This window comes from Hyperolius riggenbachi, chromosome 3 (genome assembly GCF_040937935.1).
Source record: "Hyperolius riggenbachi isolate aHypRig1 chromosome 3, aHypRig1.pri, whole genome shotgun sequence".
In the NCBI taxonomy this organism is placed as follows: domain Eukaryota; kingdom Metazoa; phylum Chordata; class Amphibia; order Anura; family Hyperoliidae; genus Hyperolius; species Hyperolius riggenbachi.
The window spans coordinates 186,642,921-186,931,278 of NC_090648.1; positions in this window are offsets into that span (position 1 = coordinate 186,642,921).

Genomic DNA, 288,358 nt, shown 5'->3' on the forward strand with positions numbered 1-288,358 from the left:
ATTAAAGCCAAGAGTTAAAAAAATTAGAAGACAGAAAATAATGAGCACTCCTTGGGAGAACTATCTATCTATCTATCTATCTATCTATCTATCTATCTATCTATCTGTCTGTCTGTCTGTCTGTCTGTCTGTCTGTCTGTCTGTCTGTCTGTCTGTCTGTCTCTCTCTTTCTTTATCTATCTATCTAGCTATCTATCTATCTATCTATCCATCCATCCATCTGCCACTTTGCAGACATTTAACCAACAGACTTCAATTTTAATAAACCACTTTAAAAATTCTAAACCCATTTTGCTCGGCTTGTGAGATAAGCTCTTTTTGAATGTTTACACGAGTATCCCAATTTTCTGATGTTCTCCATAGCGGTACATTTGCAGAGAGTGTGTTTAAATTGCAGAGCACATCGCATACCTAATTATTATTACCTGTCACTCACTTGTTGGGAACTCTGATTATTGTAAGCACAACATCTTTATTCTACAACAGAGAATCATACCATTTAAATTATTACTTTGGTGTCTGCACTTGAGAAGGATAATTATGATACGTTTCAAACTCCTCTGATGTGCTGTAAAGGTAATTGAGAATATGTATGACAGGAGACAGACTCTAGATGTAGAGCCGTCTGCCAGCCTGGTAATATGCAGTGCTCAAGTACATATACATCTGTAAATGATGCAGACTTCTATTAAATGACAATCACAACTGAGTTTAGCCTGATTCATAAACCTCAAAGCACCTCCAGCCAAACGAGGCTACTCTAGACATTCAGAGGCAAATAATGTATCTATATAAGTACCATCCAATTTTACATGTTTATCTTAAAATGAAATACAGTATATCTACAAGGGAAGTATAACGCGATCAATCTGAGACCAAGTTGTATCTTTTTCATTCTTAGAAGGTATCATTTTTTTAAATGAACTTAGCTTTATTGATTTTAGAGCCCACAGAAAATGTCTTTGAAATACACAGTATCAGTACAGCCAAGTGTCAAATATGATTTAGAAAGATCACTGACTTCAAAATAAAATATGCGAACAGCTGAGAAAGCATTTGAAATTCCGGTTTATGCAGAAATTTCCCTTTTTAAAGTTATTTGCATACCGCTTAAAGTGAATATTCACTTTTTTTTTAAATGATATTGCATGTTGTATGTTGCACTGATAGACAGTTTTGTAATTGAATTATTTAATTACTAAAGCCACGTACACACTTTAGATATTGATTGACTGAAACAATCCTTGTGATCATCTCAGCTGAAAATCTAAAGGGTATACAGGTGCTCCCTGACATAGCTTCCCTGTAGAAGTCTACAAGGATGAGCCACTCTTGCCTAATGCCTATTGCTAACTCTGAAAGCAACAAAGAAAGCTCTCACAGCAGGGTCTTTTTCTCATTTCTGTGTTCCCCTCTAACTAGAGCAGAAAACACTGGGATGCAAGCAGCATGTCTATACAGAAATCATTCCAAAACTGCCACCTCAAAAGATCAAAAACAAAATTGAAGTTGGGAATGTAGCAATAGTCATTCTCTTTTACCAATGGGTGTTAATGTTCTTTCCATCCAATTCCCTCCTTTCCTTTGAATGTTATTTTGGTCTTCTTGTCTGTATTTTTGTACTGAATACAATGTAGGCAAGTCTTAAAGGTGTTCTCCTATGTAAATATCCAAAACAGTACAGCTGCCCTTTTTCTATTCTTCTCAGCAGGGGCTCCAAACTTTTCCTTATTATCTTGTTCTGTAGCCTGCATTTTTCAAGAAAGATGCCTCTATGGTTGTTAAAGTTTTGATTGATTTTTTTTTTTAAATGTGCTATTTAGATATTTTCTTATCATTAGGGATCTTTTTGTTTTGCTTAGCAAGGCTGGATATTTGTAACAACCACGTTTTCCATTCTTGTCCAATGTTTGTCATTATTACTGGGGTGATGCCATCATGTCTTGTAGACTTTGCTATTTTCAGTTTCATCATTGAATTTTGTGAGCTGTTTGTTAGATATTTTGTCGACTTCCCATACAGCATGATCTTATTTATAATCCCTTCCCCCTCCCTGGTCTTTCTTCTTCTGTTGCCTCCAGCAGAAGTATTTTTCATTCCTTCTTCTTTAAATGTTTTAGATTGCATGTTTTCCTTCTCTCATAGACTTAAAGCGGATCCGAGATGAAAAACTAACTATAACAAGTAACATGTCTATATATCTTATCTAAATTTTAGATAGTTTACACAGCATATCTCTAGCTGCAAACAGCTTCAAAAGTTTATGATTATGTATTCTGTGATACAATGAGAGCAGCCATGGTCTGTTTGTCACATTGTCACAGGATGAGGGCTGGAAATGCTATCAGCTTGCCTGTGTGTAAATTCAGGCCCCTCTCCTTCTCCCTCCTCCCCTCTGCCTCTGAAATCTCTGGCTAGTAATTTCCTCCTCCTCCTGCCCAGACTGAACTCCCATAAGCCCTTGCTACAGTGCCAAGGCACTGTGAAAAAGCTGTGGGTGAGGCTTGTTTAATTTATAGGGAATTAGAGTATTAAAACAAAACAAAAATAGTATTTGGCTTGAGGAATGCCCTATAAACTATAGGAAAGGAACACAATTATGCAATGAGTAAAAGTTTGTCTCAGATCCACTTTAATAAAAAGTTTCTGATTTTCCCTGTTATTTTTTCCATACACTTGCCAAAATCCCCCTAAGTTTGGGCCTTGCATTCATCACCATTTTTCTTCTTTTTATGAGTATTGTGGTATACCATACATCTGGAATCTAAATACATATTTTACTTGTCCCTTTACTTCTTGACTTTCACTTTAATCTTACACTCCCCAGGCAATATTTGTATGTTTTCTGCTCAGCTTTCCCAATGAATGTCTTTTGGGTCTTTTAGCACCATCCCTTTAAAAGCCTTTAGGTGCGTACACACCTGTAATGTATGTTGCCCATTGGGGAGTGGGACCCGAACCCAGGGGCAAACTGACCACTCATGGGGCCCCCGGGCAATAGAAGATTATGGGGCCCTGTACCAGTGTTGCCCACCTTTCACAGTATTTTTTTACAGACTAAGATATAATTTGCTGACAACAGATATGTTATACTGATAAACACCCCTGTGCTGCGCTAAGTGCGTCGCGCTGAAAAATGGGTGTGGTCACGCAACAGAATGTGGGAGTGGTCATAGGTGGGGCAAAATATACATGACCATAGCAGTGGTGTAAAAGGTCTGCTGGAGAAGTTTGAGCTCTGCCAGAGTGTTCCCCCCAAAATACATGTAATCTGAAAGCATTTCAACAAAAATCCATGCAATTTGGCAGAGCTTCCTCCAACATACAGATAATATGGCAGTCGTTCCCCCAAAATTGACATAATTTGGCAGCAGCGGTTTCCCCAAATACACATAATTTGGCAGCGGTTCCCCAAAATATGCATAATCTGGCAGCGGATCACCCAAAATACATGCAATCTGGCAGCAGTGGTTCTCCCATAATACACATAATCTGGAAGCAGGAGTTTCCCCAACATACACAATCTGGCAGCGGTTCCCCAAAAATACACATAATCTGGCAGCTGTTCCCCAAAATACACTTATTCTGGCATCAGCGGTTCCCCAAAATAGTTAATCTGGCAGCAGTTCCCCCCAAATAGGTGCCCCCAGTATAGGTAACCAGGTCTAAAGGTATTCCCAGTGGAAGTAATCAGGTCTATAGGTGTTCCCAGTGCAGTTATCCAGGTCTATAGGTGTCCCCAGTGTAAGTAGCCAGGTCTATAGGTGTCCCCAGAATAGATAACCAGGTCTATAGGTGTCCCTAGTTTAGATAAAGTCTATAGGTGTCCCCAGAATAGGTACCCAGAACTATAGGTGTCCTCAGAATAGGTAGCCAGGTCTATGGCTGTCCCCAGTATAGATAGCCAGGTCTTCAGGTGTCTCTAGAATAGGTAGCCAGGTCTATAGGTGTCCCCAGTACAGATAGCCAGGTCTATAGGTGTCTCCAGTATAGATAGCCAGGTCTATAGGTGTCACAGTATATGTAAACAGGTGTATAGGTGTTTACAGTATAGCCAGGTCTATAGGTGTCCCCAGTATATGCAGCCAGGTGTATAGGTGTCCCCAGTATATGTAGCCAGCTGTATAGGTGTCCCCAGTATATGTAACCAGGTCTATAGGTGTCCCCAGTATATGCAGCCAGGTGTATACATGTCTCCAGTATATGTAGCCAGGTCTATAGGTGTCCCCAGTATATGTAGCCAGGTCTATAGGTCTCCCCAGTTTATTTAGCCAGGTCTATAGGTGTCCCCAGTATGAGTAGCAAGATCTATAGCTGCCCCCAGTATATGTAGCCTGGTCAATAGGTGTCCCCGGTATATGCAGCCAGGTGTATAGGTGTCCCCAGTATATGTAGCCAGGTCTATAGGTGTCCCCAGTATATGTAGCCAGGTGTATAGGTCTCCCCAGTTTATGTAGCCAGGTCTATATGTGCCCCTAGTATATGCAGCCAGGTGTATAGGTGTCCTCAGTATATGTAGCCAGCTGTATAGGTGTCCCCAGTATATGTAGCCAGCTGTATAGGTGTCTCCAGTATATGTAACCAGGTCTATAGGTGTCCCCAGTATATGCAGCCAGGTGTATACGTGTCCCCAGTATATGTAGCCAGGTCTATAGGTGTCCCCCGTATATGTAGCTAGGTCTATAGGTCTCCCCAGTTTATGTAGGCAGGTCTATAGGTGTCCCCAGCATATGTAGCCAGGCGTATAGCTGTCCCCAGTATATGTAGCCAGGTCAATAGGTGTCCCCAGTATATGCAGCCAGGTGTATAGGTGTCCCCAGTATATGTAGCCAGGTGTATAGGTGTCCACAGTATATGTAGCCAGGTGTATAGGTGTCCCCCGTATATGTAGCCAGGTGTATAGGTGTCCCCCGTATATGTAGCCAGGTGTATAGGTCTCCCCATTATATGTAGCCAGGTGTATAGGTGTCCACAGTATATGTAACCAGGTCTATAGGTGTCCCCAGTATATGCAGCCAGGTGTATACGTGTCCCCAGTATATGTAGCCAGGTCTATAGGTGTCCCCCGTATATGTAGCCAGGTCTATAGGTCTCCCCAGTTTATGTAGCCACGTCTATAGGTGTCCCCAGTATATGTAGCCAGGCGTATAGCTGTCCCCAGTATATGTAGCCAGGTCAATAGGTGTCCCCAGTATATGCAGCCAGGTGTATAGGTGTCCACAGTATATGTAGCCAGGTGTATAGGTGTCCACAGTATATGTAGCCAGGTCTATAGGTGTCCCCAGTATATGTAGCCAGGTGTATAGGTCTCCCTATTATATGTAGCCAGGTGTATAGGTGTCCACAGTATATGTAGCCAGGTGTATAGGTGTCCCCAGGGGTCCCCCCTCCCTTGCTTTCCCCTCCGGAATGTTTAAGCGGACGGGGACTTACCGCTGTTCTTCCAGCCGCCGGAGGGAGCTCTGCTCTGTGCCCCGCTAGACTGATCTTGAGTAGACCAGACTAGCGGCACACAGATCAGAGCTCCCTCCGGTAACTGTTATAGCGGTAAGTCCCAGACCACTGTCAGCCACTGCACTGACACTTAAACATTCCGGAGGGGAGAGCTAGGAAGGGGGGCCCCAAGGTGAGGGAAGGGGGGGGTTGTACCCCCTTCCCCACTGCTGTGCCCACCACTCCCCTTCACTGGCTGCCTCCCCCCTTGCTCAGGGTGCTCTGGCGGGCCCCCCCGATGATGGGCCCTTGGTCCATGCCCAAGTGCCCGAATGGTCAGTCCACCCCTGCCCGATCCCCTTGGGCAACATCACTTGGCTAGCCAGTACAGACACATGTCAGATGTGTAGATGATGATGCTTACTGTTGCTATGCAGGGGGCGGAGGGACAACGGAGCGATGCATCACGAGGGGGTGGGGGAGCGGCATCTATAACTATATTGTCTATAACTGACTTTCTTTCCTTGCTGATTCTTTTAGAATGTATCTATGCAATGGCTTGTGTGGGTATTGTGTATTTGCAATTACCAAATGATTTGCTAGACACGACTCACCTATTCCTTCTCCATTGTCCCTGTGGTCTGTATTCTCTCCAGATCCCCACTCAATGCACTTTATCTGCCTTCTCAGACTTCCATTAATATTTCCCACTATTATGACTTAACCTTGTGAGTTGTCAATCTCTTCCTGTAACATCTTGAAGAACTAGTACTTAGTATCCACATTATCCATATGTTGTGGCCATATACTATAATTATTGCAAGCGGTTAGATGCTGTATCTCAATTCTATGTTACAGGAAGCATATTGTTTGTGATCAGTTAGCCACTTTGTTTCATGTTTATCTTATTGAAGTCACAAATATGTTTTTATATTATTTTACTACTACTACTTTAATCTTTCATTCAAAAAATGTTCATGTTATTTAAATTAAATCATTATTTCTAACTTTAGCTGATTGCAAATATCAGTACAATTGTTCACCTAAAATTGCCCCAATGTTTAAATCTTTGCTTCTCTTTACATGTATAAATTAAAGGATATTGCACTTACTGGCAGAGGCCGAACAAAGTAAATGTAACTCATTTCAATAAATGACTAATGAAATGTTTGCTATAATTATACCTGATTAAAGTGGAGCTACACTTTAAACAACCTTTTAGGTGCATTATGTTGCTAATTGTATATTTGCATGTATTTTGCTCTTATACATAAATATGGAAATAAGCATAAATGTGCCTGAAGGAGAATGGAATAACTTGCAGGTACTACATGTAAACATTTTTATTGGTTATAATTAAAACATATATGCAGTGTATCACACGTATATGTACACATTATTTTTTAGCTTAATGGCAGATGCATTTTCTTAAATTTCCCTGTGAAAGTGAAACATTTTTCAAAACCATGCCATGTTCATCACAAGCAATACAGAAATAAAGAAAGATGGCTAATTTAATTCAATTGACATTTAAGAATATTTTGTAATGCTGCTGCTTAAAGGTGTGCTTTTCACTGTTACCCTCCAAGCTGCATAAAATATTATTTTTCTTTGCAACACACATAAAAAGTTCTTTCTTACCATTGTTTATACTGTATCCCATTTATTTAACAACCATATGCTTCTCAAGCATGTAGTGGGCTTCTCATGTCATTTGATCATTTTGGCTGCTACAGCACACTGTACTTGAGGTGCCAATAATGTGATTTTTTCCTAATTCAGTAAACAATGGCCAGATTATTTATCCTATAATGATAGGATGCAGTGTCTCTTGGTCATCATTGTCATAAGCACCCTTTAAGCACCCTTTATTTTGTGAAACATGGAGAGATACAGTTTTATGGCACTTGCAAAAAAATTTGGACATTGGGCCATACCTTTGGCCAGGATGATCTCCAGTTAGTTTAGTAAACAAAAAAAATGACAACAAACAGTAGTTGTGGGGTAACAAGGGAAAGGCTTATGACATTGACTTATTCTGTTAAATATTAACCACTTCAGGATTCGGCGTACGCTTAACTACGCCCCTGAATCCTGAATTGGATTGCATGGAAACGGCCGCTCGTACGAGCGGCCGTTCCATGTCAGTTCACGGAGAGTGTCTCCGTGAACACCCTGCGAGCCGCCGATCGCGGCTCGCAGGGTAAATGTAAACACGCGGGGAAGATCTTCCCCGGTGTTTACATGTATACGGCGCTGCTGCGTGGAGGAGATCGGCGATCCCCGGCCTCTGATTGGCCGGGGATTGCCGGCACCTGATAGGCTGAAGCCTATCCTATCCGGCACAGGACGGAATTCCGTCCTGCGCCGCTCACAGGGGGAGGGAGAGGGAAGGAAGGGGAAGGAGGCCAGGAAGCGCTGCGGAGGGGGGCTTTGAAGAGCCCCCCACCCGCAAGCGCAAGCAGCCGGCGGCGAACAGACCCCCCCAGCAGGACAACCCCCTAGTGGGGAAAAAGGGGGGGAAGTCTGATCGCCCTGGCTGCTAGCTGATCGGTGCTGCGGGCTGGAGAGCCCACGCAGCACCGATCAGCAAAACCACCCCCTGGTACAGAAGTGGTTAAAACTGCTAGACTGCATGTTCAACTGCACCTGCACGAAATTGTTTTTATTTATTTATAAACTTTTACTACTACTACTGCTGCTGTTGCTGCTACTTCTACCATTTCTTGTATTACTACATACAACACTGAAGCTGTTGTTGAGCCATATGTAAACACTAGGGATCATTGGAACAAATCTGAATTCCAAATTCGGATCTGTTCCAATCATCACAAGTGTTAACATATCATTCAGCAACCAGTTTCAGTCTGAGTTTTGCAGAATTCCAACATTTTATTTTGAAGTCAATGGTGTAAATGAGATTTGTTGTGGTACACTAATTTCCAAGTATTGTTTACATTAGATTTTATTATATTTTATGAAAACATACAGGGGGCTTGATTCACTATGTGGTGCTAACTTAGTTAGCATGCCTAAAGGCTTTGGGCGTGTTAAAGAGACTCGGAAGCCTTAAGAAAAATGGCTTTTTTCTTTATATATAGCAGGGGCATGTGTGCCCCTGCTAAAACGCTGCTATCCCGCGGCTGAACGAGGGTCCTTTCCCCACCAAACCCCCCCTGCAAAATCAACGACCAACTTGGTCATAGATTTTGCTACCCCTGTGCACTTCCGTGTGAGGCCGGGGTATGAGCTGCAGCCCTGCCTCACACGCGTCTATCAGCGGCGGATCTCCGCCTCTCCCCCGCCCCTCTCAGCGAAGGTAGACTGAGAGGGGCGGGGGAGAGGTGGAGATCTGCCTCTGACAGACGCGCATGAGGCAGGGCTGCAGCTCATAGCCCGGCCTCACACGGTAGCGCTCCCCGGGCAGCACAGGGGGGATTTGGAGGGGAAAGGACCCTCGTTCAGCCGCGGGATAGCGGCATTTTAGCAGGGGCACACATGCCCCTGCTATATATAAGGAAAAAAGCCATTTTAATTATTACTTTAACTAGGGTTCTAAGTACTTAGCATGCACCAGTGAAATGTAGATTGGGCGCAAAGTTTTGTGCGCACACGACGCAGTGCGCGCGAAACGTCGCATCGCGGTGCGAGGAAAGAGGCGCACCCAATGTGCCTATAAGGTCGCACACAATGCAACCTTATAGGCACATCGGGTGCGCCGTTTTCATCGCACCGCGATGCAACCTGTCGTGCACACCGTGCTGTGCGCGTGCAAAGTTTTACTTTGCGCGTGAGCGCTAGTTAGCGTGACCAAACTGACTTTAGGCATGAAGAGGGGCTTTTCACAAGCGTGCTAACAGTTAGCACCGCTTTGTGAATCAAGCCCAGTGTGGGGACCTCCTGCCCAAGCCTCTTTAAACCCCATAGTACTCACATGACACACTGTGTTTTCAATAGCAAACGTTTTTCAGCAACATTTTTTCTTATAAATCTTGATACATACTTATATTCAACATATCCGGTTTGGGGCATAATTAAATAAGGCTCACCAAAGCTATCCTACACATATGGCACACCAAACAAAACAATTATGTAGGGCAAGTGAACATGATTGTGAACATCTGCAATGCTCTCCTTTCCATGAATAATTGGGATCAGGTATCGGTTACTTAATGTATGCCTCTACTTTTATAATTTTGTCATTCAGAGGGTCTTCTTTTTAAAGTGAACCTGGTGTTACAATAAACTGAGATAAACAATTTAATTTATCCTCCTACTCCTTAAAATTACTCTGTTTAGATATCCCATGGTTTTATTTCATATTTAAACATTTATAAAGTAGATTAACCCATTCAGGTTCCGTCGTTTTCACGTGAGAAATGTTCACCTCCCATTCATTAGCCTATAACTTTATCACTACTTATCACAATGCACTGATCTATATCTTGTTTTTTCCGCCACCAATTAGGCTTTCTTTGGGTGGTACATTTTGCTAAGAGCTACTTTACTGTAAATGCATTTTAACAGGAAGAATAAGAAAAAAAAAATGGAAAAATGCATTATTTCTCAGTTTTTAGCCATTATAGTTTTAAAATAATACATGCCTCCATAATTAAAACTCACGTATTGTATTTGCCCATATGTCCCGGTTATTACACCGTTAAAATTATGTCCCTATCACAATGTATGGCGACAATATTTTATTTGGAAATAAAGGTGCATTTTTTCCATTTTGCATCTATCACTATTTACAAGTTTAAAATAAAAAAAATATAGAAATATTTCATCTTTACATTGATATTTAAAAAGTTTAGACCCTTAGGTAAATATTTACATGTTTTTTTTTATTGTAATGTTTTTTTTTTATAGTAAACATTTTATTTGGGTAGTTTTGGGAGGGTGGGAGGTAAACAATAGATTTATAATGTAAATGTGTGTTAATTTGTATTTTTTTTCTCTTACAGGTGTAGTATTACTTTTTGGCCACAAGATGGCGGCCATGAGTTTGTTTACATGACGTCACTCTAAGCGTAACACACGCTTAGAGTGACTCATCGGAGAGGGAACGGCCAGAAAAGGCGCAGCTTCCGAGAGAAGCTGTCGCTTTTTCAGCGGGGGAGAGGAATCAATGATCGGGCACCATAGCCCAATACATTGATTCCCTGGCTACCGAATCCACGGCCGGGAGTGCGCGTGCACGCGCGCAATCGGCCGTGGGAGCGCGCGGTAGCGAGCATGGTTCCTGGACATAGAAACTACGTCCAGGAACCAAAATAGGTTAAATGTTTTGTTGTCTACACTCAATGGCAGCCTAGTAAGTGTCCCTAAATGAAAATACATGAACTATTGATCTTTTTCTATCTCCCTCTGCTCTCAGAAGTTGTATTCTGCAAGGAAGTTTTACGGCTGTAATTTGCTTATCAGAGATGTCGCCTATATTCCCGTCAAGGTACCGACAAGACAGAAGCTTTTACTCCCATGCCTGAAAATTAACTTTTTCAGGCAGCAAAATAAAACAAGTAAAACAGCCTGCTTATTATTATGTTTTGCACTGTACAGACACATGATTATCTCATCATGTCACATGCTGCCTCGGGTACACTTTAGGCAGGGATAGCAATGGAAACTTGAGAAACATTCTAACTCTTTCTTATTCCATTATATAGTGTCTTAGTGCCATGTTAGTCACAACTTGAAGAGTTTTCATTCATATCCTGTCCTCAATCATCTGTTAATGGAACAGGTAATGTGTTATGCCGAGTTCAAACAAATCATATAGAATGTCAATGCTGCTAGCTTATGCAGTACAAAAAATAAATAAATAGAATAAAGTTTAGGGTACAGTTTCACCGTACTTTACAATTTGAACTTAGACTAACATATTTAACAACCAGAAAAGTACAATCTGCTTGCTTGTAATTTGCTGAAGTCTGACCTCTTTTGTGTGCTTGCCCCAAGTTCTTTGGCAATGTAATAAAAGCTCCTTTCCCTGTGTTGTGTTCCCACACAGTGAACAGTGTTCTCCAGAACTATGTCTGGGATACTTAAACATAAATTTGCCAAGCTGTATTGGAAGAACATAATGAAGACCTGACGGGGAAGCTGTTTAAATAGCTTTGTCTTTTCTTGGTTTTAATTTATTGTCACATCAGATAAGGGACATCTATATGCAAATTGTAAGTGTAATGAAAATTTGGAGCATCATAAATTCTACCTCTTTGGAAACTTCTACAGGTTACAGCAAAGGAGAATGATTAATGATGTTTGAACTATGCTGAATAGATAAACAGGATTAACATACGTAAAATATTAAAATAGTTCTGCAAAGCTTCAGGTGTGGGAACAGATTTTTTTTTATTGAAATAGCCCCTAAGGGATAAACTTTTATGTCTAAAAAAGTTCACGACTTGACAGTTTTGCTAAAGTGATGCTTTTCCTGCGAATTTGATTTTGCATGGAATTGAAACCCTAATAAAAAAATTACAAAATGATTGTTTCCTCAGCTAATGTTGGTTTACTCCCTGAGGTATTTCTGATATGTTCAAGGGATACTATGTGCCTCTTAAAGTGACTTTCAAACCAAAATATGTTCTTTAGTTTTTGCATTTTAATTTGTTGGAATTCAGATTTTCCCTCATTCCCTGGTGACCACGAAAGCAACTAAGGGAAAAACGTACCCGCCTATATATATCTCACAGAGTTTAGTTTATAAGGGAAAAACTTAAAGCACAAGTGAAGTTAGAGGGATATGGTTGCTGCCATATCTATTTCCTGTTAAACTATACCAGTTATCTTGCATCCTTCTGATCTCATTGGCTGCAGTAGTGCCTGAATCCCACACCTGAAATAAGAATTTTGTCAGATTTTTGTCAGAAACACCTGAACACATTTACCCAAAACCCAACAAACATCTATAAAGAACTAATTTAAACCCATCCACAATCAGTCCAACATTGCCGAAGCTCAAAAAAACAAAAACAAAAAAAAAAACACACAACACCCGCACCTCTTCTTTTTAAAGCTCACCTCCTCTCTTTCCCAGAACATCCTGGCAACATAATTACCCAGCCCAAAAACCACCCACACCCGAATACAACCCAGCAACATATTAAAGAGACCCCTATCAGACTAAGAAAAAGAGGATTTAGAAGGAAAAGAAATAGAATATAGTCACCAATACCCTGTTCAATACACCTCAAAATTCCACACCATCCCCACAGACCAAATGCATCTTCAACTTGTCCAACCATACACTCACCAAAAATGAAATCACCCTACTTGAAAAAGGTCTCTCTTTTTGCCCCACCAATTCATCCAGTACGTTTGACCTATTCGCAGACCTCAAAATGCTGACAAACAACCCCTTCAATAAACACACCATCTTCTATCTTCTTACCATGCAATAGTCCCAGATGCCTAGCTTACTAATTTGTCAACTCCACACCTCCTTTTCATTCACGGTCACTCATAATCAATATCAGATAAAAGATCATATCACCTGTGCTTCCAAATTTGTCATCTAGGTCATCTCATGTCCCTGTCAGCTTCAGTATGTAGGACGCATCACACAATTGGTGTGCAGTAGAATCAAACAGCATAAACGTAACATCATTAAGAATTATCCACTTCACAGCCTTTTAAGCCACTTCAGCACCATGCATGATAGCAATCCTGACCTCTTCCACATCACCCTCATTGTCAGGGCTGCCATCAGAAATTTTTGGGCCCCTCACACATCATCAGGCCTGGGCCCCCCTCCCTGGGCCCCCCCAGTAGCCACCCCACCCCATGTCCGTGCGCGACGTGCGCTGCGGCAACAAAATGTGCATGGCTCCAACACCGAAAAAAGCAGCATGCACAGCGTGATGCGACAAAAAGTGGGAGTGACCATGGCATGTTGTGGGTTGAGCCAAATACTAGCAAAATACAGGTATTCCCCGGTTAACAAGGCAAGTATAGGTGGTGCCCCAGTATAGGTAGTCAGGTGTAGGTGGTGCCCCAGTATAGGTAGCTAGGTATAGGTGGTTCCAGCCTCACTATAGGTAGCCTGTAGCCAGATATAGGTGGTCCCCCAGTATAGGTAGCTAGGTATAGGTGGTTCCAGCCTCAGTATAGGTAGCCTGTAGCCAGATATAGGTGGTGCCCCAGTATAGAAAGTCCTCTGTAGCGGGCTCACTCATCTGCTCCCCAAGCGCTGATGTCCCTCTTCTCTCAGTGCAGGTGTAATGATCGCTGCTGCAGCAGCTATTACTGGAAGTAGTAGTGCTGCAGCTCAGGCAGTTCTGATCTATTTCCATGCAAGTTGCATAGCTTTGTCTGTCTTTCCCTGCTGTCAGCTTGTGACTGATTATCATTCACCTGTGTGGGAATCTGCATGTCTGCTCCCATTGGATGACCTCAGTATAAAGATCTGCTTCCTGCAGGGTTTCCTTGGGTTTTCATAGCTTCAGCTTAAGCCTGCCTTGCTGTCGCTTTAGCCCCCGATCGTGGTTCTTGTTATAAAGATACTTTGCTGGTCTTTGCATCATATATTGGTTCATTGCCAATATATATGCATACCAGCACGTTTATTATTTTCCTTGTATTTGTGTTACGTTAATACATCAGTGTCGCTGATGTATACGTACACGAACTGTTTATATCCTGTGTGCAGTTAGTCAGCTTCCAGCACGTTTTGGTAGGTTGCGCGTACCGTGACCACCCGTGCTGAGGTAGTTACCCTGCTCCTGGTACTGTTTGTGGATTGCGTTCATCTCTGCGAAGAGATAACGAATCCTTCTGAATCCTGTTCTGTTACCGTTTGTGGATTGCGTTCATCTCTGCGAAGAGATAGCGAATCCTTCTGAGTCCTGTTCCCTGTATTGCTCCAGTCTAAGTCAGTGTTCCAGCTTATGTCATATATCGGTTCATTGCCGATATATACATATGTTAGTCAGACGTTACAAATAGTTTCATTGATAGCTGTAATTGTAATGCGCTAGGAAAACATACTTATTGTATATTTATCTGTGTTACGTTCATCTATCTTAATCCTGCTATTTTCTGACTATCCTGTCCTGTCTTTGTGAGGCACGCCATCGCCGCATCGCATTGGCTGCCTCATTCCAGTCTGTCTGGTTTTGGACGCTTGCTGTCGCTAAGTAGCCGCTAGCTAGCAAGCGTTCATTCTGTCTACCTGTCCTGATCTCCTCAGTTCTGGTTTATGCGCTCAGCGCTACTTTGCGCTGAGACGTTATAACGAAAGCATTGTTTGTGGCTGTCAGATCTGCACCGGCTCTGTGCGCCACAATCTCCTATTGGAGTCAGTCCTCCCCTCCACTATACTAGGGATAGCCTGTTTCCTGGTGCTAGTGTGTGTACCTCCTCCACGCCAGCTCATGCGTTGCATGCTGACTGTGGAGAATACATCACCAAGCGTTACATTATGAAAACCCCATTACCAATCCCCATTGTGGGGGGGATTCCCAGAAAGTATGACACTGTTAATTATGGTTCCTGTTCCTTTAAGAAATTTGAAGAACTTTGCTCTGAAACAGAAAATGAGTTTTTTTCTGAATGTGCCAGGTTCCTGGCCAATCCTGATCTCCAAGCGACTCCTGTTTCAACCTGGGCACTCCAACTAAGTTATATTTTGTTTAAAGGGGAATTATTCCAGTGGGCATTTGATGTTCTCAATCATTCCGATTTGAAAGAAAGACCGCTGGAATTTCTAGCGTTTGTGATCCATAACTGGTTGCGCATAGATCCATTGCCTTTTCCTCTTAATGAACTCCTGGCAGCAGGTCAATCAGCTACTCCGTCAATTGCTTGCAAAAATGTTCAGCAAGCAGAAGGTGTTACTGATAATTTTCCTGCAGCCTTGAATAAATCACCAAGAACAGCAGGGAAAACAGCAGGGTCTAAGGCCAAACGCAAACGTTCTAAGAAACGTGTCCGATCTGCAGAGTCGTTATCCTTAGCGACTGAGACCTATAATGAGATTCTGCCATTAACAGATAATGAAATGCAATTGTCTTTCAGGGGAGTTAAATGGACTTATGAAACTACTAATGAACTTTCCTCCCTGGCTAGGGAAAATAAAGATTTTTGTTTAAAAAAATTATCTGAGTATGATTATGAGGAGATATTACAGAGTATTGAACAAATCAACTTATTTGTAAAGCAAGGGAAGTTTGCATACACTACAGTTCAGCACTTGCTACAGGTATTGGAGATTCTTAGGAATAAGGAATCTGCCAATCACCAGCTAATTAACCCAATATATGTCCCTGCTACAATCATATCTGCAAACCATGATCTGCCTGTTAAGTATGCTTGGAATCCTCCATTTGAGAAAGGAGAGATGGAAGCTCTGGTCAATGAATGGAAGAATGATTCAAGTTCATTTTGTCAATTTTACAGTGCAAAAAGTGAATTGGTATTGAATGCATGCATTAAGTCTGCCTATAACCTAATAAAAACTGGTGTGTGTGAGTATGACTTTGTGGCTCCATTGATTGATGTGTGGGAACTGATTTTGGATGATTTTTTTGTGACTCCGAATTCGCAAATTTGGCGTTCTGACCCGCCTGCTTCAGCACCTCTGGCTGATTCAGCAGGTGATTCGGAGCTCTTTTTGTGTGAAATTGAAGTTCCTGCAATTCCACCCTGTACCATGGATAACTCAGTGTTACTTCCCAGTAAAACAGAAGCCACTGATACATTCTTAACCTTGCCCTGCGCAAATTTCTCAGCAGAGAATCCAGAGGTCCTGCTGACTTCCGAGTCCAGCCTAGCCAGTACTCATGACTCTTTGTTTAGTGAAACAGACACCAGAAAAATCTTGCCTGTCTCTGCAAACACTTCTGCAGAAATTACCTGTGTTAATAAAGTTCAACTCCTGTCTGATCCAGCAGATGCGCAAACATTGTGTCTTGATCTTCCTGTTTCTACACCTCGCTCTAGTTTCGTGAATAGCTCAGAGCATCTGCTATGTGAACCTGAAATCGCAGAATTATTACCTTGTTCAGAAAATTTTCCAATAAATTTGCCCTGTACCATGAATTGTGCAGTAGATCTCTCCAATGAAACTCAGGTCACAGAATCATTATGCTGTCCAGCAGGTGCTTCCATGGTTTTGCCCTGCAATATGAACTGTTCAGTGATCCTGTCCAGTGAAGCTGTGGTCACAGAGTCTTATGCTTCACCCAGTATTTTGGATACTTTAAACCCTCTAGCAGAGGAGGCTGAAGCACTGCTTACCTCAGTTGGTGTTGCAGTAATATTCACTTGTCTAGCAGCTGTTTTGGAATTACAGTCTGCTCTAAGAAAACTTGATGAATTTCTGCCCAGCAAAGCAGAAGCCATTGAAACATTGTCCTCGTCAGCAAGTGTGTCAGATACCTTGCCCTGTACACAGTCTGATTTAACCAATGTTGTTGAGTCCCTCTCCAGTGTTGTAACAGCCGAGGAACTCCAGCCCTGTCCTCTGAATGTTTCAGAAGTCTTGCCCTGTAACATGGATAATTCTGATTCTCTGGTCAAAATAATAGAAATCTCAGAATTTCAGTCCGGTCTGATGAGTGTTCCTGAAACCCAGCCCTGTATCCTGAAAGATTCTAGTTCTCTGGCCGCTGTGGCAGAGGTTCCAGAGTCCCCTTCCTGTCCAGGGAATTCCTCAGTTTTGCCTAGTCCAGTGGGGGCTGCTGCAATACTGACTTGTTCTGCAGCGCCTCATGAGCTCCAATCCAGTGTATTAAATGAGTCTCTGTCCAGTCCAGAGGTAGGTGTGGAGTCCCTATCTGGTTCAGTGCATACATCAGAAGATTTGTCCTGTTTTGTTGGTGCCCCTGAATCTGATTTGTTACTGACTTTGCTGGAATCAGCGACATCTAAGTCTGATCCAGCATTCTCGTGTAAAAGTCCAGTGGTTGCGAAGTTTAGTCATGATGATTTTTTTTTGGCCAGTCCTGGTTTTGGTCCTGTCTTGGCTGACCCTGAGGCTCACAGTTCCTTGACATGCCCAGAGGTTTCTCTTGTGCCGGTGTGCCCAGATGTTCTTTGTGTGCCAGAATGCCCAAGTGTGTCTAAGGTGTTAGCGTGCTCTGATGCTTCCTTAGTGGGAACACGTTCTGATGTTGCCAGTCTGCCTGCATGCCCAGAGATGGTTCTGGTCCCTGAAAGCCCTGATATTGATGTTTGTCCTTGTGGCCCTGACTCGGGAATTGCCCTAGGTTCCATAGGGGTTCTTGATAGTTCTCCATGTGAGCCTAAGGGGCATTCTGACCTATGGGGATCTCTTTGGAGCTTCAAGGTGTTCTGGGAGGTCTCTGAGAAAACTTGTCCTGGTGCCTTGGACTGGTTCAACAGTGGGTTTTGTGTTGGTAAAGACAGTACCGGTGGGCATTGCAAAGGCTTTGGCGTTTCTGAACGGTTCCTGGAAGGCGGTGGGTATCGCTCAGGGAATTTCGGAGGGCTTTCTTCTGGAAATCATGGTTCTGATGGGTGTCACACTGGGGCTTGTGGTACTGATGGGCGTGGTTCTGTAGGTTCTGGTTCTGATGGGTCCAGTCTTGTGGGGACTGATTCTGGAATTCGGTCTTGCCGGGCTGTCCCGGTCATCATGAATTATCAGTCAGACTGTTTTGTTGGGAATTTCGGTTTTGAAAAGCGTCTGGAATCCGCTTTTAAAGGCGGGGGTACTGTAATGATCGCTGCTGCAGCAGCTATTACTGGAAGTAGTAGTGCTGCAGCTCAGGCAGTTCTGATCTATTTCCATGCAAGTTGCATAGCTTTGTCTGTCTTTCCCTGCTGTCAGCTTGTGACTGATTATCATTCACCTGTGTGGGAATCTGCATGTCTGCTCCCATTGGATGACCTCAGTATAAAGATCTGCTTCCTGCAGGGTTTCCTTGGGTTTTCATAGCTTCAGCTTAAGCCTGCCTTGCTGTCGCTTTAGCCCCCGATCGTGGTTCTTGTTATAAAGATACTTTGCTGGTCTTTGCATCATATATTGGTTCATTGCCAATATATATGCATACCAGCACGTTTATTATTTTCCTTGTATTTGTGTTACGTTAATACATCAGTGTCGCTGATGTATACGTACACGAACTGTTTATATCCTGTGTGCAGTTAGTCAGCTTCCAGCACGTTTTGGTAGGTTGCGCGTACCGTGACCACCCGTGCTGAGGTAGTTACCCTGCTCCTGGTACTGTTTGTGGATTGCGTTCATCTCTGCGAAGAGATAACGAATCCTTCTGAATCCTGTTCTGTTACCGTTTGTGGATTGCGTTCATCTCTGCGAAGAGATAGTGAATCCTTCTGAGTCCTGTTCCCTGTATTGCTCCAGTCTAAGTCAGTGTTCCAGCTTATGTCATATATCGGTTCATTGCCGATATATACATATGTTAGTCAGACGTTACAAATAGTTTCATTGATAGCTGTAATTGTAATGCGCTAGGAAAACATACTTATTGTATATTTATCTGTGTTACGTTCATCTATCTTAATCCTGCTATTTTCTGACTATCCTGTCCTGTCTTTGTGAGGCACGCCATCGCCGCATCGCATTGGCTGCCTCATTCCAGTCTGTCTGGTTTTGGACGCTTGCTGTCGCTAAGTAGCCGCTAGCTAGCAAGCGTTCATTCTGTCTACCTGTCCTGATCTCCTCAGTTCTGGTTTATGCGCTCAGCGCTACTTTGCGCTGAGACGTTATAACGAAAGCATTGTTTGTGGCTGTCAGATCTGCACCGGCTCTGTGCGCCACAATCTCCTATTGGAGTCAGTCCTCCCCTCCACTATACTAGGGATAGCCTGTTTCCTGGTGCTAGTGTGTGTACCTCCTCCACGCCAGCTCATGCGTTGCATGCTGACTGTGGAGAATACACCACCAAGCGTTACAGCAGGAACACAGGTTGCTGGTTAGTGAGCCACAGGCCCACAGCCAGCACATGCGGCCCTTTCAGCGCTTTTGGGGGCCCCCAGAAGCCCTGGGACCCTCACTGCAGTGTCAGTTGTCCCCCCCTGATGGCTGCCCTGCTCATTGTCATTGAGTCCATTCACCCCAAGCTTTTGGATGCTTTTGACAAACTCAAAAACAGAGAAATGTACTGGATCCAGATACTCAAATCACTCACTATAAGTGGCCTGAATGAGCAGCTGGAGAAAAAGTATGAAATCATCACCTTTTTAATGTCAATACGTTTTTTTTTTATCCAGCCCTCTCTTTTATGTTGTTGTTTTTATTGTTTTTATTTCCTCTACCATTTTTAACGTACCATGGTTCTTATATTCAGTATTTTCTTTATTTACATTTTACTATCAGTGTTTTGTATACTCTTCCATTATCATTTTATTCAATTTTACTTTAGTTTATTATTCTATATGGTTGTCTCTTGTACTATATTTTCCCAATTGTTTTTTCTCTGCCACAGGCTTTAATAGACCGTATGTTCTCCTTTTAAAATGTTTTACTTATAATCTCAAAACAATTTATGGCCCGCTGGTTCAATCTGGGCTTTTTTAACCTTAGAGACTGGATTAATCCATTAACGGGTAAAATTTGGGATAGAACAGCATTAGAAGAAAAGACCCAGTTCTCCCCTCAGATGTACCTAGAGTACTACCAGATCAAACACTTTCTCCAAAAAATCACCAAGGGGGCAAAAGTAATCCCTTCCTGGACACATTTTGAGCGTTTATGTAACTTTAGAGGACACCAAAAAGGACTGATATCACAAATTTACTCTCTTCTTCAGACTAAATCAAATTCCCTCACCCCCTCTCACCCTTACATGGCTAAATAGGAGTCCGCTCTCTCTACTTCTATCACGTTGGAGGACTGGACAGACATCTGGGAAAATGCTAAACATAGCTCCATCTGCACACAAATAAAAGAAAACATATACAAGATCCTCTTCCATTGGTATCTCACCCCAGATAGACTCTCCAGAATATACAATGGACCCTCTGATTTATGCTGGAGAGGATGTGGAAATAAAGGCACCCTAGCACATATATTCTGGTTCTGTCCTCTCATTGATACATTATGGAGAGACATCCAATCTCTGATTCAACATGTCACTGACACTTTTATCCCTCACGATCCCCTTTATATGCTACTGGGTAAAACCATACCTGGTGTCCCTACACATTCTATGCATCTAATTACCCACATCCTGACAGCCACCAGACTCTCCATAGCACCCACAACCTTAGAGATAAAAATTAAAATTACCTGGTATAAAACTATGGAGAAAATGACAGCCTCTCTGAGAGACTCTGAAGACAGATTCCATAAGATCTGGGACCCATGGACTTTTAACTCCTCAGACTACATACCCCCTTAAAATAAAAAATTAAATAAAAAAAAGGGGACCCTGACCACCCACCCTTCCCTAAAATGAGCCGGTACCCTATTTACCCTGGGGTTTGCCAGGAAGCTGATAGGGGACCCAAACCTTGAGTCTCTAGCCATGCCTCCCCATACCCCACCCGAAGTGGATATGGATCCTGCCTTGGCAACACCACATGAACATGATATATAGGTTGCCCCAGACCACAGCATTGCCAGATGAAGATAACGATCTGTAAGATGAATGAAGCTTGAGCCCAGAGTCAGAAGTCTAGTTTTATAGGCAACTGTCCTGTGATGTCAATGGTGCAGCGTGTTTGCCACTTTTATTATCTAGCTGAGTAGAACATATGCTTAAATCTTTTTGGGATGCTGAAGGAGACGAATGGGCTTTGGAGTGAATGTGGTAGTTGAGGGAAAAACAAATCCCCATATCACCCCCTCTTTATCCAATACAAGGACTCTATACAACCCTCTCTATTAGGCCCTTCCTCCCCTCTATCTCTAAATAGAACTAACCTCATCTGAGGTAACTATCAAAACTGATATGCGGGATATCTGACCATCGTGACCCACTTGGACCTGTTGTCCATCAGTTCTTTATTTTCAATTGTCGCTATCTGCTGATTATTTAGCTGGTTGACCTTTAATAATAATTCCTCCCTCCCTTATCCCTATCACACTACCCCCTCCCCCCCCCTAATCCCTCCCCCCCCTCATACCCCTCCCTCCCCCCTCCCATATACAAGGTTGTTTACTTCTTTAAAGAAATAGGTATATTATTAAAATCCATCTCAGAGAAGTAAACAATTCTACGAGCCACATGAAGACTGGCAGAAGAACTTTTCACCCTAAGACTTTTACATCACTGACTCTTAAATTTTATATGATTTGTAAGTTAACTTCCAATCTTTTAACGGTCTTTGTGTATTATTTAATCTGCTTAATAAAAATCAGTGTTACTAAAAAAAAATGTTTTACTTATGTTGTGGAGCTACAAATGATAGAGTGTATCTAAGAAATGTATATTTATTATTCAACACCAGGTGGCAACAAAGGACCTTTTAGGTCCAAATTTTAACATTAGCTTAGTTTTTAGTCTATTTCCACTTCTATCAAGCAACCTCTCCTCCCCCTCTTTTCCTTTGTTGTTTCTTCCCCCTCCCCCTCACCTTTCTTTTATCCCCCACCAACCAACGTACTTTGATTGTTCCCTTAATTTATTCCTGTATTAAATGATACACATTTACCTGGCCCCCTTCCCTATCACCGTGTGTGGCTCAATGCACTGCACCTCTGCTCACTCCCTACACCCACTCCAAGATGGAACCTTTAAACTTACAATGTGTACGCACATGCGCCTTCTTTATGCATGCGCCTAGCATGCTGCACCGCTCTTTACACCTGCCATTGCCAAAAATGGCCACTGCTATTCCCCCAAGCCTGCGCACTTGCGCATGATGTCATGCGGCGTGCCAGCCGCACCGCACCACATGTTAGAGCTTTTTTATGATACTAAGGCCAAATAGAAGCCTGATTCCATTATCCTTCTTTTAAACTTCTTTTTTGCTTAGCCCAAAAGAGATCTATATATATATATATAAACCATTGATTTCTACTGTGACCCTAGACCTAACACTAAGAAATGTTAACCCTTAAACTACCACTATCACTATTATTATCATAGATACAACTATTTTTTATGCTTTTTTAAAACATGACCATATGTCTTGAAATTTTTTACTATGCATGGTTACTGAGCTAGCTTTTTCTGACCCACAGTCCTATGCTCTGTTTATAGCCCGATGAAGCAGGATATGCCTGCAAAATGTCTTGCACAGCACTTTTGGAGTATGTAAATTAGTGTTGATTGAACAGTGCTCAACACTGTTCGTTATTTCCCAAACATTGGCGTGTTCGGGTCGAGCACAGCCGAGCACCGCATGGTGCTCGGCCGTGCTGTTCGGTCTCCTCCCCTCGCTTATTGGCGCCTTTGCAGGCAGCCAATAAGTGGTGACGATGCTTTTTCCACAGCTATGGTCACACAGCCTAGCTGGCTGTGGCCATAGCTGTGATTTGCCGAGCGGGTCACGTGGTTCGGGTATATAAATACCCGAACGCGCGCTGGCTCTGCCATTCACATGGGGGTTTAGCTTGGGGTAGGTAGGAGACAGAGCTAGCGGTTAGGTGCCCTCACTGCCGGCCAGGCCAGCCACACTGCCCCAGCCTCACCATCACTGCCAGCAGCAGCCACAGTGCCCCAGCCTCACCACTGCCAGCAGCAGCCACAGAGCCCCAGCCTCATCCACTGCCAGCAGCAGCCACAGCGCCCCTACCTCACCACTGCCAGGCATTGGCAGCAGCCACAGTGCCCCTGCCTGACCACTGCCAGCAGGCACTGACAGCCCACTGCCAGCAGGCACTGCCAGCAGCCACTGTGCCCATTGTTTTTGTTGCCTGGCCAGCCACAGTGCACCTGCCTCACCACTGCCAGCAGGCACTGCCAGCCCACTGCCATCAGGCACTGCCAGCAGCCACTGTGCCCATTGTTTTTGTTGCCAGGCCAACTACAGTGCACCTGCCTCACCACTGCCAGCAGGCACTGCAAGCAGCCACAGTGCCCATCTTTTTTGTTGCCAGCCACAGTGCACCTGCCTCACCACTGCCAGCAGGCACTGCCAGCCCACTGCCAGCAGGCACTGCCAGCAGCCACTGTGCCCATTGTTTTTGTTGCCAGGCCAACTACAGTGCACCTGCCTCACCACTGCCAGCAGGCACTGCAAGCAGCCACAGTGCACATCTTTTTTGTTGCCAGCCACAGTGCACCTGCCTCACCACTGCCAGCAGGCACTGCCAGCAGCCACCCTGCCCATCATATTTGGTCCCAGTTTCAGTGCCAGCTGGGAACAGTTGTGCCCATAAAAAACGCAGTTTATTGAATTTTACTCTTGCTTTTTATTGAAAAAAAAAGTACTTTCAGTGCTAGCTAGGAACAGTTGTGCCCATAAAAAACACAGTTTATTGCACTTTACTGTTGCTTATTGTTGAAAAAAGAAAAAAAAGTACTTTCAGTGCCAGCTGGGAACAGTTGTGCCCATAAAAAAAAATTATAATTTGGATAGTGTAATGGTTAAGGGCTCTGCCTTTGACACAGGAGACCTGGGTTCAAATCTCGGCTCTGCCTGTTCAGTAAGCCAGCACCTATTTCAGTAAGGAGTTTCTTGGGCAAGTCTCCTTAACACTGCTACTGCCTACTGAGTGCGCTATAGTGGCTGCCTCACAAGTGCTTTGAGTCTGACAGGAGAAAGGCGCTATACAAATACTGCCATTATTATCATTTTATTGGCAGTCAAGTATAATTGGCGCACTGCTCTGCATACATGAGTCCCTGCTTTTATTCTGAGCCTAAGATCTATGTGTAAATGCCCCCCCCCCCACACACACACACACACACACACACACACTATTTCCAACTCATTTTGCAGAAGTTTCCCTCATTTTGCAAGTTTTTTCAGGCCTGAAAAGCAGGCATGCTCAGGTCCCCATTGACTTCCATTAGGCTCGGTGTTCGGCCGAATATCCCGAACATCTGGACCATGTTCGGCCGAGCCGACCCGAGCCCGAATAACTGGGTGTTCAATCAACACTAATGTAAATAATATAAATGGTATTTTGTGTCTACTTGTATCCTTTTGCTAATTTTAGCATTTTTTATCCTACTGGCTGTTTACACGTGATCAGCATGCTTGTTCAGGATCTATGTCTAAAAGTATTAGAGACACAGGATCAGAAAGACCAACAAGACTACCAGGGAATTTGCCTTGTTTAAAGAGACACTGAAGCGAAAAAAAAATGATGATATTATGATTTGTATGTGTAGTACAGCTAAGAAATAAAACATTAACATCAGATACATCAGTGTAATTGTTTCCAGTACAGGAAGAGTTGAGAAACTCCAGTTGTTATCTCTATGCAAACAAGCCATTAAGCTCTCCGACTAAGTTAGTCGTGGAGAGGGCTGTTATCTGACTTTTATTATCTCAACTGTAAGTGGACTATTTACTTTTCCTCTGCTAGAGGAGAGGTCATTACTTCACAGACTGCTCTGAAAGACTCATTTTGAATGCTGAGTGTTGTGTAATCTGCACATATTATAGAATGATGCAATGTTAGAAAAAACACTATATACCTGAAAATAAAAGTATGAGAATATTTTCTTTGCTGCTAATCTTCTAGTAATTATTCATAGTACACAACCAATTCACTATATCATATTTTTTTTTTCGCTTCAGTGTCTCTTTAAAATGACTTAAATGTGGCAGCCTGCATATCCCTCTTACTTCAGGTGTCCTTTAACTGAGGTGCAAATGAAAAGTAAATTCACATTATACAACAAGATGGGAAAGTTTTTTCCTCTGTTTTAGTGCCTTAAAAAAGTTCCTCACATTCTATTCAAGTGATTGAGGACACCCAAAATGAATTCAAAGTGATGAGCAAGTGGTATTCCCAGTGTGGTAGCCAGGATGCCTATGTTTAGTGGCGTAGCAATCGGGACTGCAGAGGTTTATTGGTCCTGTGCTGGTAATAATCACTTCTATAGATGCTTTGAATAGTAGTAATCGTTAACAAACTGCTCCCCTTCCCCTTTTGCACCTCTGACACTGTGGTTGTCCTTGGCAGGTTTAGGTACACTGCATCAATTCTTATGTATAGAATGTTTGGGGGGCCCAATGTACATATCGCACCCATAGATCCTTATCTAGGCCACTGCAAATGTTGTAGTTAACAAATCAATTTGAACAAGCCAATGTGTTAGCTATGCTATAATAAGCTAACAGAGGTTGATCAGAGAACTCTGTAGCGGCAAAGAATGAGTGCAGGTGATTCCTGTACTGGACATTTTACCCAGGGCCACCTAAGTGGAAACAGAGAGACCAGGAGCCTAATTGAGTAGCACTGTAAGGTAGTGGGTCAAATGTAAGCAGTGTAATTATATTAACAAAGGAGGGTTGCAGAACCACTGTTTGAGCCTACAGGAAAATAACCACCCCGGCTTGGTTTTCCAGGCCAATCAGGAAACTGGATGGTTATGCAAATCTTTAAAGGAACTCTATAAATTAAAAAAAACTTTAAATAAACCTCTATGTTACATTACCACCAGGGACACTTTATTTATTCACGCAGTTCTCTCTCTTTCTCACTCTCTTTCTCTCCCCCTGATTTAAAATCACCCTTCATTCCTCACACAGCTCACAAATATACTTCACTGTGTCACAGCATACAGGAGAGTCTGAGGAGGCTGATCTGTAGAGGTATGAGGTAGCATATTGCTGTGATATAATATAGGATAGCCATACACTACTCCTGACTGACTGCTTGTGATGCTACACTCCTGGCTGCCTTCTTGAGGGCCTTCTTAAAGATGTTGAAGGAGGGGGCTGACCTTATGGGTGGAGGTAGGGAGTTCCATAATGTTGGAGCAGGAGGCGTGCATGGGCCTGGGTGATGCGGGGGATGGTCAGGTGAAGTTCATTTGAGGAGCGGAGTGAGCGGCTAGGTGTGTACCTTTGAGTAAGATCGGAAATGTAGGTTGGACAGGTTTTGTGGACAGATTTGTAGGTCAGACACAGTATTTTGAATCTTATTCTGGACTGGATAGGAAGCCAATGGAGGGATTCACGGAGGGGAGCCGCCATGGTGGAGCGATGGGAGGAGTGGATAATTCTGGCTGCCGCATTCATGATGGACTGCAGCGGGGCAATTCGGGTCATAGGGAGACCAGACAGAAGGACATTGCAGTAGTCAAGACAGGAAATTATGATGGCATGGATGATGAGTTTGGTGGTGGCAGAAGTCAGGAAAGGGTGGATCTTGCAGATGTTACAGAGGTGGAAGTTGCAGGACTTTGTGAGGTTTTGGATGTGGGAAGTGAAGGAGAGTGCGGAATCCAGGGTGACACCTAGACAACGGGCTTGAGAGGTAGGGCGAATGATAGTGTGGTTAACAGTGACATGCACGTTCTGTGAGGTTCAGGGATGGCTGGGGTGGGAAGATCATAAATTCAGTTTTGTCTAGATTTAGTTTCAGGAACCTAGCGTACATCCAGGAGGAGATGGCTGATAGGCAGGGGGAGAACTTGTGCGTCAGGGGTGTGGAGGTAAATCTGGCTGTCATCTGCATACAGATGATAGTTAAAACTCACAGAGGAGCTAACCTTGCCAATGGAGGATGTGTATAGGGAGAACAATAGGGGGCCAAGCCTTGAGGACTCCTACCGAGAGGTGGTTGGGGATGGATGAGGACTCATTGAAGAAGGTTGTGAAGAAGCGGTTGGAGAGGTAGGATGAAAGCCAAGTCAGGGCGAGGTCGTGAATGCCCATAGACTGGAGGGACTGGAGGGACTGGAGGAGTAGGGAATGATCTACTGTGTCAAAAGCTGCTGAAAGGTCAAGGAGGAGAATGGAGTATTTACCTTCAGTTTTAGCTATGGCAAGGTCACTGACCACTTTGGTGAGAGCTGTTTCGGCTGAGTGGGCAGGCCAAAATCCAGATTGCAGTTGGTCTAGCAGTGAGTTGACATTGAGGTACTGGGTCAGGTGTTTGTGAACCAGACGCTCAAGGAGTTTTGAGGCAAAGGGGAGGAGAGAGATAGGGCGGTAGTTGGAGGGTAGTTAGGGGTTGAGGGAGGGTTTCTTGAGCAGGGGTAGTACAGTGGCCTGCTTGAAGTCTGAGGGGAAGGTGCCTGTGAATAGAGAGAAGTTAAGCAGGGTAGTGAGGACTGGGGCTAAATCGGTGACGTGAGGCTGGAGTAAATCAGCAGGGATGGGGTCAAGGGGGGAGGTAGTGGTATGGGAAGTCTGCAGTAGGTGGTTGACTTCCTAAGTGGTAGTATGAGTGAAGGAGGTGAGGGGGGGATAGGGGGGAGGTGAAGATTGAAGATTGGATATTTCCTGATGGATGGAGACAATTTTGTTGGTGAAGTGGGTGGCTAAATCTGTGGCAGAGAGGCAGGAAACCGAGGGTGGGGGGGGGTTTAAGCAGGGAGTTGAAAGTGGCAAAAAGACGCCGGGGGTTTGAAGCTTGTGCTCCGATGAGCTTGATAAAGTATTCTTGCTTCGCATCAGCAAGGGCAGTGTGGAACTGCAGCAGGTTAGTCTTGTACTGTAGCAAATCCTGGTTAAGTTGAGTTTTCCTCCATTTCCATTCAGTGGCGCGTGTTACCCTCCAGAGGTTGCGAGTATGGGTAGTGCACCAGGGCTGGGGGTTAGGGGGGCGGTTGCGGTGGAATATTGGGGGAGCAGCTTTCTCTAGGGCTGATGAGAGAGTTTGGTGATACTGAGCTGCAGCAAGATTAGGACAGGTTAGGGTGGGGAGAGTGTAGGAGAGGGCATGGAGGGGGTCAGCAAGGACACTAGGGTTGAGTTTGCATAGGTCTCACTGCCATCAGCCAGGTGGGTAGGCAGGTAGTTTGGAGGTGCCTTCTGTGAGGAAGTTGAAGGTGAGAAGTTGATGGTCTGAGGGTGGGAAGGGTGCGATGTCAAGGTCTGTAATGGTGGTGGATTTAGTGAATATAAGGTCAAGAGTGTAATCTGCAGTGTGGGTGGGGGTGTTGGTGTATTGTACTAGGCCAAGTGAGTTGGCGATGGTGAGTAGCCGGGTCATGACAGAGTCGTTGGGTTCTTCGATGGGAATATTGAAATCCCCGAGGATGATGGTGGGGAGGTCAGAGGAGAGGATGTGTGGGAGCCAGGAGGCAAGGTTATCGAAAAATTGTGGTGTGGAGCTCGAGGGAGGGCGGTATAAGACTGCAAAAATGGCTGGGAGGGGATTGTAGAGGCGAATAGTGTGGACCTCAAATGATGTGAATTGTAGGGAGGGAGGTGGAATGAGGACATGGAAGGTGCAGGATGGGAAGAGGCGCAGACCCACCCCTAAGTGTGACTAAGGTGAAGCCCACCGTAGAAGAGGGCAGCCTCTGCAGCAGAGTCAGAGCGGGTGAGCCATGTCTCAGTGAGAGCAAGGATGGTGAGGGATTTGGAGAGTATGAGGTCGTGGACTGCTGTACGTTTATTGCACACAGATCTGGCATTCCAGAGACCACAGGGTAGGGGGAGCATGTGTTTGTGGGTGGGATGGATGGAAATAAGGTTGGGGCAAGGATGGATGTTGAGGTTATTTGTGGACAGAGGGCTGAGAAGTGTGTGAAGTAGGTCAGCAGGGGATGCTTGTCTGGCAGCAGGCTGTGGCCCGGGATTAGGTGATATATCACCAGCTGCACGTAAGAGCAGGAAGGAGAGAGTAAACAAATGTGAATGGGATTTAAATGTTTGCGAGGTTTTTGAGCTGCTGGGGGAGAGAGAGATTTCAGGAGAGCTAACAGTTCATGAGAAGCTAAGCAAGGGGAGGAAAGCAGAGCAGGTGAAATGAATATGGAGTGTGGGACATTAGGAGGATGCAAATATAAGCGCAGTGAACATGGTAAGGGTGTTTGAGTATAACCAGGAAATTTCCATCTACTAAACAGTTTATATTGGTATGCAGTTAGTGCAAGCAAACTTGTGTAAATAAGGAAGAATATTCTACTTGACTGTGCAACATATATCCAGCAGTGGCACTTTTAGCAACAGCATTGGAGGCAGTTCTGAATGCAGAGTAGTTGTTTCCAGCAGAGTCCCGTGGCTGTTGAATCCTGTTTAAATTCCTGGGTGAATTCTTGGTAAATTCTTGGTAAGTTGTAAAGCCCTTTGTAATAAATGGCACTTAGGAATTAAATGGTGCAAATTGACCAAGGCCACAAATAGTGACCTCACTCCAGCGCTTAAATAGGTATGATAGCTGCCTTGGTTGAATTGTAAGTGATTCTCAATTAGAAATTGGGAAAACAGTTCAGCTGGGGATGGTAGTGGCTAACAAAAAAGCAGGCCTGCAATAAATAATTGGTGCTCACTGGGCAATTAAACGTGCAGATGATTGCAGTCAGAGATTGTAAAGCAGACTTTTGGAAGAGGAAGCAGCAATCGTACCAATTAAACGTGCAGATAATGATTGCAGTCAGAGATTGTGAAGCAGACTTTTTTTTTTTGATAAAAACTATACATTTTTTTTTAATAAAAACTATAAAGCCACTACCTAGTAAAATATTTGGTGTTGTAGTTACCCTTGGTACCATCATTCAGCACCAGCGATCCGATGACTGCACAGTCTCGTATCCGTTTGACATTCACACAGCTGTAGCAGATACACAATAATTATTGGCTTGATTCAGAAATACAAGGGGTTCATATTGTCAGCATTCTTCGTTACAGCAGCAAAGCAAGAATATGAACATCATTGTATTCAGGGGTTTAGTCCTGGGAAAAGAGGTGAGTGGACTCACCCTGAGTGGTTCATCTGGAGTTCATGGAAGCAGCGTCTTGTTTCCAGAAATATGAAAACACGACCCTGCTAGGGCCTAGCAGCACTGTCTAAATGGATTTCCACAGAGTCAGCCGCTCGGGTACAGAACCTAGAAATAGGGCCAAGCCTTGACTGGATTGCTCAAACACTCCTGGACAATCCAGTGTAAAAAAAAGATGGCACACCACTGGCTGCAAATAATGCTTATATTGTGGAACAGAAACACTACATGTTACGGACTCGCAGGTTCTAGGCTGCCCCCTCCCCCCCCCCCAAACCAAACACTTGCTCCACCAATTGCATCATTAACCCTTAATGCAACAATCAAAAACAGCTGATAGTAAAATATCGGTAAAATTATATATTATTATACTTTTATTACTATTATACTATTGGCAATATATTGTGCCCAGTTTTCCTCATGGCTCTTTCAAAGTGACACTGAAGTGAAAAAAAAAAAAAAGAAAAACTTACGATGTAATGATTTGTGTGTTTAGCACTGATAATTTATAGAACATTAGTAGCAAAAACATTAGTAGCAAAAAATTGTCTGATATTTTAATTTTTAGATATATAGCTTTGTTTTTTTTATAACATTTCATAATCATGTCATATTTGCAATTACAAGTCACACTCTGTATTTTAACCTATAAAACAAGCATAGCTAATGACCCTTTCAACTTCTCTGAAGTAAAAATCTTATCTTAATCTGTCTCTGACTATTTCTGATGTATAAGTACTCCAGAAAACAGCAACCCAAGTTGGGTCGGAGAGCTCATAGAGGCTCTTTTGCATAGAAAACAAATAAAGTTTCTTAACTCTTCCTGTACTGGAAACAACATTAGGTTCATATCTGTGCTAATAAAGTACTAATGTTCTATTTCTTAGTTGTACTGTACAAACAATTAATTAAAGGGACTCTGAGCAGGGCAGAAACTATGGAAAGATGCATACCATTTTAAAGCTCTCTTTCTCCTCTTTCCAATGATATATAAACCGCCGCGGCAGCGAAAATAGAGAAAACTAAAAGGCATAGGGTGACGATTTAGGTGTCGTCAGAAAGAGGAGAAAGAGAGCTTTAAAATGATATCCATCTTTCCATAGTTACATCGTATTACACAGGGCGACTTTTTCTGCTGAATGGAGCTGCTGACTTTGAGAAAAAGTCGCCCTGTGTAATACAATGTAACTATGGAAAGATGGATATCATTTTAAAGCTCTCTTTCTCCTCTTTCTCGCGACACCTAAATCGTCGCCCTACGCCTTTTAGTTTTCTCTATTTTCACGAACGAAATCGAGGCCGCGGCAATTTCAATCGCGAAAATAGCGAAAACTAAAAGGGCGGCGGTTTATATATCATTGGAAAGAGGAGAAAGAGAGCTTTAAAATGATATGCATCTTTCCATAGTTTCTGCACTGCTCGGAGTCCCTTTAACTCGTATGTTTATTTTCACTTCCGATTCCCATTAAATGTACTCCTACCCCTTTTCCATCAACATAATTATTTTCTTTTTGCCCCTAGCTAACTTGTGTTTATGTCAAGAAAATGGAAAATTGTGTTTTTTCCCCATGTTCAATTATTTAGATTTTAACACAGCTGCATTTTGTATTAAATAATTTCATGAGCATTTTAGCATTGTTTTGTTGTACTTCCCATACATGGACTGATTGTAAGGCAATTATTTTTTGCTTCCAATTTCAAAACAAACCTCTCAAAACGTTAAATCAGTTGTTTAATTGCTTTATTTTTTTCTCAGCTTTTGTTTGAGCTGATAAAACTTTTTGTGCTTTCATATTCTATATGCTGTGCACGTTGAGAAAAAAAATACAGTTAAATGTTTGTTTTTAAAGTAATAATTTTATTTTGACCTGATGTAGTTATGGAACTGAGCAATGTGTTAAATCATAAAGTGTGCAACCGGTTTTCATCCAGGTAGAGCTTCAAGCAGTAGAATGTATAAGGCCACATTCACATCATGAGACGCAGATGGCCGTGCGTTCGGAACACAGCGCGTACGAACGCACACCATCTGCGTGTCTATGCGTTGCGTGGCTGATCCCATTCCCTGAAAGTGAATGGGTCAGCCGCGTGTTTTGGTAAAAAATGCATGCAGCATGCGTTTCCGGACCTAACTGGTCCGGAACACATGCAGTGTGAACATCAGGCAGTGCAGTCTATCCACTGTCTGATGCCATGCGTGTCTGCCTCCTGCACGCGTTGCCGAAATCCAGACGGCAACGCGTGCAGTGTGAACGGGGCCTCAAAGTCTACCCTATAGCTGGCCTGCCTTCCCTGGGTGGATTACTGTTGTAACTTGTGCACTAACCCCACTCTACCACTGCGTGTCCAAATTACTAAACTAAATCTGCATGCTATGTTTTGACCTATGGTGGCCTTAAACAGCAGCAAGGCCAGCTCTCCAAAACACCCAGTAATCATAGTCATTAACTATACCTGGACAAAACCCTAATTTTTTTTAGTTTCTTTTCTTGGATATAATTATGTATTTAACTATTTTGTTCATATGTTTAAAATGCAAAGAAATATTCTCCTCACATCATCTAGTACAGCAGTAACCATCTACTGCAACTAAATTTAAACTGATTATAAGTAGAAATATATGGGAAATAAGTCTTTCCTGTTAATTAGGAGTGAACTGGCAACCAATTTGCAATGTCTGTCATTTTTTTTCCTTTGCCTGAGGCGATCTGTCGTGTTAGAAGCTCATTCTAATTGTTGCTCCAAACTGTAATAGGAAAAATGTTTTTCTATTTCCGAGTTCGTGTGTCACTGTGCATAGCTTCTTAATTGCCTTATACACTCAGTAACCTCTTTTGTCTGTCACTTCCTTTAAATTTTAAGCATATTCTTGTGACACTTCAGCATTTGGTTGTGATAGGTGGAAATGCTGAAAAAAGGGAGAAATTATATTATACCACCCTTAGTGTTCATTTACTATGGGTTCTTAGCAACAGGACTCTGACAAAAACACAGCATACAAATATGGTTATTTTAAATGACCCCTTTTAATCTGTAATTTTAATACATCTTGTATTATTTTCGCCTTTTGTGAAATACCATTGACAGCTTTTCCCACCCACCCATGGCAGAGTTCATTTACATCTGTGTAATCAGGTGTTCAGCCTAAAAGTGGATCCGAGATGAACTTTTACTCATTGCATAATTGTGTTCCTTTCCTATTGTTTATGGGGCATTCCTTAAGCCAAATCCTTTTTTGTTTTTGTTTTAATACTCTAATTTCCTATAAACTGAACAAGCCTAGCCCACAGGTTTTCAGAGAGCCTTGGCAGTAGCAAGGGCTCATGGGAGCTCAGTCTGGGCAGGAGGAGGGGGAGGTATTTATAGCCAGAGATTTCAGAGGCAGAGGGAAGGAGGGAGGAGGAGGGGGATTCGTTTTTTTTTTCAGAGGCTGAGTGCTGTGTGTAATTTTTACAAACAACATGGCTGCTGTCATTGTATCACATGAAGAAATAACCCTATTCTATTGAAGCTGTTTTCAGCTAGATTTGCTGTGTAAACTATCTAAACTTTAGATGAGATGTATAGACAAGTTACTTGTTATAGTTAGTTTTTCATCTCGGATCCGCTTTAAAGCTGTTATGTCAGCTTTCCTTCAAGCATTGTAGAGGAAAACCACCAGCAAAACAGCAAGGGTGAGAAAATTCAGTTTTCTTATTCTGAAACCAGATGTATACTGTTGTTTTTTGTCCCACAAAAGGGTCTGAGCCCACTAACACAGTTGTGTCCGCTTTTCAGTTATACATCAATATTACAGATGCTGAAAAGCAGACAGAAGCGGACACAACTGCATTAGTGGGCTCAGGCCCTAAAAGCTACACAATGGGCTTGATTCACAAAGCGGTGCTAACCCAGTTAGAGACTTTAGGCGTGATAACCATTGCACCACGCTGGTGAAAAGCCAGTTTAGGCGTGATAAGTTTAGGCGTGATAAGTTTAGATAAGTTTAGATTGCGCGCAAAGTCCCACACGCAAAGCAACGCCATTAAACTCTATGCGAAGTGCACCAGACTTTGCTAGCGCAAAACTTTTGATCAGCTGTGCACTGCGGTGCTAACCCAGTTGGTGCTATAGTTATCACGCCTAAACTTATCACACCTAAACTTATCACCCCTAAACTTATCACACCTAAACTTATCACACCTAAACTTATCACGCCTAAACTGAGTTTAGGTGTGATAAAGGGCTTTTCACCCGCGTGCTAACTGTTAGCACCGCTTTGTGAATGAAGCCCAATGTAGTCATAATATAGAATTTTTGTGCTTAAAAAAAGTAGCAATACAAAATGATGACAAAAGCTTAATAACATCAAAAGACTAATGATGAGCACAAATTTTGCATAATCCTAATTTCGCATTGTAATTCGCAATTGCAATGCAAAATTTCAGGAACAATTGTAATCAATTTAGCTTGTAAACATAATCAGGAACCGTAGTATCACTTCATTTTTTTACGTAATTTCATGCTAGCTTTAGGGCTCTTCAACACTAGGACGTTGCGTTTGATGTGATGTTATGGTCACACAACGTGCCCCTAACGCAACGCATGTCACTTTTGAAGTGTGACGTTAAATTGCCCTGCGTTGTGTCTCGCGGTGCGCCGTTTTCATTGTATACTGATAGAACAAAAACGGTGCATATTTCACATTTAAAAAAAAAAAATCAAAAACATTACTGAGCATGTGCAAACCAGTAGCTAATAAAGCAGAGAACGCACAGCATGCAGCACTTTCTAAATATTGCTACACGTTACACACAACGCAATGTGAGCACTGTGAATGTCACACATACTTTGTGTTGCTGTGCGTTACTCTGTGTTATTACTTTTTACAACGTGCGACCTTAACGTCGCACTGTGAAAGAGCCCTTAACGGTTAATAGCAAAGCCCCCATACAAATAGTGGTGGGCAGAAATTTTGCCTATGCGTAATTACACATTGTAATTCGCAAATACGCATCGTAATGTGATATTTGCAGATACGTTTTAAAAAAATGGTATGAAAACGTGATCGCTAACTGTAATTATGCATATTAGCGTAATTTATGCAAAATGTTTGTTTGCGTTAATTACACGTGTATGCAATTTTTTCCCATACGAATGCTTTTTTCACATTTAACATTTAAATAATACCCGCGCATGTGCAGTACACTGGCTGATGAACCCAATTATTTTCACATACAAATGCATTTTTCGCATTGAATATTTAACATATCCACATGCACAGTATACTGGCAATTAGATGCCATTTTGTTTTACGCATGTATGCATAATTTACACGTAATTGCAGGTGTAATTACGATTCACAAATGTAGTATGCAGTCCGTAACGTAATCGCAATTACGCAATGCGTAAATGCAAAAAAATTAAGCAAAATTCTGCGTAATCGTAATTGACCCATTACAAGCACCACTACATACAACACATTGTCACCAACATTGCTACATATGTTAAAGAGCCACTACAGCGAAAAACTGTAAAATTTAAAATATGTGCAAACATATACAAATAAGAAGTACATTTTTTCCAGAGTAAAATGAGCCATAAATTACTTTTCTCCTATAATGCTGTCACTTACAGTAGGCAGTAGAAATCTGACAGAAGTGACAGGTTTTGGACTAGTATATCTCTTCATAGGGGATTCTCAGCAAGGCTTTTATTCTTTATGAAGATATTCCTGAAAAAGGATTTAAACAATGATGCTGGCCAGCTTCCCTGCTCGCTACACAGTTTTTTGGCAGTTGAACAGAGCAACTGCCATTTACTAAGAGCTTTTGAAAATAAATATATCCCTGAGAATGCCCTATAAAGACATGGACTAGTCCAAAACCTGTCACTTCTGTCAGATTTCTATTGCCTACTGTAAGTGACAGCAACATAGGAGAAAAGTAATTTATGGCTCATTTTACTCTGGAATAAATGTACTTCTTATTTGTATATGTTTGTACATATTTTACATTTTACAGTTTTTTGCTGTAGTGCCTCTTTAAAGGACAACTGTAATGAAAGGGCTATGTAGGCTGCCACATTTACTTCCTTTTAAGCAATACCAGTTGCCTGGCTGTCCTGCTGATCCTCTGCCTCTAATATTTTTAGCCATAGACCCTGAACAAGCATACAACAGATTAGGTGTTTCTGACAATGTTAGATCCAAGAAGATTAACTGCATGCTTGTTTCTGGTGTTATTCAGACACTACTGCAGCCAAATAGATCATCAGGGCTGTCAGGCAACTGGTATTGTTTAAAAGGAAATAAATATGGCAGTTTTCTGACAATTTAAAACTATTTTTTCTTTGCATTTTTAAAATCAATTTTCTCAAAACCTACAACGGTTTTTTTGAAATGTTTATTGACTCATTCCCACGATTCTCCTTAACATTTCAGCAAATCTGACGACAATAGCATGTATGTGGGCTTTGCTATTAACCTCTAAAGTGAAAACATGAAATTAGACAAGATAAGATGAGACAAATAACATTTCTATCGGGCTTTCCTCCTGGTGGACTCAAAGCGCCAGAGCTGCAGCCACTAGAGAACATGCTCTGTAGGCAGTAGCAGTGTTATGGAATCTTGCCCAAAGTCTCCTACTGAATATGTACTGGCTTACTGAACAGGAAGAGCCAAGATTCAAACTCAGGTCTCCTGTGTCAGATGCAGAACCCTTATGTAAAAATTACGCAAAACTACAAATGGATTATACAAAATCAGTTGAATGTCCAAATCATAATTAGGTATGTCTGTAATTGCGCAAATATATGCAAATTTTGCGTAATTGTAATTAGGAGATTATGATCATCACTTCAATAGACAACAAATGAAACACAGTTGAATCCAAGTGATGCCTAGTTCACACAGTTGACTGAACTGTGCAGTCAGTTATCCATCAGCTTTTAAATTTTGGTTTCTATCTTGTGTAATTGAATTATAGCTTCCATATGTGTAACTGGTACTAGGCAATTAACAAGTATTACTCAAACACCTTAAAATCTCTGGCACATTGAGTATGGCACGTTACAACAACCACTTCCTGATGCCCACAGGTGCAAATAAACACTAGACTTTCACAGCTAGATTCTTACGTGAATAATTCCTCATTGAAGACTGACCATGTAAACTAACCTTTAATATCATGTTTACATATATGGCATACATAATAATAATGTAGTACCGTTTAATATGTCTGTTTGATTTCATTACAAAAGACTGATAGCTAAAAGAAGGGAGAATATTAAACACACAACTGAAAATGTCTAGCAGGTGCGTTGAATTTCTGCCACAGGCAATATCACAAATGGGCCTGGCTTTCAAATGCCTATAGGTAAATATGCCCCTGCATGGATGTCAATTACTTGATGCAGGCATCTGAATGAATGGAGACAGATAGTAATGTCCTTTGGTCATTCAGTGTCCTCTGATATCTGGTCACTGAGTTGGAGATGTCTAATTAGTATGATGAATTTTATTTAAATGGGAGAATCCTTAGGGATTATTTTCTTATCAAAATTATGTATTTACTTAATAGCAGCATCTGGCAAACATAACTTAACTGCATCATGGTGTAGAAATGAGTTGCCTAGGGTCTCCTGCTTTCACATTTTAAATCATTTCACTACAAGGATGACTCCCTACTTGCTTACTAAATATCAGGGGTTAGGAAGTCCTTACTATGGATTGAAACTTGGGCTTTCCCTAAATGGGCATGCAGCACATTGGTCCAGTTTGTTAGCAGAATGGTGATTAAAGACTCATACGCACCTTAGATTGTTGTTAGCTAAGGCAGCCATTTTGCTGAGAATCTAGTGTGTGTATAGTGGCCCCCAACCCTCCCCGATGTGTCAGTGAGAAATCAAGCCTGTTGGATAATCCTGTATGAGCACAGACCAACACTATTGTTCTCCCTCCTTATCCCTCCTCCTTCACCGTGTGCTGTCTGGTGTCCATCTGTAACCCTCCATTGTAACAGAATGTTTGGCTAGGCAGCAGGCTAGTGACACATTTGTACAGAACTCAGCCCTGAACTGTCATCCAAGGGATTCAAGGCTAGAACACACTTTCAATTATAATTGGTTAATCACTGACCATGACATATTTTTGACACCTCCATGTAGTATTTGGTAATGAGTAGGATGGAGGCGCCCAATTTTAGTGTTTTTAAATTAAAATAAAAAAAAATAATAAAAAAGAGAGGTAATTGTTTACCACTCCAGAAGATATAGACACCAGTTCAACTGGAAACAAGTTTTTATTCAAAAAGCAATCTGACAACGTGTTTCACAGGTCTTGGCCCGCTTCCTCAGGTCAATACAAAATGCCTTGATAGCATAGTGGATAAAGTGTAGGCTTCTCTAATTATTATTATTATTTTTTATTTATATAGCGCTAACATATATCTGCAGCGCTTTACAACACACAATAAGATGACAAGGGGAACATAGATACAACTAACAAATGTACAACAGAGATCCAAGCAGCACAAGTATTGTTACAAAAACAGTAAACATTAGGAGGATGACCCTGCCCTTGCGAGCTTACAATCTTACAATCTAATCAACCCCCTATATGTAGTATTAGGGTTCACCTACACAATCTGCTCATAGTATTCCATATCTGTTCACCCTCATACTACATGGAGGTCAAACAATTGGACATTGATTGGCCAATCATAATGAAAAGTGTTGGCCAAGTTTAAAATCCAATACCTGAAGGTAGCAGAAATTGAAAGTGTGCATTTAGCTTAAGAGGTGATACACACACACACTTACCCCCCCCCCTCCTACACACACACACTCCACACACACACGCACACACTCACACCCCCCCTACACACACACACTCCACACACACACACACACACACACACACACACACACACACACACACACACACACACACACACACACACACACACACACACACACCACACACACCACACACACATACATATACACACACACACACACACCACACACACACACCACACACACATACATATACACACACACACACACACACACACACACACAAACACACACACACACCACACACACCACACACACATACATATACACACACACCACACACGCACGCACACACTGGCACACACACACACACACACACACACACGCGCACACACCACACACACACACACACACGCACACGCGCACACACACACACGCACACACACACACACTTTCCCTAAAATGTGACTGGGGTATTACATTTTGAGACTTTGAATATTGTGGCATATTGAAGAAGAAACGTAATGTCTGGTTCATCCCTTCACTTTGATTGGCCAAGTTAGGCTAAGTTGTGGTTGGCTAAGTTTCAACAAATTTTAAATACTATGAAAAGATTGTGTTAATAAACATAAAATTGGTAATTGATTGGCAAAATCAAAATTAAAGGTGTATACCAGACTTTATTGTTAAATTATTACTAGCCATTAGGCCTGTTTGTTAATTTACAGGCACTAGGTTGGGTTGTGGAAGCAGCCTGTGCGTGCACACTCCCTGCTCGAGCACATTCCCATGCCGATGGCCACCCGCACGTCTGTGGCCCCTGCACACATGGTACACCCCATGTGCCAGTGCAGTACGACAACAGCACACTGTATGATCACACGCAGTATGATTAGTGTTATCCGTAAAACGCACTTGTTCAGACTAGTATACAATCTAAGCTAGAATATTCCACTTTTAGTATCAGGACAAGCTGTGTACCTGTCTGAATAAAGCTCACTGATACAACACACCTGGATGTAAACCTTGTGCATTTTCCCACCTCTAGTCTCCTCCCAGTAGATTGTAAGCTTGCAAGGGAAGGGATTTCTCCATTTTGTATCTTGAAAATTCAGTATGCTTTTTTTCATCACCATACAGTTGTCACTGTAATTTAATATAGTTTCCATCACTTCTATACTATGTACCAATGTCCGTATTGTATTGTATACCAATGCCTGTATATTATGTAACCATTTGCTTCTTCCATTTTACAGTGCCATGGAAGATGAGGACGATATATAAATCATCAATAATAATTATTATAATAATGTGTACCCCCCCCCCCCCCCCCCCCAAAAAAAAGAAAAAAAATGAAAGAAAACATTTCACTTGCTACATCACTAGCAAGGTTTTATTTAAAGACACTCACAGTAGATATCACTACAAGATTTGTATTACACTTGTTTAGTCTGTGAATCTCATGGGCTGACACTTCAGTCTTTGACAGCTTTATGCACTTCGCAAGTCAGGCAGTTGCTGTCAGTCTGTTCTGGAAAGTCAGGGCAGTGTGGAATCTGTGTCTAAAGGGATTTAATTCCAACATCAACGCAACATCTCGCCATAATCATCCATCACGCGCTGCATTCTTCAATCTCAAGCCCGATAAAGCGCACATTTTGTAAAGGATCTATTTTGTTATACATAAAATTCACCTCCTGGAAATGTATATGTTGAATGAGTATGCATGCAGAAGTAATATGAAGTAATATGCACCTGTCATTCCAACAGAAGGACAGTTAGCAGAAGAAATTCAAGCAAAGCACAACATTGAGTAATAAATATGTAAATTGAAAAGCTATTGACACATCTGTATGTTTATTCCTACTTGAAGCATTTTCAAGGTTTACAAAGATAAGAGAAAAAATATCTCGACATCAGGGTATTCTACCTATGTTTGGGTTGACCCATTTAATCCACTCCACTGTTAAAAAATAATTCATAAAAAGTTTGTATTGCAGTAAGAAAAGAAAGCGGTCTTTGACAACTCCCCTCTTTTGTAGTATCCAGGCAATATAGTGGCTGGCTGTTACCAGGGGTGTTGCTAGGATCCTAAGAGATCTGAGGCACTTTTGGGCACTCCAGTCGGAAAATAGGCGTGGCACGCACCAGAATGTGGGTGTGGTCATACATGATGTTTAACAGTGTTCTGCACAGCAAAATGTTTGATGAAGCTCCCTCTCCAGTAATACAAAAAAAATGCAGTATATCATATTAAGTGTCACTTAAACATAACTAGGCAGTTACCTGGCTTCTGTGCTGGCAGGACTGACTTTCTGCTGAGCGGGCTGGCCTGCCTCCAGGTTGTCTAGCAGTTCCCCCAAAGAATTCCCTGAATTTCTAGTGGACCCCCTCCCATGCTCTAACAGGTCTCCCATTCAGCCACCACAACTCCCAGCATGCCCCATAGAAGTATCACAGCTCCCTGCATGCCCCCATAAGCATCACAGAGGCCAGCATGGCACCACAGCACCCAGTATGCCCACATATAGGAACCACGCCACCCAGCATATCCCCCATTGATGCACCACAGCTCCCAGCATGCCTGCCCTTAAAGCACCACAGCTGACTCTGCCTGGGGGACAGCTGGGGCACCCCAGAATAGATATCATTCCCATTCACAGATCTAACTTCCCTACAGAAATACCGACGCTTTCTATCCAGAGAGCGCAGTATTTCTGCCCCCAGGAAACTTCTCCCGTGCTTTTAAGTTCCTGGATGCGAGATCGTTTGCATCCAGGACTTTTTTCACTGTGGCCATCTTGTGGCCAAATAGTAAACTGCACCCAGATACATTTTAAATTAACCAATATTATTATTTTACATTTAAAATAAGGAGTTTCCCTCCCACACCAAAAATTACCCACATACATTTTTTATTTAAAAAAAAAAATTAAAAAAAATACAATTAAAAAAAAAACAAAAACAACATAAATAGTTACCCAAGGGTCTGAACTTTTTAAATATGCATGTCAAGAGAGTATGTTATTATATTATTTAAAATTATAAGCTTATAAATAGTGATGGACGCAAATTGAAAAAATGCACCTTTATTTCTAAATGAAATATCAGCACCATAAATTGTGATAGGGACATCGTTAAAACGGTGTAATAACCGGGACAGATGGGCAAATAAAATACATGAGTTTTAATTACTGTAGCATCTATTAATTTCAAACTATAATGGCCAAAAACTGAGAAATAATGATTTTTTTTCATTTCTTTCTTAATCTTTCTGTTAAAATTCATGAAGAAAAAAATAATTCTTAGCAAAATGTACCACCCAAAGAAAGCATAATTAGTGGCGGAAAAAACAAGATATAGATCAATTCATTGTGATAAGTGTTCAGATAAGGATATTCAGTGCGCTCCTCTGTCCCTAAACAACTATCTCAAACAATGATAATAATCTAAAATAATAATCTCAAATGATAAGCAAGCCCTGGTGCGCTGCTCTCAATGAGGGGTGTATACCCTCTACACAACTTCTATATTAAATGATGCCAGCGCTCAACAGGTGTTAATCATACAATTACTTATGGCTACAGTGTTACTGTGTAAAATTTATCAGCCCAGCGCCCTCCACTGTTGTTTGCCGTTATAAATTATTAGAATAAAAAATAAAAATAATAATGAATCAGTCCATTATAACAGTTCTCATATCTATGATAAAACTGCAGGTCCCAGTTCACAAGTCCCAATACATAATTTGCAGTTTCCAATTACAGCAGCACAGGGGATCCTTAGCAGAATTCAGGTATGCTCACCAGACAGTCGTGCCAATCATTACAGTTGGCTCTCTCGCATGTGGCCCAGCCAGTACTACTCTCCTCCGTGCTCTCAACCGCTTGACAGCCGCATACAAACCGCACATGTAAGAGAAAGCACTTCTATAGCGTAATACGTTAGTCCTAAGTGCACACCCTTTAGTGCCTGACATCCAAGCCCTTTCAGGCTGTGACCCAGCACCACTCTATCTCCCGCACTCAGGCACCAATATATTAGCCTCTTACCAGCAACAGCGTTTTGTATTCAATATACTCTTTCTCTTGGCTCTTCAAAGCAGGCAGCACCTTTGAACTCAAACAAACACTTCCATAGTGTAACACCGCTTTTATTGCAGTAAAAATATTTAAAATTGCACTCACAAGATTCCAGTAAAATATGCGCATATCAATAGTAAAATCCTCGATGTTCAGCGTCTGATGCAACAATGTGTGGCATTAAAGTGGATCTGAACACAGTATTTCCTCTCTTCTCTTAAAGTTTAGGTACAGCATAATAACTTTAAAGGAAAAAAATGCCTTCACTACAATTTACAAAAATCCTAAAAACCTGAAGTTTATACTGAATAAACATTGCATGGAGCACAGAAAGGGTTAAAACCTTTTCCTGTACAGGCAGAGCCACTGTGCTGTAAGTCACAGCTACTGATAAGGCTAATCACACTCTGATGTAGCTAAGCAAACACTCACACAGCTTAGAGAAGTAGATTTCTACAGCATTTATATGTGTAATAAAACATTTCATTGTGTGCTGTGCAAGAGTTCCTGTCTGTTTTAAGAGTTTTTTGATGTTTCTGAAATACTATGCAAGATGTGTTGGAAGGGTGCAGTGGCAGAGCATTGCATTCCTGCAAAATAAAGACAGTGGGTCACTATTTAAGTCTAAAGATTTTATATAAGAGATCATGCATTAATTGATGGTGATCGATTAATGAAAAGTGTTTAGCATGTTGGTGTCCCAAGAGAGCCGTTAGCATTTCTTGTAGGGGAACACAAAACTTATTATCATATTTTTTTTTCTACTATTTCAGGAGCATTGGATATTTGTGAGCATAATTGGGCGGAATCATCCCATCTCACTAACATCTGACAAAACCAAGCGATACATTTTTCACACTGGAACTATTGGATAGTAACATGAGAAAACATACAGTAAATCACTTCTGTGTAATTAAAATTGTTAATATAATTATACTATAGAGAGATTGACTGAAAATGATTGTTTTTTATTTTATTCTTGGGAGGGTGGAGATGCTTTAACAGCACTCAGTTTCAAAATGGCTTGCAAAATAATGGCCTACTGTATGTCATATAGATTTCTGAATTATAAGGGAGTAACCCTATGAAAAACAGGAAAATAAATTATTTCTAATTAATAACTGCAACACTGTTATTTAAATGACACAGGGATTTTAATATGTGTCTTTTTATGCTTTTCTACAAAAAGAAAAAAATATGAACAGTTGGATTCTTTAGCTTAAAATGTGTAGGAGACTTGCTATTTACCTTGTAACATGAATAGCTTAGGGCCATTACACAAACACTTAGATATTTTTTGGGCAAATAATATGTAATTAGCAATTTAATGATACCTCCTTTAAGATGAATTCTAAGACTGCTATTATAAGAACCCACGTGCTATAGGTTGAACAAGGACAAAGAATACTGTATGTTTCCTATACAATGCTTTTCTCCAAGTCTGTAATCATTTTCAATTAGCCTGTCTTCTTCTAAATAAGTTTACATGGATGTTTAATGATGCTGACAAAACCTTTCAACTTTGTTCTGCCGGGGATAAAAGCATATAAAATTAGTGCTTTTTCCTAAACGGAGTGAGAAGCACTATAAAAAGGCATGCTAAGCCAAAGGGATGTAAGACAGCATATAAATGTATCTTCTATATGCATAATATGGCCTTTTTAACTTAAAGTAATCCTTGGTGGTTAATGTAACTACCTTGTTAAATATCTGCACAGCATACAAAATGCAAACAAGATGGAGCTGGAATACTAATGCCAAGGCTCTGATTATTAAACCTGTCGTGTATTTATGGCAGTGATACTAATAGTGATGAGTAAATACTAAAAAGTTCACCCCACTGGTGATCTTTCAGGTCATTTTCCATTGTGTTAGTCTTTAAAGAAAACTAGAAGCAACTTTACTACACTTGATCCTTTGCTGTAATCTAAGCTTAAAGCGGTATCGTCACCATAAAAATCAAATTTCAACAGCAACTGGTCTGAGTGTATTAAGTGATAAAGATGCTAATCCTGCATTCGAAACTTTCAAAACGTTTTCTGCTGTTATGATTTGGAGTTATCATATATCTTAGCTTACTTGGCTCTTTAGTAGTCGGTGCCAAAGAATTGCATGCTGGGGGTTCTTTTTATCTATAATATATTCCTCCTCTTCCCTTTATTTCCCTGACTGCTGCTTATCAGAAACCTAATCCCCTAATCACTTGTGTTTACAAGCAACGCTGGGGTGACTCAGCGATTGGAGGAGACAAGAAAAAAAAGTAAAGGGCAGAAATGACATCACGAGTTAGCCTTTACTGTGGGCAAAAGACATGGCCCCCACCAGGAACAGAATTCTCGTCATTTACTATATAACATTCACTGAAATCAAAAAGTGGACAGTACAATACATGTGTTATGTAAGTAGAACCAGTATTTATCAACTTATATATGTTTTTTTCCCTGGAATAGTATGGCTGATCCTACTGCTTTAAGGCCCCGTTCACATTGCATGCGTTGCCATCCAGATTTCGGCAACGCGTGCAGGAGGCAGACATGCACGACATCAGAAGTGCATAGACTGCACTGTCTGATGTTCACACTGCATGTGTTCCGGACCAGTTTTTTCCCGAAATGCGCGGCTGACCCATTCACTACAGTGAATAGTTATCAGCCACGCAATGCACGCAAACGCAAATGGCGTGCATTCATATGCGTTGACTGTGTCTTCTATTAATACAAATATGCAGGAATTTAAAAAGGAGCATGCAGATTTATAACACATCAACCATGACCCATGCTTGATGTAACAACTTCAAAAGTTAATTTAATCTAAAAACAATTTAGTGTAAAGGGTACATCAACTTCCTTTTAGCAAATAAATTTATAGTGTCACACTATGTATAACATGTTCGATACTTACGTCCTTATCTATCATTGGTTGTAGAGATTGTTTGTGATAAGCTGAGAGCAAAGAAGCCTGCGGTTGAGCAGGGGCTCATAAGTAGGGTGCAATGGCTTCCCTAAGCTGGTTACGGCACCTTTCCTAGCACGTGGTTTTGCACTAAGAATGTGAAGAGTGTAAAATTATGTGCTATGTTCCCTTTTTTATCTTTTTTTCCTGAGGTCCTGCTGCACTAACATCGGAGGCACTAAACAATGGAGTTAGTGTACAGAGGATAAAGATGGATTACAGTCTCTTCTGCTTAAAGGAAGCACAACAATGTTGAATGTCATGGTTTTCTGGCTGGTTACTGCTTGAGAACCTTATATCATCAGTGGAAAGGTTTTGCGCAGTATATTTTATTTATATGGATGATATGTCACATGAGAGTTTAGGATGTCCCTCTGGTCATGCTCAACAATGGAAGGTATATTTTTAGCCGATTTGACTTTCCATTTCTAGGTGGATTGTCATCTTGGCTGTAACTAGGGATGTTTACAGAGGGAATATTAGAACAATAACAGGACAGTGCCAGAGGAATACAGGAGTGTGCTTTACATCAAGGGTTCTAAAAAAATAAGGTACAAGTAAAAAGATTATTTCTCATGTGCTCAACTTTACAATCAAAATGAAGACATCCAACAACAAGCAAAAATCTCAAAGAATATAAAATAAACCCTGTTCCTCTGAAGACGAGTATACAATGTTTCTCACACTTCAAATAATACCTGATACACCAATGCTCCAGGCTAGATTTTAATTGTAATGAGGTGTGATAATTTCAGTCCTCACCCTACACCTGGTTACACTGAGTCACCACTAATCTAACAATTGTATAGCAATTATCAAGATAACAAAATCATAATTATTGCTGAATACTCCTCACGCAGAAAGCACCTGTTATCCAGTTAGATATTATAGAAAAGATTGTTGCTTAAAGTAGTATGAAACTCAGCATTTCTTCCTTGCACTAAAAGATTATTTACCGCTGAAAAGGTACTACCAGAAAAAAACACTGATAGCAGAACAGCATTCAAACAGTTAACAAAGCACTGTCTTCTTCAGTAGAATGCTTCCTGTCGCATTGGAAGAGGTCATAACATTATCTTTTGTTCGGTTTGATGGTTCACTTATACACATTTTTTGGGAATGCCCCGAGGCTATTACATTTTGGGACAAATGGAAAACGATGGCCCGCCAGGTTTTTGGATTTCCGATTTCACTGTCGGCTTCTCAAGCTCTTTTATATATCCCCAATAACGATGTACCTGGTATTTTTTGCATTCTGTATAGATATATAGATGTATTGCCTTCCAATGGAAATCATCTACCCTTGACATCTCTTTGGTTGCTCAAAGATTGGACATGATGATGTTAATGGATAGATTGTATTATCTTAGTATAGAGAATCTAACTAAATTTCGATCTTATCTGGGAAAACTGGAAACTCTATAGACAATTATGAAGGACCTACTTGATTATCTTACTATGGATATTTTACATTCCCTGGATTCTTTCTTCTTTTATTTCTCTTAAACCCTCCCTTGGTTACCAGGACCCATATTTGATACTACTTGATATGACATGGTTTGTCTTATTTTGATGTTTTTCCTTTTGCCTTTCTTTTTATACAGGTTTGGTGACCTTACAGACTTTACTAGACTTTATATTTGAGATGATCCCTGGAATCTCAGTAGGGTGGTTCTAGTCCCCCATTTTCCAGGTGGATCAGATTTGTACTTTTTCTTAAGTTGTATGTATATGCTCCCCCTGATGTTTTTTATTTTTCTATAAATATTGTACTTTTCATTGTTTGTTTGTTAGTATATCCAATTTCTATTCTATGCTTTAATAACGCTTTCTTTAATTAAAAAAACCTTATCTTTTGTTTACATTGCTTTATCAGCTACAATTAGTAAGCATTAGCAAAGTGCTGGAACTGAGCTCTCTCTACTTCTTGTATTTGTGCAGCTGAAAAATGATCACTAGATTTTAAAATGCAATGGCAGCTTTCAGAGCAGGTAAACTGTACTTTGGGAACGTATAATTTGTAAACAGATAATATTACCTATTTATTATTTATTTATTTTAAGTATTTATATAGCGCCAACATATTACGCATGCTGTACAGAGTATACATTGTCTTGTCACTAACTGTCCCTCAGAGGGGCTCACAATCTAGTCCCTACCATAGTCATATGTCTATATTGTGTAGTGCATGTATCATTGTTTAGGGCCAATTTTAGGGGAAAGCCAATTAACTTATCTGTATGTTTTTGGGATGTGGAGGAAACCAGAGTGCCCTGAGGAAACCCACACAGACATGGAGAGAACATACAAACTCCTTGCAGATGTTGACCTGGCTGGGATACAAACTGGGGACCCAGTGCTGCAAGGCGAGAGTGCTAACCACTAGGCCATCTGCCCTACCACCATGCACAGAAGCAAATATGGTAACTGTATGGGTAATAAAAAGTAAGGAAACATATTTTTATTGATTTTAATTTAGAGTTTTGTCCCACTTTAAACAGAATGCTGTTGACAATGCTAAAATAGCTCAGTGAGTAAATTGTAACAGTGTCTCAAATTAAAACCATGCTGTATATTAATCTTGCTAAGCCATTTCTTGTTCCCAATTAAATGAAATGTTTTTATTTTAATGTCACAAACATATAGGATCAGTCCACAGATACGGGGGCTCACTGTATTTTGTCTTTGCTATTAAATAAGTCTTTTAAAACCTGCTAACAATCAAGGAACACCCACACGCCAGATATATTGGGCAGGATTACTCACTGTATTGTTACAGTAATAAGACTTAATCCTCAGTAGCGCTAGCAAGCTGGGTGTCCTATTAAAGAAACTCACTAACTGCCCATTGTGGTCCATGTAAATGGTTAGTGGCTCAGACACACCACTTACTAAAGTCCTGTCTCGATGGTGTACTTTTTTCAGGTCTTCCTCTATTTGTTGTGTTTGTGTTAACTCTTTGGTTTATTTACACTGAAGAGAGAGAGAGAGAGAGAGAGAGAGAAAGAAAGAGAGATAGCAAGAGAGAGAGAGAGAGAGAGAGAGAGAGAGAGAGAGGGGGGGGCTTCCTTGTGCAAAATTCTGAATCTTTATTTAGCAAAGCCACATAACTAGCTACTTAAGAAACAAAACCTTGGTACAAGCATGTAGTAAAAGTGAAGGGCTTCTGCCAGATGGACAGTGCTCCCACTGTCCTACAATGCAATGGATGCTGAACCGATGGTCCAGCTCACTCTTCTCTCACACCAGGTGTATCAGGTATTGTATGTAGTGTGACAGACATTGTATACTCCTTATTTGTGAAGGTATAAAATCCACTCTATATTAATTCAGAGAACCTCAGAGAGGAGATAGAGAGAGAGAGAGAGAGAGAGAGAGAGAGAGAGAGAGAGAGAGAGAGAGAGAGAGAGAGAAATCAGTGGAAGCAGAAGCCCACTAAGTGTAGTAGTAAGTAAATGTAGTAGTATGTAAACTTTCTGTTTGTGAGTAGGTATAATTAGTAGTACTTACATTGGGTGGTTGATTAGTTGCAACTAGTTATATCACTTGTGGTGAAAACCTGTCTTCATCCAAGGCATTGTAATCATCTGGTCACACTTGGAACTACAGAAATTTGTTAGGGAAATGAGGGGGTATGGGAGTACCAAGTTGCAAAGGTTGAAATACAAGTGTAATTGTTATGGAGGCACCAAAGATGTAATCAGTAATGGCTTATTAGATAGGAGGTAAGCAATGCACGCACCCCACAGGGGCCCTAATCCAATTCCCCTTTTCTCTTAAGATTTCTAGTAGGTAGGGATGGTCAGAAATGCCAATTTCCGATCCTACAGAAATTCTGGTTTCTGCCAATGCCGATTACCGATTCCACGGATTTCCAATTTCAATTTTCTTATGTCCTAGCAGTGGGAGTTTTTTTGGACATTTTTTGCATTCTCTGATTGGCCATATACTTCTGAGTTGACTCTACATTCTCTGATTGGTCCAATGCTTCTGAGTTCTATGATTGGGCTAAAACTACCAAGTTGTGATAATGTGGTATTTCCGCAGAAATCCATTTTCCCATTTCTGTTTTCTTACTTCCGAGTAGTGTTATTTTGGTAATTTTTCCGATTTCCGAGTTCTGATCTCAAATGCAGATTTCCGATCGGAAGTGTGGAAATTTCAATACCGCAAAATCTGGATGAGCTACTATTAGGAGATAATTTTCACCGTCAGTTTAAAATAACTTTTCAGCACTCTGCTATTGAAGAGTACCAAAAAGTAGGTGAAAAAGTACTGTCAAAATTATTCTGAGCATTTCTTGCTTGCTGGTGGCTTTTAAAGGTATTTTATGATAAGATGTGAAAATATCACCTAGGACAAAACTTAGGAGAAAAAGTGAATTGGATTAGGGCCAGAGTGTCTGGCTGAGTTGATTATTTAAATGAGATTTAATTGGCACATAAGTTATATTTATTGCTATTTTTGTATGAAAGTCTCTATTTTAATGGTTGGTATGTGCTCCTAGGAGACTGATTATTAGACCCCTGATGATTTGACTTCATAGCATTGTGATGAAAGCGCACATGCATAGAACATTTTATACTGACCCCATACCTTAAGTATTTGTAAACAAATGAGTTGGCTAAGCCTTGCAACTGAGAAAAGGACAGCAGTCTCCTTCTAAATTGAAGGCCAAACCCTTCTCCCTTCTTTATCTCAATGAATAGCTGTATTCAGCCATAGGGTCTGGGCATGCACATTAGACGAACCTTGCATGTCTGTTCCCAGATTGGTACAGCATGCTGACATGTTATAATTCAACCGGCAGCAGTGAGATTGCAATTCTCATCCAGCACCATTTAATAATCCTATTTCACAGCATCAATTTATCCTAATTCAGGAACCCCTCTCCCCTCCTAGCCAACTGCAGGGAACATTCTTCTTCTAATCACTTTACAATACATACTAGAAGGTACTTTGTCTGTTAAAAGCTCAAGACACAGTTGACAACCTGCTGATCTCTCCATAGGAAAGGGAAAAAGAAGTCATTTAGCTTGGAGCAACAAAGACATGCCACCCAGTCACAGAGAGTTGTATCTTCATTCTTCTGCCAAGAAAGGCACATTTGTGTTTCTAAAACAAAGCTCTGCATTTTCTATTCAGACAAGCTAAATTCAGAGCAGTCACTCCCACAGCAATCTGTACAAAAATGTGCTTTTCTTCTGCCTTGCAGTGTGGCTCAAAGTCATTTCAAATTCTCCGTTTTTTATTACTTATTGCTGCTTAATGATATGTTCCTTAAAAATTATAAAATGAACTATAAAAAGATAACACAAAAGAAACTATTGGGCTTTTTAGATTAAATCAGTAAAGTAGAATGTTCAGTAAGCCATCATAAAGTCATAAAGCATGACTTATATGGCTTCTCTAAAATGATGAATGGTGTTATCTGATTGGATACCACCGTTAGTGTGCTTCATTGCTCTTTGCATTATAATGTAAACCCTTGTGTTGGAATTTTACTTTGACAGAACAATCTTATTTAAATTATTTTAAATGTTGCGGATCACATAAGCATCTGGAAATGATAATGCATTTCCAGGAAGTGCTAATTCATGTGATACCTTTGAGAGATGCGCACTATAGGACCACAAATACTGCAGTTGCGACACAAGGTATAGATCACACTATTATGAAAGGTGCATTCCAAAGAAACTATAAGGGCTCTTTCAGATGAACAGCTAAACAGCATGTTAAATGTGCCATTTAGCCGCTCAGTTGCCGGAGGTTAAGCACCTTCTGGTTGCAAAATATTGCAGCAGTATACTAACGGTGTGGTTACTGCCGGATAAAAAACACTGCAGCACGTAGCATTCAAGGCTGACTGCCGCCAATTCACATACACCTGCAGAGACCATTGCAAGTGCTGGAGGCTTTCAGCTGTCCGCCAATGCCCTGCACATAAACAGGAGAGACTGACAAGCAGTTAAGTGTTCTGCTGCCATCCTTTCAACTAAAAGAGCCCTAAAATGAATTATTGACACCTCCTTCCCCAGCTCTGTTAGCTATTGCTCAAGATGAAAACAATATTGTAAATATGTATGTGCTATAAGAGAGTGATCACATAAAGAGGGCTGTTCTCCTTAATCTTCCCCGGACCACAATGAAAGCTCTGGCACCCCTAGTTGAGCAGAACAAAATTCTAAAAGGAGAAGCTGTAGGAAATAAATACTGATAATGATGGGTTAGAAATTATTTATTGTTTTTGTCAACAGTAGAAGCTTATCTCACTTCACAAGTACATATTTGGCTATAATGATGCTGATGCTGATGCATTGCAAGTGCTGGAGGCTTTCAGCTGTCCGCCAATGCCCTGCACATAAACAGGAGAGACTGACAAGCAGTTAAGTGTTCTGCTGCCATCCTTTCAACTAAAAGAGCCCTAAAATGAATTATTGACACCTCCTTCCCCAGCTCTGTTAGCTATTGCTCAAGATGAAAACAATATTGTAAATATGTATGTGCTATAAGAGAGTGATCACATAAAGAGGGCTGTTCTCCTTAATCTTCCCCGGACCACAATGAAAGCTCTGGCACCCCTAGTTGAGCAGAACAAAATTCTAAAAGGAGAAGCTGTAGGAAATAAATACTGATAATGATGGGTTAGAAATTATTTATTGTTTTTGTCAACAGTAGAAGCTTATCTCACTTCACAAGTACATATTTGGCTATAATGATGCTGATCTTCCTTTGCTGGCAACCAGGGGAGGGTTTGCTATACAAGGGAGAGGGGGGGATAATAAAATGGAGGTCTCCCCACCAGGCACCTCTTGTTTTGGCAGTGGGCTCTATTTCTGTAAAACCCCTGTATAGGAAACTAAACCCATAAAGGCCACATCATTGCCCATACATACCTGGGTAACGCTAATAACTTCTTGCAAATGGAATCAATGGCAGTGTTGCGTTTACTGTCTACATGTGTCCACAGTACATGTCATGGAACCCTTATTTCAGAGGATGTGGCATGGAATCATCAGATACGGTGAGCTAATTTGTTTAACATTTAAACACATTGGCCTCAATTCACTAAGTTTTATCAAGTACTTTATCGAACGTTTCATAATTTACCTCATGGGTAAAATCTAATTTTGAATTCACTAAAGTGTTATGTATTTATTGAATGTTTTATCGATAAAATGTTCAATAAATCTATAGCACCTTAGTGAATTCAAAGTTAGATTTTACCCATTAGGTAAATTATCAAACGTTCGATAAAGTGTTTGATAAAGCTTAGTGAATTGAAGCCAATGGGCTTGATTCACTAAATCGTGCTCACTCATAGCACGGCCACGCTAGCGTTTTTACACGGGTTTTCATGCGCAATTGCGAATTTCCCATGCGCACGTAAACGCTAGCGCGGCCGTGCTATGACTTAGCACGGTTTAGTGAATCAAACTCAATATTTGTATATCAACTGTTTGCTAAGGTGCTTAAACCTATTATTAGGGCAGAAGTATGGACTGCCCGGAGCAGGAGGAACTAGTATGCTGGCATGTGTTTCCAGAGAATAAACCTTGCCCTCTTTCTTTCTGACTCGTGATAAGTAATATAAGGATACTCAATATAGTTTAACATAAATAACCTTTATTCAAACAATTCCTATAAAAAGTAACCCTTTGCATATGTCAGCTATATTCTACAGTATACGTAACCAACATAAAAAAACACTTAAAAACTTCCCAAACAGCAGTGTATTCTACCTACAGCATAGGAGGATCCATAATATGCTTAGAAGACCAGTCTCTTACATGCTAACACACCACTCACATCATCACAATCACACAGTTCAATAATCCAGGGCCTGGGCTAGACACAGGGAAGATGGTAAATCAATGCAGTATAATCTCACTGGCTATATCCAGTGTAAGTGTACTGCACTGATCGGCAGGGCCGGCCTTTGCTATGAGCGACCTGTGCGGTCGCTCAGGGCGCCATGCTCTCAAGGGCGCGTGCGCCCTGTCGCCCCTTGCCCCTCTCGCCGACCCGCTGTCTCCCTGTGTCCTCTCCGTCTATATTTAGAGCAGGACTACAAGAAAATGGCCGCTGATGTCCACAAATGCAGACAGACGGCGGCCATTTTCTTGTAGCCTGCTCTAACTACAGATGGAGCGGAGGCGGGGAGAGAAGAGTGACATCGGCGCTGGAGCTGGATGTCAGGTGAGTCAGTCTCTGCCCGGCCCGCTGCCACATAAATGGGGGGGTTGCCTGGGGCAAACTACCTACACTGGGGGCAAACTACCTACACTGGGGGCATACTACCTACACTGGGGGCATACTGGGGGCAAACTACCTACACTGGGGGCAAACTACCTACACTGGGGGCATACTACCTACACTGGGGGCATACTGGGGGCAAACTACCTACACTGGGGGCATACTACCTACACTGGGGGAAAACTACTTACACTGGGGGCATACTACCTACACTGGGGGCATACTACCTACACTGGGGGCATACTACCTACACTGGGGGCAAACTACCTACACTGGGGGAAAACTACCTACACTGGGGGCATACTACCTACACTGGGGGCATACTGGGGCAAACTACCTACACTGGGGGCATACTACCTACACTGGGGGCATACTGGGGCATACTACCTACACTGGGGGCATACTACCTACACTGGGGGCATACTGGGGGCAAACTACCTACACTGGGGGCATACTGGGGCAAACTACCTACACTGGGGGCATACTACCTACACTGGGGGCATACTACCTACACTGGGGGCATACTGGGGCATACTACCTACACTGGGGGCATACTACCTACACTGGGGGCAACCATGCTACTACACTGGGGGAAACTGTACTATCAACACTGAGGGCAGCTATGCTACCTATATGGGGCAACTATACTACCTACACTGGGGGCAACTATGCTACCTATATGGGGACAACTATGCTACTTATGAGGGTGGGGGGCAACAAAATCCGGTTTCGCTCAGGGCGCTGTGAAACCTAAGGCCGGCCCTGCTGATCGGTCTTACCCAGTCCTGTACTCAGATTGCTCCTAGTCTTATGGATCCTAGTAATCAAGCAAGGCTGTAGTGATGTGACTCCACCGACACACTCATTATTTAGATACTGGTTTCTAGCCCTTATTATAAATTGTGATTCAAGAAGAATTGCCATAAAACTAACTTCTATGTGTATTGTATTTAGATCAGAACCTTTGTGTTCCACCCTCTCTTTCCCCCTTCCCCACTAACATGGGGAAGGGGGAAAGTATGATTGGTTTAACAAGAGTCAGGTGATGAGCAAGCAAATGGAACAGTACATATGGCAGAAGGTTGAATACAGATTCGCAGCACACAGTCTGAATTTGGAGAGTTTCTCTAAAGGTTGCAGCAGTCACATTTCGGACCATTACAGAAAACGCAGATCATAAGCTGAGGACAATATCTCGTTTAACTAATCTGAGTTTACAACATTACATGTGCTTATAAATCAATCATATTCAAAATATCTCTGCATTAGTGGTGCTACAATCAGTTACTAAGAGATTTACAAGAGTATTACATCAATTCACAGATAAACCCAGCAAACCGTCATTGAATTAAATTGTTATTCGAGGAAGGAAGATGCAAAAAACAGGAAAAATAAAAGGAGAGTGAATCTATAAGGAAAATGTCTCAAGCAAATGTCCCTGTAATGAGGGGCCGCCGATAGGGCATCACAGGGGAGAGAAGTGTATGGGACACTTATCAGTCACTTAACCTGAGCTGCAAGTTCTGAGGGGGATGCTTGCTGGTATACTATAGATTCTGAATGTCCTTCAATAGTAAACTAGCATCTGCAAAGCACCCAGACATTGCTATCTCTCATACAGACCTCCTGACTCCCCCCCCCCCCTCATCATTATACACTGCAGTCACCTCCCCTCCCCACATGCAGTGCTGAGACTGTTGGCAAAGGGTAAGCTCTCCACTTGTAACTCTAATTAGCAATATTTTTTGTATAAATGTTCGCAATTACGCCAATACGTAATTACAATTTGTACATTCAATTGATTTTGAATAGTAATTCGTACTTTTGAGAAAAAATTTGAGTAATTTTTGCGTAATTTCATGCCGACTTTAGCAGTGAATAGCAAAGCCCCCATACATGCTATTGACTCCAAAATTGCTACATATGTTAAAGAGAGACTGAAGCGAACAAAAATGGCTATTTTTACCTTCTAGATTGCTTCAGTACTCTCAGTAGATGTAAACCGCTGCATCCCCACCGCAAAACGAGGGCTTTAGACCCCCCAAATCCCCGGGGGGCAATCCGGCCAGCGCTTCCTGAAAGAGGCAGAGCTTTCAGCTGCAGCTCTGCCTCCACTGATGTCAATCGCTGTGGATCTCCACCTCTCTCTGCCCCTCTCACTCGTCCTTCACTGAGAGGGGCGAGAGAGGTGGAGATCCGCACAGCGATTGACATCAGTAGAGGCAGAGCTGCAGCTGAAAGCTCTGCCTCCCGGGCAGGGGCGTAACAATAGACCCTGCAATGGATGCAGCAGCAGGGGGGCCCAGAAACCACAGGAGGGCCCATCCTGAGAGACTGACAATTAAGAGCAAGGAAAGAAAAAGTTTTCTGCTCTCTGCACAGTAGTTCTTTTGTCTGCATCTGCTCAGCCACTGATAAGAAATCATACAAAGATTTGCAGATAAAGATTTGTAGACAATCCCTATTCAATGTTCAGCAGGGGCTTGTGTATGGCTCTTTTCTACCCCTCCCCAAGTGCTGTGTCCTGTAGTGATGCTTGAGGAGTCTGGGCATGGAGAGAAAAAGCTTTCTGTTCTCTGCAGGTTTGGCGGGAGGGGGCCCCATCCAAAGTTTTGCAGGGGGGGCAGTGCTTTCTAGTTACGCCCTTGCTCCCGGGCAGCAAAATCCATGACCAAGATGGTCGTGGATGTTTGCACCGGGATTTGGGGGGTCTAAACCCCTCGTTTTGCAGTGGGGAAGCAGCGGTTTACATCTACTGAGACTACTGAATCGAACTACCAGGTAAAAATAGCAATTTTTGTTCACTTCAGAGTCTCTTTAAGTAGCAAAGTGGGTACAAGTAAAAAAAAGACTAATTTTCCAAAAAGACCTTGTTACGCTTGGTGGTATATTCTCCACAGTCAGTACGTGGTGTGTATCCTGACGTGAAGGAGGTACACACGCTAGCACAAGGAACCAGGATATTCCCAGTTTAGTGGAGGAGAGGACTGACTCCAACAGGAGATGTGGCTCACAGAGCAGGCTTAGATCAGAACAGCCACAAACAATCCTTCCACTATAGTGGCTTAGCGCAAGGTAGCGCTGAGCGCATAAACCAGAACACAGAAGATCAGGACAGGTAACAGAATGAACGCTTGCTGAACTAGTCACTGCTTAAGTGACAGCAAGTGTCCATAACAAGACAGACTGGAATGAGGCAGCCAATGCGATTGCAGCGGTGGCGTGCCTCACAAGGACAGGACAGAATAGTCGGGAAATAGAGTAAAAAAAGGCAGACGTAATACACACAAATATACAATAGGTATGATTCCCTAGCGTACAACGATTACAGCTATCAATGAACTACAAACGACTGACTGACATATGTACGGTATATATCGGCGATAAACCGATATATGACATAAGCAAGGAACACAAACTAAGAACTGGAGCAGGACGAGGAACAGGACTAAACTAGCTAAGCACGGGTGATCACGATACGCGCAACCTACCAAAACGTGCTGGAAACTGACTGACTGAACACAGGATATAAACAGTTTGAGTACATATATATCAGCGGCACTGATGTATTAACGTAACACGAATACAAGGAAAATAACAAACACGCTAATATGCGTATATATATTGGCGATGAACCGATATATGATGCAAGACTAGCAAAGTAGCAATTACTGATAAACAGAACAGGACTTAAAAGGACTCACTGACCCCTTTGCAGGAGTCAGTACTATGATAGCCCGAGGAGCCCTGCAGGAAGCAGATCTTTATACTGAGGTCATCCAATGGGAGCAGACATGCAGATTCCCACACAGGTGAATGGTAATCATTCAATCCTCAGCTGGCCAGACCTGCAGAGCCACTGCAATGGAATCAGAAACTAGTTTGAGTGCAACCCAAACTATGCAAGCAAATGCATGTAATGACATCAAAAACTGCTTGTCTTCAATAAAACTGCAGCCAGCAGTACATGCTGCAGACGTGATCATAACAGACCTTGTAGTTTTTGAGAAAATCGATTTAAAAAAAAACAAGAAAAAGTGTTTTTTCAAACTCAGAAAAACTACATTTTAAAAACCACTTTTCTTTGCATTTTTAAAATCAATTTTCTCAAAAACTACAAGGTCTTTTTTAAAAATTCTTTTTATTTACTTCTACCCACTATTTTCCTTAACAATTACTGTATGTCAATTTTGGTAGCACTAGCAATAGCATGTATAGGGGCTTTTCTATTAACCACTAAAGTGTAACGATCGGTGTCAGCACACAGAGAGAATCTGATTATTGGTGATCTGCAGTATCACCAAGAATACAGATATATACCTGATTATTGATGATCTGCAGAATCACCAATAATACAAGTATAACTAACCTCTGGACACCTGATGAAGTGTAAGTGTTTGGTGCAACAGTATATGAACCTGGACCACCTGAGGAGCAAGTGTTAGTGTAGATTATTGACACTCAGGTCCAGGCTGTAACGATTGGTGTCAGCACACAGAGATCTCTGATTATTGGTGATCTGCAATATCACCAATAATACAGATGCTATACCTGATTATATGGTGATCTGCAGAATCACCAATAATACTAGTATAGCCTGACACTGGACAAGCAATGGGAGATAGTGTTTGGTGTAACAGTAATACGGATGAGAGAGTTCACCCGAGGAGCGGGTGACCCCGAGTGTGCTGCAGCCAGCGCTCACCTTATGGGTGGATGAGACAGACCGTGCTGCAGCCAAGGGGTATATATGTACCACAACAAAGAGAAGGAATACAATAGTGCTGTACAACTGATCACTTGTGGAGCAAGTGATTCAGACTGTACTGCAACCGGGTAGTGTTTGGTGCAAAGTACAAGGAGGGATAATCCCAGTAATGCTGGACTAGGGATCCCCTGAGGATCAGGTGGAACAGACTGTATTGCAGCCTAGGAGTAGTTGATACAGACAGTACTGCAGCCTAGGAGTAGTTGATACAGACAGTACTGCAGCCTAGAAGCAGTTGATACAGACAGTACTGTAGCCTAGGAGTAAGTGACACAGACAGTACTGCAGCCTAGGAGCAAGTGATACAGACAGTACTGCAGCCTGTGGATACCTGAAGGGCGGGTATCACAGACTAAGCAGCAGTATTCTACACCTGAGAGGTTGGTGTAGAAAACTAGATTCCCTCACCAGTGGCAGAGTCCACTGATGCGGGTAGCGAGGTCAGACAGGCAGAGTTAGCAATGAGCGGACAGATACAGTACAGGAGCGGAAGACTGACTCAACGTCAGGGACAGGCAGGGTCGGCAATGTGAATCAGATAGGCTGAGGTACAGAATCGACAAACGTAAGGATAGTCAGAGCAAGCAAAAGGTCATAACAAATAAACAATGCACTAGTACTTTAAAGCTATCAACAGAATCTAGCTAAGTGTGGATCCCCGGCTCCGGCCAGTTCTAGCACACTTTGGGATCTGACTGGGGTCTGAGCGCTAACACACTATAGCATTCGCAACAGCAGACGTGGAGCTACTGACAGACTTGCTCTATATATACTCAACATGCTCCACAGTGCTGCCCCAGTCACTCAGCCAATCCGGATGCTAGCTGGAGTCAGCTGACCGCATGATCAGCTGACTCCCCTCTTAGCTGCATAAAGGTCCTGTCGCTCTGCTCGCGCGCACGTAGCTCTTAGCCTGTGAGCAATGGAAGCACCAGGCATAACCTGAGCATGTAACCGCGTGGCAGAGGCCGCAGGCTGACACGCGGAGATAGCCGCCATGCTGCTTGACTCAGCGGCGGCATCTCCACTATTCCTTACACAGGCTAGAGTAGAGAAAGATTCATATACTGTAGCCTTATCTGTTCCTCCCTGCTGTGTTTACAGCTCTGAACTAAGCTGATAATGAGTTCAGAGATGTAAATGAATTCAGCAGGACAGGGAAACAGTGAGTGAGGGATACTGGCTATGTGTCATGTATGAATATGTATGGAGCATGTGTGTTTGCATTTTGTGTGCTCTGTACAGTATGGACCTGAGGGCTCATCCACACTAATAATGCACATGTGCATGCATTGTCCATCAGGCATTTTGAGACTCTTCTTGTGCCTTTGTTCTCTTGAAAATTAACTTATTTTTAGTTTCAAACAGCCTAGAAATGCAAGAGATAAGTAAGTCATCTGTAAAAATTAATCTTGTCATGTGGTAAGGCAGAGGATAGAAATGCATGTTAATATGAAAGTTTCATATGTCCATTCACATTGCAGAGCTTGTAAAGTGGATCAAAGCTGACTGGTGACTCTGTGTATATATTGGACACCTACTACAATGTTTGCTTCAGGCAGCAAAAAGCATAGAACCTACCCTGGGCCCGGCGGATTGGTGCCTACCTGGCTCTGGCTGCTCTTACTGATGTGTGCTGGGGGTTGCTTTTCAGCAACACCTCAATGTTACAGTGCATGTTCAGGCCTTTAAAGAGATTTTTTTATGCAGATTGTGGCTTGAGGGGGGCCCAGCAGGCTTGCCCAGTATGGGGCCCATAAATTTCTGATGCCGGCCCTGCTGTAATGTACATGACATTTATAGTATAAATCTACACTGCATTGTGTTAGCGACAAGCTCATCTGTGTACTGAGATCTCACTCCCAGCTTCTGAATGCTCAATCTCTGTCAATGAACGTGGAATAACAGCATGTGAACATAGAATAAAGTGGAGATCAGAAAGCTCTAAAGCTGTCGCTCTTTGTAACATAAGGAAGGTGATCATCTGTGCTTTTTTCTCTCTTTATGAAAAATAGCGGGAACAGAAAACGATTGTTACGCAGGATGTATAAACCTTCCTGCCATAGTACTAAATCTTACTGAGGTTTTTGGTGACACTCATGAATAATTTCAGAAGAGCTGCAGTGGATAACTAAGCAGAGAGGGATGGCATACACACTAATAACTATTCCTTTCCCCCGTCAGAGGATGTCTGTATCAAAGATGTCTGTTAACTGAGAAAAGACAAGCGATGACTACTGTATGTATTCTGTCTATCTTTATGCTAAGCTGGCTGTCTAGGAAAATGCATTGCGAGACAAAACTGTTCATTAGTAAATATTTTTGAACACTCCGGTGACATGATGTCCGATGAAGAGAAAAGCTGATATCATTTTCATGTTTTGTGAGATGTTGTTGCCTAGATTTTATTTGAGCACCTTTTCATATATTTTTTGCTCATTTTTGGCAAGAGAGAAAAAATGATAGCACAGGTATTTATATTACATTTCAATGTGTGAAAACTTGCATTTCTCTCTTATGTAGAGTTATACTGTAGGTTGATCACTAGTGTCTTTTTAGCTGCTCAAAATATATTTTTCAAGCACATATGGCTATGTGGTGAGGGGAATATTTACCTAAGGGCTCATACATACTAAGGCTCATATGCAAGGGACGTTCTAGACTTTTTGCTGCCTGAGGCAAACTAGTGAAGATTTGCCAGAGCTGGTACAGCAGTGCGGATTGTAATTAACTGACCTGCTCACTCGCTCCATGCGATGTGTCTCCATCTCCTCTCTAGCTGCTCGATCTCTGCATGATGAGCGTAATCAGGCGTCATGCAGGGAAGCAAGAAGTAGAGAGGAGACAGCTGCTGACAGGGGCACATCCCATGGAGTGTGCAAGCGGGTGAGTTAGTTCCTCTTTAGGATGGAATGCTCACTTATCCCTATCCCTGAATACATTTGTGACCATGAATTAAAGTCTGCTGAGAAACAAAGAAGGTGGATGGTCAATACCGAGCTCAACAACTTCCGACCAGTGGCCCTTACCTCGAACATCATGAAACTCCTTGAGCGGTTGGTTCTTGCCCACCAGAAGAGGTCCACGGACGCACTTTTAGACCTACTCCAATTTGCTTATAGGGCTAACAGATCCGTGGAGGACGCCCTCAATGCCAACATGGCATACATCACTGAGCATCTAGACAGCCCTGCCTCCTACACTCGGATCCTGTTCCTGGATTTTAGCTCAGCGTTCAACACGATCTGCCCAGACATCCTTCTCACCAATCTGTCGCAGCTCGGAGTTGACCCCACTCTTCATGCATGGATCAATGACTTCCTGACCAACAGAACGCAACAGGTGAAGCTCGGCAACCACCTCTCCAGGGTTCAAACCACCAACACGGGGGCTCCACAAGGCTGCGTTCTGTCACCTCTACTGTTCTCGCTCTATACCAGTAACTGCATCTCATCCGCTGACTCTGTGAAAGTCATCAAATTTGCAGACGACACCACTATCATTGGACTTATTGGTAGCAACAGGGAGCAGGAGTACCGCAGTGAAGTCGAGAGAATATGCAACTGGTGCAAAGACAACAACCTGGTCCACAACGTAGCAAAGACTGTGGAACTAGTGGTAGATTTCAGGCGAAAACCCTACCCCCCTCCCACCTGTCCTCATTGGGGGTACAGAAGTCTCTAAGGTGACATCTGTTCGGTTCCTCGGCACAACTCTTACTAACAAGCTGAAGTGGGAGCAAAACACCACCAAAATCCAGAAGAAATCTCAGCAGAGGCTGTTCTTCCTGTGCCAACTGAAGAGATTTGGCATGCCCAGGGAGCTGCTGACCAGCTTCTATACTTCCACCATTGAATCCATCCTCTGCTCCTCAGTCATTGTCTGGTATGCTGGCACAACAGCCAGCGACAAACACAAACTTCAGAGAGTCATAAAGGACGCGGAGAAGATTATCGGATCTCCTCTTCCACCTCTCGATCTCCTCCACTCTGTCAGGATGAGGAAGAGGACCACCATGATCTCCCATGACCCCTCTCACCCAGACAGCCACTACTTCAAGCTCCTCCAGTTGGGCCGTCGCTATAGGACCATACCATCCAAAACCACCAGGGGGAAGAACACCTTCTTCCCCCAAGCTGTCCGGTTACTGAACTCCAACCTCTCCCTGACGGACCCGCATACCATCCCGCTCTAGCTGGTTCGATCAAACTGGTCCCCGCTGCTGCCTGCCTGACCTATCCAGATGAACTCAGGGCTACTACCTGCACCCTTATTATTATTACCATTATTATTATTATTATTATTATTATTGTTATTATTTACTGGGCTGTATTTGCACAGCAGTGAAATGGACGATATGAACTGATTCTGCATTTTAAATTGTACGTGCTGTGCGTCTGTCTTATACTGTCTATGCCATGTGAACCACAACTAATTCCGATTACAGCTCCTGCTGCACTTGGCGAAATAAAGTGATTCTGATTCTGATTCTGTTGGTTAAGTTTATTTTAAAGGATACCTGTGACAAAAAAAAATCTCCCTCTGAGAGATACTTACCTCGGGTGGGGGAAGCCTCAGGGTCCCAATGAGGCTTCCCTGCAGTGGTGGGCCAAAATTTTGCATATGCGATATTTTGCATACAAATTTGCAATTACGCATCATAATTGTAATGCAAACTTTCAGAGAAAATCATAATGAATGTATGTAATAGTAATATTTCATAATTTTGCGTACGGTTTGTGCCCCCATACATGCTATTGCTACCAAAATTGCTACATATGTTAAGGAGAATAGTGGGTACAAGTGAAACATTTTTTTTCAAAAAGACCTTTTTGGAAAAATCGATTTTAAAAATACAAAGAAATATGGTTGTTACCCACTTGAGGGCCGCAGTGTTAAACCCCCCTAAAGACCAGGCCAATTTTAACTAAATGGGCCACTGCAGCTATAAGGCCAAGCTGCAGGTGCACACGACACAGCACACAAGTGATCCCCCCCTGCCTTTTCTCCCCATCAACAGAGATCTCTGTTGGTGGGGTCTGGTGGCCCCCTGTGTTCATTTTTTTAAAATAAATATTATTATTTTTTTTAATAAAATGTGCTTCTTTTTTTATCTGTTTCCCTACTCCCTCCCTCCCTCCCCCCGCGAGCCAATCAGTGTGATCAGCTGTCATAGACTTCAGCCTATGACAGCCGATCACTCAACAGCATATGGAGGGGACAGCCGTGTCACTCAGCTGTCCCCAGTACAGTGTTGCTGCCAATCGCATCGCTGTACATGTTAATTAGACGATGCCCCCCAAGCAGGAGATGCGAGCGATCTCTTGCAAACTGCAGCCCCAGGACTTGACGCCAATTGGCATTAGGCGGTCCTGGGGCTGCCGCCGTGGTCACGCCCATGGGCGTTACCCAGTGTTTAGGTAGTTAAACTCATATTTCTGAGTTTAAAAAACACTCGCATCTTCAAAATCAATTTTCTCAAAAACTACAAGGTCTTTTTGGAAAACATTTTTGATGTGTACCCACTATTTTCTTTAACATATGTAGCAATTTTGGTGTCAATAGCATGTATGGGGGAGTTGCTATTTATTGCTAAAGTCTGCACGAAATTACGCAAAAATTACATAAAATTTGACGAAAAAATTACGAATGACTTTGCAAAATCAATTGAATTTACAAAAGTAATGATGTATAGGTGTAATTGTGAAAATGTACGTACAATTTGCATAATCGTAATTAGCTAATTAAAATCATCACTACTTTGCCGTGCTCGGTAGCCTGGGGGAATTTACTGCTGGCTCCCAAAAAACGTCCTCAAAAAAGGCTGACAAATACTGCGCAGGCACGGCAATATTTACCTACCACGATCCAGTGCAGGCACAGTAGCGGCTCTTTGTTTTGGTTAAGGTGGAAATAGCTGAGCCCGGACGATCTGATCTACTGCAGGGATGCAAAGGACTTGCGTCTGCGCAGTAGAGCGGATATGATTGGGCTCGGCTATTTCCGACTCAGCCTGAACAAAGAGCCGCTACTGCGCTTGCGCTGGATTGTGGTAGGTAAATAGCTACCTCGCCCCTGTTTGGGGGGTCGCAGCGCTGGATTTCCGGAATGGAGGAGGATGGGGGAAGCCTTGTTAGGAGCCAGAGGCTTCCCCCTCCCGAGCTAAGAACCCCTTACAGGGATTTTGTTTGTTACAGGTTTTCTTTAAATATAATGTGGAATGGATTTGAAATATTTGCAATGGGGGGTGGTGTCACTGCTTTTCTTTTTTACTATTGTGCATGCATCTTGTCAAAATGCCCGCTTCGTTCATTCATACTTATAGAGTTATTTGGGTTGAAAAAAAAACTTACATCCATTCATTTGATGAGAGTTGACTTTATGTTTACTTTTCGCTTTAAAGTTCTCTAAAAGATACACAACAGCATGATAACCTTTCAACAAAAAAACATTTCTTTGTTACAGCTGATACAAATCCTAAAATAAATCTGCACTGTTTCTACTTCCTGATTCATGGAAGCAGACATATTGTTTAAAGCCTCAGTCTGTACTTTAAAATGGACTTATCTGCTTAAGGTCCCTTTTACACTTAATCAGTTGGTGTGCGTTAGTACACGTTTTTTCCATAGCAGTGAATTGGGAAGAAGATTTCAGTTAAAACTCGTTAAGTGTAAAAGGTGCCATAGGAAAACATGGGAATTACTGTGAATATCATTTTCTTTCCGTTTTAACTGAGAGCAACTGATTAAGTGTAAAAGGGCCCTAACAGTCATAGGCAGTCATGTGACACAGGGGGGAGATCAAATTACAATTAGTGATCAGACACAAATGAGGGGGGATTACACAGGCTAAACTCTTTTAAACACATACTGCATTTCTGTTATGTTTTCCTTGTGTCCTGTTCAAGAGTTCAGGTCCACTTAAATGATAGCACTACTTTTTAAGTTCCACGGAACCAAAGAGCCATGCTTCGAACACTGGTATTTTGCAAGCAGGGACGGATCAAGACCAAGTTGTGCCTGGGGCAAGGTCAGGTTTTGGCGCCTAAAGGTCAGGTTTTGGCGCCTAAACTGCCATTCATTTTGCCGCCTTTTTAAGAATTCAACAAACTGCGCATGGGGCAAGATACCCGCTTGCCCCCCCCCCCCCTCCCCTAGATCCGTCCCTGTTTGCAAGGGGCATCTATCCATATTCATTAAGCAAACACTGCATAATGCTAGCAAGCATGCAAGTTAGCTATTACTATGGCAGGTGGATGCAGATTTGCCACTATAAAATGATCTGCATTCATGTTTTCTTCACTTCTATGGATTCTGTTCCATGAGTAGAGGATGGCACTTATCTGCAACTGCTAATCAGTTTCAGGTGGCCATAGGCTTTATGGAAAGTGACAAAACTTCAGTAGCCTTGCCCTCATTAGTTGCCTTATTTGAACTTTGCATGTTTGACTAAAATCGTTCTTTGCTGATTTAGTCCTGCTTTTTTCTATATGTTTCCTATATATAACTTGTATATATTTGCCTTAGAGAGATAGGTTTTGGGATTATGGTGTTTTGGGATTTATGTCTATCATTTATTGCTGTGGTTACTTCACTGGTGCGCTTACATAATAAACGTATGTGTAAACATTACTCAGATTCTTTCCTGATGGGATTTTCTGCCTTTGTGGTATTCACTAACCAAGTACATAACAACTGGGTTTTCAGCCAATATGAGGTTCTGGATGGTCATTTGATGACATGTCCAATATTTATCATGCTGAGACAATGAACTTTCTACTGCAGAACTAGGTGGAAGTGTCTGAAGACTGGAAGGAGGGCGGGCAATGATGCACAGACAGAGTAAGGGAGGAAATTATGTCAGGAATGGCTTCAAGATAGACACAGTCAAAATGGAAAATCCTAAAAAGGATTTTCTCTTTTTTTGCTATAGAGAAATCACTAAAATCAAAATGTGGACTGTGCAATACATATGTTATGTAAGTAGAGCAAGTATTGATCTACTTATATATGTGTTTTTTTCTGAGATAGTATGGCTGACGGCTCTTCTTAAAAACTTAGCAGTGAGGTATACTATGATATAAGACCTATCAGCATACATACATCTGTGAAAAAACCCTAAATATGCTTTGTGAAGAATGCAAATACCAAGAAGATATTTCTAATACACAGCAGTACAAAAGTACACTATGTGCTTTAAACATTTGCCATTAACCTCCTTGGCGGTAACCCCGAACGTAGTTCGGGGTAAGCCGCCGGAGGGTGCCGCTCAGGCCCTGCTGGGCCGATTTGTTTAATTTTTTTTTTGCTGGACGCAGCTAGCACTTTGCTAGCTGCGCCAGCACCCCGATCGCCGCCGCCGCGCACCCGATCGCCGCTATCCGGTGCGGCGCGCGGCCCCCCCCCCCCAGACCCCGTGCGCTGCCTGGCCAATCAGTGCCAGGCAGCGCCGAGGGGTGGCCCGGGACTCCCAATGACGTCCCGACGTCAGTGACGTCGGTGACGTCATCCCGCCCCGTCGCCATGGCGACGGGGGAAGCCCTCCAGGAAATCCCGTTCTTTGAACGGGATTTCCTGATCGGAGATCGCCGAAGGCGATCGAAGAGGGCGGGGGGATGCCGCTGAGCAGCGGCTATCATGTAGCGAGCCCTGGGCTCGCTACATGATATAGAAAAAAAAAATTAAAAAAAAACTGCTGCGCTCCCTCCTGGCGGATTTTTTTATACCGCCAGGAGGGTTAAAACCAGCAGGTGGTTCTTCTGATAAAGTACAAAAATCGAATTTAAAAAAAATCTATGGTAACTTTTAGTTTAGTTAGACATAATAAAAAAGAAAGGCAAACATTAAAAATAAATCATATGTGAATGTATGTTTAAATACATGAAATACCCCTGAAAAAAGATGTAAGTGTTTTATATTACAGGTATTTATTTTTCTAGCTATTTATTTTTCTAGTTATGTATTAAATCTGCACATCATGAAGGGCTGTTTTTTAGTCCTCATTTGAAATAAATGCCTAAGCTCTGCAAGCATTTTGTGTGATTATCTCTTTTGTTCTTTATTTCATTGATTTTATATGAGTCTGCTCATGGTTTATTTGTCCCACTATCCCTGCCATTTCTTATTAAGACTGCCTTTAATTAAACCATCAAATTCTTTATGTCTCCTATTGGGATAGGAAAACAAATCTCTTCATCCATTATTGATTTTTAACAGCATGATCAGCTGCTGCATTTCAGCCATGACTGCATACACCGGAATACTAAGTTTAGGTAACGTTTGACAAGTGCAGTAAATAGCATTTTCAATCATAATGGCAATTCATTTTATTTCAGATTCATTTATAGCTGAGAATAAGGATAGCATTTTCTAAACAGAATTCAGGAATGCATTTAGCATTACTGACTCTGCATCATAATAATCTAACCAACTCTACTCTAGTAGCATTTAAACATTTTGTTATTGTTTTTTTTTTTACTTTTTACTATTCTGCAACATTCAAACTACAGTCATACAATGGTCTTTTTTTCCAAAAGCAGCACTTATGGGCAGATAATAAAGACATGAAGTACAGGAACATTAAGTCATTGAACACTGAACAGTGTTACTGTGCAGGGCTCATTTTCATTAGGATTTTTCCATATTTTTATGCACACAAACATCCAAAAGGGCCCTTCCATACCAAGCCCGCTACAAAAAGATAGCAATGCAACATAGCTTCAAAGATGCACCACCGCCTGTTACCCCTTCAGTGCAACCATACAGTGAGGCATACAGTACAATGAGAGTATGCCTCACTGCTAAAGTAAACACATGCATTAGTCATGGGCATGCACATTTTTTCTATATGGGTGACCGCAGGACCAGGAAGTGTGCCTGGCCTGCCATCATCCTGCTCACAGCCGCCCGCCTGGTCATGAGGGTCCCACCGTGAAGTAAGCTGGAGGGGGGTAGCAGCCAGAAAGGGGGGGCACAGTGGTGGGGTGGGGGGTTGGACCCCTCTCCCTCACCTGGGCCTCCGCTCTCCCTGTCCAGCTATGAGCGCAGCATGAGTGTGTGTTAGCTTCCGCATTCCAAACACTTCGTACCACAGCTAGTCTCCTCCTCAATGATGCCCACTGTACTTGCACAAGTACAATGGGATACATTGAGGAGGAGACAAGTTGTGGTACACAGCGCTTGGAACACCGAAGGAAGAGGTGAGTAAATTCCTTCCCTGCCCGCTGCCTGACATACATGCTGCGCTCATAGCTGGGGGTGAAGAGGGAATGGGGATCCAGGTGGGGGGTCCAATCCCCCTCCCCACCGCTGTGCCTGCTGCCCCCCCCCCCCCCCCTTCCTGGCTGCTACCCCTTCCAGGCTACCTATACTGGAGAAATTATACTTCCTATATGGGGGGGGCAATTATACTACCTACATGGGGCAATTATACTACCTATACAGGGCCAACTATGCTATCTGTACTGGGTGAACTATACTAGCTACCTATAAGGGGCAATTATACTACCTATACGGTGCAACTATACGTCCTGTACTGGCACAACTATACTAGTTACCTATTCGGGGGGAAATTATACTACCTATATGGGGGCAATTAAATTACCTATGGGGCAACTATACTACCTGTACTGGGGCAACTATACTAGCTACCTATACTGGGGCAATTATACTACCTATACAGGGGGTCAATTATACTACCTATACTGAGGCAACTATACTGGAGGCAACTATACTAGCTACCTGTAACGGGCAACTACTATATACAGGAGCACCCATACCTGGCTACCTGTGAGGGTGAACATTTTTGGTTGCTGTCCGATCGTTCCATATGGGGGGGGGGGCAATCCTCACAAGTTTTACTCAGGGAGCAAAAAGTCTAGAACTGGCCCTGTTGATGTGGGATTTAATTTTCTTTTAGGAGCAGAAATAAATGTGCTGTCTGATTTTTTTTTAAAAAGCACCCCCCCACACACACACACATACACACACAACCTTTAACTGGAAAAGTGTTTTAAATGTGAAATTAAATCTGTACTGAAATCATTACAGAGGGTGATATCTCTATTTCTCTTTTAAAATACAATTTACCAAACTATTTTCTTGATCTGTTGGCTTCAATAATTTCATTCTGAGGTACATACCAAGATTAAAGAGAATCTGTAACTAAAAACAATCCCCTAGGGGATACTTACCTCAGTAGGAGGAAGCCTCTAGATCTGATCGAGGCTCCCACATCCTCCTGTGTCCCATGGCGGTCTCCCTGTGCCCCTCCAAAAAGCGGGGGTGTAGTGGCTTTGTGCTTGGAAATAGGCGGAAATAGTCGATCTCTGTCGGTCCGCTCTACTGCGCAGGTGCAGGTCTCATGTGCCTGCGCAGTAGAGCGGACCCGACTGGAATCGACTATTTCCATCTATTTCTGTTCTGATTGCCGCAACAGCAGCAATCACTGCAGTCAGGGGATGTAAATATATCAAGCCTTGTCAGGCTTGTCGAGCGAGGATTGTGGGACACTTCGGGGAAGCCAGCGCTGGATTGTCTGCAGCTACAGGGATGGGGAAATCCTCTTTGGGACCCTGAGGCAAGTACCCCCCAGAGGACTTTTTTTTAGTACAGAGTCTCTTTAAGGTAAAATTCAGAACATCTGATCTGTATGGCCATTCTAAATAAATGATTCAGAAGTTATTTGAAGCAGATTATTCTTAAAGGGACACTTAAGCCAGAAAAAAAATGAGTTTTACTCACCTGGGGCTTCTACCAGCCCCCTGCAGCAGTCCTGTGCCCGCACAGCCACTCACTAATCCTCTGGTCCCCCGCTGCCAGCTAACTTCGTTTTTGCCGACAGGCCTGACAGGACTGAACAGACATAGCTTTCTACGCATTCCCGACTGTAATTAGCGCTATTGCGCTAGGTATGCGGTAGGTATGCGGCAACGCGTATTTTTGTACGCGTTGCGGTCTGCAATAGCGCTAATTACAGTCGGGAATGCGTAGAAAGCTACGCGTGGCCAGTCCTGTCGGGTCTGTCGGCAAAAACAAAACTAGCTGGCAGCGGGGGACCAGAGGATTAGTAAGTGGCTGTGAGGGCACAGGACTGCTGCAGGGGGCTGGTAGAAGCCCCAGGTGAGTAAAACTCATTTTTTTTCTGGCTTAAAGAAGTTATCCAGGCTATAGAAAGAAAATAAACGCTACTTACCGGGGGCTTCCTCCAGCCCCAAGCTCCCAGGACCTCCCTCGCTGCACCTCTGCCCACAGCCGTTCGCCGGAGCTCCGTCCCGGTCCCCAGCGATGACGTCAGAGCAACCTCCAGGTAGTTCTGCACCTGCGCAGTCCGCTCCGGCCCACGTGGTGGTGATTGACAGTGCCGTGATACGCAGGCGCAGTACAGAGCAACCTGGAGGTCACTCTGATGTCATCGCCGGGGACTGGGACGAAGCTCCGGCGAACGGCTGCGGGCAGAGGTGCGGCGAGGGAGGTCCTGGGAGCTTCGGGCTGGAGGAAGCCCCCGGTAAGTAGCGTTTATTTTCTTTATATAGCCCGGATAACTCCTTTAAGTGTCCCTTTAAGTTAGCAAATACCATAATCCGAAGGCAGTAGGTAAAGAACCTCCCGTATCCACATTAGTTGAGGTTTTATTGTATACTGGGCTCTCAGTAGCTTCTCTAAAGCAACCAGCAAGATAAGGGAAACTTTATTGTGAACAGTCACACAAAGTATATCATCCTGAGTCAAAACAAAGTGTAATAATAAAGCATGTTGTAGAAAAAAGTATATTCATTCAAAAATTGGAGTCTCTGAAGAATGAATTCTTAAGGTAAACCCCAATCACTGCGTAGCCCTTGAGATCACATGATCACAGAATATGCTGGGTTTTAATAGAGTTATTGTGTGAAATGTGGTCGCCCAGCTTGGTCTGTAGTTCTGGCCATGAATTGCTTACCTGATATAGTGTGGTATATAATACAAAGTAATGAAGAATAGCTTGATTACAGTATTGTTATATTGTACAGGTGATGCAGCTCTAGTGCTGAGTGCCATGTCTAATATGACTGCATTATGTACAGCACAAAACAATGAACTGCACATGCTGTTTAAAGCTACTGTTCTGATCATGCAGCAATGATGCTGACTGTATTGTCTAATATGCTGTAAAAGCAGTGGAATAAGCCCATGCACAAAGCAATGAATAGTAACTGTGGCTTATGGCTATACTGTGCAGACAATATGCACGGAGGTTGAATGTTTGGTCTAATAGCTGTAAATGTAAACTTACTCACAACAAAAATCAATATACAGTGACTGTGGTTTAAAAAACAACTACGCTATACTGCAAAATGGATGCAGCGCTGTGCCCTGTCTTACAAATCTCAGAGACCCTGCCTTTACTAACTACTAATGAGTTGTAAGGTGTTGGAATAAGTCCCAGAGGACAAAGCATAGTAGTAGCAGTAGTGATCACAGTAACATAGCTATACACTAGTGTCTGCTAATAAATATACATTGTCTCCTGAATGATGTACTACATTCTATTATATGCCATTACAGTACCTCTTTACTCATGGTACCCTTCCAATGGGCAAAATACATTTTAAATGTTCAATAAAGCACATGAAGTATGAACATTCCTCATACGAAGTAAAAATAAAACAAAATTGGAAAAAAGGACTTTTAAGGGTATGAATTTTAAATCATGTCACTGATTTCTTTGTTTTATAGATGTCAGGAAAAATGCAATTCTAAAAATCCTAGACACTTTAACTATTGCAGACTCTTTAAAATAGGAGAGGTTGGCGGCCCACACAGGAGCTGGCTGTTAAAAACATTGGCACATGCTCAATTTTGAAACACAAAAAGGGAATATCTACGTTAGTAGGCTATACAAAGCAAATAACATAAATCATATCCGAGTGTCATGTAAAAGTTATCTTCCATAAACCGCTACATTTCTGCAAGTGAGGGAAGGTAAGCGAAAATGACATTACACTAGGATTGACAAGAACAGTGTAATATATGCAAGAGGCCTGCCAGTAACATTCTGACATACTGAGAGCCAAAATATCTTTTCTCCAGGGAGGAAATATTTGGGCGGAAAGTAGTTTTATCAACATTAAAGTGACACTGAAGTGAAAAAACACTTATGATATAATGAATTGTATGTGTAGTACAGATAATTAATATAACATTAGTAGCAAAGAAAAGAATCTCATATTTTTATTTTCCGTTATATAGGTTTTTTTTTATAACAGTTTACAAACTACACTGCAGAGCTAATGACCCTTTGAACTTCCCTGCAGTAGAATATTATCTGAAGTTGTCTTTCACTATTTCTTTGATGTAGAAGTGCTTCAGAAAATGGCACTGTTCTCTGATTAAATTAGTCAGGGAGCTTAGAAAAGCTGTTTTGCATAGATAACAAATGAAGTCTCTTAGTTTTTCCTGTACTGCAAACAATATGAGACTCTTTCTTTGCTACTAATGTTTTATTTTATATCTGTACTATACATACAATTCATTATATCATATGTTTATTTTCACTTCAGATTCCCTTTAAAGACATACAGTATGTACAAGCGATATATGAATATACAAAAAGAGAAGTGGGGGAAACAATACTGTATTAAAGAGATACACGTGATATAAAAATTGAACATGTGCAAGGAGTGGAAATCCCCCAGTAAGCCAACGTGATCCACTTATAAGCTGGGAAAATAGCATCAGAAAAGACCACCATGACGTAGATTCCTTTTTTTCCCATGCACAATATTCATTCCTGCCCCAGATAAATACAGATTTATTGCCTTTCATTCGCCTTTCATAGATGACTACATTTCCTGTGATTCATTGTTCAAAGTTATTTATCTTTTAAACGTGAGAATTCTGAATTCAAGTCATATGTTTGCTTTAAGAATGAGCTGCAAGGCTCACTTCTCAACCATTGCGGATTTCTCGGGATTGTCCTATATTAGTAGGGGTCTGGTAAGAGCCTTGTATTATCATAATCCTTTGCTTTTTTCCCACAGATGCATATATCAATGTTGCCTGTGGTTAGCTTTCTGCTTTTGCTGTCAATGCTGAGCCCATTCCAAATAAATACATAATGGTGGTTAAAGAGGCTTCTATTCCTACTTTCTCCTAATTAGGCACTTGGCAAACATAAACTTGACCACAGCAGTAAACCTTTTGTTAAAATGGATCTCTAGATACCAGTTTTATATAAGCTTTTTGCAGGATGTGTATTAGCTTCTAATAAAAAAAACTTAATTCTGTTTTTGAGACCAGACCACCAGCATCTTTGCATTCTTATACAAAAGTGCCTAATAGTGGATGCACTATGCATATCCACCCCTTGTGGATGCACTATGTCTTTGTAGATTTGATTGCCATCCTACCCCATCATTTCACTTCTTGAAGCCTGCTTCATGTGAATGTTACTATTTAGGAAATAACAGCAATGGACATTATGACTAAACTTTTTAATGGATATTGAAGAAAACTTTACAGACAACCAGTGATGCTAATATTGTATTCAGGGGAGGTTCTTCCATGAGGTAATAATAGATTTGGGAGTTTGCTTTTTTATAGGAAAAAGGAAAAAACCTTTAAATCCTTTATGAAGTGATCCACTTCACCTGCAGCAGACTCTTTATGTGTAGAAAGGACCATATATAATAAGCAAATTACAAAGTATTCCGGTACAAAAAATCTCAAAAATCTTTATTTGACATAAATGCAAGGTATTTCCATAAAAAATCTCTGTAAAGTATTCCTTATTTCAACAGACACATCCAAAAACAGGGATAGAGTGCTTAATTAGCAATATACTGTATGCTTAATACATTCGATTTAGGCAACGACACGCTCATTTCGGGCACACAAGCGTCCTTCATCAGGCCACTGTACAAAGCACAATCTAAAAAAAAGAATACACATGAAAATCATTAACATAATATAGTCAAAATACCAGCACATTACAGTAGATACCACCAAAAATAGAAGTAGATATGTGGTGTGTATTGCACAAAGGCCCCCAAACGAAGGTTCTTCACACCACAAGGGAATACAAGGTAGAATAAAGGAGAGTAGACAGAGCAAGTAGTCAAGAAAGAGAATGTGGCATATATCACATTGACCGATAAATATTGGTCAAGCCACTTAGTCAACATAGAGAAGCCAAAGTTTTCCGTGATAGCGTCAAACACACTGGGCCGATAAATATTGGTCCAGATGTTGCAACTATTTTAAAGGAGAAATGTGTACTAAAGGAAGTGAAGTACAAAAGATGCACTAGAATAAGCATACAATAAAGATAAAAACGCACCTATAAACCCTTTGGGCAAAGCATGGTAGGAGCATCAAAGAAACAATGATTAACCATCTGAACCAAAAACAGATGGAAACTGCACCTGATGGAAAATAAGAAGTGTTGAGAGGCCGTTACTGAACCCCACCACAGTCCGCACATAAAGTCAGGGTGCGCAATACATGGGGTGAAATCCCCAGGCCTTATCACTGTCAGCCCATAATATTCCAAAAGTACATAGGGAAATATCCCCATAACTCAGCCTATATCAGAATAGTTCCAAATAGTAGATAATAGGGCTGTATTGACATCAAAATGATATATTAGAACATGATGGACCACATAACAAATATCTATAATGGGTCTCACAAAACAAAGTCACAGTGTGATAGTGCATGGAAACATACTGCCATACTCATTAAATTCAAACATAGGGACCAGCCAGTTACAACACTATCTAAGGCCAATTGTATCAAACAGATAAATCCATATCAACATAAAACAATAATACTCACAATCCCAATGGTCGGCGAACATCCAGCCAGACTGCTACAATGGGAGTGCAATGAGTAATGGAGTTCATCCAGCTTAAATACGCTCACCCGGCGTCTCCATAGAGGTACTGCGCATGTCAGGAAGTGAGGCTACATAGCAAGGTACAGATCCAATTATGGAGGCCGTCCTGGAGACCAATGGCTGCGTCCAGCGTCCAACAGTAGTAGAAAAAAAGGTGCACAGGACCACCACACAGGCCTCCCAGGAATGCTCCAAGCTCAAAAACAGTTCCACCATGCCAGTCACTTGAAAAGATTAGAGCAGCTGGGCACATCCAATTAAAAAAACGCCTTTATTGGAAAAGCATTAAAATCGATTTCACAGCATAAACGGCATCAGTCCACCAGGAGATAGAGGGTCAAGCATGCAAAGATGTCGACAGCTGTTTTGCACTCAACTAAAGAGTGCTTCCTCAGGACAAATGAGCCCCCCCATGGGGGGCCGTTTATGCTGTGAAATCTATTTTAATGCTGTTCCAATAAAGGCGTTTTTTAATTGGATGTGCCCAGCTGCTCTAATCTTTTCAAGTGACTGGCTGCGTCCAGCGTGTTTGTAACCACGCTGGAACGCAAGCCGGAAATCAGCACTGGAGATGACCTAATTGGGAGGCTCTATTCTAGATAGAAGCATCCCTCCAAGTGTCAGCGGCCGCGCCCAGCGTGTACTCGTAGCCACGCTGGAGTGCAGGCCCCAGAGCAACCACGGAGGTGACATAAACAGTGTCTCCTTAGAGACTACATCCAGCTACCCAATTGAACTAAGCCTCCAGAGTGTAAATATAACCACGCTGGAACGCAAACATCAAAAAGCACTAGTCCCATCAGGGAAAAAGGGCCCCCATGGAGATATAATAGTGGATGAAACAGCATCCAGATGAATACACCAATAACTTACACCAAGCATCAAGTGCCTATCAAAACAATATACCCATTATCAATGGGCATAAAGGAAAATACCCTGTACAGATACAATACATATCTGCAGGTATCATTAAAGGGGGATCGCATAAAGGGAACATCTGTTGAACTTCTTGCCCTTTATGATAAACACAAGGATCAGTGTCCCTTGTAAATCCAATGCACATCTATAGGTACCATTGATCCAAGAGGAATTAAACTAAGAGACAGCTATTGGGCTTATTGCAGACATGAGGTGGCGCAAAGCAAGGATCCCCCACACTCAGCATACTGTCCAATGATGTTCCACCATGTAAGTCCAGATAGGGCATATATTCTTAAAGGTGCAGAACCTATGATCAAGGAAGAGAAAATAAACTAACCATAAGGACCTTATTTTCAATACAATATATACACTAGCCAATTTTACTGTAGTCTGTATTCCACATTCATACCCAGGGGGACCAGAGTCTATAAAGACCTGATCCACTGTGCCTCTTTATGAAGTAGAGTAACTTCTCTATCTCCACCTCTTCTTAAGGGGGTGACAACCTCAAGAACGAAAAAACACAGCTGGTTTGCTGCATGTCCCATTTGCACAAAATGTTGAGCTACAGGTAGTTTACGGCAAATGGTCACATTCATTTTCGATCTATGTTCGATTATTTGTTCTTTTACTGCCCTTGTGGTTTCACCGACATAGAGCTTGCCACAGGGGCACTTTATACCATATACGACATGCGTAGTTTCGCATGTCACATAGTACAAAAACCTCATTTGTTGCCCAGACATTGGATGATTGAAGCTTATCCCTTTTAAAACCAACTGGCAAAAGGATCAATTAAGACATGGAAATGTTTCCTTACGGGTTGGGGCAAGGGTCCTCTGTAAGCTGACCTGACTCGAGCCAATGTCGGCTCTTATAAGATGATCTCTTATTGATTGTGCTCTTTTATGTGCAATCATGGGTGGTGTGTTAAATGCTGGGACTTCAGGCCCTATAGACTTCAGAATAGGCCAGTGTTGTTTAATTACTAAAGAGATTCGTGGGGATACAGTGTTAAAAGAGGTAGCAAAAATCAAATGGGGGTCTGAGGTTCTTCCATGAAGCAACGTGAATCACCTGCTTCGGGATGGAAACAATTAGTTGTCGACAAGAGGGGCTGCCCTCCCCAAATGTCCCCTTCCTCACACTTCCCATCTCTCCCTCCCTAGATGCACAGCACCCACCTGCTCTCAGCGTTCCAGCAATGGGATCTCCATCTGCCCCCCCAGCATCATGTGACCTGTTACATGCTGCCGGGCTACATGATTTGTCACTGTAGTCAGAGAGAAAGTGAGACTTCATGTGTGGATGGTGATCCCATTGCTAATCTGCTAAGAGTGTGTGAGTGATGCAGCAATGTATTGCTTCAGGAGCCAAAAAGTCTAGAACCAGCCCTGACTGTATTATGTATTACCCCTCTACTACTTTTCATACAATAGAAGCATGACCGCTGTTTGCAAATAATGAAAAAGCTCCAACTGTTGTGAGGATACAAGTAATGGTGAAACTGTAAAGCTACGAACAGAAAGTCCTTCTGAAGCTGCCCAATGTGCCCATTTTACTTATTTATTTCTGTATTGTATTAATCTATAAATAATGACAATGGTGTGTGAAAAATGTTATTTTAGGTCAAACAAATAACTATTAACTGTTAATAATTAATAACTAGTTTCATAACTAACTGTGTATATTTGAACTTATTCTTTGAATGGTGCATTAAAATTCTGGATTAAATTGCTTGCATAAAATCAATCAAAAAAGCATTTTCATATGTTTTTGAAATGTAATACCCATAGCCGCACTCACTAGGGGTGTCCTTTGTCCCCTTTGGTCTTTGCAATAATGGTAGGACCACTGGTGGAAGCAATCAGACCTAAACCTAACATCACTGGAATAAAGCTTGGTCCAGGGGAACAAAGAATTGGACCATCACAGACAACATAATTATAATGATGACCAAAAGCATTTCCATGAGTGGAGTACAGTGTTCTATGATCAATATGCTTGCCATACAGTGCCCAGAAGTATACACTCTTAGGCCCAGTGCACACACCAAAAACTGCTAGCAGATCTGCAAAACGCTAGAGGTTTTTGAAGCAGATTTCAGAGCGATTCTAGGCATGTTTAGAGACATTTTCTAAACATGCCTAGCGTTTTTTTGGGAGCGTTTTTGTGTAGCAGATTACAAATATTGTTACAGTAAAGCTGTTACTGATCAGCTTATGTACACCTGGAAAACCGCTCTGATCTAGCATTTTTCAGAGAGGTTTTCCACTTTCCTATACTTAATCATTGAGGCAGAAATGCCTCAGAAATCTAAAAAATTCAGCAGCCCCTGAGTTTGTGTTTGTGGAAAAAACGAACCGCTCTGGTGTGCACCATCCCATTCACTTTCATTAGCCAAGCGGTTTTCCCCCTGCAAGCATTTAAAAACATGCTTCAGAACCGCTCTGGTGTGCACCAGCCCATACATATCTCAGATAACGACAACAATATCTGGTTGCATCCCACAATGTTTGTATACTAGTAGATGTCAAATATATTAATGAAACATAGCTTGAAGAGATATTCACCAAAGATAGAACTCAAACAACACAGTACCATAATCAATATTGCCAATTCTATGTGTCGGCCAGAAATTGTCTTCATCATGTGAGGCAATATTAATAGCATTATAGGCAGAAAGTTAGTAACATTTTTAATTTTGTTTAAATAGTACAGTAGAAATGATGTACAATGGGGGGAGGACCTTACCCTTGCAGTGGTACAGTTTAGAGAGCAGTGGATTTGAGAGTCAGCTTCAGTGGCTGCATCTGATCTCATATTCAAGCTGAATCAATTTACATAAAATGATCATACATTTGCTTTAGCGCAGAAGTTTTTGCATCTCGTGACTATCCCTGATTGTTGGTCCAGTGATGCTGTTGGGGGATGCTAAATGACTTGGGAATTCATGTGCAGGGTGTTATGCAGCATCTCTTTGAAGCAAATCTTAAATCTTTTTTTTTTATTGATGTCCTACTGTAGAGCAATAGTGTTTCCAAACTACACTAATTATGTTATTTTTAACAACTAGCTTGAAAATGCTGTTACTTTTTATAAGAAGTTTCAGCAGGTAGCTGAAGTCAGGAGGAACACTCAGGACCTCTAAGCAGAAAAAAATAAATAAAAGCCAAGTAGTTGTCATACATCACTTAGAGGCAGATGAGACTCCTAATGTAATGCACATTTCATGATTGCAGGAGACTTGTAAAAACAGTAATTTTGAGAAAAAGACACTTTCACTGCAAAATGAAATTGATTTTACATAAAAAGCTGGCTCATCCCATTTATGTACATAACACATTTAATATCAGCATTTTGTTGGTGTTTTTGCAATATAACCATTCTGTGCTGTGCTGGTCTTTGTTTTCTACTTATTTTTTTTTACCCCATGACTATTTCCAAATCTTTCATTTATTTTTCAATATTTTGCATTTCTAAAACAAGCTTTGCAGCCACAGCTCTACGGTTCAATGTCCATTTCATTTATACATAATTAAAGCATTAGTCAATCTGGCATTAAACGCATTACATTTTTGCAATGTACCCTGCTATGATTAATATCTTTATACATGCATTATGGTATTTAGCTCACACAAAAATGTGTGCATATAGAGCAGGCGACAGCCTCATTTACTGAGCTGAATTTTTATTTGTATGACAGTAATTTGTCATCTCATACGTTAAACTCAAATTAAATGCATAGCAATGCTGCAATTTCCTATAATAATAATAATAATAGGTAATATGCATCCATCGCACAGAAACAAGTTATATCTGATAGAAGATTGTTTGAAACATATCATACAAACAAACAGTTGGTATTATTTCATTTATTTGGTAGACATTAACGCCAGCCAAATGTTGTTTTATATTTAGATAACTTGTATAGCATGTGGCGGTGGTGTGGAGAGGCGTGTGTGGGCGTGTTCATTGGGGATCTTCATTCGAGTCTCAAAAGGATATTGGCATGGAATTATTTCCAAGGATATTGGCATGGAAACATTAATTAAAGGTAAGTATTTATGGTTTATTTAGAATATTAAAGCACTTGTTTCCGTTGTTGCAATTTTCTTTCACTTTTAACCCTTTGAAATCTGTATATATTTCAGTACCCTCATACTATTTTTCCCAGGGGGGGGGGGGGGGCAGGCATCTAGAAGTCAACTTGTGAAAGCCCCCCCCCCCAGATGCCACCATGAACCCCACCCAGGCCTAAACTCCCTGGCTATAATAGGTATATTTGCAATGGACCCTTATACAGCTGTACAGTGATCCACGGCAAAAGCCTTGCTATTTTGCCACAGTGTTGCCTGTCTGTACATTTTAGTGTTTTATCAATTTTAAAAAAGGTATTTTTACACCATCCAAAGCTGTTTGTGATTTTGTGAGGTGTGCTGGAAGAGGGGTGGCCATGAAACCCACACATGCACACTTTTGGGCTAGAGGATCTGTTGGCGAGTCATTAATTGAAGGAAGGAGGGGGGGGGGTAGGTTGCACTGAAGGTGTAAAGCTTCTTTGTGGTGATGATTAGCAGGGATAACCAGACTTATTCCCATGGGACTGTATAAAAGCTTGAGCACTACAATATATATAAACATTGCTAATTTTGTCAATGCCATTGTTTCCATAACAAACATGATTATCAATCAGTACTAGTGCTTAAGTGATTGTGAGTTCTGAAAAAGGATAATAAGGAGTACAGAGTGACAGCAAGGGATGGCCCAAGCTTTCGATTTTCGGTTCGCAAACCAGGTTCGTGACCCTACCGCGAAAGTTCGGTTCACGCAAACTTTTGCAAACCACACTAGACTTCAATGGGGAAGCATACTTTTAAAACTAGAAAAAATTATTCTGGCCACAAAAGTGATGAAAAAGATGTTTCAAGGGGTCTAACACCTGGAGGGGGGCATGGCGGAGTGGGATACATGCCAAAAGTCCCGGAGAAAAATCCGGATTGGACGCAAAGCAGCATTTTAAGGGCAGAAATCACATTGAATGCTAAATTACAGGCCTAAAGTGCTTTAAAACATCTTGCATGTGTATCAGGGAGTGTAATTAGAGTACTGCTTCACACTGACACACCAAACTCACTGTGTAACGCACCACAAACAGCTGTTTGCGTAGTGTTGGCCCTGCTGGACTGGTGCACACCATGGCCAGAGTGCAGGCCATGGCGGTTTTCAAGCTCATATGGTCGCCGGGCTGTGGTAGCTCAATGATAGAACAACAGTGACTGTCCAGCTGATCAAATTTGGTCTGTCTACAATGAAGCAACAACCTTATTATCTTTGGTGTGCCACCCCCCGAGACACTCACATAGCCGGCGGTCATTGCTTCATTGTGATACGCAAGCCCCTTCACCGTGGCAAGGTAATGATCATGAAGGGGAATGGGCACATGTACATGCCTTTTGTTTTGTTGTTGCAGCCGCAGTGCAGCCAGAAAAATTAGGCAGGCATGTACACGCACCAGAAAAATTATTATAGCGGCTGCAGCTAGCAGTGGCCTTAAAAATTCAGGAATCCGCCTGGAGTCCTGGACCCTGTGGCGGAGAAGGCAGTCAAGCAGCCTGCGGGCAGAGGTGCTGTGTGGGGAGCGACTTAGTCTTGGGGCAGGCAGTCACACGGTGTGCAGGCAGAGATGCTGTGTGTGGGGACTGACTTAGTCTTCGGGCAGGCCTGAGCGTGCCTTGCAGACCAGGCATCCATGGTCAGATGGACCCTTGACCCAACGCTGTGTGCCAGAGATGTCACCACTTGCCTTTCAACATCACGGTACAGTTTAGGTATTGCCTTTTTTTTAGAAAAAATTGCGATCTGGTATCTACCACTGCGGTGTGTGGCTTTGCTTTTGTGTGCTGCTTTTCCTCAGGTGGTCATCCCATTGCAGTTTGTGCTTTGTAATGATGTGCCTTCGTAAGGTAGTTGTCCCTACGCGGGTCTTGGTCTTTCCACGGTTCAATTTTCAGTGACAGAGAGTACAGATGGCAGTGCAGACACACACAAAAATTTCCACACCGCTGAGCCCTGGGGTGATGGCACTTTGGTGGTGGTGGCCGACTGAGTGTTAAGTGGGGTGCCAGAATCAGAGCAGGAGGAGGAAGATATGCCACGCTTCCGTGCGGAAGCTGAGAAACATGAGGTGTTCTGTGTTAAATAGTCAACTACGTCCTGACAATATTGGATGTTGATGACACGTGCCTTCTTCTGAACACTGTACTTTGATCGAGGGCTGCATGAAATCACGACAGCGTGACCTCAAACAGACCTGCCAGGTGGCCTGCCTCTGCCTTTTGCTTTGTTCATATTGGGGGGATGAAGTGAAAGGTATGCACTGACTTGACTAGTACAATGTGCAGTCACACAGGTGCAGTAAACAGGTATGCACGGAACGGTATATCACATGCGTGCACTCACGTAGGTAGGTGGGTGCACTGAACACAACAAGTTGGTATATGCAGTGATGGGTATTACAATGTGCACCTGTCACACACAGACAGGTAGCGGACAGGCACAGTGACACTGTGTGCGCTCAGCTCACGTAGGTAGGTGGGTGCACTGTGAACAACAGGTAGGTAGGTATAAGCAGTAATGGGTATTACAATGTGCACCTGTCACACACAGACAGGTAGCGGACAGGCACAGTGACACTGCATACGCTCAGCTCACGTAGGTAGGTGGGTGCACTGTGAACAACAGGTAGGTAGGTAAAGGCATTAATGGGTATTACAATGTGCACCTGTCACACACAGACAGGTAGCGGACAGGCACAGTGACACTGCGTGCGCTCAGCTCACGTGGGTAGGTGGGTGCACTGTGAACAACAGGTAGGTAGGTATATGCATTAATGGGTATTACAATGTGCACCTGTCACACACAGACAGGTAGCGGACAGACACAGTGACACTGCGTGCGCTCAGCTCACGTAAGTAGGTGGGTGCACTGTGAACAACAGGTAGGTAGGTATATGCAGTAATGGGTATTACAATGTGCACCTGTCAAACACACAGATAGTCACTGAATGTGCTGGGCCTGGCAGTGGCACACACAGTATGAATTGTCAAGGGTGTCTATGCAACACAAGTGTCAATGGGACACACAGAAAAAAAATGATCACAAGAACAAGATTAGCTCTCAAAAGAGCTGTTGTGGGGTGCTATTTTAGCAATAAGAATCAGCAAGGAGCAAGCTAACAAGCCTACAAGAGCCTAACTAATCTTTCCCTATGAGAGTCTGCAGCAGCAGCTGTCCCTTCTCTATTTACTGCAGGCACACAAGTAAGTAAAATGGCCAGCGATGCCTGCCTTTTATAAGGGGGGGGGAGTGGCTCCAGGAGGGAGTGTAGCCTGATTGGCTACAATGTGCCTGCTGACTGTGATGTAGAGGGTCAAAGTTGACCCTAATGGTGCATTATGGGGGCGAACCGAACTTCCGGAAAAGTTCGCGTTCGCTGGCAAACGTGAACCACTAAAGTTTGCCGGGAACCGTTCGCCGGCGAACCGTTCGGGCTATCTGTAGTGACAGCCTACAACTGTAGCAGCAGTGGGCACTGTAAACAAAAGTCTCAATTTTTAAACAAGGATCAGCATGCACTGAAGCTGGTGTACTATCAGTACGAGCACAGAGTATTGTTACTTTTATGATTACTTATATAGCACCAACATGTAGTGCTTTAGAGAGTATATATAAACTTGTCACTAACTGTCGCTCAGAGTAGCTGATAATCTAATCCCTGCCATAGTCATGTGTTTATCCTAATCTAGGACCAATTTTAGGGGGAACCCAATTAACTTTTCTGTATGTTGTGGGAGGAAATTGGAGTGCTTGGACGAAACCCACGCAGATACTGGAAGAACATACACAGTTCCCTGGTTGGGATTTTAAATGCGGAACCCATCGTGGCAAGGTGAAAGTTCTATCCACTATACCACCATGCTGCTGAAGTTGATATGCTACATTCAACCAGGATTTTATGGATTACTAGGCACCTTAGCCCATTTAATGGTCTACGGCCGTCGCCGTACGTGCGCGTGCGCCCGGCCGTCCAGCCCCCTACCTATCCTGCTCCCATCCCACAGCTAACCCTGCGGCACATGCGCAGTAGCACGCATGGACACACACACGGACATGGGACGCAGAGACACAGGGGCTTTATTAGGTAGGATTACCAACAGCAAATATGAATTATGATTTTCCTGAACCAGATGTCACAACATTACTATTAGAAATTGCCAATGAGATGTTACTAATTTTGTCTTGCATGCAAATTTAATGCAAATGATATGATACTTGGAATTGGGCCAGTCCAATGCACTTCCTGACAGTTTTGATTGGCCCGCTTCCAACTTGCATCCAATTTTCTTTAAAAGTGCATGCATGCCAGAATTATTTGCATCTCATTGACTATGTCTAATTACTGAATACCTTGAATTTTGCTTTGCCTCTTGTTAAATAAATAAAAAAATAAATGGAACACAAAGTTATTAGAATACTTAACCAGCTGAGCGGTCTGGACGAGCTCAGCTCGTCCAACACCGCCAGCGGCTGCCGCTCAGGCCCTGCTGGGCCGATTTTGATGAAATAAAAAGCAGCACACGCAGCCGGCACTTTGCCAGCCGCGTGTGCTGCCTGATCGCCGCCGCTCTGCGGCGATTCGCCGCGAGCAGCGGCGAAAGAGGGCCCCCCTAGCCGCCTGAGCCCTGCGCAGCCGGAACAAAAAGTTCCGGCCAGCGCTAAGGGCTGGATCGGAGGCGGCTGACGTCACGACGTCGGCTGACGTCGATGACGTCACTCCGCTCGTCGCTATGGCGACGATATAAGCAAAACAAGGAAGGCCGCTCATTGCGGCCTTCCTTGTTTATTCTGGGCGCCGGAGGCGATCGGAAGATCGCCTCCGGAGCGCCCTCTAGTGGGCTTTCATGCAGCCAACTTTCAGTTGGCTGCATGAAATAGTTTTTTTTTTATTTAAAAAAAACCCTCCCGCAGCCACCCTGGCGATTTAATCAGAACGCCAGGGTGGTTAAACATCATATTTCCCATCTAAAAGCATCAATAAAATGTATATGTTACGGCCAGAACCCGAAGTTTGGCCACTTCTAGTTCTGGCCGGCCACTTCGGGTTCTGGCCGGCCAATGTGCGAAGTGGCCGCTGTGCTGCGGCCAATGTGAGGAATGGAATGATTCATGTAACATGCATGTATCTTCTGGCCGCAGCGCAGCGGCCAAATGTATCGCAACCTAGTTAATTTAATGACATTAAGCCGGCGGCAATTAAACAGATGAAGCCGCCGGCTTTTGCTCTGCCTCTCTCTCCTCCCCCCTCCGCCTCTCTCTCCTTTTCTTATGGGCAGCCGGTGGGGACACGCGTGTCCGAGAGTCGTTCGTCGTGCCAGGGAAAGCAGAGCGGGGAGGCTGCAGACATTGCTTCTGCCAGCACCCGCTCTGCAAGAACGGCAGGCTTCCCTGCCGCGCCGAATGACTCCGGAGGGGACACGCGTGTCCCCACCGGTTGCCAATGGTAAGAGAAGGAGAGAGAGGCAGAGCAAAAGCCGGCGGCTTCATCTGTTTCATTGCCGCCGGCTTAATGTCATTAAATGAACTAGGTTGCGATACATTTGGCCGCTGCGCTGCGGCTAGAAGATACATTCATTTTACATGAATCATTCCATTCCTCACATTGGCCGCAGCGCAGCGGCCACTTCGCACATTGGCTGGCCAGAACCCGAAGTGGCCGGCCAGAACTAGAAGTGGCCAAACTTCGGGTTCTGGCCGTAACATATATAAAGGGAATGTATTTATCAGCCAACTTGCTATCAGAGGAAACTGTGTATGGACAAATATTACACTAGAATTGCACTACAGTTATTGAAGGATGCTATTCCTTCATTCTTAATTACTTAGCCTTTTTTTCTTTTTTACATTTGCTTTGCCCCTTTTTACCAGAAAGACTTGAAAATTGGTTTGGAAATTCATTGCTAATCCCCTCAGGAAACAATGATTGAGAAATAATGAGAAATAGAGTGAAGATAAGCAAAGCATATTTTGACGTTATTTAGAAAGAATTTATTGGATTGTGCACAATTTTCCGTAAAGTTCAGCTTTAACAGCTGATAGCAAATTATCACTCAAACTAAAATAAATACAGAAACATTTGCTGACCTTAACACAGAGATTAGCATAACATTTATAGACATACTTTAGTATTGCTATCATTATTATTAGTAGATACAAAAAGGGATGGAACACCGCTCAACTGCACCGGGTAGAGCAGTGCTGGACCCAAGGCAGCCAGGCCCGGATACTGACGTAAAGGTAGAAAGGATGTGGTCCGCAACAAGTTCTCTCCACAGATAGTGTAGTTTATTTAGGACGTGTCCTCACAGCAGATAAAAAGTACATAGGCTGACATGTTTCAGGCCATGCGGCCCTTAATCATGAGCTATGATTAAGGGCCGCATGGCCTAAAACATGTCAGCCTATGTACTTTTTATCTGCTGTGAGGACACGTCCTAAATAAACTACGCTATCTGTGGAGAGAACTTGTTGCGGACCACATCCTTTCTACCTTTATATCATTATTATTATTAGTATTATTATTAGTAACTAGATTTTTTTTAACTCTGATTGACAAAATTATATTAATACAGTAATTATAAATTAATCAAAATTGAAAACTATTGGAACTATTGGATATCTGAATAAATGGCATAAAGCTGGGAACATTAGACGTGGAAATACTGGTGGATAACAAGTTAAGTAACCATATACAATGCAAAGCAATGGCAGATAAAGCAAATAAAATACTGTATTGCATAAAATGGGTCATAAAATCTTGAGATGCTAGTATACTACTCCCTCTGTATAAATCACTTGTGACACCACATCTGTAGTATAGGGTTTTTGGCACCACACTGTAGAAAGGACATTTTCCTTCTAGAACAGATACAAAGACAGACAACTAAATTAATCAGAAGGATGGAAGGTTTTAATTACCAAGAAAGGTTGGATAAACTGGTCTTATTTAGCTTGGAAAAAATACAACTGAAAGGTGACCTGATTAACATGTAAAAATACATCAGAAGACAATAAAAACGCTTGGCAAATTAGCTTTTTGTCCCTACACTTGTAGAAAGGACAGGACACCTGATCTGTGTGTAGAGGAAAAAAAGTTTTTGCCATCTATTTAGACAGGGGTTCTTTAAGTATTTTAAATACTGTATCTTACCGCCAGAAGTAGTTATGGCAAATTCTATATATGCATCTAAAGAGGGCTTGAATGCATTCCTTGCATTAAAGAATATCCGTAAGGCCTCTTGCACACTGCAAGCGATTCCGATTCAAATTCCGCTTTTTAATCGGTTTTTACATCCGATTCCGATTTGCAGTTTGCTCCCTGCACACTGCAAATCGGAATCTGAATCGGATGTAAAAACTGATTAAAAAGCGGAATCAGAATCGGAAATGCATGCAGTGTGCAAGAGGCCTAACAGGAATTTGTCCTCTCTTTTAAAGGACAACTGTAGGGAGGCTGCCATGTTTTTATGTCCTTTTGTGCAATACCAGTTGCCTGGCTGTCCTGCTGAGCCTCTGTCTCTAATACTTTTATCCATAGACCCTAGACAAGCATGCAGCAGATCAGGTGTTTCTAACACTGACAAGATTAGCCACATGCTTGTTTATGGTGTTATTTAGACACTACTGCATCCAAATAGATCAGCAGGGCTGCCAGGCAACTGGTATTGCTTAACCATTTAAGCCTTCTGGATGTAGAAGCTACGTCCAGAAGGCCATGTGCGCGCCCATGCTTCGTTAGCCCAGAAATCAATCAATCCCCGGCAGGAAAAGCGACTGCTTCTCTCGGAAGCCTCCCTTTTTCTGCCTCTTACATCCCCCTACGTAAGCATCATGTAAACAAACTCACGGTTGCCATCTTGTGGTCAAAAAGTAAAACTACATCTACATGTAAAAAAAATAAAAAATAATTACATATTTACATTAAAAAATTACTATTTACATCCCACCCTCCCAAAAATACCCAAATAAAATGTTTAATAAAAAAAAACATTACAATAAAAAAAAACACATTTACCTAAGGGTCTAAACTTTTTACATATCAATGTAAAGATGAAATATTTCAATTTTTTTTATTATAAGCTTGTAAATAGTGATGGATGCAAAACAGAAAAAAATGCACTTTTATTTCCAAATAAAATATTGCCGCCATACATTGTGATAGGGACATAATTTAAATGGTGGCATACCCGGGACTATTAGGCAAATACAATACATGGGTTTTAATTATGGAGGCATGTATTATTTTAAAACTATAATGGCCGAAAACTGAGAAATAATGATTTTTTTCCGTTTTTTTCTTATTCTTCCTGTTAAAATGCATTTACAGTAAAGTGGCTCTTCGCAAAATGTACCACTCAAAGAAAGCCTAATTGATGGCAGAAAAAACCAAGATATAGATCAATTCATTGTGAATGTGATAAGTAGTGATAAAGTTATAGGATAATGAATGGGAGGTGATAATTGCTCGGATGCATAAAGTGAAAACGACTGAAGGCTGAAGTGGTTAAGAGGTAATAAATATGGCAGCCTCTATATACCTCTCGGTATAATTGTCCTTTAAGGTTTCCTCACTTTAATCTTGATAAACTTGGATATGTGTGGGTGCAGGTATCATCTTTTCCTTTTTTTTTTCTTTTTGAACTTGATGGACTGATAGCTTTTTTCAACCAAACTTACTATGTAACTATGTAACCTATGGATTGTACACAGATCACCATAAGATGTATTATAAAAACAACATGTTTATTAGTTTTAAAAAATAAAAATGTAGAACCATCCCAAAGGACAAAAACAATAATATTAAAGAGATAAGTGAATGTCCTTCAGTATAAGGAATAATGTAGCAGGTATTAGATACATTGAAAACATATCACAGATAGTAGGGGGAATATCCAAGCTATGAATCCCCAGAGAGTGATTATAACAAAAAGTAGTGGAATAATTTATATATATCCTTACATTGAAAGATTACTAATACTTTTTTTTCTGGCTGGACTTGATGGATGAATGTCTTTTTTTCAACCAAACTAACTATGTAACTATGTAACTTTGTAATGTATTAAAGTAATTTTACATTTGTGATTGTTACATGCACCATAGAACTACTGGCACCTACTGTACTGCTTCAATTTTTCTTATAATGCAAAATTATAATAAAAAAAAAAAGCAGTGTGCAATACATATTCTGGTATATTTTCATAGTAAGCATAACATTTTCCCATTAGTTGCTCAAACTTAACCACCAGGCCCATCTCTTCCTAGCTGCTACAGCTAATCAGACATTTGTTAGATCTTCATTTTCAAAGTTACGTTAATAAAGTTGATGTTGAACACTGTTTGTTGAATATGCATCTGTTCGGTATGAGGACTGTTTAGCCAAACAGGGCACAATGTTTAGGATTGCAAGGGCCCAGCAGCTGAAACCATTTAACTGATGTAAAAATGTAAAAGCCCCTCTAGTTCATTGCATCAGCTGTAATACACCATTGTCTTTATTGTTAACTATTGTTTTATCTGTTTTGCATTGTTATACCTTGTATTCTGTTGTACAGCACTATGGAAGATATCTGTGCTATGTAAATGAATAATAATAATGATTATAATAATAATTATTATTATTACTATTATTATTATTATTATTATTATTATTATTATTATTATTATTATTATTATTAATAAATTAACCCTGTTGTTTACAGCCAGCTAAGAGGTGGAAACAAAGATGGCGCTGGCAAGGTTAGTGACATAGTCCCAACAGATGCTACTGTACACCCACCTAGTAGATGCATTAAAGAAATTTTGTCAATTGTAACCCTTTCTTCAGAGGATTACAAAGTATCCAATTGGGTGTCTTATTTTTAAATAAGCAAAAAAAACAAAACACATATATACATAAATTGATCTGTGGAAAGACCAAGACCCGTGTAGGGACAAATTCCTCACAAAGGCACATGATGACAAAGCACAAATTACACCTGAGGAAAAGCAGCACACAAAAGCAAAGCCACACAACGCAGTGGAAGATACCAGGCCGCAATTATTTCTCAAAAAAGGCAATACCCAAACTGTACCGTGATGTTGAAAGGTAAGTGGTGTCATCTCTGGCACACAGCGTTGGGTCAAGGGTTCATCTGACCACGGATGCCTGGTCTGCAAAGCACAGTCAGGCCTGCCCGAAGACTAAGTCAGTCCCCACACACAGCATCTCTGCCTGCATGCAGTGTGACTGCCTGCCCCACTAAGCCGGTCCCCACACAGCATCTCTGCCTGTAAGCCGCTTGACTGCCTTCTCCTCCACCACCAACAGGGTCCAGGACTCTAGGTGGATTCCTGAATTTTTAAGGGCGCTATATGAGTGTGTTGGGGGGCACACCCAAGATAATAAGGTCGTTGCTTCATTGTGGACAGACCAAATTCGATGCAATTCAAATGCAATGTGATTTCTACCCTTAAAACCCTGCTGTGCGTCAAATCCGTAATTTTCCCCAGGACTTTTGGCATGTATCCCACTCCGCCATGCCCCCCTCCAGGTGTTAGACCCCTTGAAACATCGTTTCCATCACTTTTGTGGCCAGAATTAATGTTTGAAGTTTTGAAAGTTTGCCTGCCCATTGAAGTCTATTGCAGTTCGAAAAGTTTGCATTACAGATGCAGATTACTTCTCTGGTTCCAAGCGGCTTCAGAAGCATGCATAATCCTATGGTCAAACTTAATTCAGCATAGTTCATATACTTTCACTTCCGCATCAGCGGGCATCATAGGAGTCCTGTTACCTTAGTCTCGCTGGAAATCCGTGCAAGCAGCCGCAGCGTCCCGCGGCTATCAGGTACCTGTATCGGATGGGCTCACTCACCGCTGTCAGGCTCTCCGCTTTGGGTACGTGTTCCAGGCTATTCCTCCAGCCTCAACATCATTCAAGCCCTGCCCACATACGTTACACCCACTAACACGTGAGCTTCCTCAGTGTGATTGTGCGACAGCTTTTGAAGCCGCTTGGAACAAGAGAAGTAATCTGCATCTGTAATGCAGGGACTGGTTGCACATAGAATGAAATAGGCCTATGGATGCCTTTGATAAATCAAATAAGTCCTGCATAGACTCTTGCCATTAGCACTTGAGGGCGCTCTCTATCACTTGTATACACACACACTGTGCTAGGATCGGCTGATCCATATTTGAGTGTGAATGTGAGGAGAATTTGGTATGTTTGGTTCCAGGTGTACACCTTGGTGATTGATGCCCACGTCTTGCTTTTAGGGATTCAATTTTTAGGGGGATGGAGGTCACGCTATTCTTCTACAAATAAACTTATTTTTGGCATACAGTTCTGTGAGTAGTGGTTGTTTGTATTGTGATATATAAGTTAAAAGCCAGGGTCTTAGTTCACAAAAGAATGCATTCTCTTGCTTAGTCACCTACACTGCGCAGAAGGTAACCCAGGCAATCATAAGTGGCTTAAATAAGCCACTGATTAGCTTGACTCAGCCAAGCAGTTGCTTATCTGAAAATGAGGACGCTGTTAAGATATCCACTTTGTGCTGAAAGCCACCTCTAGGGTTAAAATCTTATAAAAGAAGCAATATTATACTATGGGTACTGGCAAAATGACACAGAATAGTGGAAAATGTTGGGGTTTCTTGTGACACTAGGGGTAATGTTAATGGGGAGGAGGGTGAGAGTTGTTTCAGAAAAATAACCTGGAGCAACGGTCCTCTTATTTTCATTAGTCACACCACATCACCTTAGCTAGCCCTAGACATAGGTACTAGCTCAGATGTTTACATCAAGATGGCAGCAGCCAATATTTTGGGACATCGAAATTAGTTAACAAATCATTTTATTTTTATACCACTATTAATAAATCTCAGTATAGATGTTCATGGACCCCTTAGTTACACAATTAATGGTAATGGACTCTCCATAGTTGACTGGCATTACCCAAAGTATTGCCAAAGTCTCCACTGTCTAGTCACCATTTTGGCTGCAGCAATATTGGAGATGCCCAGGTGTTTAATCATGTTTTTAACCGTTGGCATGAACTTTCAAAGAAAAACAAAGCTTCTGATTGAGTGTCTCTTTCACAGCTAACCAACTGATTGGCCTGGATGCCCAGGTCTTCCCACTAACATTAGCTATCATTCAGAATGATATTTATGATGCATTTGACTTTAACCCAGATAGCAACAGTAGGGGACACCAAAGCTCAGAAAACTGATCAAGTACATAAAAAAGAACAAGGTACTGATTGAGTGGGAAAATTGGTAGAATAATAAGCAGCAATTTTTCCAGGAATTGTACATTATGCTGTAGAAATGACTATAATATTTCAAGTAGAAAAGACTGTCAAAAAGAGTTTTATTCCTTTAAATGGAAATTATTTCTCATGCCATGACTCTTTCAAACTGTCAGGGCGCTCAGACTAACAATTTATAACACATGTCTTCTTAAGCTAATGATTTTGTAAGGAGATTAAAAATATACAATATGGTCCCTTTTGGCAATATAACTTTTCACATTCAGCTCTGTCTCTTTGCATAAACCTTATAAGGTAAAACCCCCATTACTCAGCACCAACAGAGATTGGCTAATGCTGGATAAGTGTAGTTTCTGGGTGCTTGAGAGTCAAAGTTAAAAATAGGCCTAGCTCAAAAACAGGACTTCTCATGATCTCTCCTGTAGCATGTCCTGTTGGTTGCAGTTGATTTCTCTGCTTGCATACAGTTGCATAGTTTTGCTAGCATTCACAATAAGTGTCATTGCCATCTGCAATCACTTTGCAGTCCAAAGCAGCTCAGGATGTCATGAATCCACCTATGGCTTGTTGCAGCTGAGCTGCAGTCAGACAATGCTGAATTCACTGCATGCATGTTGCTGCAAAATGTTGCATGCATATGTAATGTGTCCTATCCATCTGCAATCAGCCTGCAGTCTTCAATCAGAGTAGCACAGAATTGTGTGACTACCATTCAGCTGTGTTGGAATTGCATGCCTGTTCTCATTGGGCGATGTCCATATAAAAACCTCTTCATCCCTTGACACTTTGCCTGTCATAGCTTTCAGCTTTGCTATAGCTGTTGGCTGGGTCCCGTGTTTCATTTGTAATTTACCTTATCTTGCTTCCTTGTGGGCGGTTGTTGTTTCTGCATGGGCAAACAGCAAAGTCCTTCCAGTCCTGCTAGCCTGAATGCAGCCATCACTGTGGTAGTGATTGACTAGTGCTCCTGCTAGTCTTGATCTTTTGGACATGACTATACCAGCGGTTGCTATTAGTTACGTTCCTTCTTGTTATGTCTTGTTTGTGCTTGTGTGGATGTGTGCCATCACTGCCGTAGCAATTAGATTGCAAACATTTATTCCTGTCTGTTTGTCTGTCCTTGTCTTATTTAGTGTGGCGGACAACAGAAGCTCAGAGCTGCAGTCACTATGAGCAATCATCCTGGTCTTGTTGTGGCGGTTATCGGAAACTCAGAGCTGCAGTCACTCTGAGAAATCATCCTGGTCTTGTTGTGGCGATTATCGGAAGCTCAGAGCTGCAGTCACTCTGAGCAATCACTCCAATAGTCTCCTAGGTGCTCCTTCAGTAACGCTATCCTGGATAAGGTAACTTGCCAGTGCACTTGTCCTGCAGGTTCACCACTCCTGCCACAGTAGAATCCAACAACAATAAGGATAAGGCACTCCACGGACTTCAAACTTGCGTTTGTTTTACTCAGTGCATGGACACACAAATGGAAGGTTGATTTGATGGTCAATGATGCCCAGCTGTTAAGGACCATTGATAAATCTACAGCCAACTTCCTGGTAACAGAATACCCACAGGTACCTGAGTTGTACCTTTTACCTAAAATTCATAAAAACCTTATTGATCCCCCGGGGCGTCCAATTGTCTCCAGTGTAAATTCAGTGTTGTATCCTCTATCCAAGTACGTTGATTCAGTGCTTCAACCACTAGCGCTGAAGATCTCTACATGTTTAAAAGACACAACTGATTTGTTAATCAGGTTGAATGCCATAGAGGAGGTACCTGAGGACTTGCTGTTATGCACACTGGACAGGCAGAGCTGGTTCACATCCATCCCTCATGTTGAAGGGACGGCGTGTATTGAAACCAAGCTGCTAGAAACCAATTTGCATCACAACAAAATATTTTTTGTTAGATTGCCTGGATTTAGTTTTGAGACAAAATTACTTCCAGTTTGGGGACAAATATTATGTTCAGACCCAGGGGACGAGCATGGTATCACCGGTAGCTCTGTCCTTTGCCAATCTTTTTTTGACAGACATTGAGGATCGTATGTTTATCCATAATACAAAGTACAAGCAGCAGCTTTATAGGTACTACAGATTTGTGGATGATGTGTTGATTTTGGGGTGAGGAACGGAATTGTCCTTCAGAACTATGGTTGATGAGGCTAATTTAATGCATCCAACCATAAAGTTCACTGCTAAATGCTCAGATTTGAGAATTGATTATCTGGATGTGACCATATCCAAAAAAGAGGGACATTTCTGCACAAAATTGTTCAGGAAACCGACGGAGAGAAACAATTTATTGCGGATGGATAGTTTTCACGATGAAAGATTAAAAAAGAGTATTCCAAAAGGCCAATTTTTAAGGGCCCGTCGAATCTCATCCACAGATACTAAGTACCATGAAGCTGCAGGCTGTCTAATCGAGAACTTTGCTGCAAAGGGTTTTAAATATTCCAGTTTGGTCAGGGTGAGTGAGGACATTTCCAGCATTGAGCGCGAGTCCTTGCTGAGGCCCAAGGGGAAAGAGAAGAGAGGCAAGGGCAGGATCCCTTTTGTACTCCATTATGGACATTTATCCAGGAGAATAAGAGGGATAGTCTGCAAATTCTGGCCCATTCGGGAGGGATCCTGAATGCGGAAAATTGTTTAAAGATTATCCCCTGTTTGCATACAGAAGGGGCAGAACCATTGCCAATCATGTGTGCAAACGGGTTTTTGATAAACCACCAGTGTTGGAGGGACGCAAGGGTACCCATCCGTGCTATTCCTGTAATTGTTGTTCTGGCATCATACGGGGTGAATATCTGTCTCATCCGCATACTGGTCATAGAGCACCCGTAAAAGGGAGTTACAATTGTGACACAACATTTGTGGTTTACACATTGAATTGTCCTTGCGGATTTGTTTATGTGGGGGAGACAACCCGCAATGTGAAGGTGCGCATTCAAGAGCACAAGCAAAGCATTGCTGAAGTCCACAAAAATTTGGGAAAGGGGATTGAGAAGCAGAATGTCCCGGTGGGCCGACATTTTGTTCAGGCTGGACATTCGGCTTCCCAGTTGAGATGAATGGTTTTAGATTCTGTCCCCCCTCTACGCAGAGAGGGAGACAGAGAAAAGGTACTGCTCCGTAGTTTTATCAGGGGATTCACAAACAGGGGCATATAGTCTTCAGGCAGGGCATGAGGCTCTGTCATCAGTTCAGGAATTTTTTAAGGCCATGGCCATTATATATGATGATCCGGATATCGCTTCCACCGCTGAATGGAAGCTAAAGACCCTGCGTCAGGGCCGAGATCCGGTTGAGGTTTACGCAGCAGAATTCAGGAAGTGGGCTGTATCAGCTAGATTGGGAACATATGTACTGTTGGACTGTTTCTTGTCAGGTTTATCTGATGCAGTTTCTGATTTGATGTTAGGACATCCTGAGCCCAAAACCATTGATGAGGCAATTTCTTTGGCGGTACGGGTAGATCGCCGATTACGCTATTAAAAACAGACCCGGGGTAGAAAAGCTGTAAGATATGTCTCCTACGCCTCCTCTCCAACCTCGTCACCTCCGCCTGAGCTGATGCAAATCGGACACTCGAGACTGACGCAGGTGGAAAAGAATCGCAGGAAATCAGAAAGTCTCTGTTTATACTGTGCAGAGGAGGGTCATATGGTTCAGAATTGTCCTAAGAAGTCGGGAAACGCTGCCGCCTAGGTGTAGTCAGAGGTAATACCCTAGGTGAGCAGTCTTTACCTCTAAACAATAATTGTCTGCTCTTTCCCTGCTCTATCACGTGGGAAGGTCAGACTGTCCCCACAGAAGCATTTGTAGACTCTGGTTCTGCGGCCAACTTCATAGATTATGATTTTGTAAAAAGATTGGGATTTCCCGTACTCCTGTTAGACTGACAGATCCTGGTCACTGCAGTTGATGACTCTCCTTTACAGAGTAGACAACGCCTTTCTCAAACCCCCTTGTTGGTGTGTAATATAGGGGGGCTACATAAAGAGAGTTTACAATTCCTTGTCCTGCAAATGGCAACCTCCACCGTTATCCTTGGTATGCCTTGGTTGCAACTTCACTCCTCTCAGATTGACTGGGCTTCAGGTCAGCTAAAGAGCTGGTTGGCCCATTGTCATCATCATTGTTTGGAGAAAGTTACTGTTTGTGCTACCAAGATTCAGGTTAAAGGAGTGCCAGTACAGTATGCGGAATTCGCAGATGTGTTCTGTCCTAAATCCGCAGATAAACTCCCGCCTCACCGTAGCTTCGACTGTCCCATTGATTTAAGATCTGGTTGTATGCCTCCTAGGGGTCACCTTTATAATCTTTCAGGACCTGAGAAAGTGGCAATGCAGGAGTACATCAAAGAAAATTTGGCCAAAGGCTTTATCCGCCCTTCACGTTCGCCAGCTGGGGCAGGTTTCTTTTTTGTGCAGAAAAAAGAGGGAGGCCTCTGACCTTGCATTGACTACCGAGGTTTAAATAAGATTACAGTAAAAAATCGTTACCCTTTGCCTTTGATTGATGATTTGTTCGCTCAGGTGACCAATGCTAGTATTTTTTGCAAATTGGATTTACGAGGTGCATACAACCTGGTACGGATCAGAGATGGTGACGAATGTAAGAAGGCATTCAACACACCCGACGGGCACTACGAGTGTCTGGTTATGCCCTTTGGGTAGTGTAATGCTCCTGCCGTCTTCCAGGAGTTGATCAATGAGGATATACTGATTTTCTCTCCTAATCTGGCCGAACATCGTAAACATGTCAAGTTCGTTTTAAAGAAATTAAGACAGAACTCACTGTATGCCAAGTTAGAAAAGTGCCTCTTCGAGGTCACTTCCATTCCTTTTTTGGGTTATATTATCTCTACATCTGGTCTCTCCATGGATCCAGAGAAAGTCTTTGCTGTTTTGGTGTGGCCACAACCTGTGGGTTTGAAGTCACTCCAAAGATTTTTGGGCTTTGCCAATTACTACAGGAGATTCATCAAGGGGTTCTCCTCTGTAGTGTCACCCCTCACCAGTCTTACCAAGAAAGGGGCTGACACTTATCACTGGTCAGCAGAGGCACATTCTGCCTTTTCCACATTGAAAAAACTGTTCTGTTCTGCTCCCATTTTGAGACATGTGGATGTCACCTTCCCCTTCATAGTGGAGGTCGATGCCTCAGAGGTCGGGGTTGGGGCTGTACTGTCTCAACGCTCTGGGTTGCAGGGTAAGCTTCACCCTTGTGCTTACTTTTCCCGTAGGTTCTCTTCTGCTGAGAAGAACTACGATATTGGCAATCGAGAGCTTTTGGCCATTAAATTAGCATTCGAAGAATGGCGGCATTGGCTAGAAGGGGCAGAGCATACTATCACAGTCTATACAGATCATAAGAACTTGCAGTACATAGAAGGGGCCAAAAGACTTAGTCCTCGACAGGCCCGTTGGTCTTTATTCTTTTCAAGATTCAGATTTGTCATAATGTATACACCAGGTAGTGAAAACGTCAAAGCAGACACTCTATCTAGGTGTTTCGAGCCTGAGACAGTGCAACCTTCAACCTCTGAAACCATCCTCCCTCAGAAAATTGTAGTAGGGGTGGATGAACACCCTGTAGAAAAAGTCACAGGAGACAAAAAAACGGGAGCCCAGTAGTGCAATATGTCAATGACCACAATAAAAGAAAATACATTAGAAGCACTACTCACAAAGGGAGGTTGCTGGGGGCAACCAACCACAGAAAGCAGGTGGAGACAATAAACCCGACTCCACTCGGGGTGGTCCTAGCCAGAACCGGAAGGATGGTCGCTCTCTTAGTGGAAAAAAGGGGGACAGAGTCCACTGTGGGGACTCCACTGGTGGTCTGCCACCTCCCCTCGGACAGGATGTGTTCGGGGGTATACTTAGCACGTAAAAGGGAAAGAGGCACCCTGGTGTAATAAAATCAAAGGCTCCCTATGCTAGATGATCGTTTCTATTTGGCACTTTTACTGGCCTGATGAAGTGGGCCGAGACCCGCGAAACGCGTTGCCTGTGCTAATAAAAATTACTTGTATTAACTACAGAGGTTTCGTCATTGAGGTAAGCTACCTCATATCACTTTTTGATTTTAAGCTGATTTTAGATGCTTTTATTACACCAGGGCGCCTCTTTCCCTTTTACGTACCTCAGAAAATAGTCTTGGCAGCTACTGAGACTTGGAAGGATTGGACGGCTACTCTGGGCCCTTATCAACAGGATTTTCCAGAGGGGAAGCCTAAGGGAGTTATGTTTGTACCACTGCCTTTCCGTCTACAACTCTTACAATTCTTCCATTCCCATAAAAATGTGGGGCATCCTGGGGCTGCTAGAACTCAGGATTTACTGGCCAGATGTGCTTGGTGGCCTACGCTAGCAACAGATTGTAAGTAGTTTGTAAGAGAGTGCTCAGTGTGTGCAAGAAGTAAGCCCTCACGCCAGGCACCAGTGGGTACATTACAACCCCTACCAGTGCCAAATGAACCCTGGACTCATTTGTCAATGGACTTCGTAGGAGAACTCCTCAAGTCTGAATGCAAGATGGTCATCTGGGTGGTAGTAGATAGGTTCAGTAAGATGGCCCATTTTGTCCCTTTGAAAGGACTCCCCTCGGCCCAGGAGTTGGCTGATCTCTTCATCCAGCACGTTTTCCGGCTGCATTGCATTCCAGAGAATGTGGTGTCAGATCGGGGAGTCCAGTTCGTGTCACAATTTTGGAAAGCCTTTTGCCATCAGTTGGGTATGGACCTTTCGTTTTCATCAGGCTACCACCCACAGACCAATAGTCAGACAGAGAGAGTTAACCAGTCCCTTGAGCAATTTTTCAGATGTTATGTGGCAGATGCACAGTCCGATTGGGTAAAGTTTTTGCCATTTGCGGAATTTGCACATAACAATCTGAAGAGTTCCTCTTCAGGATTTTCACCATTTCAGGTAGTATCAGGAAGATCTCCCAAGTTTGCTCTGTTACCTGTGGCATCTACACCATTCCCGGCCTTGGAGGACTGGCAGAGAGCATTGAGGGAGATTTGGGGAATGGTTAAGAGGAATCTGGGGAAAGCCTTTCAGACCCAGAAGAAACAGGCAGATAAGCGACGGCCCATGTTGTTTTATTGATTTGAGTTTATAGCAATTTGGATACTTCACAGAGGAGTGAGGCCAACGCGTGCACATCTACAGGAGAGATCAATCAATTACAAGCGCACTGGCTGGTCCATGTGGTCAGCATAAATATCTGGTGAGCGTACAATTTGCTCATAGGCGTGAGGTGGAAGCATACACAGTGTGTTGGTGCACGGTGATTATCACAATATATGTGACAGTATTACGCTATGTTTTGTTCCATATATATTCCTTTGAGGTAATTCGTATCTTGGAGAACGTGGATTCCGGTGAAGATTGAGATATCAACCAATGCTGTCATTGCTGATCTATAACATAATCAGCAACAACATCTGGTGAGAGGATTATATGTACTGAAGGGAAGATAAGGACTATTTATAACGCTTGGACTATATAGACTCTGATAGAGAGCGCTTCCAGAAACTTGTACTTCATATTCTGTTACCTGTTATGATCTCTGGCTTTCCTGACCATTCTCCTGCTCACTGATTCGGTACCTCCGCCTATCTGATTACCTGTTGCTGACATTGCCTGTACCCGGATACCGAATCAGTCTTTCGTCTCTGTACTTTACCTGTCCGTGTGTTGCCGACTCTGCTTGTCTGACCTTTCTGGCTGTCACCCAAACCTTGGGTGGTCAGCCTTACTGCACTATCTGTGACACTTGCTCTTCAGGTGTTCACCAGCTGCAAGCACGGGTTTAGGGTCACCTGCTCCTCAGGAAACCATCTTGCAGCTCAGCCAGTGGTCTCTATCACTAAGGAGTCCACTGGCTGCTGTACAGTCTGATTCCCTGCCATCAGGGAATCCTTGGCTGCAGTACAGTCTGATTCCCCACTCCTTGGGAAGTCTCTGGCTGCTGTCAAATCATATTTCTCATTTAACCAGTTATACTCCGGCAGTCCTGTCAGTGGTTCCTGCTCCTCAGGTGTCCACTGGCTGCAATACCATCCGATTCCCTGCTCCCCAGGGAATCCTCAGCTGCAGTTCCATCATAATCACTAATTCCACCAACTGTCCCCTTTACAGTCCAATCAGTGGGACCCTGCCCCTTAGGGGTCCACTGGCTACAGTGCAGTCTGGTTCCCTGCTCCTCAGGGAATCCTTGGCTGCAGTAGTATCTGTATCTCCCGCCTTAAGGGAGATAACTTCTCTGATTACTGTTGCACCAAACACTATAACACATTGGGTGTCCTGTGTCTGGCTATACTAGTATTATTGGTGATTCTGCAGATCACACATAATCAGGTATAGCATCTGTATTATTGGTGATACTGCAGATCACCAATAATCAGAAAAAATCTGTGTTGCTGACACCAATCGTTACAAGGAAAGAATAATTCGGTGTGTTTACAAGTGCTGCGGGAATATTGATGACCCCTCCACTAATCTTTGCTATGTAGATGGTATAGTAGTTCCCTGTATAGGAATTATAGAAATAAAGTAAAGCGGACACACCGTCCTGTTCTGGGTGCTTGATGTGGTGACCTGGCAACGTCACCTTAAGAACATAACATAGCAAGGTACATCAGCACACCAGTCTCCATTCTAAATGCCACATTGCCTTGCGTGGCCCCCGAAACAATTGTCGGTTGACCATGTGGTTTAGTGCACAGTAAAATGTGTGTTGCATTTTGAATGGAGACTGGTGTGCTGATGTACCTTGCTATGCTATGTACAAAAATTATGAAATTGTATATAGTTCAGTATTTGTGATGATGTAATGTTTCACTTGGGTGTGACTTTCTGTGGGGTGGTCCTTTAAAAGGGGAAGTTGGTGTTGTGGGTGGTACACTTGAGGAAGGGTCAGGTGACCTGTAACATGTGTGTCCATGCTCTGAATAAAACAAACGCAAGTTTGAAGCACGTGGAGTGCCTCATCCTTATTGTTTTTGGACTCTGAGCAATCATCCTGGTCTTGTTGTGGCGATTATCGGAAGCTCAGAGCTGCAGTCGCTCTAAACAATTTTACTCCCTGTCACTAGTCTACTACTCTTAAGCATAAATAAAGATAATAGCTGCGCTTCTGTTTGTACTTGTGTTTCTTCCAGTATAAAACAATCAGCAGGTAAAAACGACACCCCCCGTCAGGTGGGGACTCACCGGATGGTGCGGCCTTCAGGGGCCGATATCGCATTTGGGGTATTGGCCACCCCACACCTCTCTGGCACCCCGGGGCTAGTGGTCGGCACACGAAGAAGAGCATGCTGTTTTAGATCCAGGACGCTGGATTTTAATCTGATAACGCTTTTTATCTTTGTGGAATATGTGGGTGTAATTTTGAATCTTTTTATTGAATATTAAAGTAGTACTGCGCAATGGAGATGTCTGCTTAGTTTTTAAAGGAGCCATATTAAGAAGATTGGAAATTGAGGTTGTGCTATAAACGCTTTCTGGCTGTGAAGAGACGCGGAAAAGCCGCCACTTCTCATGGTGAGGCGGCTGTTTCCGCGTCCAGCATGGCGACACAATGCGGGAAAGCCGCCGCATGCCGCCTAGGCAGAGCGGCGGAGTCCGCATTAGAGGCGGCGGATTTGTCGCATGGTAGTGTCCCTGACAATGGGGGTGAGCGTAGGGAAGCCGCCGCTGGGGTAGTGAGCGGTGCGGCGGTCCCCACGCTCGGTTCGCTGGAGGCATTGCAAGGTATGACTGGTGTGGCTGGGACTGATAGTCCACACTGGTTCAGAGTAACACGTGCGCGCGCTGAGAGGCAAGGTTTATATGACAGCCAGAGGTTAGGCAGCTGACCAGGCCGGTCAGCTGACAATTGCAGCACCATTCATTGGTGCAGCATTTAGGGAGGTGCTGGGCAGTCTTTCTGTATATATACTGCTGGCTGTTCAGTTGCTGGTTGTCTGGCGTTGCGATCACTTAGTGGTAGCACTCAGACCTGAGTCAGATCCTAAAGTGTGCCGGGACCAGCTGGAGCTGTAATCCTACACTTAGCTAGATTCTATTGATAGTCTAAAGTACTAGTTTGATTGTGATTATCTGTTATGACCTTCTGCCTGCCTGACTATTCTTCTGAACTCTGATCCTGTACCTTGCCATTCTGATACTCTGTTGCCGAACCCCGGCTCGTCCTTAGACTCTGCATCTGCCTCCTGATTTTGTACCTCGATATTTCTGATATCCTGTTGCCGAACCCTGCCTGTACTTTAGACTCCGCCTCTGCCTTCTGAATTTGTACTTTATCTGTCCGTGTGTTTTCGACCTGGCTTGTCCGACCTCGAGAACTGACCTTACTGTTAGAGGCAGTTCCTAGATCTGTTAGTGACACCCCCTCCAGGGTGTCACTCCCGTTCTGTCCTTCCTACCTTCAGCCTGACTCCTCCCCCGGGAGAGTCCAGGTCTTCGGAAGGAATCTGTATTTGTACTCCTTGCTGTACGGACCTTGTTCCTGAGGTTCAGTCCTCAAAGTATTACTGTTGCACCAAACACTCTTACCCTACTACTTCTGCAATTTTGGTGGGGTGCACGAGTGCTGTGTCCACAGAAGGGAAAAGGTGGAGGTGCACCTGTAACAAAGTTACTACACTATATGTTGTGCATATGTTTATTTTTGAGTGACAAGTTGGAGAAACCTGCATGATCAGAAGCTACTGCAGCTGAGGGCAAGGACCGTTAAACCAGGGGCTATATACTTCAGGCCTTGATTGCTGTTTGTCGTTGAGCAGCCACCCCATCTGGTGAGCGCATTTCTGCACAGGGTGCTGGGGTGGAAGTGCTAAAAAAAAGTGACAAAATACTGCACTATGTTGTGTCTCTTTTCTTGACTTATGTAAGAGCGGAGGTGGTAGCAGAACTGGAGATGACTGCAGCTGCAATAAGAAGTGATTTGATCGATTGGCCTTAAGTGGCAGGCTCTTAACGCTGTTTGTGACTGAACAGCCACGTCATCTGGTGAGCGCAACTTGGAATCAATTTTTGTGTGCTATACCGGTGTGATGTGGGTCTGGTAGAGGCTGCAATATCTATCTGACGGTATTACCCTATATAGTGTTTTTTTTCTTTTCCCCATGTTTATGTCTCTACTTGGATGCAACTTAACCTGAGGGCTGGCACGCACACTCCAGAACCGGTGGAATATCCCTTAGGAGAGAGAGTAGTGTGAAACATCACCCCGGGATACCGTGGAGGCGCTTACACCTCTGGACTTATATCTTCAGAGACTCCAGTTCATCACCGGCTGTTTATAATAAAAATGGAGACTCCTCTTCGCGTAAAAGTCTACTTATGGCTTTATTCGTTTTAAAAATATGCATGTGTATGCAAAAATTATCAGCAAAAATGTAAAAATGTTCCAGTAATAAGTGTTCCCAACATGGGATAGTAACAACTCAATATGAGCAATTAGGGATCACTTAAAGTAAAGTAATGCACTTAGCTAGGGTGGATAGAGCACCCAAGGATCAACTAACAGCCTGCTCGGTGTCCACGGATGTCACTCCCACTATCGGGGTTATTACTGCTAACTGGAAAGATAAAACAACTGCGCGAATCCCACCGGTCACGTCCGACCGAGCCTTTGCGCTGACGTCACACCGCAACTCCGCCCAATGTTTCGTTGCTATGGCAACTCCTCAGGGGCTGCAGAGCCGCGGTGTGTAATGCCTCAAATAGGGAAGCAGCTTCTGTGGCTGCGCCCAGCTTGTAAGCCCGAGCTACAGGACCTCTGCAAGATGCAAAGGCCGCTAAGGTCCTCAAGCTTTATTTTAAAAATGAATAAAGCCATAAGTAGAATTTTACGCAATGAGGCATCTCTATTTTTATTTTTAAACGGCTGGTGATGAACTTGAGTCCCTTAAGGACCAGACGGGAGGTGCCAGAGAGGCTGTGGGGTGGCCAATACCCCAAACGCGATATCAGGCCCTGGAGGCCGCACCATCCGGTGAGTCCCCACCTGATGGGGGTGGGGGGTTGTTTTTACCTGCTGGTTGTTTTATACTGGAAGAAACACAAGCACAAACAGAAGCACAGCTATTATATTTATGTATGCTTAAAATTGGTACAAAAACTGAATAGCAGCGCTCCACACCTGTTTTATGATCTTGGACTTTGTAGTGTGTATGTGGTGCTTGTACATGGACTTTTGCATGAAACTATATTTGACTCACAGTATAATTTCACTGTGGATTGATGAGTTCCCTATATGAGTGCAGTGTTCCAAGTGTGATTTGATTCTATATTTTGTATATTGAATACAGCAGCATACTACTGGTTATGTGGTGCTTGTACATAGACTTTTGCATGAAACTGTAACTGACTTACAGTATAATTTTCCTAAAATTGAGAAGTCTCCTACATGAGCGCAGTGTTTCAAGTGTGATTTCATTCTATAGTCTACTACTCTTGCTGTAATCTGTGTTTTCTCCTCCACTACTGCATCCTTTACTATTTCCTGATATCATCCAGTAACGTGTATCTTGTTTAGTGGACCTGGGTAGTACTCTTGTCTTACCAGCCTCAGTCTCTATACCTTGCACCCTGAAGTCCTGCGGGGTAATCATAGTTGGGTAGGCGCACTGGCCTCCTGTTCACACGGGGGCTTGCGTATAGGTGAAGAGCGTGGTATTAAATTGGGGTATAGAGGCTGAAGGAAGACAAGAGATCTACCAGGCTTCACAGGACTATAGCCACAGTCTCTACTTAGCATAAACTCTGCATTAACCACTTCACCACTGAGGGGTTTTACCCCCTGACCACCAGAGCAATTTTCACCTTTCAGCGCTCTGTCCATTCATTCGTCTATAACTTTATTATTACTTATCGCAATGAAATGAACTATATCTTGTTTTTTCCGCCACCAATTAGGCTTTCTTTAGGTGGGACATTATGCCAAGAATTATTTTATTCTAAATGTGTTTTAATGGGGAAAATAGGAAAAAATGTGGGAAAAAATTATTATTTTCAGTTTTCGGCCATTATAGTTTTTAAATAATGCATGCTACTGTAATTAAAACCCATGAAATTTATTTGCCCATTGTTCCCGATTATAAAACCGTTTAAATTATGTCCCTATCACAATGTTTGGCGCCAATATTTTATTTGGAAATAAAGGTGCATTTTTTTCAGTTTTGCGTCCATCCCTAATTACAAGCCCATAGTTTATAAAGTAACAGTGTTATACCCTCTTGACATAAATATTTAAAAAGTTCAGTCCCTAAGGTAACTATTTATGTTTTTTTTTTTTATTGTATATATATATTTTTTTTTAAATTACAAAAAAAAAAAATTGGGGAGTGTGGGAGGTAATGAGTTAATTTATTATGTAAAACAATTTATTTGTATGTGTAAAATGCATTAGGGTGTAGTTTACTATTTGGACACAAGATGGCCACAGTGAGTATGTTTACATGCGACCTGTAAGCGACCGGAAGGACGCTTACAGGAAGCAGTAGGAGGCCGGGAGACTCACAATGATCGCGCTGTTTCTGAAAGAAGCAGCAGATCATTGCGGGGGCTTAGATCAACGAACGGGAATGGATTTTCCCATTCATTGATCTCCGGGCAAGCGGGCGGCGGCGTGCACGAGCGGCGGGTGCGCGCGCACGAGCGGCGGTAGCGCGGGCATCGGCGGGAGCGCGGAAGGTACGGATTTCTCCGTCCCTGGTTTTTTAGGAGGGAAAAAAGGGACAGAGACATTCGTACCGCCGGGGGTAAAGTGGTTAATGTTGAAATACAGTAACTTAAAACAAATTAAGACACAGGACAGACTTCACCTAATGTAACAGAGGTTTATTACTGTATAAAGAATATGCAGATGTATGCATCCAGCAAGACCAGAATTTTGTTCTGGTTGCTTGATAATTCTGGTTAACTGAGTTCTGGATAACAGGGGTTTTACTGTACATTGTTTTCATCATGCCTGCTATAATGTCTTTATAATGCTTCCATATTGCAATAACATTTCTAGCCTACATATACAGAGCAGTAATAAGCTTCATGCCATATTGACTGTAACTAACTTTTCTTCACTTGCAAAATGTCATCATTTCAGTTGTATGTGTCTCGTTGCACATTATAAAACAGATTTCAAATTCTAGCTTACTTACTTAAAACCAGAATAAGCTCATGATGATTGTGTCCAATATGAGACTAATATCAGGTTTGATACTACATTACAGAAAACACTCACTCTGTCCATTAGACATGAATCAGTTACCTTTCTGGTCACCCGCTGCTTTAAGAGAACTTTATCTATCCATGAGGCCAATTATATCTGTAATCTAGAAGGAGCTTCTCTTGAATTAAAATGATGATCACATTACCTGACTCAATATCTCCGGGATTCTGCATAGCTCAATCTGCTTATATGTGTTCTACTTCTGCCTGGTAGAAAAATTGTTATAGCCATGTTATTTTTTTTTAAGTCCTTTAGTTGTTTATGCTGTCACCTTGGAATTGAAGATTCTGCCTCTGTGTCTCTATCTTGTTTGTGCTCTGTCTTTGGGTTACCTTTCCATTATGTTCTTGACCGTTGATAACTGCAGATCACATAGTGCCTGGGGCTTGCCTCTGGAAAGATAAAACTCATTAAGGCTATTTGGTTTCTTAGCACTCAGGGAATTTAGCATTCCCCAGTGCTCGAACCAAACCACAACCCCTCCACCATCTATCACAACAAATTTTAAACAGAAATCAATAGAGGCAATGGATTTAGATGAAGTATAAAATCAGCAGTTGCACATTGGCCATATATTATTTATCATAAAAACCATTAGGATACATTTGTGTTAGAGACCTCTGGGCTAAGTGCCTCAGTCCATAATGAAGTCCATATTTCTATGTTTCTTAGACAGCATGCTGAAATAAAATTTATAACATCAACAAAATATTATTAAAGAGGTTTGATGATGTAATGGGCTCAATATAACTATGAATTAATGGATTTAGGAAAGAAGGTGATTTACTGCATCACATGCTTGGTATTTGATTAAAGGGACATGTGCACTGTTATTGTAATAAACATGTTCTGGCAGTTTAAAATAATGGTTTTAAAGGACACCTGAAGTGAGAGGCATATGGAGGAAGACCTATTTATTTCCTGTTAAACAATACCAGTTGCCTGGCAGCACTGCAGATCTTTTTGGCTGCAGTAGTGTCTGAATCACACCAGAAACAAGCATGCAGCTAAAAAATGTCCGAAACACCTGATATGCTGCATGCTTGTTCAGGGTATATGGCTAAAAGTATTAGAGGCAGAGGATCAACAGGATTGCCAAGCAAATGGCATTGCTTAATAAATATGGCATCCTCCATAAACCTCTCACTTCTGATGTCCATTAATGTAAGAGTAGATACTATTTATGTAGTTTAGGTACCACTGCATATCCCAATGAAAACAGATTAGCTATAGCCATGACAACTTTGAAAATGAGGATTTCATTTCCTGCTAGTGTTGAGTCAAATATAGTAGTCATGTGATGCCTTTTTGTCAAGCAGCTGCTATGCTTCTACTTTGTGAGTGATTACTCAGTTCCCTGTGACATCACATTCTCAGTTGAAAATTACTTCAGTATTGAACAATTTAGTCTGTGCAATAAGGGAGATTACAGTGTAGCTCTGCCTCTCACTTTCCTGAAGTTGTTTGTGTAGCAGGCTCTCACATTTTACAGTATCAATAAATTGATAAGCCATGACACAGTGAAAAGAAATATATAAAATAAAATGTAATTCAGTGGCTTGCTACCTCTGATTGCTTACTTCTCGCTAGGCTCTATAAAAAGATGCTTCATTAAACATGGCTGCTTCTATGACTGGCAAATCCACCCAAATGAAAGCATCAGACTATGTTCACACATTGCATTCTCTCCCCAGAACAAAATAGCAGATGTGTCATTGACTGTTTCTGTTTCAGCCTCAAACAGGCTGAATTGTGGTCAGAGATCACATTCAAAGTGTGTGTCTTCTAATGGTGCTGGAAACAAAGGATTATAAATATTCAACCAAACTGATATCAAAGTAAAACCATCGTATACGTCAGCCATAGTTCTAAATTATTTTTTTTTTATCTGGGAGTCAAACCAGGAAACCCAGACCCTGAATGGGCAAACGTCAAATACAAGTAGACTCGGGGACTATGTGTGGACTTTAAACAAAAAAAAATAGCTTTATTTCAATGTCCTAGTACAATATCTACAGAAAGCACAATGTTTTGGATGCTTAGAACTGTGTCAAGTGCACTTGGTTGTGCTTTCTGTAACTGTGGTTCTATAACATTAAGATAAATTAAATTTAACAATTCCTTTAAATTATCGTTATCTGACACCATCCTCTACTCTTCACAGGTATTAATATTTCATAAACTGATACTGAAATGAACTGTTGCTGCTTGAGTCCAAGCCCTCTATCATCTTTCTCTTTTCCACCTGATATAAAAACTACATTGACTGGTACCCAAATGATCTGTTCCTCCTCTTTAATCCTTTTAGCAGTTTATTATCCTGTTTACTGCACCAATTTCTTTATTACATACACGAACTGGCTGTGCTACACAATGCAAACTAACTCTGGTATTCATCCCAAGCACACTTTATTAGCTGGCATCTTATTTGCAGCATCAAAGTGTGTTGTTTTATTTTTGCTACAAAGCTTTATTATCGTGCAGATGCCAACCCCCTGCTGTGTCTAGTCTACCTCCTGATCAAGTCATGCTTCATTGTTCTTTACTGAACAACTCAGTGAAGGTGGCTATATTTATAGCTTCTTTAAGTAAGTCACCAGCTACCATACCACCCCATTACACACAGTTGTCCTTTATTTATTGTTACTACTTCTTCACCTATTAAATTGTAAGCTTGAAAGGTCAAGGTCCTCTCTCCTAACATGCTTCCGTACTGCTGTGAGGTGTGTACTTTAACTTTTGCCTTGATTTACGACCCTACAGCTGACACGTTCTGTTATATATTGTCTGTATCCCCTCATTAGGCACCTGTCCTGTATATTGATATATTGTCTATTATATAGCACTATGAGAGATGCTGTTACTATGAAAAAATATCAATATTAATGAATAATTTGATTGACAACCCATTTACATTGTTACACAAAGCAGCCATAAGGAAAAAAAATGAAACACTTGTAAAGGATATGGCAGGGCTGGTGATGTTCAAGAATGTTAGATATAACAATACGTATGGTAATCTCAGAAACTTGAGTTCCTCTTTAAATTGATATTCCTGTTTTGAAACCCAGAAACAATCACATGTTTCCCGCCTCCTGTGATGTAGCTCATTTAAAAATATAGAACATTGTAAAATTACAGCAATAAAGGAAGATGGCTCACAGGTCTATGAATGTAAAACAAATTGCAAGAATGTGAGAGACATGTGCTTATCACAGCTTCACAGAAAAACACTGAACACCAGTACACTGAGGTTATACATCATGGCCAGCAGAGGAGTAGTTGAATGGAAAATGTATGATTGTTGTATCATTAACTCTAAGCATATGCCTGACAGTTACAGCTGGTTTTCCCTACTTATACTCCTACACATTTCAGAGCTCTCTCTTTTTTTTCTATTTCAGACTTCGTAAAATATAGTACCATGATGTAAAGCAAAACATTATACAAAAATTGCCAGAATACTTGTCCAAAACCATAATAGTGTGTATAAGTCAATATGAGTGTACACAATAGTAAAATTAGAAGCATAAACTTTACAGATTAAGCATAGCTCAGTATGTCCAGTTAAGTTAGGATTATCTTTCTACCAAGCAGCATATTGGATTTGGCTATTTTCTCTTTTTTGTTGCTACCATTATAAAGTAAAAGAACAATCTCTAGTGTTTAGTGAGGTACGCCTGTTTAAAATTAAATACTGCCAAAAAATGAGTTTTTCTGACTAACCACCCCAAAAAGTGAATGTAGAAGACCATTAAGACCATAGTTTGGTCAGCTTAAAGCCTGGTACACACCATGCAATTTCCCATCAGATAGATGGGTCGAATAGATAATTTCCGACAGGTCCGATCTGATTTCCAATCAATTTTTTTTATCAATTTGCATAGAAGTGATCAGAAAATCGATAAAAAAATATCAGAAATCCGATCGGATCTGTTGGAAATTATCTATCAACCCATCTATTTGATGGGAAATTGCATGGTGTAAACCAGGCTTAAGACAAATTCAAAAGATATGGAGTATGTTACCTCTTGATTTGCTCCCCAAAAACATACAGGGAGGACTTTCAGACCAGTGTTTTCTTGGCATTTCCTTTATCAAGAAAGTGTCGCTTACCACTGGGTAAATTGCTGCAAATGGGAATGTCACTAACAGTACACACATTACTCAGTGTGCTCAGTGTTGTACGTGACTTGTGTATAAGTCGACCCCTACACTTTTATTTAGTGAGTCAGAACTAAATTTCTAAACTTATACTCGAGTATATATGGTAGATCTGCATTTGTAATATAGGCCAGCCTAGTTACAGCCTGATACCATCTATACATGACTTTGAAAGTGGATTCCACTAAGGGTAGGCTTATACAAGTTTTAGTTATTGTACACAATGGGCTCAAACCAATTCACCTTTTCTCCAAGTTTTCTACTAGGGGATATTTTCAGATCTTATCAATAAAATGCCCTTTAAACCGCCAGCAAGCAATAAAATACTCAGAATAATTTTTACAGTACTTTTTCACTTACTTTTTTGGTACTTTTTCAATTGTAGAGTGCTGAAACATTATTTAAAAAGAAGGTAAAAAAATGATCTCCTAAGAGAAACTTAGGAGAAAAGGTAATTTAAATCGGGTCCAGTGGCTACTATTCAATTACTTTTTCTCCTGAATTTTCTCACCAAAGATGTTTACAAACCTTATCAATAAAACTTTTATGACTCCAAGAGAAAAAATGTATGGCTAATCCTTGCTATCTCCAGTCCATTGATGTCCAGGTTTCTCCTGATTGTGAGTTCTTACTTTTTTGCAATATATAATATTATGCTGGATACACACCATGCGTTTCCGCGTTCGATGCGTCCATCGATACGCGTCGATTCGATTATTTCCGACATGTCCGATTCAAGCTTCGATGGATCGTTAGGTCGATTTGCCATACTTTACATGGCAATTGACCTAAAAATCATCGAAATTCGTTCGGAAATGCTCGGAAATAATCGAATCGACGGACGCATTTGACGCGGAAACTCATGGTGTGTATCCAGCATTACCCAAGTACTTCAACATTTTTTTTTCACAAAATTTGACTATGATGTTCTCTTATTCTGCTTATTTGTGAATGTAATGTTAGCATCCATGTCCTTTACATTCTTTAAGGTTGCATAACACTCTTCAAACACTTTTTTTTATTTTATAAATGCATCAAAAATAAAGCACTAAAATATCATTTTCTTCTTCAACCAATAATGAGATATCCTATGTTTGTTGCAGCACAACAATGTAACAAAGTGCCTGGTAAGGAAGGAGATGGAAGATGTACTACTGATTAACACAAAAACAGTATTAAAATTGCATTTCCATATTTCTAGTAGTGTAAAAGTGTTTAAAGAGAACCCGAGGTGGGTTTGAAGATTATTATCTGCATACAGAGGCTGGATCTGCCTATACAGCCCAGCCTCTGTTGCTATCCCAAACCCCCCTAAGGTCCTCCTGCACTCTGCAATCCCTCCATAAATCACAGCCACGCTGCTGACAAACAGCTTGTCAGAGCTGGCTGTGTTTATCTCTATAGTGTCAGTCTGCTGCTCTCCCCGCCTCCTGCAGAACTCCAGTCCCCGCCTGCATCCCTTCCCTCCCTGCTGATTGGAGGGAAGGGACGGGGGCGGGGACCGGAGCTATGCAGGAAGCGGGGGAGCAGCTGAGACTGACACTACAGATGTAAACAAAGCCTCACAGCACGGCTGTGATTTATGAGAGATTGCAGAGTGCAGGGGGACCTTAGTGGGGTTTGGGATAGCAACAGAGGCTGGACTGTATAGGCAGATCCAGCCTCTGTATGCAGATAACATTCTTTAAACACACCTCGGGTTCTCTTTAACAAATGTTTCCATGAGTTATTCAACAACTTAAATTTGTGATCCACAGAGGCACTTAGAGAACATTGCTAACTCAAAATGTGCAATAAAAGAGAAGACAGTGTTAAATAAAATGCCACACTAGAAATATCAGTTTTAGCAATAATTGTTTTTTTCATTTCCCTTTGCTTATAACATTTCTGTTATCGAAGCATCTGCATATAACAGAGTGAGTTTAAATGGATTTTCCATACCCCCTGCTTTGTTGACACTAAGTTCTGGCATTCTATTGTATTTAAAGATCACATTATTGTATTTGACAATTCAATGCAAACAATCTGGTTCTCCCATGTCCCTCCCTGCTCTCCCGACCCAAAAAGCTGAGTGGGTCAGCCATTACATGTTCCCATTCCATGTGCCTCCCTTTAAGTGTTTCCATTAGAATTACATTTGCGATAGTGTTCCCCCATTATAATGTTACCACATATAGTCGTCCTTTCATTCATAGTGCCTCATATGGTGTCCCAATTTACAGTTGTCTTTTATTGTGCTGTGCCCAACCCCATTATAGAGCCACCAATTGATATTGTCTATAATCACAGCAGGACTAATGGCAGGAATATCTCTACCTTCTTCCTAGGAAAATCCGTTCCTGTGAAGTCATTTTAGTTTTGACAGTCTTTTTTATTATTTGCTTATGCTTTCCCCATCCTGGTTGTTTCTCTCACCCACATAACTAAAGGAGAAGAACAATCCCAGATAAATGTAAAGGCCAAACACATTTAGGGGGTTAGCTATGGAAAGTGTTTCCTTATGAAGGCCTGCAAATATAAATTTCTTACTGTATATCAGTTGGTAATCAGTGAACGGTCATTGTTCGTGCTCTACATAAAATATAGAGATAATAAATAATTTCACTGACTATAGAAGCCTCTGCCATCCTATGTTAAAGTGAATCTGCATATTTTTATTTAAAGTGGATCCGAGATGAACTTTTATTCATTGCATAATTGTGTTCCTTTCCTATTGTTTATAGGGCATTCCTGAACCCAAATACTTTTTTGTTTTAATACTCTAATTCCCTATAAACTAAACAAACCTCGCCCACAGGTTTTCAGAGAGCCTTGGCAGTAGCAAGGGCTCATGGGAGCTCAGTCTGGGCAGGAGGAGGGGGAGGTATTACTAGCCAGAGATTTCAGAGGCAGAGTGGAGGAGGGAGCAGGTGGGGGATTAGGTTTTTTCCACAGAAGATGCAGATAAGCTTGCCTGTTTGTAATGTTTACAAACAACATGGCTGCTGTCATTGTATCACAGGAAGAAATAATCATATTCTATTGAAGCTGTTTTCAGCTAGATTTGCTGTGTAAACTATCTAAACTTTAGATAAGATATATAGACAAGTTACTTGTTATAGTTAATTTTTCATCTCGGATCTGCTTTAACAACATAAATTATGATTACCAATGGAGTATGATCAGCCTCTTCAGAATGTATATCACGGGCCATTATAAATAAAACAATTGTTATGGTGCTCCCACTTAAAAAACTTGTTGGTCATTTGATGAGTCAAGATAGTCAGGGACCAATTGCTCTTTCCTTATTAGTGGCCATTGACTAAGCAGCTCCTATTCATGTCAGGAAGTGGACTTCTGATTGGTCACTCAGGATATTTGACCATAATGATTGACCATAATTTAAGTACAATCAGAATGTGGCCTACACCCCATCTCAGTTTCATCAACCCAGTTAAAGACTAACATAGTGTATCACCCTCAGGTCTTACAGGTGCAACCCTCTAAAAGAGAGTATTGTAATGTGGGAGTGTAATGTACAGGTGTAATGTGAAATTAGCATGTTAAGTGAACTGTGCCTTTAAAAAGGAGTATTGTGAAGTAGGAATGTAATTTGCCTTTATTCCGAGAAATTGACATACTGTGTACACCGCGCCTTTAACAGTGGTATTGTGGAATCAAAACACCGCATAGATAGGCCCAAGTGGCCAGATGGTCGCAAAGCAGGGTTGTTAAGGCGACCACATAAACAGAGAGGAGAATGTTCTGGAAGCTCCGCGGGAGCCAGAGCGGAGCAGAACGAGACGCAGAGGCAGAGGGGGCATGGCAGAGCGGAGCAGAACAAGACACAGAGCAGAGGCAGAGGGGGCATGGCAGAGCCTGAGGGAACTGTTTTAAACCAGTTCTCCTCACAGAGCCAGTCAGTCAAGAGGCGGTGAGGGAGGAAGGAGGCTAGAGAGAGAGCAGCCACAACAGTAACCTCATGAGGTAAAGCGGGGACCCGGCGGCAGCACAGAGACCACCAACAGAGAGGAGGGCATGGTAATAGAGCCAGGCAGTGACCGGAGGCCAAGTTGAAGGACAGCAGGCAAGATCCAAGCTAGCATGGAAAGAGAGAGATCCTGTCGGGCCAGATGAGTATAGGCCTTGCGCCAGCATAAGCCACAAGTGTGTTCAGAAAGGGCCAGCGTTCAGTGGAGGCTTTCTGAAGATAGAGACAGTTAACCCAAGTTACTGAAGGGCATATTCTGATGGAAGTGTTGTGACTACAATCTGCCTGTCTGATAAAGCCTTAAAAAGACAGTGATATTGTGATGATAATCAGTTTATTAATGCAATATAGTTCTGCCCTGACAGATACCAGAGACTGTAACTAAGTACATTAAGTTTGAGTGCCTTCTTGTCATCAGGAAAGTGATCAGCCTCTTATAGCCCCCTCAGAACTAATACAGTCAGCTGCTTGCAGTGATCCTGACTCAGAGACATTTTTCCTGTCAGTCTGCTCAGTTCAATAGTCATCAGTTCGTCAGTTCATCAGTTGATTGTTCTACAGTGTTTATTAAAAGCCTGGTTGAAGAAGTGAACCAAAGTGTTATTTTGTGTTGCTGAAGTGCACAGCCAGAGAAAGAGAGCAAAAGCCGTGGAGATAAAGAGAACCTGTCAGTGAGAAATAATTAAGTCTGTTAACCTGTCAGCATTAAAGAAGAAGATTGAAGGAGGAGTTTCACTACATCTTGTGTTACTAGGTGAACTACAGTAAAAAGTGAAGTGACATCTGTCAGAGATAAAGAGTCAACAGAGTGGAGATACAAGTTTTGCAACACATAAAAATTGGAGCTTATTCAGCATAAAGTTCAAATAGTATAAGAAAAGAGTTTTATTGAAGGGCAGCACAGTGGGGTAGTAGTTACCACTCTCACCTTGCAACGATGGGTCCCTGGTTGAAATCCCAGCCAGGTCAACATCTGCAAGGAGTTTGTATGTTCTCCCCGTGTCTACGTGGATTTCCTCCGGGCACTCCGGTTTCCTCTCCCATTCCAAAAACATACAGATAAGTTAATTGGCTTCCCCTAAATTGGCCCTAGACTATGATACAAGCAAGCACTACATGATACAGACATAGACATAAGACTATGGTAGCTCCTCTGAGGGACAGTTAGTGGCAATACAATATACTGTGTACAGCACTTTAATATGTCGGCGCTATATAAATACTTAAAATAAATAAATAAAAGGAGTGAGATATTGATGGTATAGCTGGGTGCATTGGTCAATTTTGTGTTTTTATTTTGTTTTCTTTTTATTTCTCTAACCCTTTCTCTAACCCAACGAACTGTGGACATTGCTTCAGTACCATAGTAAAGAGAGTCACAAGTCCCCTAAGGTTTTGCTGAGCAATATAGCTTGGACTTGGTTACAAGGGACTGAGACTGTATAGGAACTGAATTGCTCAGTAGACCTGTCCCTACCCAAGCCCCTATACCTCAGTAAATGGTACTGTAATAAAAATGTGTTGTACTGTAAAGTGGTTGATGATTGTATAAGAAGATCTGTTGTAGCTCAATTGTATTTAAAAGTTTCTGTGTAACTTAACCTTTTTATTCCGCAGCATTTACCGGTGCACCGGCTTTGAAGAGGAGAAGATTGTATTTTGACCTGTGATGTGCAAGGAAAGTGTATTTTTGTGTTGAGAGTTACCGGTTGAGAAAAATTACCAGTTGACCACTGTTATGTCACAAATAAATCCTTGATATTCGCATCTGAGTCAGTGTCTGGTGGATTCCTCTCAGCCGAGGCCAAGTGCTAAAGGATAAATCGGGTTACACAGGCCACATTTATGATCTGCCCTAAAATGCATACATCTTTAAAGCAGAATAATTAATATGTTTAATAACATCTGCAGTACAATACATTATCAAAAACATCCAAACAATGACATTTATAGTACTCCAGCTTCTTTGTGTACTTTACTTTGTAATGCTTATTTCGCTTTAGACATTTGATATGTTTTCAGAAACTGAACAAGTGTAAAGATGTATCATTTGGGATTTCCACTTCAAAGGTCAGTTAGCCTTCAAGGAGCAATCCCATCTTTAATGACAAATGATCGTGCATTAATTATACATTGCAATCGAAAAAAAGAGTTCAAATGTGTTATATCCTCATCTCTGCCAATAACATTACTGTTACGTTACTGATATGCATTTGCATATCTTTTCTCCCACGTGTGTCATAAAAATTGAATTTTCTATAACATAAAAGGCCTGATAGCAGATTTATATAGTGTATTTAATTAAGATGGTCGTAATTTCCTTCCTGTAAAACTGTAAATATTTTTTTGGGACTCTTAATAAAAATAATTTGATGAAATATTTACATGAAGCTTAGATTTTACTAATGTCAGTGATATCATTCAGGCCTTGCATTTCAGTACTATTATTGTGATCAGGTGAAACCGATGTATTATACAGGGACCACTGGCGTAATCACCGGGGATGCGACCCCCTCAGCCGCAGGGGGGCCTGGGGCCCCTCCAGGGCCCACCAGCCATGTGCGGGGGGGAGCGCTACCGCCTGCTCGATGCTAGGACCCCCCAGCTAGGTGTGGAACTGGCCTTAGCGTCTAATAGACGCCGGGCCAGTGCATTCCCCGCAGCCGCAGTCTCCCGGGAGGCTGAGCAGGGCTACGGCAAGATGGCTGCCGAAGCCCTGCTCTGGAGACTATTTGTGTCTCCAGTACAGGGCTTCGGGAGCCATCTTGTCGTAGCCCTGCACTCTGCCTGTCAGCGCGGGAGATGTGCTGCAGGAGGATCGTCGGGGGATCTGATGCCAGGAGAGGAGACTTCTGCCAGGCAGGTGAGTGAATTGTTTTTTGTTTTTTTTTACAGGAGCTGCCCACTGTACTATTTTCTGTTGACTGCTGCCCACATTGCGATTTTCTGGTGCCTGCTGCCCAGATTGTGATTTTTTGGTGTCTGCTGCCCACATTGCGATTTTCTGGTGCCTGCTGCCCACATTGCAATTTTCTGGTGACTGCTTCCCACATTGCGATTTTCTGGTGACTGCTGCCCACTGTACGATTTTCTGGTGACTGCTGCCCACATTGCGATTTTTCTGGTGACTGCTGCCCACATTGCGATTTTTCTGGTGACTGCTGCCCACTGTACGATTTTCTGGTGACTGCTGCCCACTGTACGATTTTCTGGTGACTGCTGCCCACATTGCGATTTTTCTGGTGACTGCTGCCCACATTGCGATTTTTCTGGTGACTGCTGCCCACTGTACGATTTTCTGGTGACTGCTGCCCACTGTACGATTTTCTGGTGACTGCTGCCCACATTGCGATTTTTCTGGTGACTGCTGCCCACTGTACGATTTTCTGGTGACTGCTGCCCACTGTACGATTTTCTGGTGACTGCTGCCCACATTACGATTTTCTGGTGACTGTTGTCCACTGTACGATTTTCTGGTGAACGCTGCCCACATTGCGATTTTCTGGTGCCTGCTGCCCACTGTATGATTTTCTGGTGCCTGCTGCCCACTGTACGATTTTCTGGTGAACGCTGCACACTGTACGATTTTCTTGTGAACACTGCCCACATTGCGATTTTCTGGTGACTGCTGCCCACATTGCGATTTTTCTGGTGACTGCTGCCCACATTGCGATTTTTCTGGTGACTGCAGCTCACTCTATGATTTTCTGTTGACTGCTGCTCACTGTACGATTTTCTGGTGAATGCTGCCCACATTGCGATTTTTCTGGTGACTGCTGCCCACTGTACGATTTTCTGGTGAACGCTGCCCACATTGCGATTTTCTGGTGACTGCTGCCCACTATATTATTTTCTGGTGCCTGCTGCCCACTGTACGATTTTCTGGTGACTGCTGCCCACTATATTATTTTCTGGTGCCTGCTGCCCACTGTACGATTTTCTGGTGACTGCTGCCCACTATATTATTTTCTGGTGCCTGCTGCCCACTGTACGATTTTCTGGTGAACGCTGCCCACTGTACGATTTTCTGGTGAACACTGCCCACATTGCGATTTTCTGGTGACTGCTGCCCACTGTACGATGTTCCAGTGAATGCTGCCCACTGTACGATGTTCTAGTGAATGCTGCCCACATTGCGATTTTCTGATGACTGCTGCCCACTGTACAATTCTCTGGTGAACGCTGCCCACATTGCGATTTTCTGGTGACTGCTGCCCACTTTACGATTATTTTATGGTGAAATGCTGCCCTCTTTACGATTATTTTATGGCGAAATGCTGCCCACTTTACGATAAGTTCATGGTGAAATGCTGCCCACTTTACAATTATTTTATGATGAAATCCTGCCCACTTTACGATTAATTTCTGGTGAAATGCTGCCCACTTTACGATTATTTTACAGTGAAATGGTGCCCACTTTACGATTAATTTCTGGTGAAATGCTGCCCACTTTACGATTAATCTCTGGTGCATTACGATTATTTTATGGTGAAACGCTGCCCCATTACAATTATTTTATAGTGAAGCACTGCCCCATTACAATTATTTTATAGTGAAACGCTGCCCCATTACAATTATTTGGTACCTATGGGGGGGGGGGGCATCAAAATTTTCGCAGGGGGGCCCAGTGATTTCTAGTTACGCCCCTGACAGGGACGTACATTAAGGACATACATTTTGCTGACAAGAATGCTCATTCATTATCATTCTAGCATACAATCTGATATTTTGTACCATTATTCCTCATCTTCTACACCCATTATACAGCAATTTATTTATTTTCACTCTGAGTAGAAAGCCTCCTGCATCTCCTTTCACTCTCCTCTCTATAGGTCAGTACTTGGAGTTTAGCTAAGAGACGCACGCACTGTTAGATAGAATACTATCTGTATGGATACTTTATTTGCAGTTGCTCATCTCTTAGCAAAATATTTATTAGTGTCTGAGTCACACACACACACACACGGAACAAGCATTCAAATAGTTTATGTTGTCATGCTAAGGCAGAGGTCAAGGAGGTCAACAATCATTCCAAGTTAGATTAAGATAGAGGTCAAGACAGATTGCAGTCAGGTTAAAGAGAAACCATGACCAAGGATTGAACTTCATCCCAATCAGTAGCTGATACCCTCTTTCTCATGAGAAATATTTTCCTTTTCTCAAACTGATCAACGGGGGGCTCTGTATGGCTGATATTGTGTTAAAACCCCTCCCACAATTTGATGTCAGGACCGTGGTCTTGACATCACACTGTGGGAGCCTTGTTGCATTGTGGGAAATGACAGCTGTTTCCAACTGCCCAAAAAAAAGCAAGCAGAAGCTACTTCCACTGACATCACCTGCCAGCAGTAAACATGTCACCATATGATAAATGTCAGAATGTAAATCAGGGAGAGAAAATAATTTATAACGGGCAAACACTGATTAAATCATTTATACATAGTTATTGTAAAAGTTAAGCATTTTTGTTCATTACGTTATTTTCACTGCAGTTCCTTTTTTAAGTCAGGCTCAGGCAAAAGTCAGCAACAGGTTCACATTAGAAGTATGCAAGGGGGGTTAGTGTTAGGCTTAGATAGTGGTATGTTAGTTAGGAGTTGATAGAGGAAGAGTTAATGTGAGAGGAAGGGCACCCAGTAGTAGAATATCAGCAGAATTGCCAATATTTTACTGTGCACTCAAATTTTCCCATCACACTTTTTTGCATATTTGTGTATTTTCTACAGTCTTACTTACCAGTGCTCAGTATTAGTTTTGTAAGCTATTTGAAGTATAGGCATCCTCTGACATCATTCTGCAACTTGAAATATGAAACATGGTCACATATGAGGAGTGGAGCATGGCCAGTATTGCAAACTTTCACTTTCACTGCTTCAGGGTCCTGCTTGAGCTCAACTGAGAGCCGTTTTACAAAATGGACACCGCAAGTATTTTTGTCTTTTTAAAATTCAAGTTAAGATTATCTTTACGGAGATGAAATGGGATTAAATGTAAATGGACAATAGTTCATGAGTCGCATACCTAGAACATGTTCACTAAACTGATGAGCATGGCATTACAAGCACCTATACGGAATTGAGGCGTGTGTTAATTTGGGCACCAGAATAACCGTAAGATCGAAATTTTCTTTTCATTCCAACTAGCAGCAATGGCAGCTTTGCTGTCTACATGATTATTTAGCTGCTTTTATTGGGGAGCTAAAATACCCATTGTACTACTATTCAGTCTTTACTGTGACTTTACCTAATAGTAATGGGAGCGGTTGATGGCATGATTCATTATTGGCTACAATATTAACCTTAATTCTGTGCACACTTTCTATAGCGGTTATGATTTATGCATAGGAATAACATTTAGCAGATAAAATTTGGGCACCAGCATCAATATCATGTAAGCTTCAGATAGTGGGCAGTGAGCATTTGGACACTCGCCTCAATTCTATCTATGCCCAGGTAACGGCTATCATTTGATGTACATGGCCCAACAGCGCTCATCATTTTGGTGTAGGGTGAGCTGAATGGTGGCTCACCCTGCTGCCGCAAGAATTCCAGGTTAATTGCTATTCCCCCTCCAGAATTATAGCAATTCAGAAACAGAAGTAATTCAGAATCTGGAAATCACCTGATCCCCGAATTACCTGTGCGCAGGGCGCAGACTAGCATTACTGCTATAGCTGCACCAAGCTTCGGCACTATGCAGCACGGCGGGTGCCACCAAACTGAGCACCCAAAGGATCTCAAATTGTTACTGTGACTGTAGTTGATTGTACTTGAAGTGTTACTGAATGTAGCTGACAGTATTTAAAGTGAATTTAGTTGACAGTACTTGTAGTCCTAATGCCATTTTCAGGTTGCAAAATTTAGTGCACAGCAGCATTATTCGGATAGTCTAATGTCAAGGAAACCATTAGATTTATTCATAGACATGTCCATCTTAGTGGGCATTTCTCAGCTTGTGCAAGTCAGGATATAAGAACTACACTCACTAAAACAATTACAGATTCTACCTCAAGTGGTGTGAAGAAGAGAATAGTCCCCCTTTGGTAAAACAATCAATTCAGGTCAATCAAAAGCCTGTTCTCTGACTGACTGGGTAAATTTCTACTTTTAAATGATACCAATCACATCCCTGCTGTTTTCTCAGAATACTTTTAAGTACTAAGGCTGGCGTGCATGTTAAATCCCTGTTCTCCAGACAGTATTAGTTATTCATAAACTCAAAGGACATGTAGCCTGCAGATTTCAATCCAGTCTTCTAGTGTATGCATGACAAAGCTTACACAGCTAAGGCAAACATTAAAAACATTACTTATTATTACAGATAAAAGGCACAATTTAATGGCTAAGCCTGGCAGCACTTTTAGCTTTGTCTTCCTATATAAAAGAACACAGCTTTCAAGCAGTAAAATCCTCCTTTTTATAGCAAAGCTTTCAACCTTTTTTAAATGTGATCCATAACTTTAACATAACTGTACAACACTATGGAACGATTACTTAAAAGAATGTTCTTCCAAGTATCCTTAATCACATATTTACAAAAATTTTAGTTGGAAAGATAAGCCACAGTATGGTACCTTTTATAGTCATAACTAGAAGCTTTCAAGAGAAAATAAGTTCAATGTACAGTAACTGAATTGACTATACTGTATATGATAATATACAAAAGCAAAGTCAAATGTATGTATACATACAGTATCGTGCACTAGCTGTGGGCATCTGCTATAAAATGATAAAAAGTTTGGTCTCTCACCATGGCCAATAAAGCCCTAAAGTGCTGTACGTTTTAAAATGTATGAATAATAGGTCCACTCTTTCAAAAATAAATGTAATGTTTAACTACTTAAGGACCAAGCTGATTGGAATATAAGCCCAGTTTTGGTGGTTACCTGCTGGCAGGGTGTAGATTCCAATCAGCCACCGCTGCGCGCATCCGCCATTTCCATCGCTCCCGCCGATCTCGCCGCTGAATCCCGACGTCTTTCACTGTAGCTCACTTGCTCTGCCTGTCTCCATGACGGCAGAGGCCTGTGAGCGGGTCAGGAGCAGATTTCATTGGCTCCTGGCCCTGTCTTTCAATGTAAGCAACTCCCATTGGCTTACATTGAAAGTAAGGGTCAGGAGCCAATGAAAGCGGCTCCTGACTGGCTCACAGGCAAGGCAGAGTAGGTGGCCCAGGATTCAGACGTGTGGTGGTGATGGCGATTGCGGCGGGTATGTGATTCGTCAGTATTTGTCGGTGTTCCACCGTTTCTTGTACCAGTGGACTCTGGTTCTTAAGGGGACAGAGACCGCTGGTACTTAGGTGGTTAAACCACTTCACCTCCAAGGGTTCTTCCCTTTAAAAAAACAGAGCAATTTTCACCTGTCAGCGTTCCTTCTATTCATTTGCCTACAACTTTATTACTACTTATCACAACAAAACAATCTATATATTTTTTCGTCACCAATTAGGATTCCTTTGGGTACCTTTTGCTAAGAATTATGTTATTCTAAAACAGTTTTAGCAGGAAAATACGAAAAAATTGAAAAAAAATCATTATTTCTCAGTTTTCAGCCATTATAATCTTAACCTCCTGAGCGGTATGCCTGACACTTTGTCGGGCATACCGCTCAAGAGATTTTGCTGGCCTCAGGAGTCCCCCCCTATTAAACTATTAGGTTATCTGGCTGTATAAGATGTTAGCTAGCACTTGCCTCCGATCCTTCCGATCCATCTGCTTGTACATTACCCAGCCTGGTTCCAGCGATCAGCGCAGCCTCCCCGCAAAGCTCCGGTCTTCTCTATGGGGAATGTAATGTAATGTAATGCTTTGGGTGTTTTTTTTTTTGTAAAATCACATTGCTCAACTGAGAACACACACATATTATACACACACACATTATATTAGCAAGAAATGTTAAAATCACAAGCACTTAGAAAAAGCTCTTGTAGTGTGAACCAGGCCTCTTGGCTCACATCTCCTAGGCACTATTTTTTCAACCCACACACAAAATCAGATCCAAAATGACAGCCTTTTAAAATCAAAAGGCTTCTTCCAATTCTCGTGTGGGAAAAAAAATGTGTCTGCAGAATTTTTCCTCAGATTACATATAAATCCTTATTTGTGTGCATTTGGAAATTTGGATGCAAATTTGCCTCAACAAAGGTCTTACAGAGGTATTGGACATTAAAGTGGAAACACAGCCTTAGACATATGTCTGAAACTACCAAGCAGCTGAGGGAGTCAGAACACCTGGGCACATGGTTTTGAACTAAAGATGGTCAATGAGGTGTCTGTGATTTTGACATCAAATTTAATGCAAAGTGTATGCAGCTTGGAATTGGGCCAACTAAATACACCTTCTGCTGATTTTGATTAGCCCAATCCCAGGCTGGTAACACTTTGCATTCAATTGTCTTATACTTTCTGACAAGGCGTTCCATTAATTGACCTTCTCACATCCCCACCAGGGTTTACAGCACTTGGTGGGAAGGGTGGTACATTCCACAGTGGTTTCTGAATAGGGAAGAGCAGAAAAAAAATGTTCTGACATGTACAGCAAATCTCCACTAAACTGGCAAGTAAAAGCCGTGTGACTGGATGAATGTGATGTGATGCTGCTTTTGCTTTACAAAACAGGAAAAGGTTTTGTTATTTGCAGAGTCCCCCTTAACCTCCCGAGTGTTACGCTGCTCAGGAGGTTTTACCAGTTTGTGTCCCCAAAGTTAATTAATGTGATCAAATGGCTGTAAAATGTTTAGCTAGCACTAGGCTAGGTAGTACAAGTAAATAAAAATAAAGTAATGTGCCAATTCATTAGCTGCAAATCTAATACAGGATATCCCAATTCCTCAATTAATAAATGTCATAACAGTATATAGATTGCACTAGAAGTAATCCAATACAATGTCTTTATTAAAATACGTATTAAAACACATATAGTGCACTGCAGTGAGGGTCACAATGGACTGTCTGTTGCAGTCGATCGCATACAGCTTATAAATTCTAATATATTAATGTGTCAATGATTAGTAGGTTTCTTTGAGGCACTTAATCAACTGAATTCATCGATGATTGATTAATAATTAGTTTACAATTCATGAAATTATATTCCCCATTTAATGTTAGTTGGGTATTCTGCTTCTTTTAACACACTGAAGCGTTATTGCACTGAGTTTCATAATAAAACACAGCAAATTCTCCTATGGCATTAGAAAGGTGCTTAGTAATCTGCTTGTTGGAAGCACTGCTGCGTTATTGCACCTATTTCATAAATAAATAGACAGTGCACATCCTTCATTAGTGTTATAAGTAGCAAATATTCCTATGGCAATTGAAAAGTGCCTGGATTGGGATCCAATCTCTCGGGGGCAGATCAATGGTAGAGTGCTTATGATGGTTATACATATATTATGCTGCAGTAAGATGACGAATTGTACTCACTATCCTTGATACACAGGCGATACAATGGTGCGATAAGGAAGCCATACACCAACGAATGTTCCAGCACAACTATGAGACATGGGTGTGTGCTTAGTCACAGAATAGCAATATTATGGAACAAGGAATATGACTATATATAGCACCACACCATAAGTATATAAAGGTATAACAATTTATTGAAATATATAATCTAGCACCATAAAGAAAGATAAAAACATTTAAAAACCAAGAAAGCACCTCATTGCACTGGTAATTATAATGATATATAGCTATAATAACAAGAATTATATATATCACCTGGGTAGCTCAGATTGAGAGCTGCCACAGGGATTTGAACCCGGGTTCACTGGATCCCCCACTCTTGACAAAGCGGCGTGACTGCCGCGATACCGGTAGAGCAGTCTACCGGGGATCTTCTCCTCATTCCTGTGCACCTTGGTCACACCCACCTGGGTCACGTAAGCCTCTTCCTCTCTCTACTACCACTTCACTGTCAGGGTCCCAGCATCCTGTCACACCATTCAGCCACCATTGGTTACCATTGGGCTGATCATCCATTATTGCTAGCACTATATGCACTTTTTTCTTCACAGGTTTACACTGTCATATTTTTGTGTGTTATGTTCTATATGGTTGTTTACTTGTTCATGCACTTTATTATGAGGCTAACTGAACCCGGGTTCAAATCCCTGTGGCAGCTCTCAATCTGAGCTACCCAGGTGATATATATAATTCTTGCTATTATAGCTATATATCATTATAATTACCAGTGCAATGAGGTGCGATAAGGAAGCCGCTCAATCCCACCTGCTCCGGCCGATAGCAGAAGTGGGAGAGACTAGACTGACTGCGTGGTGGTTACTGCAGTGTCGGGCAGTTTGCCCGGCTCCCGTGGGGTGAGTGAGAGGCAGTTCCAATAGCTGTTAGTTCAGAGGCTCCGTCTGCTGCAGTGCTTCTAGCTTGCGAATGAGGATACGCCTCCTCACCCGTAGCTCGTGACTTCACACGTGTTGATGCCTATCCTTTCTCAACGCCTTCCTTTCTCAAAGCAGGCCTGCTTTTTTATCGCTGACGTTTCGGAAAGAATGCCTTCCTTTCTCAAAGCAGGCCTGCTTTTTTTATCGCTGACGTTTTGGAAGGAACACCTTCCTTTCTCAAAGCAGGCCTGCTTTGAGAAAGGAAGGCGTTCCTTTCGAAACGTCAGCGATAGGCATCAACACGTGTGACGTCGCGCACTACGGGTGAGGAGGCGTATCCTTGTTCACAAGCTGGAAGCACTGCAGCAGACGGAGCCTCTGAACTAACAGCTATTGGAACTGCATCTAACTCACCCCACGGGAGCTGGGCAAAACTGCCCGATGCTGCAGTAACCACCACGCAGTCAGTCTAGTCTCTCCCACTTCTGCCACCGGCCGGAGCAGGTGGGATTGAGCGGCTTCCTTATCGCACCATTGTATTGCCTGTGTATCAAGGATCGTGAGTACAATTGGTCATCTTACTGCAGCCTACCATATGCTTAACCATCATAAACACTCTACCATTCATCTGCCCCCGAGAGATTGGATCCCAATCCAGGCACCTTTCTATTGCCATAAGAATATTTGCTACTTATAACACTAATGAAGGATGTGCACTATCTATTTATTTATGAAATCTGTGCAATAACGCAGCAGTGCCTCCAACAAGCAGATTACTAAGCACCTTTCTAATGCCATAGGAGAATTTGCTGTGTTTTATTATCAAACTCAGTGCAATAACGCTTCAGTGCGTTAAAACAAGCATATTACCCAACTATCATTAAATAGGGAATATAATTTCATGAATTGTAAACTAATTATTAATCAATCATCGATGAATTCAGTTGATTAAGTGCCTTAAAGAAACCTACTAATCATTGACACATTAATATATTAGAATTTATTCGCTGGTTGAAGTTGATTGAATCTGTATGCGATCGACTGCAGCAGACAGTCCATTGTGACCCTCACTGCAGTGCACTATATGTGTTTTAATACATATTTTAATAAAGACATGTTATTGGATTACTTCTAGCGCAATCTATATACTGTTATTACATAGCTAGTACAAGTGTCTGGCACCGCCCGATCCCCACCGACCCCCCGTTTATACATTACCTAGCCTGGATTCAGCAATCGGCGCAGCCTCCCCGCACAGCTCTGATCTTCACTATGGGGAGGTTCGCACATGCGCAAACCCGATCCTCCCCATAGAGAGACCGAAGCTGTTTGCATTAATTATGCATGGGGGACTCCTGTGGCCAGCAAGCAGTATGCCCGACACAGTGTCGGGCATACCGCTAAGGAGGTTAATGTTATAGACCATGTAGGCCCCCTGCACACTGCGATTCCGATTCCGATTTGCAATTTCGATTTGTGATTCTGATTTGTGATTCCGATTTTTCCTGGATGCTATCAAAAGAAAGACGCAGAAAAAACGCAGCATGGAGTACCGATTAAAAATCAGAAATCGGAATTGCATGTGAAAATCGATAAAAAATCGCAAATCAGAATTGCATGTAGTGTGCAAGAGGCCTAAGGGTGGCGCTCATTCTTGTAGGCTCAGAATTCCCTGGGGAATAAAAGTCTGCATGAGAGCTAGAGGGGATTAATACTTGGGGTGGTGCAGGCTCTGATTTTTTTATTTAAAAAATAAAGACGTTTAGAATTTTTAGAGTCATTTTCGCTGGCAAAAATGTTTGGGAACATCTTTAAAAACTACCCTTGCATCAGCCTTGCGTACCAATGCCTGGAAGGTTCTTTGTGAATTCCTGAACAAACAGCCATCATCACTTTCATGACATGTGGCTGTTTTTTGTTTTGTAATTACACTTTTACATTTCTTTAGTGAATCACTCTTTAGCTCTTGCTACAGAAGACCCCGTAGTCAGTGTGACAACTCATTTATCTTAAACATGGCATGAAATCAAGGTTTTACTTTTCTTCAACATGGTGACCTGAAAACTAATCTCTTTGCCCCTTAAGTGAACCATGATATTTACAAAAATAAATGCATGCCAAACTCATTTCCTAGCATGCCTGAGATTTCCTAAAATATCCAAGGCACTTAAAAGCAACAAGATCAAATGCCAATTGCTGGAAAGAAAACATATTATGCAAAGAAAATAAAAACACAAAACGCAGAATACAAATTCTATGAAAATAGTGTATGCGCCACACAGGGAACTGTTAACAATATCTAAGTGCTGACAGATGATGTATAACCCAATCCTACCGCATCTATCTGCTCATGAAGCAACATTTAAACTACAAAACAAATAAATAAACAAAACACAGCCTCCAGACTCATTCCACTAAACAAGAGTCATAGATGATGTACAGCTTTGGTTACACTCAGGAAGAACAATAAAGCCATTTCAACAGACAGCACTAGCAAATGATAAAACGTAAGTGGTTGCTCTGTTTACTATATTAACTAGATTGCCTGTGGCTACATGTGGCCAGTTAGAGATGGGGTCACCATCATGGCAAGGCATTGCTCTCCAGCTAGGAATGATTTCCTAAAAAAAGGGTAATGGAAGAAAAATCATTCAAGTACAAAAGGATAAAATAAAATAAAGGGGGAACCTATTATAAGAGGCAAGGGGCTGAATTACCCTTGCTCCTAGTGCACAAAGCAGTATTGATCTTGCTGAAAGTAAACTAGGCAAGATGCAGCGTGCTGTATTTATATTTCTGCTGAATTGCATTTTTGTTCAGAAAAATTCTAAGTTTTCATTTTGACTCCATAGATTGCAAGTATTAACGGAAGACATTGTTCCCAGCATGCTTAGTGTGTGTGCATATGATTAATAACTCACAGTGCTTCTAACAGAACAAATGGTAGATAGGAGTGTCAGAATTTGCTGCCAGTCAATGGATTAGTCAGGTGCTGAAAATGTGTAACAAAGCCTCTGGTCCTGTCACTGTGAAGGCTCATATACACGTACCAACAATCTGTCAAACTATCTTCCAAATGTGTCTGTTGGTAAATAAGTTGGACGTGTGTACAGCTGGCAAACAACCAGATGACCAACTGATAATTGGTTGTGTGCCAGATTCAACCGGTGGATCAATCTGACCAACTAACAGGCAGGTTGGAATGTGTGTACAAGTTTTTTGAATAACTTTGTTGTTTTTGAATGCGGGCATGTTGTGAAGTTTGTTATTTAGCTTGCATACATAGTATTTAAAGAGGAACTCCAGTGAAAATAATGTAATTGGAAAAGTGCTTAATTTTTACAATAATTATGTATAAATGATTTAGTCAGTGTTTGCTCATTGTAAAATCTTTCCTCGCCCTGATTTACAGTACATTCAGACATTTATCACATGGTGACAGTTTTACTGCGTCAGGTGATCTCACTAGAAGGAGATGCTGCTTGCTTTTTTGGCAGTTGGAAACAGCTGCTATTTCCCACAATGCAACAATGCTCCCACAGTGTGAAGTCAGGACCTCAGTGCTGTGAGGCACTGACATCACACTGTGGTAGGGGTTTCACCACAATATCAGCCATACAGAGCCCCCTGATGATCCGTTTGAGAAAAGGAAAAGATTTCTCATGGGAAATGGGGTATCCGCTACTGATTGGGATGAAGTTCAATTCTTGGTTACGGTTTCTCTTTAAGTAAGTTGGTGGTTTATTTGGTTAGTTTGTGTGTACGTACTGTTGTGTGGTTGGTCATGTTGTCCATTGGTTGTGCATTAAGTTGGATGTGTGTATGAGCCTTTAGGCTAAATAGCCTCAGTTCCCACTTGTGTAAAAAAAAAAAAAAACACCTCCGAGAAATGCAGGAAGCAGATTCTATTTTCAAAAATAGCCACCGCTTCCAGTTGTGCAAAAAATTGATCCGTTGTGGCAAACGGAATGCAGAGACCTGCTCTGTTTTTTTTCTGGATGAGCAGATGCATTACCTAAAGTCACCTCTGGTGCTAACCCATTCACCCCAGATGCAAACGTGATGAAAAAAATGGAGAGGACACTTAACTGGTCTATTCCAATCCGGTTCAAGCATGCCTCTGCTGAACTGCAAATTGCACCGATTCTTACTTCTCTGGCAGGGTGGCAATGAATGGACATGCTTCTAGCACATGAGCAGTTTCTTCTGTGTGGGAGGGTTGTTCTGTTACACACTAAGGGCTGGGGCACACCGAGCGGCTTTTTGAGCGTTTCTGCAGCCGCTTGCGGCTGTGGATACGCCAGGGTAATGCATTTCAATGGGGGTCTGCACACCACAGCGGGAGGCGTTTTGCAGAAACGAATCCTCCCGAGGTGAGGCATTTTTGGGATTGTGGAGGCGTTTCTGCCTCAATGTTAGGCAACGATCAGAGCGGTTTGCCGAGCGGTTTTGTTACAGAAGCTGTTCAGTAACAGCTTTACTGTAACAATATATGAAATACACTACACTGAAATCCGCAGCAGCAATCCGCAAAACGCTAGCAAAACACCTCGTAAAAATAAAAAACAGCGATTAAAAATCTGCTAGCATTTTGTAGATCTGCTAGCGGGTTTTAGTGTGCACCGGGCCATAGGGAATGATCTACTGATATAAAGGATCACACTCAGCAGTAATTTGCCCTGTATTGTCACTGTCAAATGGGATGTCACCGCATATAGCTCAGGTAGCGCTGTGATGGCCATTCATAGACAACTGCTGATAGGTTGCACTTAGGTGAGCAGAGAATTCTACATGCATATGCGTGATTTTCCATTCTCTGTCAACAAGCATCACCTCAGTGGCTAGCTGCCTGCTGTGTTCCTGGGAGATGTGTGGTAGCTGGTCTTCTTGTACCTGTTCACATATTCATGCGCAGTGAATAGACCAGAGATATTGAAAAATAATCTTAATGTAAACAAAACTATGCAGTGCAGCTTCCCAGCTTCATCAACCCATCATTCACCATTTAAGAAGCTACAAACCAGGAAAGTGAAGCATATGATTATTAAACTGCACCCACAATCTTTGAATTCAAAGTGGACTATTTACATTTCCAGCCACCACTAAAATGAGCCACCTGCAAAACCCAGCTGCATAATATGGGCCAACGCAGAGATGGATTAAGCTGTAATGGGGCCCTAGGACAGGTAGTAGATTTGGGGCCCCCTTGTGGTACTTTTGGTAAGCTGAAGTGAAGAGAGGTCATAAAAGGTGGCAGATGGGCCCATTGAAACCCACTAGCCCCCAAGCACCAGCCTAGGTTGCCTGATGGATGATCCTGCTCTGTGGCAAGATATATGTAACACACGAGGCAGCTGCGGCGAACAGTACCGCCGCCGCAGCTGCCTCCATGCCGCCATCCGTCCTCCTGGCGTCTAGGACGCCGAGGATGGAAAGTTCGTTTGTTCAAGAGGTCGCCGTCTCACGCGGGCGCGCGCACAGACGGGAACTTTATGCGAGGAGGAAGCCCGTCAGCTGACCTGCTGATCGGCTGACGCCAGAGGAGTCCCACGGCGCCCAGGATTGGCTGATTCAGAGGGGCGTGCCAGTGGGGTCTTCTCTGCTTCTTAAGCCTCCGGGCTTCATTCAGTGGTTATCTGTTGTCATGAATACATAGCGTGATAGCGCTCAGACCTTAGACTAGATCCCAGGTGTTGATGCCAAGGACTTCACACCTAGACTAGGATATTGCTTGTATTGTATTGATTTCCTGTGCATGACTCTTAGCTAAAACTCTGATTCTGATCCTGCTTTCTGAATCTGTACTTCTGCCTATCTGCCTTATTTGTTGCTGAACCTCTGCCTGATTACCGATTACTCTCTTGCCTCACGATTCTGTACCGATACTTACCTCTCTGTTGCTGAACCTCTGCCTGATTACCGATTACTCTCCTGTCTCACGATTCTGTACCGATACTTATCTCTCTGTTGCCGAACCTTGCCTGTCAGACCATTCTACTCACCAGTGGGCCCTCGCCACTGGTGAGGTGCTAACTTCACCAGCTCCTCTGGTGAAGTTTTTTTTAGTGCAGTACTGTTTGCATGTTCTGCTCCTAGGCTGCAGTACAGTCTGAGTCACCTGCTTCTCAGGCGATCATTAGTGCAGTACTGTTTGTGTCTCCTGCTACTAGGCTGCAGCACGGTCTGAGTCACCCGCTCCTCGGGTGACCACTCGGCTGCAGTACACTCCGAATCACCCGCTCCTTGGGGGATCCGGTCTCCGCAGTATCGTATCTCCAGCTTGCTGGAGTTTGAACTCTATTACACGGTCAGTGTACCGATAGTACCTCACCAGCCCTCTGGTGAGGTCTCATAAAACTATTAAAGTTACGGTTGCACCAAGCACTATACACTCAGCTCTTTGTGTTGCTATACTGGTATTATTGGTGATTCTGCAGCTCACACATAATCAGGTATAGCGTCTGTATTATTGGTGATTCTGCAGATCATCAAATAATCAGACATCTGAGTTGCGACACCCAACCGTTACAATATACTAATAGAGGTAAATAAAAAAAAATATGGCTTCAGTTATCCATTATGACTGACTATTCTGGGGTAGTGTAGACCCTGTTAGGTATCTAAAGAAAAACCTCCTGATAGATAAGGACATTGTCAGGAACATTGTTAATCATGAAATGGATGAATTTAGAGTGATAAATATTGATTAACCACTTGAGGACCACAGGCTTACACCCACCTAGTGACGAGGCTATTTTTTGTACAATTCAGCACTCTGCAGCTTTAAAAGTTTATTGCTTGGCCATACAACTTAGCAGCCAAATGAATCTTTCTGTTGGCGGGATCTGTTTGCTGCTGCATTTTTTTAAATTCATTTTATTGTTGTTTTGTTTTTCAATGAAAATTGCTATTTTTTTTACGTATTCCTCCCACCTTCCCTCCCTCCCCTGAGATCCAGTGACTGTGATTACCTCTCATAGGCATCAGCCTATGAGAAGGATCTGATTTTGAGCCACTCCAGGGGACAGCCAAGTGACAGGGCTGTCCCCAGTACAGTGCTGCGCTAGATTGCAACGCTGTATAAACGCTGCCAGCCAGGGAATGCACGGCCGTAAATAGCATATCAGCCGTGATCGAAGCATGCCACGCTAATCTCCGCCCACCGCTCTTGACACCAATCGGTATTAGGCGGTCCTGGGTGAGCCACTCTGCAACTGCCCATTGGCGTTAGGCGGCTGCAGAGCAGTTAAAAACATAAGGAATGCAAGAAAAAAACAAAAAAAAAACAGGAAGCTCAATTGTGGGACTGTGGGAAAAGGATGGATGAGAGGCTATATAAAAAGAAATCTAAAATGCACTTCATTGCATAGTATAGTCATTAGAAGGTGGTGTTATGCTCAAACTTTTTGTGCCATGTTGGACATTGTACTACATTCATACTTAATAGAGCTATAGTAATTATATTATACATGTATCCACCATTTATATTATCTATTTTATCTATTGCGAGTATACAATTAGAATGCTTTTAAAGACTAAAGTACAGTATATTGATAACTGCTCCCACCTGTAAAATTCTTGAAGAACTGATACATGGTGTAAAGAAACGCGGAAAAGCCACCGCTTCCACTCAGAGCAAGACGGCTGTTTCCGCAGATGGCATGGCGGAACGCGGAAAAACCACCGCATCATTGGTCCAGCACTTAGGGGAGGCGCTGGAAAGCGCTGATGTATATATACTGGGCAGTGGTGCTCAGCAGAGCTCGAATATTCGAGTAGCTCGAATATTCGAGCTCTTTTTCAGCTATTCGAGCTCGAATAGCTGCAGGTATTCGAATGGGCTATTCGAGTAAACTCGAATAGCTCATTCACTATTCGCGCTATTCGAGCAAATAGCGCTATTCGAGCTCGAATACCGAGCTCGAATAGCGTCATAGCCCAGATTGATGTCCTTAGAGCCAATCAGAGGGCTCCCAGGCCCTCTGACGGCAGCCAATCACTGAGGGGGACCCTGGCCAGCCCCTACCCTATAAATAGCGGCCGCCATGTTCGGTTTTTCCGTCCTTGCCTGACTTTGTACAGAGAGAGATCTGCTCCTTTGTGCTTTGGCTTAGCAAGAGCTTTATTGTGGTCAATCACCTAGCGTTTTTGCTCACATACACCTCCTATATACACCTATATTGTTGTTAGTTAGATACAAACAAAAAATGTACAAAAAGCGCTCACAGGAAGTGGAAATAAAAATAAAGCCAACAGTACATGAGAATTTTGTAAACACCAGTCTATAAATGGTGGAGCGCTGCCTGGCTATTAGTGAGATAGCATTTAAAATAGTACAACAATAGGTTTAAGCGCTCATATCAAAAGTCTCTATTATAAAAAGTTCATATATTCAGAAATCGGCTGGCAGCACTGTAAAGACACACTCCCTTCCCCCAATTTGGAGAGACTCACCGGACTTTGCGGCCTAGATGGGCCCGATAACGCATCAGGGGTATTGGCCACCCCTCAGCCTCTCTGGCAACCTCCGGGATGCTGCACTCCTTGCTGTCGGTATGCTTGGTCAAGACAATCTTGATAGCACCTCCATAAAAGGAAAGAAACCGCTCATAGCGTAAAAGTGCAAAAAGGGAGTAGTCCCGCTTTTATTAAAAAATTAAAAACATCAGGCACAGCCTACAAGTGGCTCTAGCGGCTATGCAGGGTCGGGGGCAGCAGCAGCCAATCCCAGAAACTTGGTAGGCCCGGCGTGTCCCCTCCACGTAACCTGCAATCCCCGCTATGTGTGTCAAAACACAATCCCCGCTATGTGGGGCGCCCCTGAGGAGTTGCCTAGCAACGAAACGCGTGGGGCGGAGCTACGGAGCGGCGCAACGTACGACGTCACTGGACGCAGTGACAGGTCTTATGCGCCGGTTTTGACACACATAGCGGGGATTGCAGGTTACGTGGAGGGGACACGCCGGGCCTACCAAGTTTCTGGGATTGGCTGCTGCTGCCCCCGACCCTGCATAGCCGCTAGAGCCACTTGTAGGCTGTGCCTGATGTTTTTAATTTTTTAATAAAAGCGGGACTACTCCCTTTTTGCACTTTTACGCTATGAGCGGTTTCTTTCCTTTTATGGAGGTGCTATCAAGATTGTCTTGACCAAGCATACCGACAGCAAGGAGTGCAGCATCCCGGAGGTTGCCAGAGAGGCTGAGGGGTGGCCAATACCCCTGATGCGTTATCGGGCCCATCTAGGCCGCAAAGTCCGGTGAGTCTCTCCAAATTGGGGGAAGGGAGTGTGTCTTTACAGTGCTGCCAGCCGATTTCTGAATATATGAACTTTTTATAATAGAGACTTTTGATATGAGCGCTTAAACCTATTGTTGTACTATTGTTAGTTAGATAGACATTGTATTTTAGTTAGTAGCTTTTGTGTTACATAGAGAGAGACAGCTGCTGCAGGCTTACAGCTTTAGGCCTCAGGGCCTGCCTGTGTGGGCAGCTGTTCTCTCCTGTCCTCTGTTTATTTCTCATCTATACCAGTATTTCTGCTGTCCTTTACTATTGATTGATTGTATTTTGTATTGTAGTTATATACTGTAACTGTACTAGGACACTCACTCAGTCACTGTTCATAGGCTAGCTCCTGCGTGTGCGTGCACTCACTGTCTGTGTACACACACTCTATTTCCTTCTGATTACTACTTATTATTGTAACTGCTAGTTGTACTTCCTGACTGTTACTACTTACTTACTGTACTAGGGACACTCACTCAGTCACTGTTCATAGGCTAGCTCCTGCGCGTGTTTGCGCGTGCGTGCACTCACTGTCTGTGTACACACACTCTATTACCTTCTGATTACTACTGATTATTGTAACTGCTAGTTGTACTTCCTGACTGTTACTACTTACTTACTGTACTAGGGACACTCACTCAGTCACTGTTCATAGGCTAGCTCCTGCGCGTGTTTGCGCGTGCGTGCACTCACTGTCTTTAGTGTACACACACTCTATTTCCTTGTGATTACTACTTATTATTGTAACTTCTAGTTGTACTTCCTGACTGTTACTACTTACTTACTGTACTAGGGACACTCACTCAGTCACTGTTCATAGGCTAGCTCCTGCGCGTGTTTGCGCGTGCGTGCACTCACTGTCTGTAGTGTACACACACTCTATTTCCTTGTGATTACTACTGATTATTGTAACTGCTAGTTGTACTTCCTGACTGTTACTACTTACTTACTGTACTAGGGACACTCACTCAGTCACTGTTCATAGGCTAGCTCCTGCGCGTGTTTGCGCGTGCGTGCACTCACTGTCTGTAGTGTACACACACTCTATTTCCTTGTGATTACTACTGATTATTGTAACTGCTAGTTGTACTTCCTGACTGTTACTACTTACTTACTGTACTAGACACTCACTCAGTCACCTCGCCCACCAACCCACTCCATTAAAGTACCCCACTTTTCACCCGCCCTTTTAAAAAACTTTTGTGTTTACGCCCAAAACATCGAAGATGTCTGGAAGTGGCAGCCAGCGCGGTTTGGGCAAGGGGAAGGGCAGCAAGGGAATCAGGAGGAGAGGGAGCAGCATTGTGGCTAGCCGCGGGCACGGCCGCGCCACCATGCACAGTTCCGCAGCAGCAGCGTCAGTGGCTAACATTCCTCCTATAGCCACTGGCCATGTGGCGCCGCCCAGCAGGAGCATCTGCAACTCACGCTGCAAACGATTCAAGGTCGGCTGGCACACCAAAGTCAGTTTCCAAGCAAATTTATTGAATGCACAGCATATGCTGTGCATTCAATAAATTTGCTTGTTAACTGACTTTGGTGTGCCAGCCGACCTTGAATCGTTTGTATTGGATTGATGTCGCTTCTACATCAAGGCTGGCTGAGCACCCAATAACCCACGGCAAGGTGTGCCTATCCTAAACCCAATATTGCAACTCACGCTGCAGAGACACAGCAGCAGCAGCGTGTAGCACCTGCTCCGATTTTCCTCCAGCCGGGTCGGAAACGTCCCATTGAGGAAAAGGATGCAGACACTGTGGTGCAACTGATGACGGAGGATGAGCAGCCCGCCATCAGCTCTGCATCCGAGGCCTCCACCCTCACCACCACCCCTGTTCGCAGCAGCCGCCCAGCAGGGCCTGGGGAGGAGGCCAGTTCACCGTCAGTCAGCAGTCTTTTTACCCCAGGCACCATCAGGGTATTGTCTGCTGTTGTTGGCAATTTTGAGGAGGAGATGCTGATGGGCACTTTGGGGGAGGAGGGATTGGACAGCAAGACTGTGGCGACAGTCAAGCAGCCCATCCATGCATCAGGAGAGGAGTTTGGGGGGTCATCATCCCAGCAGGACATGTTTCAGGAGGGGGAGGATGATGATGACATGGTGACAGACAGAGACTGGGTGCCACCAGCTCCAGGGGATGTCGTCATCAGCAGCTCTGAGGAGGAGGAGGAGGATGCACTTGTGGGCCTTGCAAGGAGGCGCATCATTGCAAGCATTGGCAGCAGTAGGTTAGGTCCCACAGCCTGCTGGTGTCTCAGGCTCAGCAGCAGCAGCAGCAGCATCTGCCAGTACCACCACCAGCCGCACCCAAGCCCCCCCCCCCAACCACCACAGGGAGACAGGCAGCAGCGGTTCCATGCCGTAGGGGGTTGTTTTTGTCACCAATCTGGCGATTTTTCACCATGCCCACAGTGTACAGCAAGTACGCCACTTGCAACCACTGTCAGCGGAAGTTGAGCAGAGGTGCAGACCCCTTAAAGTTCAGCACCAGCTCGCTCATCAACCACCTTGCTGCGAAACATTTCCACCAGCATGAGGAGTTCCAGAGGCTGAAGGCATCTGGTGCTGGCAGTGGCACCACACCCATCACTGCACAGCCTTCAGCAGCAGCAGCAGCAACAGCAGCCACCCGCCCTCCTGCTCCTCCAGCAGCACCAGCAGGAGTGCGGAAACGCACTGCTCCTCCCCCCTCTGCAACTCCTGCCGCCGACACTGAGGCCTGTTCTGGCAGCCAGTCCTCAGTGGCCTCCTCTTCTGTGTCCGCTGATTCCCGTGCCAGCAAAAGGCCACGCCAGAGCCTTTTGAGCGAGTCCTTCCAGGGGGTGGTTAGGGCTCTGCCTCCCAGCAGCCGTCGCGTGCGGCAGCTGAACGGCTTGCTGGCACGGGCCATGTGCTTCCAACTCCTGCCGTACACGCTCGTGCAGGAGGGGAGCGACATGCATGCGCTGCTTGCTTGTGCAGCCCCAGACTGGCAGCTCCCCAGCAGACACTTCTTCGCCCGCAAGGCCATTCCTGCACTGCACCGCTTTGTGATGGCCAATGTGGAGCGAGGGCTGGAGCACGCGGTTGGTGAAAGGGTCCACGTCACCATGGACTCCTGGAGCAGCCGCTTCGGGACAGGCCGCTACCTGTCCTTCACTGTCCACTGGGTCAGCTTGGTGGAAGGGGGTGAGGATGGGAGAGCAGCAGCGGGCACAGCAGCAGCAGCAACACAGTGGGTGGTGCCACCCCGCAGGGTCAGGGGAACTGCAGCAGGTTCCTCCGATCCTCTGCCATCCTCCGGCACACCTGGCCAAACCCCCCGCCTCAGCAGCAGCGTGAAGGCCCGCCACTGCCAAGCGCTGCTGCACTTGGTCAGCCTTGGGAAGACCAAGCTGAGGGCAACCCATGTGTTGGCCAAACTCCAGAAGCAGGAGAGGATTTGGCTGACCCCCAGAGGCCTCAGAGTCGGAGAGGTGGTGGCCGACAATGGGGCCAATCTGGTTGCCGCAATAGACAGGGGAAACCTGACCCACATCCCCTGTCTTGCCCACGTGCTGAACCTGGTGGTGCAGAAGTTCTTGCGCACCTACCAGGGGATGGGCGAACTGCTGGAAACGGCAAGGAACGTTGTGCGTCACTTGCGGCGCTCGGCTGCAGCCTGTGCGAGCCTGGAAGACGTGCAAAAGGAGCTGGAGCTGCCACGCCATCGGCTGATCCTTGACGTTCTGACTCGCTGGAACTCCACCCTGGCGATGTTGGAGCGTCTGGTTGAACAGAAGCACGCTGTCAACCAGTACCTTGCCCTGGCCACTGTTTCCGCCGCTCAGAGAAGGGACAAGACCAGCAACATCCCGTCCATCGTCCCCGATGATGACTGGAGGCACATGCAGCAGGTGTGCTTAGTGCTGGCTCCCTTTCTGCAGGCCACTAACATGGTGAGCAGGGACCATGCTATGGTCTGCGAGTGGGTGCCCCTGGTTTGTCTGCTGAACAGGGCCCTCGATGCTTTGCTGGAACAGGGAGCGGCAGCCTTGGACCAGCAGGAGCGGCAAGCAGCTGCACAGTCCACCTCTGAGGGGGAGGAGGAGGAGGACTTGGTGGAGGTCCCTGACCTTGCTGCTGATGAGGGGGATCAGCACAGCGCAGCTGAGTTGGTGCGGGGGTGGAGAGAGGATGAGGCGGCAGAGGAGGAGGATGAGGACAGCAGCACTGCCATCGATGTGCCAGCACACGTGGCCCGCCTCTTCCCAATGGCAGCGCACATGCTGGCGTGCCTGCGCAGGGACCCCAGAGTGATCCAGATGAAGCAGAGAGAGGAGATCTGGATCAGCATGATGTTGGACCCACGCCTCAAGGGGAAGTTGAGCCAGTTCCTGCCACCTGCAGGAGGAGACCCAGCGCAACAAATAAGGAGCTTGCAGCAGGCCCTTGTTGAGCGCTTGGAGGAAGCCTTCCCCCAGCCTTCCACCCCCACTGTCCAGCCAGCACAGAGGCAGCAGCAGGTGTCTGCATCCAGCAGCAAGTGCCCCACAGACCTGCTGTCTCTCAGCAACGAGCTCTACAGGACTGTAGAGGCTCCGGATGCAGTGACTAGAGAGGAGGTGCATGCAGCAGCATCCTCCTCCGGTCACAGCCAGCGCCTGACCCGAATGGTGGCTGACTACATGGGGTCCTACAGCGGGCTTGACAGCGATGCCCCTGTTGATCCCATGGAGTATTGGGTCAAGCGCCTGGAGATCTGGAGCGAGCTGGCGCAGTACGCCCTGGAAGTGCTGTCCTGTCCCCCTTCCAGCGTGCTGTCCGAGCGCTGCTTCAGTGCAGCTGGTGGCGTGGTCACCGAGAAACGCTCACGTCTGTCTCACAAGTCTGTGGACAGACTGACGTTTCTCAAGATAAACCAGGCGTGGGTGGAAGGCGAGTTCCTGGCCCCTGTTGTCGGCGAGAGGGGGACATGAACTGAAGAACCATCGTTAATGTGCCTTACCACCCTTTACCACCTCCTGGCTCCTGCTCACTAAGCCAGCCTGGTTCACTTTGACTTTTACGTCGCCTGCAGCCACACATTTTACACCTACAGTGGGCTGCTGTGTACTGCCTTTCTGCTGTCTGTCTGTGTTTCCCACTGTCAGGGTACACAGATTTACCTTCTGCTGCCACTCTGCCACCAGCTAGCTATTACGTCAAACAATAGCTATATATCTGTGTAATTTGTTTTACAAACAAAACCAAAAAAACATTAAAAAAAAAGGTTTAATTTTTCTGAGGTGCCCGGGTTGAAAACTGTGTTGTCCCAGTTGTGTATTGGACACAATGTGGGCTGCACGACCGCTGTCTGGGACCTCCTGTTGTGTTTATTTACGCCCTGGTATCACCGCTAGATACCAGGGCTATTATGTCACGCTGCCTGCCTCATTGACTGCCTGCTGCCACACACTCATCCTCCTCCTCCTGCTGCTGAATTTACCTCCTGCTGTCTGTGTGTTTCCACTGCCAGGGAGCACATACAATGGCGCTTCCAACATGCGTGCGCCACCAGCTATTTGTTACGCTCAAAAATAGCTGCATTTCTTTAAAAAACCAAAAAAAATTATATATACTTTTTATTAATACTGTGTGATATTATTTTTAGAGGTGTCCGGGTTGAAAACTGTGTTGTCCCAGTTGTGTATTGGACATGATGTGGGCTTCACGACCGCTGTCTGGAACCTCATGCTGTGTATTTACGGCCTGGTACCACCGCTAGGTACCACACAGCCTATTATGTCTCGCTGCCTGCCTCATTGACTGCCTGCTGCCACACAATCATCCGCCTCCTCTTGCTGCTGCTGCTGAATTTACCTCCTGCTGTCTGTGTGTTTCCACTGCCAGGTAGCACATACAATGGCGCTTCCAACATGCGTGCGCCACCAGCTATTTATTACGCTCAAAAATAGCTGCATTTCTTTAAAAAAAAAATATAAAAGAGAAATAAGTGAAGAAGAAGAAGACGATATAGAAAAAGAAGGAGAAGAAGAAGAAGGAGAAGAAGATGAAGAAGAAGAAGATGAAGAAGAAGAAGATGAAGAAGATGAAGAAGATGAAGAAGAAGAAGATGAAGAAGATGAAGAAGAAGATGAAGAAGATGAAGAAGATGAAGAAGAAGAAGAAGATGAAGAAGATGTAGAAGAAGAAGATGAAGAAGATGAAGAAGAAGATGAAGAAGATGAAGAAGATGAAGAAGATTAAGAAGATGAATAAGAAGAAGATGAAGAAGATGAAGAAGAAGAAGATGAAGAAGATGAAGAAGAAGAAAAAGAAGATGAAGATGAAGAAGAAGAAGAAGAAGATGAAGAAGATGAAGAAGATGAAGAAGAAGATGAAGAAGAAGATGAAGAAGAAGATGATGATGAAGAAGATGAAGAAGATGAAGAAGAAGAAGATGAAGAAGAAGAAGAAGACAATATAGAAGAAGAAGAAGAAGAAGATATAGAAGAAGATATAGAAGAAGAAGATATAGAAGAAGAAGATATAGAAGAAGAAGATATAGAAGAAGAAGAAGAAGATATAGAAGATAAAAAAGAAGAAGAAGAAGAAGTATATACAGTACTGAACAAAATTCTGGACACAACTTCTCTTTCCACCTTTTTTTTTTTTAAAGGAACATCCCCACATAATCACTTGCTGTTGTTACTTGGAAAAAAAGATGTTTCTTGCATCATTCACCCTCAAAACAAGTGTTGGAAGCTATTTAAGGTCAATTCGAATAGTCATCTCGAATAATGAGCTCGAATACCGACTCGAATAGTGAGCTCGAAGTCCGAGGTCGAATCGAATAGTAAAAAATATTCGGCTCGAATATTCGACTGAATTCGAATAATTTACTATTCGAATTCGACCAAACTCGAATAATAAAAAGGGGTATCCGAGCATCACTAATACTGGGTGCTGGTCATTCTCTGGTTGTCTGTCGTTGCGATCACAACGTGGTAGCACTCAGACCTTGTTTGTATCTACTGTATGTTCTAGCATAGTTTCCAAAGGTGTTGACGATCAAGGACCTCACACCTTAGCGTTAGGAATTATTTGATCTGTATTATCTGTTATGACCTTTTGCCTGCCTGATTATTCCTCTGAACTCTGATTCTGTACCTTGCTATTTCTGATATCCTGTTGCCAAACTCTGCTCGTTCCTGAATTCTGTATCTGCCTCCTGACTCTGTACCTCGTTATTCTGATACCCCGTTGCCGAACCCTGCATGTCTTTTGAATTACGTATCTGTCTCCTGAATCTGTACTTTATCTGTCTGTGTATTAACGACCTGGCTTGCCCTACTACAAGAACTGGCCTTACTGTTAGAGGCAGTTCCCAGACCTGTTAGGGACACCCCCTCTTTGGTGTCACTTTTGCTCTGTCCTTCCTTCACTCAGCCTGGCTCCTCCCCCGGGAGAGTCTAGGCCATTGGAAGGAACATACTTCTGTGCAGTACTCCTTACTGCCCCTGTACCTTCTCCTGAGGTGCAGTACCATAGGTATTATTGTTGCACCTAACACTCACTTGTTATCTCAGGTGTCCAGAGGTTAGTAGATATATCTGATTATCGGTGATACTGCAGATCACCAATAATCGGGTATATTCTGTATTCTCGGTGATACTGCAGTTCACCGGTAATCAGACCCTCTCTGTGTTACACCGATCGTTACAGAACGACAGACCAAAACAATATGGACGCACGCACTGACCGTATGGGCGCACTTGCCACTTCGGTGGATAACATCAACCAAGTGCTGGGTAATCACCAAGCGTTAATTGATGCCCTATCAGGGTCTGTACAAGCCCTCCAGACATCAGTGGATGAGGTGCGATCCCCTCCTAGCATTGACATACGTATGCCCGTACCCGAAAGATTTTCTGGCCACAGATCTGACTTTCGTAATTTTAGGAGTAGAGTGTTATCCTATTTCGAGTTGAGACCCCGATCTTCAGGAACCGAGGCCCAAAAGGTCACATTTATTAAAACCTTGTTATCTGGCGACTCCCAGACATGGGCATACAGTTTACCCACCGGAGATTTAGCCCTTACCTCTGTGGAGGAATTCTTTAAAGCCATGGCTGTAATTTACGATGATCCGGACCTTGCCTCGACTTCTGAGCGGAAGCTCAAGCTCTTGCGTCAAGGCGAAGATTATGCAGCGGAATTTAGGAGGTGGTCAGTTACAGCTAGGTGGGACACTTATGCCCTATTAGATTGTTTCTTGTCAGGGCTGTCTGATGAGGTCTCTGATCTGATGCTAGGTCAGCCTGAGCCCAGAACAGTCGATGAGGCCATCTCAGCGGCCATTCGGACCGTCCGCAGGCTGCGCTATCAAAAACAGACCAGGGGTAGTCACCGTGTTAGAGTGGTCTCTTATGCAGCAACCCCAGTGACCCCACCTCCTGCTGCCTCGTCTCCTCCCGTCTTGCCTCCACCCGAGCCAATGCAGATTGGTCGGTCTAAGCTATCCCAGGTGGAGCGAAGACGGAGGATGACTGAATAACTGTGTCTGTACTGCGCTGAAGGGGGGCATAGAGTACGGAGTTGTCCTAATAAGCCGGGAAACGCTGCCGTCTAGGAGTTGTAGGGGGTAACACCCTAGGCGTACGTCTCTTACCCCAACAGGATAGACGGTTACTTCTCCCTTGTACAGTTACACGGGAGGATAAAACCGAGATCACTGAAGCCTTTATTGATTCAGGCTCTGAGGCTAATTTTATGGATTTTGAATTTGCTAAGAAATTGGGTATTCCTATCGCCCCGGTAAAACCACCCATTCAGGTTACGGCAGTAGATGATTCCCCTTTGCAGAAAGACCATCCGCTGTCTCGGACACCGGAGGTGGGAGTCACTATAGGGGTACTGCATACAGAGAAACTGCAGTTTTTTGTATTACACATGACATCCTCCACTATCATCTTAGGGATGCCCTGGTTGCACCTTCACTCCCCACAGATCAATTGGGCCACCGGTCAGCTAACGAGTTGGTCAGATCACTGTGTTCAACAGTGCTTAGGGAAGGTGACTTTGGGCCAAACCAGGGTGCATATGGAAGGGGTACCCGAGCAGTATTCGGACTATTCAGATGTGTTTTGTCCCAAGGCTGCTGATAATTTACCTCCACATCACCCTTTCGATTGCCCCATCGATCTCCGGTCTGGTTGTATGCCTCCTCGGGGCCATCTGTACAATTTGTCTGGGCCTGAAAAATTGGCCATGCAGGAGTATATCCGTGAAAATTTGGCCAAGGGCTTTATCCGCCCATCCCGATCGCCGGCCAGGGCAGGCTTCTTTTTTGTAAAGAAAAAAGACGGGGGCCTGCGGCCGTGCATTGATTACCGGGGCCTCAATAACATCACAGTGAAGAATCACTATCCGTTACCCTTAATAGATGATTTATTCACGCAGGTCACCGACGCTAAGATTTTTTCGAAGTTAGATTTATGAGGGGCATACAACCTGGTACGAATAAGAGAGGGCGATGAGAGGAAAACGGCCTTTAACACACCCGACGGGCATTATGAGTACCTAGTGATGCCCTTCGGGTTGTGTAATGCCTCGGCCGTTTTCCAAGAACTCATCAATGAGGTCTTCAGAGAGGTGTTGGGGAGATTCGTTTTAGTTTATCTTGACGATATACTTATTTTTTCCAACAACCTCTCTGAGCATAGGACCCATGTTAGATTTGTGTTGGACAAACTGAGACAGAACTTGCTTTACGCTAAATTGGAAAAGTGTATATTCGAGGTAACATCTGTCACTTTTCTAGGGTACATAATTTCCACCTCAGGCTTGTCTATGGACCCTGCCAAAGTCTCCGCTGTTCTAGAATGGCCTCAGCCGGTTGGGTTGAAGTCTCTTCAGCGGTTCTTAGGCTTTGCAAATTACTATAGAAGGTTCATAAAGGGGTACTCCACAGTCATTTCACCCCTCACCAGTCTCACTAAAAAGGGGGCGGATACCACTCACTGGTCCCCTGAGGCTTTTCAGGCATTTTCTACCTTGAAGGAATTGTTCTGTTCAGCACCCATCCTAAGACATGTGGATACTTCTTTTCCTTTTGTTGTTGAGGTAGACGCCTCGGAGGTCGGAGTGGGGGCTGTGCTGTCTCAGCGGTCAGGCTTGCAGGGTAGATTGCATCCGTGCGCCTATTTTTCTCGTAGGTTCTCCCCAGCAGAGAGAAACTTAGATATAGTCAACAGGGAGCTCTTGGCCATTAAATTGGCCTTTGAAGAGTGGCGTCATTGGTTAGAAGGAGCAGAACATACGATCACGGTTTACACTGATCACAAAAATCTGGAATACATCGAGGGGGCCAAAAGGTTAAGCCCTCATCAGGCTCGATGGTCCCTGTTTTTCTCAAGATTCAGATTTATTATTACATACACTCCGGGTAGCAAGAATATCAAGGCAGATGCCCTCTCCGGGTGCTTTGAACCAGAGACAGCACAGCCCTCCGTTCCTGAGACCATTATCCCACAGAAATTGGTGCTAGGTACAACTGAAACTTGGGAAGACTGGAAGAAGACTTTAAGTCCCTTCCAGCAGGACATCCCGGAAGGGAAGCCGGATGGGGTTATGTTTATTCCGCTACCATTTCGTCTCCAGGTCTTGGAGATGTTCCATTCGCACAAGAATGCGGGACACCCTGGGGCATCTAGAACGCAAGATCTCATGGCCAGGTGTGCCTGGTGGCCTTCTCTGGCAGCGGACTGCAAAGAGTTTGTTAGAGAGTGTGTGGTTTGTGCAAAAAGTAAGCCCTCCCGGCTGGCACCTGTAGGTACGTTACAGCCTTTGCCCACCCGAGTGAGCCGTGGACCCACTTGTCCATGGATTTTGTGGGTGAGCTTCCCAGGTCTGAGGGCATGTCGGTCATTTGGGTGGTAGTCGACCGCTTCAGCAAAATGGCCCATTTTGTGCCCTTGAAAGGACTCCCCTTGGCCCAGAAGTTGGCCGACTTGTTCATCATCCACGTTTTTCGGCTGCATGGCATTCCAGAAAACATAGTGTCAGACCGAGGAGACCAATTCATTTCTAGATTCTGGAGGGCATTTTGTGACCAAATGGGCATGAAGCTGTCATTTTTGTCAGGCTACCACCCTCAGACCAATGGTCAGACTGAGAGAGTTAATCAGGCATTGGAGCAGTTTCTAAGGTGTTACGTTGCTGAGGCGCAGAATGACTGGGTCAAATTTCTGCCCTTCGCAGAGTTTGCACAAAATAATTTGAAGAGTTCTTCCTCTGGTTTTTCTCCGTTTCAGGTAGTGAATGGGAGATTGCCCAAATTTCCCCATTGCCAGTTGCCTCCACTCCGTTTCCCGCTCTGGAGGCCTGGCAAAAGTCTTTTAAAGACATTTGGTGGGCCGTGAGAAACAATTTGGAAAAAGCGTTTCAGAGTCAAAAGGGTCAAGCTGACAAAAGACGTTCCTTAGAGTGGAGGTTCCAACCAGGAAACTTGGTTTGGGTGTCCACACGTCACTTGACCCTGAAGCAGCCTTCAGACAAGTTGGGCCCCAGGTTTGTGGGTCCATTTCCGGTAGCTAAAAGAATCAACAATGTCACTTATGCCATTGATCTCCCGGTCAGCATGCGTGGCGTGAGATCCTTTCATGTGTCCCTACTCAAGCCAGCAGTCCATGTGGGTCCCACTACTCCTCCTCCTGTGATGGTAGATGACCAACCTGAGTACGAGGTAGAAAAGATTTTAGATTCACGAGTAGTACAGAACTCGGTGCAATATCTGGTGCACTGGAAGGGGAATGGTATTGAGGAAAGAACATGGGTACCTGAGGGTCGCATGCATGCTGATAATTTGAGAAGGGAGTTCCACGCCCTACACCCTGAGAAGCCTGGAAGAAGCTGTAAAGAAACGCGGAAAAGCCGCCGCTTCCACTCAGAGCAAGGCGGCTGTTTCAGCAGATGGCATGGCGGAACGCGGAAAACGCCGCCGCGTCTGACGCGGCGGTTAGCACGCATGGATCTGGCACTGACAGTTTGTCGCAGGGCGGGGAGACCGCCGCAACTTGTGCTGGTAGCGGTGCGACCAACCCCGCGCACGGCTCTGCAGAGACATTGCAAGACTTGACAGGTGGGGCTGTAACCAGTAGTCCACCTAGATTCAGAATGACACGCATGCGCGCGGAGAGGCAGAGCTTATATGGCAGCCAGAAAAGGGTCAGCTGACCAAGGTGGTCAGCTGACAATTCCACCACTCCTGATTGGTCCAGCACTTAGGGGAGGCGCTGGAAAGCGCTGATGTATATATACTGGGTGCTGGTCATTCTCTGGTTGTCTGTCGTTGCGATCACAACGTGGTAGCACTCAGACCTTGTTTGTATCTATGTTCTAGCATAGTTTCCAAAGGTGTTGACGATCAAGGACCTCACACCTTAGCGTTAGGAATTATTTGATCTGTATTATTTGTTATGACCTTTTGCCTGCCTGACTATTCCTCTGAACTCTGATTCTGTACCTTGCTATTTCTGATATCCTGTTGCCAAACTCTGCTCGTTCCTGAACTCTGTATCTGCCTCCTGACTCTGTACCTCGTTATTCTGATACCCTGTTGCCGAACCCTGCATGTCTTTTGGATTACGTATCTGTCTCCTGAATCTGTACTTTATCTGTCTGTGTATTAACGACCTGGCTTGCCCTACCACGAGAACTGGCCTTACTGTTAGAGGTAGTTCCCAGACCTGTTAGGGACACCCCCTCTTTGGTGTCACTTTTGCTCTGTCCTTCCTTCACTCAGCCTGGCTCCTCCCCCAGGAGAGTCTAGGCCATTGGAAGGAACATACTTCTGTGCAGTACTCCTTACTGCCCCTGTACCTTCTCCTGAGGTGCAGTACCATAGGTATTATTGTTGCACCTAACACTCACTTGTTATCTCAGGTGTCCAGAGGTTAGTAGATATATCTGATTATCGGTGATACTGCAGATCACCAATAATCGGGTATATTCTGTATTCTCGGTGATACTGCAGTTCACTGGTAATCAGACCCTCTCTGTGTAACACCGATCATTACACATGGATTCATTTTCCTGGGATGGAATTTTAAACTTTTGAAATCAAATTTTATATTTTTGTCTAAATGCCGCCAGTCTATTTTCATGAAGTGCTTGCACGCTGTTGGAGAATTCACTGTTTTTTGCCTGGACTTTCATGTTCTATATTTGTGTTTATACTTTTTGAATACCTGGTAATCCTATGTTGTTTTGGGAACCATCTTCTTTTTTCTGGGTAGTGTCCTGGTACAAGATGCTCCTTCATTTGGGTTCCTATGCTTATCTTTAAATTCAAATGTTCTATCGTATACTATATTTTGAGCAGATTTTTTTAGTATGAGAAGTCACGGCCCTCCTACATACTCAATATTTGTATTACATCCCATTGAAGTACTTTGTCTACAATTTGCTCATTCCTAATTGTCTGTATTAGTATGACTTCCTGATTGGGACTGGTCTGGGCTTAATCTCCACTGTTTTACTGTTTATGCTTACGTTACTTTTCTTTATCTTTGTATGTGAAACTCTAGTTGTTTAATAAATAGTTTTGAAACTAAATTAGAACAAGGGACCAGGGGAGACTAAATGCTCCTCTTTTAATTAATTATTATAAAGCTGCTCAGTTATCTCAACTGGCAGCTGTAAATGCCAAATACATTGCCCCTATTTGGGTTGAAATAGAATCTTGCCTCCTTGGTCCCCTGTCCCTACCAGGTATAATGTGGTCCACAACAATTCATAATGCACACATCAAAAAACTCTCACCTATCTCTGCACACTCATTGAATCTGTGGTCCAAGATGAGATATATATGTGCTTTGCAATCCCCAGTATCCTGTATGACAAATATATTAAGAAATCCTAACTTTCCCCCAGGTCGTAATGGTGGCTCGCCAGTTCCAATGGTGGACTCACAAGGGCTTAACTACACTAGGAAAATTCCTATCATCCTTTAATATTTCCATGCCTTGACAATTTGGAGTTGACCACAATGTTCTGCTAGAGGAGATGTCAAGGTTTTTTAATTTCTCCATAAAATTGACTCCCCTTTTGAGGTAAGATGCAAAAATCAACCTATGGACAGAGGCTTAATTTTGGAGATTTACTCTACCTTGACACACTCTCCCTCTCCACCCAAATTAGAAGCACAATTAGATTGGGAAAGAGACTGCAACACTACTATCTCAGACAGTAAGTGGGCACACTGTTCTTCAACACTTTTAAGGAATTCCCTATTTTACTCCTCCATTGAAACGTCCTTTAAGCTATTCCATAGAATATATTTTACTCCAACAAAACTTCACTTATTTTATTCTAATACCTCAGATAGATGTTTCCACAATTGCAACCAAAAGGGAGATCTATGGGGTATCTGGTGGGAAAGCAGCAAACTGACAGATAGAGATCAAAATTTCTATAAAATATGGGACCCTTGGATTAATTTTCAAGATAATCTTGGTCTCTCATACACACTTAACAACTTCTGATCCCCTATACTACTAAGAAATTGTCCGCAGCACTGACAAAAATAGAGCGTGCTTAGGGCCCAAACCAAATGAACTACAAGTATTAAAAAAGAAGGCCCATATACATAGCACCACTCCAATCCATTAGTAATGGTACAAAAAAGTTTTATTCCAAAAATATTCACATATGATAACTATCGACACATATAGGAGTTCAATATGTACATTAAAAACAATTAAAAAGACCACATAGTCCTAAAACATCCAGCTGCAATAATTCATATATCCTAGACATATATTGATAAATATAGGATCATTCCAATAATAATAAATGCCACCTTGGTGGGCATCAAATGAGAGCTCATCAGTGGTAGAACCCGGGTTCAGTACCTACATCAAACAGTGAAAAAAATTGTATATAGATATAATATAAAATGAACAAAATGCTAAGTGCTGATAATAATTTGCAATGATAAAAACAGACTGCACAAAATAAATAAATGATAGGAGCAGCCTATAAAGTGAAGTGCATGAAAGGCAAGGAGTGAAAGTGAAAAAAGGAGATACTTAGAATAGAACTTCTGATCCCCTGACAACTTGTGGAAATATATTACGAATGATGATATACTGCATTGTATCTAATGTCCTTGATTTGGATTAGACTGTTCTCCCCATTATATGTTTAATAAGTTTTAATTCAAACAATGTTCTACTTGTCCAATACTCACCTTTCCCTTCCCCACATTCCCTCCCCCTAATTTACCTTATTTTTTCCCACTGGATGATACCGTTGGCATGACGTGGTACCTCCACCCATGGTACATCCTTTTATCCTACATTGCCCATTTCCCTTCCAATTCTTACCTCGTTCTTCCCATACCTACCTCCCCCCAGTTTCTCCTATGTAGGCATAAGAGAACATACTATACCTCTATTTGATTGTATATATACGTCATGTACCTGAAGACATTTTTATGTGTTAAAATTAAATGTGTTCTCTGTCACATGACAAGCAATAACTTGTATTACCCCACATGTGGGGATCACATTATATCATTGTGTTTTTTCATGTGTATTCTTCTTTATTAAACACCCTTGAATTGAAACTAAATGCCGCCAGTCAGATCTTTTGGTTCACCTATCTGATACAAAAGGGTAGATTGCACTATAGATCTGAAATGGTACTACTCAATGTTTTTATCTTGACATATCTAACTATTTGTATGTGTAGTAAATGATGAAGCTGTTACAAGATGTGTACATGATATCTGGACATAGATAAGGAAAGACTGGCTGATACTCCTCAGTTTATGAATTACTTAACATTTTGAAATGCAAATCAAAAGTCAACATCACCACAAATATCACCATGGAAACACCTAGTGAAAATTTAAAATGCAACTCTATTACCTCTTAAAGTACTCAATTACAGATATGCATGGTAACAAAATAATGATTTCTTTGACATTAACAGTTGCCTAACATCTTCATGTGTTCCTGTTTAATGCCAAAAGATGTTGTAATCATGCTGTAGTACAAACACCCATTTAATGATACATTTGTTATGGAAATTACCTGAGTCTGAGGAACATCTAAATGTCATGGAACAAGACTCTTGCAGCTTTACCACCTTAAATGTATTATTTAATAGCCTTAAAAGTTAAACTATTTGTTACAGCACACCTATCAGTCATCATTCCTTAATTAATAATGTAAAAGATCATTCATTTTTAATATTTTAGACTATGCTTTTAAAGAGTAACTAACCCAGGAATGAACTTCATCCCAATCAGTAGCAGATACCCCCATTCCCGTAAGAAATCTTTACCTTTTCTCAAATAGACCATAATAGGGGTCCGTGTGGCCGATATTGTGGTGAAACCCCTCCCACAGTGTGATGTCATGACCATGGTCTTGACAGTTTGCTGTCTGTGAACCTCATTGGATTTTGGTAAGTATCCACTTTTTCCAACTGCCAAGAAAAGAATATCTCCATCTGTGCATAGAACTTTCAGTAAACGAGCATTCCGTACAGATTACCTGGCAGGACTAAAGATGTCGCTACCAGTGATACATTTCAGAATATAAATTAGGGAGAGGAAAGATTTTACAATGGGAAAACACTGACTAAATAACCTATAAATGAATATTGTAAAAAAATAAGCCATTTTTATTCTGTAATTTTCATTACAGTCCTTCTTTAAAGCGGACCCAAACTCTTGCACGGCACACAATGAAAAATCTTTATTTCACAAAGTTACTGAACAATTCCCTTCTCTGTGTTCTGTGTTTAATTAGCTGGGTCTAAGTAGTAATTCTAGTCAGCAACTGTGAATAGACTGCAGGAGATCTCTGTCTAGGCAGCTCTCCATGTACAGAGGCATAACTAGAGGGGAGCTGCACCTGCGATCGCAGGGGAGCCCAGGGCTGTGGGAGCCCAATCTACTAACCTCCCCATCCTGCGATACAGGGGACTATACTTCAGATCAAATGGTTTGGCTACCCTTGTTATGGGTGTGAAGATCATGATAGCCACATTTGCTTTATGACCCGTGTGAGATGGGCCCCAAGGCCAAAAGGGGCACCAAGGGGTTGCAAGATAATATTGGGGGGAAGGGGGCATCATAGTTTCGCTGGGGGGGCATGAATTGTAGTTGCACCACTTTCTGTGTGAACACTTTTGCAGTGCTCCCTGTAAAAGTAAATCCAAGTTAAAAATTCAGGTTTTCTGAAGATTTCCATAAATTGTAATGAAGACCTTTTTTCCCATAAAGGTTTTCATGCTGTGGCTAATCTTTTAGAGCAGAGGAGTTCTGAGTTTTGTTCCACATTAAATCTATGTTAACCAGATTCTTGCACAAAAATATGAATGCCCTTACATTTATTCTCAAAGCATTTTTAAATATTTTTAATTATATAAAAAAGACTGGGACATAATGCAGAGTTCCATCAGTATGGTTGAGTGAATAGAGAAGAAACCTTACCATCCCTAATACCTAGATCACATGATCCTTCATTAAATGCAGAATATTGTAAGGTGGCTCTACTCACTGTGCTTATCGGAACAGTGCTTTTCAGCGCTGCTAGATTTGGGCGCAGCCGGCGCCACCATAGAGTATAATGGGAATCACATTTACAGCGGCGCTCAGTGAGTAACGTCGGTGCCGTCAGAAGAAAGAGTCGACGTTGTTTAAAAACACAATAATTCGGCCTCCAGCAATCGCTGGAAGCCGAATTATATATCATTCCCCCACTATCCATGGCAGCCTGGAGGGGGAATAGTAATTAACGCGGCTCGGACTTGTGCAGAAGCAGGATCAGCCATATACCGGCTGTATCTTGCGCCCGAGTCTACCGGCTCCGATTTCAAATCTATGTGTGCTTATAGCCTTATTGTATAGTGGTGTCACCTGGCTGGTACAGTAACCTTCAGTGGAACAGACTGTTATGTTCGTCGAGTGAAGGGTGGCAAGTGACAACAGAAATAGCTGCTGGAATATCACAATATTTCAGTAATACTTTACATACTTTTTCCAATCCTTGACAAAAGTCTTGGGAACTAGCTCGTAGCTTCTGAATATTTAAAATCTTTATTTTGATAACAGTTCTTTTTTTCTACCTACACTTAAGCATTTTATATTAAATTTACAATGGTGCTACTTGTCCTGAGCAATCTCAGCGAGAACAATTTTATTTTGGCAAAACTGCTATTGCTTAAAGCAATCTGTAATATTTTTTACAGCTATTAAATGGCTTTTAAAGTGTTCTAAATCAAAAATCTATTTTTTTCCTTTTGCTCGTACAAATTGTTTTGTGTTTGCAAAGTCATATCTAAGCTTAGTGCTTTGTACCAATTTCATATAACTTAAAGAAAGGAAGTAGGAAAAAAAAAACACACCATGTTGCACCTGTCTCAAAAGAAATACTCTTTAAATATTAGTATTCACAAAGCTGTTCTGAAGCATGCAAGAGGCACATCTTTGAATGTTTACATTATATATTGCAGCTTTTAACATACAAAATGTCAGAAATATCCTGCAGTGGCAGTGGCAGTGGGAAAAATATTTTTGAGGAAAACACAGAATAAATAAAGAATTTCAATACAATAAGTACCAAAATACTATTATAACTAAAAGCTCTAAATTATACTTGTACACATATTAACCACTTGAGGACCGCTGTGTTAAACCCCCCTAGTGACCAGGCCATTTTTTGATCATTGGGCCACTGCAGCTTTAAGGGCTCGCTGCAGGGCCGCACAACTCAGCACACAAGTGATTCCCTCCACCTTTTTCCTCCCGCCAACAGAGCTTTCTGTTGGTGGGGTCTGATCACTCCCCCAATGTTTTTTTTTAATAAATATGTATTAAATAAATAAATGTAGCTATTTTTTCTTATTTTATATCCGTCCCTCCCTCCCCCCACCAGCCAATCAGCGTGATCGGCTATCATAGGCTTCAGCCTATGACAGCCGATCCCTTTTGTGTCTGACAGGGGGACAGCCGTGTCACATGGCTGTCCCCAGTACAGCGCTGCTGTAGATCACATTGCTGTACAATGTTCTTAGACGGCGGTTTTGCCGTCTAACAGTCTCCGAGTGGCGATCGTCGCTGGGAGACTGAAGGCGGAGTGGAGCTCCGTCATCAGAGTGGAGATGCGGGCGCATTGGCGCGCGATCTCCTGCAATTCCCGCCCGCAGCCATTCACGGCAAGTTTGGAGTGAGCCTGGGGCTGTAGCCGCGTTCACGCCAATTGGCGTGGAGTGGTAAGCTAGGGGTTAAAGGAATTCCCTTCTAAACTGTTTCTCTAATTATTGTCCCGGTTCTCTTCTCCATTTTTTTCAGGTTTTCTCCTGTTTTATTTTCTTCTTCTTTGTGTGTGTGTTTGTGGGGGGGGGGGCACAACTGGGGGTTGCACTTCCTAAGTTACTACTCGAGTCCTACATCTCACACCATATTATAAAGTAGTGGTGTTCATAGGAGTAACCTCCTGACTTAACCACAATTACAATTTTACTCTCTTTCTTCTGGAACTTTCCACCACATTTGCTGGAAAACCTCTTGTACTCCACCCTCTGCAATATATTAGTATTTCCAACACTTCTCTGGGTTCTCTTTCCCCTGTCTATTATTAGTGCAAGATCATTTTCAATGATGATTCCTTTTTTTCTCACTTTCCTACCACACAGGTACCAAAGTCTCTTATTTTTGGATCTGCATTGTTTTGTCTTTTCCCCTTCTTGTTTGGCAAACATACTTGTTCCTTTGAACTACAATATCACTTGTATGCAGAGAGCTTTATTTTGTCATTCTTAGCTTGTAACCCTCTAGCCTGAAAACAAAAAAACACATGCTGTCAGCCATTTCTTCATGAATTTCTTATAACTCCTTAAGATGCATGTTAATAAAAATTGAATTGTTTATAGCACTCTTACCTTTTATTGTTTAGCCTCATCTATTTATACATCTCTGTCTGCCTTATTTGATCCACCAATAACCTACTGATATTATCCTCAGCAAATGTTTATTCTGATGTACACTACAGAATCAAGAGACTATAGTGGTGAAGGAACTGCCTTTGATACAGGAGCCTGTGCATTCAATCCTGGGGCTTCTAATATAGCCACCTGATTATTTGCATATCTATCAGCAACTACACTTAACAGCAATACTTTCAGAGCCCTGTGTGCAAGAATAATTGGAGCGGTTAAAACTTCTGTCTATGTGTGTGAGAGAGAGAGACAGAGGAGAAGGCAGTTAGAACAAACCAAGTGGGGAGGGGACTACCATATCAGCATGGCTCCTTACTGATGGAGAAAAGCTGTCATATGATGTAAATTAGCACTTCCAGAAGGCTTTCAAATAGAAAGCTCTTGAAAACTGATTAACTGGTTATCTACATATTAGCAGAGTAATAAGAACAACATATTTCTGCCATAGTGCCCCTTTAGTTCCCAACCTGGACACTCTGTTGTACTAGTATTTGCAAGGGTTTCCTCTCACATCACAAAGACATATTGATTGTTAATTGATTACCTTCCAAAAAAACAGGGCATTAGACTTTGATGTACATATTGATAAGTTCATTGGCTTCCCCTTCAACTGTGAAAGGGTGCATATTGTATGTAAATGGGTCTACAAACAAACACACGCACACGCACGCACACACACACACACACACACACACACACACACGCACGCACGCACGCACGCACGCACGCACGCACGCACGCACACACACACACACACACACACACACATGCATACACTTAGGACAGATTACAGAGTGAACGATTACCATGCACTTTGAGTTGTCAAGGAGAAAATTGCTTTTCATATGATTTTGTGTCACTGTAGACCATAATGTCTATGGCAGGACCCTCTAAGCAATGGCAGGACCCTCTAAGCAATTTGGACTCTGGGTTTTAGCTTAACTCTGGACAGTGGCAGCAGTAGGGGGCAATAACAAGGCAAGTTCAGCTACTGTGTACCCAATAATGGGGGGAAAAGCAGTGGGGATGAGTAAGTGGCGCTCATGGTTCTGTGGGCATCAGGGTTTGGCTATTGTGTAGCCTTACCTGAATCAACTGCATCATTAAACATAGTTAGATGGGAGGTTAGTGTTGGATGTAGGTGGAGGGGTTAGTGTTAGGCATAGGTAGGGGAGGGTTAGTGTGAGATATTATGTTAGGGAAGATGATTAATTGGTTAAATATGACGGTTAAATATCTGTACATGTATCAATATTAATACAATATCTTTTATTTTGCATCTGGTGAAATAATTACCTGGGTACTTTTCTACATGTATGCTTGAATATAATATATGTGCTATCTGTGTTTGATAACTGATCCTAAAGTAAACGCTGGAAGCACAGTTTTGAATAAAGGCATAAAACAGCCACAAAGAAAAACCTCTGTGTAGGCAGTGTCATACTCCTCTTCTGTAGCAACTTAATAAAATTGCGTAGCTTTCATTAAGAGATTGAAACTTTCCATTGGGTGAATTTGGCTCATAACATAAATAGAGAAAAACAGTGCATTGATGAATTAGCAATTGTGCCAATCCCACACAATGGGGCTTTTTTATTGTTTGCATATTTAGATTATTATCTTATTGGGAGCCAAAATATTACAAATGCCCACTCAATGCAACTGGTAACAGGCATGTTTTTGCAAAAATCAAAACCCCAAAAAACCCTTTCAAACTTGAATAATTTCCAACTTTTTGATGAGGCAGATGAACATTTGACTTTCTTTCAAGTTATAAAAGTTAGCATAAGCTATTTATTGAGTAAATATGGCCAGGCTATCATACAGTACAAACTACTTTATTTTCTTCCTCTGCTGAACAGAGATTTACATGGCTTTTTCTCTTCTTGTTGATGAAAATCAAGTAGCTGGGCAAAGATTAATAATTTTAATTTCCACCAGAAGATAATTGATTCATTTTCATTAATTAAATAGACCACACTATTCATCTCCTAACTCTGAAATTGATATAGTTATTCTAATTAGAATTTAAGAGAAAATTAATAGTATTTTTAAGTATCCGGAGAAGTTGTACAGAAAGTAAAATGTAACAGCTCCCCATACTCTCTTCCCCAGACATTCTTTTTCTTTTAATGGCTTCCATTAGAATGTTCAGTAAACGTGCCTCAATTTGCTGAATGCAAAGACTTTGAAAGTATGTTACACTACTTTACAATTATACTCTTCTTTAAGCTAAAACTTTATGCTGTTGATGTATATAAGCTTTCCTTGTTGACAATGATAATATTAAAGTCATATTATGATGTAAATGTAATGTATTCACCACCCCTCCTTCTGCAGGTTCTAAGCAGCTCTAGCACATAGCATGTCAATGACAATAGTTAGAAAATGTTATATTTTCTTCTAGTGCTTAACTCCTACTGTACCAGCAGTCAATGAGATTAGCTCACAGTGATCACAGGGTCAGAAGCCAATAAAACCGGCTCCTGGCTGACTCAGGGAGCTCTGACGTCATACTAACCAGCAACGAGAGAGCGTCGGGAGCGTGCGGTGGAGAGGATTGAAATCTACATACTGGCATAAATAACAGGTGCAAAACAGGGCGTAGATTTCAATCAGTGTGGTCCGGAATCGGTTAAACAAGCCATTACATATATTAACTAACATAAAAACAGTAAAGTAATGTAACCTGTTTTGACTCTTATTCCTGTCCGACTGAGAGGAATTGCTGCTGGCGTGAACATAAACACAAAATGTCAGTAAAATTAAAAAAAAACACTTCGTCCCCTGAAAGGGGCTACAGTAATATTGTCATGAACAAACAAATCATAACTCTTAAAGTGAAATTCCACATTGACCTTTTAAAACTACATGTCCTGTTACATCATGATTTAATTGGAATGAAAGTGACCTTTACCCAGCATAAATGTAGCTATCTGGTGCCCAGCCTGGCTCATGCTAAGGGTTTATTCACACTATGGCCCATTTGCAATTAACTTTTTCTCCTGAGTTTTCTCCTAGGAGATAATTTTTCGTCTTCAATTTAAATTAACTTTTTAGCACTTTGCAATGTACCAAAAAGTAGGTGAAAAAGTACTAACAATATTATTTTGAGTATTTATTTGCTTGTTGGGGGTATGGAAGGAATTTTGTTTACAAGTTGTGAAAATATCACCTCGGAGAAAACACAGGTGAAAAAGTGAATTGCATACGGCCCTATGTGCAGTTCTGTCAGTTATAGACAGTTGTAGAGACCGGAGCACCAACAAAGATTAAACTGAGTGCCACAACCTCATCCTTCGTGTCTAAAGGGGTACACACAGTCCACAAGAAAGTACAGGTTAGCACCACCTCACAGTCTTCAAGCTCTTTTATTGCATATTAAAAACAGTTGCAGTGACAGACCGCTGTTTCAGGCTGTATAGCCCTTTCTTCTTCTGAAAGGACTATACAGCCCGAAATAGCAGTCTGTCACTGCAGCTGCTTTTTAATATACAATAGAAGAACTTGAAGACTTTGAGCATTAGGTTCTCACCACCATGTTTGACGGTGGGGATGGTGTTCTTTGGGTTGAAGGCTTCTCCTTTTTTACACCAAATAAAGGAAACATCATTGTGACCAAACAATTCAATTTGTGTTTAAGCCCAGATTCACCAGGATGGCCTTGGTGGTGATCCTTGGATTCTTTTTCACCTCTCTCACTATCCTCCTGGTCAGCACAGGTATCAATCTTGGCTTCCAACCACGTCCTCTGAAATATTCCACAGTGCAGGACATCTTGTATATGTATATAGTGTTCTAACAGCACATATATCTACATTTCTTCAAAGTTCAAAGAGAAAATACTGTATAATCATAAAAACAGGGCTGGCCTTTGCCCTGACTTACACAAGCGCTTAAGAATAGAAAAAGACTGGGTCTCGACCTGGATTTTTAGGCCGATTGGCCAATTTTACTGTGCAGAAACCACAGTGCAAAAGCACAACGTTTCGACCTAGTGGTCTTTATCAAGTGCTTGATAAAGACCACTAGGTCGAAACGTTGTGTTTTTGCACTGTGGTTTCTGCACAATAAAATTGGCCAATCGGCAAAAAATCCAGGTCGAGACCCAGTCTTTTTCTATTCTGGACTGTTGTTACACCCTTGGTGAATACGGGTGTGGACTGGTTGACTCCCTGGTGCTGAACAAAAATTGTGGTTGCAGCATCAAGGTTTTATCTATACCTTACACAAGCGCTTGCTCAGGGTGCCACAATATGGGGTGCCACAATTTTTTAGGGGAATGGGTGACAGGTAGGGATGAATTTGCGGATTCCGCCAGTGCTTAATTCCGTCGCTATGAAAAATCCACCGGATTTTTGCACAATTCCGTGGAATTCCGGATTCCGATGGAAAAATGAAAGTAATCGCAAATGGAACCTTTTTATGCTATATGGTACCCATCGAACCTATTCTTAACTATTCCCTTAGTCCTTTTTTTCCTCCCTTCTCCCTCCCTCCTCCCGGAGGTAGGCTGCTACCGCTTGGTAGGCTGCTATCCTAACCATTATACCACCAACACAACACACTACAATGCTACATGCTAAAGCCAGCCTAGCATGTACCATTGTGATATATCCAAGAGAAAAATGAGCTTGGTTAGGGATTTGTAGGATGTCAAAATCCAACTCACATACATTGGCCAGGAATTGAACCCAGGCCCACCGCTTGGTAGGCTGCTATCCTAACCATTATACCACCAACACAACACACTACAATGCTACATGCTGAAGCCAGCCTAGTATGTACCATTGTGATATAACCAAGTGAAAAATTAGCTTGATTAGGGATTTGTAGGATGTCAAAAGCCAACTCACATACATTGGCCAGGAATCAAACACAGGCCTACCGCTTGGTAGGCTGCTATCCTAACCATTATACCACCAACATAGCCATGTAGATTCAGCTCTCTCTCTCTATCTCTCTCTCTCTAGTAGGGATGTCACCACTTTCCGCGGAATTGTATTTTCCGCAATTTGGGGCATAAATTGGTCATTCCGCTCCGTTTGGTCAGAACGGAATTGCTTTTTCAATCCGGCAGAATTCCGAAATTGCCTGTGAAATTCTGCCGGTAGCCGTTGATGGTTTTAAGCTGAAAATTCACTTCAATGGCATCAAGTCCTAAAGAGACAAGCAAGCAAGGAGGTTTGTCGAGCACAAATATTTCTTTTTAGGCAGAAATCAGTTTGGAGGGAAAAAAAATTTGCATTCCGTAAAATTCCGCAGAATTTCAGATTTTTCCGCGGAAATTCCACGATAGTGATCTAGCAATTCACCAAATTCTGGCAGGAATCCGCTGAATCCGCGGAATCCAGCGACCATCCCTAGTGACAGGACCACCATGAAGCTCTGCTCCCAAACTAGCATTAAGGTTTTCCCACAGACCCCCCAAAGCTCCACCCACAGCAATATGCCTGTGTGTAGCCAGTGATTCTCTCCCAAGCACAGCATGAAAGCAAGTGGAAAGAATTGAGATGCTGCACTAGATTAAGCGGTAAGAGGTAAGTTTCTCACTCATGCCCTCTTCACAACACTCCATCATTCAGCCCCCTCTGTACTCCTCAGCACCCTTTATAGTTGTGATTCTGTCCTCTGACCCTCTATACCCTCTATTCTCTCCTAGTCCCTACTGGAATCTCCTCCAGACTCTTAATAAGCCCCTCTCTCCCCCAGCACCCTTGCCCTTACATTCCCGAACATCCTAATAAGCCTCACCATCTTCTTTCCAGCTCCTGAATAATGCTCCATGTGCTCACTCACTCACTCACTACTCACTCACTCCACAGCACCTTCAAACCAGCTCTCACTATTTCCTTCCATACCCACAATAACGGTGCGCACATACGCACAGTAACTAAGGTCAGGACTACTGGCTTTGTGCACTTCTTTCCACACCTACTGTTGGATTCTTTCCTTCAGCTAATCATTTCTTGGTTTTTTAAACTGCATTCTGCCTATTCACTGCTCAAATACATAAAATTAACACCAGGGCCGTTTCTTGGGCAGTTCGGGCAAAGCGACCGCACTGGGCACAGACCGGCAAGTAGATGAAGGGGGGGTGCAGGCAGAAGGACATTACCGCTAGGGAGCTGGTGACGCGCGGTGCAGTCAAATGAAAGAAGAATATTACCAGCGCAATCACCTTCCTTGACTCCTCCTAGGTTGCCTGCATCAGACTTCAAGTCATCATCACGTCACCACTGCGAGATGACACCTGATGTCTTGTAGCGGTACTGCAGGCTGTGAGTGCGCGGCACCCATGGAGGAGTACGCTTTCCGGGCTCTCCTCACCTGGGTGTTTTCCTGCTTCCTCCTGGATGAGCGGCTGGTCACTAGAAAGTAGGCAGATCTACTTGTGACCTGTGGCTGTGTTTCTGTTCCTAAAGAGTAAGGGTCCGCGAGTCCACGGGGGTGGCGGAAAGGGGGCGCAATTTTTACACCCTCGCCCTGGGTGCAATTTTAGCCTAGAAACTGCCCTGACTGACACAAAGCTGTCTTGTATATATATATATATAAATATAAGGAAAGCAATGCTGAATATCTCTGAGGGAAAACAGAACATAATTTGACCTTTTGTTTTCAGTAACAAAATATATTGGCCTTAAAGTAGATCAAACAACCTGGGCAAAAGTCTTATCAGACAGTAAGCCTACAGATGTTCTTCTTAAAGGATATCCGAGGTGAAAGCTGCATATAAAGACTTGCTTACCTGGGGCTTCTTCCAGCCCATAGAAGTTTGTGTGGTCCCTTGCTGCAGTTACTCTGTGCTTCAGAGTTTAGCTGTCCCTTCTGAAATGATTGGCATCTGTGCATGCGCAGAAGCACACACACGCACCTCTTGCAAATGTGTTCCCATGGTCGGGAGCACTGCGCATGCACAGAATGCCCTCGGCCTTGGGAGTGCAATCACAAGAGGTGCACGATCCCATGTGAGCAATGTAGGACACAGCTGAACACGGGAGTGCAGCGGAACTGTGGCGAGGGATCACACAGACTTCTGGGGGCTTGAAGAAGCCCCAGGTAAGTATAGCTTTATACTGTATGCAGCTTTCAAATTGGAAACAAGCTCAATAAAAAGAGGCATACACTTTAATAGTTTTGTATCAGAGAGATAATAGTTCTAACCTTTCACCTAAGCCTATCCTTAACCCTCCAGGCGGTATGATTATTTCCAGATTTTGGGGTCTTTTTAAGATGTTTCAGACCCTATAATCAGGAAAAAATCATGCAGCCAGAATGCCAGTAGCAGTCCCCTCTCTCAATTACCTCCCTGGGCTCCAGTGCTGCAATTTTACCTCCATCCTCCAGGTGGCGCTGTAACTCTTCGGAGAGATCAATTACTGCGATCTCACCAGAGTATTTCAGAGCCTCCAAGGACAGGAAGGAGAACGGCTATCGAGGAGGTGAGTTCCTGCTGGGCACAATACTCTGAATAGAGCTTCCAGCGGCTAGCCTGAGCGTAGCTCAGGATCACCGCCAGAGAGGATAATGTTCAACTTAATTTGAAATCAGAAAAAGGCCAATTGTAATAACTATCAGGTTGATGTGTTTATTAGATGGTTGACAGAATACCTATATAATGGGTCAAAAATAGATGACCAACTACAATTCCCAGCAGCCCTACATTACAGTAGAATACAGTATATGGCAGAAGGTGATGGAAAACAATGGTCATGACATCAGGTACGGCATTAATGATCATGATGAACCTATCCTGAGTGCTGTTCCTGCTATTTCCTGCAGTAGTAGGCAGAGCTTGCATGCACACTTTCTAGCAATTTTGCTGTTCCAGAATGCAGATGAGGTTATACAGTTAAAGAAATGATGTAGCTGCACATAAGACATAGCAAAGTTATGGAAAAGTAGCAGTTTGTTGCACAATAGCAACTGGTCCTCACTATTTAAAGACTAAGCGCACATATCATAAAATTGTCACGAGACAAGATAGTGTGTCAAAACTAATCTCATAAAAGTGCAAACATATCCTCCACTCCATACCAGCAAAAGCTGTGCTAATGATTAGAAACATGATCATAGACAGGACTAAGTAGCAAAGGCCTGAATTTAACCATAGCTACAAAGTCTCTTAGACTAGATTCACACATAAAAGGTGTCCAGTCCTGTCCTGTCCTGTCAGTTTTTGACAATTGGTATCAGTTTTGCATGAGTTTTCTATGGCTTGGTTCACATAAAAATCTATACATTCCCGGTCCAGTCCTGCCAGCCTTGCATCAGTTTTGTATGAGTAGTTTAAGGCTTGATTCACACATAAAAGGTATACATTTATGGTCCTGTCTGTCAGTCTTGTGTCAGTTTTGTATGAATTTTCTAAGGCTTGGTTCACACATAGAATGTGTACATTTATGATGCAGTCCAGTCCTGTCCTGTTTTGTATCAGTTTTGCATCCGTTTCTATGGGTATGTTTACACATTAAAGGTGTACAGTTCCAATCTTGTCAGATAAAACTGATAGAAAACTGATGCAAAACTAATGCAAAGCTGAGAGAACTGAACAGGACTAGTCTGGACTGGAAATGTACAGATTTATGTGGGAACCAAGCCCAAGACACAACAAGATACAAAGTTCAGGTCACCTTTCAGGTGGAAGGAGTTAGACCTAAACCAGTTCACAAGAAACTCAGGCACTAGAGATCATAGCCTCCCTGGTGGTAAGGACGAGGTTGACTCGTTGTTAAAAAAAAAACTTGCTACAAATGGTATAGATGAGTAAGCTTTGTCCACGCTGAAAACTGGCCTGGAAAGCGTTATAATAGTGTAAGCGCACCACCTACTGGTAGTAGGCACATGTTACAGCATTACAGAAAATTACAGAAGCATTACAGAAAACTTCTGGAATCTAATACCATACTGTATATTGTACAGAGAATGACACTTATTGCCACACTGGTCTGAACTCAGCTGTGATGGACTATAACGACCACCATGGCTAAGAGTTTTGCAGAAGACCAGAGTGTATACAATGGCCCAATGAGGATCCCTAAAGATCTGGCATGTTGAATCTTTAGCTATGCCGAAGCATGACCCAACGGCATTGTTCTTGGCACCTCCCCACCCGCTGGAAGCCGCTAAGTCAGATGCACTTGTCATCCCTTCGCCCCCCCCCCATGCAATGCAACAGAGGCTTCAGCAGCCAAAGGCGACAGTGCACTAACAACAGTTTCTGGTGGTGTGAGCAGCAAGAACAATGCTATTGTGCTGTGCTCAGGCATTGCTAAAAATCTAACACGCTGGATCTTCATGCAATCGTTGTGTGCCTGATGTAGTCACGCTGGTCTCACCATAATGACCACCCCCGCCATGGCAGTGGTTATGGTGCACCACTCAGAATTCAGACCAGCGTGTGTATGGACCTTTAGTGGCGGGTTCAGGCGGATGTCTCAATCACCTGCCCAGAGTCTAGTCCAAATGCTTTTCTGCAAGTGTGCAGAAAAGCATTTGTCGACTTTCAGTGGCGATTCCCAGCGATTGTCATTTTTCATCCCGCAGGGGGACAAAGGGGTGCGGCGCTAATGGACCCCAGAACGACTAGACCCTGCTGCTTCCAGACAGTGGAAAAAATAAAGATCAAAATGCTGCTTTTGTATAAACGGCAGTAAATTAAGTGGAAGTGTCCTTGTGAACTGGTCCTTAGTTGTACCACACAAGAGAGATGTTTTAGGTAAACACTGTACAGTATTTATTTCTGCATCCATAGATTTATTTCTTCATCCATATTTGAGGAGGATTTTTCTATTTGTGATTAAAAAGTTTATTATAAAAATTTTAATTTGATTTTTTACATAGTTTTTGTATGAAATTTTTATTATACTCAAAATGGATACTAGACCCTTTGCTTGATGGATTTTAGTAAGTTGCAAGCAAACATTTCACGAAAATGAATTGAACCACTTTTTGCACAGAAATCCTGCAGAAAATGTACACTAGGGAGGTTAAGCCTGTATGGATAGGTGCTCAGCTTCACTATAGTTGTTAATTAAAAAAAACGATATATATATATATATATATATATACACTCTAAAGTTAATACTTATAATTTACACTAATAAACATGACTGCTTTTAGAATTTACCTTATTCAATATTGGGTCTAACTGGCCTCTGAATAGTTTCTGCTAGTACACTAGCTATACTCCAATGCTTTCAACTAACTCAAACTGAAAATAATACAATATTCACAACTATATTATGTCATGGAAGAATGTTTTTACCATTTGCTGGATTGGTAAATAAATAACACTGTTTGTCAAGATTTCTTAGCTATCACCTTGAAAATGCTGGCACAGTGGAGCTTGTGGCCCAGGACATTTTCATCTAAAGTACACACAACTCCTAATTTATTGGGCCTCAAAACGAATGGCATGCAAATTATGCTGCCCAAATGTACTCTGCCTAATTCACTGTGATAAAAATAATGATGCGGGAAAGGTTCCATACAGGAGTATTGCAGTAAGATTTTCTATATAAAACTATACAAGAGTCAGAGCTCCTGGCTGCAGTGCTGATTCACTGGCTATAATACTTTCTAAATCACACCTAGAGCATGTATACAAATCAGATATTGTGACTTTCTTATGACTCTCATGATCTTCTAACTTGTTCCATGGGAGACACTGAGGAAACATTACAGTCAGCGGATGAAAATTATAGCCAGAAAACTTGCATTATCATAAGGAAACTGATATGGCAGCCTCCTCCATAACTCTTAAATGAAAGGTGCACCTTTATAAAACCAGAAAAAGTGAACCTGCTTACCTGGAAGGGCTACATGACTGCCTGCTACGTTGAATACAAGGTCATTTGTATATCCCTGCTCCTTTTTTAAAGACGTAATTTAAAATTTACCCTTTGAATTGAAGTGTACCAGAGACCACTAAAATAAAAACAATTAAACATACCCTGGGTTTCCTTGGGGGGAAGAGTATATATAGATGCCCCCCCCCCCTCGGTAGGTGACCAAGCTTTGGAGTGGGCTGTCTGTGGTTCTCTGCCCCCCCCCCCCCCGGGAGTGCAATCACTAGGCTCTTAAGTGATGTCATTGCTTGGAGTGCTGTCAGCGCTACCAGCGTGGTGCCCTTGTTGAGATGCAAATAATTTTGCATGGGCCAACTCCTGTAGGTCATAGCAGTGAGTTGGTTTGGACCCTGCATATTCTGGCAGGCTTGTGCAATGTGCATTTGCTGTGCCATATTGATTAGTCAATAGACAGTTGGCAGCCAGTCGCATGTCTGTAGCAGAAAAAAAAGCATATGTTCTGGCTGATTTTTTTTCTACATAAATTTGCATTTGAAAAATCGTACAAAAATTTGATGCCGTTGACTTGCATTAGACCTGGTCACAAACATGGAGGGGGGGTAGGGATCCTCCTCTCTGAACACTGTTCCTTTAAGCCACTCACACCACTGCCCGCACTCTCATCCTTTGAAGTTCATGCTGTCCGTCTCTACTCTCCATACCACATTCAGATTGCTATTATCTACCGCCCGCCCGGTCCAGCCTCTACTTTCATTGATCACTTTTCAGCATGGCTTCTCCAGTTCCTCTCCACTGATATACCCTCTATCATCATTGGAGATTTTAATATACCCATCGATACTAATTGCCCTACTGCCACCAAACTGCTCTCTCTCACCTCCTCGTTTGACCTCGCCCAATGGTCCTCCACTTCCACCCACAAAGACAGCCACACTCTTGACCTTGTCTTTACCCGCCTCTGTTCTATATCAAGCTTTCATAACACTCCGCTTCCCCTCTCAGACCACAACCTTCTTACCTTCTCAATCAATTCTTCTCTACCGTCAACTCCTCCAACACTACACCATACAGTCACGTGCAGGAATTACCGCAACCTGGATGTGAATTCCCTGACTGAGGCCTTGCAACCTCTAAGTACCCTGTCTTCCTACACTGACCCTGAGGCAGCATCCAGTTACTTATTTAATGTAGTCTCCTCTGCCATGAATTCAGCCGTTCCACTCACCACCACCCGCCCCCGCCAAACTAACCGGCAGCCCTGGCTCACTGAACAAATCAAACAGCTGAAAAGGCACTCCAGGGTGGCAGAAAGATGCTGGAGAAAAAGCGCTGTTGTAGAAGACTTCAATCACTATAAACAAACTATGCAGGAGCTCAGGGATGCCCTCACTTCTGCTAAGCAGTCTTATTTCTCCTCGCTCATTTCCTCACAGTCCCACAACCCAAAACAATTGTTCAACACCTTTAACTCCCTACTTCGTCCCCCACCTCCTCCCCCTACCACATGTCTGTCAGCCGACAACTTTGCATCATACTTTACAAGCAAGATTGATGCAATACGTAATAGCTTCAACGCGCAACCATTTTTACCAGCACAGCCGTCACCTATAAATTCCTTCTGTCCGCCTGCACCCTCACCCACCACTAACTGCCTTCCCCCCGCTCCACAAGACCAGTCTCCCACTCTAACATCTTTCACCACACTAACTGAACAGTGTCTTTCCTCACTAATCTCCAAAGCGCATCTCACTACCTGTGCCCTGGACCCCATTCCCTCTCATCTAATCCCCCAGCTTTCCTCCTCCTTTAATCCCGCTCTAACAACTCTATTCAACCTTTCTATCTCCACTGGCACTTTTCCTTCCTTATTCAAACAAGCTATCATCACACCACTAATCAAAAAACCCTCTCTTGATCCAACTTCTCTATCCAACTACCGTCCTGTCTCGCTCCTCCCCTTTGCTCCTAAACTGCTGGAACGTCACATCCATTCAGAATTGTCTGCCTTTCTCTCTACCAACTCCTTACTTGACCCCTTTCAATCTGGATTCCGCACACACCATTCCACTGAAACTGCCCTCACGAAAGTTGCTAATGACCTACTGGTAGCTAAATCCAAAGGCCAGTTCTCCATTCTAATACTCCTTGACCTTTCCTCTGCCTTTGACACGGTTGATCATGCTCTGCTACTGCAGACACTGTCATCTTTAGGAATCAAGGGACAAGCACATTCCTGGATCTCCTCTTATCTCTCTGGACGCTCTTACACTGTCTCCTTCTCTAACACCAAGTCCTCTCCACACCCACTGTCTGTTGGTGTACCTCAAGGCTCTGTTCTTGGGCCACTTCTTTTCTCAATCTACACCCGTGGCCTGGGACAACTAATTAACTCTTTTGGCTTCCAGTATCACCTCTATGCGGATGACACCCAAATCTATCTCTCAGCTCCTGACCTGCCCTCACTACTATCCAGAGTCCCCGACTGTCTACGTGCCATTTCTGCATTCATGTCCTCCCGCTTCCTCAAACTCAACATGACTAAAACGGAAATTGTGATTTTTCCACCATTGCTATCTACACCCCCACCAATAGCAACCATAACGGTAGACAACACCCCAATAACCTCAACCACTAAGGCCCGCTGCTTGGGGGTTATACTTGACTCAGAGCTCTCCTTTAAACCTCACATTGCCTCATTAACCACCACCTGCTATTTCCAGCTCAAAAATATATTCCGTATCCGTCCCTTCCTCACACAAGAGGCCACCAAAATGCTTGTTCATGCCTTAATCATCTCCCGCCTAGACTACTGCAACACCCTGCTCTGTGGCCTACCAAAAAACAGGCTAGCTCCTCTCCAATCCCTTCTAAATGCAGCGGCCCGCCTCATTCACCTTTCCACACGCTCTTCCGATGCAGCCCCACTGTGCCGTTCTCTCCACTGGTTACCCATTACCCAGAGGATCCAGTTCAAACTCCTGACTCTAACATACAAAGCCCTCCACGAGTTGTCTCCTCCATACATCTCCTCACTAATCTCAAGATATTGTCCCTCCCGCAACCTTCGCTCCTCCCAAGAAATTATCCTGGCCTCTAAGCTGATCACCTCCTCTCATGCTCGCATCCAGGACTTTACACGAGCATCAGCCCTTATCTGGAACTCTCTTCCACAGCCTGTACGTCATGCTCCAAACCTGGACATCTTCAAACGCACTCTTAAAACACACCTTTTCAGACAAGCTTATAACATTCTATAGCCCTTTATTTACTTATTTGTCACAATGTAATCAGAGGCAAAGAATCACTGCCTCATCCATCCTCCACCCCCTTACCTAGTGTGTCCCCCACTACCCATTAGATTGTAAGCTCGCAAGGGCAGGGTCATCCTCCTAATGTTTACTGTCTTTGTAACAATATTTGTGCTGCTTGGAACTCTGCTGTATATTTGTTAGCTGTATCTATGTTCCCCTTGTCGTCTTATTGTGCTTTGTAAAGCGCTGCGGAATATGTTGGCGCTATATAAATAAAAAATAATAATAATAATAATAATAATAAATGTGTGGTGCATGCAAAAGTGCAAATCACACGCGAATTCTGCTATGTGTGAAAGGGGTCTTACTCAATTTTCTGATGTTTCAATATTTGCTGATTCTCGTAGTTTTATTTATTTATTTTTTTCTGTCTACAATAAATAGCTTGAGTATTAAACTCCCCTATACATCTACAGTGTATAATGTTATATGAATCTCACCAGAAATGAAAAAGCAATTTGAAGGAGCATGAAGAAACGTGTCTCAGGAATAGCAGCAGAGGAGGAAAGATGGGTTTGGAGACTAGGAAATAATAGCTTCCTTCACTCATGCTGCTTAATCTTCATCAGAGCTGTCATAACCCAGCTTTGAAACGCAGAACTTTTACAGTCACTTTGAGGAAAAGACAACTTTTCCCAACTTGTTATTGATGAGGTTTTCTGCTTGTATAATCTGTTACTTAGCTCGAAAGCAGAAGGAAACAGCAATAAGTGTTTGGAACAGAAATATGAAATGCTGAGCAGAAAGAGCATTTCGCTACACATTAATTTGCTGAGCACAGTATGCTCTGGGCTCCACAGGTTAATTTTTCAATTTTCCTGACATGGAGAAAATCAACAAGCCTAAAGAAATATTAACAGAAACAGATGTTATGAATAACGCTGTGGTCAGCAATGCAACAAGAACGTTCTGGATCCTGTTTTCATATTTTATGGAAAGCAAATAAAGCTAAGCCAAGCTTTACTTGACTGTAAATCTGTGAAAACATATTTATTATATTCCTTTGCACTACACTAGTGTATTCCAGGACACTTTAGATACAGCAAAGAACCATTCTCTCCCAGTCTTTGGTCTTAAGGACAACTGAAGTAAGAGGTATATGGAGGTTGCCATATTTATTTCCTTTTAAACAACACCAGTTGCCTAGCAGCCCTGCTGATCCATTTGGCTGCAGCAGTGTCTGGAAAACACAAGAAACATGCATGCAACTAATCTGAAAATAATGTCAGAAACACCTGATCTGCATATGCTTGTTAAGGGTCTATGGCTAAAAGTATTAGAGGCAAATAATCCACAGGAAAGCAAGGCAACTAGTATTACTTAGAAGGAAATAAATATGGCCACCCCCATGTCCCTCTCGCTGCAGTTGTCCTGAACTGACAGGTATATGGAGGCTGTAATATATATTTTATTCTAAACAATACCAGTTGCCTGGTGTCCTAGTGATCTCTTGAGCTACAGTAGTGTCTGATTTGAACACATGAAACCAGCATGCAGGTAATCTAGTCAGTCTTCAATTCAGTGCCATTTATGTCAGCCCAGCAGTCCTTACAGGCATTCGTCTGGGGCGCCGTACCTGTCAAAAGGCACTTCTGAACTCCCCATCCATACTATGTAACATTACTTTCATTTGTTTATTGTTTTCTGAAACTCTAATGATGCAGTTCACTACCCCTGCCCATCTCCATGCACCCCCCTCAGTCCTAGGCCAATAGAGAGATAGAGACACTGCTCTGCTCCACCTCTAAGACCACTGTCCACTGCCCCTCTTTCTTAGCAGAAACCACTGCACTGTCCTGGCTCTAACTCTGCTTCTTCCACCAGTCAAGCCAGCCATTGTTCTTATGCGATAGATATTTAGGAGAGTTTGAGATACGTCTGAATCATCTCTGGAGTTTACTGCAAAAAAGTCCACTCATTATGACTTTGATTTTTAACATTTAGTAATGGTCATTACTTAGTCGTCTGCTACTACTACTGCTGCTGCTGCTGCTGCTGCTGCTGCTGCTGCTGCTGCTACTACTACTACTACTACTACTACTACTACTACTACTACTACTACTACTACTACTACTACTACTACTACTACTACTACTATTACTGATCTGGCATTGTGTGTATTACTGCTTATATTACCTGTTTTGTTTGTCTGTCACCCCTATTATCATGCTCTATTGAAGCAGGTGGTTTCAGCGCACGGTGCTCATAGCAGTAATGTTATACTGCGCAGGGCGCATAAAGGCAATTCGGGTTTTCAGCCATCCCCGGACCCCAAATTACTTCTCCCTCCATGTTGAGATGACTTGGAGGGGGAATAGTATTTTACACAGCTGAAAATTTAAGCAGCAGCAGCATGAGCCGTCATTCGGCTCGTCCTGCGCCCAGGTCACCAGCTGCGTACATATACATTCACTTGTCTCTAACCGTATCTATTGCCCAACACTGTGTAATATATTAGCGCTGTATAAATCCAATAAATAATAATAATTATGCGTAATGTGAGATGTAAGTTCAGAATCATTGTGTTTCACACCATTAAGAGTGAAACATTTTGCTTCTCACAAAGGGCTTGATTCACAAAAGAGTGCTAACTGTTAGCACAGCCGGTTTCGCGCGAATTTCCGCATTGCGCGCGATCGCGAATTTTCGCGCAAAACGATAACGTTTTCGCGCGCAAACACAAATTTTACCGCGAAATCGATATCGTTTTCTCACGAAAATTCGTGTTTGCGCGCAAAAAAGTTTTCGTTTCACGTGAAAATTTGCGATCGCACGCAATGCGAAAATTCGTGCGAAAACGGCCGTGCTAACAGTTAGCACTCTTTTGTGAATCAAGCCCAAAGAGTGTTTTCTTTCTTTTTCCAGTGATCTGTGCTGTTTGAATAACCTGCATTAGAATCATGTTTTTTTTGTGTGTGAGCACACAGGCAGTAATAATAGCTAGCCTAGGGTGCAACCCACATAGTGCTATTAGGCAGCCATGTGAGGCCCCCAAATAGTAGTATTAGGTAGCCATGTGAGGCCTCTCATAGATATGTTAGATAGTATTTTCCCCACTCCCCAGATATTAGTATTAGGCAGTCTTTGTGCAACCCTTTTATCAGTATTAAGATGGCCACACACAATACAATAAAATGATCCGATTTTATGGCAATTTGATAAATATGATTGGATTGCCTGAAAAATCGAAAGCTTTTTATTTTATTCGACTAAAAAATCCGATCGGATTTCCCATTTTTTCCGATTTTTATCGATCCGGAATGCTGGAATTTTTTTTTCAATTTTTCTAAAGATTGTATGGTGTGTTGGATTGTCAATTTATTAATATATACACTCTAGCAACTTTCTCAGAGTTTCCAATCATTAAACTTATCTGTGTGGTACATTGGTCATATTTTTGAAATGTTACTAACAGTCAGAAAAATTGATTGCAATTCTTAAATTGAACAGATATTTAAAAAATTGTATGGTGTGTAGCCACTTTTAGGTAGCACTTCCCATGCAGAGAAAGGGTAAGCAGCAATGTAACATGGTGAAGTAAGGCAATATCCTGCTTTGCTGTTGCACTCCCTCTGTCAATGGCTCAACATGTTTAGGGCTCCTCTGTGCCTTCTCTGACACATTATTCCCATCTGGAATGCAAGAATTGACATTGTGGATAACATGAGCAAAGACACAAGTGTGACAGCGAGTCATAAAGATGGAGGAATGGAGGAAAGAGGAATGCACTGCCTGGACAAGTGAGGCATCTCTCCACCATGCTCTCCTGATTACTTTGTATATTTTGCCCCTATAATGACCAGAATCACTGGCCAGGTCACAGTTGCGATTCATTCAATCTCTGCTCCCAAATTCCTGCTTCTTATGTAATTAAAAAGTAATATTTTAACATCCATCTCTGTATGAATGCAGATAGGATGTGTGAACATTTTGCACAGCTAGCTCCCCAGCCTCACAAACAGGGGCATAACTATAAATCACTGGGCCCCCCTGCGAAAATTTGGATGAAAACCGCCCCTCCTCCATAGGTGCCAAATAATAGTAATGGGGCAGTGTTTCACCATAAAGTAATTGAAATGGGGCAGTGTTTCACCATAAAGTAATTGAAATGGGGCAGTGTTTCACCATAAAATAATCGTAATGCAGCAATGTTTCACCATAAAATAATCGTAATGCAGCAATGTTTCACCATAAAATAATCATAATGTGTGCAGCATTTCACCAGAAATTAATTGTAAAGTGGGCAGCATTTCACTAGAAGATAATCGTAAAGTGGGTACACTGGGCAGCTGTTCACTAGAAAAAAATTGCAAAGTGGGCAGCATTTTACCAAAAAATAATCATAAAGTGAGCATTTCACCAGAGATTAAACCATAAAGTGGGCAGCATAAGCATTTCACCATAAAATAATCGTAAAGTGGGCAGCATTCACCAGGGAATAATCGTAAAGTGGGCAACTTTTCATCAGAAAAAAATCATAAAGTGAGCAGCATTTCACCAGAAATTAATCGTAAAGTGGACAGCATAAGCATTTCACCAGTAAAGAATATTAAAGTGGGCAGCATTTCACCAGAAAATAATTGTAAAGTGGGCAGCATTTCACCAGTAAATTATCGTAAAGTGGGCAGCATTTCACAAAAAAAACCCCATAAAATGCGCAGCATTTCACAAGAAAATAATCGTAAAGTGAGCAGCAGAGTAGTTAATTAATCTTGGTGGCCTCAAAAAGCCCCTGACTATAGCTATTTTTCTTAATGTGCACATTTCCCATCTGTATCAACCTTGGCTTTTATGCTTGACTACATCTTCCACCTATCTCCCCCGACCTTGTGTTTTCCTACAACTACCCCATCTCCAGACATTGGTCTGCCCTCCTGCTACTACCAGTTCCTGGGAGCCTCTGTTCTGTAGTTATTCTGTGGGACCAATAATCCTCCAGTTCTTAAAAATGAAAAATCCACCATGCAGTTCCCCCCACCCCGCACATGTGTGCTGCACTGCATCCACTTTGTAGTACAACTGAATTTTAGTTATAGATAATCCATGAGAGAGCAAACTGGTTCTACCTAGCATCAAAGCAGTCTTTACTTCACTTGGAGTGGCATTCAAACGCATCCATTGTGGGCTGTTCTGGTGATGGTTCAAAGCCACTTAGAATTCATCCTGAGCGATCTCATGCCTACCACTTTTGTGATGCTCATCGTTAAGCTAAGTTGTAACAATTTACATCCGTAGCAGGAGAAAAAGTGAGAAGAAGGCAGGCAACAATTAGGCCCAGGAAATTTGGAATACCATTCATGATTTCCAAATCACAAAGCAACAACATTTTAAGCACAATTCTCTGAGCAATTGCACTTTGACCTTGCAGCCGTGGAATGCAATCACTCCCAAAATCGCTCCGAAAAATTTGCATGCATTGCTTTGCAATCACTCTGCAAGTGTAACCAATATTATGGGGTTTAAATGTTTCATCAAATACTGCAGTTTTATTATCAACATGTTGATTTATAGCCTTTCCATACAAAGAAAAAAATGACTAATCAGAATTAATCCCAAGTCAATATGTGCAATCTCTACAAGTTGCTATATAATGTCCTATCACTGACTCCCCACGCAGATAGAATGGGTAGTGACTCACTTATACTAATGCTATGACCCAGGTAGGGATTATAATATTATTATAGTTAGCACTACAGAAAATGTCAGCACTATATAAGTACATTCATAACAATAATGATGTTAATTAGTAATAACAACAATAATAATAAACCGATTTAGTGTTCAGATGAGTCATATACCAATGGCACTTCCAATGGTTTTTCCTTGTACTAAAGGTGAAATAAGACAAACTGATCAAGTTGGCATTACTTTAATACATTTGTAATGTGCACACATTATTTGCCACTTATGTTCTACCACTACAGACTTGAAAGTTGTTATAGGTACTAAATTAACTTTTAAAAAATTGTATGTTGTAACTTTTTGAGGTATTTTTTTTTAATCATGAAGAACTATAAACTATGTATAAAATAATATGGCTGTAAATCTAATGTGCTTATTTTATATGTCTTTAGAGATATGCACAGGCTTATTATTTCTAAAGACAGAAAATGTGTAGAGAATTATGGCTACATTGGGAAAGCACTTATGTTTCTTATATGACCTCAGAAAAACGTATCTTGTTTCCATCAGTGAATTCGTTTTATGATCTTTTCAGCAGATTTTTTTTTAAATATCAAACTATTTAAAACATCAGATATTCAATTAGAGGTAGGCTGGGAGAGAGGACTACATATTGCTTAGATGGTATTTCATATTAGTCAGCAGGAGGTTATTAGGCTGAATCTTATTTTTTTTTCCTAAGGAAATTAATTTAAGTCTGACATGGCCCTTGAATACCAAAACAGAGTTAATTCTAAAATATTTTTTTGTAATCTAACAAATTTGAGACAGATGTACTTGTTAGAAACATGTACTGTTGATGGTAATGTAGTTACTTTCTCACTTATACTATAATTAAATAACAAGTAAGTCGTACTTATTATTTTTTTTTTTTTGTATTTTCCAAGAGTAACTTGAGTACTGTATTGTCAACAGGGTAATGTTAAAAGAGTAACAGTGTTAAAGACAGGGGGAAAAAACACAACTAAAATTATTGTGATATTCAGGATTGCAACATTTGCCATAATCCCAAAACATTCCACTGTTCGCATATAATTTAAAACAAAGAAATAATGATAATAATAGCAGCATCAACAATAATGATAATAATTATTACTTTCTCATCAGAAGCAAAAATCCTAACCATACAATGATTTCTTTCATTCACGTTTCCTTCCAATAACCTGGCTCTTTCTGTGAATCATGTATGCATGCCAATGAAATGATTACTTTCAAATCATAGGCCATCCAAACTGAAACACTAGTTTTCTTGAGACAATAACACTGGGCCAATTGACTTTTTCTCCTAGGTTATATTTTCACATCTTATCAATAAAATGTCTTTTAAGTTACCAGCTGGAAGGAAAATTATCTCCTAGGAGAAGATGTAGGAGAAAAGTGAGTTGGATGGGGCATGGCCTTTCCAATGTAACAGTAACACTGCAAGGGTTTTAGAAAACTATCCCACAGATCCTCGGATGTTTTCTAGATACAAACTAAAAGATTAGGCCTGATAGGTTTCTTCCAAAGAGTAACTTAGTCATTTTTTGGTATGCCTCTAATGTACAGTATAATCATAAAAAGCCCTACAGAGAACAATCTTAAGTTGGGGACAAGTGTTAACTGGATATTTATGGTGCAAAAAGATAAAATTATAAAGTGCTCACTAAAAGTGTATTTTAATGCCTACTGATTCTAGCCATGAATGTATTTACCGATAGGCACTGTAGGCTTGTGACTCACTGGGCGCACAATGTGCCCCCACTTCTCTCCTTCCCTCTACCTTTGTGAATGAGCGTCCCGACGTTCCATCCTAACTGATATACTGGGCCCTAGGGTGGGGACTGGTAACATCTGACTATCTGTATGGGGCGAAACACATTTGACTATCTAAAGGGGGAAAAGGGGGGCACATCTGACTACCTATAGGGGGGCACCCCTAAATATCTATGGGGGAAACATCTGACTACTTATAGGGGAGCAAATCTGACTGTCTATTGGTGTACATCTGGCTATTTATATGGGGAATATCTGACTATCTATGGGGGGCACATCTGACTAAATGGAGTGTGAAGGGGGCAAATCTGGCTATTTATAAGGGGGAACGGGGCCACATCTGACTTCGGAGGGGGGGAGGGCACATCTGGCTTCTTATATGGGAGGGGAGAGGGACATATCTGGTTACTTGTCTTTGGTAATATCTGCATTACCTTATGTGGTTTTATTAAATAAAAAAGGGGGTGTAATTTGAGGGTGGCCTGTGTAAATGGTGTGGAGATTAGGGCACCGAAGCTTATGTGCCTCTAGGCTCCTGAGCTGTAAATCAGGCCCTGATCCTAGCAGTGTATTTTTTGTTTGTTTTTTTTGTAAAAGTCACAATAATAATAATAGTCATTTATGCAATAGAAATATATAATAGAAATGCTGTTATTGAATGATCATAATATTGATCATTTGTTCAATGTTCCCTTTTCAGCTGATATGTAGTACTGAGTAAAAGAAAGGTGTGTCTGTTTCTAGAAATTTGCAAAACTGAAAATGTATTAATTATGCAATGTGTTTTCAAAATGTTCAGCATCTTGGTTGGTGCTCACATAGCAAAGGGCAGAGATTGTCTGGTCTCCTGGCATTCTACTACCATCTTGCATATCCTTTAGCACTAAAAGAATTGCCAGATTTTTGGTGTTTTGTAAATCAGGATATGATTTATTTCTTCTGATACAGAACTGTAATTAATGTAATTAAATAACATACTTGTCTAGTCTGATTATTATCTATGAGAATACAGGCAAGAATATTTATGAAGCCTTCAGTGAATTCCCAACATCTTTGGTGCTTACTAGGGATGATTGTAAGAAATGTACATGTTCAATCTCGTAGTGAATTGGGCTGGTTTACTTACCGAACTCTTCTACAAAACCAACCCAGAGATTCCCAAGTGGTCACATGCCTTTTCCCGCCTTTTACCAATCAGCAGGGCTGGCGCTACCATAAAGGCAAAGAAGGCAATTGCCCCAGCGCCTGTATTGCCCCCAATTTGTCTCCCCAAACTTAACTTTTGATCCCCGGGCATCTTTATCAGAGTAGCATCTCATCTGTGCTGGGGGGGGGGTGCACAACTCTTTCAGTCTGTGGCTCTATGCACTCCCATCTCCATCTTACTGTATTTTCTCTGTGACTCGCAGCATGTTATTACATAATAACACGCGCCGGGTCACGTAGGAGAAGTTCCCCTGTGAGGATGAATTTGCCCGCCAGCACAGGTGAGATGCTACTCTGCCATAGACTATGCAGAGGCCTCAGGGAGCACAGTTAAGTTAGGAAGTGATTTGCAGGTGTTGTCTGCTTAGGGGCCCTGGGGGGAAATTTGGCTGCAACAAAGGGCCCCTAATGCTACTTTTTGGATGTGGCATGTCTTTTTAGGGGCCACTGGGTTCATTTTGCCTAGGGGCCCTATTGTTACAAGGACCAGCACTGCCGCTGAGGCTCAGTGTTGGCTCCTTGCTACTGTGCAGGTGGTAGCGCTCTGCGCCTGTGCAATGTATGTGCACTTGTTCTCATACAGGAGCATGTATTTGGGGTTCCAGGGCTGGAACAGCAAGGTGGAGAGAGTTGGGGGTAGTCCCTGGAAGATCCAGATGATTCTTTGTACCAATGTAAGTATAACATAAGTATAACAAGTTAGCCTTAAAACAATAACACTTTCAGTTACAGTTTCTGTGTCAACAGTAACAATTTATTATTATATAAACTGCATAAGCACTCTGCAGCATACAAATGACCTGAATGTGATCCTCCGATCAGTCCATCCAAAAATATAGTCTCTGTTCTTTACTTTAATTCCCAAAAATCGTCTTCCAAGACCAGTAAGCCTCACATATAAGGAGAGAAACAAAGGAAAAAAATATAATGAAGTCCTGTTTTTACTCTGACTTTTTAACTTTTTAATGTCCATCCACCACATATTATTCCAGTGCTGTGCCAATCCAAACGTGCTTAACACTCCTCTGTCACCTTAGAGTAAATATATACACTCACCAGATGTTTTTGCTGACCAATCACAGAGAGCAAGTAAAACTCAAACCGATGAATGGCAACTCACTCCAGGTTTTTCTCCATTCTCAGCAACAGAACTGGGGCTGACCCCTCACAGACCAGCAGATATCGCTTGATGATGAGTCATTTGTCGAAACCAGTAGGGCAGAGCTACAGGCAGAGCAGGAAGAGACGCCATACAGCACATGTAAACTGATACTGTGATATGCACATTGTATTTGAACAAGTTTGTAAGTGCACTACTTTTTTTACATTCGTTTATTAAATGGTTTTACGCTATGTTGGGCTTGTTTGGAGCATTTATAAGGTGAAGAAAGCAGGCAGCCATTGCCCACCGGAGTATCATCAAGCGATATCTGCTGGTCTGTGAGGGGTCAGCCCCAGTTCTGTTGCTGAGAATGGACAAAATCCTGGAGTGAGTTGCCATTGATCGATTTGAATTTTACTTGCTGTCTGTGATTGGTCAGCAATAACATCTGGTGAGCGTATATATTTACTCTAAGGTGACGGAGGAGTGTTAAGCATGTTTGGATTTGCACAGCACTGGAATAATATGCGGTGGATGGACATTAAAAAGTCAGAGTAAAAAGAGGACTTCACTATATTTTCTTTCCTTTATTTTTCTCCTTATATGTGAGGCTTACTGGTCTTGGAAGAAGATTTTTGGGGATTAACGTAAAGAACAGAGACTATATTTTTGGATGGACTGATCGGAGGATCACATTCAGGTCATTTGTATGCTCTAGAGCGCTTATGCAGTTTATATAATAATATCTTAAAATCTATCCTGTCTAATGTGTAGCGCTCCAGGAATCTAGTGGATTTTGTGTATTGTGTAGAATTTATAAGAAGGAGGAGCGCACCTGCCACTTTGTATCAGTAACAATTTATTGTATAGCATACTAGATGTGTGATGTGTTTTTAAGGTGTACACCTTCAAATAACTGAGCCCCATGGAAAGTGTTCTTTATAAAATATGTAGTTAAGTCCACTTACTGTTGTTTTTGAGGTATCCGTTTATCACGCCTTACTTTAAAGAGTCTTACTTCCCATTCCCCCTCAGTCTGTTGTTGAACTATATTTACTGTTTTTGGTCTTTGAACCATTTTAATCCAATAGCAGCTTCAATGGACTTATCTTGTTTTAGATAAGTGCATTGCTTTTGGCCTCAGTCAGCAGAACTCATTGTGCTGTAAATTCTTCAAATGCTTTGATCTCTCTCTCTCTAGCTGAAAATATAAAAAACTAAAGCAGAAGCCCTTTGTTAATGTCTCACACTGCCCCCTAGTGTCAATTCACCATAAATACACATTACAGCAGTACTAATTAGAAGCAAGAAAATGTAACAAATAAAGACATTTTAAAAATGTGCTAAAATAGATTGTCCTGGAGCAGTTGCAAGCATCCAAATACACTGGGCCCTATGCAATTACCAAACTTGCCAGCGCTAAGTGCTGGCGAGTTCTTAAATTAGGCGTCAGCAAGGTCGCCTAATGCAATTGCATTTAACACCCCCCAGGGTGGAAAAGAACTCGCTTGGGCAATATAATCGCCCAGCAAGTTCCTTTCCCCCTATGCAATTGCATTTTGCACCCCCCGGGAAGCGATGCTTCCTGCCAAACATAGGTGCTAACTTTTCACCTGCACTGAGCAGGCGAAAAGACCTATCGCTGCTGTCAGCGGGCTTATTTTGGCATCTGGGAGCCTCCTTTACTAAGGAAACCCCAGATGCCAGTGATTTAAATAGGTAAAGAAGTCAGTTTTGACTCCTTACCTATTTAAAATGTAACAAAAAAACATACCTCCATCGTTCCCGTCTCGCCGCATGTCCCATGCCGCTCCTCCGCTCATCTCTTTGACTGTCATTGTTCTCGGAGCCCGGCAAAGCATCTTTGAGTCTCCCGCCGGGGCTCCCCATTCGTCCACTAGGTGGCAAAATGAGAATCATCCTGATTCTCATTGGTCCAATTAGAATCAGGATGATTCTCATTGGGCCACCTAGTGGAGGAATGGGGAGCCCCGGCGGGAGACTCAAAGATGCTTTGCAGGGCTCCGAGAACAATTACAGTCACAGAGATGAGCGGAGGAGCAGCGTGGGACATGCGGCGAGACGGGAACGATGCAGGTATGTATCTTCTGAAGGTCCCGCGGTAGCGACGAGCGGCAGGAGGCGACGGGCGGCGGGTACGAGCCTTGCGATGATGCGCTGGCTCTTGCGACGATGCGCGCGCATCTTCCCTTGGAGCGAGGCAGCAGTGTTGTGGTGCTAAAGGACAGCTCCACGGCACAAATGCCTCGCTCCACATCGCTGGCCACACAGGAGCATCGCTCAGTGAATACCTAGTATTCGCCTGAGTTATGCTCCTTTACGCAAGGACATCGCTCAGGTGAAACTGGCAATTGAATTTGCCGGTAAATCCTGAGCGATGTGAGGAGATAAGAAGCTCGCATGTTTTCAGCTTCTTATCTCCTCGAATTGCATATGGCCCACTGTCTGCTAAAGGGTTAAGATAGCAAATAAATAGTATCATCCTTCTTCAAAATTCTCTGCTTTAAGGGATGGCTAATACAGTACAACACTCTACTCCTGCTACCTTCTTGTTGTAAGCAATAACATTATATATTTCTTATGTTAGCTTATCAAGCTTTGTCATCTCCTGTGGCCTTAGACTATATGGTTTTCTTTATAAATTTTACCAAACAGGGAATATAGTGTCAATGCATAGGTTTCTTTAATTACAAATTGCCTTTTGACCTAACCTTTACCATTGTGTCAGACATACTAGCTTAAAGCTACTTAATCTTGATTAAATGAACTTTCAAGTTTTTGATACACAGTAAAAGTAAACCCAGTAATAACATTCCATTTGAAGGAAAAATGGTTTCATATTTGACACTGGTGTCACCGTATTGGCCTTTTACATTCTTAAACATTGGTTATTCTGACATACAGTAGATATGTTTTCCAATACGTAATGGTCATCTTCCATTAATGTCCAGTCTGAAGGCGCCAGGTATTTACAAGATAAAAAGAGTGCTATTTCATTCCCACGTAGAAAATTGAGATATTTCACTAAGCCTTTTTAGAAGAGCTTGGAATGTGTGAAAGATACAAATGACAAGATTTTTAACTGTTCATCCAAAAACAAACGTGTATAGATGAAAGGTTTTTAAAGTACTTTTTACCTTTATAAAGATGAATCGACTGCATTCCGGCTACCTCTTACTATATTATTCAAAGGCCCAGTTTAATTACATTAATTTTCCTCATGTCATTGAGATTTATGAATGCTGTGCCACAATTTAAAAACTGCTTTTAGAAATATATATTTACTCCATAGAGTTGCAGCACACAATTCATCAAACTTGATGAAGTAAGAGGTGCATCTATTGCTGAAAACTTGGTGAAAAAGGGAATTGCATATGGGCCCTGCCATATACAATTGACTTTTCCTCCTGAGTTGTCTTCTAGATGATATTTTTGCATCTTATCAATAAAATGCATTTTAAGCCACCAAGCAGCACGCCAGAAAATAGTCAGAATAATTTTAACAGTGCATTTTCACCTACTTTTTAGCACTTTGTTAATTGCAGAGTGCTAAAAAAGTTATTTTAAACAGAAATTATCTCCTAGGAGTAAACTTAGGAGAAAAAGTTAATTGAATCAGGGCCCATCTACCTAGCTACGTTGATCTGTCTATGGCTCCTTTTCCAAACGCGCCTTTTTTCTGTTCACACTATAACTTTTTTTCAGTGTTTTTTGGTGAATTTTGTGTGATTATTTGTCTCTCCGGTGTGATTGCATTTTCATTATTTCCAATGAGTCTTTAGAAAAAAAAAAGGGAAATCACAAAAAAGTGTGTTTGGTGTAAGATTTTCTGGTGCTTCCACTGACTTTATGCCAATTGCCAATCTAAATGCAGGAAAATTGCCCTAGGCACTACATTTGTGTTTAGGGTAAAATTGGATTGCACTAATGGAAACATGTTCCTGAGATTTCTATTATGTTGCCGGTATCCTGGCTTCTTTTATGGATCTTAGACAATCCACAAAACATGGCAAATTGATTACAGTGGAAAACAAACCTGTCTGTAGAATGGCTGAAAAATCTGACTTAGGTTAAGAGTTCATAACTAAAGAAAAGAAAAAAAAAGTGTAATTACTCAATTGAAGAATTAAAATAATATGCATTGCATTGTAGAGAAATTTAAGGTTATTAAAGAAGATAAGATTAAAAAGAAATTAGAGAAACAAATATACCCACGGCATATGTTTGCAATCATAAGATGTCATTCAGGAGAGAAATTATAGGAACAGGGTGGACTTTTTGTAAAAAGGTTTTACAAAAGAGGACTTTAGCACATCCTGCAGTTCCCAGGCTATACGCTGGTTACCAGATTAAATTCCTATGCCAGATGTTTGCCCTGGGACAAACACACACACGCACACACACACACACACACACACACACACACACACACACACACACACACACACACACACACACACACACACACACACACACACACACACACACACACACACACACACACACACTGGAACTATGAGGAATGCATAATATGCTAGAAAGTTCAGTTGATGCATGATACATACAGTATCATGCCTTAGAGCTGCAAAATGCATTCTAAATCTCTCTATGTTAAGACACACAGACCATATGACTTTTCATATACAGTACTTTTTAGACAAAGGAAATATAAGAAGAAACAACTTGGTTTGGGGTGTGTCAGGGAAAAAGTACTCAAAAACGTGTTCCCTCCTACGGGCACCTGCCCCTCAAGACACTGGTTAAAATATAATTTTAATAAAGATTATAAAATACTAAAACAGGGCACTTAACACAAAAAAAGTATATACATTTAATTACCCCTCAATAATAAGAGAATACGCGGGCATGTAGTTGTTATCAGCCTTTTTTTTTTCTTTTATGAGAATTCACAGTGTGGAAAAATAAATAAATAAGTAAATAACTGCTCATTTATTTTTAAATCTTGATTTTGGAACATGGGCATTGTCATGTGAAAAAAAGACCCTTTAGAAACTATTGTCGTAAAACTGGAAGGATGAGATTCTCTGAAATCTCATTACATATGTCTAAAATAAAATGTCATAAAATATCAATAAGATGTCCTTGCACTGGAATTAAGAGGGCTAGCCCAATCTATAAAAAGTGATTGATTATGCTTCTACCACCATTTGTCTATTAGAGTGCCAGACTTAGGAAGATTTTCTTAAACCAGATTTTCAAAATTCAAATTAATAGCAACTTGGTTTTAATTTTTTTTTATTTTGTGTGTGTGTGTGTGTGTGCGTGCGTGCGTGCGTGCGTGTGTGTGTGTGTGTTCAAACTTACTGCAAATGATTCACATTGGTGCAGACCAATTCATCAAAGGTAGCAGGAATTTCAACTATATTAGTCCTTGTTCACTGAATTGTTTATCTTTTCATTTCAATAAGGCCAGACGTGAACTGGGATTGGGATTAGCACATACGTTCTGGTGTGGAAAGAGTGGCAGCGGATCACTGATTTTGCACTTTTAAACTGCTTGCTGCCCCGTGAACATCATCATACTAAGTTCAGGAATTGCAATTAGAAATCCTTAACATTTGTAAACCTCTCCCAGGATAGCACTTCAGAGAACACATTTCAACTGCTTTGAAATCAAACAGTAACATACTTTACATAGGCCCCAGATCATGCACATGTACTGTAGTGCATTAATGTCTTGTGTTTGTTTGTTTTATATTTCATGGCAAAATAATATTATAAAGCACCTTGTAAACAGATCACATGGTGTTTTTACTTTATACTATGTAGCTTGTCAAGCATATGAATGAGGGCTTTGGAGAAGAGGTGGTGGCTTTGTCAACTCTCTCTTACAGAACCCCCATACAATGTTCCATGTGGGCTGTGGGCTCTGCAGCCACTATAAAACACTTAGATCAGGACAGTCTTTTGCTGGAAGCAAGCATTAGAGGAATTGATCCAATATGGAGTTTTTACACAGACTACATTTTGCCTACTAAATGTTTATAATGTGGTGGCCACAGGGGTAGGAGACTGCTCCCTTAGTGCAGGGGACACAGGGAGGTTAAAGTTTTATAGATAAGGCATAGGAAGATTTAGTAAATTTACATTTTACTTTGAGCAGCCATTATATTTGATTAGTTTAATCTAGACAAAATTGATGGTCAACCTCCCTACTCACTTGCACACTATTCTGGCAGTTTATTTGGGTAACTACTGATCAATAAGTCCTTTTGAAAACAAAGAAAAAACTCAAATTGAGGAGATGCACTAGTAAGAGGCTTGAGTAATCACATTGATAACACTTGATCTTGCTTTTACTGTGTAAGTAGCATGGTGGCGTAGTGGTTAGCGCTCTTGCCTTGCAGTGCTGGGTCCCCGGTTCGAATCCCAGCCAGGTCAACATCTGCAAGGAGTTTGTATGTTCTCCCCGTGTCTGTGTGGGTTTCCTCCGGTCACTTCGGTTTGCTCCCACATCCCAAAAACATACTGATAAGTTAATTGTCTTCCCCCTAAATTGGCCCTAGATACATACATGACATAGACATAGGATTATGGTAGGGATTAGATTGTGAGCTCCTCTGAGGGACAGTGAGTTACAAGACTATATTCTCTGTACAGAGCTGCGTAAGATGTCGGCGCTATATAAATACTAAATAATAGTAAGTGATTGTTACAAAGAAAGTAATTTACAGTGAATTTTACTCTGGGACAATATGTGCATCTTATACAGTATGTAGATATACACACATAGTTTTTCAACATTGTGCCTCTTTAGCCATTGGTAATATCATCAGCAAACGTGCATGTTTGTTGCCCAAGCATACATTGGAGAAAAGTTAGAGGACAACAGACAACCTAGGCAGAAATAACATTCCAGCTTACTCCATTACCTTGAAAAATACTAAGTGCTGATCCTCTATCAAAAATAATAGACAGTGTATAGTTATAATTGTGTTTTACCATCTTTTCCCAGATTCACATAGAACATAAATACAGTTCACTGGTTTACAAAGCTCTTATTTATTGTTTCAATGTTTTCATCTCTGTTATTTCATTTTTCTAAAACCCCATAGTCTGAAAATTATCATAGTAACATTATAGAAAAATAAGTCATCAGAAGCTAAGATGAACACGTTTTTACTTATCTAAATGTCTAGTTTCTGTGACCTTTAGGTGGTATTTATGATAACATTTACATGGGAAATGTAGCATGTTCATCCTGTTAATATTATTTTAATTAGGACCTCGTCAACTCAATTATATTACACATATGTTAGAGCTAGCAACTTAAAGAGGAACTGTACTGAAAATAACATACGGAATAACATTTCTTATTTTTTTTCTACAATATTACTTATTTACTTTGCTTAATTATTTATTCAGTGTTTGTCCACTTTATTTATTCAGTGCTTGTTTACATTCTGAGATTTATCACAGGTGTTGTTAAGTGCATCTATGCAAAATGAATGTTTACCGTATATAGTTGCATATAAGCTGAATTTTTGGGACACAAAAAGTGTCCCAAAAGTGTGTGTGTGTGTGGGGGGGCTTATATGTGGGTCATGTGTGGGGGTGTGAGGGTATAGTTACCTCTCCTCGTTCCTGGCAGCGTCTCCCATGCAGCTCTGCTTGCTAGATTTCTTTCTTCTTGTCCCATGGAGCCACTTCCTTGTTTCCCTTGCAGTTCTGTTCTTGGCTAGATGTCAGCAGGGAGTACAAAGCTACAAGGGACAGGGAGATGGGAAGATGGCTGCCCGCAGACCAGAAGACACTGAAGCCTGGATCTGTAGCAAGAACAGATATGCAAGGGAGATGGGAAGATGGCCAACGAGAAGAGGTAGCTATATGTACACTTCACAACACTATGCACCACATACACTCTGCTATACACACTGTACACTGCATAATCACACACAAGCACTATGCTATATATACGCTGCATAAGCATGTACATGCACTTTGCTATATACACACTGCATAAACATATACATGCAATGCATAATTGTACACATGCACTCTGCTATATATGTACTGCATAATCATACACTGCAATCTGCTACTGTATATATGCACTGCATAATTATACAAATGCAGTCTGCTATACATGCACTGCATAATCATACAATTGTACTCTGCTATACTAGCACTGCATAATTACACACATGCACTCTGCAAGCATGCTTCAAGCTGCATCGCATGCACCACACTCTGCACCACATACAGGGGGAAGGCACTCTACCCCCAAAGGTAGTAGACTAAGGGGAGACATTGGGGGTGTCGGCTTATCCAAAGGTCACACATTATTAGGGTGTTTCAGGTGCAAATGTTGGGGGGTCAGCTTATACACAGGATGGCTTATACATGAGGATATACAGTAATCCGTGTTCCAATAGAAATAGTTCCTGGTCTCCCAGAATGCCCTGGGAGGAGAAATATGTATTGCTTAAAAGCCTTGGCAAGGGTTCAGGGCTACATGCCAATATACTGTAATTTATGGATATAGGAAGTTTTTCTGATGCTGAAACCAGGCTAATTAACAATAAAGTACTGCTATATATGACTATGGTGCTTTTTTAATCCTATAAATTTAACATAAAGTATAAATATGCACCGACATGTAACACAGTGATCTGCAGAATTTACTGATTGCTTTGCATTACCAAATGATTCTCAAAGGGGAACAAAATAGTAGAAGCTCATTTTGTAGGCCAGCATATTTTTGTAATGTGGGAAGAATGGGATTGCCTGAAGGAAACTCAATTTAAATGTAGGAGAATACACAAACTTCATGCAGAGAGTGTCCTGGCCAAGATTCAGACCTGTCACTCTGGTTTTCTGAAGTAAGAAATACCAAAGTAGCTACCATTTCCCTAGGTTCCTTTTCTTTCACTTGCAAACACAGTTATTGCCAGATTGTTAGCGACTATTACAAGCAACATGTTAATGACAATATAAAGAGCATGTTTAGCACCATTTTTATAGTTGCATGTGTGTTGCCAAAAACGCTCCTTTCCGCAGCCAAGTTTTCTTTTACCAAATGCCCTCAATCTAAAGTAGTATCTCATTTCTCTTCCTGAAGCATGTAGCCAGGGCCGGGCCGAGGCATAGGCTGGAGAGGCTCCAGCCTCAGGGCGCAGTGTAGGAGGGGGCGCACAATTCATTCAGCTGTCATTCCTAATTGTGTTTGAAGCAGAAAGAAATAAGAAAAGGAGATACATGGAAGTGACTACAAGCCAGATAACTAGAGATTAAGGTGTTGGGGGCCCTGGGGCGCCTCTTAGTCTAATAGCAATCAGTGTGTGATGGTTGGGGTGGGAGGGGTGGAGGGGTGCACTTTGGTGTCTCAGCCTTGGGTGCTGGAGGACCTTGTCCTGGCTCTGCATGTAGCAGAGGAAGTCATTTTCAAGCTTGACTCACTGGCTGGATTGGCAAGCTTTGTAAAGCTGGGTTAAATGTCATCTGAAATCAACTTTCATGATTAATGCAGGTGACATTTCTCCTTGATCAGAGTACAGAGCAGCTCATTATGTTCTGTGGAGATGTTCTACTGCTACATGGATATACAATAGTGTTCAACCCAGTAGGATTTAACTTAGTGGATCACGGAAGGGGGTTTGCTGCTATGGAGACACCCGCATACCCACCATATTTCACTCAGAATGATGACAATTTACAAATGGTCACTCCAAGCAATACACACGGCTAGGCCCATATGCAATTCACTTTTTCTCCTGCATTATCTTCTAAGAGATAATTTTCATATTCTCTTTAAAATAACTTTTAAGCACTTTACAATTGAAAAAGCTCCTAAAGGTTGGTGAAACAGTGCTATCAAAATTATTTTGTGTATTTTGTTGCTTCCTGGTGGTTTAAAAGACATTTTATGAAAAGGTGTGAAAATTTCACTTAGGAGAAAGCTCAGGAGATAAAAATGAATTGCATTTGGGCCCTAGTGTTCAAGAAAAGCTTGACAAACAATAGGGCTTAGTTATAAGTTGCCTGGCAATGTGGTTTTAGTCATTTGTAATGCCATATACAGCAGATTCAATCACTTTGATAAACTATATCTGTAATTTATTGACTCCCACGTGCTTGATTTATTAAACATTTGATAATCATAGACAGATTATAATAGATCATAACAAACAGACAGCTTTTATATTTCGGCAGAGCTTAAGATAATGGAAGTATGCTGTGGTAGGTGGATCAAACCTAAGAGAGCAGCTCTGGGCAGACTTACTCTAGACCCCCTCAATACAATTTGGCTGATCAGTCCAGGTTTTACTAAATCCTGGTTTAGGAGAGTTCTGGCCAGTGCAATCCCTCAAGCAGGTACACCACTCCTGCTCCACACTGTGATATCTATTCAATACAGAAGGATGCACTCCACAGGTGTGAACAAATATTCTCTTTACTGCATGTCAATACACTACATGATACGGGCTCCGCCCTTCATCAGGTGAGCCCGTATCATGTAGTGTATTGCCATGCAGTAAAGAGAATGTTTGTTTACGCCTGTGAAGTGCATCCTTCTGTATTGAATAGATATTACTCTAGACCCCCAGCAGATTATTCTCCTATTGGTGGAGGATAAAAATGATCTTACAAGCAAAGCAGGGTGTTAATATTCAACCCACTTTGGTTTGTACTAAGGAACTGTGATTTAAATTAAGTTTACTGAAGCACATTTATTTAAACTTCCTCTCCACTTCCACCTTTTTCCCCTTCCCTTTTTTTAGGTTGCAATCAATAGACCATTGTTTGAACTCACTGCAGTGGGGGTATGCGTGTGAGGAGTGTATGTTTTTCAAAAAATATATAAAAATATATAAAATATAGTAGGTTACAATCCACCTCCCAGTTTGATGCAGTTTGGGATCCTTGGTCCACATGGAAGGCCTTAAACACCACCTCTGGATAAAACATACATCCTATTTGACTAGTTAACATTTAAAAGATACAGTAGATAGTATGTATATTATATGTTACTTTAGCACTACTGCTGTTGCTTCTTTACTGATGTTTTAATAGCATATTTGCTGTTGTTGTACTTTTCATGTTGATATATGTTTAATGTTTTGCCTATGTCTTTTTTTTTCCTGAAAATGAAAATAAAAAAAGATAATTGAAAAAATATATAGAAGGTTACATTAACCCTCCTGGCAGTCTGTTAAAAATCGCCAGGGGCAGCGCAGCCGTTTTTTTGTAAAAAAATTTTTTAAAATCATGTAGCGAGCCGAGGGCTCGCTACATGATAGCCGCTGCTCATCGGCATCCCCCTAGCCTCTTCGATCGCCTCCGTCGATGGGCGATCAGGAAATCCCGTTCAAAGAACGGGATTTCCTGAAGGGCTTCCCCCATCGCCATGGCAAAGGGGCAGGATGACGTCGCCGACGTCATCGGGAGACCCGATCCACCCCTTAGCGCTGCCTGGCGCTGATAGGCCAGCCTGCGCAAGGGTCTAGGGTGGGCGGCACGGCGACGCGGATAGCGGTGAATCGGCGCGGGGTGGCGGCGATCGGTATGCTCACGCAGCTAGCAAAGTGCTAGCTGCGTGCAGCAAAAAAAAATTGTACAAATCGTCCCAGCAGGGCCTGAGAAAACCTCCTGCGTGGCTTGGGAGGTTAATAATGACTAGTGTTTTCTAAAGTCACTATTTGTCACTTATTAAAAGTTTAATTGATTTTAATCGCTTTGGATTTGTTATCTAGAATTTTTATTTTACCACATTGGGGCTTATTTGCATTATTTATCAGTAGCTGTTTTTTTTTTTTACCTCTGGCGCTACATATACTTGTGTTTATTTTCAATGTTAAAAACATGCTACTTCACATTGTGTACAGTTTATAATCGATTTAAATTAGGTTGACATTTAAATATGGTATGTACTGGTACCTCGTAGGATCAAAAGTCAATTCAATTAAAATAATTATGGTCTTCTCATTATTTGAAACATTTTACCATTGATAATTTGCAAACAAAACAAATGGAATGCATTGGGAATAAATTTAGCATGGAATGTTTTTGTTCTATATTAAAACTTAACACAGTTCCACTGTATAAAGTGCATTTGCCTGTAGTGCACATTGCCTATGCCTACATATACTATGCTGAACATTTTCTGTTGTCTAACACAACATTATAACAGTTTTAAATATCATCTGTGATCACTAAACTGCCTCATTACATTGTGTTCCTGTTCCTTCTATCTAATGCTATTGATGTTACAAATAATTTATTACCAGAGGATATAAAAGGACATCTCCAGTTCCTCCAGAAGTTACAGTTTCACAAGACAAGTGTTGCTCAGTAAAAATTTGCATCATAATACCGTCTGGTCTTTGGTAACCAAGCTTTGCTCTTCAGATAAAAGCCTCACTAACAGTATTTTAATTGAAACTTTTAATCTAGATATTGTCTAAAGCTCCGTTAAATGCTGCCTTCTTGCTTCAGTTCAAATTTTCTTAATCATCATTTTCATGTTGAATAGTCTGGTAGACTGTCTGCCTCATTATGCTCGAGAAAGATGAAGTAGGCTATTAGCATGCCGAACAGCCTACGAGATGTTCTGATACAGCATGTCATTCATTTTTATGAGTTGGCTGTCATTGTGCGCTGCAATATAGTTATAATCATACTCTGACGTTATGTGATGGCCACTGTCACCGCACAATCCTTATTAAAATTTTAATAACTGTAAATCAAAACAAAACAAACATGACTTGTATGGAAGGGTTGCCGCAAACAGTCAAGATTATCACAATAATAAGAATCCAAAGTTCTCGCTAATGAACCTTTTGGCAGTTCACATTTAACATCAAAAATTGAAATTTTATTTTAAAAAAATCCAGTTCAATTCCAAAACACACTGTAAAAGTGCATACACCCAAAAAACAAAATACAAATGTAGCTAAGCATACACCAGTCATGCACACACTTCAGACTAGGCCAGACAAAGCTTAATGAGAATGAACTGACTCAGTACTGGCCACTGGCAACGTTCATACATTTACAGTATGCGGGGATGCATTTTAACACCTTTCTGACCGACTAACACTGATAGGCGTCAGGAAGGTAGCAGCCCCAGGACCGCCTAATGCCGAAAGGCGTCAAGAGCGATGGGCGGATATTAGAGAGGATCCCACAAGCCAATGCTTGCACATCCCTGCTTTAGTTACGTAAAAAACCTGCCAGCAATGATTGCGGCTGACAGGTTGCAAGCAGAAAAAAAAAACAACAAAAGTGTTTTTACAGCGCTGCACTAGATCACAGCGCTGTAAAAACACTTTCAGTGTATTTTTTTTCTGTTTTCAACCTGTCAGCAGCTCTGGAGCTGTCCCCAGGAGAGCCTCACAAAATGATCGCTCTCATAGGCTTATGCCTATGAGAGAGTATCACGTTTATTGGCTCTCGGGGGAGGGAGGATTGGAATTAAAACTAAAAAAAGTCATTTTTATAAAAAATAAATAAATTAATAAAAAAAAAATGCTGCAGTAGAAGTCAGATGCCACCAACAGAACGCTCTGTTGGTGGCAAGAAAAGGAGGGCAGACTTATTTGTATGCTTTAAGTTGCTTTGTATGCTGTAAGTTGTACGGCTCTGCAACAAGCGGTTAAACTGCAGTGGCCTGAATTGTAAAAAATGTCCTGGTCACTAGAGGGGTGTAAGCCTGTGGTCCTCAAGTGGTTAAACATTTTTCCTGACATTCTTTTCAGGAAAAATAAATGTTTATAATATATTTCCACCATTTTTTTTGTTTATTAAATGTTTTTGTTAAAGAGGAGCTGTCAGCCATACTATCTCAGAAAAAAAACACATATATAAGTAGATAAATACTTTCTTTGCTTACATAACATATGTATTGCACTGTCCACATTTTGAATTAAGTGATTTTTCTATAGTAAAAAAAAAAGAGAAAATCCTTCTTAGGATTCTCCATTTTAACTGTGTCTATCTTGAAGTCAATCCTGATGTCATTTCCTCCCTCCCTCTCCTATGCCTGATTGTGTATGCAATGCCTCTCCCCCTCCCAGTCTTCAGAGACTCCCACCCAGCTCTGCAGTAGAAAGTACTTTGTCTCAGCATGAGAAATATTGGCCAATCAGAAAAGAACAGAGGTGTGGGAGGAGAAAACGAGAGGGAAAGAGGCTTCAGCCAATCAGGCTGCATTAGTTATGTGGGGAAAAGGGGAGGAAAGTAAGGAAGTAAAAAGAAATAAAAAAGCATGCCCTGCAACTTCCTTTGTGCAGCAGGTGTGCCAAATAAGAGCCACAGAAACTGGGGAATGATGTTTTATGGATAAGAAAAGTAATAGTGATCTTAACTTTTGGATTGCCTGGTTAGCATCCTTATTACTTGTTTACCATATAAAAATAAAGAATTGATTTTTGATTTTATGTCCAATAGTTACACTTACCAAATATATACTAAACAATGTGTACCCCTGTGAATGCATTCTATAATAACTGGATGAGATATTAATTGTATTTCTTTTCTAACAGACAAAAACAGGGTTTTCAAAGAACCAGTATTCTCTTATTTATTCTTCATTCATAAATCTCGTTTAATTGTGGACAAGACGTGTAGATACAAAACCAGGCCTTCATTTCACATAAAAAGATATGTATTAATTGTATTTGTCAAGTAAAATACAATTAAAAAACAGCATGCCCCCTTTCCCAAACCAATCAACACCTTGTTCCCTGTGCATCACAATAGAGATCTACTCCTTTAGCAATGTCAGCACACATGGTCCATGACATTGCTAGGAAAATGGAAATTAAATCCCTTATTTTTATTCTGACATTTATTACATGGTGACATTTTTACTGTTGGCAGGTGATGTAGCTGCTGCATGTTTTTTTGGCAGTTGGAAATAGCTGTAAACAGCTATTTCCTTCAATGCAGCAATGTTCCCAGACAGGGAACTGCCAAGAGTACATACTTTTCTTGTTTCTTGTGGGAGGGGTTTCACCACAATATCAGCCATACAGTGCCCCCTGATGGTCTGTTTGTGAAAAGGAATAGATTTCTCATGTAAAATGGGGTATCAGCTACTGATTGTGATAAAGTGCAATCCTTGGTCGGAGTTTCTCTTTAAAGACAAGGGACTCATTCTCAGGCTAAACTTGTGGTGGGTAAGTGGAGGTAACTAACCCCACATATGTACAGTTAGGCCCTACGGTAAAATCTAGGAGCCCGCTTTAATAATAAGCGAACACTCAGATTTATGCCCCTGAGGACTTTATTATTATTTATTATTTTCATTTAGTCTTTATATAGCGTAGACATCTTCTGTAACGCTGTACAGAGTATATTGTCTTATCACTTAACTGTCCCTCACAGGGGCTAACACTATAGTGCCTACCACCGTCATAGGTCTTTTCAGGTTGTGGGAGGAAACTGGAGTAAAGAAACCTACACAGACATGGGGAGAACGCACAAACTTTGTGCAGATAATGCCCTGGCTGGGATTCGAACCGGAGACCCAGCACTGCAAGGCTAGAGTGCCAACCACCACTGCCACCATGGTACTTTACTTATAATAAGAATTAGATGTCAAACTTAAACTGAAATTAAAAAAAAGTATTGTATTAAAAATATTCTATAATAATGTATTTTACGTCTTATATGTATACATCTGTCTTACACTTGTATCTTCTAATATCATCTCCTGTACATGTTTGTTTTCCCTCTGGGATTTTCATCTCTTAACTTTCTTTTTACATGGTCTTCTGTTCTTCTATGTTTTAAGTACTTTGATCACACCGTATTCTGCCTTGAGTCTTGTTTTCCTTTATTCTTCTGTTCTTCTAATATCTTCATAGGAACTCATGGCATTCCACCTGTCTATGCTGCAACCCACAGTTATAAGCAAAAGCCCTGTTGGTGAAGACAGTAGGAAGTCTGAAAGAGAATGCAATCAAGGTCCCCATTAGGAAATTCTGTATTTGAATAATATATTAATAACATTTCACCTATCAGGAGGTGAGGATAAGAAAGTTACCCTTAATATATATTATTTAAGAAAAATATACAAAGGGGACAGGATTTGCTACTCGTTTTACAGATTGCCAAATGCCATGTGGGTTCTGCAATAACTATTTTTTTTAAGCTTGAAAGGGCTGATTTTTTTTAATGCCTAGGTTACCCTTTTTGATACACTATGCTTGCTTACGTGCACATAGATACACAGATCTATCAACATATATTATTTAGCTATTGCAATATGAAGTCTTCACACATTTACTTGATAAATGTGTAGGTGAGCCAAACTCTGGCTACTGTGATTGTTGAAGATGTATAGTATACTAAAACTTGTCCTATTCACCTCAATGTGGCCATGTGCGGCTGCAGTAGCAGCTAGGTCCCAGATCCAAAAGTCAAACAGCTTTTTACTTTTTTTCAACTTTGTTTTTTATTGTTTTCAGAATTTTTCAGAAAATAAAGATTTAGCATTGTCCTTTATACAATGATAACATTGGCATATTACATTTACCATAGTATCCATAACATTAGATCAATAGTGACCGAAAATATGACAGACACATATGAAGGAGTTTAAAATGTTTCCAGTTAAATAGAGCAATGCAAAGTCAATAAATAAATAAAAATAAACTAAAACAAAAAAGGAAAATAAAAATAAAAAAGGAAAAAGCCATAGAGCCAGTTGTACCAGAACTAGAACCACCCTGATTGGGTGTGGTTAACATATGAGAGAGAATAGTTCCCGAAGAGAGTCATCAGGTGTGGGATAAGGTCCAATCTGCCCAGGGACCCCAGACGTTTTCAAAGGCATGTGTAGTTTCCCTGATATAGGAGGTAATCTTCTCCATAATGCAAATAGATTGAATTGTATTAATGAGCTCAGGCTTAGTAGAAGGAAGGGATTTCCATTGTTTAGCCAAAAGGGCTTTCGAGGCATTGCATATCTGCCCAAGGAGTCTGTTCTGATGTCTGGAGAGCTCAGGGATAGGCTTGTGGAATAATGCCGACCAGGGTTCAGCTTGGACCTGCTTCCCGAGCACTTCAGAGGCCAGAGAAAAGGACTGGGATCAGAATTTAGCCTCGAGTGGACAAGTTCACCAGCAATGTGTTTGATCTGCTGGAGCCGAGCAATCCCAGAAGCAGTGATCTGATGCGATTAAACTCCACTTAGCCAGCTGGGCCGGAGTCCTAAACCAATCATATAATAACCTATAGTTCCTTTCTTTGGTTAGGGTATGTGTAGAAGACCTAACAATAGCGGAAAAGATGACCTCCCCTTGTTTCTCATCCATAGAAGCACCTAATCTGTCCTGCAATTTAGCTATTGCCTTGGAAGGACCCACATGTCTAGAATACCAGAGATCATAATACATAGTAGAGATGAGACCCTCAGGAAGAGGGACAGAGCAATAAGTGGATTCTAGGTTTGAATGCATGAGGCATAGCCCATTAGCCCGCCTAGACTGAACAAAATGTTAATTTGCATAAATCTAAACACTGCTGATTTTGGGATATGGTATTTTTCTTGTAATTGAGACCAAGAAGAGATGGATCCTTCTGTCAAAAGATCTGCTATAGAGACAATCCCTTTAGCCCTCCATACACCCCAGGCCAGGCCACAAACCCCAGGTTGAAAGTCTAAATTATAAAATACGGATTCCAAACTGGAAGAGGCCAGTTGAGGTAACATTTTACCCAGTACAGCTTTTTACTTTTGTATAAATGTTTCCACTTGACATGCTTAGATCATCCTGGTGGCACTGAGGTGAGGAATTGTGATGTGTAAAGATACCCCAATAAGCCTGAATGCTGTCTTTATCATGTGTCACGTACAGGAAGAAACCTGTCCAGGTAATTCCAAAGATTCAAGAGGTTAACTAGTGATAGCCACATTTAATGTGATTTGGCTGAGCTAATCCCAACTTTTGGACAGCTATAGAAAGCCCATCTAATGTCCGAGAAATATTGTTAAAAATTGTTCAGAATTGACACTTTCAAATTGTAGTGCGCGAGATGACTTTTGAAAGTCCCTTGGACTGCTTAAAGATCAAATCAGTAAATCCTGAAAGTAATTAACCCTTAATGCTTTAATGGTCCAATGCTGAAGCAGAAATACTTTGGACACACAATGCAAAGGCAGGGCTCACTGGAGAAGACTCTGATGCTGGGAAAGATCGAGTGCAAAAGGAGGATGGGAAGGCAGAGAATGAGATGGCTATATAGTGTCAGGGAAGCAAAAAACTTGAGCTTAGAGAGTTTTTGAAAGGCAGTAAAGGAGAGAGGGTCCTGGCTTGCTGTGGTTCATGTTTTTGCAAAGAGTGGAACAAGACTGAATAGTGACTGAACAATAAAAAGGCAGGTACAATGTCTGGTTTTAAGAGGATTCAAGTTTAGGATAAAAAAAAATGTCTGCAGCCCAATTCATGTGAAGTAATAGGTATTTGTTTTATTATATTTTTTTGCAGCATGAGGAAGAAAACATTAAAATAAATGACTTAAATAATCTTTCAAATGTTGGGCTCCCAAATCTAGTTGGAAGCAGGTGCAATAGGTTTAACATGTATATATTATGTGTCAGAAAGAAATACTGAGGAGGTTTAACATATAGGATAAAAATGGCTGTAGACCCATTCATGTGAGGGAATAGGTGTGTATTTTATTACAACATTACTAAACTAAAATTAATGATTACAAATAGTTTTCAAATGCTGAGCTCACAAAGCTAGTCTGAAGGAGGTACAAGCGGCTTAAAATGTATGAGAAACCAATATTGAAAGTTAAAATTTTGAATGCTATATTATTTTGGAAAAAACAGTAATGATGGTTTTCTCTGTCCATTTTGAAATAAAGAAGGTAATTAAAAAAGGCATATGTGTGACCAGAGGATCTCCTGATAGATTTGGTGGCCATTTTCATTTTCTATTTTGCTCTTTGAAAAAGGCAGCATACAGTTTTTATTTTATATTAGAATCATTTGTTTTAATTTAAAGCTGTATCACAAATTCACAGGTTTAAGAAATGAGGCTATCTGTGAGTGACTTTATGGAAGGTCGAGGGTGATGGATCAGCTATGCCAGCATACAAGGAGAAGGAGTGGTCCGATATATGAAGAACATAATAGAACTGTAAAAACAGCTATCTACAGTAGTATACAAAACTGAAGGTGTTTTTTTAATAATATATAAGGAATCCAAGTTTGAAAAGAAAATAACATTTTCACCTGAAGTTCTCTCAATTGTTTTTTATATATATACTAACTTGCATGAAGGGGTTATGCATGATACAGCCTATAATCATCTATTTCATATAAATACCAGAATGGCAATACCATATTAGAGAAACGTTGGAGTAATATATATGGAAAATGGTGGAATAAACATATCATCAAAGGCTGTGGCAGAAACATACTGTAGACTCTTAATAACATTTGACTTCATGACATTTTCATTCCGTAACAAAGAATAGCTCATTTTAAGAACAAATACATCTCTGTAGCATAGCATACTAATCTGGCTCTCCAATATCACATTATAAAGTCATCTAAGCCAATTTAAGTCATTGCAGTGATGCCTCATCTGTTGCTCTGTTGTTGGAATTGATCAAATAAGCATTATTTAATTTACCAGCAACGTCTTAATAAATCACTCAAGTTTTGTTCTTCAAATTATGAATGCAAAGATTTCATTGTTTAGCTTATGAAGCATTTTGATTTACAGTGACGTTTCTTCATTTAAGGCATTATAGACATATTGATAGAGAAATAGAAGAAATAGATATTTATGTCTGTTTTTTAAAAATATTTTTTAAATAAAGTGTTTGAATTTTGTGTCAAATTATTCATATGTTCTTCCCAAATAGCTACCGCATATACTCGAGTATAAGCCGACCCGAGTATAAGTTGACCCCCCAAATTTTACCTTAAAATTCTGGAAAAAATGACTGACGCGAGTATAAGCCGGGGGTAGGAAATGCAGCAGCTACTGGTGAGTCTCAATAGTCAAAATGAATGTCAAAAGAATAAGCACAGTGTACCAACCCGTACTTGCCAGCTGCTGTTTACAGTCGTGTGGGTGGTATCCATCTCCCCCTGCCAGAGGCAGAGTATAAGTAAAGGCCTGCCCCATCCTGACCCAGCAAATACAGAGTAATTAATAAATATGTGAAGCTTTGATAACTGAAACTTTACACGACCTGTGCTGACATGTGTACCAATAGAAGTTAAACAGTGATGGAGACACGCTGATTGCAGAAGTAAGCTGAACGTGGACCTGAACTCTTGCGCAGGACAGAAGCAAAACAGAGAGAAATCCACCTTCATTTGAAAGCACAGGATGTTAACCCTATGTCTGCTTCCACGAAAGCAGGAAGTAGACACACTGCAGACTTATTGAGGGATTTGTATCAGCTGAAATAAAGAAATGCTTTTCTTTAAAGGTTATTATGCTATTGTGTATCTTTTAGAGCAGAGATTAAGTTCTGAGTTCAGGTCCACTTTCTGATTGGCAGTGGAGCTCCTCGAGCTGGGTGGTGATGGCTTTTGTGAGTAAAGATTGATTTTCTATGTGTTCCATCCCTCCAAGCAGAGCAGAGCGAAGCCGCATGTATAGTGTGCTATGGTGAGCAGCCGACGGCATCTGAACTGATGCCTTGCTGCATTGCTCCCACCTGTTGTCTGCTGCCCGGGATCTCGGTATGTATGGTGGCTGCTTCCTCCTGAGTGTCTCCGCTATTCCTCTGTCCCCTAATGTCGCTTTCCCCCGCTGTCAGTGACTCAGAGCTCGGGTCACATAGAACGGGGCAAGGAATCCTCTGTAAACTGCTGGTCATAGCGTAGTACTACTGCTATGGCTCCCTCTAGTGGCGCCAATCTGCCACTACAGGAGTCATAGCAATTAGACTACAACGAACAGTTTACAGAGGATTCTTTGCCCCGTTCTATGTGACCCGAGCTCCGAGGCACTGACAGCGGGGGAAAGCGACATGAGGGGACAGAGGAATAGTGGAGACACTCAGGAGGAAGCAGCCACCATACATACCGAGACCCAGGCAGCAGACAACAGGTGGGAGCAATGCACCCAGGCTTAAGCTCAGATGCCGCCGGATGCTCACCATAGCACACTATACATGCTGCTTCGCTCTGCTCTGCTTGGACGGGATGGGACAGCGGCACACAGAAAATCAATATATACTCACAAAAGCCATCACCGCTCAGCTCCGATGAGCCTGTGGTAGGTGAGGGTGCACTTGGGGGGGGGGGGGGGTTGCTGTTTGTTAGAGACTCGAATATAAGCTGAGACCACCACTTTTGGGCCACTTTTTTGGGCCCAAAAACTCGGCTTATACTCAAGTATATACGGTAATAGCAATTGCTAAATACCATTAATGGTCAAAAGATGACATAAATAACCACAGAAAATTTTGCGTACTGGCTTGCAAGCTGAAATGAATAATTTAGTTATGATGTTGCACCACTGAGCCTGTCAAGAGAACAAAAGATCTACTTCCAGACTAGTTTTAACAAGAAATTCAAAGTGCAAAAACGTTATGGTAGTTATCTGGAATTACCTCCCGTTTTTTCTTTACCAGTTTTCTAATACTAAGGCTTTTGACACTGATTTGGTTTACATTAAACTTTTGGCTTCTGGACCTTGGTTGGCTGATGATGATCCTCTTGCTAATGAACTGGCTTAGTTTATGCTGTTCTTATGGCACCCAATGTTATCTGATCTCTTCTTACTACTCAGTTTAGATGGTAGCCAGAAATTGTAATTTACTGACAAAGGTAGTTACTCCCATACTAGAAGTTTTATAAGGTTTGGATCCATTATCCATGAGGGCCCGTTCACACCTAAAATCGCAGAACGCCGGCTTTGCGGGAGCGATTTTCCCGCGATTAGCGCAGAAAAATCACTGGACACTGCTATGCTATGCACGCTAATCACGATCGCAAATAGCGGAACGCTCGTCGCCGGCAAACCGCTGCATGCAGCGCGGTTGCGGTTATCGCTAACCGCAACCCGCGGCAGTGAGAACACTGCCACTCGCTACAATGTGTAGCGGTTCTTGCAGAACCGCTAGCGGTTTGCCGTGAGCGGGAATCGTGCGATTCCCGCTCAGGTGTGAACGGGCCCTAAGGGTTGCATTCCTGAAAACCAGGCTGTTTCATATATATATTCCACCCTTGGTGAAACCTGCTTCATTCCTGAAGACCAGGCTATTTCATATATAAATCACTTCTACTTATTTACATAGGCCAGTAAGTTGGCACAGCCAGTGTATAGTACATAATGAAGAAAATTGCATAAACTGGCCTCAAGCACCGTTTCATCTTAGTCCAATCATTATCTCTTTATTGCACGGTCAATTTCAAGTTATAGATATGCTCCTTTAAGGAACCAATACACAGATTGCATTAAAAACTGTTTCTGCGCAGAATTCAGTATATTTTGGTGAAGCCTGCTTCAGTTTGCAGATACCAGACTTGCCCAACTTCCTTTGAGTTACTACATGTAGTCAGGCTCTGCCTGCCAAGATTCTGACATAGTAATTTACATGTGTAAGAAAAGTTTTGTACTTGAGTCGAAGCTAATATCAGGATTTAATAAAAAATACAAATATGTGCATCAAATCTTTACAGAATTACAGCATTTTAAAAAAATATTAACTTAAAGAAAACCAGAGGCGCTCCACCGCCCCCTCTATAGCGCGGCTCCCCACCTGTGTCCCTTCCTTCCCCGCCTCTGTAAGCTTCCTCCAATCAGCTTACAGAGCCGGGGAAGGGAGGGACACAGGAGGGGAGCAGTGCTATAGAAGAGGCGCGGGGAGAGGCGCTGAGTGGCATCCAAAAGGTTAACAGCCATTTTTTATAATGGGGGGCAGCAGCGCATGGGGGGAGACTGGGGGCACACTGTAAGGACACAGAGGCTGGCTAATGTGTCCTGAACTGAAAACCTGCTCAGAAATGACGGCAGTCAATTTAACTTCTGGATTTAAGGATTGAAGAGTTAACTTTAGAGATCTCACCTTAACTTAAAAGACAGAAGAATTTACTTTAGGTTTGCCTGAGGTAAAATGTTTCCTGAATACTACATGCCTGATAACTCTATCAACATTATTAAAGACAGGAGATAAGCTTAGTGAATTAAGGCCATTGTCTTCTTGGGACATCTTCTGGCTAAAACATAGGGGTGGTCTAGCCATGACAGAATGCTTAGAATGTAAGAATGAGAAGATTAGAATGCACATTGGGAAGAAGCTACCTGTGACGTAAAATCATAAAAATAAAACAAGTGGACCTTACTATATAATGCATTTTGTTGGTCTACAGCAGCTCCATCAGTTACAAAGTCTGTTTCCTGCTAGTGAGGAGTATGTGCTCCTCCTCCACAGCATTATTTCTTTTGTCGTATGTCATTCAGGCTAGAAGACTAAATTAAAGTTATAATATATGTCTTTATTATTTAGGTGTCTAGTTGAACATTAATTATCTCTTCAAAATATATAGGAAAGCATGGTAAAACAGCATTGTATGTAATTTTTTTAAAGCAGTATAAAACCCTGTCATAATATTACATTTCCTACTTTTTATATGCTATACGGTTATCATATTTCCTTTTGTGCATAAGTATTATTATTCATTTTGAAATTGTACGTTCCCAAAGTACACTTTTTTTGCTCTGAAAGCTGACTTGCATTTTATTCATAAACGGTTTATTCATCAGCACAAATGCTTTCTGATGCTTTCTGATTGTCTCACTGTCTTCAGGAGACCCAGCAGTGTCAGAGAAGGGTTTGTTTACATTCCTCACAATTAAACACAAGATAACATTATCTCTGGTTTGGATTTGTCCAGCTTTCCCTACAGGGGAGCTTCTAAAGCTTGTGTTTAACCCTTTGAATGCTGTTCTAGTAAAAAAAAATGCTGGTTGTATATAATATGCTGTATCTATTAGAGCAAAGAAGAAATGCTGGGTTTCATTCCGCTTTAATGGTGTCATGATAAATGATACACAATTTGAAACTTGATAACACCTTAACCAGTTGCCAACTGCTCCACTCCAATTGGCGTGAGCAATGCGGCAGCCCCAGGACCGCTCCACGCCATTGGCGCTCCGCTCCGCCTTTAGTCTCCCAGCGGAGATCGCCGCTCGGTAGACTGTGATGTCTAATTACTTTGTACAGCGCTGCGATCTGCAGAAGCGCTGTACTGGGGACAGCCATGTGACACGGCTGTCTCCACCAGAGTGTCAGCGGTGATCCGCTGTCAAAGGCTGAAGCCTATGACAGCCGATCACAATGATTGGCTAGCAGGGGGAAGGAGGGAGGGTTTAGGAAAAAAAACACATTTATTTAAAAATAATTAATAAAAATATTTGTGCAAAAAAATAAATAAACATTGCGCGGGGGATCAGACCCCACCAACAGGAAGCTCTGTTGGTGGGGGGAAAAGTGGGGTGGAATCACTCGTGTGCTGTGTTGTGCAGCCCTGCAGCTTGGCCTTAAAGCTGCAGTGACCATTTTAACAAAAAATGTCCTGTCACTAGGAGGGTTTAACACAGCGGTCCTCAAGTGGGTAAGCACCTAACCAAAACTTACTTCAGAGCAGGTATGTGCTTTTATAGACCTTTGTTTAACTATTTCTTATTTTGTGTGTAGGGACAACTTCTACATGCAGAAACATTGAAGGACAACACCACTGTCTCCCATTGAAGCAAATGTGTATGCAGGAGTTGGAATGGAAAGCTCTCAACATTATCAAGGTAACAAAACCCAGTAACTGGTTCAGAAATGTGGATGACAGATGGTTAAAAATCTATGCTTGTAAAGTATGATCTTTTACCAAACATACAGCTTAAAGACAAAAACATGACGCTCAAAGAGGATGTCCATGCACTTCAACAAAATAGGCACATTTAGTGTTTATTCAATTAATTTTGTGCCTGAGTTTTTGCAGGAGATGTTTTCATACCGTATGAAGAAAATATACCTTATTCCTACAGAAAACAAGACAGTAATAAAAACAATGCATATACCATTGATTCTCAAGTGAAAGATTCCTTCCATATCATACTGGAATACATGTACTTACTGCACTTGAATAGGGGAAAGGACCTTCAACACTTATTATTATCAATATAGAAAGCTGTTTTATAATGCTGGCCTATGAGACAATCCACAACACTGCACAATGACTGTCAGTTAACTTTAACTGGTATACTTGCTCATATAAATGGCCAGAATCATCCACCTTACCAGGATAAAACTGTTTAGAACTGTCTGCAATTTCAGGATAGTGCATTATTTTTGTTTTATGTATTTACTTAAATAACACTGGATGAACTTTTTTAGTCTTTTTATATTAGAAGGTTCAATTTCTGCCAGGGCTGTCCAACCACAGTCTTCAAGGGCCGAGTTCATCACACATTTTTGCGTGGCTCAAATTCATAGATGGGACTGCAAGGTGTGATTTATCAAGTAGAACACACATTTCTACATTGTTCAGTTCATCCTAAACACTGGCATGGATATGGCACCTAAACTGGAATGGTACAGCCCTGATGTGTGTGAAAATGGAGATATTAGCAAAGTCAAGTTTAATATATCCGCTGGGATTAAAGCCTTATCTTAGTTGAGGCAGCTGTTTGTGCTCTTCTCTGCTAAAACTAACCCAACAATTTGTATAAAATTAGCTGCAAGTCAGAATTATTTGCATCTCATTGACCATTTTGAATGCAGTGTGTCAAAAAGCAAATAAATATTGTATAAAAAAAATTCTGTGTATTTTTGAATTGGCAGTAACAATTTTTACTTAAAGGACCATTATAATGAAACATTGTAAAATTTAAAATGCATACTGATAAGAAGTACATATCTCCCTGAGTAAAATGCATTATTATAAGGAATATACCTGTGGGTGGTCTGGATTACACCGAGACCCAATCAGAAGCCGCCGTTTCCGGGTCTCAGCACTATTTCCCCACTGACCCTTGCTTGTTTACTGGATACTCTCTGCCTGCTGCCTGGACCGACCATTGCCTGCTATTGGATACCTCTTGCATGTTATCTGGATTGTCTGTTACCTGGGGACTTGCCTATCATCCCTGTTACTACTGACTCTCGATAGTGATTGCTTCATTCCTCTGGATTCAGGTAATGACCTATGTGATACCTTTGAACTGTTTAACTGTGTTACTAGCCTCACTAGTGGCTCTGGGTGGTATATCTGTCTTCTACGTCAGCTTGTATGCCTAGCTTACTTAAGTCCTAATTAGGGCCAGCTAGTGGTGTGCCAGGCAGGGACAGTGTAGGTGTCAGTTAGTGGTGTGCCAGGCAGGGATAGCTAGGTGAAGAGTGAGACCTATAGCCTGGGACATACACGCTGACTCCAAGAGTTATACCCCCAAGCCTTACAATTATACATTACTTTTCTATTATGTTGCTGCCACTTGCAGTGGTTTGTACAAATCTGAGAAATCTCACAGCTTTTGGACTAATCCATCTCCTCATGGGGGAATTGGAGTATTTCCTTTATTCTTTACAAAAATAATGGTCTGGTAAAGATCGATACAAAGATGTAAGCCAACCCCCCTAATAGTGTTGGGCGAACACCTGGATGTTCGGGTTCGGGAACGTTCGCCGAACATGGCCGCGATGTTCGGCATGTTCGGGCCGAACCCCGAACTCCCTGAACATGCCGCTTTTGGGGGCCCTATGGGGTGGCAGGCATAAGGGGGGAGCATGCCCCGATCTCGGGGGGGGGGTCGGAAATTCCCCCCACCCCCTCCGCTAGCGCTCCCCCCTCTGCCCGCTTCCCCATACAAAAGTTTAAGGAAAGTAAAATAGTACCGGTGGTAGTGGCTGGCAGTGGCACTGTGAAGTGAGTGAGGAGGAGGAGTCCGGAGAGTGACGCGTTGAGGGAGGCCGGGCAGCGGGCGGTTCAGCGGTAGTACCCTTGTGGTACTTCCACCCTTTCTCTGACCTCACGTCCTCTGCATACGAGGGTACGCGTCACGCGTACCTTCGTATGCGTCATCACGCAGAGGACGTGAGGTCAGAGAAAGGGCGGAAGTACCACAAGGGTACTACCGCTGAACCGCCCACTGCCCGGCCTCCCTCAACGCGTCACTCTCCGGACTCCTCCTCCTCACTCACTTCACAGTGCCACTGCCAGCCACTACCACCGGTACTATTTTACTTTCCTTAAACTTTTGTATGGGGAAGCGGGCAGAGGGGGGAGCGCTAGCGGAGGGGGTGGGGGGAATTTCCGACCCCCCCCCGCGATTGGGGCATGCTCCCCCCTTATGCCTGCGACCCCATGGGGGGGCCGTATTCGGCCGAACAGGGCCCTGTTCGGCCAAACAGGGGCCCTGTTCGGCCAGGCATTGAGCCGTTCGGGCGAACCCGAACAGTTTGGCCGAACACCACCAGGTGTTCGGCCGAATTCGAACATCACCCGAACAGGGTGATGTTCTGCAGAACCCGAACAGTGGCGAACACTGTTCGCCCAACACTACCCCCTAACCACTTGTTCACTATTTTGTCAGATGTATTTTGCAACTGCTTTAGCAACTGCTTTTCTGTAAGTGCTTTTGAAAATAAAGAAAATCCTGAAAATACCCATGAGGAAAAGGACAAATCCAAAATATGTCAGAGCTGTCATCTTTTTTTTACAAATTACTGTAAGTGACAGTGGCATAGGAAAAATAAATTTATGTTGAATTTTATTCTGGAACAAATGTACATTTTATATATATGCTAAACACATGCATTTTAATTTTTACAATTTGTCACAGTAATTTGTCCTTTAACACTTGCCCTATTCCCATTCCCTGTATATGTAATTTCTACTAGGTTGTGGATGCATTTTAATTGTAAGTGCTTCTAGTCATATAATACACCTGAGTTATGTGAAAGGCAAACATAAAAGTGATAAGCCCCTTGTGGTGTGCTAATTTACATAGTATAATTTACAAATTGTAGCTCTGGTAACCTTGGGCTTTCTGCGCATGCTTTCATCCTTTGTGTAAAAGCAGGATTGCAATAATGATGAAAACACAATGAAAGGAAAGGTAACAGATTGTCATATTTATTTCAGCAGAACGTTTTGTGCGGAGCTAACATTTCAAGTCACGCAAATATGCAAACCACAGACTCAGTTATTTATCTCCAATTCAGGGTGTTCAGTCGCAGTAATGAAGAATAATGAGATAGTGTAATGTGATAGAAACCAGAATTACATTCTCTGCTTTTGCTACCTCCTCCGTTGCTTGAAAATGACTGTTATACTCATCCTGAATTGACTAAAAATACACAGTTCTGCATGCTGTACAATATAAATGACATGAATAATGCATAGAACTTTTTGTACAAATCAGCAATTACAAAGGAGCAGTAAGTTCTACACAAATACCACCAACAGAGCTAAACCAAACTAATCCTCAGATTTTTTTTTTCATTTTTTAAGTCTATTACCAAACCATTACCAAAACTTCAACCACATGATCATGTTCCAGATAATGGAGGATGATGTCCATCATATCATGAGAAGGATACATTATCACAGTTCTCGTAATTTAAAGTAAATTAACTCACAAGCGGGTGTGATAACACTCCTGCATCACTAAGTTCTAACCGGAGGCTTTCCAATGTGCGCGAAATGCTGTGCAGGTGTAAGTGCCCCTATGCATTTGGGGGAGATAGCTGTGGTGGGGGGGAACACTATCAGAGCAGAATATTAAATGAGGCACAATGGAAAATATGATTATATTGAACACACTACAATAAAGGCTTTAACCCTTTCGGGACCAGCCGCCTAACTCCCCTTAAGGACTAGGCGTTTTTGCTGAAAGGGGAGGGGGGCGCATTTGGGGCATTAGGGCAGGCGTATCCCTGCAGGGTCTTGCTGGGTATAGTGTCCCCTGTGTGGCCAGGTGTCTCCCCTTTAGTCAGCAGCCATCACTCACCTTCCAGGCTCCAGCAATGAGCTGCAGCGGACCCCTCTGCTCCGGCCGGCATCTCTGCTCCTACTGCCGCTCAGTTCAGGGTCGCATTTGATGACGTCAGAAGTAGCAGAGATGCCGGCAAGAGCGGTGAGGAGCGCCGATCATTGCGGGAACGGCAGGGAGGTGAGTGGATCCTCTTCTTTCCCCCCTACCACCGCAGCTGTCAAATTAATCAGTACGATCTGCTGGCGATCGTAGTGATCACGTGATCAGCAGCCATACACGATGGCTGCTGATCACTGAGGGGAGATGTCAGCTGTCATATGACAGCTTAATTGGCCCTCTCCGGTGCGCATGATCGCGTCAGGAGGGTTCGTTAGCAAGGACGTTGAATCAACGTCGAGTCAGGGCGGTCCCCAAAAGGTTAATAAAGGATGCACTTTGACAGTTACTAAAATAAAGGGAGCTACAGGATCATTGGGGCACTATAATAAGGAAGCACTATGGAGGCACTATAATAAGGAACAGTATGGTGCAAATTATATTAAAGGGTTCACTAAAGGGGTCGGGGAGGGGTGCTAAAATAAAGCAGCATTGTTGGAGGCACAATAATAAAGGAAGTGCCAAGTTCCATGTTGCACAATAAAAAATAAGTGGAGCACCAATGGCCACGTTATACCTTTAGGTGACACCATGTGCGGGGGTTCCAAAATAAAGGATCACCATGGGGGCATTATTATAAAAGGAGCAATGAATGCCATGGGGAGCTAAAATAATAAAAACACTATTGGGGCCATTACAGTAAAGGGAGTTCTATGGGGCAAGCATAATAAATGGTGCCCTATATGTAGGCACTATAATAAAGTGAGTGCTATGAGGGGCATTTTAACAATGAGAGCTCTGTGGAGAGAGAAGCTGTGTAGTAAAGGGAATAGTTGCTGGCACATGGAGATATCAAAGAAACTGCATGTTGTCATTTACTTATGACAATACTACACCAATGTAGTAGTGTAGTAACGAACATAGTAACAAAATGATAACAAACTGTGCACAAGGAAAGGCCACTTGGTCCTCCCCAATACAGAAAATATTACAGAAAATATTATAATAATGTAACAAGGCAGAGCTAACCTTTAAAAAATGATCTTGTCAAACCGGTTGCCTAAAATTTCACAACATCAACCTTATTTTAGCTTAAACTGGAATACCATACTCATGACCCCGAGACCATAATAAGTTGTTACTTAGGCAAGAAGCCAAACTGTGCAACTCCATGGCTTGAATGCAGGCAACCAATTAGAGGTTTCCATTCCATTCATGGTTAGGGATACCTAGCCAAAGCTGGTGTGTCTTTTTAGCTTTACATTTTGAATAGTTTTTTTTTAATAGCTTGATGTTATTTAACCACTTCACCCCCGCCCGTACGGATTTCTCCGTCCCTTTTTCCATCCTTTAACCCCCAGGGACGGAGAAATCCATACTTTGCGCACTCCCGCCGCTGCCCGCGCTCCCGCTCGTAAACACGCCGCCCGCCGCTAGTAAACACGCCGCCGCCCGCTCGCCCAGAGATCAACGAACGGGAAAATCCATTCCCGTTCGTTGATCTAAGCCCCGCAATGATCCGCTGCCGCTCAGCTGAGCAGTGCGATCATTGTGAGCAATAACAAACTCCCAGCCTCTTTCTACTTCCTGCAAGCGTCCGGAAGGACGCTTGCAGGTCGCATGAAACAAAAAGTTACTGTTGCCATCTTGTGGCCAAATAGTAAAACTACACCCTAAAGCATTTTTTACACACAAATAAACTAGTTTTACACAAAAAATTAACTCCTTACCTCCCACACTCCCCAATTTTTTATTTTTTTTGTAATTAAAAAAACATAAAAAATGTACAATTTTAAAAAAATACATAAATAGTTACCTTAGGGACTGAACTTTTTAAATATTTGTGTCAAGAGGGTATAACACTGTTACTTTATAAACTATGGGCTTGTAATTAGGGATGGACGCAAAACTGAAAAAAATGCATCTTTATTTCCAATTAAACTATTGGCGGCAAACATTGTGATAGGGACATAATTTAAACGGTTTTATAACCGGGATAAATAGGCATATACATTTAATGGGTTTTAATTACAGTAGCATGCATTATTTAAAAACTATAAAGGCCGAAAACTGAAAAATAATAAAAAATTTTCCCACATTTTTTCCTATTTTCCCATTAAAACACATTTCGAATAAAATTATTCTTGGTATAATGTCCCACCTAAAGAAAGCCTAATTGGTGGCGAAAAAAACAAGATATAGTTCATTTCATTGCGATAAGTAATGATAAAATTATAGACGAATGAATGGAAGGAGCGCTGAAAGGTGAAAATTGCTCTGGTGGTCAGGGGGTAAAACCCCTCAGTTGGGAAGTGGTTAATTTATAATGTTTTTAATCTGTCACTTTTTTACAGGTTTCACTCACTATGACAAGGCCAGCCCAATGAGTTTGTATTTCTAGAGAACTTGGATAAGTCTCCATTATTTTATTTAACAACTTTAATTTGCGGTTTCGCTTTGGGATTGTGTACATGGAGTGATTGGCATCATATGCTTTTTTTCCCAGACCCACCTTGTGTCTGTTAGCAAGGTTGCATCCTGTGTTGCTACATCATAAAGATGATGCAGCTATTCTGATTTATGTGCAAGAGTTATATCATTTATGTAAAGCACAGTACACTTCATGAGAGCTGTCTGCACACGTAAAGTTTACAGGCATGTAGTGAATATACTCTTAAAGGACAACTGTAGCAAGAGGAATATAGAGGTTGCCATATGTATTTCCTTTTATAGAGTGCCTGTTGGCTGGCAGCACTGCTGATCTATTTGACAGCAGTAGTATCTGAATAACACCAGAATCAAGTATGCAGCAAATCTTAGTGTCATGAACACCTGATCCGCTGCATGCTTGTTCAGAGTCTATGGCTAAAAGTATTAGAGGCAGAGGATCAGCAGGTCAGCCAGGCAATTGGTATAACTTAAAAGGAAATAAATATGGCACCCTTCATATGTCCTTTTCACAACAGCTGGCTCATTTAATAAAACCTGTAACTTAAAAAAAAAAGTTAGATATGTAACTAGGTAGAGGGATTTTGTATTGTCCAGAGGCTTCCCAAACCATCCACAAACCCACACTTGCTGAGCAGAGTCCCTCTGAACATATCCGACAACAGCTTGTTGTCACACTCCCCTCTGTGTATGAATACAAATGGACTAGGGCAATTTTTGTGGACTAAAGCCTTTAAATCTTCCTGAATGTTTTAACAGAGAAAACCTTTACCAATACAGAAAAATCATGCAAATGTATTGTCTAAGCTGGGGATTAAATCTGGCAGCAAGGAGAAAGTGTTACCCTCTTAGCCACCCACCATGCCACCAATTTTCCATATCACACCTATTTTCCATTGAAGACAAGCTGACATTACTGCTTTTTAGGAAAAAGACTCAATTTGCAATAATTCAGCTTGATTCCTGCTACTACTCTATTTAACAATAACAATGTGCTTTACTGATTATTAATAGCAGCAGTGAGCCTACCACATCTCTACTAATGTAATCATGGATAAAATTCAGTTTACAATACCCAATTTTTTCATCAAATGATTGCACACAGATCCAATGTTTAGCAATTCCCTTTTCAGTACAGTCTTAGTACACAATGGACGTACTATATTTTTTCAGAGGAAGTCAGTGGCTCTAGACACATTTGGGAAATCAGACAGAAAATAATTTGTCCTACATCTTCCCTTCCTGCTGTTGTTGCCTGACAGTAAATTGAAGGTGTATATTGTAAAACACAGAGGACAAATCCATACGGAAATGATGTTGTGGAACAATAAGGCGATCCTACTGACTCTGAGAGCATGCTAGATTAAAGGACATGACACCGGTATCCATCAGCAATATGGGGTCACACTGCTCTCTTGTTGTATGCCTTTGGTGCAAAACTATCTCCTTTAGCAAAGTTTTAAAGGTGTAAGCATGAAGCAAAGGTCACCAACTAAATCTCTGCTGAAATGTCTGAGTCTGCGATATTCTGTATTAGTGTCATCACATATAAAAGCTGCATCAGTTATATACTGTAGATTGTATATACAGTATTTTATTTTCTATGTGAGATATTTGACACTGAATGATGGACTCCCAGGTTAGAGGCAAAAAATATTGATATTTACACAGCCATTGCAATGTTACAAAATATTTCTGTTTTTATCATGTGTGAATACATATTTTCATTAAAGCAGTACTTATAGACAGGGGTCTAGTCCTGGGAAAAGAAGTGAGTGGACTCACCTATAAGAACACGCCAAAAAATGGGCATGGTCAAGCATAGTGTAGGCGTGGTCACGGGTGGGGCCAAATATACATGACCTTAGCAGTGATGTAAAAGGTCTGCCGGGGAATTTTGAGCTCTGCCGTAGTGTATCCCCCCAAAATAGATGCAATCTGACAGCATTTCACCAAAAAGACACATAATCTGGTAGAAGTTCCTCCAAAATACAGATAATATGGCAGTGGTTCCCCCAAAATAGAAAATGTGGCAGCAGCAGTTCCCCCAACATACACATAATTTGGAAGCAGTTGCCCAAAATACGCAAAACCTGGCAGCGGATCACCCAAAATACACGTAACACTCAACATACATATAATCTGGCAGCAGTGGTCCCCCAAACATACACAATCTGGCAGCAGTTCCCCAAAATACGCGTAATCTGGCAGCAGACGTTCCCTTAACATACACATAATCTGGCAGCTGTTGCCCAAAATACATAACAGCGGTTCCACAAAAATGCAGATAATCTGACAGCAGTTCCCCCAAAATAGGTACCCCCAGCATAGGTAGCCAGGTCTATAGATGTCCCCAGTATAAGTAGCCATGAGTATAGTAGTCCCAGTATATGTAGCCAGAGGTATATGTGCCTAGTATACAGTATGTAGCCAGAGGTATATGTCCCCAGTATATGTAGCCAGGGGTATACGTGCCCAGTATATGTAGCCAGGGGTATATGTGCCAGTATATGTAGTCAGGGGTATATGTCCCAGTATATGTAGCCAGGGGTATATGTGCCCAGTATATGTAGCCAGGGGTAAGTGTCCCCAGTATATGTAGCCAGGGATGTATGTGTCCCCAGTATATGTAGCCAGGGGTATATGTGCCCCAGTATATGTAGCCAGGGGTATATGTGCCCCAGTATATGTATCCAGGGGTATATGTGCCCCAGTATATGTAGGCAGGTGTATATGTGCCCAGTATATGTAGTCAGGGGGTATATGTGCCCGGTATATGTAGTCAGGGGTATATGTGCCCAGTATATGTAGGCAGGACAGGTGTATACGTCCCCAGTATATGTAGCCAGGGGGTATATGTGCCCAGTATATGTAGCCAGGGGGTATATGTGCCCAGTAAATGTAGCCAGGGGGTATATGTGCCCAGTATATGTAGTCAGGGGGTATATGTGCCCAGTATATGTAGTCAGGGGTATATGTGCCCAGTATATGTAGCCAGGGGTATATGTGCCCAGTATATGTAGTCAGGGGGTATATGTGCCCAGTATATGTAGCCAGGGGGTATATGTGCCCAGTATATGTAGCCAGGGGGTATATGTGCCCAGTATATGTAGCCAGGGGGTATATGTGCCCAGTATATGTAGCCAGGGTGCTGGAAAGTTATTTTAAAGAAAAGGTGAAAAAGTATCTCCTAGGAGAAAACTCAGGAGAAAAAGTGAATTCATATGGGCCCTGAACTCTTACGTAGACACAACATTCCTGCTCAGTTTGTAGAGCAAAACCTTAGTGATTATGCTCAACAGAGGTATTCTGTATGTAGTTCACTTTGATCAATCTATCTTCATACCTGGAAAAGGCACAGATATTACAATAAGAAGGTTTATAACAAATGTGTGTATTTAACACAACAATCTTAGTCAAGGTAGCTGTCTCCCTGTATGCCAACAAAGCATTTGATTCACCTGAAAGATACAACCCTCAAAAGATCTTAGATTGGCACAAAAGGCTTGATGCACTAACTTTTGGTTGTATTGCCGTAACACACGGCAATATTACTGGTACTACTGCAGCGAGTTACACTATTAGCATGACCAGTGGTACTAAAGTACCGTGAGCATTGCTATGGTAATGTGTGTTAATAATGTTCTTTATCATAGCAATTATCGCATTACTCGAGTACCAAGAGTCAGGCTAATAGTAATTGTAGATAAGGACCTTCCCTTCTCAACCAAAATATGGAAGATGGGTAGAGATGGCCCGAACAGTTCGACCGCGAACCGATTTGCGCGAACATCGGTGGTTCACAAACTTCATGCGAATTCGACCCGCCCCCTATACTACATCATTAGGCTCAACTTTGACCCTCTACATCACTGTCAGCAGACACAGGGCAGCCAATCACGCTACACTCCCTCCTGGATCCCCCCCCCCCTATATAAGGCAGCTGCGTCGGCCATTATCTCACTCAGTTTGGCTGCAGTAATTAGAGGAGGGAGAGGAACCTGCTGTAGACATAGGGAAAGCTTAGTTAGGCTGTTGTTATGCTTGTTAGCTTGCTCCTTGCTGATACTTGTTGCTTAGAAGCACCCCATAACTGCTCTTTTGAGAGCTAATGTTCTTTTGATGTGTTTTTTTTGTGTGGCCCACTGACACTTGCATACACAGCCCTGTCAGTCGCAGCTGGCCCTTGGTAATTGCTATACTGTGAAAGGCCCAGCACATCAGTGACTACCTTTTCACTGCACCTGTGTGGGGCAGCTGCATATTTGTAATACCAGTCACTGCATACCGGTTCATGTTTACTGCACCTGAGTGACAGCACACAGCATGCAGTGTTATATATACCAGTCACTGCATACCTGTTCATGTTTACTGCACCTGCGTGACAGCAGCACGCAGTGTAATACTAGTCACTGCATACCTGTTCACGGTACATGTGTGTGTCACAGCTGCCCATTTGTAATACTAGTCACTGCATACCTGTTCATGGTACCGGTGTGTGTGTGACAGCTGCAATTTGCATTGATACCAGTCACTGCATACCTCTTCAGTGCACTTGTGTGACAGCACGCAGTGTTATATTATATACCAGTCACTGCATACCTGTTCACTGTACCTGTGTTTTTGTGACACCTGCACATTTGTAATACTAGTCACTGCATACCTGTTCACAGTGCCTGTGTGTGTGACAGTTGCACATTTGTAGTAAAGTAGATTGAACTTCCGGAGGTTCCGGAGGAGCGATCAGAGTTGTGCTGTGTATAGTTGGTGCAGCTCTCAATTTCCGTGCAGGACGGCTAGGATATATGGGCCCATATGCAATTCACTTTTTCACCTGAGTTTTCTCCTAGGTGATAATTTTAAACTTGTCAATAAAATGCCTTTTAAGCCACTAGAAAGCAAGAAAATACTCAAAATAATTTAGATGGTACTTTTTCACCTACGTTTTAGTACTTTTTTAGTTGAAAGGTGCTGGAAAGTTATTTTAAATCGAAAATGAAAAATCATCTCCTAGGAGAACACTCAGGTGAAAAACTGAATTGCATATGGCTCATGGAGACAAAGTGGGAGAAAGCGCATTCATTGTGTGGATTATGAAAAGTGGCCAGCCGACCGTAGAATGATCTCACCTAAGTGTAGTGCTGGTTAGCCCATATGGGTGTCCCAGCTCGCAGGCTTTGTCCCTTTGAGCCAGGGACCAGGCTCCTGGCAACCGGGATTCCTTTGTTCCTCTCCTCTCGCAGCTGTGGATAGCACCACTCGCCTTGCAGTCACCAGCATTCTGCACAATGCAGGTGCTCAGTGGCTATGGCGGGCGCCAATTGTATGAGTATATTCCCTTTTGTAGAGGGATCGGTGTGCAAGCTGTCTTCCACCTTCCAGCACAAGCGTTACCTGCACTCTGCGGGCGCTTGGTAGCTGGTAGTGTATAATGGAGTTGGCATGGGTGAGGTGCAAGTCTGTGCAAACAACAATACCGTGTAATGTAAAGATCTGTTTATTGTAACGCGTTTTGAAAGGGATAAAGCCGCCCCTTCTTCTTCGGACAAATGTTTGAACATACAATAAGGTATTTCTTAAATACATAGTCTATTGGCTTAACGGTGGAGGTCACATGCTAAGTGATTTAACCAATAGGTTACTGCATCATTTAAACAATCCTATCAGAATGAAGTATGCAAATAGGATGAGGACCATGATTCTCTGTTCTGTATCCTATCAGACAAAAGTATGCAAATAGGGTATGGACCATGATCCTCTGCTCTGTATCCTATCAGAATGAAGTATGCAAATAAGGTGAGGACCATGGTCCTCTGCTCTATATATAAAAGTGGAGTAAATACATTTTTAATAGTAATATGAGTGGAATAAATGAATCAGTCTCATTTAAAAGTCCATTTAAAATCGTTAGATTAAAAAACAGTAGCAGGGGTGGTTTAAAGTATTTTTAAAATCGCCATAAGGTTGGCACATATTTTAAAATGTGGGTATCCAGGAGAACAAGGTAGAAGCTTGATTGTGATATATCATGGTGTCTGATGCACCAGTTGGCACTGACAAAACGCCCACATCAACAGGTGATATTAATCATATGTATCAATAAAAATATATAGTTGTGATAAAATATTGAATTTTAAAAAGTAAATATAATATAACATAATATAAAAGACACAGCTATATTAAATGTTGTGCAGACATAAATTAACAGATCAAATTATAAAAGCATAATGCAATATATATAATATTGTCCCACATAAAAAAAAAAAAAAAATACACTTGTGTATTGCATAAAATGCTGTCCACATATCTGTTACAATTAGTGATTCATATTTTCAAGGGCAATGTTTAGGCCATTTGGTGTCAGCGTTTCCATCTGAAGAATCCAATAGGTTTCTCTATTGCATAGAGTTTTAAATCGACTATATTTATTTGCGTTCATGACCTATTCGATTAAAATTGCTTGTATCAATTCAAATTGTCTGTTATGAACTAAATCAAAATGTTTCGAAACACTGTGCTTTTGGCAACCTTTTCTGACATTTTCCCTATGTTTATTTAGTCTCTTATAGAAGGGTTGTTTAGTTCGTCCAATGTATTGTAGATTGCAAGGACATTGTAGAAGGTATATGACGTAACTGCTTTTACAGTTCAGGTGTTGATGAATGTTCCATGTTTTGTTATTGCTTGAGGAGGTGAAGTTAGTAGTCCCATTGCAGATGTTTCTGCAACTGAGGCATCTGTTTGTTTGGCAGCTGTAGCTTCCCACAATCCTATTCGATTTGATTGTAGTGTTTGGTTGGTTGGATGCATTTTTAAGCCGGCTGGGTTCTATAATATTTCTAATAGTTTTCCCTCTTCTGTATATCACTTGGGGTTTTGGTGGGAGGATATTTTTTAGGAGTGGATAATTTAGAAGAATTCCCCAGTGCCTCTGTATGATATTTTTACATTCCCTGTGCTGAGCTGAATAATTCATTACCAGATTCACATTCGTTTGTTTTGTTTCATTTATGATTTTATCCTTATTTTTTGGTTCAAGACATTCTTTTTGTGTTAGGTTTGTTGATCTTTTTGTAGCATCTTCTACTAGATTTGGAGGATATTTTTTACAGAGGAATCTGTTTTTAATGATTTTAGATTGTATTTCGAAATCTGATGTTTTTGTACAATTTCGTCTAATCCGTTTGAATTGACCATAAGGGACATTTTTAGCCATGGTCTGTGGTGTTCACTTGTGTATTCCAGGTAACCATTACAATCTGTTTTTTTAAAAAAGGTTTTTGTGGAAAGTGCTAAGGTCTGTTCATTTATGTAGATTGTCAAATCCAAGAAGTCTATGGTGTAGGGGTGTATAGTGGCAGTAAAGGTTAATCCAAATTCATTGTTATTCAGATATTCTATGTATTTATTTAATGTTTCTCCTGTGCCGTTCCAAATGCAGATGATGTCATCGATATAACGCCTGTGTAGGACCAGGTTCGCGCCATACAGGTTGTCGGTGGACCAGATCATTTTCTCTTCCAACCACCCCATATACAGATTTGCAAAACTCGGTGTGAACTTGGTCCCCATTGCCGTCACCCTCGTCTGTAAGTAGGTATCTCCAAGAAAGGTAAAATAATTGGTTGTCAAGATAAATTCAATGGACTCTAGAATGAATTCCTTTTGATTTGTGGGCATGAGTGGATCACCTTCTAGATAATGCTTGATAGCTTGTATGCCTTTTTTCTGAGGAATATTGCTGTATAATGAGCACACATCTAAAGTGGCCCATAGATAGTCACGTTTCCATTCAATAGATTCTATGGCATTGATGGTGTGGGTTGTGTCTTTAAGATAGGATGGTAATGTTCTAACAAATTTTTGAAGGTGTATGTCTACAACGTGTGAGAGATTACTGGAGATGGAATTTATGCCAGATATTATTGGACGGCCAGGGGGGTTATTTATATCCTTATGACTTTTAGGTAAATGATAGAAAAATGGGATCTCAGGTGAGTGAACCGTCAGAAAATTATATTCATCTGTTGTCAATATTCTGTTCTTGTATGCTTCTGATATTATATAGTTGTATTGTCGGGCGTTTTGTCAATGTTTGTATAAATCGTAAAAAATAAATAAATCACAAATATAAAGCTCCTAAAAAATGGGAGGAGCTAACAATACAAACATACGCCTAACTATATGAGTTCGTTTTTCGAGGTTTTACAGTACTGGTTTAAACATGCAAATAAACGTAGACCAATTTGTAAAAATATCAATTTAATATCAAATAAATATTACAATATCAAAACAATATAAAATTGCACTTTTGATTTAAAACAAAACTCGTAAGGTTATTCCTACAATGAGCTGGATTATACAATTTCAGTAAAACATCAAAGTGTTATTATACTCATTTATCAATAACAGCAGGATTTAAACCATTTATCAGTCAACTCAAATACAGTACAGAGCTATGAGTCATCAAATATGGCCACCGGCCATGTCAATCAATTTATCACAGGATTCCTGGAGACAAAATGGCTGAATCAAAAATAAAATGGCTGCTATTAAAATCAAAATGGCTGCTATGAAAATCAAAATGGCTGCTATCAAAAATCAAAATTGCGCAGTCAAAATCAAAAATGCGCTATCCAACATAAAATGGTTGATGTCAGCTATACCATTCACTATGACAAATTTAGGATGACTCAGTGGATATAACGACTGGGCGTTGCCCCACCATTGATATGCAATCAACTATAAATGACAGGAATTTTCCCTCTGTCTACACTTTAACCTCCACCGGCTTGTGTTACTACACAAAGCGAGTGGGTAACATATATATATATATATATATATAATTTCGGAATGAAATATCTTATTGAGTCATCCTAAACCTTGCTAGGTGTGGCCTGCACATGCTGCGGCAAGATACCAAAATATAAATATTTAGAGGAGGTAGCTTGAAATCTAGCTTTTATCCAAAACTGAGTTAAACAGCCAGTTATCAATGAACATATGGTAGATCCTATGGGATTCGTTTCCAATTTGCAATTTTGGAAAAGCTTTCCCCTTTCGGATGGTTATTTAAACTATCAAACAATGAAATTCAATCAATACATCATATGTTCAGATATTCTGCGCTGTAATAAGCCAACTAACTAAAATGGTTATTAATAGTTACCAAGATGGCCTCTGGGACGTATTCCTTTAGGCGTGGCCGCTTGTGATCATTCAGATGGCATGGATTCCCCTGTGAGCCCTCTTCTGCTGGTGGTCTGATCATTGATCCCTTCATGACTGACTCATCTCTTCTTAAACTCATCACTATCTAGAGTCCTGCCCTGGAGATCAAATCTTCCAGCCTATCACTGGGCAGTGGGAGTGATCAATGGGAGTTCTCTGTGACAAATTTTTAACCCAAGTGTAATCCTGGATTTCACCCTCTGGAGGTGCTGTTGGCTAACTGATCACATTCTTAATGGGATATGTGGCAGAATTTAAGATATTTTGATTGTGTTTTATTATAGCCCACAGTGAATAAACCAATGATATAAAAATTCATATCTATGGATAGCTGATCTTGCTGGAATCACTGGTTATGTTTTATTACACAATGACAGTTTCTACCATATTTAAGATAGACTGGATTTGATTCAAAAATCATTGGCATGCTTAAAACCACCATGGATCTCTCATTATAACACATTGTGTATGTTAGCAAAGTTTTATATGTCTAACCATTAACATTATTGTCTAACATGCAACACGGGTAAACATATAGCATTTCCATACCATTCTGGGTATTCATTCAGAGAATCTTTATATTAACACGTATATAATGCCATAACATTTTATATATTCATTCTTAATTGTTATGCAATAATACATACATGTGCTGTCTGTGTTCTGAACCTAGATGGGGAATTGTAATATGACTTTATACCTTTTTAATATGAAAATCGTTGGCAGCAACCCAGTATATTTTTCCTAAGTCTTGTTTTTGTTTTAAGACTCAGTAACCTTTGGAAGCACAAATATTGTGAAAAACAAACCCCCATTCAAGGCTTCTTATGCATTCAATGTAGCCAGGTTTGAGCCATTGTATACAGATATTAGTCCACCCTTAAACAAAATCAGTTAAGATTTATCTCTTTCATTGTTCAAGTAAGGTGAATGGGATTACCTATTGTAAATAGCACATCAGCTGACTGCCTGTTACTGATAGCTAACCTCACTTTAGAGACCCAGATTGTGCAATTCAGCATTACAGGATATATTAAAATAAGCCATATATATATTTCTAAGTATTCAATGCACCTATGTTAACTAGAATCACCATACATTAAAAAGTCTTTGTCTCCTGTACCTTAGGGGAAGGAAATTAATTAGGTCTATTTGTATCTGATCATACGCAGTTCAGTTTATCGGAAAAACAATATTCCGCCATATGGACATCTCGACAGTATCGGGCTAGAAATATTTCTGTGGGGTCTTTGATTAATTTTTTATAATAAATGGTGTCAATTAAGATCCTGTGTGCCTCTTTGATATACTCTATCTTGTCCTGAATGACCACCCCTCCCCCTTTATAAGCCTCTCTGATGACTATGGTGGTGTTGCTCTTTAAGTTTTTCATAGCCTCCTTTTCCTTTTTAGTTAGATTGGATCTTGTCAAGGGTTGCTCTTTGAGATGATTAATGTCTTTCATAACTAGTGCACTAAAAGTGTCCACAAATGATCCCTTGAAATTGGTGGGGTTGAAGGTTGACTTACTGTGAAAGGCCCAGCACATTCAGTGACTACCTTTTCACTGCACCTGTGTGGGGCAGCTGCATATTTGTAATACCAGTCACTGCATACCGGTTCATGTTTACTGCACCTGAGTGACAGCACACAGCATGCAGTGTTATATATACCAGTCACTGCATACCTGTTCATGTTTACTGCACCTGCATGACAGCAGCACGCAGTGTAATACTAGTCACTGCATACCTGTTCACGGTACATGTGTGTGTCACAGCTGCCCATTTGTAATACTAGTCACTGCATACCTGTTCATGGTACCGGTGTGTGTGACAGCTGCACATTGCATTGATACCAGTCACTGCATACCTGTTCAGTGCACTTGTGTGACAGCACGCAGTGTTATATTATATACCAGTCACTGCATACCTGTTCACTGTACCTGTGTTTTTGTGACACCTGCACATTTGTAATACTAGTCACTGCATACCTGTTCATGGTACCTGTGTGTGTGATGGCTGCACATTTGTAATACTAGTCACTGCATACCTGTTCACGGTACCTGTGTGTGTGACAGCTGCACATTTATAATACTTGTCACTGCATACCTGTTCACGGTACCTGTGTGTGTGACAGCTGCACATTGTATTGATACCAGTCACTGCATACCTGTTCAGTGCACCTGCGTGACAGCACTCAGTGTTATATTATATACCAGTCACTGCATACCTGTTCACGGTACCTGTGTGCGTGACAGCTGCCCATTTGTAATACCAGTCAATGCATACCTGTTCACTGCACCTGTGTGTGTGACAGCTGCACATTGTCACACAGCTGGAGGCATTGTCACTGAGAAGAGAAGTCGCCTAGGTCAAAAAAGTGTCCAGTACCTCACCTTTATCAAAATGAACGAGGCATGGATCCCAGAGGGCTACTGTCCGCTCGAAAACTAAGTCAGTCCCCGCACACAGTATCTCTGCCTGCACGCCGTGTGACTGCCTGCCCCAAGACTAAGTCGGTCCCCACACAGCATCTCTGCCTGCAGGCCGCTTGACTGCCTTCTGCTCCACCACCAACTGGGTCCAGGAATCCAGGCGGATTCCTGAATTTTTAAGGCCGCTGCTAGCAGTGGTTGCTAACAAAACCAACAACAGTTTTTTCTGGTGTGTGTACATGCCTGCCTAATTTTTGTGGCTGCAAAACAAAAGGCATGTACATGTGTCAATTCCCTTTCGTGATCATTACCTTGCCGCGGTGAAGGGGCTTGCGTATCACATTGAAGCAATGATCACCGGCTATATGAGTGTGGGGGCACACCCAAGATAATAAGGTCATTGCTTCATTGTGGACAGACCAAATTCGATCAGCTGGACAGTCACTGTTGTTCTGTCATTGAGCTACCTCAGCTCGGCGACCATATGGGCTTGAAAACCGCTATCATCTGCACTCTCTCCATGGTGCGCACCAGTCCAGCACGGCTGTCACTACACAAACAGCTGTTCGTGTTACACATTGAGTTTGGTCTGTCAGTGTGAAGCCGTACACTAATTACACTACCTGATTGATGTATACACATGCAAGATGTTTTAAAGCACTTTAGACCTTCAATTTAGCATGCAATGTGATTTCTGCCCTTAAAACGCTGCTGTGCATCATATCCTGACTTTTCCCTTGGACTTTTGGCGTGTATCCCACTCCGCCATGCCCCCCTCCAGGTGTTAGACCCCTTGAAACATCTTTTCCATCACTTTTGTGGCCAGCATAAATGTTTCTAGTTTTTTAAAGTTTGCCTCCCCATTGAAGTATATTTCAGTTCGCGAACCTAAAATTGGAGGTTAGAGCCATCTCTAAAGATGGGTTGTGGATTGGTGCTCCAGCATGCCAATGACCTAAAATATACAGCCAAGGCAACAAAGGAGTGGCTGAAGGGTAAACACATTAAGGTCACGGAGTGGTTCAGACTTCAGTCCTATAAAAAAAATCTGTAGAATTAAGTGGAGCCTCAAGTTGCCAAGAAGCAGCTAAGAAACCTAAAGGCTTTAGAGAGTTACTTTCTGAAAAGAGGGGAGGGGAACATTTCTCCTCAGATGTCTGTAAACCTGCTGAACTAATAAAAGAAGTCTTAAGGCTCCTACACATGCCTGATTGAGGTTGGCTGAGACGACTGATAACGACCACCGCAGCTGATTATCAAGCATGTGTACAGCAGCCCTCAACCCAAAAGACCTCCACTTACCCACAGCGACAGCCAATCACATTGTTTTTGTGTCCCCCCCCCCCCCCGCATAACATCACGCATGCCATCCCTCCGCCTCCCCACACAGCAACACAGCGCCTTGTCAGCTACACAGCTGAATCCTGTCTGTGCAGCCCAGTGATGTTGCCCAAAGGGGATTAGGTCCTTAGCCTTGACAGGCAACATCTATCAGAGGTGTGTATGCACCTTTACTGCTGCACTTGCCAACAAGAGTTTGTCCACTAAGTACTAAGTCAAATTTTGCTTATAAATCAAAAACTCCTTTCACTCAGTGGCACGCAAATCAATTTATAACTTCCATGTAATGTAAATATCTCCAGTACAAAATACCTTGTATGAAACTCCATATTAACTGAAAAAAAATAATAAAACAAATCATCCAATATGAAATTATTTATTTAGCTTACCTATTCTGTTGTTTTTAATGTTCACTATCAGATGTAAAGCAGACCTAAACTCAGAACTCCCTTTCTGCACTAAATGATAAGCATTAGCAAAATAAGCTTTAAAGAAAAACATTTATTCATTACAACTTATAGAACTCCTACAAGGATTCTGCAGTGCTTACTTCCTACTATTCTGAGAGCACAGGAAGGGTTACCCTCCAGTGTTTACATGATAGCACAGAGCAACAGCACAGCTTGGTACAGTTCAGACACAGCTGAGAGCTCTGATTTGCACTTGCTGATTACTTGCAGATAAGGGGACATTAGACAGGCTATCCTCTGTAAACACACATAGGATATATTTCTCAGTAACTATACGTGTTTTCCTTATCTGCTCTGCAAGAGTTTAGGTCCACTTTAACAGAAATGTGATATGAAAATTAAAATAAAACTGTATTTCTTCTGTTTTTCACCTTTACTGTTTCTTTGCGATGCCAAAAGTGACATCACTACTGTCCTTTTCTTTTTTTAACCCAGCTCAGTATTAATTTACTGCTTATTTACAGATTACCGTCCCTCCCACAGCAAACACCACCCAGATAACAGACTTAGGGCTTGATTCACAAAAGAGTGCTAACTCTTAGCACGGCCATTTTCGCGCGAATTTTCACATTGCGCGCGATTGCAAAAACGTGAATTTTAACACAAAATCAATATCGTTTTCACGCCAAAATTGGCATTTGCGCGCGAAAACGTTATCGTTTCGTGCAAAAATTCGCAAGCGCGCGCAATGCGAAAATTCGCGCGAAAACGGCCGTGCTAAGAGTTAGCACTCTTTTGTGAATCAAGCCCACAGATGACTATCATAGTGTCCTTATCTTATCTGAAATGGGAGGTTTCTGTTATTTGCATTTTGAGACAAGCTTGTTCTTGTAGGTTAAAACAATAATCCCACAATCCTGTTGGCACAGTTTGGCAAGGTTCAGCAAAAGCACACAGACCAGGTAAAGAAATAAGATAGAAATTAAGGGACATAAAGGGACCGATTTTAGTAAAAAAAAAAAAAAAAAAAAGGGGTGGGGTATATACTGTATATAATTGGGGCATTAACAATTTGTAGGCAATTTTTTTTTTGGGGGGGGGAATCTTACAACCCCCTTGAACTCATTTAGGATTGTAAGGCTCTGGCCCTTAAAGGGGTTCAGTGGAGTCCTGTAATAAACAGAAACTTACCTGGGGCTTCTATCACCCCCCTGTAGCTGTCATGTCCTGCGCATTTGTCCTCCAATCACTTGTTCCCCGCTGCCAGTTCCAGGCAATTATTCGTCTAACAAGACAAATAATGCGTGCTCCTGCTCCCCGACCGTCTCTGGGAGCTTACTGCGCAGTAAGCTCCCAGAGATGCATGCAGGAGCGAACTCGCGTGCGGACGCGCAGTCGGAGATGTGGGACATGCGTAATTAGAATGGGACCGGCGGCAGGGAACGAGTGATCGGAGGAGGGACATTACAGCTACAGGGGGCTGATAGGTAAGTGTCTTTTTATGTTTATTGCACAACTCCACAAAACCCCTTTAAGGACCAAAGCCTTTTTTTCATTATTTCATTTCTGATCACTGTGATTGACTTGCAGTGATCAAAGGGTCAGGACTAGTGTTGGGCGAACAGTGTTCGCCACTGTTCGGGTTCTGCAGAACATCACCCTGTTCGGGTGATGTTCGAGTTCGGCCGAACACCTGACGGTGCTCGGCCAAACCGTTCGGCCACATGGCCGAACTAAGAGCGCATGGCCGAACGTTCCCCGAACGTTCGGCTAGCGCTGTGATTGGCCGAACGGGTCACGTGGTTCGGGCCCGAACGCGCTCTGATTGGCCGAACGGTCACGTGGTTCGGGTAAATAAATACCCGAACCACGTCATATCTCCGCCATTTGTCTGTGGGTTTAGCTTTGGGTAGGCAGGCAGGGTAGTTCGCTCTCCAGCCACGCTAGCCAGGGTCCCCCCCAGTCATTTTGTGTCGCTGCTGGGAACAGTAGTACACCGCTCGCTCAGCCACACTATATATAGCATTGTTTACTGCCACTGTGCACCTCGCTCAGCCACGCTATATATAGCATTGTGTTTTCTGACACTCTGTGTACACGGCTTAGCCTGACTAATATAGCATTGTGTGTACTGCCACTGTGCACCTCGCTCAGCCACGCTATATATAGCATTGTGTTTTCTGACACTCTGTGTACACGGCTTAGCCTGGCTATATAGCATTGTGTGTACTGCCACTGTGCACCTCGCTCAGCCACGCTATATATAGCATTGTGTTTTCTGACACTCTGTGTACACGGCTTAGCCTGACTACATAGCATTGTGTGTACTGCCACTGTGTACCTCGCTCAGCCACGCTATATATAGCATTGTGTTTACTGCCACTCTGTGTACACGGCTCAGCCAGACTATATAGCATTGTGTGTACTGCCACTCTGTGTACACCGCTCAGCCAGACTATATAGCATTGTGTGTACTGCCACTCTGTGTACACCGCTCAGCCAGACTATATAGCATTGTGTGTACTGCCACTCTGTGTACACGGCTCAGCCAGACTATATAGCATTGTGTGTACTGCCACTCTGTGTACACCGCTCAGCCAGACTATATAGCATTGCGTACTCTGCCAGTCAGTGTGTATATTGCTGGGATCAGTAATACTCCACTCACCGCCAACCACTATATGAGCTCACCATGAGTTCCTCAGAGACCTCCGCTGTGAGCAGCACTCCCAACAACAGCAACAGCCAACGCCCCACGCAAGCTATAACATCCACTACAGCAGCCAGTGGTCAGCAGCAGCCCTCTCCGGAGGAGAATGTTGTGTCCATCGGTCCGTCGCCAGAACGATTAATGAGGGCTGCCATTGAGGAGATGATGGGGCCTGATGTGGAGGAGGAGGTCGGGCTCAGGCCAGCATCCCAAGTTAATGTTGAGGACGATGAGGGGTCTGTGTCTGGGGATGTTGGGGTGGCAGAGGTGGTGGGTGGGTCAGACTCAGGAGAAGAGTTGTATGATGAGGATGATGATCGGGACCATCTGTATGTGCCTCAGAGTCCGACCCCGGAAAACATGTTGTATCGTGTGTTTAGGTACTAAAATCTGCGTTCCCACTTCCCAGTACTGCCTGCAGTGCCCGGGTCCACGGATCCATATAATTTTTTGGGCAGCACTATCAAACTGTGGTACTATGAGTGAGTTGCCATGGTCCTTCTGTGCTGCCTGTCACACTCACCGTCTGTCTGCAGATGGATTGTTCAACACAGCTACGCCATCTGACATGTAGTCCTGGACCTTGACCATCTTCTCTAGGCGATTGGTGTTGGAGGACGTGGAACTGCCCGATTGCTGTTCTGTGGGCTGCTGCATGGGTGTCAGAAAATGTTCCCACTCCAAGGACACTGCCAATACCATTCCATTTTGGGCACTAGCAGCAGCTTGTGTTCTTTGCTGCCCTCCTGGTCCTCCTGGGTTTGCTGAAGTCAGTCTGTCGGCGTACAACTGGCTAGAGAAGGAGGAGGATGTCAATCTCCTCTCTAAAGTCTCCATCCTCAAGGGCCTGCTGGAATTGTTCCATTTTTGACCTGTCTGACACTTTCTTCAATCAGTTTTTTAACATTGTGTTTGTATAAACTGGGTATAAACCCAGTAATTGGTGTTGTCCAGATTCCAGAATAATGAATAATAATGAATAGTGAATAATGCGCGGGCCGTGTTCAATGCAGTCTAGCATGAATTGAGCCATGTGTGCCAGAGAGTCCTGCCAGACTCCTCTATCTTCATGTTCTTGTAAGCGTTGTGATTATTGTGATGCACCATATTCGTCACCAGCATCACTTTCTTCCTCTTCTGCTGTCCTTTCCCGCTAAATTGTGGAAGTCCAACGTGCACCGCTCTGTCCCTCGGCAGTGGGGGCATCCAATTCCTGCTCCAACTCCAGCTGTTCCTCGTCCTGTTCTTTGTCATAGCTGGGACCAGCGTTTCCTGAGGCAGGTTGCCTGATGTTGGTATCATCACGCTGATCGTTTTCATCTTCAGAATCCCCCACTTGCATCATGCCAGCGGTTTCCATCTTCAACATTGATTTCTTCAGTAAACACAGCAGTGGTATTGTAATGCTGACTGTAGAGTTGTCACTGCTCAGTCATGCAACGTGGATTGCTCAAAATTTTGGAGGACTTGGCAGAGATCCAACATGGTGGCCCAATCAGATCCACAGAAGCTTGGTAGCTACTAGCTGCTGGAATGCGCCTCGGCACTGCGCAAAAGCGTGCTAGCATGTGCAGCGTAGAATTCCAGCGCGTAGGCAGGGACATCACCCAGCGAGCGATGGTGCGCTGGATTGAAGCGCTCCTGCATCTCTTGGTGAGTCCTTCAGAAGTGGTACTGGACTTTTAACAATGTTTTTTTTTTTTTCCTTCAACAGAAGATCTGCCACGTTGGAGTGAGGAGGACGCCGCCGACCCCGACACCAAGCTGAACCCCGGCGAACTCCAAGCAGAGGATCTTCAGGAACCCTCAAGGCTTTGAGCAAGCTGAGGAGGATCAGCAGTCCCGACGAGACCTCTCCTCATATGCGACTGAGTGCAGTGGAGCTCCCCAGAACAACCTCTCAGTTGTCACTTTGTCACTGGTCACTTTGTCACTTTGTCACTTTGTCATTTTGTTACTTTGTCAGTTGTCACTTTGTCACTGGTCACTTTGTCACTTGTCACTTTGTCATTTTGTCACTTGTCACTTTGTCACTTGTCACTTGTCACTTTGTCACTTGTCACTTTGTCATTTTGTCACTTGTCACTTTGTCATTTTGTCACTTGTCACTTGTCACTTCTCACTTTGTCACTTGTCACTTTGTCATTTTGTCACTTGTCACTTGTCACTTTGTCACTTTGTCACTTTGTCACTTTGTCACTTTGTCACTAGTCACTTTGTCACTTGGTCACTTGTCCAGATGATCTCGGTACACCTCCTGAGATTCAAATTCCTGCACACATTGCTCTGGGATTTGGGTGTGATGAATGATGCATCTAACTGGCCACCGGAGGCAATTAAGGCCTTCAAAACATTGAAAGCAGCTTTCTGTTCCGCCCCCATTTTGTGTCATGTTGAGTTGTTGACGTCATGTTCATCCTCGGCCTCGCCTTGCATTTCAGTGCGAGGTGCATTTTCCACAGAAAAAGGTTGTGAATCCGGGCACAACATTTGTGGCTGTTCCATTGACCTTTCACAGGTAGGAGATTGTGGGGGTGGGAATAGCTCCTCCGAATAGCCCATTGTGTCCTGAAAACTACTCATTGCATTGCTTTGCGCACACATTTTTTTGTCCTCATGCAAGGCCTGAGTTGCACCTGAAAGCGGGGCCTTCTCCTCCTGCGCCTCCTCCTGTTCCATCACGTCTGCTGCTGCTGGGTTAGCGTTGACGCCCGGTCCCTGTTTATTGAACCTCTTATCTTTATTACATTTATGACTGCATGGCGGTAAAAAGCATGCTATCCGCACGCTTCTTGTCCTCATGCAAGGCCTGGGTTGTTGTGTCTCAAAAAGCATGGCCTTCTCCTCCTGCGCCTGCTCCTGTTCCATCACGTGTGCTGCTGCTGCTGGGTTACCGTTACCGGTCCCTTTTCCTGGAACCTCTTCTCTGTATTACATTTATGACTGCATGGCGACAAAAAGCATGTTACCTGTGCAAAGAAACATGACATTTTCCACATTTAAAAGACAGTTTTTCCTTTGAAACTTTACAATCAATTTTCTCAAAAACTATAAGCTCTTTTTCAAATATTTTTTTTCCTCTTGTACCCACTCCCAAGGTGCACATACCCTGTAAATTTGGGGTATGTAGCATGTAAGGAGGCTTTATAAACCACAAAAGTTCGGGTCCCCATTGACTTCCATTATGTTCGGAGTTCGGGTCGAACACCCGAACATCGCGGCCATGTTCGGCCTGTTCGGCCCGAACCCGAACATCTAGATGTTCGCCCAACACTAGTCAGGACTCAGGAGCAGTGATAGGCCGAAATTTTGCATCGAAATTTTGGTGGTTAATAGCAAAGCCCGCATACATGCTATTGCTACTGAAATTGCTACATATGTTAAGGGGAATGTTGGGTACAAGGCAAAAAAAGAAATGTTCAAAAAGACCTTGTAGTTTTTGAGAAAATCGATTTTAAGTACGCAAAAAAAAATGTTTTTTTGTTTAAAAAAACATTTTTCTTTGTATATTTAAAATCAATTTTCTCAAAAACTACAAGGTATTTTTGGAAAATTCTTTTTTTTTTACTGGTACTCACTATTCTCCTTAACATATGTAGCCATTTTGGTGTCACTACCATGTATGGGGGCTTTGCTATTTACTGCCAAAGTCGGCATGAAATTATGAAAAAATTATGCAACATTTTAGGCAAAATTATGGTTCATTAAACGAAATTAATTGAATTTACAAACCGTAATTATGTATAAGCGTAAATGCAAAAATGTACATGAAATTTTGCCTAATCGTATTTGGCTGATTACGATCATCACTGGTCAGGAGCCAATGAAATTGGCTCCTGACTGAGGTTCGAAACTCCACTGTCATTAGACAGCTGCATCAGACTTAAACAGCCACACGTGCAGTGTAGTTTTAACTATGTGAGGACCTGAATGGGTTAAAATACATAGTATAGCTATGTCTTTACAATGGGAATTGATAATATGGTATTTTTAATTTTCTTAAATTCATGTACCACTTCTAAAGAGGTTATATAATCTCATTTATATTCAGCTGAAGATGTAAAAATGTTTAACTCATTGTATATTAATATGAAAGTACTTTAACTTAGTAAAGTATACAATCAGACTGGACCATATGAATGAAAAAAAAGTGAAAAAAAAAGTAAAAGTATCAGGAAGCTACATTGTGTATCTTTCTTGACCTTTAATTGAGTGACCAAAGATGCGTAGTTCTTACAAGAAATCAAAAAGATGATTCACTTATCTGTAAGTGGAATTGCTTTGTCAGGCATTATAGTATGTCATAAAGCACAAAGTTGTCCGTCTGCAGCATTCATATACTGGATAAAGCATTGTAAATGGATTGATAGCCTGGTGATGTCCAGCTGTGCTTAAAAGAAAGGTGAAAGACCTGACGATAATACTTACAAGAATTCCTTGGGGATGCTTTTGTGCAGATGATGTGTCTGACCTTAGGGATTTTTGTCTGACTCTATCACAATTCAATGTTCTTTTTAAAAAGTCTTAAAAAAATGCCATTTTGCAAAGTTCAGTAGTGTATGCAAAGGTTCGTAAGAACCAATTTTAGCTTGTTTTGCTTGTTTCCTTTCACGGGAGCTTCTTTGATGCTACTGAAAACCGCCTACAGAGAATTTTCGTTTATATGCTACAGACTAATTCAAAACAAATTACGAGAAACAAAGGCTGTTCTAAATCAACGTGCATAGCAAGGCAACAATACTCTCTCCAATGAGTTTTGATTGTGCTTAAAAATGCCCTACTTGTAGCACTGGTGAAGTTGTCCCCGGAGGAATAGTACAAACAGAAACATAGATTTGTTGTAAGGAACCATAAATATTGTATGACCATGGATAAACTTGAGTCTTTTGCCATTTGATTTTGCCGTACACACAGCATATGCCAATAGAAATACAGTGACCATGTTCTGCAATGTTATTTTTAAGACATTTTTGGCAATCTGTTGAACTTGCACAAAAGAGAATTTTCTGAAAATGTTACTGCAGATTGTAATACACTTTAGTTTTAGAAAATGTGTAAGCCCAGCAATAACAGTTTTCTATTAAAGTGAAATTATGAATTTCCTTACAGGACTACTATTCCAAAAAAAGTAGGCAGTTAAAATCTGACAGAACCGACAGGTTTTGGGCCAGTCCATCTCCTCAGGGGGATTCTCAGGGTTTTCTTTGTTTTCAACAGCATTTCCTGAACAGCAGTTGCAAAATCTAATAGTGTGCAAGTGATTAGGGAGGCCGGCTGGTATCTTGCTATTTTGGCAGTTAAACTGCTGTTCAGGAAATGCTGTTGAAAATAACGAAAATCCTGAGAATCACCCATGAGGAGAGGGACTGGCCCAAAACCTGTCAGTTCTGTCAGATTTTAACTGCCTACTTGTTTTGCAATAGTGGTCCTTTAAAAAAAGAGTTATTAATAATTACCCTTCTGCTTTAATTTGCCAGCCTGCAAATGCCTAAAACTCACTTGGAAATGCAAATAGCAATTCGTTCTAGTCATAGGAATAATATTTCTTTGTTGTACTATTTAAAGCAGGGGTGTCAAACTCAATTGTGTAAGGGGCCAAAATCTAAAACCTAGTCTAAGTCGGGAGCCAAATTGTTTATTACGATTAAACAGTTATTGAAGTCACAAACTAAGTGGCATAACTATAGGGGAGCCAGCTCCTCCCTATCCTGCAGAGTAGCACGGTGGAGCAGTTTAATATTTACCTGCCCCAGTGCTACTTCAACAGAATATCTTCAAGATGAAATGTGGCCCAAGGCAAGATACTAGCCACAGGTGGTTTTGGATGCCAAGTGGGGGCCTCATGGTAATTTTGCTGAGAAGTGAGTCATTGCTGCACCCCTCCTCAAACTGACAATGGCCTCAATTCACTAAGCTTATCTCCTGTCTTTAATAACGTTTCTAGAGTGATCACCATGGTGATGAGGCATGTTGTATTCAGGAAATATTTTACCTCAAGCAAACCTAAAGTTAACTCTTCTGTCTTTAAGTTAACTCTTCGATCCTTAAAATAACTCCAGAGTTAAAGACAGGCTGTTTAATAACTGCATGTGAAAATAACTACAGAGGAGGTAAATTAACTACAGAGAAGGTAACTTAAGGAATGAAGAGATAAGATAACTCTCTCACTGTGTGGAGGTAAGTTTTCTCTTGCCTTATTATCTACAGCATGATCTTAGTGAATTGAGGCCAATGTTTCAACCAAAAAAACTGTTACAGTGAGCTCCTCTGGTCTGAAAGGCAGTGTGCTGAATAGGTTTTACTGCTTACAATGATGCACATTTGAAGCTCTGGAGGGTTGCTTAAAATGTCAAGGAGGGATGCATTCGACCTGCGGGCCTTGTGTTTGGCACCAGTGATTTAGAGTATAGATTGACCAGTAACATCTCTCTTCCTACAATAAGAATTGGTTGCACAAAGCAGATGCTTTCAAATCTTTATACACCTGGAGTAATCAGGTGACTGTTTATTTGGATGATGTTTTTGCCTGATAGAGATGGTTGTTGTTGCACATAAAAACAAGATTAAAAAATGTACAGATTTGAAGTAAGGGGACATTTAAAAAAAAAAAGGAAGTTAACTTTAAATAAAAAAAATATGTATTAAGTAGCATGGTTTCAAACAGTATATTGTCGTAGCTCTTTAATTTTATCAACCACTTGATTGAAAAAAAAATCTTTGATGAGAAATAAGCTATAATGAACTTACATTTATGCCAAGTAAAAACTATGAACCACTCTTCTCTTCTAATAGGTTGCTCACAGCATAGACCTAAAAGTGCCACAGGGGGATGAAGAAAAGGGTGCAAAAGAAAAAAAAAATGTCCCTAAACGACATACAATGGGCGTGATTCACAAAATATGGTAAAACTGATGTGCGCACACAGTGCATGTAAATTTTACTGGGGTTTACTAATAGCATGCATTGTGCTAATAACACAACTTATGTAATGTGCACAAAGGCCTCGATTCATAAAGCATTCCCGCATTCGGAAATGCTGAAAACGGCTCACTTTACCGACCACACAGCAAAATCTGTATTCATAAAGGCTTTTTCCGCATGAAAAGCCGACATTCGCGAGCAGAGTGATAAATCACCGCCTTGCGCGGTGATTATCATAGCAAAAGTAACGAGTAGTCAATTCATAAAGATTAGAGGTAGCGGTATGCGGACGGGTATTACCGCTACCTCTGATGTGGCAAGAAGCCTGCGGAATACAGTGCAGTGAATGGGACAGACCTCCCAAGCAGCTGCAGAGAGAACACCGCACGGAGGGACTCCGCCTGCTTCTCCTGTTTCGGCATGTCTCCCGACAGCCTTTTGCCTGCCTACAGCGGAATATCTCCGCACGCCTGTGACAACTAGCAACATTTTTATGAATTACCACCCTGAAGGCGGAAATACCGACAGCGGTGTTTCCCCTCTCCACTTTACCTTACCGACAGCACTTTTATGAATCGAGGCCAATGTGCATGGTCCTTGCAGAAATTTTGTTACACAAATAGCAAAACAAGCAATGCACCTATTGGGCTTGATTCACTAACCAGCGCTAAGTGTTAGCGCCGGTGTGAAAAGCCATTTTTTGCCGCTAGTGCACACAAACCTACTTTGTGTGCAGCCCGCTCCCTGCGCGTGCAGCGTGGGTGTGCCTATATTAGAGCGCGGTGCGGCGATAACGTCGCACCCGCTGCCCATTAAATGTCACACTCAGTGCGACGATAACGGCACATCGGGTGCCCCTGAAGCGGTGCATCAAAGCGCTGCTTAATGGGCACCCAATGCGCTGTTTTCATCGCACTAAGGGGCAGCGGGTGCGACGTCATCGTCGCACCGCTCACTATTCCCCGCGATGCGCACTGAGCGGGCTGTATGCAATGTGTGGGCGTAAACCACCTAACTCCGTGGTTTGCGCACACTAAGTCTTAGGACACACTATCCAGCTTAGCGCCGGTTAGTGAATCAAGCCCCTTGTGTACTAAAAACGAGTTGTGCTATTTGCACAGCTCAAATTATGCTGCTTGTGTCAATGTAAAACTAACATGCGGTCTGTGCAGATGTCAATTTTACTGTAGTTTTGTGAATCAGGACCAATTTAAGGAAACAGAAAAGCAACTATATTAGTACAGGTGAACTCACATTAATTCAAGTTATTCTAAGTTCACATAAAAATAAAGCATTATGTTTTTTTCTCTTTTTGTTTTATTCATTTTAGTATTAAAAAGTATTTATTTAGTACATCGTATGTATCTGAGGTTCAATAATATTATATATTATTATAATATGAATATAATAATCAATACTGTAGTTACAGAACATTTTAAACAAACATTTTAAACAAACAATGGTAAGCATAAATGAGAGATTTATGATGGACACATCAAGAATAACAGTTAAAAAAGCAACATATTTGCTCAACGTGTTATACAACTGTCATTTCCAAAGGGAAGAGAGATTTGCATTTTCCAGACACTTAATTAACAGCTATATTTGTGGAGCTTATTTTCTCTGTACATTAATGAAACCAAACACCGAGTTTCCTTTCTCTGGATTTGTAAGTGACATTTTTGGGAAGAGACAATACATGATGGAACTGTACTCTTTGCTTATTACAACATAAAAAAAATAAAAAGGTCCAACTGGCACAAACCAAATAAGCCTGGGAACTAGTTAGCCAAATCTTAAGATTAGATGACCCCTCCCTCTTGCCCCATCAGCACCTGTGATGTTACTAACTGGACTATGTAGAATTGTAATCATTATTTTTCTTACTTTTCTGATTTTTTTTTTTGTCAGGAAAAATATTTGTAAAGCAGAGCAGAAAATAAATCTTTGTTTGTTATGACATTGTTTGTTATGACAGTCAGCATCTAGTATAGCAATCATAGAGGTTCAAGATTTTTCAGACCTGCAATACTTGTTATTGGAAAGTTATTTTATGTGAAAGGTAAAATTACAAGATACTTGTCTGTTCCCAATGCCATATATACCAGTCAGGGTTGTTTCAATATTTCAAAAGGGGATATATTTAATTATTAGTAAGTCATGCGGTTTGAGCAATCCCAATGCTTCTTGAGTTTGGGTAAACATAAATGCATAAGCGCTATTACTGACATAATAGCTTTAGTTGGGAATCAAGACAAGCACATCCTCATTTTCTCTGGAGTCTTCAGGAAAAAACATGAATAATGCACTAATAATTTCGTATCTGTTTTCTCCAGATCCAGATTGTAAGGCTTATGAGGCAAATAATATTAATGCATGCAAAATATCGCATAATCGCCTATGCTTCACAGTCATCATTTTACAGACTTACGGTAATTGCCAGACAGGCATTTTCTTGGTCAGATTATATTCTTATATTTACTTAGTCCAGATCATTTAGATACTGTTCTCAGTGCTTCATTTTCAGTTGGAATGGAATTTTCTATTTAACAGACAAGGATCTGCTGCCTCTACAAGAGATAAGCCTTCACATATTGTTTTGAATGCATAGACTAGTGAAACTTGCTTCATTGCATCCAGTGTTTGTTAGTCATTTGGGAGAATCTATTTTGATACAATTAAACAATCAGATGGTGGTGTACTTCTTTAAACACTTAGGAATTTACAAAGTCATTTCTGCCCAGGAGCTCTGAGCTTTGAATTAAGGAGGTTGTCTCTTTAATTTCGTTATCAATTAAATGTGCCCATACACTGGCAGATTGGACAGAAGATTTGATCATCAGTTAGGTCTTTTGGAATCTGATTGAATCTATTCAGAGAGGGATCTATTGCTGCCACACATCTGAACACAGATTTCAAATAGATTTCAACATGAAAACCAAAGGAAATCTGAGTAGCCACCTCTGCTTGAAAGGTCCCCCAGATCTCTCCTATGTAATGTGTTACCCTCGGGCACTTGGTAAGTGTTGCAGTGTCGTTTGGGCTCACCTGTCTGGCAGTGCACCTTCTCCATTGTCCCAAGTCTTCTCTCCATTGACATGGTGGCACTTGTATCTGTGACCATGGCAATTGAGAGAAGACATGGAACACAGGAGGAGGCCAGCTAGTGAACAGGTGAGCGAAAACTACTCTGCAACACTCACCCCAGGTATTGGGGTACACATTACACAAGGGAAGACTAGCCAGGGGCCCTTCAGGTCTGTTGGTCACTGGGAGATCAAATGCCACTATCACAGCACACAAAAGCAAGCCCTTTGGAGCAAGATCTTTCCAGCATGCGTTATCGGTCATTTTGATCCATTTTGGTTGGAAATTGATCAAAATACTGACCAGGTGGACACATTGTGCCATTGATCTCTGCCAGACTCCATCATTCTGATAAAATTGGTTGAATATCAATGCTGCAAATGTTTGGGCAACTTTATTCTGCACAGAGCCAGACTATCTAACAGATACTTTATCATGACAGGTCATGATACTATCAATGTTGTCTCAGCATCCTCAGTTATCCTCAACATTAGTTTGTGTCTAAACATAAAGATAAATTCAGATTTTAAGATGAAAATAGGACTCAAAACATGTGTTAAAGTTTATGTTCTACCTTTCTCTTGGAAAATCCTTCAGGTTTTATGCCTTTTTTCTTCTATGTTTCCTGACACTTTAGATAGTAATTACTTTAAGTACTTAGTTCAGAATCAGAACCTGTTTTCTCATCCCATTCAGTATGTTCATCCACACCAGTGTTGCCAACCATTAGTAAATTTACTGACAGTCAGTAAAAAAGTCAACAAATCTGGGCTGTCAGTAAAGTCCATGAAAAACGTTGTGGTGTCAGTAAAAAAAACCATCTCTCTCCCAGAAGATAACAGCACTTACTGCTTAACAGTTCACGTATCACTCTTGAATGTACACTGCTCTAGCTAAAGGTGGCCATACATCTGTAGACTTGGTGGCCAATTGACCGTCAGATAAGACAATTTTTATTGATATTATAAAAATTGGTGCCACCTAGAGTATGCCTATACAATCAAACCAATTTCGGCCCAAAATTGGTTGCATGTATCGATCGCATGTATCAATCGGACATGCTGGAAAATCCCAGGTTAGCATGCTCGATTGGGTGCATGCAGTGGCAAGGGCTGCGATAATGGAGAACAAACATGATGGAAACCCCCGGTCGCATCCCCCAAATGTAAATCTATCAAAGTGTCCCCCGCTCCCCCCCCCCCTTCCCCCTTAGATGCAGTGCATTAATACTTTATCTGTCCAGTGTCTGCCACTGCACTCTTCTTCCTCATTTACAGCCCATGTGGTTTCGGGTGTATTGCACGTGGGGCGCATGTGTGATATATCTTTCATTTAATTTCAATAATATTAGTTGCCAGTAAAAAAAAGTGTTCTGTCAGTAATTTTTTTATGCTTTGTCAGTAGAAATGTATTTCTGAGGTTGGCAACACTGATCCACACTTGAGAACCCAGGGAATTATGGTAAGTAGAAATTGTCCTAAGTAAAAACGGCATATTGCTTTTAGGGTCACATGACTTTCTATCCTATCTTCCAGTATTTGGAGGCTTAGATAGCCTAATGCTATCAGACATTTTCCCTGAGAGCCAATAAGCTCATAGACCCTTACCTAAATCACAAAAATTAAACTATAAAAGACATAATTTTCTGAATTACTGGGCTGATTTGGAGACAGAGTTACACATTTACCAATCCATAGAATTAGGTGATGTTTTGGAGATTTAAAAATATGTCATAAATCAAAGCTTTGATCACTTTTATTACGAGTTAATATGGTTCACTGTTGTTAAATATCAATATTCCTGACCCTATTCACACATCCTGTATATTTTAGGCCTAGTAAAGAACTGTCATGTTCTCGATCTTTATTCCCCTAAGTACAGTCCTACTTGGGATAGTGATTTTCTCTTGAGTTTCTGAGCACTTGAGATACTAATGTGTTTACTGCCCTTAGCTCTATCAGCCAAATCAAATGGTTTTCTTTTATATGTGGGGTGGGCTTACCATCCGCAATGAAAGAGTAAATAAACATCTATACACAATGGGCCAAATCCAATTCAATTTTTCTCTTAAGTTTTCTCCTAGGTGATATTTTTACATTATAAACATGGCTTTTAAGCCACCAGCAAGCAAAAAAATTGCTTTTTCACCTATTTTTTTTCTGTACTTTTTCAATTGCAGGGTGAAAAAGTTATTTTAAACAGAAGATGAAAAATTATCTCCTAAAAGAAAATTTAGAAGAACACTTTGATACAATGTAAATTAGTCAGTGTTCACCTTGCCAGTGTAAATTTTCTGTCCCATCAAAATAACTTAACACCAGCCATTAATAAACCACTGGCAACAAAAATGAGTACACCCCTAAGTAATAATTGTCAAAATACTGCCCAATTAGACACCTTCCCTCCCCGGGGTCATGTTACTTGTTAGTGTTACATGGTCTCAGGTGTGAATGGATAGCAGGCATTTTAAATGTGGCATTATTTCTATGACATGCTCTCGTTATACAGGGAGTAGTGGGGAAGAGGTGATGTAGAGAGAGGTGTGCACAATTCTATGTGTCAATTGGACCCTAATAAGCCTTCAGACATGAACCACAGTGCAAATGCACCAAAGACACAGTACATAAATAAATGACATTGCTTGTAATGGTTGCGTTATAAAGGGTTTGTTAACAGTGCTATGAACTGTCTCATTCTGTCTTGAAAAAAACTCTATTAGTTGCGGACTGCTTTGTATGTGGGGGCTATAATGATTTGTACTTCATGCATATTAATACAGCAGGTGGCAGTGAACAAAAATGAACTGCCCACACACTCAATAAGTACATGTACAGGAGACCAGCCTTACTGCTAAAGAATCTTAAAACTTCTTGATTATATACTTCTAGCCTACTGATTCCGCAGACAAAGAGAAAGCCTATCTATGCTGATGAAACATACTTTATCCTGGATTAAGTTAATGACTGCATTTGTTCACAAAAAGGAGAGCTGGTGTTCTATTAGCGTTAAAATAAAACAACTGTGCAAAAGAAAACATTATTCCAGTAAACTACTTATATAATGATTACCAGTTAGCTCAAGAGATAAGCTGGAAAACTGCTAGATGAGAGGCAGAGCATAAAACTAGTACATATCACTAGATCAACTATAGTTCTCAAAGGTGGCTCAGTAAAAAAACACAAAATTAACATTTAGGTAGAGATAACGTGTAGCCGAGGCAATATTAGACATAATAATGGCCTCGATTCATAAAAGTGCTGTCGGGAAGGTAACGTCGAGCGGGGAAACACCGCTGTCGGTATTTCCGCCTTCAGGGTGGTAATTCATAAAAATTTTGCTACTTGTGACAGGCGTGCGGAGATATTCCGCTGTAGGCAGGCGTTAGGCTGTCGGGAGACATACGAAACAGGAGAAGCAGGCGGAGTCCCTCCGTGCGGTGTTCTCTCTGCAGCTGCTTGGGAGGTCTGTCCCATTCACTGCACTGTATTCCGCATGCTTCTCGCCACATCAGAGGTAGCGGTAATACCCGTCCGCATACCGCTACCTCTAATCTTTATGAATTGACATTTGTTACTTTTGCTATGATAATCACACGTGTCAGGAGAGGTATATAAACTACAGGTGATCCCAAAGTATTCAAGTCCAAAGCTAATTTGAGTAGAAAAATCTATATAAATCTTTAATTGTAGAATAAAGTATCACAATAACAATATATAAAACATTAAAAACATGAGGAAATGGCCATCCCACCACACATACAACCAACTCACACAGCACATGTATACAGCCGGCCACACAAACCGATCAAAATGTTAGTTAGCTTGCAAGCAATTAGTATGCTGAATAGTGGATGGAAGTAAGCAGTAACAAGCTGGAGCAGATGTATAGGGCACAAATTGCTCTCCTGTCTGTGGAGACATGCACTCCAGGTTAAATCAATGCATGAAGGCAGAGAGCCGCAGCAGCAATGGTAGCAACAGTGGCAGATAACAGGTCAGGTTATGAACACAGTCTTGACAATAAAGACCTGTGTGGAAACATCTCACCCATCCAGCATGTCAATAGGCAGGGTCATACCCATGTGTAGAGACCCGAGATGAAGCCCGATTCTGGATGTGTCCGTAGGTGGCTGCTGGCTTGGCTCCTACATGTCCCATGGATCGATGTGTCAAACTGCAAGGACCACAGTGTGGACTCTAGTTCTAGTGCAGGCAAGTCTCTGTGCGGTGGTCGCAAAGGATAGCGACTAAGATAGAACTGTACTGGTGTGGCTGCAACCCGTGGTGCATGTGCACATGTCACCTGGATGGTCAGACGGGGAGCCAGTGGGAAGAGCGTGGCGGGATGGCGTCTCCTCCAAGGCTATGATAATCACCGCGCAAGGCGGTGATTGATCACTCTGCTCGCGAATGTCGGCTTTTCATGCGGAAAAAGCCTTTATGAATACATATTTTGCTGTGTGGTCGGTAAAGTGAGCGGTTTTCTGCATTTCCGAATGCGGGAATGCTTTATGAATCGAGGCCAATGAGATAGACGTGTATGTACTGTGCCAAACATATTAATAACCAGGCTTTTTCTTGTTGTTTTTTACCTTGTACCTTGTAGGGAATATAGTAAACATCACCGATAAGCAAATTATAGCCGTAAAATAAATACTGATACTGATAAATACACACTGATAGATATTTGGCTTAAAAAATGATCACACTGCTAACTGAAATGCAGACATAAAACAAACAAGCATTGATTCTGGTAACACATTTAATGACTAACTGTACATGGTGTATTTGCTTTTGAAACTTTACGTTTCTTCTTCAGGCATTATACAGTACTGGGTCAGAACTGCACCCATACTTCATTTAATTCACACTGCTAACTGAGTAAGCAGACCTCTACTGATAAATATGCTATGAAGGATGGTACATAATAGGCTGAATCAAATCCTGGAATATCTTAAAGTATAATGACATGCTGAACTCCAAAGATGTAATCTGCTTTAGCATAGCTCCAAACTGAGGAGTGGATAATGTCAGGGCCAGGTATTATCCAGCTCTTCATGTTCTTGACCCGCTGAATACCTGTTACTGTGATCACGGCTGCTTCCTGTTCAAGGATGTAGCTATTGTCTGCTCGCAGATACTGTAAAGAACTTTGCACATGTTCTGTGTCTTTTCTTTCTCCCAGGCATCCTTGGGGACACTTGTGTGCACTGTGTCTCAGTCCCTATGCCCTCCCCTACCTGTCTGCTCAATGTCACAGCTTCCTTTATCTAATATGGAACGCTATGGATCCAAATTGTTTTGCCAAATAAATGGCGGAATATACAGATACTGGTGCCCAGAAAGTTTATTTTGGCTGCATATGTTTTTTAATATATGTCTGTTCTGGTATTCGTGGGAGCACAGCCCATTGCTGTTCTAGTCCTAACGACACAGAGCAGGTAAGAAAGCTAATCTGTTGGCTGCCCTCTGCCTCCAAACAGAAGCCGAGTGCCGACTTGTACTTACTCCCTTTTTGCATCTTACCTTTTAAATACTTTGTATAGAATATTCCACTCTTTCTGTTTTATCCAGCAAAAAACCCATCCTTATCTGATCTTTATATTATGATTTCACTGTTATTCTTTGAATAAATAAGGGCTTTCCCTGAATTCATTTTTAACATTCCATTTCAAGTGGTGGGGACAAAATGGAATGTGACCCTCATGCTATGCTGCATCGTATGTTCCCATGATAGACAAATTGTCTGTATACTGTATATGATAATACGCTTTCTTTTTTTCTTTCGATATTTATATTTACTGCACGGTAGACATTATTATTGTTGTTATTGTGCCCTTTATAAATGTGCTGTAGTGTCTGATTGAACATGAAGCTGAGGAAGAGCAGTAGATTGAAACATGTTGTGCACTGTACATTAAGTACAAGTGTTATTGCCAACATAGTGTGTCTCCTTCATCTCTTTTTGATGGCCAAGAATCGCACAGTAAATTAAAGATTCAACGCTGTGACCAAACACACCAGTAAAAAGACATACACTTGATCCCCGTTTGTTTAGCAAATCAGTGGTGGGGGATTTACACCACTTTATTAATTCAGGCCCTGGGAGTTGAAGCATAAAAAGAAAAAACAATGTTATTGTTGTAAGAAAGAAAAGGTGATATCAGAAGTAGTAGGAAGCATGAGAATAAATGTGATAAAAGTGACAATTTATTCTAGGCTATCTTGGATTATCTCTATTCTAAGCAGTGGTATTAAAACACCTTGAAATAAAAGCTATACTTTGAAAATAATACTACAGGAGAAGGGAACCAAGGCATACATTCACAATGTTCATAAAATAGTTCCCAGTATAATCTTTAATAACGAACAGTTATATTTTTTTAAAAAGGCGTATGTGCAAAATGGGCATCTGAGAAATGCGGGTGCCGGAAATAGCTGCTAGTAGAATATTGGTAAAATTGCTGAATTTCTACTATTGTGCAGTGGTAATTGTGATAAGTTTAGATACATTTTACTGGTATTTTATCATCACAAAACCTAACCCTATTCTTGAAAGGAAGTGGTCACTTTACAGACTCACTGGACCTTCAGGAATGACCTAGAAATAATACTGAGATAATACTTTGTGATATCTATACCAGTACTGGCCTTGAATCTGGTCAGCCACAATAAGAGACACACACACAGGTTGTGACTGATAGACAGATTGCCTGTATTGCCTTTGAATCATTATATTTATACAGTAATTCCAGTCCTCGATTTACATGATACAAGATTTACATAATACATGAGAGGACTTTCCCAGCACAACCCATGACATCTCTGCAGGTGTCAGAGTGGCACAATAAAAGTTTCCTGTACGTTGAAGAGATGGACAAAGATAGAACAGAATTGAAGAAGTGAGAATGCAGTGTAGCATGACAGATAGAAGCTTCAAACTCTGGCTAAACTAGAAGCTCACTATATTATACATGGATTCTTAAGATGGCTGCAGGGGAGACAAAATGGCTGCTGACAGTGTATATACTTATGCTTAAATTTCCTTACAATTCCCTCCTTTTTAGACATTTTCCAAAGGAAAAATGGCTACACAGACTATGCTAGTGCTGTCCCCCAAGGATTAGTATCCTGGGGGATGCCAATCTAATTTTATGAAAAAAGATAATCATATCAATGTCACTTATTTAGCCTTATACAGAACTACCATATCAGTGGGCAAAATTCTGGTCACAGTCCTCCAATGAAATAATGGACATAACATGAAAAGTTGTATGCATTTCTCTTTCTTGATGTAATCTAACAAAAATCTTATGCATACTGCATGTGAGGGTACACTCATGTGTATAACTTAGCCTGCAGCAGGAATATTTCTCTCAGATCACTACAAGAAAGAAATTGTCTCATATCAGCACTTATTCCAAGAGAAACTTCCATCTGCTCCTGTCTAGAAAAAAGGCTTTTCTAAATACTAGGCCTTAGGTAGGCCAAGGTCAAAAAACCCTTATGATAGCAACTAACACATGCATAAGGTGGCTATATTTGTGAGAGGGTGGTCTTGACTTTACAATTTAGTTTACACCCCGTTTGTGAGGCATGGCAGGCCACTCATCTTCCATCAGCCACTGTACTCCAAGCTATCTCTGCGTCCTTTACTCAGAGTCACACACTCCTGTTAACCCAGGGGGTGGACACCAACCCAAATACAATCATACTCAGGCCTTAATGCCCAGAGTACAGAGGCTGAGATCAGAAATACAGGAGTACTGCCAAAACTCACCAAACAAATCAAAACATAGCTACAGGCCTCAGTACAGGACATATTTGTGAGAAGGAATGCACAGATCACAGCAAGAGACTTAGGAAACAAGGCTACATGAGACCATCAACATCTCTGGCCTTCCAATTATCCCATATTAAATATACCAATCAGGTTGCTCAAGGCAACTGTGTTGCTGTGAAATTGTAGTCCATCACACCAATCATACCGACAGAAGCCTGTTATGCTTGCTCAGACAAACAGATACAACTCTGATTTAACAAGGGAAGGGAATGTTAACTAATTGACCTTTTTACCACAGTAATGGTAAATATCTATACAGACATACTATAAATCAAAGCAGAAAAAGATGTAACTAATAGCAACCGCTGCCATAGATACTCCTTCAAGGTCAGGACTAACAGGATCAGGATAGGACAAAATATAATACTCTAGCAAAACTTAGCAAGACAACTATGACCAACCTGAATTTACTAAAGACCAAGGTACCAAAAAATAGGAGACTTTTACCCTGAAAATTGCCCACTGAGATCAGGTCTGCTGAATTATATGTGTAACAACACGTATGCATATGTATGTAGATATATATATATTTTTCTGACTGATAAATATACAATTTTATAGTTATCTGGGTTGAAGAAGGATGTGTGTACATAAAGTTTAACCAAAAACAAAACACCACACCGGCCCATTTCACTGCTGATCCAGAGGAAGGCGAAAAACCCTTATAAGGCATAGTGTATTTAGCCCCGGAAAGGGAAAATTCCTTCCTGACCCCAAAATGGCAATCAGAAAAAATCCCTGGATTATTCAGCATTTGGCCTTATTTAGTAATTGAGATAAAAATATCAGCTCATTACATATCAACCCATTATCTAACTTACAAAAACCTAATCCTAATTCTTTCCTAAAGGATGATATAGCAGAGATGAAGGCTGTTACTTATTCAGAAAGCAGTAACCCATAATGTGACTTACAACTAACTCTCCATCTAGAATATCCTTAATATAGTGACCCACCCCTCATAGCAGCTGATTCAATCATTGATCTAAGATCGGCATTAAAAATATCCAATCCTTGATCAGACAAGTGAACCCTATCCGGGCGGAATAAGTTAGGCCGGGAACCCTCAAGCTTATTATGCCAATAAGAAAAACCCCTTATAGCTGGCAGGGATCTAGATAATTCCCTATTAATGAATGTCTTAATGGCCCTTAATCTATCTTGGGGAAAAATCCACACCCGTCTGGGAATGATTTCAGAAAAAACCAACACACATTGGGGAATGATCTCATGAATGCGCATAAAATCATATTTCATGCGGTGTAACAAATCAATAGTGTTAGCTTTACCCACGTCGTTCCCACCCAAGTGACAAATAAGAATGTCTGGCATAGGAAATCTCCGCATTAAAGAAGTATCCCTACCAAAAAACATATTCCAAATCATCCCTCTAATACTGAACCAATAGATCATGAAGTTATTTTTAGATAACCCAAGGTTTTCCCCATAGTCACTATTAGTAGCTTTCCTATGAGCCCAATACACATAAGAATGTCCCACAATCCATACAATCTTCCTGGGTCTGAGATCCAGATCTTGTTCCATTCTTCAACAGATGACACACGCAACTATGGAACTGATGAAAAAGTCTCTTTTTGGAATTCAGGCCTTAGTCGAACTATTTCACCCAAAACAGTGGATCCAGTAGGAAATCCTTCTGTAAAGATAGACTCAGGATAGTTTCTGGTCTGGTCAGAGACTCCCTTCGGGATTGATTCCTCTGGATGGATTACTTCCGGATGGACTCTGGTCAGGCAGTCTTATCCTCCTCAGGATAGATGTCTGGCAAGTTGTTTCTGAAAGAATAAAGAAAAATGTGCGAGCATCATGTTTTTCCCAAAAATCCAATAAGTCATTTATTTTTCCTAGTATTTGTAATACTACTATGATTCATACTCTCCACCATGAACTTCAAAACATACTTATCGGATCTTTCTATGATCCTAACGGATCTCTCGCAATACCCCGTTCGCATGATGTCGTGTTGCTGTACCCGTGCGAGTATGTGACTCCATACATGGCAGAGAGGATAAATTCCCAATGAATTTTTACACCATAATGAATTCCCATTTTTCATTCTTCCATTACCAGTCACACTCTCATTCCATCATACCTTCCACAATCAATGTATTTTAAAGACCTTAGGTGGCCCTAGGCAGGGCTCTTTCCTTTTTACAGAACTTAGGTGGCCTGGGCAGGGCTCTTTCCCCTCTTTGACCATACATTAAAGTTATTTTAATGTCTGATCAGAATTAGCAAAAGGCTATATGGCATAATATGAGCAGGGTAGTGTTGGGCGAACAGTGTTCGCCACTGTTCGGGTTCTGCAGAACATCACCCTGTTCGGGTGATGTTCGCGTTCGGCCGAACACCTGGTGGTGTTCGGCCAAACTGTTCGGGTTCGCCCGAACGGCTCATTGCCTGGCCGAACAGGGCCCCTGTTCGGCACGAACAGGGCCCTGTTCGCCCGAATACTGGCCCCCTATGGGGTCGCAGGCATAAGGGGGGAGCATGCCCCGATCGCGGGGGGGGTCGGAAATTCCCCCCACCCCCTCCGCTAGCGCTCCCCCCTCTGCCCGCTTCCCCATTCAAAAGTTAGGAAGTGAAACTGTACCTGTGCGGCCGGTAGTGGGTGACTGGCAGTGGGCGGCACTATGGAGAGACTGAGGAGGAGGAGGAGTCCGGAGAGTGACGCGTTGAGGGAGGCCGGGCAGTGGGCGGATCAGCAGTAGTACGGTACTACTGCTGATCCGCCCACTGCCCGGCCTCCCTCAACGCGTCACTCTCCGGACTCCTCCTCCTCCTCAGTCTCTCCATAGTGCCGCCCACTGCCAGTCACCCACTACCGGCCGCACAGGTACAGTTTCACTTCCTAACTTTTGAATGGGGAAGCGGGCAGAGGGGGGAGCGCTAGCGGAGGGGGTGGGGGGAATTTCCGACCCCCCCCGCGATCGGGGCATGCTCCCCCCTTATGCCTGCGACCCCATAGGGCCCCCAAAAGCGGGATGTTCGGGGAGTTCGGGGTTCGGCCCGAACATGCCGAACATTGCGGCCATGTTCGGCGAACTTTCCCGAACCCGAACATCCAGGTGTTCGCCCAACACTAGAGCAGGGTCACAGTACAGTGGATCAGTGGCCAGCACTGTCTCCCTGTAATAGGGTTGGGTCCCCTTTTAGATTTAAAGCTACAGACATACAAAGAATATCTATAGTGTCCTTTTCCTCATAGTGCGCTTAAGGTATTATACCTATGGTTGTCCCCGAGACACACTTCTATAGGTACACATACAAAGAACAGCACTACAGAGACTAGGCTAAGGCCTCCTTACTAAACAGACACTGACCTACAGATCAAGCAGAACTGAAATTAAAAATCCTGTCAGAGGTAAAGCTTCTAATCATTACACTATAAAATTAAACAGTGTATTTTTTCCTAGAGTCTTCAGAACAGTGAAAAATTCAGTCAAAAATCCAAAAATCCATCCAAATAATTGTCATATCAACATCAAATGATTCTGCAGTTTGTCAAAAAGGTTCAAGCATTAAACTAAGCTATTTTCCTAAGGCTAAGAAAAATGTACTTATTTTCCTATGCTGAGTGTAAGGATTTAATTTACTTTAAAGGTTTTGGGCTTAAAAAAAACATATATCCTTATTAAATACAGGAAATGATCACAATAATGGCCTGGACCCATATATGAAGCTTTAAATGGCGTTTCTGCTAAAGCATTATGCAGTGACAGCATACTTCTCACAGAAACTCGAATACAGGAAATTCAGTGTTTATATGCAAATCATGCAGACGGATCTCAAAATTGCGTTCATAGTTGTACAAATCTAAGATCAGATACAATATCTCCTTAACAGTGATACTTAGAAACATCTGAATCAGAATGCAGGCAGTTTACATTTCATTTCAACAATGTGGTTTTGGAGGAGCATTTTTTTTCCCTTCTCTCTGTGTGGCGAAGAGAGATAGATTTGTGATGAGGATTTATTATTATTTTTGTATTCTGGTGGACTAGGCCAGTATGGAGGACTTTATCAGAGGCTTTTACAGAATGAGGCAGACTTTCAACAAAAGTAGGTGCATTTTTATATAAGATATCTATCTGTTAGGAGTTTTAATTAAAACATTCCCTATCAACATATGAGCAAAATTTTATCCTCAAAATGTCTAGGAATGATCCGCATTGAACCACCGAATACAATATATGAATCCTATATGACTCTGAAATACAATGTTATTTCAGTAATCCATAGAAATTCTGTTCAAATGAACACCACTAACTATTACTTTAAAAATAAATGTGATACAATTTCTAACTTTAATTACACATTTTATGGGTCTAAGTGATAATTGCCATCATATCCATAAAGTTATTAAGTTGTACTAAAAACTCACTTCATTTTACACAAAAAAACTATACTAACACGGTGGTGTAGCAACCTGTGCTTTCACCTTACAATGTTACTCAAATCTCTGACTGGTCAACATCTGCCAGGAGTCTGCATGACCTCCCCGTGTCTGCATGGGTTTCCCCCAGACACTCAGTTTCCTCACCCAAAAAAAACCACAGACAAATCTATTCTGTAATATGGGAAACTTCACTCACATACATATAGACCTGGGTGACAGGTATATTTAAAGAAAGATGGGGACAAAAGAAATATATGTATAAATTATTCACTGTTCCAAACACTCCAATAATATAACCCATAAGATACATATATACATATGTATGTATACATGCATACAGATATACGGTATATTGTACGTTAGTTCCTCTTTTTTTTCCTTTCTCTGCTGGCAGGAGAAAAAAACCACAAGCAGACGTTTTGTGCAGCCACCCGGAAACACCAAGTAAAGAGAGAAAAAAAATGAATCTTTTGTCACAGAACCGGACCTATCTCAATACAATTTTAACTCATTTATTTCTAACTATCAAAAAAATACATCCGTATATATGCAGAAATACCTGATACTTCTCCACATCTACGGACATATATGTTTCCTAATTAATCTAATGTTTTAATGTTAGACCCCATTAGATTAAAAAGTAATAAACTTTTTACTTCCTCACCACACAGATGTTGGCGGGCGCAGATTAGATCACTTAAAAATGACGTGTCCTCATCTTTAACCCTTTCAAACTTACAGGGGAATTCTAACACTATTTAATACGACAATTTAAGTATTTCTGATTATCTCAAGATTACCTCTAAAAATCATTACCTATAGGAGTGTGTATCTGCCTAATTAACTATTTGCTAACAACTAATTTAAAGATGAGAAAGAAGAAAATCTATTTTATTGAGGCAGATATACCCATGGTTTCAACACACACTTTCACGGGTGAACTAAGGAGCTGCGGGCCCTGGTGTAAGTTTTACATTAGGCCCCCCCCCCAAGAACTCTATACAGGGCAATTGATACAGCGCGCCAAAACTTACCAAAGACATTTAGAGTGTCAGGGGTGCAAGGAGGGGATTGGGACACACTGGGAACAGTGTGTTAAGGACTGCTATTGTTCAAACCATCTATAGAAGTAATTATTACCACTACAGGACCAATAGAGGGCTAATACTGTGATAGAAGGTGGACCCTTCGGAGCCCTTGTGGACCAAAGGCATGGGTACGGTCAGTACCTCTGTACCCCTCCCCCCTATTGCTATGTCCCTGCAGTTATCACCTCTCTATCATACATATCACAAACATGCACTCACTACAATTTCCCAATTTACACACATATGTGTCAGGTTGTACACAATACATATGAATACATTATGATACATGTCCTTTTATAACTAGATCCTAATTTACAGGAAATAATTACATTACTGTATTTCGGAAATGTTCTGTTACAAAAAAGCTTATAGTAAATGACCCATGGATAATTCAGATAATTTCTGACGGTCAATGTACAAGTCTCAGTATAAACAGATATTTATTGAATATGGCATCTGAAACCAGTTTTGTACGTACATAGAATTTATACTGTAGATTTTGATAAATGACCGTTCTCATCCGAATTTCATGAGCGTCCTTAATATTAAATCTTAATGACCCATCTTTCAGAAATACAGTAAGAATCTTATACCATCGCTTGCGCAACCATACATATATACAACACACGTTGTTAGTCAACTGTTCGGTAATAATAATGCGGGGCAAATTCTAACCAATTCTTTGCTCCTTGGTACATATATTGATAATCCCAGTTAGTATTATATGACAAATCTTTTTCCCTCTTTAAACATAAGTCCTTAATTAAGTCCATATGCATTAGACTATTACTACCAATTAAGGGGAATTGTGGACTAACCTTCATTTCCCTTGTCTTTTCCACTATATTTTCTACCCAGGGATGAACTAAATATCTTTTTCCAGATACTCTTATAACAAAATCTACACATGACTCAAAACTCATAGGCGTAGGGGCAGGAATTAACTTAACAATGTCCTGGCCCTCCTCACCCAATTCAAATTTATAATATACTTTCTTGGCCATCTATTCAGGTTACTGTATTAGTAGAGAAATATATTATTGAAGTCTAGGGATTCTTATATATATTATTCAAGTCTAGGGATTCTCTTTAAACCCAAACACAATACAGTGGAGCCAAATCACTCTATATAATGATTTGGACTTGAAGTTCCACACAAATGAAAAACAAAAATCAACAAATTATCTTATACTTCTATGCAACAGATAAGATAAGCAGACAACCAGACAAACATATATTAGAAATCACAAAGTATTTGAACCCACATAATCCCACATAATCAATATGTACTATGGTGCCTATCAAAACCCTTATAATTTTTATGGCCTATATTCCTTACCAAAAGGAAAATAAACTTCTTCCCTAAAGAAGCCTATTTGCTGAGTTGATCAAACCCAGATAGACAGATTAGATTTTCCCAAAAAATCTAACACCCACTTCATTCAGACTTTTACCTAAAAAGTCCGAAAATTTAGACTTACCAAAAGTCAAATTTAGACTTACCAAAAGTCAAACCTATTCCCTATTCCTATTACCTGTCATCCCTCTCCCCTTTTTTTCCTAAATTAAGGTCTATATATTATCCTATCAAAATTTTAGACCCCAAGTCTGAATACTATTCAAACCCCGGGTTGCCTGCTTCGACACCCACAACAATTCATATAAGTAATAAACAGTCTTCAATCAAGATAAAGACATAATTAGTACTTACATGAAGTGAGGCGTTCGAAGAATCCCAGGACGAGAGCCCCAGCTGAAAGGAAGTTGTCACTTTACAGACTCACTGGACCTTCAGGAATGACCTAGAAATAATACTGAGATAATACTTTGTGATATCTATACCAGTACTGGCCTTGAATCTGGTCAGCCACAATAAGAGACACACACACAGGTTGTGACTGATAGACAGATTGCCTGTATTGCCTTTGAATCATTATATTTATACAGTAATTTGTACATCCTGCGCAAACTCAATAGACATAGAAATTCCAGTCCTCGATTTACATGATACAAGATTTACATAATACATGAGAGGACTTTCCCAGCACAACCCATGACATCTCTGCAGGTGTCAGAGTGGCACAATAAAAGTTTCCTGTACGTTGAAGAGATGGACAAAGATAGAACAGAATTGAAGAAGTGAGAATGCAGTGTAGCATGACAGATAGAAGCTTCAAACTCTGGCTAAACTAGAAGCTCACTATATTATACATGGATTCTTAAGATGGCTGCAGGGGAGACAAAATGGCTGCTGACAGTGTATATACTTATGCTTAAATTTCCTTACAATTCTCAAATAAGCCATCCCTCTACCGATGCATAACCCTAAGCAATCGACCACTGACACTTAAACCTAACCGACACCCCACTGATGTTTAATTCTAACTACCCCTCACCAATGGCTAACCCCAACCATCCTCCCCACTAATGCCAAACCTTAAGGTGCTCCCTAAACAGTCTAACACTACCCCCCCCCCACATATCCACCGAGTCACCTTTGTGCTGTATAACCATGCTGCCCTCGTCGCTGTATACAGTATATATCAGGCATCAAGGACGTTCATTATCAGTAAATTAATTGAGGAAAATTTGGCCACCCACTGTGACTGATAAAATAGCACTTTACACCCGCTATTTGTTGCCACAGTTTGCATACTCCTGCCCCAATGCACCCAAATTTCCCTCAATTAATGAGAATAACGTGGGCACCTATGGGGCGCCCAACTCTCAGTATAAAGAGCGAATACTGCAGTTGAAGAAGGGCCCTATGGCCAAAGGGCCCCGAAAGCGGTCGAGACTTCTGCAACCCCTATTGCTATGCCACTGGCTATCTCACTCCGCACTCTTCCCACAGCATGAAGTGACTCCACAGTCACTTCCCCTCACAAGTAATGCTGGGAAATATGGTGGGCAGGGGCAGTGGTGTAGCAATAGGAGGTGCAGAGGTTGCGACCGCACCGGGGCCCGCCCTCACCCACAGTATTAGCTCTTTATTGGTTCTGTGCTGGAAATAATCCTTTCTATAGATACTTTGAATAGTGGTTATCATTAACAAACTGTTCCCCATCCCCTTCTTGCACCTCTAACACTGTGTTGTCCTTGGCAGATTTTGATGCGCCTTATCAATTGCTATGTATAGGGTGCTTGGGGAGCCTAATGTAAAACTTGCACCAGGGCCTGAAGCTCCTTAGCTACTCCACTGGAAAGGGGTTTACATTACACTTTGGACACAGGGCTACATTCAGGTGAAAGTTCTAATGAAGGTTTTACAGAGGGCATCATCCACTATACTAGCAAGCAGATCTTGTGAAAAGTGAGAATAGGCACTCCAATGGGACATTTTAAGTTTTGCTACTTTTATGTCTCTGGGTATGTTTTAAAACAGTGTTACCCAACCCTGTGCTCAAGGCCTACCAACAGTGCATATTTTGTGGAAATCCACAGAGGTAGTTAATCAGTTCTGCTGAGACACTAATTACCTCACCTATGCATGTTTGTGGTTTTCTGAACACCATGTACTGTTGGTGGGCCTTGAGGAAAGGGTTGGGGAACTGTTTTAAAGGACAACTAAAGTGAGAAGGAGATGGAGGCTGCCATGTTTATTTCCTTTTAAGTAATACCAGTTGGCTGGCTGTCCTACTGTTCCTCTGCCTCTAATCCTTTTAGTCACAAACCCTGAACAAACATGCAGCAGATCAGGTGTTTCTGACAATATTGTCAGATTTGACAAGATTAGCTGCATGCTTATTTCTGGTGTTATTCAGACACTACGGCAGCCAAATAGATCCGCAGGGCTGCCAGGCAACTGGTATTATTTTAAAGGAGATAAATATGGTAGCCTCCATATCCTTCTCACTTCAGTTTTCCTAATAACTCATCAGAAATCACGAAAAACCTTTATTTGCAGAACGCGTGGCATTGGTGTCATAACATAACCTTTAGTTGCAGTAAAGTCATCTTAACTTTTCCTAGGTTTTTTTTTTTTTTGTTTTTTTTTAACATGCAGCTGGAAGTCTTTGGCCCCTTTTACACTTAATTAGTTGCTCTCAATTATAACTGAAAGAAAACTGATTTTCAAAGTAAAGCCCATGTTTTCCTATAGCACTGTTCACACTTAAAGCGGATCCGAGATGAAAAACTAACTATAACAAGTGACTTGTCTATATATCTTATCTAAAGTTTAGATAGTTTACACAGCAAATCTATCTTCAAACCGCTTCAACAGTATATTAATATTTTTCCTGTGATACAATGGGAGCAGACATGTTTCTGCTTGTCACTATTACACAATTACACACACAGGCAAGCTTATCTGTATCTAGGCATGCTAATCTGCATATTCTGTGAAAACTCCACTCTTATCTTCTCCATTACACAGGCAACTGATCTGTATCTGCACTGCAGCTCTCAGATTGTGAAAACTCTGCCTCTGAAATCTATAGCTAGTAACACCTTTTTCACCTGCCCAGACTGAAATCCCACAATCCCTTGCAAGCGCCAAGGCACTCTGGAGAAGCTGTGGGTGTGGCTGTTTAGTTTATAGGGAATTAGAGTATTAAAACAAAATAAAACAAGTATTTGGCTTGAGGAATGCCCTATAAACTATATGTAAGGAACACAATTATGCAAGGAGTAAAAGTTCATCTCGGATCCACTTTAACGCGTTTTAACTGAAATCTTCTTCCCAATGCACTGCTATGGAAAAAATGCGTGCCAACGCGCACTAACACATACTAATGCACTGTACCTTTCATTTGTCTTTATTGAGAAAAGGCACTATAAATAGCATTAGTAGTAGTAGTAGTAAAAAAAATTGTAGTGATAATATTAATAATTCTAGTGAGGAGCAAAAGTTCCCTGAACTTACACATTAGCTTCACCAATCAGAGGACAATGGTGAAGAAGAACTCGGTTTTGGTGCAGGCGGTAGGCAGCGTTCTCAGCAGTACTAGTCTGCAATGCCAGTTGCAGCTATGATGCGCCTGGGCGCTTAGATTTGCTGCACTTAGCAATAGATTAGTTGGGAGTCCATAAGCGGTGGTGCAATAGTATTATAAGGAAGGGGAAAGAGGCACCCAGTTGTAATGCAGTAAAAATAGATGTAATGTAAAAACAGTAAAATAGAAAAAAGGTGAGGTGGCTTACCTCAATGAAGAAAAATTCATGTATTAGATATATTCTTAATATGCAGTTTGCCAGTGCAAATAAATATTGTCTTAATTGAGGTAGTTCCTCAGTGGTGGCTTACCTCTTCATTGAGGTAAGCCATCTAACCTTTTTTCTACTATACTGTTTTTAATGCAGTTTTATTACATCTGGATGCCCTTTTCCACCTTATTGCACCTTCATCCTCTGTGTGGAGGGGTGTTACTCCCTTTGATCCCCGGTGGCTTTGACCACCCTCCAGGTCAATCGGGTTGCTTTTTGTTACAAGAGTGTGACCACCATCTCCAGCCTTGTCTGGAAACCCGAGTGAAGATGAGTACCGTATATACATCTCCACCTGCCTTCAGTGGTTGGTTGCCCTTCTGCAACCCACCATGTAAGTATTTCTTACTTACCACCTCTTCATTTACCAATTACTGTGATGTACTGCACCATCCGGTATCCCATTGTTTCTGTGTTTTTTCCTTTTAGGGTGCTTTAATCACCCCCAACAGTCGCAGTAGTATTATGATTGTGAAGGACTGGCACAACGGTAACACGATTGATAAGTGGACATTTTTCTTCAGTAAGCAAACAAATAGGAGAAGGCAGAGCAGTACTAGGTGTAGGGGTAGGAAGGTTAGTTGGACTGGCCTATTTCTGGGATCTGTCCATCTCATGTCTATGCTGTTTACATTATGCTATATATCAAAAAAGTGTTTATGCAGTTAAGCATTTTATGCAGGTCACAGTATAGCCAAAGGAAAATGCAACAATTTAAAGGAATACTGTAGGGGGGTTGGGGGAAAATGAGTTGAACTTACCCGTGGCTTGTAGTGGTCCCCTGCAGACATCCTGTGCCCGCGCAGCCACTCACCGATGCTCCAGCCCCGCCTCTGGTTCACTTCTGGAATTTCCGACTTTAAAGTCAGAAAACCCCTGCGCCTGCGTTGCCGTGTCCTCGTTCCCGCTGATGTCACCAGGAGTGTGTAGCACAAGCCCAGTATGGTTTGTGCCTGCGCAGTACGCTCCTGGTGACATTAGGGGAAGCGAGTAAACAGCAACGCAGGTGCAGGGGTTTTCTGACTTTAAAGTCAGAAATTACAGAAGTGAACCGGAGGCGGGGCCGGAGCATCGGTGAGCGGCTGCGCGGGCACAGGATGCCTGCGGGGGACCATTAGAAGCCCCGGGTAAGTTCAACTCATTTTCCCCCGACCCCCCTACAGTATCCCTTTAAGTTTCCCATTTTCTTTTTGTGTCTTAGAAGACATTTTATCATTGTAACTAACTTGGGCAATTTTTGTTTACGTTGAAAAACTTAAATAACTACCACAGAATATATTGAAATTAGAATATTTTTCAAATTGCTTGTAACTCCAAATATGATTTTATAAAAAAATCTTCTGAAATTTCTTGGCTACTTTGCCTCCCACAGTAAAAATTATGATGAGATATGAGATATAAAAAAACTGATAAGATAAACAATTTGCATGTCCGCCCATCCCTCACCTTTGGTGTACAGATAATCGTACAGTTTAGAATAAAAACAACCGTTCATTTAGGTTTTATAGAATACTGATAAACTGTTATTAGAAGTTTTCACTATGTTGAAAGGACATGTCACACAATACCGGTGTGATTAGGCTCTGCTGGTTATAAGCAACCTCTAAGGCCTCCTCTACACTAGAAATCGCAAAACGTGACCACAATATTATTAACGATCTGGATCGTGATTTTGCATTGCAATGTTTATTGATTTTGCCTTAATTGCATTCTGCGACTCTCATTTTAGTGAATGAGAATTGCATCGGAAAAACCCGGAAAATGCTTCATGCAGCGCATTTGCAATTGGCAGAAATCACAATTGCTCAGTGTGAGTAATCCCATAGGATTACATGTGCTACAGTGTTTTGCTGATCGCCGGAAAACAGCAAAGCACAAAACGCTGCCGAAAAGCACCCAAGTTTGAACTGGGCCTAACTCAAGTGTGCTATACAACAATAGGGCAAAGATTAGGTTTACCTTCACTGCACTATACGTCTTTCCTTCAGAGCCTGATCACACAAGGTATTTTTTTCCCTTTATTGTGAATTCCCTTTAATGATATGAGACGTATAATGTTAGATCCGTGTTTAGCCCAGTGACAAGTGTATGCTTTGTTTAAATAATTATAACATTTTTGTAGCATGCCATAATGTTATAATTAGTGGGTAATTATAACAAAATAATGTACTACAAAACAGCGCACATATTTATACAGGTCTCAGGCATTGGAAGAAAATATTCTGAACAGATGTCTTTGTGAATTAAAAAAGAAAATAACACACAATTATGCTGGATTGTAAGAACCATTACTATTAATTTTAATTTTATATTTAAAGCTGGACTCTGGGGAAACAGCTAAATATACAATTCAATGGTTTATTTGCTTTACTTTCCTGTAGATTCGGTCGGCTAGTTTTATGTATTACACACTTTTGCACAGTCATGTGACACCGGTGTGTTCTGTTCTGGCTTTACGGCTTTTCATTAGCTGTGCTTACTCAACAGACAATGAAAAAGCATCACCATGGTGCTGATTAAATTGCCAGTGAGGACTTCGGCGCCCGCATGGAACGAAAGTGTGGACACCGCTACCACTCACAAAGCCCTGCATGGAAGCTGCAGAGGAGAGGAGCTCCAGCTGACCGTGAGCCTGTAATCCCCGAAAAAGTCAACTAATCGCCTGCCAGCACACCCAAATAAGGCGAATACTGTCGCCGCAACTCCTACGGGTCTGCTACAGAATGCATGGACTGCTACTTGATATGCTCCAGCACAGCAGGACATTGTGAAGCAGGCCCCAAAAAAATCTAACATGGCGTGCGGCAGAAGAGCGAGCGGCAACACACCAGTTCGCTCACGAGAGAGGAGACACACACTATCCCCACAGCGAGACTACTCGGATTGGGATTCAGATGAAAGCAGGTCCACTTGCAGGGGTAAGGAAGGCCCTCGCCCCTGACATACAGGCCACCATAGAGAAAGCTATGGCCAACTCCCTAAAGGCTCTCAAAAAGGACCTAGCTGATCAAAAAGGCCGACTGACTGACGCAGAAAAACTACTGAGCACTTGTGAGGACGATTTAAAAAAAGCCAACAAGCAAATTGAGGCTTTACAGCATGACAACTCGGTAGCTTATTCTAGAATAGAAAATAGATCACGCAGAAACAATCTGCGCTTTGTGGGGATACCTGAGGAGATTCAGCCAGACCAACTGCAAGCTTTATGTGCCGCTGAAATTCCTTCATCGCTGGGATTGCCCGGACCGTTAAAGGTGGAAAGAGCTCACCGTGTGGGTCCACCTAAGCCTAATGGTAAACGAAACACTCCCCGCGCACTATCTGGACTACGCAGATAAAGTTTCTCTACTCGCTGCCTACAGAGCACAAACACAGGACTTAACAGTGCTCGAATCCACAGTACGTTTATTTAATGATTTCTCTGCCGAGGTTTCACAGAAAAGAAAGGCATTCATAACAGTCTGCAACTCTTTGTACAGCAAGAGCTTGAAATTCGCTCTCATGTATCCCGCGGTGCTAAAGGTGACAGACCATGAGAACAAAGTCCACACCTTCCAAACGCCTGATCAAGTTCAGTCTTTTCTGAAGCACTATACACCAAAGTCACAGGAAAACCCGTCTAGTCCTAAGGATCCAACCTGATTATTGAAGCCTGAGATAATATGGAATCACTGCTGTTGAAGATACATATAGAGATTCCATGTTTTTTTTGCTTTTCCACCTTTTTGAAAATTCGAACCTCAGGAACTTTCCCTTTTAAACGGCAGGAACACTAGAACATTTTTTTTTCCTTTTTTCTTTTTTACATAATAACTACCATACAGATTCTTGTTCATGTTTTTCTCTTTTTTACTTTACCCATGTTAACAGGTTACAATGAGTATCCTTTCTCGCTAACAGTGAGCATATGTTTTTCTTTGTTATACTATCCTACTACTGTTGCCTCACAGTTGTAAGCATAGCGATTATCTTGGGGGGATGCAAGGCTTACATGCAGGTCTTTGGAGCAGTTGTTTATTGGTTTGTGCGGGGAGGAAGAGAGTTATTTTTTCTTTTTTTGGCTAAGCTTTGTAATGGTTGGGGGAGGGGGGATGTTACAGGGGGGGGGGATGTTACAGGGGGGAAGGGTAGGGGAGGTGATAAGGATTGGGAATTTCTCTCTCGATGTGATGATAGTGTCAACCTCACTGTAAGTAACGGAGCTGCAGCACGATTTCTCCTTATGAAAAGAAGTAACGTAACATGAAAATACTTTCATGGAATGTTAAGGGTCTACAGACTCCTGAAAAGAGTAATTAGACATTTAGGCAAATTTAAACCCAATCTTTGTCTACTGCAGGAAATCCATTTAAGAGCAGAGTATTTCAAATTAATGCAGAAGTTTTGGGTCGGAGCGATTTATGGCTCCCCTGCAGTGGGCAGAAAAGCGGGTGTACTCATTTTAATTAGTCGGCGTTTGGAACATAAAGTACTAAATCATTGGCATGACACAGAAGGAAGAAGGTCAGCGCTGCAGCTCCAATTACAGGGTGAAAAAGTGGTGATATATAATGTTTATGGCCCAAATCAGGATCAGGGACCTTTCTATATTGCATTACAGAACCAAATCCTACAGGAAAACTCCTCTACCATAATTATAGGGGGTGACATGAACACAGTGCCGGACTTTTGGTAAGATAGGAGCCATCCAAAACGATCACTACATAATAGAGACAGATTTATAAAACCACTATTAGGTTCCTGTAGCCTAATAGATTCATGGAGATACACACATCCTTTAGAACACGAATACACTTTTTGTTCCCCAAAACATAAAACGTTTTCAAGACTTGATGTCTTTTTAATTCATAATTAACAAAAAAATTGTACAGCGCTCAGATGCCTACCCTTTGTCTAATCAATATGATTTACGTATGTTGTATACAATCAATATGATTTACCAACTATGACACACATATAATCCTTATATAATAAGCATACATCAATTCGGTGAGTCTACACAATGGGTATATAAAATGTTGTCCCTGTGTGCCACACACAGTTCTATGGGTGCGCTTCTGGAAAAAAGGCTTGAATTGGTCCTTTCTTGTAAATACTGTCTCTTTACCAGACCAGTGCTCCAACCATGAATCCTCTTTGTATAGATTGTAGCCACCACCAAGGACACCCTAAAAGGTCCACACTCACCAGCTACGATGGGCCATTAGTCACAGTGGCCTTAATTCGCTTTTGGGGTACTTGCCAGGCTCCCCACATCCTCTGGCTGACACCACTCACAGACCTCTCCTTATCTCCTTCTTGGGTCACATATACACCTCAATACAAACAAAGGCTATCATTGCGCAGATATCATATAATAAAAAGACGGTTTATTAAAAGGTTCCACTCACATATTACAAGCAGATGGTAAGCCTGTGGAGTATAGGAACGGGCTCCACCCCGTGCGGCCTCCCGGGCTGACCGCTGATATGCTGTTAATCCAGGGTTGTGCTCGCTCCACCACGCCACCGCATCCCACATTCAGGGGATTCATCCCCTGAATGAGTCATTTCATGACGAAATCGATAGGGAGGATCCACATGCGGAACTGACAGGAGTGAGAGCAGTGGGACGCGGTGGCGTGGTGGAGCGAGCACAACCCTGGATTAACAGCATATCGGCGGTCAGCCCGGGAGGCCGCACGGGGTGGAGCCCGTTCCTATACTCCACAGGCTTACCATCTGCTTGTAATATGTGAGTGGAACCTTTTAATAAACCGTCTTTTTATTATATGATATCTGTGCAATGATAGCTTTTGTTTATATTGAGGTGTATATGTGACTAAAGAAGGAGATAAAGAGAGGTCTGTGAGTGGTGTCAGCCACAGGGTGCGGGGAGCCTGGCAAGTACCCCAAAAGTGAATTAAGGCCACTGTGACTAATGGCCCATCGTAGCTGGTGAGTGTGGATCTTTTAGGGTGTCCTTGGTGGTGGCTACAATCTATACAAAGAGGATTCATGGTTGGAGCGCTGGTCTGGTATAGAGACAGTACTTTTTAATTCATACCTCTCTTAGATATAGACTCATAAGAACTTCAATAGAAGATTTAGTGATATCAGACCACTCACCTGTGTTACTAGAATTGGAAGATTACCAACCAAGAGGCACAGGCGTTCTTTGGCTCTTTCCTATTAAATTTTATGGCAGCGAAGATTTTGAAGAGAAAATGAAAATGTGGTGGAAAATGTGGTGGCAAGAGTATGCTTGTGGTAATAGTGAACACACATCTAACCCAATCTTATACTGGGAAACAGCCAAAGCAGTTCTCCGAGGTAGGATCACTTCTTATGTGGCCGCCAGAAAGAAAACAGCCCATGAAAAATATCAAGCAGAAATGTCCAAAGTCAGGGAAGAGTACAAGCTTTGCTTACAGCACCCTACCAGTTTGAATAGAGAGATATGACCAGATACTAAATGTAGGGGCGATCTGTGGTTTAAACTGCAAGCTGATCTGCAGAAGCCATATACCTTCCTTACCTTCCACAAATTTGGTGAACAATATGGAAAGCTACTAGCTAATATAGCCAGACAGAAGAGACTAGCACAAGAACCATGCCAAATAAAGGATAAACAAGGAGTACAGACTAGCAATTTGGCAGACATAAATAATTTGTTCCGGGTTTATTTTGCTGAATTCTACAAATCCAAGTCAGTAAACTCCTCTAGCATTGCTAATGCTTTGGCAGATTTACCAATTCACAGGTTGACCACAAAACAAGCTGAAGATTTAAATAGAGATATAACTACACAGGAAGTCAGGGGAGCCATAAAAAAACTTTCAAATCAGAAGTCACCAGGCCCAGATGGCTTAACAGCTGAATTCTTCAAACTCTTACAACTGGAAATAGGAAAGCCTCTTACTAAAGTATATAACACAGTTTTATCAGATTCTACTTACCCCAAAACTGGGAGAATGGCATACATAAAACTTTTACCAAATAGAAGGGAAAGATTTGAGTGAAGTAGGGGCCTATAGGCCAATTTCACTGCTGAACCAAGATGTGAAAATTCTGTCTAAAATTTTGGCTGACAGGTTGTCCTCTGTGATGCCCTGTCTAATTCACGAGAACCAAGTAGGTTTTATGAAAGGGAGATCTGGAGTTACTAACATTCGCAGAGTTCTGACACTACTGGAACATGTTAAAGCCTACCCAGACACTTTCAAATCATCAGCAATTCTAATGTTAGACACGGAAAAGGCTTTTGACAGTGTAGAGTGGGATTGGCTGCAGGGGGCTATGGCCACCATGGGTTTTGAAGGTACATTTGTGAACGCAATCAGAGCAATGTACAAAGACCCAAATGCATGTATAGCGACTACAGGATTCGTGTCATCACCCTTCCTGATACAAAAAGGTGTGAGACAGGCATCCCTGTCTCACACCTTTTTGTATCAGGAAGGGTGATGACATGAATCCTGTAGTCACTATCCCCCCTACTCTTTAGAATTGCCCTGGAACCCTTTGTAATGACCTTACGAATGCACATAGCTGGCATCAAAATAGAAGAGGTACAGGTGCAACAGGCAATTTTTGCAGATGATACACTGCTTTTCTTAAAAGATCCCTGCATACAAATGCCCCAGGTTTTTCAGATTCTCCAAGAATTTACGACTTTATCAGGTCTCAAAATAAACAAAGAAAAATGTGAGCTTATGCCATTATCTAAATGGGCAGATGTAAGGAATTGGACACATCTGGGGTAAAATGATCCACTACTAACATTAAATACTTAGAAATAAAGATACCAAGAGACCCCACCCAACTCTATACCCTAAACTACACTCCACTTTTCTGTCAGATTAAATCACAGTTAGACAATAGACAGATGGAGCACACTGCCTTTAGGGATAGCGGGCAGAATGGCACTTATAAAAATGTCCCCTATGGGGAGACTACTGTACCCCCTGCAGACGACCCTACTCCTACTATGTCATAAAGATGTTAAGTTTTCGAAGCTGCTTTCACAAAATTCATTTGGAAAAGAAAAAAGCCTAGAAATGCATTGACAAAACTACAACTCCCTAAAGACATGGGAGGCTTAAATCTACCAAACTTACGGAGGTATAACCTGTCAGCCTTAATGAGACATGTCCAAGACTGGGTAAAGGGGACTAGTAGGTTCTCTAACATAGTACTAGAAACAGAAATTGCCAAACCCTGGTCCTTACTTGGCCTATTAGCTGAACTTGCCTTATGCTTGAAACAAAATGTAGTGTTTTGTGATACAGTAATCTCCTGGAAGAGTGTACGCAAATTATTAAAGCTTCCTTGCTTAGTATCAAAATACATGCCCATCTGGGGCAACCCTCACTATCCAGCCAGTATCTCTCAAAAGCAATGTTCAGACTGGGATCTTAAAAGGGTGACTAAGATAAGAAACCTACTAAATTTAACTACTGGAAAATGGCTCACATTCAATGACTCAATGATCAATAAGACTGACTTTCTTCCATACATTCAAATAAAGTCCCTGGTCCGTTCTCATATATCAAACATAGAGAGTATAGCTTTTCCGGATGCATTTGATAATTTAATCATGCCGGGCAGCCCTATACGCTACTTAACGGAATTAAATATGGGTTTAAGCAGAAAAGACGAGAACAGGGACATTAAAACTACCTACAAGGCATTGGAGAAAAGATTTCAAAGAGGAATCGATTGAGGAACATATTATCCAGGGGTTCAAAACTTTCAGAGACTATATAAACAATGAAATAACTGAGTGTGCATATAAGTGATGCCCCTGAGTAAGCATATAAGTGACACAGGAAACTGGAAGACTGTGTATGCCTTACTTCCCTTTACAGTGTTAGCAAAAAGTGACTCATCTGCATCTCAGCAGGCCGTGAGGGGGACTCTTTAAGTAATATGAGGATGTCCAGATGTCCACCACCTCCCTGAGAAATAGATAAAGGGGGTAATTTTTGATGCTCATGAAATCTAAAAAAATGTGTTTCTTTTTTCATCTGTGCTCTTCTATTTGCACCTGTATATAATCTGTGCTCTTCTATTTGCACCTGTATATAATCTGTGTTCTTCTATTTGCACCTGTATATAATCTGTGCTCTTCTATTTCCACCTGTATATAATGTATGCTTTTCTATTTGCAGCTGTATATAATCTGTGCTCTTCTATTTGCACCTGTATATAATCTGTGCTCTTCTATTTGCACCTGTATATAATCTGTGCTCTTCTATTTGCACCTGTATATAATCTGTGCTCTTCTATTTGCACCTGTATATAATCTGTGCTCTTCTATTTCCACCTGTATATAATCTGAGCTCTTCTATTTGCACCCGTATATAATCTGTGCTCTTCTATTTGCACCTGTATATAATCTGTGCTCTTCTATTTGTACCTGTATATAATCTGTGCTCTTCTATTTGCACCTGTATATAATCTGTGCTCTTCTATTTGCAGCTGTATATAATCTGTGCTCTTCTATTTGCACCTGTATATAATCTGTGCTCTTCTATTTGCACCTGTATATAATCTGTGCTCTTCTATTTGCACCTGTATATAATTTGTGCTCTTCTATTTGCACTTGTATATAATCTGTGCTCTTCTATTTCCACCTGTATATAATCTGTGCTCTTCTATTTGCACCTGTATATAATCTGTGCTCTTCTATTTGCAGCTGTATATAATCTGTGCTCTTCTATTTCCACCTGTATATAATCTGTGCTCTTCTATTTGTACCTGTATATAATCTGTGCTCTTCTATTTGCACCTGTATATAATCTGTGCTCTTCTATTTGTACCTGTATATAATCTGTGCTCTTCTATTTGCACCTGTATATAATCTGTGCTCTTCTATTTGCAGCTGTATATAATCTGTGCTCTTCTATTTCCACCTGTATATAATCTGTGCTCTTCTATTTGCAGCTGTATATAATCTGTGCTCTTCTATTTCCACCTGTATATAATCTGTGCTCTTCTATTTGCACCTGTATATAATCTGTGCTCTTCCATTTGCACCCGTATATAATCTGTGCTCTTCTATTTCAACCTGTATATAATCTGTGCTCTTCTATTTCCACCTGTATATAATCTGTGCTCTTCTATTTGCACCTGTATATAATCTGTGCTCTTCTATTTGCACCTGTATATAATCTGTGCTCTTCTATTTGCACCTGTATATAATCTGTGCTCTTCTATTTGCACCTGTATATAATCTGTGCTCTTCTACTTGCACCTGTATATAATTTGTGCTCTTCTATTTGCACCTGTATATAATCTGTGCTCTTCTACTTGCACCTGTATATAATTTGTGCTCTTCTATTTGCACCTGTATATAATCTGTGCTCTTCTGTTTGCACCTGTATATAATCTGTGCTCTTCTATTTGCACCTGTATATAATCTGTGCTCTTCTACTTGCACCTGTATATAATTTGTGCTCTTCTATTTGCACCTGTATATAATCTGTGCTCTTCTGTTTGCACCTGTATATAATCTGTGCTCTTCTTTCTTTCTTTCTTTCTTTCTTTCTTTCTTTCTTTCTTTCTTTCTTTCTTTCTTTTTTTTTTCTCCTGTGTGTTTATTTTTACTTCTGTATATGTCTACAATGTGGTGTCATCTTCTTCTGTATACTGTTATTAATTTTTATTATTTCATTAGTGTTTTTCCTTTCTTCTTATTTGATTTTCATATTCTTCTCTTCTTCTGTCCTCTGTTCTTCCAATCCTCTGTTTTTCTTTTCTTCTGTTAGTAGGCGATCATTGGCCTCCAATCAATTCTGTTACAACCCACTGTGGTGAACACGTATATAACATACAGGCAGCTGGTGCCAGTTTTATGATGCTGTATAAGAAATGCAAATGGCACACCGAGGCCCATATGCAATTCACTTTTTCACCTGAGTTTTCACCTAGGTGATATTTTTAAACTTGTCAATAAAATGCATTTTAAGCCCCCAGAAGGCAAGAATATGCTCAAAATAATTTTAGTAGTACTTTTGTACCAACTTTTTGGTACTTTTTTAGTTGAAAAGTACTGGAAAGTTATTTAAAATCAAAGATGAAAAATTATCTCCTGGGAGAAAACTCAGGTGAAAAAGAGAATTGCATATGGCCCCAAGAGTTTTACTAATAAACTTTGTATTAGAGCAAAGGATCACAGACACAACATGTTTCGGGTGGAGCCCTTCCTTAGGTTCTCACCCCGCACAATCTGAGCAAAGCTTAAATAACCCACTGCCCAGGAAGTTAAATTATCAATACATATTCATAAATGCAACCCATGTGATACAAACATTTGAAATCCAATGAGCAGAAGGGGAACAACACATTCTGTGTCTCCCCAGAATGAATGAGCGAAGTGTTCATAAACATGTCATTCAATATTACAACTTTCTAATTTATACAGAGCCGTTTTATGTACTATATGTCTAACTTTCATGAATAACCTCTACTCTCCTTCATGAACATTTTTCATTATTCAGAAGTGGAATCATTCCTGGAAGAGACAAGGATGTTAAATAAAACAATTCAAACTCAGATTCATTCAAGGCCAGTGGAGAAAACAACTTAACTTCTTAATACACCTAGCCTCACTTTGAAATTAATCTACCTCTCTCATCGCCCTTTCTGAGTGGTGGTACTGCTTCCATGACAAACCAGCATAACTGAGCTGCAGTGTGGCCTAGCTGAACATAACACCTGAAGACAACGGTATTATAATCCACTAGACCTAAGGTACATTTAAAAACGGGCGCTAGGCTGTGGTCGTGACCCCCCGAACTGCTCTGTCTCTCCTACAGTAGCCGCGCACGCCGCACATGCCTGCACACACCGTACACGCACACACTGCACGCACTCCTGCCCCCCTTCTGGCCCCATCCTTCTCTGCTAGGTGTCATTCCCCCAGCCAGGCATCATTCCCCTCAGCTCTCCGCAGTGTCTCTGCGGCTCTGCACATGCGCACAACTAAAAAGAACACACACACAGGGACATGGGACGCAGAGACACTTGCCCATTATTATATAGGATGTTACCACTGGCCAGGTTAGTGATGCTGCACATGTGTTCTTGAACTCTTACTTGCACCGTGCATGTAGTGGGCACTTGAGTTCATAGACCATAAAGCAACCACTGCTGTGAAATTGATTGTGCAAACTAACAAAGTTGTAATATTGTTTGAAATGTTAATGAACACTTCGCTCATAAACTTATAAGATAATGAATTGTATGCGTAGTGTACAGCTAAGAAATAGAACATTAGTAGCAAAGAAAACAGTCTTATACTGTATTCAAGTACAGGAAAAGTTAAGAAATTTCAGTTGTTAACTATGCAGTAGAGTTTCTCTGAGCTTCTCAAACCGCTGGGTCGAATGCAGCCTTGTTATCTTAAATAACCAAGAAAGAGTGAGAGACAGTTTGAGGTAAGGTTTTACTGCAGGAAAGTTCAAACGGTCATTATTTCTGCTTTGTTTTATAGTTTAAAAGACAGTTTGCTTTTAAAACTGAAAATACAATGTTATTAAAAAAAGGTTATATAACTGAAAAAAAAAATATGACACTCTTTTCTTTTGCTACTAATGTGCTATTCCTGGTCCGTACTACACACACAATTCATTATATCATACTTTTTCGCTTCAGGTTTGCGTTAAAGTGAACCTCCGGACTAAAAATCTACTCAGCAGAACTGAAAAGGCTTGGGGCTTGATTCACAAAGTGGTGCTAACCTACTTAGCACGTCTAAAGTCTTTAGACACGCTAACCAGGGTGCTAAGTAGGTTAGCACCGGATTTCTCAATCAGATCGCGCGCTAACTTTGCGCGCGCAAAGTTTTACGCGCGCAAAGTTTTACGTGCGCTAAGTCCCATAGGCTTTAATGGGCACTTCGCTCGGAGCGGCCTGCGCTCTGTGCAGTACGCGCGTAAAGTTTTACGCGCATAAAGTTTTGCGCGCGTAAAGTTTTATGCACGATAAGCTTGTTTAGACGTGCTAAGGGGGTTTTCACAGGCGTGCTAACAGTTAGCACCGCTTTGTAAATCAAGCCCCTGGTGTTTTTCATTAACAGCTTCACAGCATCAGAACTTTGTTTTTCTTACCAAAGCATCATTATTAGCTGCATTTTTACCTAAGCTCCACCCATCAAAGAAAAAAAGCCCGCTCCTTTTTCCCTGATGCTGTGCAGAGCATGATGGGATTTCCTATGTTGTTATTCACATTGCCTAGCAACTGGAAGAGATGCTCTTATGCTCCCCGTCACCTCCTTTCTACCAAAAAGATGGCTGCCATCATGAAATCAAACATTTGTCTGTTCTTTTCAAACAGGGTGGGTAAGAAAATTATATTGCCTATCTGATTTAATTAACATAACCAATGTAACTTAATGACAGTATGTTTGTTTAGGCTGGAGTTCCTCTTTAAGGTCAACTGATATCCGCATGAATTAACGACACAGTCTGAGAACTCAAAACAGTACAGCAGCAAAACAATGTTTTTCAAGTCCCCTTCTTGTACTATGATAAATGTATGCATACATTTTCTTTAACTTTTTTTAGATGCAGTAGATTTAGCAGAAAGAATCTTGTATTATATTTTATCTTGCGTCGCCACAAAACCAAATAAAATGTTTGTTATTCACAGATGTTCTTTTCAAGAAAAGAAAGTAGAGCCTGGAAGTATTGTGTGTGTAAAGCACAGTATAATTGTTCTTCTTGATCTATAGGAAAAATAAGAATAATTGCACTGAGAGCAGAGTTGAACTGGAAAATCGTAATACACCCTTAATAATACGCATTGAAGCAAATAAATGTCTTGGTCTGAAATTAAAATGTGTGTATTTCCTTTTCATGAATTAATTTCTTTTTTTTACACAATATCTAAATGATTAACCCTCCTGGCGGTTTGCAAAAAAATCGCCAGGGGGCAGCAAATCTTTTTTTTTAATTTTTTTTTTTCATGTAGCGAGACAAAGTCTCGCTACATGATAGCCGCTGCTCAGCGGCATCCCCCCAGCCCCTCCGATCGCCGCCAGCGATCGGAGATCCGGAGATCCCGTTCAAAGAACGGGATCTCCCGGAGGGCTTCCCCCGTCGCCATGGCGACGGGGCGGGATGACGTCACCGACGTCATCGACGTCGTGACGTCAAAGGGGATTCCGATCCACCCCATAGAGCTGCCTGGCACTGATTGGCCAGGCAGCGCACGGGGTCTGGGGGGGGGCGGCTGCGGCGCGACGGATAGCGGCGGATCGGCGGGTAGCGGCGGCGATCGGGCACTGCACGCAGCTAGCAAAGTGCTAGCTGCGTGCAGCAAAAAAAAAAATTATGCAAATCGGCCCAGCGGGGCCTGAGCGGTGCCTTACGGCGGCATAGCCCGAACTCAGTTCGGGCTTACCGCCAGGAAGGTTAAGGAACAACATCAGGCAAGCATAATAAGAACTGTATATTAACTGCTGTTATAAATGTACAGGGCTAGTAGGTGAATGGAGATCCAGAAATCTGGTACAGCAAACTTCTGAGGGTAATCTGAAATGACAAGCCCCTGCCTATGTGGTTAATTTAAACTTCAGAAACAATAGAAAGTGAATATAAATGGCTGCTTGTTGAGTTCTCACTAGCTCACTTAACAACATTTACCGAATGGACCAAAACATGACAATCTTTACTATAGGAACAAGTTCTAAACTTACAGTATCAGTAATATTTGTTCAAAGTATTTGCTGCAGCATAAAATCAGAGAGCTCTGTCCTTATCAAAGCTTAGGAACTGACCTCCTCTCGCAAAACAGATACAGTAGTTAAAGGGAACTGAGTTCTTGAAGTAAACATTTTCAAAATTAATCTCCCCACAAGGAAGGTTTGTAATGGAGTGGGCTGTTGGTGGGCAGGGGTTTTGGCGAGTATCACTACTTGCCTACAGGTACTATGCCTCCCTCTGACCCCTGGTCAATATGGGATCCACCATATTCTCCAGGGATAGAGTGGAGCTACCGCATTTTCAACTTGATAGAAAAGTTGTGTGCACGTGCCACAATGCATGTTGGGAGATGTAATCCAAAGTACAGAGATGTTCTTGAATCCACAGAGTAAATCCCCTGGTATGCTTTGTGGCTCATGCGAGTGAGGTAGTTGAAAAACCAGCCACTGCAGTCGCTTTCTGAAGAACATGGTGGATCCCATATGGACTGGGAGTTAGAAGAGAAGCACTTCATAGGTAAGCAGGTATGTTCCCCCCCGACACCCCTGGCACGTTCCATTATGAACCTCCCTTATGAAGAGGTTAATTTAAAAAAGAATAGTGTTCCAGGTGCTCGGTTCCCTTTAGGCCTCATGCACATTCGACAGGTTGCATCACACGGCATTAGTGTTTTTTGACCCAGCTCATCGCAATGACCATGCAATTCTATGGAGACTTGGATAGTTCACACGATGCAACGCGGCGCACTGGAAGAACCCAAATCACTGCAATGCCAATACAAAGTCTACAGCCCGTTACCGCATGATCCACGCATGATGGGAAAACAGTGCAACATGGCTTGCATGCTTCGATTGATGGGAATCCCAGTGATGTACTTTGTGTCCAGCAGGGAGTACATCATAAGCCGGGGGCAGGCATATGCATATGACCCTGTCCACTGTTGTCGCATCGTGGTGCAGGGTCATATGAAGGGTCATATTTGTTGTGCGATGCCATGTGCTCACCACATCACATCACAAACATCAAGTGTAAAATTGGCCCTAAGGGCCAGTTCTCACTGGGGCGATTAGCGGGCGATAACCTCTAATCGCCAAAGCGCTATAGCTTTTTAAAGCACTAGCACAATACTAACATAATGGCAGTGATCTCACTGCCATGATTGCTGGTGATTGAGAGCAATTTGTGATTAGTAGCAATCGCAAAACGCAGTGCATGCAGCATTTTTTCGTGATTTTAGAGCGATTGGGATACAGTGCTTAAAAAAAGTGCTAATTGCGATCGCTAAAAAATCACGAGAGTGTACAGTGATTTTACTTCACTAATCTCGGTAAAATCACCTGCGCAAAACGTTTTGCGATTCTAAGTGAGAACGGGCCCTAAAGAGAAATTTCACTGACATATACTGTATATAGATGGGTAGACTTTTTTTTTAATTACCTGTAATTAAAATATATCTTTCTGTTTTAATCTGTAATCATTTTAACATTTTCTAAAAACTGACAGTAAACTCAAATTCCTCTTCTTTGCAACCTTGGCAACTGCATTTTGTACACTCTGCTTAGCAGACTACTTCCATAAGACTATCCAGAAACTCCCACTTCTTTGGAGGAGTAATAAATTACACAGATAAAAATGTATTTGTTTTCGACACTTGGATTGGCAGTGACTGGCAGGAAATTTTAACTCTCCTACATTAATCCTTGTAATATTAAGAACAAAACTAAAGGGTTTTTGTAAAAAAAATAAAATAAAATAAATAATGGAGAATTTCCTTTTCAATGCACCCGTCACACTTTCCACCTTGCATAAGGGCAAAATAGATAGATAGTACAGCTATCACTTCTCCAGGAACCCCCACCAACTCCAGGAGGACACTAAACCAGTTTTTGGCCTTATTCACATTGGGTTTGGCTCGCATGTCCATCCGCATTGGGCTGTTTTTGAGGCGTCTTTTTTTTTCCTGATTCCCGGTGCTTGGGTGGGCGATTCAATTTTTGTGCTTAGCGGCTTTCTAAGTGTTTTTTCCAAGCGGTTTTGTAATTCACTCTCTGACGCAAGTCAGGAAGCGAACTCTTGAACCCGGAAAAGAATAAATACAATGTATTTATTGTTAAAAAAGCTGACACAATCGCTACACAAAGTGATTTTGTGAGCATTTTGCGTTGCTCCTATACTTTCTATTGAGACGGAATCGCCTCAAAAATGGTACACGCACCACTTTACTGAACAGACAGCGCACAACTCGTGCTGATATAAACCTTCTCATAGACATTCATTGTCCACGCAGTCGGGGGCGTTTTTAAAAACCACACACGGGCTAAAAAGCCGAAAACTCCTGCAGTGTGAACAAGCCCTTTTTGCTAGGTCTTTAATGTCAATAAAAAAAATATTCACTAAGGGTTCAAGGAAACGTTGTAGTATACAAATACAATCTTTTTCTTTTCATTTACTACAGTACACATACTATTCAGAATGAAACAGAGAATTCTTCACAATAATTGATTGTTTGTTCCTTGACCATTATGACCAGATTTGTGATGACAATATTTGCTGTGATAAAAAAAAAATATTTCCATAGGCCCCTGATGGTGCGCTTCCCATCAGGGGCGTAACTAGAGGGGAGCAGTCCCGGCTACACTTGTTATGGGTGTGAAGATCATGATGGCCACACTTGTTTTATGACCCTTGTTAGATGGGCCCCAAGGCTGTAAGGGACACCAAGGGGAGGAAAGGGAACATTTGGGGACCCATCAAAGGTTTGCTGGGGAGCCCCATGTATTGTAGTTACACCACTACTTCCCACCAGAAATTATTGCATTTCTTGCTCTCCAGAGACCAGAACAACCCCCCTGAATTTTTCTCCTCAGTGAAGTTTAAATTCAAGGCCCAACAAACCCCAAATTTTGGTCTCTGCTTGGCTAAACTTGAACCAAACTGAGGCATTTGTGCATTTTTTCCAGCAGTATGTTCCAGTGAACAAGGTTTGTCTGAAAGTACTTTAAATAAACCTCTTCTTGCTCTACATCTCCCATATTCACATTTGCAGTTTTTTTTTTTTTTTTTTTTTTCAGGTGTGAGTTTAGCACAATCATTGATTGATAAACAGGATAAGAAGGAAAGAGTGATAATGGATTCTACTTCCAAGCACCATATTTTAAATTGTATTTTAATGATTTGGCACCAGCTTATTTATATGTAAACTAAAATGATTGCCTCTAAATTGCAGGTTATTTTGCTGAACAAAGCAAGCTATCACAGCACGTGTCCTCACATGTAGCCAGAGTACAACCTCAGCAAGAAATACACATGCATCCAGTAGAGCCGTTTTTTTATATAGTAAACAGATATGTAGAAGGAGGATTTGTGGTTTTGCATCAAGTGCTGCCTGGCATACTTATTACCTAAATGGTTCTTTTGATTAAATGTAATGGTGATGCGCAAAGAGGATTTGGTTAACCACATCTCCTTGCAGTATATTAAGTAACAATTAAGTAACATTTTAAATTAACTTTCAGGGACCCTTTGCTGTTTTCTACTAACACAAAAAACTGGCCAAATTTCAATTAATACTTATTTATAATTGATAAAATGCACTCAAATGGAATTTTGATGAAATGAAATTGCAATAAAATTTATAATGAACAACAACAAAACCTGTTGTTCAAGGGGCATTAAAAAAATCTTAACTCCCTTCTGTTTGCCTAACGCCAATTGGCGTCGGGAGGGTGGCAGCCCCAGGACCGCCTAACGCCAAAAGGCGTCAAGTCCTGGGGCGCGGTTTTGCAGGAGATCAAGCACGCCACTCCATCATCAGTCTCCCAGTGGCGATCGCCGCTAGTAGACTGTTAGATGGCAAAACCACCATCTATTTACATTGTACAGTGCTGCAATCTATGGCCGTGTCATTTGGCTGTCCCCTGGGGAGGCTCAACAGCAATCGGCTCTCATAGGCTGATGTCTATGACAGCCGATCGCGGTGATTGGCTGGCGGAGGGAGGGAGGAGGGATAGTAACATTTATTTAAAAAAAGGCAACAACAGAAAGCTCTGTTGGTAGGCAGGACAAAATTAATTTGTGTGCTCAATTGTATGGCTCTACATCAAACCAATAAAAGCTGCAGAGCACCAAATTGTAAAAAATAGCTTGGTCACTAGGGGGGTGTAAGCCACCCCCCTGTGGTCCTTAAGTGGTTAAAGGACAACTGAACTAAGAGGAATCTGGTGGCTGCCATATTCATTTCATTGTAACCAATACCACTTGCCTAGCATCTTGCTGATCTCTCTGGCTGCAGTAGTATCTGGAATCTGGATCACACACCTGAAGCAAGCATGAAGTCAGACTTCCGGCAGAAACATCCAATTTGCATGCTTGTTCAGGTTTTAAGGATAAAAGTAGTAGAGGCAAAGGATCAGCAGGACAGCCAGGCAATGTTCATTGTTTAAAAGAAAATAAATATCTCAGCCTCCATACCCCTCTGTGTTCTAGTGTACTTTAAGACTCCCTATGAAGTCCCATTACCACTGCTTCCCCTAACAATTAACTACCTAACGACCACGTCACACCGATGGGCGTGACAGTGGCGGCAGCTCCAGGACCGCCTAACGCCGATTGGCATCAAGTCCTGTAACTGCAGTTTAGCAGGGAATGCGCGTGCATGCGTGATGTTCCCAGCTGGTTCACGAAGCCATGCTCCGTGATCAGCCTGCTAGCCGTCTAGCAGACTGTTTAGAGCTGAAAGGGGAAATAATTCCCCTTTGTTTACATTTGTACAGCGCTGCTGTCTCCTGCAGCGTTATACGAGGGACATTGGGCTGTCTCTCAGAGCAGCTCATACCTCGTGGCCTCTCATAGGCCGTTGCCTATGAGAGGCGGGGGACAGTGCTGATTGCCCTCCTATTTCGATTTAGGATGGCACGGGGGGAGGGCGTGAGAGGGAGGAAGGAGGGAGGGAAAAACCTCCCTTCTTTCAATTTAAAAAAAGCATACCTCCAGCAGAGTGTCCAATTAAGGACAGTAAAAGGAAGTGAAATGCATTTGTGTGATGGGTTGTAGGGCTGTGCAGCATGACAACAACGCTGCACAGCCCTATGTTATGAAAAAATGGCCTGGTCACTAGGGGGTGTAAGCCTGAGGTCCTGAAGTGGGTAAACAGCATCTCTCAGAAAAAAAAGTCTTTATATACATGTTTTTATATATTCTGATTCTCACAGACTTCAAAGCATTTGGCAAAAATGTGTTTTCTACTGTACATATATTTTCAAAAATATTCTCATCTGTAAGAAAATTATGGGGGAAACGAAAATAGCCATATTTTATAAGACGTGCACATGGCCTGCTTATCAAGAACATACAAGTTAGGTAAAAATTCATTGCTGGATTTCGTGAACATAATTTCATGTAACTTGACAAAATGACATGAAAATGACATGAAATCAAGATTACCTACAAAATCATAATTACAATCAGAATAATGATTCTGTAATCATGTAAAAAATTACGAAAGTTACTACAACAGTGAGCCTGTGTTTTATTTTACATTTTTGCCAGCGCAAGAGTGGTACTTTGTATCTATTTATTCTATAAAAAAAAATATAAATGAGTTAATTAGGTGTCCTTTATTTTGAAAAGTGAACTAAGAGTTTTATTTTAGATGCAAAACAGAGAGCAATACCCTTAAGACCGACATTTCACATGGCTGGTTGACAGTAGAACTTGGTTTCTGAATGTGATAGCACCAAGCTATTTTCACAGTCTCTGAAGCATGTTCACAGCTAGTGGGGTTTATTAGTGTGCGGAATTAAATTCTCCTGAAGCATCAGCAGATGTCTAGTTCAGTAATGTGTGAACAGTATTTGACCTTCCACCCTATCTGCTGAATCTGATTAAAAAACAACTAGAGATTAGCAAGATGAGTGTTTGTAAACATCGCATATGAAATAACTATTCTCCTCCAAGCCAATATGAGTCATTTAACATTGATTTTGGGGGTCACATAACCTAAACCTTTTTGGGGGTGAGTTATTATTGGACATTGCAAATGTTTGATTTCAAAATCAGACAATACAAATAGCGAGTTAAAAAAAAATGTTTGCTTTGAAAGAAAAAAAGATCACTAACAAATTTTCTTAACAAGATACAATTTGCAATAAAACCCTCTACAGTAACCTGACAAATGACTTTCATAGCAAAATACAGACGAGAAACTGTTTGAAGCTCCTCTTCCATCATTAAATTTGATGGACCGTACCTTACAGCAATTAGCCTGCTGACCTGAAGGCATAACTATTTACCAAGTCATAATTCATAATCACAGCAAACAACCAATTCCAATGTCTGAATGAAAAAATAGTCTTCTTAACTCAGAGCATCTACCACATGCTCTCCTTATAGGATGAAATAGTGAAAGCAGGAAAATGCGATTTAGTAATATATAGTTACAACAAAAATAGTTTTCTTATTATTTAATGATTTTAAACTTTGTACACCAAATGTAGTAACTCATGAGCAGGTTGCTGTACCACAAGTCATTACTGACTAATCACATGTATAATTTGATATTTTTTGTAGCATAGTTTCTCATTATTTAATATCATTAACACACATTAGACATGTTGTGTAAGTTTAAAGCACACCTGAACAAAGAGGGATATGGACACTGACATATTTATTTCCTTTAAAACAATGCATATTTGCTCTCTGTCCTGCTGATCCTCTACCTGTAAGGGCTCTTTCACATTAGGGCAGATTTTCTGCGTTTCAACGCAAAGGGTAAAGTTTGCGTTACCCAAGGTGAAATGAAAGTCCATAGACTTTCACTTTAGCTTTCACATATAACGCAGCCTTTTTGCGCGTTGCGTTACAGTGCACCCAGGCGCAGTTTTTTGGCCGACGCTAGCTTTATGCGTTACAACATTGTAAAGGTTCCCTTTAACTGAGAGTTCCCTTTAACTGAGAGTGATATGGATGCTTCCTGTTAAACAATACCAGTTGCCTGGCAGTCCAGCTGATCTCTGTGGCTGCAATAGTGGCTGAATCACACCCTGAAACAAGCATGCAGCTAATCCAGTCTGACTTCAGTCAGAGCACCTGATCTGCATGCTTGTTCAGGGGCTGTGGCTAAAAGTATTAGAGACACAGGATCAGCAGGCGATTCAGGCAACTGGTATTATTTTAAAAGGAAAAATCCATATCCTTCTCAGTTTAGGTTCCCTTTAAGGATTTGTAGCATAAAAGCCAACTCACATTGGCTGGGAATTGAACCCAGGTCTCACTGTGTGGTGGACAAGTACCTTAACCACTGTACCACCAACACTACTAACTGAAGCCAGCCTAGCATGTACCATTTCTGCTCAATCCAAGAGAAAAATTAGACAAGACAAATAACATTTATATCACACTTTTCTCATGGTGGACTCAAAGCGCCAGAGCTGCAGCCACTAGGGCACACTCTATAGGCAGTAGCAGTGTTAGGAAGACTTGCCTAAGGTCTCCTACTGAATAGGTGCTGGCTTACTGAACAGACAGAGCCGAGAATCGAACCCTGGTCTCCTGTGTCAGAGGCAGAGCCCTTAACCATTACACCTTCCAGCCACTGCTTAAGGATTTGAAGCCAGGCATGGCCTTGCCTTTTGTGTTCAACAGTTGTCCAAAGAGAACCCCAGATAGCCAGGTAGATTCATCTCTCTCTCTCTCTCTCTCTTGTATTTTTGAGCATAAATGGATTGAGCATAAAAGGTACATGCTAGGCTGGCTTCAGCATGTAGTGTTGGTGGTACAGTGCCTGGCTATCTGGGGTTCTCTTTGGACAACTGTTGAACACAAAAGGCAAGGCCATGTCTGGCTACAAATCCTTAAGCAGTGGCTGGATGGTGTAATGGTTAAGGGCTCTGCCTCTGACACAGGAGACCAGGGTTCAAATCTCGTCTCTGTCTGTTCAGTAAGCCAGCACCTATTCAGAAGGAGACCTTAGGCAAGTCTTCCTAACACTGCTACTGCCTATAGAGTGTGCCCTAGTGGCTGCAGCTCTGGTGCTTTGAGTCCGCCAGGAGAAAAGTGTGATATAAATGTTATTTGTCTTGTCTAATTTTACTCTTGGATTGAGCAGAAATGGCACATGCTAGGCTAGCTTCAGTTAGTAGTGTTGGTGGTACAGCGGTTAAGGTACTTGTCCACCACACAGTGAGACCTTGGTTCAATTCCCAGCCACGGTATGTAAGCTGGCTTTTGAAATACTATAATTCTCTGGCAGATGAGACCCTCCGGTAGGAGGTAGGAGGGAGGAGGGAGAGCAGGCCTATAATTGAAAATTGACCTTAAAATAGGGGTTTATGTGAAATCTAGATTTTTGCCTGGGACTTTTGATGTGTATTTCATTCAATCATGTCTGCCTCCAGGTATTAGATCCCTTGAAACATGTTTTCTATCATTTTTCCAGCCGGTAGAATTTTTTCTATTTTTCAAAGTTCGCCTCCCCATTGAAGTCTATTGCGGTTCGCGAACTTTTCCGCAAACCGAACCTTTCGCGTAGGTTTGCAAACAGGGAAAATCGGAGGTTCGCGACATCACTAATCCCCAGGTCAACACCATCCCTACAGTGAAACATGGTGGCGGCAGCATCATGCTGTGGAGATGTTTTTCAGCAACAGGAACTGGGAGATTAGTCATGATAAAGGGAAAGATGATGGTAGCAATGTTCGGCAGGACAACAACCCTAAGCATGCAGCAAAGATATCAAAGGAGTGGCTTCAGGACAGCACTGTGAATGTCCCTTTGATTGAACATTTTTGAAGAGATCTTAACATGGCTCTGCACTGACGCTTCCCTTCCAACCTGATGGAGCTTGAGAGGTGCTGCAAAAAGAAATGGGCAGAAACTAGATAGGTGTGCCAAGCATGTGGAATTATATTCAAAAAGACTTGAGGCTGTAATTGCTTCCAAAACTCCATCAACAAAGTTTTCAGCAAAGGCTGTGAATACCTATGTTCATGTGATTTCTCATTTTTTTATTTTTAATAAATGTGCCAAAACCTCAAGTAAACTTTTTCCCATTGTCATTATGGGATGTTGTGTGTAGAATTCTGAGGAAAATATGAATTTCATCCATTCTGGAATAAGGCTATAACAACACAATTTTGAAAAAAGTGGTGCTTAATTGTAAATACTTTCCAGGAGCACTGTATGCAGAAGCTTTCTGAATGCTTACCTTGTATGGTATTATGGACTAATTTAGAGCATCTTTCCAGCTATCTTCCAATGTGTTCTCATTCTAGACTTAAAGGGTACCTAAATTCCTTTGAAATATCTTGTCAGATGATACTGTTATCTACTTTGCTGCTTTACCTCTCCCATCATGTTCTGTATCCCTCCTCCTTGGGCCACCTGCGTCCCTTTCATTATGTGTTGATCATCTGTGTCCCTATATGACATCATCACTGGAAGCATGAAGGGTATGCCTTCAAGATTGTGGTACCACCATGCTGTGGGCAATTATGCTCTATCTTCTGGACTCATGGCACTGATACTCTTGACGCTTAAGGAAAAGCTATGCAAAAATAAAACACTATGCAAAACATGAAAAAATATTTTTTTTTGTACAAAGTGAGTGGGAATTTTACTTTTATCTCCATATATATTTATTTACTAATTCTCTGTTTACTTCCAAAACGGTTTAAATATAGCTTTATCTAACGACTTAGTTCAACCTCTCAGATTTCCCATTGTTAGTAAAGTGGAATAGAAATATAGCTTGAATTGTTCAACCTCGCTTAGTGTGTATGTGAACTGATAACGAGAGGGGGCTATCGTGTATCTAAAAGGTTTGGGTGTTTTTTGGCAAAAAATCGTTTTTCCTGAAATCAGCAAGAGTGAAGTAATATCAGTTAATCATATGCGTTCCTGTAAAATGTTTTTAGTGGGAATTTGGTTAGTTTTATAAAGAGGGAAGCATTAACAGTGAAGCATATATATATATATATATATATATATATATATATATATATATATATAATTCTTTGGGGAAAACCTGTTCAGTCTTTTTTTTACACTGTGAAGCGCCAAACCTCTCTAAGTGTGTATTTGAACTGTTCAATGTTCAGTTCTAATAATATTTGGCTGGATTGGCATAGGGGTGAGTGAAATTGTCGCTGGCAGGTTCACAATTATTTTTTGTCATTGAAGGTTCGGTTGGATCGTGAGAATTTTAAGAATCATTTTTGTGAAACAGGAATTGTAATTCTGACACTGAACAGGGAAAAAATAAGCTCAAATAAGTGCAGATGTGGTTTTGTTATAATATCAGGTTTGCTAAAAGCATCGATTAGCAACTAGGGATGAATGATATTGTTGCTGTAAAGTTTACCATATTTTTGACAAACATCCAGTTAAGGACAATCTCACAAATCAGTTTCACAAAACTAGGGAAAGAAACAAAATGCTTTGTAAACAGTTTATTATCATTATTATTATTAATAATAATATTTTTTATCTCTAAATCTTAAAATATTGTACACTCAGTTTATTCCATTTGGCTACAAGTTTAATCCTCCATTGATTAACTCTCTACCCCTCTATAAAAGTGACCAACACCATTTCTGCTCCTTTTCTATATAAAAACATTCATCAATGAACATTTTCTAATTCAATAGGTCACTTTTATTTTACAGTCCATCGCTAAACCACATATCTGTTTATAATATTTATCACTATTTAGAACACAAAAGTATTGACTAGCTCCTCTGATCTCTTTCATCAAGTCATCACAACAGAGATTTAATTTACTAAGAAACTCTCAGTGATCCTGCAAACATGCCTTGGATTCACTTTTAGCTGATATTTTTCCCAGATCATGGGGAGTTATAACAAGAAAAGGTTACATAGTTATTTGGGTTGAAAAAAGACATGCGTCCATCGAGTTCAACCAGAAAATAAAGTACAACACCAGCCTGCTCCCTCATATATCCCTGTTTATCCAGAAAAGAAAAAAAAACATACAAGACTTTGCCATAACTACTTCCTGTGGCAATGCATTCCGCATCTTAATCACTCTTACTGTAAAGAACACTTTCCTAAACAAATGTCTAAAACATTTTTCCTCCATGCACAGATCATGTCCTCTAGTCTTTTGTGAAAGCCTAGGGACAAAAAGCTCATCTGTCAAGCCACATAGCTCATCTGCTTGGCTCATCCGCCACTGTCACTGGCATCAGGATTGCTGAGAGGTTAAAGAATCATGGTTCTGCAACTTTAATCAAGTAGACATCAACTACAAATCCTTTATCTACATCTTTTTAATAAATTCATACAGTCCCTTATAGGATTTAATTCTGGGACAAAATAGACTCCTGCCATCTTCCCAAGGACATGATCATCCGAAAACACTTAAAAGAGGAAACTTCCCCCAATTACTGGTTGATGGGTTGAGCTGCAAATGTTTGAATGCGACTTTAGATTTTTGATACGAATGGCAGAACCCATTTTGTATACTACTTCAGAGTCATGGCAAAAGCAGCACGTTAAAATGTACCATGTTGATACAGCTGGTTGCTTTTAAACTAGTGTTTGAAAGTTTAACATTTGTATGCAAATGCATCAGCAATTTCTATTCATCCACAGCCTCTGAACAGAAAAGGCTGCAATAACTTTGTACATACTTTAAAGCTGGCATCAGTGCTGCACTTTGTCAGATATATGCTTCCTTTTGCTTCTCAAAACTTCTAACAACTCTGGGGAATTTGGAGAACTTCCTAAGATTCATAAAGTGGCATATTGTAGTTGAAACGTACCTGTATCCCTCCTGCACAAACCTCTGCTTAATTTGTTTCTTTCTTCAGTCCTTAGCTGAGTCATTTCACTGAGTAATACACTTTCTTAGAAGGCAACTGGGAATGAAATGTAAAGAACTTCTGGCACAGATTTAAGTGTATAGCATTCTCACAGCTCTTGATGTTTCTTACAGGAACATCAAGAGAACCCTATTTCTGATTGCTCAAAAATATTCTGCTCATAAATTAGGCAACAGAAGCAGGTATCAACTTGAAATCACATCCATTAAACAATTTTGAAGGGGTTTCATGAAGGGCTTAGGTTAATCTGTAGAAATGTTCCTTAACAACTAGAGTCTATGTTGTGGACCTTCCTTACTAACCATCTTAGAATGGCTACTTGGCTAGTGGTCAAATTAGGATCAATAAGCTCTATATTTAAGGTAAATCAAATAGACAGAATTTTATTTTCATCATTAAGGCAGCAGAGAAGGAAGGAAGAATTTTTATTTTGGTCATCATTTTGTGAAAGTAGATACATTTTACAATTTTGATATTGGACATTTTTGAAAAATGAAGATCACAGTTACAGGAGAACACTGCAGAAGGTTTTGAGACCACCACTGAAGCTCACATTGCTGCCCACTGTCACTGGCATCAGGAGTTAGTGATGCTCTCAAGGGTTTCAGATCAATGCAGAGTGAGGAATTTCATCTTTCTCCTTGATGGATTAAATGGTCATTGACCAGTCACTCATGATTTCTGTATAGCAACCTTGACACACGTTCAAGTTGGCTCAAGAAGAAGCTCATGAATGTCCTGGAGTGACCTAGCCAGTCTCCAGACCTTAATCCAATAGAAAATTTGTTGAGGGAGTGAAAGGATCAAGTTACCAAACTGGCCTAAAAACCTTAAAGAGACTCTGTAACAATTTTTTCAGCCTTAGTTCTTCTATCCTATGAGTTCCTATGCCTGTTCTAATGTGCTGGGGCTTACTGCAGCTCTTCCTAATTACACTGTCTCTGTAATAAATCAATGTATCTTTCCTCTGTCCTGTTTGTCGGGCTAAGGCTTTGATTGTGTGGAATGTGCAGGGCTGCTTGTGATTGGTAGAAGCGATACACACCCTCTGCAGGCCCCCTGCATACTCACACACTATGCTTAGCTGAGCCTATTAGAAGCTGGTTAGTTTGTTTGTAAACATTGCCTAAAACTGTTAATTACAAGCCAGGATTGCAGCAGAGAGTGGCAGAAACAGCACAGAGGGGCACAGGAGAAAATAAGGAATAGAATGGTATGCTTTTTAGTGTAAGAATATTAGAGTACAGATTCTCTTTAATGACTTGAAGAGGATCTGCAAAGAGGTGTGAACCAAAAGCTCTCCTGACGTGTGCAAATCTGGTGGCCAGATACAAGAAAAATCTGACCTCTGTGATTGCCAACAAGGGTTTTACCAGCAAGTATTGAGTCATTTTTGATAGGGGATCAACTATTGATTTCACTCATTACAATGCACATCAAGCTCTGACGTTGGGACACTGGGTTTTTGAGGGTTCTTTTGTTGTTATTCTGTCTCTCACAGGTACAATAAACCTACCATTACAATTATAGACTGGTCATTTCTTGGTCGGACGGCAAACAAGAAAAAACAGCAGGGGATCAAGTACTTATTTTCCACACAGTATGTGTTGTGCTAATATGATTATGCACTGCCTTTGCATAATCATATATCTTAGTTTTGGCAAACGATTGATAGAGAACATGTTGAACATAATGGGCTTGATTCACAAAGCCGTGCAAACTGTTTAGCACAGGTGTGCTAAACAGTTAGCACGTGAAGTGCTGTTCGCGGACTTCTGCGCGCAAAGTGCCGTGATTCGCTTTTGCGCAATCACGGCATTGCGGCAAATTGCGCACGCAAAAGTCCGCGAATGGCATTTCACGTGCTAACTGCTTAGCACGCCCGTGCTAAACAGTTTGCATGACTTTGTGAATCAAGCCCATTGAGGTTTGAACCATAGACAAGGGAATCTGATGCATATACTTTTTCTTTAGGTAATATAATTTTGGTATTGATGATTTTGGCACAGCATGTGTAGCATATGCATAACTGGGTGCAATAATGATAATCTAATCATATTAGCAAAATAGTTAGGAGGGCCTCAAAAAGAAAAAAAAACACACAGACATGTATGCGTCCTTTGGAATTTCATTTCTTTGTTAACCAGCCTCAATTCATTAACAGTGAAATTGAATGAATGCAAAACCTGGCTCATTTTGCTTCCTTTGCTTGATTTCAAAGCTCCCATGGGTAACATTTGCATTTACTAATTATTTTTGTATGATATTGGCATGGCTTGAAATTGTAATGCAATGTGATTAAAAATTCTCCCAATTTTCCCTCCCTTAGTCACAATGTGACTGCCCTATATATTTTTTCCCCTTTCTGAAATCCCCCAAATGTTGAATTATTGATGGTGTTTTGAAAGTACAGCATTCATTCTCTGATTCTGTGTCTGTTCAATAAAATGCTGGTGTGTCTGCTTTTTAATTATGACTCCAGTACTAGTAGTTAACCTCCTGTTCAAAAATCTGTCCAATACTCATGGTTTTAAAATATAAGATAAAACTATTCTCAAAAAGATCATGATAAAATATGTATCATTAACCACTTCGCCGCCCGGGTACAGTATATCTACGCTCCTTTGGACTTCAGTTCCCCGCCCGGAGCGTAGATATACGCACCCCCCGCCGCTACCTCCGCTGCCGCCGCTGTCCGTGCTCCCGCTCACACTCCCGCGATCGTGCACGCCGCTGCCCGCTCACCCGGAGATCAATGAACGGAAAAATACATTCCCGTTCGTTGATCTCTGCCCCCGCAATGATCAGCATGCTTCTACGAGAAGCAGCCGATCATTGTGAAAAAACTCAGTTTCCCAGCCTCCCTTCCTGCAAGCGTCCTTCCAACGCTTGCAGGACACCTGTAAAAAAAATGTGGCCAAAAAGTAATACTACACCCAAAAACATTTTTCACATACAAATAAATTATTATCACTATTAATTTTAACTCATTAACTCCCACACTCCCCAATTGTTACCAATAATTTTTTTTGTAATATTAAAATAAATTAAAAAAAATTACAATTAAAAAAAACTTAAATAGTTACCTTAGGGACTGAACTCTTTAAATATTTATATCAAGAGGGTATAACACTGTTACTTTATAAATTATGGGCTTGTAATTAGGGATAGACGCAAAACTGAAAAAATGCACCTTTATTTGCAAATAAAATATTGGCGCCAAACATTGTGATAGGGACATAATTTATATGGTGTAATAACTGGGACAAATGGGCATATAAGTTACATGGATTTTAATTATAGTAGCATGCATTATTTAACCACTTTGAAACCCTTGCTACGCTTATCTACTCCCCACAGAACTTTACCTGGGGCTCAGGGGAGTAGATAGGCGTACTTGTGGTAAACAGTGTGCTGTATGCCCAATAAGCTATCTGATTATGTATATAGGGTATCATTTTAACCGTGACAAGTGAGAGAATAGATTTTGTGGTGTTTGACAACTGAGGGATAAGTCATGTGATTTTTTTTTACCGGAAAACTGAATGAAAAGCAATAAAACTGTTATTTTCATGTACTCTATACCCCCAAATAAATACTTGTAAAAACAACAAAAGTGACAGCATTGAAAAGAGAATACATAGTTACCCTAGGGACTTAGCTTTTAAAATATGTATGCCATGAGAGTGTATTACTGTTAATCATGAAGAAAAGGGCTTTTAATTACTGATAGAGTACAATGAGAAAACAAAAAACACAAACCAGAAACTAATATATTTTCGCCATACATTGTACTAGGAACATTATTTAAATGTTGAGATAACCAGGACAAATTAGCAAATACAATGTGTGTGTTTTACCTATGGTAACATTGTTTATTTGAAAACTATAGTGGATGGAAATGGAGAAATAGTGTATTTTTTCTTTTTTTTCTCATTTTTCCCTTTAAAATGCACAGATAATAACATAATTACTAAAAGCAAATATCACCCTCACAAAGCATAATTTGTGGCAAAAAAAACAAGATCTAGATCATTTACATCTGATGAGTAGCAATAAAGTTATTGGTGAATGAATGGGAGGAGCGCTGAAATGTGAAAATTGCTCTGGTTTTTAAGCAAAAAACCCTGTGGTGTTGAAGTGGTTAAAAACTATAATGGTGGAAAACTGAAAAATATTTTTTTTTTCCAAATGTTTTCCTATTTTCCCATCAAAACACATTTAGAATAAACTAATTCTTGGCATAGTGTCCCACCTAAAGAAAGCCTAATTGGTGGTGAAAAAAAACAAGATATAGTTCATTTTATTATGATAAGTAATGATAAAGTTATAGGCGAATGAATGTAAGGAGTGCTGAAAGGAGAAAATTGCTCGGATGCTGAAGGGGTAAAACCCCTCAGTTATGAAGTGGTTAATGCTCTTTGAATATTGATAGTTTCAATCTCAGTAGGGTGTTTTACTGTTATTTTTACACTTTAATTTTAAATCATATCCCTTACTATATACGTATTTTTTTTTATTTAATGATCACATGTTATCCCTCCATGCCTTAACTGAATATGAACTACATAGTACAATAAAATCTGCCAATCGTGTAGATTTTCACCATTATCACTGTATTGGCACTGCATGATTTTGGCTTTGCGCAAGGAAAACTGATCTATAAAGAACCCCCATCCTAGTATGTCACAGCATGAGAAACAGGAACTTCAAATTTAGATTAAATCAGGATTAAAGTCTGGCATAACATGCACCAATGCCTTGTTTCCCAACTGTGTAATGTCCATACTGTTATCCTATTTGGTTCTGAAAAGCAGTGTTTGAACTGCCCTTAGATGATTATTTTATATAATCAAATTCAATCAGGAAGCTGGTCCATAGGAAGACAGTTTTCTGTCTGCTTATAGTCAGAGTGAATCCTACAGAGAAACAACTTTGCTATGTTTGCTCACATTTATAAACTGCAGTCACTGATCAAGAAACAGCATGAGAATGTTGGCAACACAGCATAAAGCTTATAACCTTCTTAGTTCCTGGCAGGCAGACTGGGTGAGTTTTAGTGCTTTACTCTGTATTTCTGATCAACAGTTGGAATTCCTGGTAGATTTATGTGCATATCTCATGACCACACCCACTTTTTCTGTGTTGCACTTCACATGTAAATTTAGCATAGCTAGGAGTGTGGCTTAGTGACCCTTTTTCCTGACTCCAAAAGTTAGGGTAACTTTTAGGCCTTGTTCACATTGTGTTCCGTTTGCGTTAGCATTCGCGTTGTGCATTTTTCAATGCTTTTTTTTTTTCAATTCCCGGAATTTGGCTGGGCGGGGAATTTTTTTTGCACACTTTCTACGTGTTTTTTGGGGGCATTTTTCATGTTTCAGCTATATTTAGCCCTTGCACCAAATAATGCACATTAACATTATGAAAGATTAAATGTGTGTAATGCGTAGCATATATAAGGGGAGTCTTACCTGCAACGCTTTCTGGGTTGTGGAGAGGACTGTAGCCATGGAGGATGAGTTGCTTGTTCTTTTGTGTGTTGATGTCTTTCTGAGTCGAAGGGCCAGGCCTCGTCAGTACTGGGTGCATCCCATGAATGTCAGCAGAGTTGTCATGGCTCAATGTCACTCAATTTACCTTGGTT